The 288,358-nt window shown below is 39.2% G+C and overlaps 3 protein-coding genes and 5 long non-coding RNA genes across 19 annotated transcripts; 6 read left to right on the top strand and 2 right to left on the bottom strand.

Annotated features, from left to right (window-relative positions):
* Positions 1-48,420: 48,420 nt before the first annotated feature.
* rnpc3 (RNA-binding region (RNP1, RRM) containing 3) lies at positions 48,421-64,329 on the bottom strand. Of its 4 annotated transcripts, none has more exons than XM_081601661.1 (16): positions 64,306-64,329; positions 62,708-62,863; positions 62,583-62,630; positions 62,350-62,459; positions 62,133-62,216; positions 60,342-60,453; positions 59,632-59,700; positions 58,418-58,560; positions 58,154-58,279; positions 57,627-57,763; positions 54,469-54,654; positions 52,845-52,939; positions 52,448-52,506; positions 50,955-51,087; positions 48,841-48,918; positions 48,421-48,682 (listed from the first exon to the last, which is right to left on the bottom strand). In XM_081601661.1, exons 2-15 carry the CDS (start codon positions 62,858-62,860, stop codon positions 48,850-48,852), a joined length of 1,524 nt encoding a protein of 507 aa, XP_081457787.1. In that variant the 5' UTR covers positions 62,861-62,863; positions 64,306-64,329; the 3' UTR covers positions 48,421-48,682; positions 48,841-48,849. The 4 variants fall into 4 exon arrangements, with proteins under 4 accessions (XP_081457787.1, XP_081457788.1, XP_081457786.1 ...); XM_081601662.1 differs by having other exon boundaries at positions 48,421-48,481; XM_081601660.1 differs by having other exon boundaries at positions 48,421-48,918.
* A 10,040-nt stretch (positions 64,330-74,369) lies between these two features.
* LOC145549300 (uncharacterized) lies at positions 74,370-76,571 on the top strand. The gene is made up of 4 exons (XR_014085198.1): positions 74,370-74,481; positions 74,685-74,801; positions 75,006-75,239; positions 75,566-76,571. It is a non-coding gene; the product is annotated as an uncharacterized LOC145549300 (long non-coding RNA).
* Positions 76,572-82,743: 6,172 nt separating this feature from the next.
* col11a1a (collagen, type XI, alpha 1a) lies at positions 82,744-177,746 on the top strand. 7 transcript variants are annotated; one of them, XM_008438345.2, is made up of 67 exons: positions 82,744-83,288; positions 89,797-89,958; positions 90,184-90,397; positions 95,071-95,233; positions 104,095-104,220; positions 105,568-105,660; positions 108,054-108,152; positions 111,082-111,357; positions 112,748-112,813; positions 113,324-113,365; positions 113,454-113,516; positions 114,617-114,691; positions 114,787-114,870; positions 116,013-116,069; positions 117,050-117,103; positions 117,222-117,275; positions 119,892-119,945; positions 120,054-120,107; positions 121,522-121,575; positions 122,801-122,845; positions 122,948-123,001; positions 123,094-123,138; positions 124,007-124,060; positions 125,028-125,072; positions 125,191-125,244; positions 127,165-127,209; positions 128,792-128,845; positions 128,940-128,984; positions 130,754-130,807; positions 131,354-131,461; positions 131,538-131,591; positions 133,078-133,131; positions 135,002-135,046; positions 135,157-135,210; positions 135,343-135,387; positions 138,116-138,169; positions 138,565-138,618; positions 143,210-143,263; positions 143,347-143,454; positions 146,076-146,165; positions 148,475-148,528; positions 152,016-152,123; positions 152,212-152,319; positions 153,300-153,353; positions 153,879-153,932; positions 154,076-154,183; positions 157,851-157,904; positions 157,989-158,042; positions 158,872-158,925; positions 160,168-160,221; positions 161,816-161,923; positions 162,317-162,370; positions 162,481-162,534; positions 163,809-163,862; positions 167,816-167,869; positions 168,874-168,981; positions 169,797-169,850; positions 170,163-170,216; positions 170,971-171,078; positions 172,523-172,576; positions 172,656-172,691; positions 172,801-172,854; positions 172,938-173,184; positions 173,368-173,480; positions 173,830-173,898; positions 174,777-175,010; positions 176,196-177,746. In XM_008438345.2, the coding sequence occupies exons 1-67, from the start codon at positions 83,174-83,176 to the stop codon at positions 176,340-176,342; spliced, it is 5,424 nt and encodes a 1,807-aa protein (XP_008436567.1). In that variant the 5' UTR covers positions 82,744-83,173; the 3' UTR covers positions 176,343-177,746. The 7 variants fall into 7 exon arrangements, with proteins under 7 accessions (XP_008436567.1, XP_008436566.1, XP_081457558.1 ...); XM_008438344.2 differs by having other exon boundaries at positions 82,747-83,288; positions 89,794-89,958; XM_081601432.1 differs by lacking the exon at positions 111,082-111,357 and having other exon boundaries at positions 82,764-83,288; positions 89,794-89,958.
* Positions 177,747-181,307: 3,561 nt separating this feature from the next.
* LOC145549452 (uncharacterized) lies at positions 181,308-183,638 on the top strand. The gene is made up of 2 exons (XR_014085436.1): positions 181,308-182,049; positions 182,738-183,638. It is a non-coding gene; the product is annotated as an uncharacterized LOC145549452 (long non-coding RNA).
* Positions 183,112-185,309, bottom strand: LOC145549451 (uncharacterized). The gene is made up of 2 exons (XR_014085435.1): positions 184,890-185,309; positions 183,112-183,849 (listed from the first exon to the last, which is right to left on the bottom strand). It is a non-coding gene; the product is annotated as an uncharacterized LOC145549451 (long non-coding RNA).
* Positions 185,310-186,609: 1,300 nt separating this feature from the next.
* olfm3a (olfactomedin 3a) lies at positions 186,610-259,641 on the top strand. Of its 2 annotated transcripts, none has more exons than XM_081601645.1 (6): positions 186,610-186,887; positions 248,304-248,447; positions 250,685-250,840; positions 255,062-255,281; positions 257,261-257,367; positions 258,299-259,641. In XM_081601645.1, exons 3-6 carry the CDS (start codon positions 250,694-250,696, stop codon positions 258,974-258,976), a joined length of 1,152 nt encoding a protein of 383 aa, XP_081457771.1. In that variant the 5' UTR covers positions 186,610-186,887; positions 248,304-248,447; positions 250,685-250,693; the 3' UTR covers positions 258,977-259,641. The 2 variants fall into 2 exon arrangements, with proteins under 2 accessions (XP_081457771.1, XP_008436565.1); XM_008438343.3 differs by lacking the exon at positions 186,610-186,887 and adding an exon at positions 220,886-221,196.
* Positions 205,158-205,939, top strand: LOC103482285 (uncharacterized). Its single transcript, XR_014085462.1, has 2 exons — positions 205,158-205,246; positions 205,635-205,939. It is a non-coding gene; the product is annotated as an uncharacterized LOC103482285 (long non-coding RNA).
* Positions 259,642-261,596: 1,955 nt separating the features above from the next.
* Positions 261,597-279,782, top strand: LOC145549409 (uncharacterized). 2 transcript variants are annotated; one of them, XR_014085377.1, is made up of 3 exons: positions 261,597-262,004; positions 264,935-267,895; positions 269,762-279,782. It is a non-coding gene; the product is annotated as an uncharacterized LOC145549409 (long non-coding RNA). The 2 variants fall into 2 exon arrangements; XR_014085376.1 differs by lacking the exon at positions 269,762-279,782 and having other exon boundaries at positions 264,935-268,142.
* The last annotated feature ends 8,576 nt before the right edge of the window (positions 279,783-288,358 follow it).

Raw genomic sequence — 288,358 nt, 5'->3', positions numbered from 1 at the left:
TTTGGGGAACGCACCTTTTCCCTCCCAGAGGTGTGAAGTACTCCGCAGGTATGAAAGCACTCATGCACAGAACACACTGCTGTAGGGTTTACTCTACACATGATACACAAGATAACAACAAAAGCAATGGCAGCTAGCATGGTGTTGTGTCGTGCTACCTAAAGTTCAGTTTAACACAATTTCTGATAAAGAATATATGTTGCATAAGTAATTTGTTCACAGGACACAGAGACAGGTTTCCGTTTACTGCAAGGCTGACAATCACATGTGCGTTCAATGACATGTTGAAGTCACAGCGCCAAGTAGTGGCCTGGCATGATAACTTCAGCTGACTCAAGGTTTCTAGGCAGTGATTTTGTGTAAACATGGCTTATTACTGCTGTTATTTTGTGACCAGAAATATTTCCCAAAAAATATTTACATTTATTTGTTCAGCAGCCCTCTTTCGGCCAGATCTCCATCAGTGCGCAACACCAGTCCGGGTTTGCCAAGGACAAATAGCCAACAGATGTGCGGGACCTTGTCTACCTCAATCTCAAACACAGCCAATGACAAAAAGACACTTGCCAGGAAAATTGCTGGAGCCATGAAGAAACATTTTTATATAAGATAACATCACTGCTTGTTACTCTTTCTGCAGATGCTCTTTCAGTATCTTAAAACCAGTGTTGCTGTCGTCTCGTGCTTTAGCTTGACCCGTCTACCAAAACGGGACAACAGCAAAACTGCCGCGTTGCATTCCAACCTAATAGTGAATCGGGGATTTCTTCATAAATCATTTGAGTGATTGACTCAATTCCTAGTACTGTAACGGCTCATGCATCAGACAACTCGACGGTAAACAAGAAACGCACTTTAAATTAAGGGTGAACGATAGAACAGAAATAGATTGTGAAGGATCGAACGGGTCCAGGCTCTGCTAAGGCTGAGAGATGAGAGAGTGATGCCGTCTTCACGGGACGCTGCATGGATTTTCATCAGCCTCCTTTTTTAGCTTTATGAACTAACATACAAGTTATGGCAAGATCTGCAATTCATTTTAAAATGAAGATATCGATGTAGCTGTACTCATTGACAACGCGATTAAAACATCCAAGTCAAATGATGCATCTTGGATACTTTGTTGCAGAAGCAAAAGTAAAAAATACAGACTAGGGAATATTTCAACCAACAAAATGCACCAAGTCTAACATGATGCTGTGTTTTGAAATAATTCATAACACCATAAAAAAAAAAAAAAACCTGGAGGAAATTGTTGGCCCTACTAAATTCAGAATGGAGCAACACAACTCATCTTCTGCCTTCGGCAACCTAAAGGCAAATGCTAAATAAGTAAATTTTGGACATACCAGGTCTTCTGAAGGGCCTGTTTGCAAAAGCAGTCAAACAAATGTCATGAAACATTGATGCCTGTAGAACAAACCGTGTTTTCTCTTTCAATCGATGCGAATTGGACGACTCCTGCAACCCATACATTTGTGTTGTCAATTCTACCAAGTTGTTTTATGAGTACAATCAGTGGCGCTTCCGTTTAAGAAACTGTCCAGCAGATTTGTAGTGCTGCTTAATATGGTAATTATGTCATCTGGATTGACCAATCTTAATCTGAATACAGAAAGACAACCAAAAAAAAAAAAACACAGCAGATAATGCATCAACCAAGTAAAACGTCGCCAACAACAATCTGATTGATTCAACTATCGAAAGTATTGGGTCTTGGAACACAAGCGGTGATGAACTGATGTTATTTTCATACGTTTTCAAATCTATTTAATCAATGCACAACTAATCTTTACTATCCACTGCTTAGACTCTGTGGATGAAATCTCATTTCAGTTTAAGTCACAAATCCTTCAGACACCCACCTTTCTCGTGGGGCCAAAGGAGGGGAAATGCAACGGGGGCCCCGGCTGACAGCCCAGAATTAATTGACATGCCTCAGAGAGGTTGTTCTCTAATAACATATTGATCCAACGGGTCTGATATGCAAAGTATCTGCCAGCGAGTGTTGCTGGCGAGGTGAGAGGAATGCCCTCTGAATACCTTCTGCCGAGCCGTGTTGATTAAAGGCGGTATTAGAAGTCATGAACGCCGTGAAACGACACGTCAGGCATCCCGCATTTAGCCGTGCCAGAGCCCGTCCTCATTAGCAGGTGCTTGTTTTAACAAGCTCGGACAAATCCACGCGCGGCTTTTATTTATTAATCCAGAGAATTGCCTGACGGATTCGATACTCTTAACTCGTCAGATAAGATCCGGGCTTTATTGATGGAATTGATAGATACTGAATACGTGTGGCTGCCTCATTAATTTTTGTTCTTTAAATGTTCGGACGCGTCATAAACCAAAATATCAATAATAGTTTAACGTCTACTTATGGTAAAATGTGTATCATGGTCAGCCGTTTTAGACCTGCCACTGCTGGTGAAGACCTTAAAGCTGCAGTAGCTAACTTTTATTAAAACGAGTTTTTATTAATATTGTTTTTCACATATGCTAAAATAAATTTTTATTTAAACTTTATAAGTTAAAATACAAAGTTGCTTCTCCGCCATTAGCAGAGCTGCAGCAAACTGGCAATCTTGAACAACCCGTACACTAGCGTGACTAACAGCGCTAAGGCCCTCCTCCTGGTTCTGATTGGTTCAGAGTGATGATTTCTGCAGAGAAGCTCAATTTTTGTCCACAGATGATCTATGAGGACATGTCAACAATTATTTCAAATATATAAAAATATTTCTTATAAAAGTTACATACTGCAGCTTTTAATAACTGTTCAGAAAGATTAAAAATAAATATTCTGCGTCTGTTTTTCTCTATTTATTGTGATGTTGTTTGGACCAGGACGGCCGCTCTGCCTGACCCAAAGAAAGGAAAGCTGTAATACTGTAAGCGATCCATGAAAAGTCTTATTGACAGGTACATTCCTCTTTACTGCAATGCCCTCTGAAAAGGTCAGACAAAGCACTCCACTGCACTGCTTTAAATGTGACCATTCCTGTCGTTGTTTTGTGTTAAAGCTCACTTTGACAGAGGCTGAAGCTGACGGTCAAACTGTGGACGTCTCACCATTCTATTGCAAATGCATGCAATATAAACATGGTAAAGGCCTAAATTTGATTCAGAATTTAAAAAATATATATCATTTTTAATAATTTAAAGAATAAAACATTCAATTCAAAAGGTGCTTCTCTAGAATATTTCTGTCAGAGTTGCTTTCAGAAACGTTTGCTGTGACGTCTCCAGGGTCAGGGATTGTTTTGACTTGCAGTCAACGGGCATTTTGTCTGAGTTTTTCTTAAATATGTTTGCCTTCCGCTAACACTGTCATAACAGATGAGAAGAAGCTGCAGCAACATTCGTTTCTTAAGTCAAAGCTGCATACTTTTCCCGTCTTAAATATCCCGAATTCCCATTGTATGATGAAAGGCATGGATCATTACTGCTACTATTCAGATAATAGGAACATTAATTATAATCAAGCAAAAACTCCCTTACATTAGTTAGCATTAGGGCAAAATTTATTAATTAATTTTGAAATTTTAACACCACTAATCACATTTTTTTAATCTATGCAACAGTTTGAACAAACAACAACAATAATAATAATAATAATAATAATAATAATAATAATAATAATAATAATAATAGCACTTTGCATCATTCTAATGATTGAATAACTTAACAGAATAAAAACAATAAAAATACTTTTTTTAGCAATAATTTAGCACCAAAAGGGGTTTTCACATTAAAAATCTTGCTTATTTTGTTGATATGTAGTTCTTCATTAAAATGCAATTAATTATTTACAAACCCTGCAATTAACTTCATTAAAAATTATAAACAAGTCCCACCACTATTTATAATGCACTTCATTGCAAAGAAAAGCATACTGATATTTTTTTTAATTATTATTTTTATGTGGGGTTGTGAATCAGAGGCAAATCCTGACTGGTGAATTAAAGAGAGGAAAGAAAAAAAATATTGCCCAGCTAATTTTGTAAAACAAGTTGATCTTGTTCAGGGTGTCAGTAGTAAGGAAGTCTATCCCAACAGAAACCAGTAGGAGGGAGGGGAAACCTCGGGTAGGTCGGCAGTCTTTGCTTTTATTTACAGCAGGAAAATTTGTTGAAATGTTGACCTTTGAAGCCACTCAGATTTTAGCCTAAACAAAGATACAAGCAACTTTTAGACATCAGCAGACGTCTTCACAATGTTGTTTTTTTTCTCAGCTTTTACTTTCCATCCACATTTTCACCTTGTTCAGACGGAAACAAGCATAATTTTGTTTGCGAGGCCTCGGACTGCTGGCTGAAGTAAAAGCATCTGGGAAAAACCCCACAAATGCAAACTCTAACCAGAAAGGTATGTACAAATTTCTCTCTTTCCTCAGGAAAAGGCAAGATTGCCTCATTTTTCATAGTCGCTCAGCTTCACTAAATTTAGCCGCCGTTTTTGGGATGAGTGAAATCGTGAGTCATGGTAGAATAAATTCACTGTCTGGATATGAGATTTACAAAGGATGCTCCTTGCTCTCTCTGTGTAGAAAGAACAGGTGCTATAGCCTGCTGTCTCAAAAAAAAAAAAAAAAAAAAAAGAAAAAAATCTTTCAAAATGCTACATTAACTCATATTTGGTGGCCAAAAACCGAAATAAGTGTTCTGCTCTCTGAGGCAGCTGTTTTCTACGCTTGGAGAACTTGAAGCATGTTGCCTGCATATGTCTGAATAGAGGGGGGAAAAACGCTTACTGATGATTATTTTTTACTAAAGAATTGTAGCTATTTAGTAAATTTTTTTTATACCTGTGGCGAGTAAAAATGAATGACTCACACCAAGAATTTCAGGAAGGCAAATTTAATTTTGTGTGCCTAAGACATGTGAATATCTGTTTCTATTTTTTGTTGTGTGTTTGGTTATTATATGAATATTTCAGTTATGTAAGCGAGAACTTGGGTTGGGGGGTAGAGGAAATCCTTCTCAGAAAAATCAAATGCGCCAGAGTGAAAGGACACAGCAGTTCAGACGTGTTGCATAATACGTGCTGGACGTGAGTTACAAAAGCGACGTTGTCCTACTTCAGTCGCTGAATCGTGCTGTTCGGTGTGGTTTGACTCTGTTAACAATAAATCTGGCATAAAGGAAACGTCCATACCAGCAAATAAACAGGATGCATTGACGCTACCTTTAGTAAGACCTCACAATATTAAAATGTCATTGTTGTCAGCAAAGTGCAAGCCCGTCTAGCGAAGCATTATCTGGTTGCTGTTAGCTTGTGTCCTCATCTGGGGACTAAGATATTGTTTTGGGGCCTTGGATATGAGGGATTCATATTTGGAAATCAGAAAGAAAGTAGTTCTCTAGTTGTTTTGAATGTTGTTTTGACAGGTTTGACTGTTAAGGACAAATGAAGAAGCAACTCTGTCATTTACAGTGGCGAACATGAAGGCATACGGACCTCGGTTGCCCGTGATAAGATATAATCCGCTAATATTTCAGACCTCTCCAAGAACACTTAGAACTGTTTGACTTTATAGTTCAGACACCAAATGTAACTTAATTTGCATTAAAACGCAGTTAAACCATCTTGACACCATCGCAGAATCTAACAGAGTTCCTGAGCTCTACAGCCAATCAGCATCAAAGAAAATAAATTACACAAAGATCCACTAGATGAACTCGCTAACTCTTAGCTGCTAATGACATGAAGAATACATGAAAAAGGGGGTTTTGAGTTGAAGATGTCTTATTTTGTCAATGTATAGTTTTCGAAATGCGATTAATTACCGACCCAGAAATTAACAAATTTGAATTGAGCCCCACCAGATTTAAAGCCTCGGTATATATATTCAGGTCTGGAAAAATTTAAGAGCCAACTGAACTGAACCATATTGAAAACGTTGTGGTTGTTCCACCAAATATTGATTTCTGAGTTGAAACATTAGTATTATTGTTTCTAAATGGATATAAACTTGTTTTCTTTGCATTATTTGAGGTCTGAAAGCACTGCATCTTTTCTGTTATTTTGACCATTTTTCATTTTCTGTAAATAAATACAAAATTTCTGCTTGGAATTCCAGACATGTTGTCAATAGTTCATAGAATAAAAGAACAATGTTCATTTAACTCAAACATAATCCTATGAAAAGTAAAATCAGAGAAACTGTTCATTTTAAGTGGCCGGAGCTGTATATATGTAAAAAAGTATTGAGCTGAACCATTCATCTTTTTGTGAAGTTGGACGCAACGTGACCATCATGCTCTTCCTAATTACACTGAATTACCCATAATTCCAACTGTGTTTCTTGGTTTCTATGGCTATGTCGACAACAAAGAACAAGCAGCCAATCTGCTGTTTCTGGCTCGGATACAAAGCCCACTAATTAAAAGTCTGTCCAGTCTGTGGTCCTCCCTTTGCAGGCAGCTCTTGTTGGACCGGCGAGCTCGCAGGCTTTTCGCTTTGCATTTTGATGTCTTCATCATAGTAATAGCTGGTTAAGTCGCTCTGCATTATTGATGAACCCATACGGCAAAAACAAACCAAACAATATGCATAGAAAACAAATGCCCTCCAGTGCACAGTATTCACACGGGCCTTTGGAGTCCAATCATTTTCATTTGTGGTGTCTCGTAGTTATGCATGCAAGCATTTGCCTGTGGGTGTTTTATAGTTGGTGAATAAAAAAAAAACAAAACAAAAAAAGAAAGAAACGCCCAAAGCGGGGTACAGGGAGGCAATTATACACTGTGCCTGCAACTGTGTGTTTTATGGCCTATCCAAAATGGCACAATGTGTATGTAATGCCTTTATCTGTGAACCAGACATGGTTGAATACAGTTCATCGACTGCTTCTGGGATTTCCTTCACACAATAAGAGCCAAGTCCTCAGTTTCAGTTGCGATCTTGGAGGGATTCTGGGAGATAATTATAGCTGGTGTCTCCAAAAACAACATCCCTGTCTTCGCTGAAAACAGCGCGAGGTTGTTGGGAAAGCTGATCTGGTAAATAATTTACCCAGAAGAAGTTGGATATATAAAGAACTGGTGTGGAGTTGGAGACTTTCGGAAAGTGCCACCAGATATATAAAATGTATAAATGTGATTAAAAACGCTGGCTGGGTTTTTCAGAACAAAGTTTACGGTTGCATCGATGACACAGTACCAACCGCAGTGTTAGCATTTTAGGTACAACGGTGTGCAAAGGTGCCAAAAAGTTTCACTTTTGTCACTTTAGTCCACACAACATGTTTCCAAAAGTCTTGGGGATAATCAGGGTGTTTTGTTTTGTTTTGTTTTGTTTTGTTTGGGGAAAATGTGAAATGAGAGTTTTGCCTTTGTTTTCTCATCGGTTTTTGAGATCTTTCGCCATAATTTATGTTCTCATATCAAGTTCTAAAAGTAATAATGTCCAAGTGTGGCTAGGGAGATAGAATTAAACTGTCCAAAAAAATTTTCATAATAATTAACTCTTGGTTAATTGAGAGAAAACCTTATTTTAAGATTTTGGCTCTTTTTCATGAGTTCCATTGTGTATTCTTCTCAGGTTATCCTGATATTATGATGCGTTTTTGCTCTGACAAAAAAAAAAGGCAAAAAGCAGAAGTAATCTCTCTGGAGGAAAATACTTTTTCACAAACGTATAAGTATCGACTGACCATCCGCAGATGGGATCTCTGACTGGCATGTTTTTTTGTCTTTGATCCAGGCATGCCAACAGATTTAAAGCCTCGGTGTAGGTTCCTAGTCATGCGTCATGTTGTGCTCTGTCTGCCAAGTCAAATGTTATTAGCCATAAAAAAAGTGACAGCACCGCTCTCCGACGTGCACGAAGACCTCATATGTATGCGGAACAGTGGATTAGGGCTGATTGATAATTGTTTATGCCGCTGGCGATGGTAAACGTGCGTATTTCAGGAAAATTCACCAAAGCTACGACTACAAAGCGAGGGAGGAGTGCTAGCCGGTGTGCAGTGGTGGGTGGTGTGTTTAGAGACGCGTGTGACACAGACTGTTTGGTAAACACACTGTGCCGCCCCCTCCCATTCTTCGCTCTGCGGGAGGATCGAGCGCGGACTGAAGTGTGAAAACACTGACATATAGAAGCGAAACACAACAGCATGACACTAGAATTTTCCCCCATCAGGCAATTCCCTGTTTATAACCAAATATCTTTACAATTTCAAGAAAGAACTGAACTGTTTATTTGGGTTTTCTTTGATCGTCGTGGTTTTATTTTCTGAGTCCTCGTGACTTTTGGGGGTGAAAGTACATATTTTTTTTTCCTTTCCTTTAAGCACATTTACTGTGTTTTGATATTCCTCATGGAGACACTTTGTGCCAAAACACATTTATCTCTGCAACACATAACCTGCCTCCTTTTGAGCAGTATGATTTTAAGGCATTTTCAAATTATCTGTACTTCTGTATAATTGTGTGCATAGATTAATGTAGATGCTTCAGATATCTGGACGTTGTGCCTGAGGACGAGTTGTGGAGGGCCACGTTTCTCACATTTTGGCTGGTTTGTTTAGATATTTCCAAAGCAGAGTAAGAAGTTTCCTTAAAGAGGATATTATTTCTTTTTCAGGCACATTGCGCCATTTTATAGCACAAGCAAGTAACTGTCTTAATTTAAGTCGTAATAAAAATGTGGTAAATATTAATTATGACTTAAAAGAAATTTGACTTTGCAATTAGACATCTTGAAATTGGTCCTCTGTCTCTTTAAGAAGCTCCTGGTTTTGCCGACACTCCGCCTTCAGGACTTTGTCGCAACAAACTTTGTCTGTTAATTCCAAAAAAGTTAAACAAAAAAAAAAGAAGTTGATTTTACATGTTATGTAAAATTGACATTTGAAATTTATATCATGTTATAATTTGAGAAATCCTTGAATCTCTGGAGGCAGCCACTCAGGAGTGTGTAAACGCTTGTTGAAGTTGCAACCAACCAAGCTTCCGCCTCACAGCTCCTCCAGACTAGCAGCAGCAGCAAATGGCAAACACCTGGTGGAACTGTGCATCTGCTGAGATTATCGTGCAAACTACTTCTCAGTTTAAGGCTCCTAAGAAGGTTTTTAAAGATATGAGATTAAGATAGGATAATATTTTTGTTTTAAATGGCATAATAAGAAGTTGCTGTGACGATGGGCTAAAGGCGAAGTTTAGGAAAGAACATGAGCTTCTTAAAGAGAGAAAGGCTGATTTCAAGGTGTCAATTTTTTAAGTCATCTTTGATCTATACCGAATATTTTTATAACATCTGAAGGTAACAGTAACTTGATCGTGCTATAAAATTGAACTACAAGCCTGGGAAATACATTAATCCCCCCCTCCCCCCTCTTGGTTTGTTATTTTGTTTGTATTTCCTTTTAATTCATGTAAAGTACTTTGAATTGCCTTGTTGCTGAAAATATGAGATATAAATAAAATTACCTTACCCTACCTTACCCCCTAATCTCCCTTAAACTGGCTTTAGGTGTGATAATATTTGCCCTTTTCTCACTAAAACAAGGTAATGGCTTCGAATCCCAGTCTAGACTCTGCATGTTCTCCCCATGGGTTCTCTCTGGGTTCTCAGGCTTCCTCCCACAATCTAAAAATATGACTTTTAGGTGAATTGATCTCTCTATGGTCTGAATGTGTGTGTGGCTATTTGTCCTGTGTGCCTTTACATCGCCTTGTGATAAATTGCCCGGGGTATACTTTGCCTGTCACCCAATTACGACTGAAGACAGGCACCAGACCCCCTACGTCCTCTCAAGGATAAGAGGGTATAGCTAATGGATGGATAACTGGATGAAATGCTTATACAATATACAAAACTAAAAAAATATGCCACGTTATTTCATCTGCCTTCGCAAATTTGTCCGCAGACCGATCCGAGCTTGCAACATCAAAGCAATCATAAATTTCTCCTCCTTCAATAGCATGGTTTCAAAGCCAGCCTCAAAGGTCACGAGTTGACTCCAAACATCTTGGCCCCGGTGGGCCTTAGTCATGGCTAAGAACTGCAGCAGGCCTGCAGGAAACAGAACACTGAACCCGCTGATCAATGGCTTTTCAGCCAGCCTCCTCCCAGCACAGAAACCGCATGTGGCCGTCCCGCTGCCTGCCTCTGATCCATATCTCTCTCTCTCTGTGTTTCTGTATTTACAGCAAATGAAACATTCAGACAGAGAGACGGCCGACATCGATTGGCTTGTGGGTACACTATTTTGAGTGACATTTCATAAATGGAGCCGCCTTGTGAAATAATAATGAGCCGATGGCGATTAGCATTCAACTTTAATACGACAGGATTGATTAGATATTCAAATTTCACTTGGCCAAGGTTAAATATTGAAGTCAAGTCTATGAAAAGCAAACCAACACACAGGCTATTAGACTATTTGTCTTTTTGTGCTCTTTATTAGTTGATAGAAAGAGAGTAAAGTGTGAGGAACAAAGTATTCTCTGAGAATTGCTGTGTCTAATAGCAGACAATAAAAGCTAAATACATTACATGTACATAGGGGAATACCTATACATGGATACATTGGAAGGATAAAAAAAACAGTGCATATAAGTCATATTGTGTGTTTGTTCATGACATATGGTTTATACTATGTGGGGAAAAAAAGCAAGGACACACTTTAGATGGTGCATACTTAGTATTCCAGCCAAGCGCTCAGAGAAAAAGATTGCACCTGAACAAGCTGTTAGGTGATGTCTGTGTCACTTGGATGACCAGTATCTGTGGCCAAGCATTTCCTTGAGGTATGGAATTGGTTGTCTCAGGAAAATCTGATTAGTCACCGCTGACAATGCAGAGACAAGGAAATTACTTTCAAGTGCATATCATTAAAGAAAAATCAATATGACAAATGCAGGGAGGGCCCGGGCTATTTATTGTAGCTGAACTAAGGGCAAAGCAGCCTCCGTTTGAATTTACCCCTTGTTATTTTTATTTATTTAATTTTTTTCTCCGTTCGTTCTCCGGACAAAGACGAACCGGATGGTACAGGGGAGGGTTCAGATTGCGTGCTGCCATTTCCGCCGCTCCGCAAACGAGGGCAAAAAACAACAAAAATTATTCCAACCCGTGGCCTAATTATCTCATAATTAATTGGCTTGTGATAAAATGCACATGGTATCTCAAGGTGAGGCACCCTGACACTTTGTCTCCTTAATGCTCTCATTAGCTGTGGGGATTTCAATGCTGCGCTCGCACCTCAACGTTGCATCAAAGAGTAGCAAGATGCAAAGCAGAGCATTCACCTTTGATTTTTTTGTACTTAAAAACTTGAGGTGCCATACATGGAAAATAATAATAAAATGAATTTTGAAACTCGTCTACACTGCACAAGCAGAAATATCTTTTTAAAACATGCAAATGTTTTTCACAGTTTTATCCATCCATTGTCTTCATGGAGGTCCAGGTGGAAAATTTAGACATCCTTCTCCCCAGGTACTCTTCCTACATCGTTATGTTGGGTTTTAAGTAGATTCAGGAGATGTAGTTCCTCCCAGGAGTTCTGGGTGGGCCCCACGTGAGATGCAAGGACGTCTAAAGTGAGGTACCGAGAAGGCATCCCGATCAAGATGAATAAACTCCCCCTGCGGATTCTTTGAGACTAGAGGTCTCCAACCCTGGTTGTCAAGATCTACTGTCCTGGTGGTTTTAGATTAATCACAAACCCAAAACAGGTTAATCAAATGACTGAATTCAGCATACCATTAAGTTTAGCAAAGGCCTAGTAACAAGCCATTGATTTAATTCAGCTGTGTTGGAACTGGATGGTATGTAAAACCTACAGTAGAGACCACCGCTTTATACTCTACACCGTGCCCCATTACAAACCAGCAAAGCATTTGAAAAGCTGAAAACAAGATTTGAATCTTTCTTCTCAAGTTGCTCCATGATTAGGGCCTAACTTGTGAATAAGGCACCAAGATACTTGAACTTCTTTGCTCGGGGCGAAGGCTGATCACCAACCAGGAGGAAGCAATTCAACCTTGGCCTCAAACCCTAGAGGAGGTTACAGCCTAAAAACTCCAGCAGCACCACAAAAACCAAGGATGAGGCTGGCAAAACAAACCCTCTAAACTCTGTGTTTATTCCTTGAGGTTCAGTCTATGAACACCACAAATAGGACTGGTGGCTCTGTTGAAGTCCAAACCACACTGGGATGAAACTCAACTTTGTGCCAAGAATATGATAAGAGCTCTTGGTTTGGTTATACAAGGACACCCCGTGATTCTGCAGCCCTCACATAATCAAACTCCCATGACCCCCTCAATAATTCTGGTTGAATATCTGACACACCCGTCCTACCTGTGCCTTTCAACCTGCTAGGTGATTGCTCATTTGCTAAATCCATTACATAATGCTGTAATCATAGTACAACTGATTGACTGGCTTTAAAAAAAAAAAGACTTGAGGGGAGTTACTGAAGTTTAGGCTTCACATGAGCAGCAGGTGAGATGTTAGTATACACTTTCATCTATTGACCAAAAGCTAGAGTCTAGGTTGAGCTATTCTGTTATTTGAGAATAATAGAAAGAAGGTGGTGAGTGGGGTTTGCGTCATCTTTTTTTCTGCCTTGGCCATGTTCGTTCAGCTAAAGAGCATCAACTTTTATTCGGGATAATACAAACACTCTGTTGGCTCAAGTCAGCAAAATCTTTCCACAGTAATTCCAAATGCTTGATAAATGGGCGACTCCGGTTTGACGCAGTGTTTGCACAAAAGATTTGGCATTCAGCAGAAAGAGCTGCTGCTATTAACGTCATTTCAATCTTTTTCTTGAGTCTACTTCTTCAAATGGTTTCCTATAGGGGAGGAAAGCTTGCCCAGAGTTACTAATTCCCATTGAAAAAGTAAGAATACAGCTTAGTCTTTATATTTCTGGAAATAACATTAATATATGCCAACAGATTTAGAAAGTACTGCATTTAAGCTCTAAAACTAGAATATAAAATACAATTTGTATGAATTTCTGCACTAACGGACAAACCAAGACACAACAGAACATTGAGTAAAATATCCAATGATGCTGATCAAGTGAATACAGTTTTTTGCAACCCTTTCACCTTCCTATTATCTTCTGAAAATGGCTCCCGGTCAATACTCTTCTTTGCTAATTTGACAAAAAAAACTGAGGTGGGTATGGCTTGACAATATGGAGCACAAAATGAGCAAAACTGCAAAACCACTAAATGAGAAATGAGTGAAACTTCCCAGCAAAGCCGAAACAGGCCGAATGAACAGCCGGCCTGGCGAAAAAGAAAATGCCATTTCCTTTTGATTAGCTTTTAAAAAGCTAATTTGCGGCAGTGCAGCTGTAAAACAGTTTGGTTTCTCAACATTCTCTTAAGGGTAATTTGATCCTAATACTCTTAAAACTAATGAATTAAAATCATATTGATATAGTTGGATCAAGTCTTTGCCTTATTTCTAAAACGATTAAAGCAACCAAAGATAAGATTTTATAGAGGATCTTTTCTTTATAACCAATTAATAAATGCATCCTGAAATTCTTCTATTATAAGCTATCAGTTAAGTTGAAAGTGTTTTTTTTTTTTTTCTTGGACTATGTAAAAGCACATTGAGGTTATACCTGCCATAATAACCTATAAGCACTTTAAGTAGGCATGTTTGCAGCATCACCATTATGTTCTGGCAGATTAAATGACCTAAAGGCTTAAATATACTTGTTCCCCTTCCTTTCACTTAAGCTATTTTATAAATGTGTGCAGCACAGGAAGAGATAATAAATATAATATTCAGCGATAAAGATAATATCATAGGCAAAGCAATGAAACTGTCCAGAAATGACTGACTACTCGAGAATATGTTACTGAAGAAGAGAAAAAGTTCATCCTAAAGATTAATTGGTTTAAGAGTGAGGCGGCGTGTTTCTGAGCTAAAGGTATGACATTTAGAGCCAACAAAGGAGTGAACTTAATTATAAAAATTTATGAAAATGATTCAAGTAGAAAATTTCGTTCACCCGTTACATTATAAATTCCGTCTTGAAAGCAAATTGAATTAAGTGGCGCATTATTCTCCCTAATTGTGATGTCCGTACTGCTTCTGAAAAGAAGAAAAGCAACCGATATTGAATCCGAGAAGGGAGACCAAACACAAAGCACCTCAAACTGGACCAAATGGAGGGAGGGTGAAAAAAAAGAGTCAGTTTTTGCACTCCTAAGTCATTGTAGAGTGAGTTACAGTGCATAATTGAAGAAAGAGGCACAGAGCATAGAGCTGTCTCTCTAAACTCCGTCGTGTTTGTTTTTGTGTAGCCGGCTTCGGCCATTAGTACACATGGGAGATGAGGAGTTATTGAGCCATTATTGATTGCACTCTGAGAAAGTCCAGTGATTCATAGATATTGTTCTTCTCCAAGGTAAGCAACCAATGAGTCCGGGAAATGCTGAATTCTTAAAAGTTTTTTTTTTTTTGTTGTTTCTCCAAGTCTGGCAATTTCCCTTAAACTTCACAGTAATAATCTACTAGAAGTTTGTGGCTGCAACGTAATAAAATGTTTATATTTTCAAGAGACTGTACAACCGTGCATAAAGATTGAAAAACAGCACAACACATCATTGCATTCCTTAATTTGAAGGAATGCTGAAAGGTTAATAATGTTTACCTCGTTCATTGTAGGATACCAACATGTACAGGTATAAACGTTTACTTGCTACAAGCCTCTGTGCAGTACAACAAAATCTAACCATCTAACCATAGGGATTCTGGATGGACGCATCTTCTGATCACTACTGCGTTCGTTAAAATGGAATGACAACAACATTCATGCAGCGCATCTGATGTGCCGATACACAAAAACAGGTGAAGAGGGAATGAGTTATGTACAGTGTTTAAGAGACGGCGTAGAGAAATGAGACCGGTTACCATGACTACACAGATGGTACACAACTCTGCATTACATTGTCACAAGGTGACTCTGAACCCATCCAAGCAACCAAAGATGCTTAAAACAAATCAATGAGTGGAAGTGGCTCGACGTTCACCAGCTGAACAGAAACAAAACTGAAGTTATCGTCTTTGGACCTAAAGAGGAGCGATCTACAGTCATCACACAGCTTCAGTTGATACAGCTAGAAACTAGAGAGAAGGTCAGAAATATCGGTGTAGAAACTGAACCTTCAGACACACATAAAGACAATTATAAAGACGGTCTTCCATCGTCCGAAGAACATTCACAGCATTAGGTAACATGTTGAATCACTCCATGTTCAGGGTTGTTGTGGTACAGTGTTCGTCCATACAGAGCAGGCCATAAGTTTGTCCTGGAAGGAGACTTCAATGATTTCAACCGACTATAAAAATAGTTCATCTAGGAAAGATGAGGAGGAGGTGTTGCAATGGGCTGGTTGCTCTCAGTCTCTACAGGAATCTTAGGTTTTTTAAGGGTTCTCCTTAGCAAAGATAGTAATAGCCCGTGTAAAGTCACAGAGCAGGGTCAGCAAATGCATAGAGCATGTTGCAGAGAGGTTGCCATCTTTCTGAAGTACCCTTCAGATTAGCTCAAGAACAATGCATAAGGATCTTTGTCAATCGGGATTTTATGGGCAAGCAGCTGCATCTGGCTGGTGTGAAGCTTGCAGCTTTTGGACTTTAGGACAGTGCTGAGATGTTCTCTGAAATTTTGAATCATCTCTAGTTAGTCTTTCAATCAAAAAGACTTGGCATTTACCACAGCATGATACACAGGCCTGGACTAGAAGAAGATGACAAGAATAAGATTAGGGGAAAAGGGAATTATGGTGTGGGTTGCTTTCTCAGTGTGGCCTATTATGTCAGGTGAAATGAACCCCTAATGCTTTAGCAATGGGGGTTCTTGGTGTCTTGGTATGCTTGGCATGCTAAATGCTCAGCATACCAAGACATTTTTGTTTATTTTGGCTTAAAATGTGGAGTCTGGTGTGTGAGAGAAGGTGACTGGTCTCAATCCTGACCTCAACCCAAGAGAAACACTTTCACGATAATTTAGCACAGAGTCTGCAAGCCAGAGCTTCTTGTCCATCATCTGTGTCTGTACTTACAAATGTCCTTCTGAAAGAATGATGAAAAATCCCCAAACACACACTCCTAAACACTGGGGAAAGTCTCCTAAGGAACGCTGAAGTTATTTGATTTAAACTTTACTAACTAACAATGGGATGCCACATTGGTGAGTAAGGGCAGATGAGTGAATACCTTTTGCAATATAGAGAGCATTTTGTTAGCTCTTTCTGCTATTACCTATGTTTGTGTGATGACTTAGCATCACTATTGCATAAAAATGTCAAAAAGGAGATTTATTTAGGTTTATGAAAAAAAAGACATTCTAATTAAAACACCATTTCATTTACAGAAATTGCTCTTCACAAACCTGCTCAACTAAACACACCGATGTGTGTTGTGAAAAACCTGTCTGGGCGTATTTGTGACTCTCAGCGCGAGTACCGCTGTCGAGGAGACATCAGGCTTCTTATTACTTGGATAAGCAGGCTTTCTTATTAGGGATTCTGGATGGACGCATCTTCTCTGAGAATCCTAATTAGTGTGACTTTAACAAAAGACAGAGGATTGTGCCATCTGCCTCACATAACAAGGATTCTTCTCTAATTAAAAACGCCTCGGAGAGCAGTTAGGCAGTAATACCTGGGTAGGTTTGCGGGGTTAGGAGGATCTAATGAACTTGAAAATGAGAAATATTGCTGTAAGTTCCAGTTAAGTCCTGCCTTTGTGCTGGTATTTTATTTTTGTCTTGGGGGGGAAGCAAATCTGTGCATACTGAATAAAATTTTCTCCTTGTATTAAGTTAGGTTGTTGGACATCTGAGATGAATTTACAGTGATGGCAGAGTTCAAAAATACTCAGTGGCAATTATCGTTCAAGCATGATCAGTATTTTCACTCCAACTTTAAAATTTTTTTTAAAAAATCACTTTTTAATTATGCATAGATACAGAGAGCGGGTACAAAATACCAATATATTTGTTAACCTAATTCAATTAATATCTGGTATAATGTTGCGAATGAAAAGAATACATCTATACTCTTGTTATGTCTTGGATTAGCAACAAATGTTTGTATGTAGAATATACAAGTGTCCCCTTCAGCTTTAGTTTCGTCAAAAAGCACAAATAATACGTTTTTGCACAGGTTAGAGAACTAATGATGATATCATAGCACAAAACCTCACTGAAAAGGCAAACAAATTCACACATTAGAACTTCTAATATTGCTAATGGCCATTGTGTGATATTTTCAGAAGTCTGAAAAAAAATAAATAAATCAATTACTCAAGCATAGCACTGGGATACATTATTTAGCAGTTGCATCTTTCATTGGTGAAACCATCTCAACAAGCATTTGCAATTATCCCCGTAATGACATGCAAGTGAATAGGTCTTTTGTTGACCTCAAAATGATTCCCATGTGTCAAGAGCGATGCGTATTTCTGCGGCTCTTTAATTGATAGTTGAGTGCCAAAAACTGTTCCAGTTGAAAAGATAATTTGGTGGAAATGAATTTGTCACACAGGGTTTAATCCTCCGTGCATGTCAAGAGGAAAGCAAAAGAAGGGTCAGTTACTCTCGGGCCGCGCAGGCGTTTAGCTTCGTGCCAGCTCTACCTTTCTTTAATTGGATGAAAGGAGGGGGAAATGAATGTGTCGTACAAGAGTTGAAGTCTATCTGTTTAAAGGTTTGTATCAGTGAGAATTCAGTGGAATCTGCAGAAATTGTACGCTAGGCTGAATTAAATGGAGCCACAACAATAAGCTAGACGAGTATTATAATTGCCGTCATGTCTAAAGGCCTCTCTTCTTGATTTATCCTTTTAACCTGACTCATGTCTGTATGAAAGGCTGAGAGCAGCACACGCACGTATACGACCACGCACAAATATATCATTATCTACCATACACTGCAGACGCCCTCCAGACACAGGTTTCATTTGGGCACATTCATTACCTTTTAATTGCTTCTAAATTGCAATGTGACCCATCGCATCAATAACACTATCTTTGCAGCAGCAAAAAAAAAAAAAAAAAACGATCCTCAGCAGGGTTAGGTGAGTTGGCGTCTGCATGCGGAGGCAAATATGCAAGGAATGGCATATGTAATGCTTATGTAAGGACCCCGGTGTTTCCGTGGCGAGCCGTTTCATTTTTCAGAGAAGAATTGCAAAGTGGGTGCAGGAAGCATGCGGTGTCCCCAGCTGGAGAACTCGGCGTGTTCCGAAACGCTATTTGCAGATGTTATAACGATGAAGGTGAATCAAAATGTGTTTCAGTTTAATCCGTTCTGATTACATCCTGTAGTGTCCTGTGTAAGTCTGTCGGCGGTGCTGATCCTAAACATTCCCCTGACCTTCAACGCGCACCCAGGCGGCGTCCAGCTGCCCGAGATCCTCGCAGGAAAGTATTAAAACGGCCCATAATCTCTGTCAAAATACACGTATTATCTTTTTTGTGTGTGTGTGTGTGCCAGAATACTAGAAAATGTAATTTTGAATTAATACATTTGCAGTTTACATCAGAAACAATCTGAACAGAATAGTCCATGGGCCACAGGCCAAAATTTAACATTTCGGCTCAATTCAAGGTGGCAAAACTTGTATAGGTTTTCTTGTGCAGCCCTATTATGAGAGACTATGAATGAGGTCAAATAAGCTTTGAACTAATCGAGTTGAGAATAACAAATGATATTTGTTCAAATAACCAGTTCACAATGCAAAGTAGAAGTGAAGATAAAGTGATGTTTTATTAAATAATCTGCTGAATTAGAAATAAATAACTTTTGTGAGAATTTATTCTTAATGTTGCATTAACTGGCCGTCAAAGTGACTGACTGGACGTCTGACTGCCAAGATGGGGCCTTAAAACTTTTACTGGCATTACAAGATGGCAAGCGAACGAACGGCAGGCTTGATGAAGTCACACCAACAGATCTAACGGCAAACTTATTGTTTATAGTCAATGCTGTAGAAATAACTTCATATATGTAGCAAATGCTCTGTGGTCTAATAATAATAGATTGATGGGGGCTCGTCCGGTGATTGGGGAGCTTTTGTTTAATTTGTTTAAACACAGGTTTATTGCAAACAATGAACACAAAAAACTAATTAAAAACAAAACGCCGGGCTTGCAAAATTGAGAACATAAGAAAGGTTTCAAGTTTGTGCACACATACTAAAATAAACCTGAAAATCTATATTATTCCTGCGAAAAACATATTGCTAAAATGAACTATTTTTCTCTAGCATTGAGTCATTGATTTGACCTCTCATCGGTCATTGCGTTGAAATCTTGCATTTCTTTTCACACAGACTTGTACAGCATCCTATTCCAAACACTCAATCTGCACTCAGGTCATGTAACTGACTCCAGTGCTGCAGATTGGAGCTGTGAGTTGCATGTGTGCATCACTGTTACCTCAGAGTATTGCTAGCCACAAAATTAATTAAACTTTAATGTGGCCTTGTCTGAATATTGTGGTGGTCTGAGGGGTTGTTAAAAGCAAATCAAGACTGAAGAGTCTTCATGGATCTGAGAAAATGACTCTTCACTGTAAGATGCAATTAAATAGTAGACGAGTGTTACATTGCATTGAGAGTCTGCAGGGACATTTTCGGTGGAACTACGGTTTTTTCAGCTCTCATTTCAGAGAGTTCTGCAAGTAATTGCTATGGGTACATTTTCGTAGAATTACCTATCTGTAAAGATTAACTTATGATATAATATTACAAGTAGAGAAAACCTCGACCATCCGTTTCCTCTTTTAAAAAATAGGATTAGATAGTAGATATATTCCAACATAGCCATTCATTTCTATCTGGATTTGTTTTTGCATTAAAAGGTTGGCAATTTGAACTGGAACAACTGGGGCTACCATGTAATTGTTGTAAGCAGAAGGTATTTTTTTATAACAGTCAAACTTAGTTAAAAGTATAAACAGTTAGAAACATGCTTTACATGGCCTTTCACCCTAAATAACCTGGAGTTAACTCACAACATCAATGGACAAATGCAAAAAACAATTTCAATTAATATCAAAATGGTTCTATTGCTTTAATGCCAATCCAGATTTTGAAAATATACTGTCATATTTTCAAAACTGATACTTACATTGCAAGTAAACATCTACATTGGTTATGATATTTAGAATCTGAATCTATGTGTGAATAATTTCGGGACCGACTATACATATTATATGTATAGGCTCCAATGTAAAATTATTGAAAAATACAGATATAAAAGTAGTAGCGATAAATAAAGAGAAAAGGCATCGCACAAACAGATTTTCACAGATCACAGATTTTGATTTGTGAAGGAAAACCATTACCCAACTCTGTGTTACTTAATGTTGGCTCATTACAAGAAAAAACGGTAACACTTTATTTGAAGGGGGGTGAATAAGACTGTCATGACACTTTCATAAACATGAAATAACACCTGTCATGAACATAAATCAGCCTTCATGAATATTTATGACTGTTGTCATAAAGCGTAATTCGGTAAATCATGACACTTTTAATACAAAGTTGACATTATTCAAAATGTCTTTGTTATGACAACTTGACATTAACCAAGAAATCATTGCTGTTTAAACTTTACCTTTAATAACATAAAGTTACCCAATTCTTAAAGTGCAATCAGTAATACGTTTAGAACAAATTTATATCAGTAATGATGTGTTAATACTTTTTCACATCAATGAATATATGCAACGCATACAGTAAATGCAACTCCTCACGCCTCCCTTACAGGGACAGCGCCCCCTCCAGGCTGGGAAACGTTGCCTGATTCTTCCATCTAAACTTCTTTAACCTCTGCTAGATTTAATCACTTTGTAAAACTTAAGTTTGATATCCACCCACATCTTAAAGTAACTTAGCTCAGTTTAGCTTTGCAGCTCTGTCTGAGCTATATTTAGCCACCATACAATGGTTATTTTCATCTACTTACATGAGATCCCTACCTAATGACTAAGTAGGCAGCTGAATAATTATCACATCTACAATCCCCTCTCTGTCACACAAGTCCAGAAAAAAAAATCACCAGAATCAGGAATCTTCAATGATCTGGGATGACTGATAAAAGGGTCTATATATAGATGATGAATTAGAATCCCTGGCAAAAAAAATGTTTTTTTGAATATTTTATGAAATCTGGCTTCATATTTCTCATAGTGAGAAAAAAAGAATTCCAGCTCCTGCTTCTAGAAAACTTCTAATATACATATCAGCTCATTATTTCTGCCTTCCTTTAATGTGCCCATAGATCTCTAGGAAAGAAGTTTCAATAGAGTCTGAGACGCATTCATTCTAATCTTTTATTCCCGTAATATGTTCTCTACCCCTACGTCTCCCTGATGCACAGAGTTTTTGTTTTGCAGATTGAAATGATGGAAAATTTGTGGCTAAACATCAAAAGTAAACAGGTGTTCATAAATCTGCTGTCTCTTGGCCTGCTGCCTAATTTCCATAATATGATGCATTAACATTTTCACTGAATATTCAGCCCTTTTTTTTTTTTTTTTACCCGTGCATCCGTTTGGTCTCACTTGGTGGTCCCTCAAATTAAAACGCTAAAACATGCAGAATGGCTGCGCTGCCGCGAGACGCCTCGGCGTCTTGCACGTCGCCAGCATATGGCGTTGGGAATATCACTCATTCAAGTGCCCGACTGATTGGTGCACTGTTGCCATCTGGCTGTCAGTCACACTGTTGTTCCCTCAGACGACGACGCCGGACTAACTACATATGCAAATATCAATATTCATTTCCGACGTGCGCGTTCCTGCTGTGTTTTTCTTGTAGGATCTTAGATTTGTGCTGCGACCGCCGTGTCTCATCTGAACGGCAGAAAGAAAAACCTGAACACATCGTTTCAAACCTTCCTTTAGTTGCCTAAATTTTTTTTAGGAGATGGGAACATTTAAATTATTCTTTTGAGTACTTTTTTTTTTTTTTTTAAAGAAAATTAAACTATTTTTTTTTATCTAGCTAGTAGTGTTGCTTAAAAGAAGATATGTGCCAACTCATGGGAAAATATATATATATATTTGCATCCCCATGGTTACACAGTACTATATTATCAGCAGTATTAGGTGGAAGAAGCCGTCTGCTGCTTTTCATTGGCGTGTCATGGTAGTAGAAGGCACAGTTCACCTGGTGGGCAACAGCTGGAGGTGTGTTTTGATTAAACCACTGCACACATGGAGCGTGCATATGGGCCACAGATCAGCTTTCATACTGTATATTGATGCGGCGTGACGTAACCTGGCAAGCGCTCACTCTATGAGATGAAATGAAATGATCCGCACACCGTTCCGTATCACACCGTGTCTGTGTTAGACTGCTTACTGATCCGTTTTATTACATATGGCGAAAGAGCAACTGTGCTTTCTTCAAGTTCAAGATTTAATTTCACTCTAGATGCGTTTATTAGAGTCATGAGAAAACATCAAGTACTTCATTAGAAAAATTTTTTTGTAATTATAAAGCAGGTGGATTTGTGGCAAATTTGTGGCTAAACATCAAAAGTAAACAGGTGTTCATAAATCTGCTGTCTCTTGGCCTGCTGCCTAATTTCCATAATCTGATGCATTAACATTTTCACTGAATATTCAGCCCTAGTATATTTTTGGTCAAGTCAAATTACGGTTCAGCTTTTGTTTTTTATATTTACTTGTATTTGTTCGTTGAAGGAGCAGTATTATGTAAAATCGACTTTTCTTTTTTTTTTTTAAGCTGTACATCATGTTGTAATGTTATTTTTCTCGTCAAAAACGTACCTAGAGTGTTGCTTTGATTCTTTCATGCATGTCTGAGAAGTCCATTAATCTCCCGTGACAACGTCTCTGCAGACCCCACACATCCTGGACACAAAATGTTTTGGACTTTTACTTTCAGGTCAGTAGCTGCAGAGCACTATTCACAAAGAAACCATCCGCCACAGAGAGAGGTTCCTCCCAGAGGCTGCCAATCTGATGAACACAATGAAAACCTAACACCGTGACGAGTCGACATAAATAGAAGCATTTTGTGCTTTTATTTTCCTTAACAAATAAAAGGTTGCAAATTCATCTAACATTGATGAATGTTAGAATAATGTACCCATTATTCGGCCTAATGGGTACAGTGTCATATTTTACACAGTGAGCGTTTGAAAAAAAACAAGTCAAATTCCTTGTTTATGCACACAATGTTTGTTTGGCCAATAAAGCGATTCCTTTTCTGAATTAAAGTACAAGTGTTAGTTACTGGAATGCAGTATTTATTTTAAACATGTGCTCTGCTCTGGTGTCCAAATAATTTCTCTAGTTAGTCTCATCTCTTTAAAAGAAAGTTATTCCCCAAAGTTCTAGTTTTTTTCTTGTTTTGTTTTTAGCTTGGTCATTGCCTTTCTGCGCAACGCCACTCGAAAGAAATTCTCACTAACAGTTTGGGCTTTCCTCCTCTTGACTTGGATTCTCTGGTAGATTTTCTATCCCTGAATCGGCGAACACAAGGAGAAGTTGTGAACGATGACGTCGATTTTCTACGCCGTTTTAGAAATGTAGTCTGCCTGTAGTTTTATTGATTTTAGTGGAGGAAGTAAATGAAGCCATTCAGTCAAGCTTCCAAATATTAAACTAACATTAAAAACCATCTTGGTCTGATCGCCATTTGTCTCTTCACAGTGGAGGATGGTTGTTTAACAGCGCAGGTGATTTACGGTGAGCTTCACGGCGTCAAACAGGCACATTGCATAAGTCAGCAACTGGGTAAAATTTGCTAGAGGAAGCAATTATTTCTCAATTGCCAAGAGAGCCCAGCTGGTCTGGACGAAGCAAATAGCATCAAGCTAGATTTTTGTCAACATTCTTTATGGAAAATCTTGTCCATTCTTAATGTTTTTACTACATTTAGTCAAGCAGAAGTCAGAAACAGAAAAAAAAGTGTTATTTTGGGAGTGAATTAATCAAAAAGAGGAATCTTGCAGCAAATTATGTGTTTTATTTGATGTGCTGTATGAGTATAAATGTTATTATTACAGCGAGAATGTAATAAGTCTGCATGTCTTAAAAAAATAAATATGATCATTTTGTTTGTGGATCTAATAAAACCTTTGTGTTTGACTCCTGCTCTTTTTGGGGATACTTTTTCATACCACAGGGTATGAAAAAGTCAGGCTTCATACCCCATGGTACCAGCAGCAGTACTGGGTCTTTATGGAGAAGGTGGTCACAGAACATCCATACTAATACCCTTTGTGATAAGGAAATAAAGCCTTTACTTGTTGTATCTTTCAAAACAGTATCAAAAAGGATATTGTGTGCCTAAAAATTTGAATTTTTGTTTTTCTTGTGGGAAATAATGCTTCTAGTAGAAGTCATAAAACACCACTGACTCCAGCTGTTTGATGATGTCGCCTGCAAGCATCAACATTTTGACTTTTTCATGACTAAATACTTTAATGCAGACAAAAACTCTGCTTTATCTAGCACTTTATTTCTGAAGTTAATTGGGAAGCAAGTTTGTAAGATACCTCGGTGTGGTATTTTTCTTTTTTAGTACCCCTCCTCTTTGCCCCTTAGTTGTAGCTTTGGCTCCACTTCCTCAATCGCCTTTGGGTTCTACTTTACCTTATCAGTCGCCAGCAGATAGAAACCCGGAACATTTGGAAGGAAAAGTAGTGTCGTCTTGAATGGTTAACATGGGAATTGCCCGGAGACTTGTAAAGACAAATGTTTTCCATCACATTGATTAAATTCTTCTTAGCTGGTGTCCTTGGCAAAGCATGCTGGTGTGAGTGACAAACCACAGGCACATGGAAATTTAGTGATTTCATTAGCATTGGCCCAAATGGCTAACTAAACATGTTCTGTCAGTGATAACCAGAAAATGCTTCAACAAGTATGTTGTTTTTAAAATGTGCAAATATGTAATAGATGGAAATGAAACAAAAAGGGGCTTTCTTGTCCAAAAGTTATAAATGACATTGAATCTCCCTTTAGATCAGGGGTCACCAACTCCAGTCCTCGAGGGCTACCATCCAGCAACTTTTAGATGCGTCTTTGCTCAAACACACCTGGATCAAATAAACTGCTCGTTTCCAGCCTATTGCAGAGAGGAATGAATGCTGGTGAGGGAATTCAGACATTTTGGAGCAGAGGTGAATCTAAAAGTTGCAGGATGGTAGCCCTCGAGGACTGGAGTTGGTGACCCCTGCTTTAGATAGAGGTGATGCCACCTGATGCGCAAGCAGCAAAACAAGTTGCCTAAAGTATTTATATAACTTAAGACCCCACATATTTGGGCGTACTTCACTCCGGAGAAGTCCGTACTCGAAGTGAACCCAGTTCGCATGTTTTCGGATGTACACATTTTTTACAACCGTGTACTCGGTGCTCAGTAAACTGCTTGGTAGGAAATGGAGTTCGGACTGAACTGTTCTGTAAATGACACCAAGCTGTTATGGTTGAGAGTCGGCACAACTCGAGGCAAAGATGAGCAACACCCAGGTTGCCACTTATCGGTTATGTAGGGACTACTCCGGTGGAGAAGAAATGGGCCTAGGTGCCAAACTAGCTCATCACATTTGCTAGTGTCCATTCGGATTGTGGGGAATGAAGGAATTCGTCAGGAGAAATGTAGGCAATCGGTATTCCCGGCTCTGAAATCTCAACAGTTCGTGGAGAGAATATGCACAGTACGTCTGAGTATGTGGGAGCCTTTAGTCGCCAATGTATATTCTCTCTTGAGCCTTGAGTCTCCTTGGTAACCAACTGCGGTGCTTGTCAGTGAGTGAAGACAGTCTCCACTACAGCGATGGTTTACTGTAGAAACCAGCAACCCTCCACACACAGTCAGTCTACAAGAAGTTACAATCCTTCCAAGATTAAAAGCGACTCATTTACTTAGTACAAACTCTATACTTCAATATGACAGACTTGACAACCCTCAACTGGCCAATTTATTAGGTACAATAGTTTAATTGCTTCTGTACACAGGTATTAAATCTGCATGAATTCACACATCCATTTCCCAAGTGTACAGTGAACGGTTGGGGAAAATAAAATAACCGGTGATGGCTGGTTGTGGTGGATAAAAATAAGTTGCAGATGGAGAATTGAATTGTGTGGTGATCTTAGATTACAATGATAAATATTCAGCTGTGCCAAATATGTTGAAAATATATATATATATATGAAAGTAAAGCACGCTGTTTTGAAACAGTTCCATTTTGATTTACAATTATAATGAAAACCAGGCATTTATAGGCAAACATTAGTCCCTCTGAAAAGGCTAATGCTATAACTGCCTCCAGGACCCAAATGCAGATGGATGCTGTGTGCTGCCTGATGTTGTGTGTGTAGTTAGCGGTAGATGGGTCATTTAGCCATCCAATCATCTGTTTGATATGAGCTTTTTACATTTGTCACAGATAGTTATACCACATGTCACAGGCGCAGTCAGCAGCAGTTGTTTTAGCCGTTCAGTGAGATTGATTCATTTCAAAGGAGGATTGGACTCCACCATTTTAATCTTGATAGATGGGACGAGGTTTGGGGGGAGGGGAGATAAGAAAAGGGTCCCAGCCGATTAAAATAGATGATTATTTCTTTGTTTTTGTCTTTAAACCACATTTATTGCACATCAACAATCCAGGCACTTTAAAACGCACACATCGTGGGGGTTGGGGGGGGAAACTTACTTTAAATTAGCCACAAAAGGTTCGCTCTCTTTTAGCTGTCCTCTTCCCCTTTGTCATTAAGCTGCCAATCAAAGTTAGGGAGTGACTTGGGATCCAATCAATCAAGCTGATTGGGAGTGTCAGGAAGTAGCTGCTTTAAGCAGCCAGAGGTTGCGCCTGTTGCAAACTTCATTTAACTGACACAGCGCGTTCAGCCAGCATGATAATTAGGACTGGGTTCTTGTTCATTTTCCCACGTAAGCATCGCGCTCAGTGTAAGTGTAAGGCACATACAACAGTGTTGTGAAAGGCTCTGGACGTGATACTGTGGTGCATTTGGATATTAACCGTTTATTCTTGGCTGACTGCTGTCAAATTCTGGCAAACATGTTTAAATCAAACTTTAAACTTTTTCTATGTAGTGTTTGAAATAAAGTTTTAGACTTTATTTTTGCAAAAAACTGAAGTGGCAACTTTTATGAAATCCTTTGCAAAGCACACTGTGCTTAATGTGGTCAATTTGAAGAAGAAAATTATGTGTTGCTTCTATGACCAAATATATGACGGAAATTATTAACTGGATTCATCGCGATTAATCAATTTGTGAAATAATCGTCAACTAATTTAGTAAACGATTAATCATTACAGAGTACAGAGTACAGAGATTCCAAAATTAAATTATTTACCTTTATATTTATTCAGATGCATCCTTTGTTACAAATGATCAAGTGTGGACTGAGCAAATGCTGTTATTGCAAAGAATTAAATTATTTGTTTATTTAAAAAACCTTAAGTGGTTAAATGAAAAATCTCCACAATGTGCCAATTTTTTTTAAATCCGATTAATCGTCAGGATAATCTAAAGAACAAATTGATTACTAAAATAATCGTTAGTTGAATTCCTAATCAAATGGATTCAACACTCGGCTTATATGAGTTAAAAAAAAATCCTCGAGCACATTTATAATAAAAACCAAACTGACTGCAATATTTTAAAGAGTTGCCTCACCTCTGCTAGAGGTTTCTCTTATAAATGTTAAGGTCTTAACAAGTTCATAACGGCAAAGTAGGTGCTTGCAACAGTGATATCAAGGTTATGACCAGTGCTTATGGCCAGAGAGAGACGGCTTTGCATTGATTACCACAGCAGCTTCAGCTGAGAATATGACCCGAGCCCCTGAAGCAAGCGCTCCATCACTCCTCCATTCATCCCTCCATCCCTCCCTCTCTCCTCCAGTCTCAGCCCAAACGAAGCTGTCTGTCTCCCTGAGCTGTCAATAGAGCCTGATGGGCCTTTTAGACACTTATCAATATTTAACCAGCCTCCCCCATTGACTCAGCAATTACTGCCTAATTGATCTTAGATTGATTATCATTAGCACCATAATGGTGGAGTCGGTTAGAGGCAGGAGCTGATAAAAATCCTTCGTGTAAAATTACATAATCTTTTTATGCAACCGCTGTGGGAAATGAAGGGTTCGCCGAATGAGGAGCGACTCGAGGAGAAGTCGTTCATATTTCGTCGTATTTCTCGCAGCACTGGGACAGAGACGCAAGACGGAAACCGATCGTCTCGTTAACTGATCCACAATGAGAGTGAAATAAGAGTTATTACATTTCATTTGTTCCTTACAAGTCGCATGTTTTTAGTGTAAAGCAATCAGAGACGTGGAAGCCAATCATAATTTGAAGGAATTTCTTTTTGTCTGTCTGAATGAAATTACTTCCATCCAGATAAGATTCCAACACATTATGGAAAGGTATGGAGGTTTTTCTTTTTTTTTAGATATTTGGAGGTCTGGTTAAATGTGAAAAAATAAAAATTAAAGTATACAAGTATACACCAGCTCATCCACCAGTTCATCCACTCTTGTGGATGAACTGGTGTGAAGGCGGCGAACTTTCTTTTGCTCAAACGACAACTCAATAATCTTGAGGGAAACTGATGCTGTGGGTAATATCTGAGGTAAAACTTAAAACAGGAGTGGAAGTAGTGGACACTACTGCCACCTGCTGGCCAGTGCAATTATTTGTTGCATAGATTAGTGGTGCGCTGACATTAGCGCCTGGGGAGTATGTGGATTTCTTGGACAGGTCCCAGTGAAGCTTGTCGATGCCGATTGTAGTCATTTTACGTATTATTGTGCCTGAAAATAGGTTAAATTTACATGACTAAGTTTAAAAGAATGAACCAGAGAAAGCATTTTATCCTGTTGTGCCAAATCTCCCAATGACAGACCTCAACATTTTCTGCTCATACAGTTTTTTCAGAAGCAGGGCTACCATACAAATTCAAAGAACCAACATTAGCCTATTTCTCAGAAGACCCGAGTTTTACCATTATCATCTCCTTTTTTTGTGTGGAAGCTGTGAATCATCTTGGTCATTTTAGACCCAAAAGACGGTGTAGTCACTGCCAGGCACAGGGCTAAACTACAATCCAACTTCTGACTAATCAAAGCATTCGACAGTGAGGCTGACTGGTGTATGAGCGAACAGCAAACTAAGGCGAGGGGGAGGCTTTCTGGGAAGTGAAGCCCTCAAAGTCACTGAGCTCAGGCCAAAGCTTTAGATGCATCCCTGATTACCCCTGGAACCTTGGTGGACGTGATTTCTGTTCTCACGCTTCATTTCAAAATCCAACTTTCACTTCTGCAGTTTTCTCTCATCAACGTCAGAGCTACCATGTTGCAAGTTGTTGGTATTTTTAGGCCTGAATCAAGCTGAGGAAATACCAAAATTGGCTTTACAATTACAAGAGCCTTAGTTGTTAAAAGAACACGCAGGTGCGCGCGCGCGTGCACGCACACACACACACGCACACACACAATGTATTTTATTCCCCCACAGAGTCCTGAGAGGTTCAGAACAAAAGAAGTGCTATTCATTCATGACAGCTTAGTGGAAGGAAGCAGTGTGGCTGGGAGGACCAACGCGGGTCATTAGCCTGCTGAAATGCCTCCAGCTTAATTTATTTCTGAAGTGATTATGGCTGGGCTATAGGCTAATTATGAATTATGCTTATAATTCTACAGACTGTTTGTTCAGCTTTACCTTCCTCTGTCCAAACTTCAACTCCTTGACGACTGCTTTGTCATGTGTTTTGTCCGACGAACCTCGGCGGACAAGCTACATTTGGGGGTTTAAGAACGAAGACGGAACATTGTGTATGCAATGAAACCAAACAATTGTTGCTCCAGACCAAGTGAGAGGCCGTCAAACAAAGACAGCAAAAATATCCCGCCCTACAAGATAGAAAAAAAAACCTGATGTTTTACATGCTGCTAGTTTTATTTATTTTTTTTACTCCTACGGTCGCATAACCTTTTCTATGTTACTTATCTGCTCGTGCTGATTTGATTTTGTCCATTTGTCCTCCATGTCTTCCACCCACCTTCCTGCCGTCCTTCAGTTATCCATCCTTTAAAAGTCATCTTAGGTTAGCTGGAATGTCACATCGCTCAAGTGTGCCCTCTGGGGCAGCTGGTGTTATTTTAAGGGATCACGTACATTTATCCAAGCAACAAATAACAAAGCGCCCCAAGGCGGAAAAGGCGGAAGTTATTTGGTTTGGCTACGTATGCTTCAAAGAGGGACATCTTCTTCAGAAGGTGAAAGTTTACAGATGGTTCAGGTTTGGTCATTAGCTGGACTCGTTTGGCTCAGCAGACCTTGGACTCTTGACCATTCAGCCAAAAACTAAACGGACTCAGATTTTCAACGAAAAGCACATTGACTCTCTTTTTGCTTAGTTGGGAGAAAGCATTTAGCCCTGTTCAAGTTATATTAATTTAAGAAAAAATGTTATGTAAAAATATAAAAACATTTTAATGAAGTCAAGTGGTATTTTCCTACCACATACAGGAAAAAAAGAAATGCAAAAAGAAGCTATTTTAACCATTAGCTGCTGCCTGGGATGCTTGCAGCGGCTGCAGTGCTCATTAAGCAGTGATATAAAGCGCAATCTCATAATGACTAAAGATCTGTTGTCTGGTAAGCACTAACAAAGCGATTGATTCGTAAGCAGTGGAAGAGAGGAGGCCAAGAGGAGACGGGGAAAATTATAATGAGAGTGTGTGAGAGGGGGTGGGAGGAAGGGAGGGAAGGAGGGAAGGAGCGAGGCATTTAGTTGGCAGACAGTTTCCTGATTCAGCCAGGCTGGAGAGCAGGGGTAGCTGTCTTCTTCCATGTACCTCATCTATCACTGCCTATTTCTAGGAGACTCACCCGTTTCCCCACCACCACCACACACACAGACGGAGGAGTGTGAGAATTCAATCTTTCCTTGCCTCGCAGTCATCTGCAGAAATGCATTTGTTCACCCTTCGCGGCAGGCCCCCAAAACCTGCCAATAATCGTTCCGACGGGGCTGAGGGAGCGGGGCGGGGAGAATAACTGCAGGTAACCAAGCTTTCTACATGTGATCTCTTTCCAATCTGTAATGTCGCACAGGTAGATTAGGGACAAGTGGAAGCAGGCTTTGAGAAGCAGCGGCGCGCTTTGACGTGCGTTTGGCACCAGTGGCAAAACGCACGTCCTCTGAAGCTTGCAGAGGTTCAGAGTCATATTCATCACGAGAAAATGGCTTTTTGGTTTGCAATAAAATAAACGACTTAACACCACACATGTTACTTTTCTATTACCGCAGAAAAATGTGAATGTGATTTCTGTCAATAGATAAAACAGCATTTTATTGTAATTTCATTTTAAGTGGAACATTGATCAATATTTTTTATGTATATGCTTCACTTTGATGATGACATTTGACAAAAGGTAATGTGTATCGCTGTTTCGTAGTTTTGATGAAATGCAATGTACAAATAAAATGTTTACATCCTCCCATTTAATGTATCTTAAACCTAATCTATCTATATCTACTTCTCCAAAATGTAAATCAATAATGTATTACTGCAGAAATCACTGTTGTTTGCCGGCAGGGAAGCCGTAAAAGATTCAGAAGTCAGAGTTAATGGAACTTTTTTAAATTGAACTTCGTTCTTCAAAAGGGGTCCAATTTATTTGGAAATCCTGGACTTAATTCAAATGTAATATCACTTAGCTAACTGCTTAGCTTACTAGCATGAAGTAACTTTTAACATCCAAGCTAGTTGTCTAACGAGCTGACTAGCCATTTCAAAAAGTAAACTTGATAGTAAACAACATCCTTTTTCCTGTTAGTATGAAGCTACTTATGTTTTCACTTTTGACTATCTTGTTAGCATCACAGCTAATTGTCTAACTAGCTGACTAGCTATACAAAAAAGCTGACGTGACAGTAAATCACATATTTTTTCCTGTTGATATGAAGCTACTTTGGATTATTTTGCTTGTGTTTTTATATATGTTTTGTTATTCTAAAAATATTAGATAATCTTTGTTTTTAAATAGGTCTGTAGCTAGTGGTAGCATAGTAATAGTGTTAAGGAGAAGAAGAACAAGCTAGGAATTTGTTTACCTAACGTTACATAAGAAACTTACATTAAGACAAGAACCGAGATGATAAAAAGACAGCAATTCAAATATTGCTAAAAGCTTCCTTCATACAATTCCAGTAGTTTAAAGTCATTTTAATGAGACGCTGAGGCTGTGTGGAGCAAAGAGTAACGCAGCACTTCCCCTCCACCCTGCTGATGCACACTCTGGGTCAGCTAGTTAAAAGAAGACTGTCACATTTGGCTATTTCCAGTCAAAGAATGTTGTTAAGTGGACAATGAAGGAGCACCACCATCACTCTTATTAATGTAACTTTTTTCTAAAAGCGGCGTCAGATAAGCTAAGTGTCTGTTAAACAGCTGACTAGCTAGCAGGCTAGCTAAACAAACCTTGTTTTCTCCTTATAAAGACTAGGAAGGTTTAATATTCTGTACAACACGTTATTTTAACAGTCTTATAAATAATTCTTGAATTTCTGTTTTTAAAAAGGCAGTTTAATTACGTTATCCGTTTTCTGTTTGTGTAAGTACGGTGACACAGTGAAACTGGTATTTTTATAGAAGACCATCATATATTGAGAGTCTGATATCGGCATCTGCCCACTTGATACCTTGGCAGCCTATCAGTTTGCATGCCATTGTTTTCAATCCACATCTGTTTTGAATATTTTATACCGTACCATTTAATGCTTTTTCAGGATTTTATGTTATTTTTAAAAAATCTACACACAATGCCAATTTGTCTTAAACTCTGTCCAGGTGTTGCATATTAAAACCATGGCTAATTCGAAGAAATCAGCATTTTAGCATGCAATTTGGCCATCTCCTTTGAGAAGACAGGCTCATCATTACCCTGACAGGCCCAAACTCCTTCAACGCGTGGCGTCTCCAAAAATATAGACGACCTTTTCAGCGGGACGGTCTGCGTGGGGTCAGAACAAGGCGACGGTGATCACAGGCTGGATCTGAACCTTTCAAACAAAACTATCTCCCTCTGGTGAATGCCAAGGCAAGTTTGCATACTTGCATGCTCTTGCCTTTTCTGTCGCTCTCCACTCTTTTCTGGTCATTTGCATAATCCCTGTGACACTCCGATTAATAACTCCGGTGTGATTTGCATATCTGTGCCTGAAATTGAGGACAGTCGTGGATGTAGTAAACACAGTCAAGCAAGACACAAGAGACTGAAACGCAAGTATGATGACTGGACAAGGGGGTGAGAGGCTGCAAGCAAATGTGGAAGATTCTTACAGTAAACTGTAAATTCTTGCATACACACTTTCTAACCCACCTTCTCATTTCCCTTCTTTTTTTTTTTTTACAACCCTTGCACCTGTGAAATATATAGGAGAAGAGAAAAAGAGGTCCAGCAGCTCCCGGTAAAAGCAAGCTCTGATTAAACCATCCCTTGCACGGTGAAGGCAGGCAGAGGCGTTAAAAAGGCTTGTGTTTGTTTCAAGAGTGCCCCCTAGTGGCGAACATTAAAATGAGTCTCTCCATTTTTCCGTCTGATTCCCCCCCCATCAGATTATTGAACTCTGGAGATAATGTCAACAAATTAAACATCTATTAACACTTTTGCTATCCAGCAAAGACAAGAAAAAGGGCTGTGTTAATTCAACGTTTTAATAACTGCAGCCATCTACTTCCCCATGTGTTGCGTAGGCAAGTGCCTGGTGAAAAACAAACATTTATAAGTACATAAAAAATGCTGAATTTATAACATCTTTTTCTCAAACTAGTTGACCAATTGCTGGACAATGTCAAACTATCAGAATTTTTTCTTTCAGGTTTTGACTTACTGACTTTACTAAATCTGCAATCTATAAAATTGTAATTACTGTGCAGACCTTCTGCATTCCAGGTTTTCAGTCAGATGCATACACACACACTCTCTCGCAACAAAAAAAAAAAAAAAAAAAATCCGTGCCCGTCCCCGGGAGAACGGAGTCTGGAAATGACAAGCCTGCAATGAGGTAATGACATTCCCTCCCCTCCTCCACCGGCCCTCCCGCGTAATGTGGCCGAAGGCATCGCCGTCTCTCTGAAGACGCGGAGGAGTTATCTGGCCGGCTCCGGTGACAAGCCTCGCTCTAATCGGCAGGTACAGCTTTCACCGCGGCTCAGGACCCCCGACCGCAGAGTAGCGGCTGAATAATTGAACAGGTGCAACGCGTTGAGGCAAGTGTGGCTGTGGAAAGAGTGGGGAGGTATGACCAAAAAGAAAGAAAAAAAAAAACATCTGCAGTCAGTGTTCTTTTCTTGAGGTAAAACTCTACTGTATTCTTCTAGTCTGAGGGGAAATTTCACAGCAACTCGCTGGTCCATTTGGGTTCCAGGAACATGTTCGTTTCCACTTGATTACCCAGAAGGCATTGGCTGTCAGCATCTTCCTCTTTTTTCCTTCAGCCGAGAACCCTCTGTAAATCTGACCGCTTGTGTTTTAAGGCATTTCGTGGTTAAGTTTGTGCTTGCTTGCTGACCGGTTTCTCATCAGGTTGCTAGGACGACAAATTGGGAAGTCATGCCGCCATTTCACCCTCAGTCTCGGCTCGTGCTAACGGCGGCGTTCCGGTCATACCGATTTCCGATTTCACAGATAAGATTGCCGGTGGTAAGGAGTCACGGTGCTTATAGGTGTGTGTTGTGTGTGTGTGTGTGTGTGTGTGTGTGGCAGGTTGGCTGACCTTGGGAGACCGTCCCTGAGCACAGACAGAACAGAGGGAGGGACGGCGGACACAGCTGAAGCAGGTAAGCAGTCTCTCAAGCCACACATGGCGAGTGCCACAGCAGCAGTGAGCTGAAACCGACGAGGCCTCTCTGTGAAAGCAAAGCGGCGCCCTCTGACACACAGAGCGTCCACCCCAGGGTGCGCCAGCGGTCTGCGTGTGCCGGCAAATTAGTTAAGGGGCTTGAAGACGAAAGGCCCGGGAGACTGAGGGAAGAGCGGGCAAACAAAAGGTCGGGCGGGGGAAAAAAATGAATAAGGAGGTTTAAAACAGCTTAATGCACAAAAGTGGAGCAGGAGTGCCTTTAGTTTCACCCAAATACTCTCTAAGGTGGGATTTAATACCCACCTTAGAGAGTATTAAGGTGAGTTGTAACTTTTAGCTATTTAATCTTTAAAAAGGAAAACAGGACGTTCCTCCAAATCAGCTTAATTGAGTTTCGCTCTCTTCTACATATTTTGACTGTGACGTTTTTCACATTTTCTGTCAGCATCAACTTTCAGGTTTTGCTGAAAATAATCAGCTGGAGTTCTGCCTGTAGGTTTGAGGTCGACAACCTCGAAAACCTAAGATCTCATCTTCAATCTTGAGTCTTTTGACGTCTCCAACAGGCTCACCCATTATTTACCTCCACCCGTTTTCCCACCAACTCTAACTAGCTTTAATTTCCTTGCCAGGCATCACCACAGAATGATACTGCCACCACCATGTTTCAGTATGTGTTGGACGTTCTCACATTGACGTGCACTAGTTCTCTGCTGTAAAGTTTTACTTCTTTCAAGTTTGCACCATCTGCCTAAATAACTTGCAGGAAGCTTTGATTAGGCCTGTTTACACGTTGGAGGCACTATCAATAGCCACCATTAGCAGCTCTTCTGTTAGTGGAACAGCATATTCGTTAACGGATCAATTTATGTCGACTCTAGGAGGTAAAATACGGATCACCTCTATTTTGGCGTCATCTGAAGGCAGCTGGTTGCATTGGATTTTACTTGGAGGAATCAAAGTAAAAGAGGCCGAATTTAAATGCACACCACACGTTTCAGATTTTTTAAAAATTTTTATTATTATTATATTTTCCCCTCTGTTCAACTGAAACGTGGTCATAAAGTAACAAAATGTGAAAAATTAATGTGGTATGAGCAACTTTGTAAAGTACTGTAATCTATGGCTTTTTTGTTTCTCGTGTCACTCCAAACTCAATTTTCCTTTCTTTAAAACAGAGAGATGAAATCTCCCACAGGTGGATTCTACTTTCTTCTAAAGGTACTTCTTACTACTATTTATGGGCGTTAGAGTAAGTTAGAGTATGGGTTGATAAAAACACATACCTGACTTTCAGGATTTGATTTGTGTAAAAAAAAATAAAAAATTTGAGAACCATGCCTTCTTGCATTATTACTGCTATGCTGCCAGTTTCTCAATCAACTTCACAATTACCCGCTGCTATGTGTTGGTCTATCCTATATAATACAATAAAACACATTCAGGTTTGTAGCTGCAATGCGAGAAACAATCAAGACTGAAACTCACTATCACCACTTGACGTCTTCCTTAAATGTCGTGGATCAATGTTTGCGGTAGAAATCCAGACCAGAACTATCCTGAAGCAAAGCGGCGGCTTCATAGTTTGAATATATCCCCACTTGATGTCCCTTTGAACAAACACCAGCTCTTCATTACTGCCCGTTTCTTGCATTAACGTTGCTATGCTGGAGATTTTCTAAGCGGCCGTGCAATTGGCTCCGAACACCCCGAAAGAGCCGGAGCGGGGAACGCTTTCGAGGATCTTAATGATTACGTTCTCCCCCTGGGAGGCTGGGACGGGGAGGCGCTCCTTAGAACCATCTTACAGTTTGCCCAGGATGATAAATGCTCAGACTAAGCCCTTTCCTCCCACTTACCACATGCGGTCAGTGCTTAAAAATAACCATTGAAATGTTAAGGATGCTTTAGCTGCTGTAAGAGGAGATAACAGGTGGAAAAAAAAAACCGGGGATGTGGAAATGTTTAGCAGTTTTTTCTTGTCATATTTTCTCATTATATTGAAAAAAATATTACAGACAAAATAATAACATGCAAGTCTATATATTATCCTTCACTTACTTGATACTGTAAGCAATGTGAAAAGTTGTGTGGAGCTGGAATAAGTCAGTGTACCCTGCAAACTCTTCGTCGTCGTCGTCTTCCTCTTCTTTCCCTTCTAAAAGTTTGATGGTGCCAATCAATCAGATTGGCTATTATGGCAGAATGATGTGTGTTTTCTCCCCAGAATGCCCATCAAAGGAAGCATTGTGGCTGAGACCTCCTCTGGACCCACAAAGGTGTCAGGGTAAGCAGGGGTTGTCAGAGGCCTGTCACTGCCGGGTGGTTTGAAAGCATGAAAAATACCCTCTCAGGGGAGCGAGCGAGGACGAGCGCTGAGGAGACGCCGAGTGTGTCGCTGTGTGTGTGTGTGTGTGTGTGTGTGTGTGTGTGTGTGTGTGTGTGTGTGTGTGTGTGTGTGTGTGTGTGCGTGTGTGTGTGTGTGTGGACCTTTTAACTCACTTCTAGCCTGTTGCATCAACCCTTGTCAATCCTGACGATTTGGTCTTCCATCCTGGCAGTGAAGGCTTTTCACCTTCTGGGGCGACGGCTATATTATTCAGCCTGACAAGCGCGGCTAAGGAGAGCAGATCAAAATGTTTGCCTAATTGAATGCCGACAGTTTTTAGGTTCGATCTATCAAAAAGTCATTTTGGCACACCGGGGTTCTTGACTTAAGGTCGCTTATTTGTGACAGGAGCGCACATTTAGCACCTGTGACAGCGATATGTGCCTTAAAGACTTTATCTACCGAACTTTGCTCAAAATGCCTTGTTGCTGAGAGGTGCTATGCAAATAAAATTCAACTGATTTATTGATTGATTGATTGAAAGCTGTTCAGAGGGAAATTGGCGTTTTCTTTCGTTTTGAGCCTCAAAGTCCAGAAGAAACCTTGACCAAAAGCTGTTGTTGACTTTCAGTGTTATAACCGATACGACATAACATATTTGAATAGAGATGGACGATGTGGCTGAAAAACTTATCACAATATCGATAATTATCTATTAATAATTATGGATTCGTGCTTTGTTTTAAACATCTGAAATACTGTTTTAGCCAGTTTTCTCTCCATGGCGTTTTTTTTATTTTTTATTTTTGAGAAGTTGCCCAAGTTACTGAACAAGTTGTTCCTAGGTAACCAAAGACTGAGTGAGTCGCTAGGTTGCTAGGAGTTTTAGCACTCCACTAGCTTAGCTACCCATGAGATGTTGAGCAGCTGAAGCCTCTCCTCCGCCTACATCTCCCAGAATGCTGTGCAGTCCTGAACCGGAGTTCAGTGAATATTCTATATATTAAGCAGTAAATATTCTATCAGATGTATTATCTATTGATATTGATCACGTGTCAATCACAATATATATTACTGATTTATTGTCCAGCCCTATATTTGAAGGTACAAAATTTAATTTGTTTATTTATTTATTTGCCAGCGTTGTACCAGATGAATAAGGTAGTACAGGAATCTTTCCTTCTCTGCATTTCTAATCTAGAATAAAAACAAAAGGAGAACTGTCTAACATTCTCACTCTTTGATCCCATGTGATATTGTTTATTATCATTATTTTCAAAATATATTGAATAGCTGCCAACATTTATACATAAATCTGGAAAACATCTGAATTTGCTCTACATTAAAAGTCCAAGGTTTTAATATAAAGTGGTGAAGACAGCTGGAATCGTTACTTTTTTTCTGTAAGTTGAATCTTGTCATTTGAAGAAAGGAGTATTTTTAGCAGAGGTTGTCTGTAGAGTGGCTCGGTGATGTTTATAGACAGAAACTGTAAAAGATAATTCTGTTCATTTTCCCCCCACCGTTACTGTTACTTACTGCTGCTGTCAGACGCACGAACGAGGCCAAAAGCAAACTTCACAAGCAATCTGCAACACAGCATTGAGGTCCAAGGTAAAGAGCCCAGCTGTTACGAGTTTTTCTTTTTCTTTCCTTTAGCACTGGAATAACTGTGATTATTGGTGAAGTTTGTACATGATGTAAGAAGTCTCATAACCCATGTCAGAACAGTCTTACTTTGTAGTAGCAGTGTTAGTGGGATAAAAAATTACATTTCAGAGTACTACCTTAAATAATATGTCAGCAATCAAAACTAGAATAAAAAACCATTTTGATAATTCTGAGACATGATAGCTCCAGACGCATACAGCTCTGGAAAAAATTAAACCACTGCACTGAACCCCATTGGAACCTCATGGTTATTCCATCAATATTGATTTCTGATCTCTTCACGAGTTAAAACATTAGCATTGTTGTTTCTAAGTGAATATAAACTTGTTTTCTTTGCATTCTTTGCGATCTGAAAGCACTGCATCTTTTCGTTATTTTGACCATTTCTCATTTTCCGCAAATGAATACAAAATTTCTGCTTGAAATTTCAGAGACATGTTGTCAGTAGTTCATAGAATAAAATAACAATATTTGTTTTACTGAAATGTATACCTATAAAAAGTAAAAATGTAAGAAACTGATCATTTTAACTGGTCTCTTAATTTTTTCCAGAGCTGTATTAAAAGGTTTCTTGCTACACACACACACACACACGGTTGTGTGGCTATGTGGGGACTTTTCATTGACTTCCTTTCATTTCTACAGCCTTAGCCTAACCTTATTCTAACCCTATCCATTATATACCTAACCCTAACCAAAACTCAATTCACATCTTACTTCAAAATCTAACCCCTGACCCAAAAACAACGTTTCCCCTTGTGGGGACCAGGCTTCAGTCCCCACAAGGAGCAGTGGGTCCCCACAATGTAGTATGTGTCAGGAAAATGGTCCCCACAAGGCATTACAAGGCGCGCACACACACACACACACACACACACACACACACACACACACACACACACACACACACACACACACACACACACACACACACACACACACACACACACACACACACACAATACCTTCAAAAACAGAATCCTCCTCTGCAAGTCAAGAGTGTTATCTGCTCTGTGCTTTCAGGGTTTGATAAAAGACCACAGGAATGGACTACGATTTTCAGTCGCCACATGGGGGATCGGCTTGACTCTAGTTAGAATTCATTTAGTCAGATGGCCCCAGTGGATTATCCCCGGTTTTCAAAGGCATACATTTCTGACGGGTCATTTCTGTACACACAACACTCTGGCCTCACTGAGAACCACACACCGAGATCAAGGCCTGAAAGCCCCACCTCTGCACAGTGCTTGGTTTTCTTTTTCCACACATGAACAAACATGACAAACGGATTACTAATAATTACTAAAAGTATAATAACTGGTCTGAGTGTGCTGTTCAGTCACGAGCCTCAAAGAAATCTCCCTGTTTTCCTTGATCAGCCTAGAGTCAGACTAGCTTTAAAATAACTTTATGAACGGGACTATATTATGTAAAATCAACCTTTTTGACATAATGTCATATTGCTACTCCCTCATTAAAAACAAACTTGAAGTGTTGAATTGATTCTTTCATGCATGTTTGAGAAATATTTTAATCTCCAATGGCAACGATTCAGCTGTGTAAAATGCCTGGGTGGACCCAGCAGTGCAGTTTTCAAGTTTCGGAGCCTTCGCCTCACAAAGCATCCCTTCAGTATTACTGCCCCCATTCTGCTCCTTCAGACTAGCCAGAAGCAATTAGTAAACACCAGGTGGAACTGCCGGTCTGCTGAGCTCATTATAGGAGCTGCTTCTCAGTGCATCGCTGGTAAAAACATTGTGAAAGGGTTAATAGAGGAGTGATGTTGTGATGACTTACTGCAGGCGGAGATTCAGAAAGAGCAGGAGTTTTTAAAATGACAGAGGCCCAATTTTGATGTACTAAATTACAAAGTAAAATTTATTTAAAGTTATATTTTATATACACAGTACAGCGTTTTTATAACAACTGAAGTTAACAGTCACTTGATCTTGCTATAAAACAGACTATTGTGCTTTGAAAAACACAGAATACTTCCCCTTTAAGAATTACTTTTACCATCTAGTCCTCTGAAATACTCAGCTATGTACTGCTGACTACTTGGAAAAAAGCAATCTCAACTTTGTCCATCACTCTGAAGTCGAAACATGATCCGACTTTAAACATGGAGGACGTTGAAAAAAAAAAAGACAATTTTACTAGAGCTGTAAGCCATCTCCCATTTACAAGATTAAACACAGCAACCTGCAACTGTGGGGTTTTATGTATTTAGGTATGATATACAGTAGGTCTGCTCACACATCTCCTACTTTTCCATATTTTGTCTCACTACAACCACCAACTTCTCTGTTTTATTGGTATTTTACACGACGGATCAACAGAAAGTGAAAGTTGAGAGTAACGGAGTTAACAATTTTTATTTTAAACTTTTTTATATAATCCACTAACTGGTCTGATGGGTTCCTTCATCTTCATAATATTGTTTGCTTGTTAATGTTTGGTAAAAAAAAATAAAAATACATAAAAGACAAGATTTACTAATTGCATGAACTCTGAAGGCAACTGGTTGTACGGGGCTATAATTAGGAGTACAAGAATAAAGGGAAATAAATACAAACTCACAATGGACACTTTTAGATTTGTTTTCACCATTTAACATATTCCTTCTCTTTCACTACTTTTATGTAAAATTTCAATGAAATATGCCATAGTTTTTGTCTGTAAAGTGACAACATTTCAAAAAGTTTAAGCAGTACAAATACTTTTCCAAAGCACAGTGGGTCAATATTCGTCAATAGTTTGTTTTTTCTCTCTACGTGTGAAGAACATTTTTTCCTTTCTCTCTACAGGCTGAGGCAGCTGCACTAATGAAAGCCGCAGTCCGGCTGAAACAGGGGAGCTTTAGTGTTTCATAAAAGTGGACTCTGCAGAAAAGTGTGTTTACCTTTCAGCATTTTCTAAATAAATGGCAATTTCCTTCGGAGAGGCTGGATGGACCGGCGTGTGATTCAGCCAAACATGACACCACTTGACCCGTCCTAAACTTAAATGACGTCTCACAGCTGGCTGGCAGACAGACTTCACCAAAGAGTGTGCTTTATCTGTGTTGTCCCCCCGCCAAATAACAGAGGGCCAACAAACGACAGCAGAAAGCTTGCGGCGTCCATGTGCGACTCCGCCCGGTTTTAGTCGCATTTGGCTCCCGAAATAACAAAACAAACGGCTCGGTCTTTGGGTTTGCGTGAAAGCTCGAAGGGAGCGCGTCCACATGAGACCTTTCAGTGAGGTATTAATCGGTGACCTGACTCCCATTAATGAGCATTAGCGGAGAATTTCCAAACCCGCACAAAGCTAATTAGCGAGTGTTGTCTTCCTGTCTATCAAAACCGAGACAATAGAACCAAATTACAAAGAGCTGCCATGGGAGTGACGGAATATCTAGACGGGATTAATGTAAACAAGTGAGAAATTGTGGATGATGAGGTTCCCGCCCTCTGGGGTTCACTGTTCTCAAGGAGTGAAGGGGAAAAAAATAAACATTAAGCAGGGATAAACGACATTGTCCCTATGCGTAGTGCTACGTGTGGAGCGAGGCACCTGTTGAATGCCGGGACGAACAAACGCAGACTTCTTTTGCAAGGTCACTTCTTTTATGACCCTGCCTAGTAATTACTCTTGGTACAAGGATTAATTCCTATTTCAACACATAGGCTGGGATGACTCTTTTGTTATTAACTTTGCAACAGAAGGGGGAACCTTCCAGGATTAGTTCAACTCACTGATTACTTTGTAGTGTAGGAGCTGACTGCAGAATGTGCCGGTCGGTTTGCTCGCCACATTGATTTCCTTGCCAATATTGAGGTTGGGGAGGGTAAAGGGGGAAGCTCTCAAGACTTATCGCCCGGCTCTCTCGGCTGTTCTCTCTGTAAATCTTATTAGAGATGGAAGCTGAAGCTCCTGGCCTGCGCGACAGCAAGATGAGCACAAGGTTAAAGGAAGGCATGACTAGTAGATGCTGAAAAAGATGATGCACCTTACTTACTCCCGCTGTAAACTTATTTACATGCAAAAAAACTAAAAATAAGATGGCTATTAAAGGAACATAAGGCTCTTTACCAACTCAGCAGAGATCCAGGCTGATCGCCTTGATGAAACACTTTACTGATGCAGAAATTCATGCAAAAGGGGCCCAGACCAAGTATCGAGAGAATCTACTGTATTGTAAAAAGACACTTTCCCCCTAGACTCTGATTTTTAAAATTCCAATCTATGTATTGTCAGCTTGCTTTCGTATTGTTGGTCCCAAAAAGTTTGAACATTTATGACCTATTTACGGTTAAGTAACACAGTGAGAGTTTTGCTTACTCCGGGTTTTTCTACCCACAAATTCTCAACTACAACAAACCACTGACCGCACACAAACACACCGTTTCCTCAGCCCAGGTCCCTGTTGGGTGTTAGCTAATGATAGCAACTCGTGCTAGATGGATTGCCAGGCGGTGCCTCTCTTTGGAGGTGAAGGCCAGCTTACCCATATTAAAAAGGCACAACAGCATCGCCACGCGACTGTTTGGCATGCCGCTCGGCCTCTGCACGTTAGTCACACAGAACCGCCCGGGGAATACTTTCTAACACTACTGATCACCGGCTTGCTACTCCTGGCCCTGAGAAATCAACCGCCAGGATTTATAGATTTGCCTCAGATTGGCTGTCCCGCATTCGTACCCCCATAAATACTTTTACAGCTCCGGTAATGCTACTGTTGGGAATAAACAAGGTTACGGCGGACAAGATGAGGCGGAGATTTAGTTGGCAACTTGGACAGCGTGTGACAGAGAGATGAGAAACGAGTGGCGGCGGCGGAAAAGCGAAGGGAGGGACCTGCATTGGCGATGAGCATTTTGTACCTTTGCAGGTCTATTTTCAAATGTACCTACATAATGTTTCCAGTGGAAAAAGTCTGCATGCCTTCGATGACGTGACTTCCTCCGAGCTCAGGTGTGGCGGCAGGATTCGGTTTTCTGTCAGGCTGCAAACGAGTAAATCCAGCATATCGGGCGTTCGAGATCAACAAATGAAATCTACAATCAGGACGAGTAAACAAACATTTAGGTTTAAGCAGAGCTGGTGACCTTGGGCGTAGCTTTTAAAAGACATTACGGATTAATTATTCAGCCGCATTACTTTAGTTGGGCTTTAAATGCTACTCATTCGGACAACTTCATGAAACTTGCAAGATTTAAAAGCATAAAATATGCATGATCAAGCCATCGCTCCCTCCATAATGAATAAGCATACATTAGAATTGACAGTCACTCTCCACGAGACTTGTACAGCCGTCCACATGAGCAGACTTTAGAGTTGACTAAGCAGTGCATGTCATCCCCACTATTTGCACCTATGAAGTCAGCAGAGGAGGCACAGTTAAGTTGCTCCCAGCGGGGAGGGAAATTCAATGGCTCGCATCAATTGTTTATAAGGTTTCCAGTTCAGAAAGAGGTCATCAAGGGGTACAGATCGACTACGTCAGGGAGAGCTCATGCGTTTTCTAGGATCTGGTATGTTTTGACAGACATTTTGCTCTGTATTTCTTATTTAATCGAAGTGCTGCGGTTTCAAAAAATAGCAATAGATGAAACAAGAAGCCACTTCGAATGCCGTTAAAAGTCCCACCACCAGCAAATGTCGTGTCTTGCCCATCAATGTTGTTCAGGAGTCAAAAGTTTTGTTCAGATTCCTTAGAGAAGGACTTACCTCTTTGTTTAGAGCTGAACACTGACCTTGTGCTCTTTTTTCATAATGTTTGCAGTGGTAGAATCCAAAGGGTCTGGAGGTTTTACAACATTTGCTTAGCATTTTATGTGAGCGTAAACCGTGATGGACTGGCAACCCTAGCCCCATCTCGCCCGTTGTCTCATGGATGTAGACGCCGTCTTCACCGGTCACATAACCCTTTTAGGAATTAGTTAGGTAACACACTGATAAATGGACAGAAATGTAAAACAGGTGAAACTTTAAGGCACACAACTAAAATCCTTTAGTCAAAAAGAAAAAGTTGATGGTAGAAAATACAAAAACAAGAAAATTGACATATAATGGGAAGAAATTAAATGAAAAGGTGCATCATAATTTCTACAACCTTTCTTTTGTAGCTCACTACAGTTGTTTGGCCCATGATTACAACTAGAAAAAAATATGTAATTTTTTTTTTTTTTTATTAAAACGTCAAAACGTTCTGTACAAGGCAAATAAGAACGCCACATTCACTCAACACTAATGTAGTGATTCCCAAAAGGGAACTTAATTTCCTTTAGGGGAATTTTTGAATTTGGATTTAATACTTTCATCTCATACCCTCATAAGGAACTGTGCAGAGGGTTGGTTATCTTACTTTACTAGCATTCGCAGAAAATCTAGTTTTTTTGTTTGTTTGGAAATATGCCAAGTGAGATGTCCCAACAGCACCGCTCCGGTGGGATTTAAAAGCACAAATATGTCAACTTTATTAACTTTTATGCAATATTTTAACATTTGCTGGCATTTATTTATTTATTTAACCTAGGTAGTTTAAATTCATTTGCTTTCTTTGTGTTTTTCTAACTTTTGTTTTAATTCAGTGTTAACCTGCTGATCACCGATCGGAACCGATCAACAGGAAATTAGCCAATTTTGATCAATTGCCCATTAGTTAAACTATTCTTAATACTTCATAATGACATTTTAAAAACAAAACGACTCAATCAATTTATCCAATTGGAATGTCGCACGTTCTTCAGTTCTGGGGATGACTTGGGTTTGTTGGGCTTTATTTGATCATTTTCTTTGTTCAAGAGAATCTTACTTATATTAAAACCCTTTGAATGAGTTGTGGTCTACTGCGTTGTGACAGAAACTCCTGCTACAGTGATTGAGGGAGTGCTTTAAAAAATAAAAAAAAACAGCAGTGAAATTGCAAAACTTAGAAAGTCATTTCTTAACATCTTTATTTCCCAGAAGAACCCTCCCCATGGGTTGAGAAAGACATAAACGGTGTCTTCAGGGGTATCATGAGAAGACTTTTGGCCCGAGGCTTGTTGATGTCTCCAGTTTAGTAAACATGTCACTCAAAAGTAAGCAATATGAAAACTGAAGGCTGATATTTATAAAAGACCTGAACTAGTATGAAAAAGTGAGCATATGTATGCAGCAGTCCCAACAGCTAAAGTCCGCCTAGCTAACAGACTGCACACCTGGTTGAATCCCAAATATGAAACGCATCATCGTGATATTACTCCTGGGTGAGTCGCGGTATTAGGCTGAAATGAAGCCCGTGCAAAAGCCAAGGCAGAGCATACATCTTTATCTGCGTCCACTTACAAAAGGTTATCTTTCATATTGCTCAAACGCTACCTGATAAATGTCCTGGTAACTCTCAATATTTCCACGGCGGGTGGCACATTTGTCATCGTTGGGATGGCGGGCAAAGTAGGGCACAGATGGGAACTTCTCCCCTGACGGTGGCGTTGAAGTATGAGCTGCGGGTCGAAGCAGACGAGCACATGTGATTGATAAGGATGCCTGGGTTTTAACCAGAGGAGGGCTGAGCTCACAGCCGGGGCTGGGACCTAATGCACTGCACTGAATGAGACGTTAAAAATAAATAAAAAATAAAGTTGCATAAAACTGTTCCTTACTTTGTTCTTTTTTTTGTTTTCTTTTGTTTTACCTCTCATAGGCCTCGTTTTAAAATAGTTTTCCTATTTTGAATCAGACAACTCCTTTTATATCAACCAATGATTAGCTGCCTACTCTGTGATGTTAAATAGCAGTTTCTTTTAAAGGGGCAGTGTTATGTAAACTCAACTTTTGTCTTTTTTTTTTACTTTTACATCATGTTATTCCCTTATCAAAGACATACCTGAAGTGCAGCTTTGATTGTTTATGCATGTTCCACGGCAACCATTCAGCTGTGCAAAAAAAAAAAAAAAAATGCCTCTGTGGACTGAGCGCCGCCTTCAAGTGCAATTCGTCCTCGGAGCTTCCGCCTCACAAAGCAGCCCTCTTTACTCACCAGCAGCAATTAGCAAACACCTGGTGGAACGGCGCATCTGCCAAGCTCATTGTATGAGCTACTTCTCAGTGAAGTGCTGTTAAAAACGTTGTTAAAGGATTAATAGAGCAGGTATGTTGTGATGACTTCCTGAAGGGCCGAGTTTCAGAAAGAGCGGGAGTTTTTAAAGAGACAGAGGCCGAATTTCAAGGCTTAAATTACTATGCTATTAGGAAAAGTTAGCATAGTTACTTGGTTCATGCTACAAAATGGCACTACACGCCTGGAAAACGCATAATACCGCCTCTTTAATGAAAGGCCAGAAGAAAAGGAGAATGGAGTCAATTTTATTCAAATAGCACATTTCAGCAACAAGACAGTTTCTCATCTTTAAGCAGCTGTCAGTTGTAGATAGCCTGGCCAATTAATTAGCCTTTCTCAGCTTGTTTTATGTGTTTATTGCACTATAATGAACAAAAGAAACATAATGGATAAATTTGGCACAATAATCACCTAAACAAAATTTAGAAGATCAAAATAAATGTCTTTGTTACAACTAATGCAACACTCAATCAGTAAGGCCAATTTTCCCTTGAATGGCTGGGAAAATCCTAATATACATATTTTTCCAACTAAGTAGATGCATTACATTTTGGAAACTCCCTCAATTTTCAGTCTACATATCAACCAACAGCGTGTATTTTCCAAAGATCAATAAATAACAAAACTTAATCAAGATTATAGACGTATACAAAAAAATATTGTACCTTCTTTTACCTTCAGTTGGTCTACCTGTTTATATGTGGGTAGAAATGAGGAAAAAAAGACCTCAAAGACAAAAAGTTAATTGATAAAAGGAAAGAGATAAACATACAAATAAATGTAAAAAAAAAAAAAAATGAGTTCAAGGCAAGGTAATGTGTTTCAATGGGCCAGTCAAAGTCCAGACCTAAAACCAATTCAGGATCTGCATCAACTTGAAAGCTCATGTTCATAGATGCCCTCCGTTCACTAGCTGAGACACCTCCAGGTTTTAATGCAGCAAAACTCAGTTCTGAAAAAGTCTTTGCATAAGTTTGTGTTCATAATTGCAGACATAAAATTCTAATTGAATTACATTGGACTTTGAGGTCAACAAGTGTCGAAATATGACAAATTTCAAGCGGTATGAATGCATTTGCAAGAAACGGCACACCTGTGGTTTTTTTTATTTTTCCAAATCTGTGCTCTGTAATCAGAGAAATGGGGCCAAGGACTGTAAAGGTAAGCTTATCAAGTCCCAACAATTTCCAAACAGACTGCAGGCTGCTTGTTTTGCTTGCCGTCTATTCGGGAGTGCTTTTCATTTCTCTTCCCTTTTTTTTCCCTTCCACACACCGTTTTGACAGCCTACCATCTGCTGCTGAGCCCCGTTTAGATCTTATACCTTTTCCCCCACTCTATACTTACTCGCCTGACAAGACAAGTTTTGGGACTAATGATGCTTTTGGCTGAGATGTGTGTCTGAGGCGGTAATCAGAGGGGAACAAAATAAAGAAACATGACAGCAGACACTCTGAGGATATTTTTATTAATGTGAGAAAAGAAGAAGACAGCCTCTGATGACCAGCACCTATTCAGTCAAAACAAGGAAAATAATCAGTAGGAATAAACAAACAAAAAAGCTACAGAAAAAAAATAATGCTCAGCAAACTACAAGACAAGTTTCAAGCTTTATCTGTACGATAGTAACTATAATTAAACTCTGTAGAGGTTTTGCTCCTCCAAAGGATATGTCAACGTAAGGATAAAAATGGTTTTCCAGCCTTGGTATCTTAAATAGATAAAGTGTAAACACAACTGTAAGTATTTTCAATGACACATTTTGTGCTACACAAACAGATGGGTGCATATAATGGGGATATTTGAGCGATTGTTCTTCAGAGAAAAAGGACAAAAATAAGAGTTTAAAGGCTTGGGAGAGTTTCTCACCTGCTGGTTTCACCGCTGCTTCGGGCCCTTCTTGCCGTTTGTGCCGTCTGCTTTCGGTCTTGCGGATCTCGCAAATTGCTGGGAGTTTTATAGTTAAGGTGCTTTGGTGGATTTCAGAAGTAGATGACACTTTCTGCTTCGACAAATGTGCATTTAGAATAATGCAGCCTCACTGAAAACCCACCTCCGTTTCTAAGCGTACCCAGCTGTTGCTGTCCAGGGGCAGATCCGTTTCTCGTGCGGGACGCAGAACTCGTCAGGTTCTAGCCGAGGCTCTGCACTGTGGATGCAGCTCTGAGCGTTTTTCCCTAGCGACGCTCTCTGCCTTGTGTAAATTTCATTTGAGGAAAGGTCGCAGCCGTTTCCTCGGAAGGTCAGCAGACCACTGGCCAAAACTGACCTTATGAGAGCCTTGTTTTTCTAACTGCCTCGGTTGAGCTGCGACAGCTTCGAAAATAGCGCGGATTAATAATAGCGTCGCCACCTGGATGATAGGTTAAATAAAAAGCGTTGATGTGATTTATCAAAAGATTTTCACCGATGATAAAACCTCCTGCTTTAATCTTCCAAAACATCAGGAAGGTTGTTTTTTTTTTTTTTCCAAGCAGACGGAGTGGCTAGTTACAGAGCCAGTCTTTAACAAACTATGAATTTATACTGGTTCACTGCAAACACAAAGAAAGCAAACCGGCCCTGACTTTCTGATGCGTTTTAAAGGTAAAATTCAAAAACATCCAAAACATCCCCGTTTCTTTTTGCACTCTATTTCAATTAACTCTAGGAAATTTGACTTTTTTGCCTTTTCATTCAAAAAGAGTCAAATTGTCATTTAGCTGAAAAATGCATCGTGTTTTACCCAGAAGGGTCAGCAAAATGCAAACATCACAACAGAACAGAAAGGGCTATGCTAAAATGAAATTCATCATGAAACAGAAGTTAAGCTAAAACAGAATTTATTCTAAAATGTAACTTATGCTAATATAAACTTTATGTGCAATTTATGCAAATACAGAATTTCTGCAAACAAACAGAATTCATGCTAAAGCGGAATTCATGCAAATTCCGAATTTATGCTAAAATGGATTTTGTGCCAATATGGAATTTATGCTAAAACTTTAATTATGCAAATTCTCAATTTAAGCTAAAACGAAAGTTATGCTAGAATTCAGACTTTTTGAAGCTTTTCACATTTTGTCACACCACAACAACAAAGTATGTTATGGGAATGATTGTGACAGACCAACACAAAGTAGTACGTAATTATGAAAAGGAAGGAAAAACAAAAACATGGCAGTAATGTGTACTAATCCCCTCTTTTGTCATAGCCCTACATAAAATCAGCTCAGGCAATTTAGATAAAGAATGTATAACTATATTTGTAGATATAGTTATACATTCACAAAGATATTGTGGATCCTGTCATTTTCCGCATGTCCACCAGTTCCTTGCTTTACATATATCTATATGTGTGTAATATGTGCTGAGGTCCAATGTCAGCCATGCTATCGAGTTCTAACAGTGCCGTTTTCAGATCCAGCATGTTAAAGTCTGAGCTGGGCACATAACAATGCTGTCTCCAAGCTAACTCGCTGCGAAATGCACATTAAAACAGCGTCAAAATCAGGAGCCTTGCTCCCTGTGACAGGTTCAAAAGTTGATGCATAATTAGCTTCGAGAAAGAAGGAAGAGCAGGTGGTGGTTCAAAGCTGCCAGAAATTAGTCCTCATCCTCCTGAAAGCACTGAGGGGCACAGCCAACAAAACATCTGTGGAGGGGAGGGTTCACTTAATAAACCAAAAATACTTCACCTGTTCCCTGCATCGCTTTAATACACGTCCTGCCTGTGATTTTCTTTTTGCTTTAGTCACAGGTAAAATGTGTTCGGGCTTGCTTACTTTTTCAATCAGCAATGTTGGAAAAAGGTCCTGATTTGGACTGCAAACAAACATTTTCACACCAAACAACTTTTACTTCTCGGCGTGTCTGGGTGCCTTCACAACAAAAATTAATTAAACCCCAACAAAGTCTGCAGTTACGCTCCTCTTAAAAGCCTTGTTCTCGTTTCATCCTGCGAGAAGGAGCGCAGGGGTGAGGGGGAGGGAATAAAAGGATACGACGACGAGAGGTTTGTCGTGGAGAACGAAGCCGTTGGTTTCCCGCAGGGCTTTCTCGGCGCTGCGCTCGTTCGGGAGTCCTACGAAGGCCTGCCCTTTCATCCGCCCCTCCTTCATTAACACGACGTCGAACCTGGGGAACAAAGAACAAGCAGGAACGACATCATTATCCGCTGCGCGCTCGTGGCCCGCCCGGCTCAAACGTTAACGCCGCGCTCCGTTTGGTGCGACACGGGGAAATGTTATCTGCTCCTGTGAGCACATAAAACCGAATGGGTCGGCAAAGCCCAACGACCCGCGGGCTCTAAATCCCCGACAATTGATTTTTGCCGAAGACAAGCAACAGGAGGCTTTAAAAGTTTATTTAGCATTCAGGACAGGATCTGCAGCTGATGGGCATGTGTCCGTAAAGCCTTTTTTTTTTCTCCTCTGGAAGCAGTTCATAAAACACATCCCCTACTTTAGTAAATCCTGGACAGCACAGATGACAACAACCTTCGATAAAATAAGCACTCTGCAGCGACACTGCGGCCCGTCTGCTTCAGTAAGCATCATGTTTGGATCATTTCTGTCAGAAGAGATGACGACTGCAGACTGTGCTCTCCCAAATTAAAAATTAAAAGTTAGAGCTATGATGCAATATGCAGAGGGTCAAAAGTGTAAAAAAAAAAATTTTATAAAATAAAAAATGTTAAAAAAGGAAGCAAATAAGATCAAGTAAAAGAGAAAATTAAAACTGGGATATTGTTATCTTACTAAGATAATGGCTTAGGTCATTTTATGCCAAAAGATATTTTAGGCAAAAAATTACTTGGGCCATTATTTTAGGAATGTGATAATTTTCAAAAATCAACTGTATCTTTATTTCAATATTTAGTTTCTTATTCAAAAGTTAAGTAATTCATTCATTTAATCATGAATTTAGAGCTTTATTAAAGAACAAATCAGAGTAAACAATTCTGTTGCAAAGAGGGATTTGCAAGTTAACTAGCTGTGCAGTTTAGCCAATCAGAGTTCAGTTAGAGACAAATTTTAAATGATTTAATAAAAAACAGTAGCAAAGAAACAATGAAATACTTAATGATATAATTCTGTTTTCTTTTCTTGAAAGATTACAAAATGTGGTTACACCTGTCAGCTATTAATGATGAATTTATTGGCACGGTTGGTCCTCCATACTAAAAGAAATATACAGAAAAGATGAAGCCACAGGTTGGAAAAGGCCAGCCGGAGCCCCAGGCAGAGATTCTCCCTTTCCTGTTTCTCACAGGAGTCTGGCCCAAATCTGTTTGAGGGAGTGCTGATGCACCAGCATCTTAATGTCCCTCATGATCTCAGTATTAGTGCGGATACTTATTAAAAAATGCCAGGCACAGTCAGCACAAATTACGGGAAGCTCTCGGGAGGAGCGGAATAATTGCCGGGGCCAAAAATAGCCCTAAAAACAGGAGAAAACTGCGGCGCAATGTCAAATAAGATTTCTGTTTACGTACATGTTTCTCTCGGCTTCTGACGACGGGTTAATGTAGCGCCCATAGATGTACCTCAGGTCCTGGAAAACATGAAAGATAATTAATGAAATTCTAAAAAAAATTTAAAAATTCAATTTCTTTGAACATTTTTGTCATTTTGTCACATTAAAAACAACAATTAATAAAGAAGCAGGCCACACTTTTCAGATTTGTATTTGTAACAACATAAATCCTTTTACGTCCGCTTTAAGTTGTGTGTTACTCCACATGAAACACAGACTCAGATTTACAGTTTTAATGTGATAAAAGTGGAAAAGTTGAAGAAAGAGTCCTGTGCTCATACATGTGAGTGTTCAGGACAAAAAAACAAATCAGGAAGGATGGATGAAAGTGGGTCACGTGCAACAGCTGGACCTACCTTCTCCTCCACCTGCTTTGCAATGTTTTTCACGTACAGTCTGCAGGTCGGCTCGCCGGCTTCATAATTTTTAAAAACAGACATCCTTTTAATCTCTGTTTGAAAAAAAAGAGAGAGAGAGAGAGAGAGAGAGAGAGTGAGAGGAGAGAAATTGATGTGAGATGAATAAAACAGTAAAAAAAAAAAAAAAAAAAGAACAAGCACAGGTACAGAAAACCCTTTCTGTGCTCCAGTGTCTGAATCCATTGAAGGTTTGGTTGATTTCATTCGTCACCTTTTCTGGAAATATTTTCCAGAAACAATGTTTCAACACAAGTGACACTTTGCCGATTTGTTTGTTAAATGACGTTCACAATGAGCCTTAGATCTTCGGGGTGAAAAAAAAGTTCATGCTGATGTTAAACTTTCCCCAGCATCTCCTCCTTCACGGAGGGATTCATCTAGTCTCTGGTTTCAGGTTTGATTTTTCCCACAGTTTGCAAATTCTTACTTTTTTTCTTTCTTTTTTTTTGTTGTTGTTTAGCCGCGACGTCTCTCAGAATAACTCCCGGTTTATTCTAATATGCATTTCAAACGAACTACGGCATCCTGCGCTTGTTGCATCACCTCTCAACAGAAGTGTGCGAGGAGGAAATTAGAGCGTTACAGCTGTTCTGCAATACCTACATGAAAGGAGGAATGTTGTCATTGGGAGCACGTACGCGAGTCGAAACGCGTCCCTCCGAGGGGCGTTTTAATGTCTGTTGACTTTACAGAATTTTGCAGGTTGTTTGTTCTCCGTCTCTCGTCAGTGGTGTGATGAGTTCGGCTGAAAATTAAATTCACTGCGCTATGTTTCCATGTTTTTTTGCATTTCGCTAGAAGAATATTCATCCATCCATCCAACATCCATGGATGGTGTGTGCTTGCGAGGAATTTCCAGATGCTTGAAGATGTCGCGTTCGTTTGATCAAACAATTGTAAGTGTAGACACGGGGGGACTGTCCGACCACTCGGGCAGAACGCGGGTTCTGCATTGTACCGCCACGGGCTGAAAAGCCGCTCAGCAAGGTGGAAGCCGTTACTTCAAAAGAAAGATAAAAAGCCAAAAATGCAGTTTGCAAGGACCAGCCACAAACTGTGACTGTTTGGCCATAACGACCATCGCTACAATTGGAGGAAGAACTGGGATGCTTGTACCATCCCAACTATGAAGTACATGCGTGGCAGCGTCACGTTGTGGGCAGGCCCGTCTCCTTTATCTCTTTCTACCAAAAATTGGCTGACAAAAATCTTGCAATCAACTAAATCCTTTTATTGAAGGATAATTTTGTTATATCCTAGTAGCTTTGCTAACTTCTGTAACTTCTGATCTTGGAGAAACCGATAAATAAATCTCTGACATATTCTTTCTCTTATTATTGTGGCATTTAGCAAACAAAAATCATTTTGGTCATTCAAACCAACCAAAACCAAGAGCAGTTTGGTCTGATTTTTTACAATACTTTTTTACTTCAGAAAATTACAGAATAAAAGTAAAGGTGTCCTTTGTATTCACTGTATGTAAACTTCTGGTTTCAACTGCACACCAAATTTTGCTTCCATAATGTGAAAACGCTCCATGGATTATTCTGTAACTACTTACCGTCTCTGGACAGCCGGCCTTTCTCCAGCTCCTTCCTGGAGATGACGTCTGACACCAGATCCTCTTCGTCGTCGCTGCGCTCGTCCTGCTGCTGGCTGGTCTGGGCGCTGGGGTAGAGCTTCCCAAAACCTTCAGTCACCGTCTCTTCCTGAGCGGTGCTGCTGGGGGCGCTCTTGCTCTCATCTGCTAAGAGAGGAAAAACCCCCGTCAATCAGTCCCATATTTTCAGATGGTGACAGAGAGCGACTAACAGTCGACGTCACGCTGCGTCTGCACCCAGTGCACTGCGCATGTCGCCTGCAGAAAGAAAGCAAGACTATATTATTCTGACCACTTAAACTATTAGATTATACTCTTTAAAAACTATCACATATTAATTTTGCCTGGGCAGTAAAGCTGAGACAGAACAGAGCAAAATTCCCTGCAGTCAAAATGACTTCTTGTGAACAAAGTAGGTATAAATGATCGTACTTCTTCTATTCCTTGCAAGATAAATATGAATTCCGTTTATTTAGGAAAATTGGTAGTTTTAGGAAAACCCTTTTAAGGTTTCACACCTGTACCCTTTGTCACCATGGATACGCTTGTCTCAACTTTAGAGGGACTTGACGCATCTCAACGTGAACAAAATTGCTTCAATATTCCTAGTAATTGAAGTTTGAGACATTTTACTTTATTGATTTCATATTTAGTCATATTAGAATTATTTACAATGTCACACTTGTGTTTACTTTTTTTTTTTTTTTAATTTTATATCACTTATGGTTATATTTGTACTAATATTTCACACTTTAGATTGAGTAGCTTTTCAATAAATAAACAATTTCCCTTTGTGGATAAATAAATGATATTCAAATCCATTGTTCTCTATTTTTTCCCCATCATCTATCCACTCACCTGCATGTAACGTGTTTGGGTCATAAAGACGTATCCTCCTCACTAGCAACATATTTTATAACGGTATGACGAATAGCTGTAGTGCGCTGACAACGTGCTAGCTAATGTTAAAGCAGCAAGATAAAATGTGGGTAACTACGGTAACCATTGAAAGTTTGTGTTTGCAAACAAATAATCCCTCTACAGAACATTACTCGATTTGGCTTCAGTATAATGTAACTGTTTTAAAAAGTGAGAAATTAACAATAATTGGAAAACTGAAAGAAGTAGTTGGGGGTTTTTCGTCTTGAAAGAAGGTAGCGGGGATAAATCTTTTCAGCAGTGCGTGAATGCGCTGCAGATGGAAAAGAGCAGTGAGCCTGTCCAAATCCACAGAAACGGGGGTGAGAATGGTTTGTCATATCAATGAGTTGTATGTGTGCGAGTGTCGAGGCGCAGAATGCCGTGGAGCTTTTCTGATAAACACTAGATCACAGCTTCCCAACTTACAGTCCTCCTTATCGGTCGCTCACCTCCCCCTTTTCTTATTTAAACAGCTTGTTTATCAGCCCTCCCTCGCCCCGTCCACCAAAACAAGACTAATCCAAGAAGAAGAAGAAAAAAAAAAGCCACCTGTCAGAGTTTATCTTTTCCCTGCCTCTAGGAAATCCTTTGTACACGACTTTGAGATCTGTTTTACTTTTTCAGGAGTGAAGCCGAAGCCAAGGAGAGGGGAGATAAGGCAAGCAGGGAACCCCGGAGATGACAGGAGACACAGACTGTGTCCTCAAAGACGTTTGTTCACGCAGATAATAGCTTTAAAAAAAAAAAACTTTCTGCTGCAACTTTCTGCTTTGAAGCGCTGCCGTGTAACACTCGGCTCAGACTCCACTTCTAGTCGGGGCTTGAACTTGTGTCAACAGGACCGACAAATCATCTCTTGGCTCGTTGTGATAAAAACAAAAACAAAAAAAAAACACGGTAGAGAAGCTGGAGCCTTGCTCTGTCTCTCCTCCACTGATGAGAGGCCAGAGCCTTTTTGAGCTTTTGACTTGAGCAAGTGAAGCGTTTTGTGATGTAGGCAGGCTACATCACAAAACGCTGCGTTTCTCCAGGCCGTGAGCGTTGTTACTCACAAAACTGAGACGGTTAAAGCGAAGCGTTCAGTTTAAAAGGGGATGCTGCGCATTATTAAGTTCAAATTATCAGTGCTCATAATAAAATACAAAATACTGATCAAGCATTCATGGCTCATCTGTCTACAGCAGGAATGTCAGGTGGGAAAAAAGAAGTGAGTAATGAAGGGGGCATGTGAGGAAGGAGAGATAAATAAAAAAATTTAAAAAACCTACACTTTGTACAACTTTTTATTCGCCTTTCATTAAAAGCTCAATAAAATAACTTGGAAGTTGGTGGTTGTAATATGATAGTCAGGTTTTAAAGGGGCAATATCATGAATTTTCTTGACACATAGTGCCAGTTTATAGCATAATCAAGTAATTATATTACCTTCATTTGTATCACATACGACTTAAAAAGAATTTTGATTTTGTTATTTAAGGCCTTGAAATTGGGCCTCTGTCTCTTTCTGAAACCCCGCCTTCAGGAAGTCATCTCAACACTTTAATAACATTTCAGCAGCATTGCACTGAGAAGTAGTTTGTATAATGAGCTCAGCTTATGTGCAGCTCCACCAGGTGTTTGCTAATTGTCTGCTGGCTAGTCTGAAGGAGCCGAGGTGGAGGCAACTCAGAAGCTTGGAAACTGCAGCTCGGAGGAAGAACTTCTCAAAAGCGCTGCTACATCCACCATGGCGTTTTTCACAGTTGAATGGTTGCCAAGGGAGATTTAAGGATTTCTCAAACATACATGAAAGAATCAAAGCAACACTCCAGCTATGTTTTTGGTGAGGAAATAACATAACTTGATGTAAAGATTAAAAAAAAAAGTCAACTTTACATAACACTGCACCCTTTAAAAACTTTTTCAAGACACTGTACTTTTCTCCAACCACCTCCTCTTTATTCTCCGTTTGTCCTTTAGAACTGCACACTCATTTCTATAACTATAAATAATTCACCAGTCTCATTTCAGGGTAAATGCAAGGACTCCCAACCTGAAGCTGCTTTAATGAAGTGAATTCCTTGGTTGTAAAAGTAAACTCAATCTCTCTGGATATTGAATTTCACTCTGGGTCACCAAACTTTATTTTCCTGTTAATTCCAACCATAATCAGTGCTTTTTTTTAATACACCTGAAGCTCGGGGGTCAAAAAGTCCTACCTTCGACGTCGACATCGGCTCGGCCGCTTCCCTCCGCGGCGGCTGCCGCCTCTGGCACCGAAATATGGAACTCGATTTTCCTGGGGCCGGCGGGGTTCGGGTTCTCAAACACGTCGGAGGGCTGCAGCGCCGGAGCACTGAGGCCGACAGGAACAGAGGGAGACAGAGAGAAAACTGAATATACAGCAAACCTGGATGATGTATGGTTGGTTTAGGCATTTTTTTGTGTTTTTTCTAAAGCTGAGATGTTCCACAGTCGGATAAACACGTGGCCAGGAGATGTATTTATAGTCGGGAAAGCAGACTGCGCTCTGTTCATGAGGGAGGCGGTGTGCAGGTGTGTGAGAATGTGGAACAAGGACAAGTCGCTGAGCCACACGGGGCCGTCTCCAGGAGGAAGACGGATCGTCTGGAGAGGTTTTCTCTTTTCTTTTATTATTTGCCCTGTGCTTTAACTGAGCCATGAATACGGCATCCGGATAAATCATGTTTGAGGACTGTGACACGCTTGAGTGCTTGCCGCGTACCTCTGAGAGTCTGGTTTTGGAGCGTAGAGCAGGTCCTTGATCTTGGGCTTCTTCCTTTTTGAAGCTGTTTTTGGTCTCAGGGGCCTCTTGCATGCTTGGTTGACCAGACCCATCAAACGTGCGATCCTCAAATAAAACAAGGGGAGGAAGAGGGAGAAAAAAAATGACTAACATGTATAGGGAAAAAAAAAGACAATCAACATCTAAACACACAATGAAACAACAGCTATGAATATTAATTTGATGCCTGCATCCTCTCCTCACCTCTCCTTATCTTCTTCATCCCCGCTTTCATATTCCGACTCTTCCTCGCTGGACCTCTCCATCTCCTCCTCTGGTAAAGGTGGGTAGTCAGTGGGCAGAGGAGGAGGCATGGGGAAGGGTGGAGCAGGAGGCAAGAGCTCAAACTGCAACAACAACAACAACAACAAAAAATCACGCATCAAAGGTTGCGGTGAGACTCGATTGAAATCTTTAGTCGAGTTAATTGCAAGGGCTAATGAATTCCTCGAAAAGTGTATATCAACAAAATAAGCAATATTTTCAAGTCAGGAAACCCCTTTTGCTGCAAAATTACTGAATATATGAGCTCAATAATAAAGATTCGTAGTTTTTAATCTGTTTTTCAGGTTATTCAACCATCAGAATGGCACAAAATGCTTCTATAGCCATTTAGCGTTCAAGAATTTCAGGAACCCCTGATCATTTATACAACTTCTTAAAAAAATACTTCTGTTTACACTGAAATTAGCACTGTGCTGCTGCAACATATTTAGCATTGAGATGTTATTTTAGGCTTGAGTAGCTAAAAAAAAAAAGGCTAACTCATTTTAGCTAAACTTGCACACAATGACAGTATTTTCCAGCATCCCATCAGATCATTTTCTGAACAACAAATTAACTCCCTTTGGACTTTCTCCATCCATGTGTTGTCTGCAGATGTCGCTTGTGCGTCAGATTTATTGGCGTACCAGAAACAAGTGAATATATGGTTCCGTCTGGAACCTTTGTATGTAAAAAAATACAAATTTTATATACTGTGTTATGTGCCAACGCCTATGTAATTATTAATTAATCTAAATTAATGTGTTAAAGACCTGGCACTAATTACACAAGTCTAACAATGACCTAAAACAGAATTAATAAGTAGTTCTTATAGTCACTTTTACTGTAATTGCAACAGTACCACAAAATATTGTGATAGAACTTTAGGTCCATATTGCCTATCCCAAGTAAATGCATCACATTTGTGAGGGTCAAAGGCAAAATGTTGTAATGATATAAGATTCAGAGGAAGAAGAGGAAGAAGTGGAGATGTTCAATATATCTGCTTGTACAGATAAATGCTAATTATTTTATGGGAAGCGCACCTCCTGTTGTCTCAAACTGGTGAGATCAAAGTGTTTCAATGCTTTTGCGAGACCCAGTATAACCAGTTACACCATTTCTGTATTCAGGAACCACGTCCGGAATCTTACCATGGGCGGCCTTGCTGTGATGGGACCAAACGGGCACGGCAGATTCATCTTGTTCATCAGATGAAGCACCTGTTTCGATGTGAGATATGTACGCATTTAAACAGGGACAGCAGAATGTGCGTGTGTGTGCGTGCGTGTGAGGAATCCTAACACAAGCCGGTTGCATAAACACACTGCGGCTCCCCAAACAGGCAGCCTGGAACGCAGGCTCCGTATGTAAAACAGACCGGCCGACTTCTGCATACAAATACGAGGATCAAGGTGGGATTGAAGCAGAAGACAGATACCTGAGGTGCAGCAGAGCCGATCGGCTGGCGCACTAGCACCACCTAGACGCCGACACGAGATGCAGCTCGGCTCCCAGGGAAATGCTAAACCCATAACTCATGCTTCCCACTTACGGTTTATTATTAATACTTGCTCTCCGAATTGGGTTTGAAAAGCCAAACGCTTGCTGTTTGATCCTTAAGAGCTTGGCCAGTGCTCAGAAACCTTGTGCACACTTGTTCCTGATTCGTGTTTCTGTTTCACAATCAGAATCTGAAGACTGAATGCTTTTTGCTTCGGTAACATTTTATTTTATTTTTTTGAAAAACAGATTTCCGAAAGGAATATAATGCAACACAAAGACATGGAGATTCTCCACATCTGCATATCCATGCTCTTGGATGGAAAATAAAGAGAACTGAGGAGAGGCGGTGTTTACTCACTTGGACATAAAACTTTGGCACAGCGATGAGGGCATGCGTTATGTTTGTGAGGACGCCGTTGGAGGGCGGTGGGTATAAATATTTCAGCGTGGGATTTGAATGAAATCTCATCCTAAAGGGTTCGAAAAGAGGAGAGGGAACGTGAACACCAAGCATAACGAGTCATCCACCAATCAGATCAACTACTACTGGTTCTAGCTGGTGATTAGAAAGTCGAATCAGGAAAAAAAATCAGATTTTCTTTTCTGTTTTTGAGATAATATTGGAGTCAGCTGTGTTGAAGCAGAGCGACATCTAAACGTGGCAGGACACCGATCCTCGAAGACGGGAGTTAAAAGACCAGCGATTTACACAGATGAGTTGGAATTTGTTTAAGTTCTTGTGGGGGAGGGGAGGGGGGAGGAATAATAAAAATGAAAGGTGCCAGATCAGACCTCAGCATGGACCAGTAAAAGCCTGATCGGGAAATCGCTTCCATAAATCCAACTCTGCACTTTTATACAGACGTGCAATGCTGTCGGTTATATGTTTAGAGACAAAAAATAATGGTTGTTTTCAGCCTTCAAGCAATTATATCTTGTAAGTATTACACTTACGGGGAACATTTGCCTCCTTTTTTTTTTTGCAAAACACATTTTGAGATGTTCTGTAGATTTGCTTATATTCTGTATACAGTTCATGTTAACTTCACTGACCAAAATGGAATTATTCTTTGTCACTTTAACAACTCCTCAAGACGACTTCAGTTGAATTAAGGGTGCCATTTCACAAAGGTACTTGAAATTGTTATGGACACCTTAAGTATTAACTACTTCAAAACTTAAACTTTTTTAGTAATACCATGTTGTGGCAAAAATGAAGCTTTAAAAAAAAGCTACTTTTTGAAAAGGTGCTGCAAAATCAGTAAGTTAGGCCGCAACAATAAATAAAAATAATTTAAAAAACACCCTGGAGGGACTGAAAAGAGTATTATTTGCATTATTTATTTAGTACCAACTTCCACATTGACCGATTGGGAAAAGATGGGATTTCTACATTTTAATCTGGTCGATCGTGTTGAACCAGCAAATTAACCTGTGAATTTTAAACAGGTTGATTTATACAAACTTTTATTTTGCAAAAATGTGGAATTTCGTATCCCTAATTTGTGTGTGCTTTAGGAATTCCCTCCATCCCGCCATCATTTTTGAAACGACACAATGCAAAAGATACTATACATTTTAGGTAATGGGTAAAGACTGGTGATTCTATTTCCGTTTACTTTTCAGCAAGCAGCTTTAAGATACAATGGAAAGATATCTTCCTGCAACCATTAAGGTTACAAAAGATTTTTTTAAAAATTGGAAGTTGGCTTAAGATAAGAGTTGCAGCAACGAGAGTGTGCTGTTACCGTAGCGAGTGGTATCAAAGAGCACCTGGTCCCGTCAACTGGCAGGCCAGGCTGCCTGTCAGGAGCTCAGTGGCAGCCCGGCTATCTAATTGGACACAAGGTGTCTGACAGCTCCCAAATATGCCTCTCAGATACTCTTCCAGGTTCACTGTCAGCTCGCCTATGGGCAGTTTCTGCAGAGCGAACTGACGACACCTTGACAACTGTTAAGGATCACGTCATGCGAGCACACTGAAATGTCCGAGGTAGTTTTGAGGTGGAGGCTGCAGGCTTCACATATTTCAGGTACAGAGGCTCCCTAAAATGTCTAGTATGTAGTTTCTTTTATAGCTCATAAAATGTGGTCAAAACTCAAAAATAATTCAGTAACCCTTTAGTTTACGGCATGTAGTCCTTCTTACCCGAGGTTAGGAGAAACGCCAGTCTCTATGATTGGGATTTTTGGCTGTTTGAACTCCTGTGTCTTCTGCTTTTCTTTGACATGACTGTGTGGAAAAGAGAAGAGATGAAACCAGAAACTTGTGAGAGTCTTCACAAAGGAAATCAGTGCAACAATAAGAAGTGGGCAAAGATTTGTTGAATGGGAAGGAGAGGGCGATGTACTACAGAAAACCATACCCATCTGACACCGGGGGGTCCTTTAAAACTGTTAAATTATCTTGGCCTTGTGCAAACTCCACAATAAGGGTCTGGTCCAGAATCTGTAGCTGATGGAGCCTACTGAGGGCCTTACAAGAAAGAAGATGGGAAGGTGAGTACCATCATCCACCACAAACTCATAGAAAACATTAGTTACGTCTGTACACGCAAAGAAAACAATATTTAGTAGCTTTTGGACACAAGACACTCACTTTTACTGCCATATTCTCACTTTTAAATGTCGCAAAAGCCGCATGTTTCTGTTAAGAAGGAAAAAAATAATTCATGTAGGACATAAAAGTCAGATTTTAGGATGCAAAGGGGTCAAAAGACCTACCAAACGTCCACGGTTTGAAAAGACTCGAACCGACTCGGCACCAAAATACCTCAGGAGGTCTTCCTTCTCGTTCGTATTGAGCTCAGCCGGTAAGTGGCGGACAAGCAGCGTTCTGCTGCCTTTGCTTTTGGACGATTCTTCATTTTTCTCCATTTCCTTGCTGGGCGGGCAAAAGGAAAAAAACGTAACATTGGTCCACAAAGACCAATGAATAACTCGCACCTGCCTTAACTTTCAGTTAAGTTTATACTTCACATTTACTGTCAAATACAAGTAGAAGTGAAACATCATCTACCATTACAGAATGCCACCCGAATAGACAGAAAATGCAACCAAATGCTTTTATTTGTTTTAGGGAAAATACCCATACAAACCACCCTGCCAGCCTGTTGAGTCATAGTTGCCAGTTTACTGCCAAACAAAGACATTACTCAATCTGGGAAGGGTCATAAAACCATTTCTAAGATTTGGAGCGTAATGAGCCTCCTTTGGAGTGACCAATCAACCAAATAACTCTAAATAAGTAATCCAGGAACTCATAAAAGAACTCACAGCAGCATCAAAAGCACCAGGCCTCAGTTAAGGTTAGTACTCATGACTCAACATTGAGAAAGGCAGACTAGAGGGAAAAACTGGTGTGCCTACCAGATTTCCATGGAAGGTTAACATATTTGCTAAAAAAAAAACAAAACAAAAAAAACATGATTCTCAAGACTATTAGAAATGTATTTTATGGACTGAGATGAAATTTTTTTTTTTATGTTTTGGAAGACGTTTGTTCTGTTTCATCTGGAATAAAACTAACAGGATTTCAGCATGAGAACATGACACTCCAACATAAAGGTGGCAGTAGGAATGTCTGAAGCTATCCTTCCTTCTGCAGGACTTGAGAGAAACTTGTTGTACCTCACCCATAAATTCTCCTCTCTATCAGAAAATGATGTCATCTGTTGCAGTCATTGGTGGCACAAAAAACACAGATTGAGGCTCCAATTCACATTGCAACTGACTGATTTATACATGCGTTTCTCTTTAATAAAATAAATGGCTGGAGAATGACATCTCCTACTTACTCTGGGTATGTTACCCTAATATTAAAATGTATTTGACGAGCTGAAAAAGTAAACGTGGCAAAAAAGCAAAAACAGAAGAAATGGAGGTTAATGCTTAGTGCTCACTGAGTGACTGTATCACAAACAGAACAGACTCCTCTGAACTTCTCTGCTATGCCCTATGAACAGTTGTACGAAACATCTAGAAATTACCCTCTCTCTTAGAGAACTTTGTAATAAACTAAGCCGAATTAAATAACAAAGCGTGCTAAGCAGTTGAGTATATTCAGTAGCTTTGAAAACGAAGAGACGAACTGTCCATAAGCAATATAAGGTGAAAAAGTCATTTCTCTTCGCGAAATCTCAGGTTAAGCTAGCTTAATGCTACTGCTACTACCGACCAGGTTTAAAATCTATTTTTCTGAACCTATTCTATAAGGTTATTTAACAACAATGCGCCGTTAAAAAAACGACTGAATTCAGTTTGGTAAAGAGCTCTAATGACGCGAAGAATTGTAATTTCCATTGAACAGATTTCATACTTGCCTCCTAAAGCTGCAAACAGACTTCCGGGGAAATCTTCTTCTATTTCATCCCGTCAGTTGACGCACATTTCAGAGACCTACTGCCTCCCTGTGGCAGAATGAAGTCACTACTTTTTTCACGCCGAACTTGCGATCACATTTGTTTACCAAGTTTACAATTTTTCCCGGTCTTTCAACCAGTGAACTATAGCTTACAAAAACAATACACTGGTGAAAAACGGTAGCTATTGTTTTAATGTTATCCAGTTTTATGTTTTTGGTTTTAACTCTGAACAGCAAATTTCAGAAAATTGCACTTTCCATATTGAGAATGACTCTCAGAGAACTTTAAAGAATGTTTAAAAGGTTAGAAAACACTTTCATTGGGAAACAAAACTCCTTGAACATTCTTTAACAGTTATATTCAAACCTTTAGGACGGTTCCCAATAATTTACATTGTGAACATTGTAGATCAATTTTTAGGGAACATTTCCTGAATTTTTGGTAGGTGTTACAGCATAAAATTAGTAGACCTTCAGCAGCCCTTTCGGGAAAGTTCCCACAAAAGTTATTAATGATCTTCAGGGAACCCCTAGGACACATCCCATAAGTTTCATGAAATGTTTTGGTGTGAAAGTTGTAGATAACCTACATTGAACCATTAGAAAACCTTCTCATGGGTTTGTAACCCTCTGAGGGTTACATTGAGAAGGCTGCAGTTTATAGGAAATGCTGAGGAATCGTTCTTGGAAGTTCTCCAATAGTTCCATGGTAAAAGTTGTGGATAATGTTCAAGAAACTCTTAGGGAATATTTTCTGAAAGTTCCCCAATGAGTACATTTCAGAACGCTGACACGTCACATAAACTTTAGGGAACATTCTTTTTAAGATTCTGTGAAGGTTAAGCTATGGAGGTTGAAGATAAACTTTAGGGAGGCCATGGAGAATATTCCTTGATAGCTCCCACCAAGTTGCACTGTCAATTAACATTAGATTAATCTTTAGAGAATTATTTTCATAACTTTAGGAAAGGCTTCAGTTAGGTTAAAAGGAAGTCCACCGATCTGATCTCTGTCACCAAATTTTACAGGCATTATGCTTAAAATGTATCTTATACTGCTTCCACTGCCATGTTTATTCCTCTCATGCAGTGAAGCAGTTTCCTCAGTCGTTTTATTCACCACGTCATTGCTCACAATTTTCGACACAAACACCAGCATCACATCCTCACTTCTCCAGTTGAAAAACTGAACCGTCCTCTCTCTGCATCATTCTCCTCCATCTGGTGCCAACCAGGCCAAGTAATGACTCCGTGCATAAGATCATTTCAGCCAGCCTCCCACTTTCTACCCACTACCGTTCCTATAATAAAACAGCCAAATAAAAGGCACTTTGTGTGGTACTCTGATTAATTTGCTGTGTTGTGACCATCACAGGGTTTTCTTGTAAATGTGGGATAACTTCCTATGTCACCTGTCTGCTGTGCTGTTGCGCACAATGTGGAAAACAAAAGCAAGGAAGTCACATTCTTTGGCGTATATATAATTGGATTTATTTTAATTCTAAATGTAGACCTGTTTCAGGTCATGTTCGTATTTTGTTATTTAAAATGTCTTATTTCGACGCTGAACAAGCAGCTATCAATGCTCTTTTCCCCCAGCAGATGTCACCCTAACCATATTGAAATAATAGATGTTTTTTGCAGCAGAAATTCACTACATGACCTGAAGCATTCATTCAATCGGGATCCATTCACAATTTGTTGCTAGAAGTCTTAAGTGAGCTAAAGTAAACAATTTTATTAGTGCTGAATCATGCCCACTACAGTTTAATTACATTACAATTAGTTTATTCATTCATTGAGTACACAGATAAAGACGTCCCCAAAGTTAGAATAAACTGTCTGCTTCTTGGCACTTAGATATTAGATGATATTATTACCAAAATTTAAATGCAACGGTTACAGAAAAGCTCCGCTTTTCCTGTCCACTCAAAAATCGTGGTTGTCTTTTCACCTTCAGTCCCTCAACCCCCCTGGGGGAAAATCTCCCTTACACTTCTCGAGATGCCTCCAAATTCCAGCCCAGATGAAGCCCTTTCTTTGACGAGCAATGCGAGGGCATTCCTCCGCAGGGCGACACAAAGCCCTCTTTCACCGTGGCCTGGCTCTGAAATTTCACAGGTGATGGGAGGAACGGCGAACACTCGATCCTCCTCCTCCTCGCCTTCCCCCAGTCTCGCCAAGAGAGAGAGAGAGAGAGAGAGAGAGAGAGAGAGAGAGAGAGAGAGAGAGATGCTCACCAGCCGCGTTGCCAACTAAAAAGCAGTATTATATTGTAAAAAGACGAAATATTACACAGAAATAAACATGATGTTTAACATAGCGGAGGAAACACAAAGCCAGTTCCCTTTTGTCTTTTTGTAGATTAAAGGCGTTTCCAGCTGGAATGGCTAAAAAGATAAGAAAACTTTTAATGAAAGAGATGTTAAAAAAAAAAACAACATCCCAAAAAATGTGATTAAGGTTTGTTAATGCATTTGTACCTCTATATATAAGCAAGTTGTCCCGATAATAGCTTCCAAGTGAGGCGTCTTCTTCAGTCAACCGGACATTATAAAGCGCAAAGCTGCCACTAAAGGAGATGTTTTCCATCATCTTGAGACAGAGAGTCGGTCAGAATTTTTACATTAACCAATGACGGTAATTTGTAGGCTTTTAATTATTTATATTGACCATTTTTTTCCCCCAGTAGGAAATATTTCAGTTTTAAAAGCAAGAACTGGCTTTGAAATTTCTCTATTTGTCTTTGGGCACCTTGCCTGTTGGTGGTGGTCAGAGGGGATGCATGGTGCCGGTGCATGGCCCCCAGGGCAGCTGAGCCTACAATGTAGAAACCACATCATTCAGTGTGTGAATAACTGAATGTTGTGTGAAGTACCTTGGGGTCTTCTGGACTAGAGTTTTTCACAAGTACAGACCATTTACCATGCGATGAACAAATTTGTGTTGTCTTAGGTGCTGCTATGTAAATCTTACGCAGTTATGTACATTTATCTATATGACGAAAAAACAAGTGGTGTGATCATAAGTTGAGCAAAGTACAGAAAAAGTGCTTCGTAACCTGTGTTGTGGCTGTGTGCTTGGCATCATTTTGTTTCTGGTGTCAGATGTACCACTTTTAGTGTTTTCTCAGAGGGGCCATCTGAAAGGTATCCCAGGTGGTGCCAGCTTTACTTTCCTTGAATATCTCCCTATTGAACTTGCTTGCCTAATATTAGTCAGCCCTCTAACTCCTTTGGCACGAAGGAAAAGCAGTTTTCTTAAACAGCACCATTTTTAAACAGGCAGCCCTTAAAGAGATACAAGTTTTGTATAAGAGAAGCAGCAACATTTCCTGATCCTTCTAGAATGTGGATTGTCTCTTCAGGGTCTCGTTCTTCTCGATGGCTCAAGAACTCAGCTGTTTGGACCTTGTGCACAGAACTTCCATGTTGATGTCTTTGGGTTCATTACTCAGGTGGCAACAGATAGATCTGGGGTCTGGATTTTGCGTGAAGGACTCAACCTGGCTTTAATTAATTTTTATATTGTGATTTCATTACACCTGTCAACAAGATAGTGGTATTCAGGGACAAAATAAGCCTCTTAAGGGCTGTCATTGCTGCATCTGTTTTAAATCCAATACACTAAATAATCTCCACAGACTCTGTACTCCAATAAGACTCCCACAAGCGCCATCAGCTCTTGATTACCACTGGACTTCCCTGATTGAATGCCGATGGAAGGCTGATACACCTCAGACAGTAAACTCAGGTCATGTCCAGCTTTCCCGAGCTATAAATTGACTCTTTGATACAGGCAATGAATGGGGGCCCCTCTGTGCTGGAATGGCATGGATTTCCATTAGCCCACATGGAAACGTCTTGGAAAAACTCAGCATAGATTAAGCCACCATTGTGCTGACAGAATTATGGGTTGGAAAACTGGGTTGAATTTATGACTTTACAATTTTTTTAAAACCAATTTTTATTTGACTACACTCCCCACAAAAAAAGGGAGTTCCATAAGTAGCAGCATGTCATTTCAGATCACTATAAAAGCAGCCTTTATAGTGGTTCAACAGAAAATGCATTGCTCAACGGACTAGTCTGGCTAGTCCAGCTCCTTGGAAAGACTGGTTTTGTCAAACACTATGAGCAACAATTTTGAATTGTAAACGTGTCAAATTAATCGCTATACTGTCCCAGAGATCCAGTCTGTGTTTCCAAAAACGCTTAAGAAATCAATGATCTTTCAGTCAGCCACAGCAGACAAGACATGGTGCTTAAATCAGCTGATCCCAGGGTATCTTGTTGACTGGTGCAATGAATAAAGGAACTGAAAAGCTAAACCTATTCTCAAGTGGACAACAGATGCAACATGCTATGTTATTATGGAGTAAATGTTATTGCTGGATTCCAAAAAGAAACTACTTACAGCACATGGTTTTGTGTGTCTCCTGTCGTATGTGCACAGTCAGTTTGCATTAAACAAACAACTTCGCTGGACTGAAATGAAATGTATGTTTTGGGCTAATGTCTAAGCAGTGCTCAACGAGGAGAGATAAAGTCAGGATGCCCACTCTGTTTACGTGGGTTGTAATAACGGTACTATACAGGATCGCAGGCGCTGAGCTAACCACTAACCACTCCAGGTGATCGGAGTCTACAAAGAGACAAATAACACGACCAGTGTCCGTCTTTGTTTGATTAGCATTTTACAAGAAGCATTTGATAACATGTGATGCTGAGGAAATGGCAGAGTTTATCTTGTGATAGGTAGGTTCACAATCAACCCAGACATGCACTTACTAAAGTTGATTGAGAGTTCAAAAGGACAGCAGGATATATACATATACATATTCTTGTGCTAGATGTATGTATTAGGCTGAAACAAAGCCACATTTACATATAAAAAGAGAAAAAAAACATTTATTCTATTCTGTTTTATGCTTTCTTAAGATTTTGTCAAATGCAAGTGGTGATTTTATTGGACAAATTAAACCACTGTTATTTTTGTCTTGTTTTTCTTTCTAGTCAGATTGTAAAGTTTTAAGATGACGTGTAATAATTTCCCTGTAATCAAACCCAGGATCACACCCTCTGGATAGAGACCAATTCCTGAGAGTGAAGGAAGGTCAGGAATCTTGGACCTTTGTGAAATGGGAAATGTGAAATGTTCCCTCAAAACCTGAAGACTGAGAAATGTCATGCAGAAACAATCGTCATAAAATGTCACATAATTATATCTAATAGAGATCATTGGATACAAAAACTAAATAATAATAGAGACACAAGTGAATACCACATCATAAATATCACTAGGGAAAGGAAACTTTGGATTTTTGAGATTTAAAACTGCAGAACAAGAACACATTTGTGTTTTCCATCCAACACTTATCAATGCAAAGTAATTTTATATATCTGTATTTAACAGGATAGATTACAGCAAACAGCACATTGCTGAAATAACTTTTTGTCGCTATTATTAGTGATTAGCAACATAAAAAGTAACTAATTTGTTAATAGTCTAATAGTTCCTACATATACAATTGAATAAATATTACAAAGCTGAATTTCATTGTCTTATTTTTAAAGCAATAACTCATTAAGTTTTAAAAAGCTGGGTTTCTAACTTTTTGAAGCAACCAGATGCTGCAGTGCTAACACTAGCTTGAATGTGTAAACCAGAGGTTCCCAAACTGTGGGGCCCGCCCCCTAGGGGGGGCGTCGTGCCATTGCAGGGGGGGCGCGGGAAGCCGTCTAGATGAAAAAAAAAAAAAACATGAACGCTGTATGCACTGGGTTTTTACCTTAGAATGTCCAACTCTGTTATTCCTCTGTCAATTTGACACAGCAGGGGCTTCCACACTTCCCATAACTGTGTCCTTTGTCACTTTTATCAGCAGTTAAAACTGTTTAATCCGTTGTTAACATGTGGTAAACTGTTTTTCCCAACCGCCTTTAAACGCAACATGAGCGCTACGACGCTCGCGCTGGGTTTAGACCTGTGCGGCAGTGAAGGAGACCTGCTGCTGCTGTGCAGAGTTATGCAGGTGTGTTAGAATCATGGCAGCAAACCAGCAAAAACGCAAAGAACTTTTCACAGTTTTCCCCCCAAACTAACAGACTGAGTTGAGCAAAGCTGTTGGATGCAGGTAATGCTAGCTAAAGGATGACTAGCTAATATCAATACAGCACCTTAAGCTTTTTAATAAGTAGCCTGTAGGCTACTGGTGTTGTTGTCTATGTCCAGCTACAATTCATTTTGCCCCCCAAAAAAGTTGGAGACAGGGAGTCTCTTAAGAATCCTCAACACCCCCCCTCCACACACACAATCACGTCGTTCAACCAGCCAGCCATTTGTAATCATAGAGGGGCCCAGAAAATGTTTGGAAACCACTTGGGGGGCCCAGGAGAAAAAGTTAGGGAACCACTGGTGTAAACAGTGAGAACAGGTTTAGGTTCTGCTGTTGTTTTAATTCCTCAACAAGGCAACTGAGCATTTTTGCTAGTGTCTCCACCAGTGAAAAAAATATGTTTGTTGTTGTTGTATTTTTAAAGGAAACTCGATATAAATTGTTTGTTAAGCAGATTCACTACAATCCTGCAACAGTTAGCTAAAGTAGCCAGCTAGCTAATATGACAAGCTTCTATTTTAGATTGCCTGGATTTCTAAATAAATTGCAAAAATGGCACACAAAGTAGGTAGACACAATGGCATATTAGCGTTATTGGGTAACACTTTATTTGAAGGGGGGTGAATAAGATTGACATGACACTTTATTTATGACTGTTGTCATAAAGCGTCATTCGGTAAATTATGACACTTTTAATACAAAGTTGACATTATTCAAAATGTCTTTCTTATGACAACTTGGCATTAACGAAGAAATCATTACTGTTTAAACTTTACCTTTAATAACATAAAGTTACCTGATTTTTAAAGTGCAATCAGTAATACTTTTAGAACAAATTTATATCAGTAATGATTTCCTGGTTAATGTCAAGTTGTCATAACAAAGACATTTTGAATAATGTCAACTATTAAAAGTGTCATAATTTAAAGAATGACGCTTTGTGACAACAGTCATAAATATTCATGAAGGCTTATTCATGTTCATGACAGGTGTTATGTCATGTTTATGACAATGTCACGTCAATCTTATTCACCCCCCTTCAAATAAAGTGTTACCGTGTTATTGTAGTCACCCAGAAAAACTCAAACTTTGAGATTAATCTCAGAAATGTTCTAGACCTCCAAAAGTCAAAAATGTGCATTGAAAACTCAGAACGTTTCAAATTATTCTAAAATTTATTTATTTTTTTTTTTACAAAAAACTGAACATTTTCTGAGCTCCAAAAATAAAAAACCACAGAAATTTCAAGATTAATTTCACGTAAATCTTCCAGGGGGACAAGGTGACTGGAAGGATAATTTGCAAAACCTCAGTCCCATGGGGTTTAAAGGTCATCCTCGAAGTTATTCAGCCGTAAAAGACGAATATCACTTCCTATTGGCCACTTTCAGGATGGCAATGGACTTTTTGAGCCTTTCTTTGAGCAGGACAAAGCTTTGCTATGTGGCAAACGTTTTATGCTCTGTCAGACAAAACAAAGTACCAGTAACCACCGGTTCTTGAAGCTGCAAAAGCACCAAACTTCTAAACTTATAGTTTCACTGTTTTCAGAGGAACCAAACTGTATACAAGGACCCACCTGTTCTATTTACACTCAAAAGATCTCATATTCAAAATCCTCCAAATACTCCTGCATCCTGTATTCTGCTGTGGCATATTTTGTCTCCCCACATCATCCCGATCCGCCGGTGCAGCTAGACTGCCCTCTCTAAACTCTTAATTATGTCCTTAATGCAGGGGCACCACCCAGAGCTTGACTGGACCACATGGTGAAAGAAGGCACACAGCTGGATTACAGCCGGCAACCCCGACTTTTTCCTCCAGCCGAAATTATACTCCCTGGGAGAGATTTTCAGCCCTTTGAAGGTTATTTTTCCTTTTAAGAGGACCTAAAGACAGCTGCGTGCTTGTAACAGTTTCTATTCTTTCGCTCGATAATGCCACAACTGCTCTCTCTGTGATTACAACCTGCGTACGACAACAACACCGTACGTTTGATCTTGTGGGACGCTGACATGACCACAAAAGTTCTGAGAATTGCCTCAGAGGAAAGATGAATCTTTCCGGTTCATCTCGTTTCTGAAAGAAAACGGAGAAAACGCGACATGGCATTGTTTTTCAGAGACCCTATAATCTACCATCTGAGAGTTGGATGGCACTGCTGAGAAGAGAGCGCACATACGGAGACCATTCGCAACTTTAATAGATTCCAGGCAAAGTCTCGCAGCTTTCCAAAAGACAGATGCTCAGACTGAGAGCTGAGGTCATCGTTTTCTGCACACGTGATGGTTCCGTGTATTCTGCTTTGTGATCAACTATTAACCATCATAAGTAATTTATTTATTTTTTTTGTTCACTCTTTAATGCTGGCAAAAATAAACTAACGTCGCAGGCACAAAATATTTTTGCAACATGCGGATTTGGAGTTGGAGCCTCAAAAACTCGACTTTACGCCTCTGCTAAACCCATCATTCTTTGGTTGTTGCAAGAATGATGGATGTCATTCAACTCATACAACTCCAAGTCAGGGAAAGTTTGCAGCTTAGCGACAATGAATCTCCATGTTAACAGTGCTTTTCGGCAAAGCAATAAATAAATAAATAACACTAACTATTTTTCGCCCTTCCCAAATAAGTTGGAAAAAAGGAACAGGCTCTATTGCAAACACATGGCTGCAAAAGAACACTGTGAGAAGAACTGCGCGTTTGCTTTCACAAATAGAAGTAAAATGGATTCCTACAATACCTGGAACACCTAATTGCTCCCTATCGCCTATTTGTTACACAATAAGCAAAGCCAATGTTGATGATCTACAGAAGCTTTTCTATTCATTGTATGTCTTTTTTTTTTTGCAATGTAGTGTAAATATGATGTGTTCTGAAAATGTACAAATCTTCTGCATTAATGAATTCACAGCAGAACATCCCAGTTTCTTGCTCTCTGTGCGTTTTCTTTTTTTCTCCTGTGCCATTGCATGCTGGATAAGTTGCTGCCTCACCTGCTGCTCATAAAGATCAATGTCTTGTGATTCCATCCCAAGCAGCTGTTAAACTACATGACCTTCAGACAGACTGGTTTGCTTTTAAAAGTGCTATGCGAAAGCGGATGTGAAATGTCTGCATTGTCTGCTCAATTGAACTGAGCATCCTGGATTATTCTGGTGCTTTTAGTGTCCTAATTGGAACCCGAATTCTGCATCTATACATGAGACACAGCCTTTAACGGTTATAATACAACAACTTTAAATTAAAACCTGTTGAAGTGTTTGTAATCTCCATTTTCTAAATTGATATATTACTGAAAAATCCTAGAAAATGCTCAATGTAAGAGGAAAAAGTATGACAGAAATTGTTTTCTCATAGTCACCTTAGTTTTATTTTCAGGGGCTCCATATTTTCTTGACCACTGCAGTAAGTCCAACTAAATACACTGCTCAAAAAAATAAAGGGAACACTTAAAAAACACAATATAACTCCAAGTAAATCAAACTTCTGTGAAATCAAACTGTCCACTTAGGAAGCAACACTGATTGACCCGACAAGGGTCCCCGTTGTCAATCAGTGTTGCTTCCTAAGTGGACAGTTTGATTTCACAGAAGTTTGATTTACTTGGAGTTATATTGTGTTGTTTAGGTGTTCCCTTTATTTTTTTGAGCAGTATATTTTTGTCTGATTTTGCCAGTGGTCAGAGGGGCTGTGAATTGTCAGTCAAGACTAATACTTTATTTTTCTGCTAATTATTTTCCCTGCAAAAAACGAAGAAAGAAAACTTACCCAGCTCTGTCAAACAACATGAGCATTTGCGTTAAACACTGACGACACAATCAAGCATTAATTATGTACAGCTGTGCTTGTTCATGCAGTACCACAAGAAGGCAAATAAAAGAAACCAAAGCATTGAGAGTAAGTTTTAGTAACTTTCTTTGTACTTTATCTTCTTGCAACCACATAAGAATAAATCATTTTTCATTTGTGGTTGACCAGATTCAGAAGTGCCCTGTAAACAAGCTAACTTTCAGGTAGTCAATGTAGCTAACTTTCTATGTTTCTGCCGATGGAACTTTATCAAACAATTTTTGTTTGACACTGATTTTTTTTTTTTTAGATTATCTGCATTTTGACACATCCAAAAATGTTATAGCTGTTAAATTCCTTGGCGTTTGCGTTTTGGTTTTTATTTGTCTGTTTTGGCCATTTTCGTATTGTGTATTTTGTTCTCCAGGTCTCGCCGTACTCTGTTTGTGTCTACGTGGGACTGTGAGTCTGCTGAGCTTATCGTCTACTTCTCAGTCCAGCATTCTCACGAATGACCTGAATGAAACGCATTGTTTCCTTTAAGGTATGTTTGATATATATAGGCCATTTAAGCAACATAGTTACTTGATTGTGCTATAAAATGCCCTCAAAAATGCGTAATACTTTCCCTTTAATTTTGTATTAAGTAAAAATAAGAATACTGCTTAATCCATTGTGTCATTTGTTTTTAATAATTCAGGTGAAGTTATTTCAACTATACTTCTTTTAACCCTCTTTTGTTTTTAAGAGACCAAGTCCTTTGGACCCTACAAGCTTTTTACCTTGCCTGGCAGGGTCCCACTGATGCACTTTTACGAGTTTCTGTGTGTGGTTTCGGGGACTAATGGGACAACCCCACACACTTTTCCCGCTGCCCAATTGTTTGTGACATTTGCCGCGCTCCTTCTGAGTGTCACGCCAAGACTGTGGGAGAGTATTGGCAAATAAAGCTTTCAGAAACGTGCAAGTCACCCACCATGAGGTGAATCATTAATCCTTTGAAGCGGACCACACTTAAAGCTCAGATTTGTTTACTTTTTGTGAAAGTTTTAAGCTGAAAAGCACTGTGCGGGTGACACGCTCTTTTTGTTTTTGCTAACAAGTAGTGTAAAAGTACAAGAATCCATTAATGCACTTCTTTAACCCAAATATGATCCAATGGCGTCAGTGTTTTTCTCAGACTATGGAACCTGATATATATATACAAGGTTTGCCATATTTGCAAACTCAACCATTGCATTTAAAAACAGTTATTAGTGACAAAGGTATTCGATTTTCCTAAGCTGTGGATTTCCTCCGCTACTGCAGTTACCTGGGGATCGTCAGGAGTTCAACAATTTAGATGGACAGATGCGTCTTGGATGATGGTTTAAAACAGTCCTTTGTGAGATCAAAGCTTGGGATGTTTTATAACCTACTTCTGCTTTTAACCCTCATTTGGACCCCACTGTGCAGTCCAGCAGGGCCACACTGATCCCGCTTGTGCTTTTACAAGTTTTTTTTTTTTCCCCCTGTGTGTGATTTTGGGAACTGACGGTGTGATGGGACACACCCCTCCTCCTGCCTCCAGCTTTTTCTGTTCGGCTGTGACATTTTCAGGGCTCTTCCTGAGCGTCGCCAACCGGGTGTTGCTGGTGTTTGTCTTTATGATACTGTTTGAATCTCTAACATTCTCTAATAAACCTCTGAGGTCTTCACAGAACAAATCAAGCTGTTCTGAGATTAAATCACTGAAGTCTAGTAGGTAGGCAACTTCTGATTGCATTAGCTGTACTGGATTTTATTTAGGGGTGTCAAAATGAAAGGGGACTGTATTCATACAGTACGCCAACCTTTACAAACTTTTGAAACCGCAACTGTTTCCACTTCATGATTTAGATCCTTCTTTTTTTTTGGTCTATCTCAAAAGTCTTGAGAAATACCGGAGTTGTGGGTTGTAACTTGGCACCATAGTAGCTTTTGTATTCATTACACTTTGTTGATGTTCAACTAAGGTAGAAAAAAAAATAACATTTCGCTTTTGCTGTGTTTCTATAAACGCTGTTGAAATCACACCTGAGTACGTTTGTTCACACAACAAGTCATTAAAGAGCTGCGCCATCATTTTTGTACCACTTTCTGTCATTAAAGAGCTTCTTTGTCTTTTCCACCGGTTATTTACATAACTCATGTGATGCGGATAAGAGTTTTTTTTTTGAGGTTTTGTGAAATACAATAATTTCGATACAGCCGGAAAACCACCTCATCCTAGTGCAAAAACCTTTTATCGAAAAATGCGTTTCCATTAAGCAGATTTTCGTAAAATTAAGCACATTTTGTAAAAATTATTTTCGTAATTCCAGTTTGCTCAATTTTACGGTCAGTGGAAATAGTCCACAAAGACAGGTCAGTTTACTGACCCTGTGGGAGGAGACAATCGCATGAAAAGGAGTTCTATGAATGAGGCTGATGGCTACTCCCTGTGAAGCAGACCAGGAAATGTGAGAGAAAAATAGATTTTCGCTGCTGCCTACTGAGAAGCGTGAACCTCTGCTCCATATTAGTAACACATGTTCACCTAAGGCCCATGATAAGTCGCTTAAAACAACAGTTTGAAAGAATTAGGATTTCATATTCTGCGCTACACGTTTTACTTTCCCCCTTTAGGCTTTTATTTAGTTGGTCTGTTACTGGGGGGGAGGTGGGTTAAAAAAAATAGACCAAACTTCAAATGGACATCTATGTGAGAGAGCAAACCATTTCTGCGCGTATGCAGACAAAATGACCTCAAACGTAAGTTCACTGAGTTCTGCTGTACAAATTTTAATCTGTCATAATCAGTGGCTTCCCCCACATAAAAGGACCTGTTATACTCGCATGTACAGACATAAATCCACCCAGAGGCTAATAGCTGGTTGAGGGCCACCCACCTCACATCGTAACTCTCTAGCTTTCTGTCCAGTCATGTAATTGATTTCTTTCCTCATTGACCCAGCTAGTGTTAACCTAAATATTAAGTAACCAAAATAGCAGAATCAGGGTTCAGGAAGTTTGACTGGGAGGCGGGCAGTGAGGATTGTATGTACCAGTTTCTTAAGGCTTTCTAGATTATGTCTCTTTTCCATCAACTTTTTTTGGGCAGTTTAGTCAAGACGAGTTTATTTCTATTGGACATTTCAGCAACGAGGCAGTTCATAAAAAAATTATACAGCAACAAATAAACAAGCAATGAACATTACATCAAATACCCTCATCAAAATCATCTAGAAAATGTACATCAAATATGTTGATTAATGTTCGACTTGGTATTAATCAGCAGCAACTCTAAATAGGTAGGTGTTTAGTCTTTATTTAGAGGAAATCAGTGTTTCAGCAGTTTTCTGGACATTTGTTCTGGATTAATGGAGCATAAAAGGAAAGGTAATTTTATTTATATAGTACATTTTACAGCAACAAGGCAATTCAACGTGCTTTACATGAGTTAGAAGGAAATACAACAAACCAAAGAAAAGAGCAAACCCCATGTTTAAGAATAAGTAGTCTGTGATTTATAAACTGGTAGGGGTTTCTCTGGATTCTTGTTCTGATAATGTTCTACGGTAATGAGTAGTTTCTCTAGATAAGATAAACTGAGTTTCTCTAGATTCTATGTTTGTTGCAATTCCTGAATATATAAGCTAGATGCTCCTGTTGTAAGAATAAGTACTCCATAATTTATAAGAAACAGCTGAATGCTGATTCTTTATGTTTGGTTCTGGTTCTGGGAAAGCAGATTAGACTAGAACCAGAAGACCTGACAGGTCTGGAAGGTTGATCCAATGATAAGTCTTTCATGTATTCCAGTGCTGAGCCATTCAGTGATTTATAAGTTAACAAAAGTATCTTAAAATCTATTTTCTGAGCTATGTTTCATGTAAAAAAAAAAAAGGATGTAAATACTGCTCTAAATCACACAAAGCCAATATGATACTTTGCTGCAATTTTGGAAAGTTTGAAAAGGCCTTTTTAACAAAACACTATTTGTATGGTTGAACATTTTTAATGTGACTTTTTGAATAGAGAAATTAGCTCTTCAAAATCCAGCTGAAGGGCCAAAGGGCTTTCATGCAAATCCTGAAGCATAAGTCTAAATAACGGCGCTCTGCAGCTGATATGGTGTATAATTATAAAGCCGTCTCGCATCCGAACATCCCAGAAGCCTTGAAGTGAAACCTTAAACTTTTATCAAATTAAGCCATCATTTTTGGATGCCTCAAAGCAGCAGTGTGCCCAGACAGGAGAACATTCCTGCCTTCTCAGACGTTATGCTAAAGCAGAGTGTTGAGAGTCTGGTTGCAATATTGCTGCTTTCTGATACATTCTGCTGAATGAAGCCGCTTCCTATTATAAACACCTGTAGTCCACACCAAGCTACCTTCACTGAATGGTAAGTGATTTTTACTCTGTTGAAAGCTTTTTTTGTACGGAGAGTTTTTTTTAAGGAAATTATATATAGCCAGTTGTGAGTCTGTTGAAATCAGAGCTTTGGCTACGTATTTACATAGATTTACATGTACAATTTATCAAAGAGGCCCATGGGAACTCTGGAAGAGATGTTATCTTTAAATTTGGCCTCATAACTCACATACATATTTGTTTTTATATCAGATTACTGTACACATGTCATGTGACATGCCACCACACTGACTGAGAGACCACAATGTGATGTCTAGAACACAAACGTCGCTAAAGGTATGGTTACAAAAAAAACACAATATAAAGAGGCTTCCCCGCCTCGCAAGCTAAATGTCTAAACTTCCCTACTAAAAAAAAGTGTGAAGATTATTTACTCTTTCTAAATAAAGCAGCAGCCAAAAATAATGTTGGTGAGAAGTTTGGTTGTATTGGCGGCAGGGCTAGCCTGAGCGTACACAGGGAGCCTTTTATGCTCTCCTCTGCAGTGTGTAAACGGTAACAAACAGGAGCCGAGTGTGCCCCTGAAAAGTTAAAATGTTATTTCAGGCAGAACTGATTACAAATATGAAATCCTATTTTCCGATTTGAATCAAAGCAGTAATGAAAAGAACATCCTGAATGTTATTTTTTCTGTATACTATGAAATGAACATTACTAAATATTTTCCTATAGATACATATGTGTTGCCTGGTAACCGCATGCTAACCGCTAAACACGTGTGTGGATTGTAGTTTTACTTTTCAAAGAAGAAAATGCAATTGATGCAGATTTAAGTGCACAAAAGCATTTAGGAAGTTGTTTTAACAGTGGTGAAGCAAACAATGCAAGGCAAGATACTCTATTTTATGTTAAATAACATTTTAGCTGAATTCTGTTGTAATTAATTTCCAAATAGACCACTTTTCATCAGTACGCCTAAGTTCTCAGTGGTTTATTCAGATGTGTTTTTTTATATGGTATTTTTGTGTCTTTAATAAAGATGATGAGTGATTATTATTACATGTCAACTGCAGGTCTCCCAACATGTTGAAGAAACACACTATACCATTAAATTGTTAAACTTCATGAGGAAATATTTAAGATTAGCTCGTTTCTTTTCTAGATCATCCAAAAAGCCAAAACTTTGACCTGTTATGATCTTGACCTGCAGTCTTCAACCTTCCACCTTATTTTTTTCTTCATACAATTCCTAAAAAAAATGTCAAAAGTCTAATATTTTATTGGATTGTTTTATTTTTATTTTTTATTTTCTACCTTGGCCACACTTTGGAAGCCATTAGCATACTCTTGGCACCATTCTGGATATTTTGATTACCTCAAACGAAAATACGTTGAAGTACTGCTACTTTTACTTGAGTAAAGTTTTTACGTACTCGACTAAGCTCTGGTTGAGAATGCCGTAGAAGTATTTGTGAATGAAAGCTGAATGTGTTCCACCCATTGTCTCAGTCTTTTTCCCAACAGGATATCAGTCCAGCAAACTTCCAGTTGTGAGCCAAGCGTAGCATCCCTGAGGCTACCATCTGCTGCCGTCGGCCTGGCATCTTTCAGTCGCATCCATTTTTGCCGACTAATCTGTCAGACACTAAACAAAAATGTTTGATGCAAAATATCACTTATGAATTAGTGAATTAACACCACAGTACAAAGCATAAAATTTGCTATTAAGTCTTGTTTTTTTTTCTTGAAAGCTTTCATGTAATTATTTTTCAAATTATTAAAGCATAAAATGAATTTCTAGCTATTATTATTTGCTCTTGATGACAGGAAGCAAACTTCGCAAATGTGTCTCCTGTTTTATGAGCTACAGACAGATGGGAAGTGGCATGAATCCCTTTCTGCTCAGGCATAAATCAGGACCAGAGAAGCAGCTCTGCTGTCTGCCACGGGGCATCCAGAACCAGCATCTGATCCGGTTGGGCTGGGAAGGATGAGCTGGCTGAAGAACAGAGGCTGGTCAGCATCCATGGTGTTTTAAAAGGCTTTTAAGGAACCCTGAAAGACAAATTAATGCTATAGTGGTAAAAATAATAGATCATAACTCATAACTCCAAAAGTACAATCTCAAATGTTGACATGGTGAATCAGTATTATTTCTTTGTCTTTTGTCCAGCCATTTATCTGATGATTCAAGATAAAATTTCTCTATTTAAGGTGCAGTATGTAAACTATTCTAAAAGGTTATCTGTTTTTACATATTTGTTGAAACTGTCACTGTCGTGACAAAATGAGATGGATAATCTGTGAAAAAATCAATCTCCTCTGCCTTCTCCACTGCTATTCAAGACCCCCTCTTCTGTCCCCCAAGCTGCAGCTAGCGCATCCTGTTGTGCTAGCTGCACCACAGACTGTGCAGCAGCTACCCTTCATGCTAAGGATAGTTAGCACATTTAGCAGCGAGTACATGAGTTTGATTGACAACGCTAAGCCCCTCCTTCTGGGTCTCATTGGTTGTTTTTGGTTGGGTGCATTTTGTCAGACAGCAGTAGTAGCTCATGGAGGAGGTGGAGGAAATGGATCTTTTTACAGATTATCTGTCACATAACAAACTATCACGACATGGTGATAGTTTTAACAAACATGTCAAAAACACATTCTTTATAAAAGTTACATACTGCACCTTTTATTGAGTTGTTTGTCCAACATTTATTGATGTTTTTATACCTAAAAAGACAGGCATATTTATTGGCACCTCTGGCAAAGATGAGTGAAATGCTTTAGTGTGTGTATGTGTATATATATATATATATCCATCCATTTTCTTGCACCCTTGTCCCTCAGTGGGGTCGGGAGGGTTGCTGGTGCCTATCTCCAGCTAACGTTCCGGGCGAGAGGCAGGGTCACCCTGGACAGGTCGCCAGTCTGTCGCAGGGCAACACAGAGACACACAGGACAAACAACCATGCACACACACACTCACACCTAGGGGCAATTTAGGGAGACCAATTAACCTGACAGTCATGTTTTTTGGACTGTGGGAGGAAACCAGAGTACCCGGAGAAAACCCACACATGCACAGGGAGAACATGCAAACTCCATGCAGAAAGACCGGGGCCAGGAATCGAACCCAGAACCTTCTTGCTGCAAGGCAACAGTTCTACCAACTGTGCAGCCCTATATATATATATATATATATATATATATATATATATATATATATATATATATATATATATATATATATATATATGTGTGTGTGCTGTAAATTTGATATATTTTCAGTTTTGACAGTCCTACAGATGTAAAATGTTCTATTACAGAAAATGCATGATGCCATGCAGTTGTAGCAGGTTTACGTGGCAATTATTAAATGAAACGGGCCCACAGCATTACAGATCCTCTACCATGCTTAACAATGGTCATGATCCTCTACCATGCTTAACAATGGTCATGAAGTACTTTTGTGCTTGTTCAGTTTATGTTTCACTCCAATTTCACCTGGAGTGTTTTTTTTGTTTGTTTTTGTTGTTTTTTTTAAAAAATAAATAAATAAATAAATCTTCTTAGCCAACTTGAGCAAACTATATTTCTGCCGACGTGACACAAAAATGCTTTTTGTTTTTCTGGCAAATGACTGGTTGAGATGTTCTGTCATTCTCAATAAATTTAGGAGCTCAAATTCCAAAGTGAAACAGATCATATTAACAACACAAATACTAATATTTTAAGACATTTCTTTCTGTTAATTATGAAGATTTTCTGCTCCCAGCTGACAAAAACATGATTACGATTAGAATATTACAACAGACCAATAAAAAAAAGAACATTTCATACAGAACTGGGGGCTTAATGAAAAGTTTGCTTTAAATTTGATTAATCCTGAACGGAATTGTTAAAAAATAATAAACGATTCTAATAGTGATAATTAGGTGGAAGTTATTTTGAGTCACACGGATGTGATTGTTTTTTATGAACCAGTCCATAAACAATAATGTAGGGCAGAAACTGATGAATGCATCTGTGTGTACCACATATGTTTAATGAGACCCTCCCAGCACGTTGTATGTTTTAATGAACTTTGCCACTTTCGAACGCACACGCACTCGGATAAGACTTCTGGGGACGCATTACGCAGCTAATGGGTGGACCCTGAGGAGAACATCCAGCCCCGTGATTTGTTCATCGGGGGCTGGTCGACTTGTCAGTCCCCCTGTAGTCGTTGCACTGGTTTGCGGAGCTTGCCCAACCCTCCCTGTCCTGGGGGACGCACGAAGTGGAGCGGCTGCACTTGGTGTGCGTTTTTTGTTAAAGCCCTGATACCTTCACTGTGAAGGCTGGGCGCCGGGAAAGAGGATCTGGCCCCTCTTTGTGGTGGAGAGAAGAGGCTCAACCCCCCCCTCCTCCCCTCAACTTCCCCCCCTACACACACACATATGGCTCCTCTGTAGGACAGTTTCCATTTTTCATTCGGGATCGTGGAAGGGACGCCAAAAAAGACAAAAAGTCACCTGAAGTCGCGCTCACTTTGTGGGGACCCCGAACATGGAGATGCAACGGTGGTCCACAAGGTGGAAAACGAAACGTTGGCTCATGGATTCCACTAGAACTGCATTCATCACTTTAACACTGCTTCTGCAGGCTGCTTGTGTCAGAGCAGGTAAGGAACAGCGAGAGGCGAAGTGTGATGAAGTGTGAGCGGGCTGAGACGGAGCGCCGGCTGGATGAGGAAGGGGTTGATGGGGGTTGGCGGGAGACGGACTTTACCTGAGCGCAACAGCAACAGGTTTGCATCCCCGTAGAGCGAGTTTGATTGCGGACACCTGCGGAAAGTTTACACTGCAGCAGTGTTGCTGTGCAGACAGCAGAGCGCTCTTCTGCCGGAGACGACAAGTGCGTTAAAGTGTTCTGTCTCTGTGTCCAAAAAAAAAACACTTCATATTTACGCATGAATGGAAGCGTCTACCCAGAGGATGAAACACTTCGCTCTGTTAAATTGATCCTAAGCTGCTGGTATGCGCTTAGAAAGACCCGGGAGCAGAGCAGGGTTCTCCTTTTCTTTTTCTTTTTTTTTATATTCACTTCATCTCAAAGATACCTCTGTGTTAAGAGTGGCTGTCCTCTGGGTGGATATTTGTTGGACCCTTCATTTTGGTGACATTTTCCATGTTTTATGAAGGTCTGCTTGGATGCAGTATTTGATAGGGTCATGATATTTCGGGTGCCATACGCATTAAAACTTTGCTTCTTAAGATATTTGGTCTCTTGGGTGGACTTTGGTTGCCTTTTGGGGTCACATCCCTTGTAGAGTGCTCAAGACAGTAAGGAGAGCGGTGTGGTCATCCTGATGTTGGGAACGGAAGAGGAGCTTAATGAAAATGCGGGTGAACTTCAATCAGTTGGTAATATTTAACAGCATCCATGGTTTCCTGATAATGTCGGTATAGAGTGGCAAGAATGTCACCCCATCCATGGAGTTGCGGGGATGTGAAATTGCAAGTCTAGACTCACTTTAATTGACAGTAGCTCCATGTAATGCTTCAGTGGGTGTAATGCCATGACCCGAAGAGGAGATGGACCCGACAGGATGGGTGATTAATTGAAGGCTATGATGCAACCTGCAATTTTTGCTGGCCCACACGGCAGGCAGTCTGTTGGCACATGGCGCTGGGATAACTCTAAACTTCTGGGTTGAGGTTTATTCTTTTTTCTTTGTCAGAGGGGTTACACAAGGTCAGGCAGACAAACCCTATCTCCATGCTGCCCTGGTCCACACCAAAGGCCCAGTCACTGGTGTCTGGCCTACCCTACCTCCCCCCCACCCCACACCTCGTCTCTCTCCAACTGCTAACTTTGCATTCAGATGCTTGGTAGGCTGCAGGACAAGGCTGGGTTGTGCGATTGGTGGGACCGCTTCCCCTCTAAGTACTGAGCGCTTATTTGATGATGGTCCTTGTTGCACTTCCCTATGATTTCGGAGCCTTCAAAGGGCAGGGCCTGCATGAAGAGCTAGTCCGCAGTCATAATAGGCACTGTAGTCACATGGCTCCAGATTATTCACGCCTCACACATTGGACGATGGACAACTGAGGTTTAATTTGGCTGAACGTATGATGCAACCATTGGTTAATTCATTGTACTTTTAAAGGACCTCAAAGGAAATTGTGACAATAACTCGACAATTTGGAGTCAGTTTCTCTTAACATCGAGTTAAATTAGGTGTAACGTCTAAATTAGCTTGATGCTGATGCATCCTGCTGGATGATTGCTGGAACTGCACGCCGGATTTGCAAAGTCTCACCTTTCCTTTCAACTCCTCTCCAGGTCCTGCCTCTTCATACATACATTTTCAAGTATGCCGCTGCAGGGCCCATCTGTGTTCCTCTGTCTGAGTCAGTCAGTCCCTTCAGAGCTGTTTATAGCAGCCAGAGCAGTTTCTGCAGGGCGCTCCAGCAGTGTACAGACACGTTTTCTCAGCCCCCGGGGCACAAGCTCAGATGTGCATTCCAACAAAAAGAAGAGAGAAAAAGTTAGCATTTTAAGAGGACTTTGCTTAATATGTTCAACTGGGAAGTTCAGAGCTTTGTCCACTGAAGCGTCGATGGATTTATGCCGTTTGACCATAAATCGGAGACAATCTGTTTGTCCTCCAGAGAAAGTACAAAAGGATGTCTTGAGTCAGAATTTGTAACAAAAATCATCACCGTCTTCTTTATAGCCATGACAACTAAGATTTTTGCTTTATCATATACGCAAATTATAATTTTTCTTAATTAATTTTTTTTCGATTGGGAGGCATCCATTAGCATGTGAGGAACACCTAAGTAGGGGAGAGTGGAGAGAAGGAATGCTTTGAAAAACTGGGTAGGTCTCAGTGAAATTTCCTTGGTATGACACTCAGCATAAAGCCGTCTTGTTTTAGCCGGCAGCGTGATGGAAGCCGAAGGAAGCCAGAGGAGAGGAGGGAGAGCTGGGGGAAGAGGGTGGGGTGTGGGTGGTGGGGGTTAGGAGGTAATATATGAAGGGAGAGACATTTTGGCGGAAGACGGTGTTAGAGTCTCAGGGAGCTGCAGGTGAAAAGGTTTCACCTGTGGGTGTCTTTTTTGTTTTTGTTACTGATTTACCTGGTTGTAAAGGTGTAAAAACATTAATGCTTCCTGTTTGTTTTGGTTTTGTTGAACTCTGATTTTTTTGGCTTCATCCCAGAGAAATGCCCTTCTGTTGTCTCAAAGAAGATAGGGGTTTTTACCGTGAACACGGCGCAGGTGTCATCCAATCTCAAGTTGAAGTAAAGCTGCTCCTCCCATTGTTCCACTCCTCCCAAGTCTGCATACGCTTGAACAGAAGAGACGGTCTAATATTTTAATCCTTCCTACTGTGTAGTCTAGAGTTTTCCTTCAGCTATGCGGCATGTTTGCTTGTCCCTAAGGGCAAACACACCGACTCATCAGGTGCAGCCTTTCAAAGCCTGCACACACTCATTGGGGCCGCCTTAATGGATTATCCCGTGTTTGTGTTTTCTCAACACCTCTGTGTGAGGGTCGCAGGCTGGACAAGCTGCAGCATCTGGACTGTTTGCATCTGTGCACAAACTCAGAGTGAGGTCCCCATTTTTCTAAGAAACACACTGGTTCTAGGCTGGTCACGATAACAAACCTTCCTGGACGATAAATTGTCCCAGAAGTTATCGCGATAAACAATAATATTGTTGTTTTAAGACCTTTTTCAGGGAATATAATGGTAATGGCATAAAAATGCAAGAACACTCTCTCGAAGATCAATAAACCTTAAATTCTAAAGAATATTTAATACTGGAAGTGGACGACATTTTAAGTATCCAAAGTAAATAAGCAAAACAACAAATAATTGAATTATGAACCATCTGTAGAAAAAATGGTTCTTCAAAAAAAGGGCTAGTTGAGACCAAAGCACCAGACTGAAGACTTTTGTCAAACAGTTTTTGGTAGAAAGAGAGAAATGATTGATTATGCAAATGGAAATTGAGCTCGTTTTAATTAATTAATTGATTTATTGCTGCAGACCAAACTGGTTCGTCCTGAAGTTGTAATTGTTGATGGTAATATTTCAGCATTCAATCAAACTGGAGGTAATGTTGCTTTGATTTAATTGCGTGTTATGATTATTTGCTGTAATCTGCTTATGTGGAGGTCAACTCAATGTGGGCATATGCAGATGATTCTCACTTTTACCAGCTGAGAGGAGAATGCTTAAGAGACTACAGTCATGTCTCCCTTTGACAAAATGCAGCCTAATGCTGATTGGCTTGCAGGGTTTTGCATGGCGCATGCTGTGTTGGCTGAAGCAGGTCTGTTCTTGTTGCATGCACTATTGGCAGGCATTTATGAGATGAACGCAGACATTGAAACATACAATGCTGTAATGTGTTTGGCCTTTTATGTCTTCTATTTTTTTTTGGTCACAATTGAATATTTGAGATCATCAAACAAATTTTTGTGCGCAAAGAGATGAAGAGCAAGTTTAAAAAGTAGTTTTATTTCGATAAATAGGGCCAACTTGGTCTGGATACTCTGTCAAAAACTAGTTACCCTCTGAGGTTAGCAATGATTGGCGTCATCTTATACAAGAACAACTTTATTAAAATAAATTTGTTCTTTTGTTTTTTTTAGAATTCAGTTAAATTGGAGGGATTTCAAGCCTGGATTTGCTGTTTAAAATTACGCTGGATCAGCCCAGTGAGGTTGAAGTCTAGACTTTGACTAGGACTCTGCAAAAATTTGCATCTTGTTGTCACCCAGAGGTGTAGCTGGCCATGTGTTCATCTACATGAACCGAATGCGCTTGACCTGAAGTTCACAAACTGATGACTGGATGTTCTCTTTCAGGATTTTTTTTCCCGAGAGCAGAATTATTGGTTCCCTCAATTATCAGTAAATCATCCATGTTCGGAAGTAGCCAAAGAAACCCAGATCATCACACTACTACCAATTTTGAATGTCAGCATAATGATTTTTTTTAAAAATTCTTTTTAATGTGTGTTTTATACCTGATGTAACAGAATGCACACATTCCAAAGACTTCTACTTTGTTTTCCTTCAGCACACAGAAAATTTATTCAAAAGCTTTTTTTTTGTCTTTTAGTAAATGAAACAGACCTTTTGTTGTTGGCGGCAGTTTTGGCCTTGGATCTCTCCAATAGATTCCCCGTTTCTTAATATTGAATAATAAATATAGATTTTCTCTGAAGCAGACGAGGCCTGCGGAGCTTTAGGTCTTGCTATGAGTTCTTTTGTGACCTCCTGAATGAGTTTTTGATGGGTTTGTCACTACTGGAAAGGTTCACTACTGTTCAATGTTTTGTACTGGTGTGGTGAAGGCATAGGATTGGTTCAACAAACTCCTCAGCTGTGATTAAAAAAAAAATTGAGGTAATTAGTTATTTCATGAACTAACAGAGAGGGATATTACTATTTTTTTTATATATGGCCAGGTAGGTTTGAATGCTTTTTAAAAAATATATATAATTAATGAAATCACAATAGGAAAACTGCATTGTAAAACTTCTATGTATTCAGTTTAATATTTTCTGATAATACAATTTGTTTGACATCCTGAAATGTTTAAGTGAGAAAACAACAAAAGTATGCAGACAGGTTTTTGTTAGCTTTTAACGATGGAGGCCATGTTGGTTAAGCTGCTAGAGGAGAAGGGTTGCTAATGCTAATGTGGAAAGGAAACACCGTCTTTTTCTTTGCTGTTGCTATATATTATAGCAATATATAGCAATATATATTGCTATAATATTATTATTATTGCAATAATAATATTATAGCAATATTATTATTGCTATAATAAAGCAATAATATTGCTTTATTATTTGTAAACGGTAAGCCTTTTTGTTTTGCTTCGGAGTGGATTGCCTACCAAAGCTAGTTAGCATTAGCACGTATCCACTATTTTGAACTTAACCAGCTACGTTTTTTGTGAATTAAAGTGATTGAGACCATCAACTGACACACATTAAAATTATTATCAGCCTCATTCTACCTTCTTATGACGTTTTACTTCAAGTCTGACCAGGTTGTTGTATACTTCCAAATTGTGTAAGTGAAACCTGCACTAAGTGTTGTTTTAGTTTGTTTGGCTCAGCCATTTCCCAGACAGTAATGGGCCTCGTCACACCGAGTCAGTACTTTAGCTTGCCTTCAAGCTAGCGTGTTATACTGAGAGGTTATTCTGACAGGAAGAATAATGATGATGCTCCCCAGGGGATTTTGTGGGAACTCACACAGGCTTCTTTATGTGAAGTGCACCGGATTGAAGAGCCTTATCAAAGTAAACCTATCCAGGTGTGATACAACTCCAACTCTGTTGCTACTTTGTTCATTATGGTGCTTGGTATGCTCTGTTATTTCCTGTCTGGGGAGCCTGTAAAACCTGGTCCCTGCAGCACTTCCTAGCATAGCTATTTAGATATGCATGAGTGATTAGCCTCAACACTTTATCAGGATGCTATTCAAATTTTCACTCGGCAAGATAATGTTATTATTAATAGTCTTCATGCCTTTTGACATTTTGGTTGATTTTATCCAGCCTTTTTGTTGTATGAACTGTGTCAGGTACCAACCACAAGGTCATATTCTGTCATATTAGTCATCTTGATCTGACCAATGATTAGAACAACTGTCAATAGAAATTTAACTGAATCAAAACTATTGTTGAAACTATCTGTTGATCGCCATAATTCATCGAAAATACCAATTTACCAAGAAACGTAAACTGCAATGGTTATCTACATGTGTGGTTTGTTTACAGGTACAAAGTGGAAGTAGAGCATGACAAATAAAATACGGCATAGCTACAGAATTGAGTTATGAATCGGCACAGAGACAAACTGGTCCATGACTGACTCAGAGAAAAATATATTTCCTCCACTATTAGAAAAAAAACACTTCATATTTCGACCTAAAAAATGCTCACTCATGCTAACCAAAGTGTTTTCAACACCTTTCCTCCACTGTTGTTTGAACCTGCTGTAGGTTTGGTATGTTGCAAATGTTGTATGTTGTCTCCTGTGGCAAAAAATAAAAACTTGAAATTAAAATTCTTCATTTTATTTATACAGTCTAAGGGAATCAGAAAGTCATGAGTGCAATGAACTGATGTTCCATTTTCTCTTTGAACAGCAGAGCCAGTGGACGTCTTAAAAGCGTTAGGATTTCAAAATTACCCCGAAGGAGTGACAAAAGTAACGGGATTTTGTGCAAAGCGAAGAGCATCAAAGTCAGACTCAGCCTACAGAATCGCCAGACAGATCCAGATCAGCGCCCCCACCTCACAGTTATTCCCTGGTAAGATGAACCCCTTTGTTTTTAGTTCACTTTGCATATGTTGGTGTGCAGTCTGATGAAAGCATAGTTACTCACTGTTAACTGTTTAGCAGAAATCTGACCACAAGATACCAAACTTACATATAAATCATCATAAAACTTGAACTACCTTAGTTGGTTGCAGTTACCCAACATGCGGCTGTAAAAACTTCACCTGCCTGTTCCATCCTTCCGTTTTTCATCCAGGTGGCGTTTTTCCTGAGGATTTCTCCATCCTGACCACCCTGCGCCCCAAGCCTGGCCTCCAGTCCTTCTTGCTGTCCATTTACAATGAGCAAGGAGTTCAGCAGCTGGGTGTAGAGGTGGGACGCTCACCTGCTTTCCTGTACGAGGATCAAACCGGCAAGCCAGCCCCGGAGGACTATCCCCTGTTCACCTCTCTCAACCTTTCTAATGGAAAGTAAGTAAAAAGAAAAAAAATTTATTCGATTCACGCTGCTCGCGCTCAGAAAGATAAGTCTGGACTTATGGATGACGGTCATATAGAGAAATTTGCATAACATGAACTCGAGCCAATTGAGGGGTCTGAGATTTTGCACGGGAAACAATGCAAGAAATAACATTTACGTTTCCATGCTGTTTTTCCAGCTGCCTCAGAATGACCACGGCTCCAGATGTTTTACAGATGTTCTCGCAGTTATTTCTTCCTTTGATGCATTACTCATTTGATCATAAATTTGTTTTCATGTTACATCTCACAAAGACAAGACACGACACGATCATTGCGGTCTTTTTGGTTAAAATAAGACTTAACTTTTTAATGTATTTTTAAGAAGAATTGTGAAAGTGTGTTTCAATTAATCTCTCATCAGACCAGTTCAAACATTGCAGTGCTTATGCTCCACGGTGGTTCTAATGCTCATAAATACATCAACAATGCCCTTTTTCTTTTTGCATAAAATTTAGTTAACAATTAAGCACCATCAGTTTGACCAGTATAGCTATTTTAGATTTTAAAGTTAATCCAATGAATTAAAGCCGAAAAGCTATGTTAGCATTGTTAGCGAGCAACAGTTAGCATTTTTCACTGCCTTGTTTTGCTCTGAAAATGGCCCCACATAATATTTTGAAATATTATTTCAAAAATAAGGAGGGGTTTCTCAAACAGAAATAAATTGGCTAAAACACAAACTGGCATATTTGTAGTTCTTGTAGTTCTCTACATGAAGACAATTCACATTCTGACAAAAGCTGAAAAGTGCTTACAATGACAAAAATTCTGAGTCGGTATTTATTCACATTAAATTTAACATTTAAGTGTTTGTACTTTGTTTTTTAGCAAGTAGCCAATCCAGTCGCAGGTTGTCATAACTGGAATATCCGTCTCGTCAGGGTACTGTGGGCACAAAACAAGTCAGAGACAAGAAGACGTTGGATCACTGGGCCTCAGCAGGGCTGTTATGGGCAAACTGACCTCATCCATGAACTCCCTGCCTCTGTTATTTTAGAGAGGGGGACGCAAGGAGGGGATAGAAGAAGCTCTAAATTTCCTTTCTGCCCCCTTGGATTACCTTACCCAAACCAGAAACAGTTCTTCTAACCCTTGGGAGAAAACCTGATTATTCACTCCCAGCTGAGTTGTCACTCAGATCTTTTAGCTGAAAAAAGCCCACATACAGGTGCAGGATGAAATGACTTAGCACACTGGACCCTTTGGGAGTCGTAAAACTACAAATATAACAAATATAACTATTAGCTAACTATTAATATAACTATTCACTTTTTTTTTTTTAAATATGTGTTCATGTCTATTGCTATTATAACCTAAAGTGTTAAAATGTTATTTAAATACCTTGGAAATTTTGTTCTTTCCAGTTAGTTTTTTTAGTAAATTATACATTGTTTATGATTTTCTGCCTATGAAATCATGTTCCTAGCAGAGGATTTTTACCAATTCTTGTTTTGGAGGCAGTCCAAGACTAAATTCTCAGTGACTCAGAGTGTGTACTGTGTGCAGTTCCTCTGGAGTCTTATGTGCTGAGAAATAAGAGACACAGCAAATATTCTGACAGAGAAAAATGCATTACTCTTCTAAAATGTCTATGTAAAGTCAATTTTCACATTAATAGAGATAAAATTTATCAAATCAGTTTGATCATCTCAAAATTCTTTATAAACAATTTGTAAAATACTGATTTGCATTTATTGTTTCACATAAGACATTACTATACTTATCGCTTCTATATTTTTGGACACCGTCAAGTCATACCTTGGTATTTTTAAACTGAGGTTCTGAGAAGCAGAGAAGCAGTTCATAACTTATTTAAAGGAGTTAACTCTCTATTCATTTTTCTCGAATTCAGAATAATTGGTATCAGATGCTAATGCTAACAGCTAATCTGAGAGAGGCCTTGACCAAAATCTACAGTCCTACAAACCCTACATTCAAAAATGTGATTATGACTAACACTATTTAATGAATCTTTACACTGTTGACACATTTGCATTGGGTGTTTAGTTACACAGAAGTTGAGGATTATTTACAAAGGAAATTGTAGGTTAGAAGCAGTGCAGCCCCACTCATGTTATTGTGTAAAACAGACAACAGAACAATATGATATAAATGGAAACCGGTTATTTTAGCAACATTTTATTGATTTTCATACATTTTTTATGTGGCATTATCAGAAAACGTTTCACACATGAAGACCATCGGTGGTGCACTGCCTCCGAACCTCTCCTTAGAGTGTGCAATGCTAAAGGTTCATGCTAGTTAGCATAAACCACTGTGATGCGTTGGTCTCTGTTATGCGAACAGTTAGCTTCAATCTTCACTTCCAACTTATCTGGATTTGTACTAAAATTAAAAGTTACCAACTGCAGATTTTAAGATTTTAACCTTTTAATGGAACACCCCTTTAAGAAATCCTGAACTATTCCTTTAAGTCAGCATTTGTTTGCCTGCTGTATAGGTGACAAGTAATCCTTTGTGCAGCAGTGTTGAGCTTACAGGGTATTGCACGTTTATTTCTCCCTAAGCTCCACTGCCTGCCCTGGAATGTGTCTGTATGGTTTAGCTGTGTTGAACTTGCCGAACGAATGAATGACTATCAGATCAGAAATGCTACTTTTTCTCATCCTAAACCGTGGCATTGCAAAGGTCTCATCCTTGACCTTGGAAGAGTGTTTTGACTGCACCTCCTGTTCTGTCAGGAAAAAGGCCTTCCTGGATCTTGACACACACTTTCCACAATGTTCACCACGTCTGTCATGCCGAGTAACCCAGAAGGAGGATTAAGTTTGGAGTTTAATGAGTGTAATCCTGTGCTAAACGGGGCAAAAGTGTGGGGCCAAGAATGTGGTCCGCTATTGCCTGGAATGCAATAGCTCCTGACCGTAGTGACAAATGGTGGAAAGGCAGCAGAGGTGTCGGACTCACGTGTGACCCAAGGCAACCATTTGGGCTCATCAATGATTTCTACTCTGGCGCTTGGGGATTCTTGAGCCACAAGGTTTTTTTGTATGTAAAATTCAGTTATTCATTCATTACGTTTCAATACCAGCCCCTGCTGGGAAGCTGGAACCGAGCCCACCAGTCAGAGATCTAGAGGAGGCGTACAGTCTGGACAGACTGCCAGTCTATCACACAGCCAACATGCATGGCTTTGGACTAGGGGAGGAAGTGCTAGAGTGCCTGAAAAGTTCATACAGAATGACTCCTGCCAAGATTTAAAGCTGCTCTATGTAACTTTTAAAAGAAGAAATGTTTTATTTTCTACATATTTGTTAAAACTGTTGTGACAGTATGATATGAGACAGATAATCTATGAAAGAAACCAAGCCCTTCCACCTCCTCCATGTGCTGCTACTGCTGTATGGAGAAGTGCACCGCTCCCAGTCAAAAACAACCAATCAGAGTCAATGGCAATGCTAACGCAGAGAAACCACTCGCAATTGCAGGAAAATCGTTTATCCTCTGTCATCGGTGGATATGCTAACTAGCCTTAGCATCCAGGACAGGCCCTACTGATGGGGATGAGCTCACACGACCATGATTGACAGCGCTAAGACCTGCCTCCTGGCTCTGATTGGTTGTTTCTAGGTGTCTAGATAGCTCTGGGAGCACTGGGAGAAGACAGACAAGCTTAAATTTTCACAAATTATGTCTCATTCCATACCGTCAACACATGGAGACAATTTCAACAAATATGTAAAGTAAAAAATTATAAAAGTTACATACTGCCGCTTTAATTTAGACCAAGGGCTAGCTGCTGCATCACTGTTCAGCTTGGATAGGAAGAAGTAAAAGTGGAAGAGGGAACCAGCAAGGAGTAACTGAGAATGAGTGGTATACTGAACAAGGAACAGATGGCTGATTAGAAAGAGAGAGAGAGAAAGTGTTACAGGGGGCCCTAAAGGACAACTAGACACTAAAGAATAACTACACCTAAGAATCATAATTAAACTAGAGCAGGGGTGCCCAAAGTCGGTCCTCGAGGGCCACCATCCTACATGTTTTAGTTCTCTCCCTGGTGGGAGTAACAACCTCCTCAGCAAGTCAATGTTCTTCTTAGACCTTCTAATGAGCCATCATTTGATGCAGGTGTGCTAAACCGGGGAGAAACCTAAAGCAGGATGCCGGCCCTCGAGGACCGACTTTGGGGACCCCTGAACTAGAGTAACAAAGAATAACTAGACAGAAGACATAAACATAATAAGCTAGAATTACTTAGAAAGGACTGAACCAGAGTAGAACAGAAACACGGCTGATTTGATCACAGAAAAGGAACCAAGGAACACAAAAATGAACAAAACCTCAAACCAATTCAAACAACCCAAGATTGTGACACCCCAGTAGTCTTACAGCCTGACTCTCTGTCTTGACTTGACTTCCGTTCAATTTTTTGTTCACAAAAATTGGTCAGACGTTTTCTTTTTTCGGGTTTTGCTCTTGCATCCTTTGTCAACCACACTTTGTAAACACACTGCGGTGACCTAGAGGATTTCAGGTTTGTTTAGAAGAGTTAGAAGTGCTCTCTAAATGCATTATTATTCTTACTACTACAGTGTTTTATGGAGCTGGACTTTACCTTTTCTGTTTGAGTAACGTCTGCTTCTCCTGACTCTGACCAGGTGGCGCCGTGTGGCCATCAGTGTTGAGAAGAAGACGGTCACCATCATTGTGGATTGTAGGAGGAAGATCACCAAGCCTCTGCTCAGGAGTGACCAAGGCTCCATCAGCGCCAGCGGCATTACGGTATTTGGCACCAGGATCCTGGATGAGGATGTTTTCCAGGTAAAACTTTCATAGGTGGACTGTCTCAAAGCGGTTCTAGTGAGTTCCTTCGACTTTTAGCAAATCTGCTGAGATCATTTATTCTCTGCATTTGTTTAGTTTAATCTATTCCTGCCGGTGTGGGTGAGATATTGTACCAATTGATCTTGGAAGCCTTCCTGGCTACACAACAATGAGTTTGTTTTGAGAAACTAGCACTAAAGAACCCCCAACCTTTTTAATTTGTTCTTGCAGCAGCACCTGGTATAAAAATACAAAACAGTAACAAGTTGGCAAATAAGACTTATGTTTATTTATATTCTGTCAAAGCTTTTGAGAAAATCATAAAAAGGGGTGATCTTATTGCTTTTTTTTATCAAGTTGCTAAAGTGAGCACTGTTTAAGTTTTCTCAGTCAGCAGAAAACAATGTTTGTTTTACTGCTTTTTAAAGATTCTCTAAGATGTTTGAATCTAAAATTTATACACACACACACACACACACACACATATATATATATATATATATATATATATATATATATATATATATATATATAAACAGACCTGTGAAGACCCATCTCTTTTTGGGGATTGAGTCCTGCTTGAAAAGTGCAGTAATTACAGGAAGTACATTCACTGTAAAACAGCTTGTGATTAGAACAACTTTTCTGTTTTTTATGAAGAAAAAGAATTGTCTTAAAGGAACACAGCTAAAATCTGTATCTTGTGTTAATCGCAATATTTTGCTTTTTAATTGTTTCTAATAATGTTGTCATTGTTGCACAAATATCATCCAAGATATTTTCGCACATTGACAAAACGCTGGCTCTCATTTAAAGTAATAAGAAAGTGTTTCTACTAAAAACAAAAGAGCAGGACATACAGAGTTGACGTTTTATGAGGATCTTGAAGACGGAAAGTTATTCCATAATCAAACACAAATGGCTCTTTCTCTTCAATTTAAAGATCACATGACCTCACATCACTGAATCAATGGATTTTGATGTAGGTTACATTTCACACTTTTGTCTAACTTGTTGCAGATGCAAAAGTATCTGTGAGGATTGTTCATGTCTTGATGCAGCAGGATTATTTTGGTCACTCACCTGTCATGAGATACTGATAGACTATTGCTGTTCTCTCAGCTACTGCTTCTGACTTTTCTTTGCTGGACACAAATGTAAAGCTATGATTTGTTGATTTTTACGAGTCAGGTTGTTTTTTAAATAAGGATTATGTAAATTTTGAGGGATTTTTAGTGACATAACTCTTTACAGAGTAAAGTTTTTTGACGTGTTAATTTTTTTTAAAGATTTAATCCAAATGCAACCTGACCTTACGAAGTTGTTCTTACAGTCCTGCTAAAGTTAGTAAATTTTACAAATATTGGAGGTTTTGGATTGTAGTTCACCGTATTTTATCACATTGCTTGTGTTTAATAGTTAGTTAGTTTGGAATCAGCCCATGATCATCTCTGATTGGTGACCATCAGGTCTTGTTTTGAAAAATCAGACCATTTTTCTGTTCATTAAATGCATCACAACTTAAAAAAACTCCAACCATTTTCAGTCAATAAAGGCATCAACTGAAAGCGTGCGCAAGAAAACAATTAAAAATGAAGTAAAGGATTGTGACCTATAGACGCAGTTGGTAACACCGTTGCCTCGCAGCAAGAAGGTTGTAGGTTCGAATCCCAGCCTGGGTTGGTTCTAATCTGGCTTCTTCACACAGCTGACATCACTGTTAGGCTAATTAGTCTCTATAAATTGTTTTTTGGTCTGTGTGTGTGTGTGTGTGTGTACATGATTGTTTTCCCCGTGTGTGTCTGTGTTGCCCTGTGATGGACTGGCAACCTCTCACCCATTGACCGCCTGAGGTAGGCACCAGGCCCCTCCGTGACCCCGTGACCTATATAGATGATGAATGGATGGATTGTGACATATTCTCTGATACTTAACCTGTAGCACTTTCTTTTTTAATTTTTTATGTATTATTGTCTCCATCCATAAGTGTGTTAGGTCAGTAGAATGGTAAAAACTTTGAAGCTGGAAGTGTAACTATTGCGTTCTTTTATTTTCTGCTTCTGCTCTTCTCGGTGTTCCACAAAACCCCTCGGCATGCTGGGATGTATTTGGGCATATTTTACTGCATTTTAAAGAGAACCTACGCTCAGACATGACGTCAAATTATTCAATAATTTAATAACGTAGAAAAAACCACAACTCTTCAATGGGATAACTGACTGACTAGATATTACAAACTGTACTTTTTTAGGAGATGACATTTCTCCTTTTGTTTTTAGTCATTTCTCAATTCTCAATTTAATAATTTTGACTAAATATGTGCAATATTTAAAAGCACATCAACATCATCTTTATTTATAAGTAAGGTTTTTGGTGTGTTTGGAATCCACGGTTCATTTTTCATAAACATCCATTCATGCCCTACCTGCCTCAGGTTGGAAGTGACCACCAAAGGGACTTTGCTGGGATGAATGGAGGTCTTTCATTCCGGCAATCAAGCCTCCTTTATTTCCTCAAATATTCCCGTCGCTGCTCTCTCTCTCTCTCTCTCTCTCTCTTTCTCTCACACTCTCTCCCTTTCTCCCCATGCATACCTCCTCCTCCCTCCGTACCCTTCCCACCTTGAGGCCTTCCCCCATGTGCCTAACGCATGAGACCGTCTATTCATGCCCAGCGGACACTGCCTGTCTGAGTCGGGCTCACATGTAGAGACATACCTGGGCCTATTCGCTGCCTTTCAGTCGTCTGAGCTGAAGGAGTACATTGTGCTGAAGCCTCAGCCACCAGCGTTGCCTGGAGACACATGAGACGTTCATGGTTTGTGTTCGGTGTTGTCTGCTTGTGATCAGGGAATTCTGATTGAAATATTCGTGGTGAAGGATGTTTCCTGACAGTTTTACCCCCCATGTGTGCATGTTTATTGATTTTAGACAGCAGATTGCCTACTTTTACACTTCAGTTTAGATCTGTTTCCACTTGTCTTGTGGATTTAGTTTTGGCCGATAACGATCTCATATTGAAAAAGAGTGCTGAATTGACCTAAATTTTATTTTTTTATAAATGCAGACATAAATGTACCGAACTCTAAATTTGTTTGATAACTCTCCACCAGTACAGCACACTGAAATAAACCAGTAGCTTCACAAGCTTGGTCAAAAGCAATGTGAAAACAACACAACCTTAATTTGTAGAAAGTTGGAATTAGGAGTATAAAAGGCAACGTGATGTCGTTTATAGCACAAAGTATAGAATTTGGATGAATAGATCCGCCCTTATGAATCGGGCACATTGTCACCGATAGCCAATCCAGAACTTTGTTCAACACTGGGACCGATACAGATATTAATTCCAGATCAGTGCTTCTGTAATTAATATCGGACATCGATATCAGCCCACCACTGCATCCCTAAATACAAATTTAGTTCTATAAGTATGCAGTTAGGTCAAAGCATATTCATCTGTTATATTAGCCCAATCAAAGACCGGATTTAAAGTGCCGTTCATGTGACCCGTCTGTCCAGTCCAACTGTTCTTGAGCTATTTTTTTGCAAAGCGGCATAGACAAACATTTTAGTCTCTAGCCATAAATCGAAGGAAATGCAGCTGCAGTTTTTTCCGATTTTTATTTCACATTTTGAAAAACAGTGCATTTTTTCCCCTTCCACTTCGCAATGATGTGCTACTTCATGTTGGTCTGTCCCATAAAAATCCTACTGAAACACATTGATTTCTATGGCGATTTTGTCAAAATGTCAAAACAAGTTCAAGGGCTGTAATTACACGAAAAAACGGCAAGGCAGGCACTGTTTTGTCTTCTCTTGGTTTGTTAGTTTTCATAGCCTTCCTCGTTGATGTGGAGACCACATGGACTCGTCTGATTATAAGTGGCTGTGGCTTTTTGGAGCCATGCTGATTAGTGTGTGGCTTTGATTTAACCAGTTGATCTCCACTCTACGGCTGCAGCATGCAGGAGGGTTTTAGTGGAGATGTTCTGCTGGTCTGTGGAACGCTCCTTTTGTGTAGTGTGATGGAGACCAGGGGTTCCATCCCATATTGATTATTGACATTATGTTATTTATTTACAGTCCAAATGTGTTTTGTATTAGTTCTTTATTTCAGTTACATTGTGACATTTAGTAAACATTCTTTTTGGGTAGGGAGACTGGGTACCTTTTTGGGTACGGATACTTTCCTGTTCAGACAAACAGCTGCTCTCTTTCTCTCTTCCCCAATCAGAAACAAACCAATCAGTTTGTTTCTGATTGGTTTAATTTGAGTTAATTGTTTGAGTACTTGCCTTTCTGGGTGTGTCTCAGCCAGATGGAGCAGAAAGGGAGACAAATGCTCCTGGAGCATACCATCTTCCATTAAGAGGGGTAATACTTTGAGGATTTACAGTATATTTAGTTGCAGTTACTTTTTGATTGACCTTAGATTAGTTTAGTTTTAATCATTTGCATCCATTTGTTGGATCATTTATTGTTTGTTAGGTTTGTGTAAGTAGTGTTTGTTTCTTGTTTGTCTTTTTTTGATCACCCCTTTACCTGGTGTAAAGTGTTGGAACTTCCCTCAGGTATAAATGTAAGCTGCTTTGTTTCACTGTGAGAAGGGTGTCGGTGTAATGATGACCAGGAGCTCCCAAATAAATCCACCTCAAAGACATTTTGTTGCCTCACTTCCTTCTTTAATGCAGAGCCTCCGCCGGTCAAAGTGACATGTAGCAATCCAGCATTTTTACACTTGCACAACTGTAACCTTTGACCTTTTCTTTCCATATTTGAGTACCGAAAGCTGCGATTCCATTACAAATGTGCGTAAATCTTTGTGTTCTGCTAATGTAAAAAAAAAACACCACCACAATTTTGTAAATGCTGTGTTTTCAGTAAATAAGATATTTAATTAAAATCGCAGCAGATGTAAACAGTTACTTGAGGCAGTCATAATTCAGCCGTGGCACTATCACTCACCATCAGTAGATGGCGCCTTTTTCAGCCAAGCCCCTTTTTCTAGAGAGCGACTATGTATGCGACGTCTTGGGGAAATCGTAGTCGGCGACTTTATAGAAGACGTTATAATGACACAACTTTTTATGAACTGTGTGCTGCTGTGAGAAAAACGTCCTCCTACCACTTCCTGTGGTCTTCTTTGTCCTTTTTCATAATTTCAATTTGTACAACTTCATGGCTAGTTGGAATGCAGCTGGAGTAACCTGCTGAGTAGAGTAAATCAAAGTGGGTGTGCACTCTGAGTAGATTTGGTAAATAATGAAATTACTTTTTCGTGGCGTTCTGGTTGCCCTCGGTTGCAGTTAACTGAGCATAAATCTTTCTAAAACAGAGCGGCTCAGCTTCAGGAGTCAGAAACTGCAAATATTATTGATTCGATTTCTTCTAACTTTATCTGTTATGTGTTGATTTTTTTTTTTAAGTTTACCTCTGCTGCTTCTTCTAATTCTCCATTAATGATGCTTTGAAATCTATGGGCTTTAACTGCCAATAATGTGACTCAAGACAGCACATTCATAAAGTGAGGCAGATTTGTCCAACAGTTTTAAGAGTCTACTTTAAAGTTGCTTCTTGTTTTCACCCCGTCTTTTTGCTGACCCCTGTCAGTAGAGCCGTTAAGGCTCGCTCGCCTGCACAGCGTTGTTTGCTGGTGAGGAGTATTTTTGAAGTTCTAGCGTCGCTCCAAGATACCTGGGGCTTCTTTTTTCAGCAGCTCACAATAAAACGATAGACTGACAGTCTCAGTGTAATGAACCCCAGGTGTCTTCCTTCGCAAAACATCTTTTACCATTTCGGCTGCTTGGTTTTAATCTCTTTTCTGGTCTCTGTGTACCTCTTGGTTTCCTTTCATGAATTTACTGGGTCTTTTTTTCCCCCCTCTTAAGTCTTTGTGGCTTTGTGAGATGATTCCGATTAGCTATGCATCCCACTTTGTTGTGACGATCTTAGCAGGTGTAGCAGTGAGTGTTTTATTCCCTTATTAACCCGTCAGTCTTATTTTGTGGAAGAGAAACTATTAGTTTTGTTTTTACACATCATGAACACGTACGGCACAGTTTATAAGCCTTTGTTTTGTCTTCTTCAGGATCATTTTTCATTTCTGTTGTCCAATGTTGTCCACTGAAACCGGGAAGCTTCAGAAATGTAATTATGGACTTTGTCCACTTTGTCCATCGGCACAGACATGTAGCTCTCGGATGTGTCCTAGTTAAAGCAGACACATTTAAGGGTTCAAGCACTCATGTTGAACGTATAAGGTCAAGCTCACTCAAAGTGACTCTTGATCTTTTCTTTTTTTTTTTTTTTGGCTTGAGGCTTGTTAACAGCATTTTCTCGTCAAAGAATCTTAGTCAACTGGGCCATGACAGCTTTCATTTATATCTGGCTGTATGATTGGGGTTGTTGTCCTGCTCAAAGATATCTCAAGCCTTTTTCTTGACACCACAAGCAAAAATGTATGGTTTTGCTCCATCCATCTTTCCATTAATGCTGTGCCTCCGATTAATGCTCTCCTTGCATGACTTTTATATTTAGATGGCTGTCAAGGTCAGATCACAGTTGGCCTCTTTCCCACTAGGCAATGGATAGACTAGTGCTCAGTAAGATACAGTATGTCTGTATTGGGACTCTTTATGCTAATTAGGTGTTTAGAGTAAACTTTTTAGATAATTTTTGATGAAAGAAATACGAAATGTATTTATTATTTTTCTTGCACTTCATGGTTGTCCATTAATTTGTGCAGGGTGATTATGTAAAATCCAAGAGAAGACCAGTGATGTTTGAGGTTGTAACAGGACAAGAGGTTTTGAATGCTTATGTACAGTAAGTGACTGTATATCATTACAGAATTATTAATTACACAAATTTATTTAAGTTTTGTAATATGTCTTGATTCGGACCTTGACGCTGGCATATCACTCTTTCAAAACTCATGTTAGAACAAACTGTACATAGGTTGATGATTCTGGGTGGAGTCTCTGGGCTGCCAAAGTAAAGATGTTTATGGATATATTCACAGAGAAAGTGTTAGGGGATGCTGCCTATTTTCTCTTGGAACATGCATAAGTAACATGGTTGTTACGCTGAAGTGCATATTAGACATCCATAAAATATATTTCTCCTGTACAAAGAGAGGATACATACACACGCATACATATACGCACACGTACACACACGTCGTTTCGGCATGCTGCAGCCTGCTTCGTTTCTCATGCGTTTCATCCAGACACTCTTCTCCGCTCTCAAACAGGTAACGTCCTCCCGCTAATGCGAGTCAGGATTTTATCCTTCCACAATAGCAGCTGTGTATCTGTTCTCACCTGCCAGCGGCCCCAGCCATACACGAGCTCCTAACTCCACCTCATCAGCTGTCTGCGAGAAAACGACGACTCAAATACCAGCCTGCAGGAATTCGGTTCGACCAATTACAGACTCCAAAAGACGGTTGACATGCGTTCACTACTGTGCTTACTGTCTGACAGAGGAGCTGTGTACTTTGGCTGAAGTAACGAAGCCACACTTTTTCCCGAGTGGTGTCGAGCATAATGGTGCAACGTTTTAGTATTAAAGGATATGTTCTTTATCGATGCTACTTTGAAAGGATTGTAAACAGTGTTGTGCAGTTGTGAAATATAAAATATGATTACGTAAGTCATATAATATTGCCATTATCAATTTCTTGGCAAATATTTACACATTTGCACAAAGTGCAGATGCAAAAATGCTAAAATGCAGGCTGCTAATTAAACACAGTAATAGGTACTGTTATATTAACGTGTTTAATATTCAGTTTCCAGTTTTGTAAATGTTTTACTTGACATTTTCATTTATGAAGTTATTTCTTTAGAAATGGAGAAATTATGAATTGAAAATAATTGAAATATTGTAAGTTTGACTCTAGCCTTCCCCACCACTGAGTGAAGGTCTTTATTATTTTAGAACAAATTCAGAGTTTGTGAATTTAGGTTTTTAAGATCATGTTAGCATCTTCTGCTAGCAGATAGCAACTTCTGCTAGAACTTAGTATCTTCTGCTAGCAGTTAGCACTGCTACTGTTTCAAAAACAGCAGCCTCAGTGTTTAAATTTTTTTTTCAAACAGTTCATTCATCTTCATATTAGGAGCTGATGCAACTTCACACTGTGTGAGAGTAGTTAGTCATTATTTTAAGGTAAATACAAAGTGTGTAGCATCTTCTGCTAGCATTTAGCACTGATAGCATTTTTTTTAAAAATCGCAGCATAAGTGTGTTTTATACAGGGAATTTAGCTGCTTAAGTGAGATATCTTCAAAATGCTCCCATTATTTCCAAATCCATCATTTTCCAGGGCATAGTTGAATAGCTCCAAATAATAAAACAATAACTTTTCTAATAAATAAATTAAGCTTTTCTGTTGCTGTAGTCTCACTTTAAATGTTGGCGCCTAAATGAACATTCAGTTCTTTTTTTCATTTACTAACAACTTCCACCCTGTTAGTGCAAACTGTTAGCAATTCGCTAACCTCTTAGCACCTCAAGACAGGAATAGAATCAGATTTTTGAGTTTCTGATCACTTTAAATATCCTTTTTAAAACAGAACTTTGTCTGCAGGTGCCTAGGAGTACTAACACCTTTAAACACTCTATGAACTTAGTGACTAAATACGTTGTGTTTTTGATTTTCATTTGTGCCACTTTTGTAATGCACCCTGTCTGCATTTCACAGGTCAAGTTTGAATCCTGTCACACTAACAACCACGCAAACATCCAAATGTCAAAATGTTGATTATCTGTTTAATCCGATAAAGAAGATGATGCATGCAAGAAATGGGGAATACCTTATATAGCTGAGTCATGTGTTTCTGTCTTCTGCAGGGGGACATCCAGCAGCTCCTGATTGTTGCTGATCCCAAAGCAGCGTATGACTATTGTGACCATTACATCCCAGACTGTGACATACCGCACAGGGATTCGCTTCAGGCCCAGGAGCCGGACGAAGAGGTCAGCCAACAAGCAGAGCTCCTTATTAAACCAACTTTTGCAGTAAATTGTACAGCTGCACTTAGCAAGTTTTATTTTTAGTAATCAAGTATTACATCAATTATTCTGATGATTAATCAATTAATTGCATTAAGAAATTTGGCACATTTTGTAGATTTTTCTTTTAACTATTTGAGCTTATTTAATGTTATACTAGAAAAGCATATAAATAATTAATTCAATTCATTTTTTTTCCTCTAATGCACGTTTGTTGATTTGCCACAAAGGATAAAAAAAATAACACTAATCCATCTGTTTTCCGATTAAATGATTAATAATTGGATATCAAAAGCTTTATATGACATTTTTAAAGCTTAAATTAAGCCACTTAAGGAATTCTAGGTAGAACATATTTGCTGACAGGTTTTTCTTTTCTTAAATGCAAAATGTATGTTTTTTTGTCAAGTTTTGACTTGATTACTGCTCTGAATGTGTTTTCCTTTGAGCGCATCACTATTATTTTAATCAAAACACTCCAGTTAACTATCAATCAATTACCAAGTTAAACATGAAAATCAAACTTGTATATCTGTGGTTTCTGTGTTTGGAAACCATTCCAAACAGTCAAATTTGTCATTATTTTGAACAAATAAAAGTTGTAGAAACCATCCGTCCGGTAGCTGTCTGGAAACACAGCTACAGATGGGGGAGAATCATCCAAGGCTTTTAAAATCGTAGATCGACACCCGTTACCGGTTCCATGCTAGGTCACGACTCGCAGGAAGAGAAATACCTCAGAGCTACACGTCACTGAGACGGCGCGCCGTTTGCTACCAGGCTCACCTTTTGTTTTGCAGCTGCTTCCAGTGAGAAAAGTTCCATGACGAGATCGCTCGAATGCAGCTGGTAATTTTGGTTCTCAGGGTTTTTTTTATGAGCCTTTTAAACACTCCATCTGCTCGTGTTTGTAGGTTCAGACAAACACGGCAGGTTTCAGCTGTTGTTTAGTTATCCAATTCATGTTTTGGTTATCTATCTGTAAATCTGAACTGTAAAACGAGTACAGATGTATTGTGACATTGTGCTGTTTTGTTAATTAGCATAATTATTAAGGCAGTCTTTATTTGCTTTTTGTGTTAACGTCTCCATTTTATTGTAATGCATAAAATGTAATTTGGAACTTTTTTCCCTAAACACAAAACTTAATGGCTTCAAGTGTTTGAACTTGTAACCTGCTGAAGATGATGTGCACCGCATTATCTTCTCGCTGAAATAACGTTCTGCATTTTTAATGCTCTTGCTAGAAACTAAAACCCGCCCACTCTTCTTTTTTTTCCATCTCTTCTCTGCCGTTCTCGACCGCTCCAGTACATTACTGACGATATAGATTACAGACAGTTCTATGAATACTCTGAAGGACCAACAGATTTCGTCCCCACTGACGAATACTCTGAAAAACAGGTAAATAGAACAAAAAAGTGAAAAGAAAAGCTGTTTTTGTTTGTTGTCTTTCTCTGTGCCTCTGTTCGTCTCAGAGTTGTGACTACATGTGCGCTCAGTGTTTCAAAAATCACACTGTATTTTACACCAAAAAAGAGTCAGAGTAAGCGCTACACTATATTGTCTCACTGTCAAAAGTCACATTCATGGCTGGATATGAATGTGTGTTTGTTTGTCTCCTGAGTGTAGAAGTGGAGGAGTGAATCTGAGTGTACATGCAGACACACACCGTTTGTCCTGTCTGATTTGTCTTTGCTGATTCTACCTGCTTCAAGTGTGCTTTTGCATTTCAGCACGTCTTTAAAGATAATGTAAGCGTAACAGTATATCAGCTGGATTGTATATACTTTAGGAAAATGCAGCTAATTTGACTTCCATGTCAAACTTAATACCTACATTATTTCCAAAGATGTGCTGAAAGTGCTTGTTGCATGTTTCACAGTTTGTTTGCTACTCAAACAGTTTTGAAGACGCAGTTGATCTAAGAAGTGTTCACCCCCTCTCCTCCCAATATGCATTTTTTCTGAAGTAAAACAATGAAATCATGGTGGAAAAATAGAGAGACAGGTTTTCAAATCTTATGGATGTCTAATCTTAAGCTATATATATACTTAAAGTAGCTGCATAAGTTTGCAAACCATCAGTCTGAAACTTGTTTGCCTTTTGATTCAGTTTTCCACCATGATGGTGTGCATCTTGGATTTGGCTCTTGTTGGTTTGGATGAATACTTGGCGTCATTGTCTTGATGGAAAGTTAAATCATTCTTCATTTCTATTCTAGTAGAGACCTTGTGCTTTTGGGTAAAAAGTGACTGGTGTTTGGATCTGATCACAATTTTATCCATCTTTAAAGAAAATGATATTGTTTATGTTTGGTTTCAGCGTATAACATGTTCTGCCACAACATTATTGGAGATTTTAGTCAGGTTTTTATGTTTTCTGTATACGACTTTTCTTAAACAGGAAATATTCAAGCAGGGAGAAAAAAAATGTACAGAGAATGTTGGAAATTATTTTCATAATTATTTTATTTTCATAAGTGTTTGTGCCAGCGTTTCTGTTTTGCCCAATTAATGACCAATCATTTTTTAACCCTTCTCCTGACTGATACCTTTGTATAAATCCTAGTAATCCTTGTTTGCATGCTTAGGCTGAGCTACAACTTAGCTTTCTTAGCTTCCTGTGTCTAATATATAGCTTAGTGTTTTTAGCTAAGTGTTCTTGTAAGAATTTGAGAAAATTCTTACAAGAACACTTAAAATGTATTTCAGGTTCATCTGATTTACTATTACCAACAGCAGGAGTATTCAAAACAACTTACTCTTGAAATGTGGAAAAAAATACATAGTCATTGCCTTTCTTTGCATTTAACACTGCAGCATACACAGATGCAACTGCAAACATCACAGCAGTGACCCAGCAATGACGCGGCTTTAACATGCTTCAGTTTAATAAATATGAACAAAAGCAAAACAAGATGGCAGCTTAGCGTTCCCAATCCTGATGCAGCAAATCATTGTGAATTCCATGTACACATTATTCAGAACAAGAGCGGATAACAAGCAAGACATACTTCATCTTTATATCCTAACATTGAGGCATGGATTGTTTTTCAATTTGTCAACACTTTACAGCTTTAAGTTAACCGTTTTCTCTCTGTCAGTTTAATTTTGCATAATATATGTTCTAATAAAGCTGGAAAATTTTTTAAAGTTTTTTACCATGATCTATTATGTTCCGCCTAGCATTTAAAGAGGGGTGTGTGCACTTTTAGATCTACTGTGCGTACTTTATATAAATCCTTTGTGTCACTTAATCGTCCCTCCCTTTGATTTTTGAACAGGTTCGGCCGATGCGCAAATTTTTTCACGGACTCATAATGAGTCTGTGCACAAGTTGCTGTTATGTGTTTGTTTGTCTTGATTTGTTTTTGTCGCCGTCAGCTCTTACAGAGAAACAAACGTAGTGTCTCCACGAAAAGGAAGACGGCCAAAAAGTCCCCCAGTAAAACTAAGCATAAGCCCTTTAAGCTGACCTCCAATAAATCCCCGGCTAAAACGTTTTTCCACAACAAGAAGACGACGTGGGGCTACCAGGCCACAGCGCCGGCACGACCCAGAGGCAGTTCTAGGGTAAACGTTTGCCTCCCGGGAAAAAGAACCTAATCCGATCAAGATTTGCCCTGAACGACGAAGGGAGAATCTATGATGGCGGATGTAGAGTTCCCCTAACCTCTCCTCTGTAGATGTAGCCTAGAGTGTAGTGAACTCGAGAGGACCCTCCCTCGATCGACCTCTGGTACGAGCCTTGTTGTAACCCAGATTCTTCTTTCCTTTTCTTCCAACATGACTCAGCTAAACAATGTAGAGGGAGATTACTATACAGACAATGACTACGGGACTCTAGATGGTACTCAGACTCAGTCGCCTGTTGCCACAATCGGACCAAGCGAGGTAATTTTGCTTTCTTCCTTCTCGATCTGCATTTCCAAGTAAAAGCCACTGGTGTTCTGGGATGTTTGACCCATTTGACGGAGCACCTGGTATGACATGATAAAGACACAACCATTCTGTTGAATTAAAGTGTCTGGAGGCCTGGTATGTAGCTGAACTTGTGATGGACGTGGGATATGTTAAGCAGTACTTAATAGCAACAATTTATATTCTCCACTAGATACTAGAGAAGATAACACATGCACTATGTGAAAATGTGTTAAAAGCCTTAAAATAATTTTATTGCAGTAGAATAATCTCAAACCTGAAACAATTGGAGAAATTTGATGTTAGTCTCAGTTACATCTTCAGCTGCACCAAACCTTTTGGGGAACCTTGTTATCCCCTCGCCTGTACAAGAACCACTAAAGGGCATGACACAAAAAAACCTCTGAAGAAGACACTGATCGCAACTTCCTTCTTCAAGAAATGTAAACAAAAGTGGATTGACACCAAATTTTAGTGATTGTATTATTTTTGTTTTGTCTTTGGCAAAAGACCACTTAGCCATTTCTCCAGCCAGCTCTTGATTCTCATGTGCATTTTGGTTGTAATTACCCAGAATGCCCTGCTGTGTTATCCACTTCCTGCTTTTGGAGTGATGTCTGGTCCTCTTGCATTCAGATGTGGATTCAAATCGCACCAGAGTTCACTTCAATCGAACCAAGAGCTCGTTTTGTTCCCTTTTTTGGTCCCCATCAGAGATGCAGTTGCAATTTCCCACCTCCCCAAGTGAACCGAACTTTCCAGGCAAACGAACTAAAGCGGACTAAACTGGGATGGCACGAACACATCCTTTATCAGTGAGGAAAAAATAAGTACTGGTGGCATGTACCTCTGTTGTTAATACTTCCATTGGTACAGAAATTAGTCCATTTCAAGTTAACGTCATTCTACTGCAATAAAAGACAAATGTAAGGTTTTTCTACCACATCTTTACAGGTGTCAACAACCAAATACATCCTCATTAGTTTTCTTTCCAGGTTACGTTTTTCTATGGCAAGCAGTTTTCTCGAGACGCAACGCTTCATGTTTTAATCTGATCTGAGAAATTCTATGTGAATAGGTGAGACGTTGTAGCCAAGTCATCAAAAATGAAATAATTTGCTACTCTCTTTGTACTGTCCGTTGTTCCCTTTAGTTGAAGGGTTTAAGTGAACCTTCAACTAAAGGAAACCTCAGAATGTGGAAATAGGTAATGTTTTGTGGCCTCATAAATAGCTCAAGAATGAAAGAAGCCAACATATTCCCCCTCATTGTCCATCACATAGTTTGATCAATAGTTCTGCTAATTATTTCAAATAGAACTATGATCAACAGACTGATAATCCTCTCACAGCCTGCTATGATCGCGCTTTTGCTGCCTCATTGTTTGGCAAATTAGATGTGATTATGCCGGGTATTTAAAATGAATTATTGGGCAGGAGGGATTACTGCCAACAAGTGTGTAATCGCATCTACTTTGCTGCGCTGCAAGGTTAAAGCCACAGTGATCACCATTTGGAATGTGAGAGATGGAGAGAGAAAGTTCTGCCAAGTCACTGTGGTTACAGTAAGTCTATGCCAGACACAGAGATCATGAGGCAACTTTAAAGGCTGCTAAAACACACTCATCACAATGATTCACTGGGTGTCAAATCCTGACGTCTTGATGGATCGATTTGATGCGTTTGCAAATTTTTGAGAGAGCGATCCGAGGCATCAGGCAGCCTTTCTCTCTGGAGTCGGCACAAAAATGGCTGCATGACAAGAAAGAAAGCGGCTGTTCCTATGTCAATCAAGCCACCAATTGGAGCGGTTGACAAAAGCGATGATAGCACTTTATTTATTATTTCATGTGGCACTTACAAAGCCAACCAATCTTTACTAACCAACAAGTAATATTATCCAAAAATTGAGTGTTATCATTGTCATGATTTCATTTTTTTTGTTCTCTAATGTCAATATAGTTTGCTTTTGTCACATTTACAGTGCCTTGCAAAGGTTTTCATACCCAGTGGACATATTCTAGGATGCTACAATAACAAACTTTAAGGCATTTTAATGGCATTTTGTGTGATTAAGCCAACACAGAGCTCTGCGTAATTGTAAAACAGAAGGAGAAAGATTCTCCCAATTTTTGTACCCAAAAATAGAATGGCATTTCAGACCCCTTTACTCTAATGCAGATAAATAAAATCCAGTGGAAATTGGATTTTATTTCCACTGGATTAAAGTGGAAATAAATCCACTTATTAAAGTGGATTTAAAGTGGATTTAACCCGTTTTTAGACACCTGTCTAAACGAAACGAGGTCCCAGCAACCCTCATTTCCAGCAACCCCAACCAAACAGCCACTGCTACAGCCAATGAACTGGTTTAAATCAAAGAATGTTTTATGTTAGAATGGCCAAAGTTCAGATCTAGATCCAAATAAGAATCATAAACGTTGATATTTTGAAATGTTTTGGATGCAGTCTTTCAAATACAGTTCATTTATATAGTGCTGTTTCACAATAAATGTCATCTGAAGACATTCTGATGACATTTATTCAGTTACTGAACTTGAACAATCTTCCAAAGAAGAGTCGGGAGTCGTTCTTGGCTTTAGTTGTGTGAAGCCGAGACATAAAGAAAGACTAAGAGAATTAAAGAGGGGATGAATATTTAAAAACTTTAATTTAAAACTCTATCCTTTTTAACTTCTCTTTTTGCTCAGCAAATTGTCATGCACTACCTATCACAAAAAAAATCTCAAAAACAATGACTTTTATGGTTCATGGGATATGGATTCCTTTTGCATTGGACTGTGAAAGTAATTATGGCCTCAGTTTAATAACTAACAACCTTATCTCTTTATTAGTTGCTGATTGTTAACTTTCTCCTTCTTCGCTTGTGTAACAATGGGAAGGCTGTAAAGGAGGATTTTATCGGGGCTCACGTCACTGAAGCCCCTACTCTGGAGCCCGGCACCGTTTTGGAAACGGGGGACAACTCGGAGACCGGTGCGGAAGCGTATGACTTTAAGGAGTATGACCTGAACGAGTATGACTTGGGCAAGTTAGACAACAAGTATGACTATGGGACATACGATGAGTACGGCCCCCTCCCGTCTAAAGCCCCGACAGCCTATGATGAGGAAGTGGGGCCCGGGGTCGCAGCCGAAACCGACTTTTCTGAAAGTACAGTAAGTATCGCACCCCGACCACGCCGACGGAGGGGTGTGTGCATGAACGGCATGGCAAGAGGACTCCCTCTGTCTCCCAGTGCATGGACTTCTTTTGGCTTGGTTTGGGCAATATGTCATTGACGTGTTGAGTGTGGAGTAGTTCAATGTTGCTGTTTCTGTTGTTCGATTTGAATCTATTACAGAAAACGTGCATGCATCTGTCTATTAAAAAGAATCAAAACAACATATGTATTAGCTAATTATACTCTTCCGTCTCGCTTTATCTTATAGAAACATTCAGTCACACTTCATCTGTCCACACACAACCTACAATCAGTGGATGTCGGCCCAACCTACACCACTCCCATAAATACCTAGGAAAGCCCACTGCCCCTCCCCACCCACTCATCTCTCAGCACTTGGACCCAATCCCTCCCTCTTCTCCTCTGCTATTTTAACAAGCAGCCTGTAACATGTAGCTCCCTTTGTTCACTGCAGACAACCGTTAAATCATTGGCAGTGCCTGCACAGCACACGCACGCGCTTTATTGGATACACGATGTTACGGTTTATTGCCTTCGCTTTCTGCCAAAATTTTTGGGCTAGGCTTTCACCAAGCAATATGTACAATATATAATTTACCTTGATAATAAACACGTAGGCCAGCGTCCCTTCACTCTGCGTTGAGTCAGGGTTAGATAATCTTTGTGTTTCATGAATCTCAAATGTGTTTCAGAATTTGAAATTAAGATGACCAAATGCCATCCAGACGTTTTTTAAGAACTACTCTTTTGTGTAGAAGCTACAAACCAGATGCTAACTTTAACATCTTTAGAATGCTAATCATTAGCCAGTCATTGCAGTCTCACAGTGCCCCCACATTATTATTTTGCAACATTTTCTTATTTTTTACTACAAAACTAAAATGCTGCCACAAAAAACACTTTAAAAGCGATGGCGGTGTCTTTTTTGTTTTACCAGCAAACTTCATCAACACAGCTAGCTAGCTCAGGAACTACTACCCTTTATACTTCAGAATAAAAGTCACAAACATAGATAAAGCAGGGTGTCAAGCTCAAGGCATTACCCTAATAAACCTCTAATGTTTAAGTATTTGTGTCCTTGTGTGTCTGTAAATATCTATTTAGAACATTTTAGCTTGCGTTTATTTGACTTTTGGGTTTACCAGCATCAAGCAATGACAACTTTTACCTAATTTCAAGCCTTCAAGTCTGATGTGTGTTCTTTCTTTTCAAGACTAACATTTAATTTCATCTCCCTGTAGAGTCTTTGTGTTGTACATGATTCCTCTACTGATTATTGAATAGAACTTTCTACTTAGAAATGCTTCTTGGATATTTTTACCTGCTATGTAAACAATGCCTTCTTTTTTGTGCTGCGTCTACAGGTTGCTGGTTCTCAAGCTGCCTTCGGACAGAAGGGCGAGAAGGGCGAGCCGGCTGTGATCGAACCTGTAAGGCCCAACATGTCCAAAACACGCTAATGCTATGATCTAAATAACTTTGTCTTCAGATTTTACTGTGAAATTAGATATAGATACACATACCTCAACAAAAAATATGAATTAAACATCTTCGAAATTTAAGTTTTCAGGTTCTGTTTGAAAAAAAAAATAAAAAAAATAACACAATTTTTTTGATGAGAGTGACAGAAATATAAACTGATAGCTAGCATGGGGTTGGCCCCTTAAAATACATAAACCCGGTGTCTTTTTTTATAAGCTTGGGACAAATGTAGGAGGTTTATTTCAGCAACTGGTGAGGGAGGGGCAGCAATGCATAACTCTATACTTTTGCTCTATCTTTATGGTCTTTGAAGCAAAATTAACAGAATTTCAGCTGTTTTAATACAGGAACATTTGGGATACCTAGATTTTTCCTTACAGTTTTCATTGATAATCTGAATTATTCTTGTAACAATGGACGATCTACAAAGCAAAATGTGTGTTTTTCACATCTCTTAGGGCATGCTGATTGAGGGACCACCAGGACCGCCTGGCCCATCTGTAAGTGTGGCGTAAAAACAAAAGTCAGTGTAAATATATGTGGGATTTGACGAGAAGGTAGTAATACTCACTTATATTTGTGTTTTAGGGTCTTCCGGGACCATCAGGCCTTCAGGGCCCCCCGGGCCCTGCTGGAGATCCCGGTGACAGAGTGAGCAAACCTGTCCAAATTGTTTCTATTTTCAGTGCAGCATCATGTGTATTATCCCATTGTTGATTAAAAGTGTTGGTTTTTAAGTTTTAACTGCACTTAGTGACTCCAAAACAAAAATTGAGACGAAAAGGTTTGTATTCAAGGTATTTATACCTGAAGGGAGTTCATAAGCCCACTTTGCAACTCTAAAAAAGTTTAAACCAAAATCATTAAGCAACTTAAAGATTAATGAGATAAAGTCAATAAAACCTCTTTTTAGAAATAACTTAATATTTTTAGTTTTTCATAGCTGCATTTTACTTGAATATTGTAGTTTTTTAGTTCTGAAACAAGACGTTAATTTGAGACTGAATCGTATGAGCTGAAATCTTTTTTGGTATTTTCACCAAACAAGAAAACCTCCAAATTTCCTAGGAAAAATTGATTCTGATGATGCGACTAAACGCATCTGGCTGTTAAATACTGTCTCTTTTTAGGCTTTTGCTCCAATCCACCGTCATACTTCTCACTTCCACACAAAGACAACACATCCTTGCTGCTCTGCAAGGATGTTGGTTTTGGACCAAAAATTGTTTGGCCTGAAGAGGGACAGGCAAGGCTCAGGCCTGGTGGAGGAGGGGGGGTCTTATAATATGTAGATTTAAAATATGAGGCACACATCCAGTATTACAGCTGTGAGTTGCCTTCCATACGTTGGGATGGTTCTCAAACACCTGTGGAGAGTTTTGGTTTTTGTTTTTGTTTTTTTCTGAGCGATGTTGAAGGCATAAGGTGATTTTATTTCTTTGTCTGCAGCACAATTGTTGTAAATAAAAGGTATAATAATACCAGCTAATTCTAGCTAATACACAACACAAGAATGGAAAGAAGGACATAAAAATTTGGGGGTTTTTTTCCACATTTTTTAAACTCACTAAACATTTGAAGAAGTATTGACTCATATACGTCTAGAGAAGGGTCAGATTTATATTTGTTTTTGTGATCTAGAACTGTTGATTTAATAGTTTTTAGTTCCAAATCCAAGAGTTTGTACAGTTGGACCAGAGATGAACTGATCGATTTTTATTAATTTGATTTCGTCTCCTCTTTGACGTCAGGGTCCTCCCGGCCGCTCCGGTCTCCCCGGCGCCGACGGCTTACCGGGACCTCCAGGCACCATGCTGATGCTCCCAGTAAGTCCACCACAAAAGAAGCCCACATCGTCCATCTTTTGGTCCCATCGCTCATACAGCGTACCGAGCCGTTTGCGTTTGTGTGTGCCGAACAGTTTCGCTTTGGTGGGGACGGCGAGAAGGGTCCGGTGGTGTCGGCCCAAGAAGCCCAAGCACAGGCCATCCTCTCCCAGGCCAGGGTGAGTGAAAACCTGCAGACTGTCAGCTGCATCCACTTCTCTTTACACAGAGGGCGGAGGGGGAGGGGGTAGAGGTGTTTGGATGGGGGTTTTGTTGGGGAAACAGAAGGGGGTAGCCCTGTGTTTTGTTGACTTTGTGAGGCTAAAAGAAGACTTGCTGAGAAAGGGCTGAAGAGCAGCAAAATAAAGAGCCACTTTGAACAGATGCTCATGCAGGAGAGACCACTAAAAATACTACTTGCTATGTTTGGGTGGGGTAAAGTAACAGCTGGAGAAAATGGGGGAAAAGCGCGACAGAGTTGAATAAGATGTAAATTCAGTGAATTATCCAATTAGTTAACACAAGATTTTTGAAATATTTAAATTGCAAAACTAATTTCAATAATTTTTGACTTGTGTAGTAAACCAAACAGACATCATATTTATGAAATTAACTCAGTCGTAACTCAGTTTTTGTTCAAAATGCACCTGTGAGTCACCATGGAGCTAAGACATTAAAAGGTGTCCTGCACGTTTGCCTCATTAAAAAACATTAAACGCTAAGATTTTTGGATAGATTGTTTTCTCCTTTCATTGTCTAGAAAAGCAAGTCTGCTCTTCTAGTAAAAGACGCTCAACGCAAAAAACAGGTTGTTTGGTCTAGCATTTGTGCATTTTAGTAGCTCAGTAAAAATAAGCCTCATAAATATTTCTTAAAAAGCGTCCATCTGCATCGGGTGCACCTGTGCCAGGGGTCAAATTTGTAACATTCTTGAGCGGTGGTCAGGGGGGTGGGCTCCAAAATGGCCCCCAGGCTACGCTACACATTTCTTGATGAGCAAAATTCCCGAATAAAATGTCTCAACAGTGCAAAACAGCCAAAAGTAGTTAGAAATGTTCATGTCTAGATGTTGAAGGAAACATGCTTGGTTCTTCTTCTAAAAACCTGCTCACCTGCAGAAAAAGTGAAAACAACAAATCTTTAAATGTAAATCAATATTTTAAAAAATCATCAACTAATCCTGTTTTCTGTTACATCTGAGAACTGAAGTGCTGCTTTCATTTTGATATTTTCTCTTTCACATACATTTTAATATATTTTTTTCTGTCTAACACAGTTTCAAAATGAAAATGTTGGTGTTGTCTCTGTTTGTGGCCTGCAGCTGGCGATGCGGGGACCTCCTGGGCCGATGGGTTTGACTGGAAGATCTGGGCCAGTGGTGAGGCTCTCATTTTTTAAATTTAGCTTTTCACAAATTGACCCGTGCCACTCGTCGTATCAGCAAATTATTTTTGAATCTTACAGGCGTACAAAACAAAAAAATCAACACCTTTTTAGGTGTTTGAAATGATTGTTTTTAGTGTAGCCTAAAGTTTGTGTCTGATGTGTGTATTATCAGTTTGTTTCTCCTGACTTAACCAGCTCAGTGGACACACTACCTGTCTGTTAAGTAGTTGCCCCCTTCCACACCCAGACCCTTCATTTTTCTGAGGGCCTGTTGATGCACGATCTGGAGTTTATTACCGTGGAAACCAGACAGAGATTACACCTCGTTCAATCTGCTCGTCTCTTCTGAGTAGAAAACTCTGATAAGATCAGATGGTAATAAGTTGATCCAACGGAATAAGAAGAGATGAGATCAGCGATTGGTGGATTCTAGCTGACTGAAATAATAATTTAATAGAAAACAAAGTAAGTTATAATATTCGAGCTGCTTCTCCATAGTCAGCTCTCAGATCTACGCTGATATGAAGGCTGATGTCAGATCTAGGAGCTGATCTTTCTTGTTTTTTTGTTAGTTTTTTCATTGTAAATAAATGTGCAACTTAATCATGTAAATAAATAACATTGTTTTTTTTCTATGTGATGTATTTTGCGTTTTCTAAGGTTTCGATTGTTCGCACCAATTTTTCAAAATCTGATTTACACGAAACATTTATTTTGAATTGAACATCAGAATTTGTAAAAAAAAAATTTAAAAACCTGAACAAAATTTGTCACAACAGAGTAAAAGAAGCTGGAAATTTCACATTTCCATGCAGCTCTTGCTGCCTTGAGTTGAATTCATTCTCTTCATACAAAGCTAAATAATGCCATCTGCTGTCTGCTCTGGATTATGTCATTTATTTTGCTCCGAGCTACAGCTGAAGCTAAAGATTCATGAAATGTGTGTTGGTGTGTTTTTTTTTTTGTCTTTAGGGTCCACCTGGCTCAGGTGGGCTGAAGGGTGAAAGCGGAGACCCCGGTCCTCAGGTGAGTGAGGAATAATAATTCAGCCGATGAACTGAAGTGTCTTTCAGTTCCCACTAAAGGCTGCATTCAAACTCCTGCGTGTTGCCATGCTCTAAATGGGTCTCCTTTGCCTACGCAGGGCCCACGTGGCATTCAAGGACCCCATGGGCAACCTGGCAAAGTTGGTAAAAGGGTGAGTGAACTCGGTCACCTTTAACTCCCCACGTGGAAAACTGCTGTTGTGTATGCAGCCGTGTTTTTATTTTTCGCTAGGCTCGAACGTTGAGAGGATTGTTTTCACTCCAATAAACAATTTCTTGATAAGTGCCTACAGGCCCCCATGCGGCTGCCAATAATGGGATCCTCGGCCTCGCAGCTAATCTGTCTGAAAATGCCAAAAGTGGGAAAACTGGCTGTGGATGTGGGGCCTGCAGTCTGTGGCCACGGTGCAGCAGCAGGGCCAAACATCCTGACGTATTAGGACAGTAACGGATAGAAACCGTCCAAAAATGTATGAAATGAACCAAATTCAGTCGTCTGCTCTGAAAGGTTTGAGTTAATTAATTCTGAATTTTTTTATGTGAATCTAGAAAGTGTCTCTGCGTGTTGAGTTTAATACCTCAGCATTCACACACAGCCTGCCTGAGGTATAAGCAAGCTTTGCAGCAACTTGGTAATTTGATTTTACATAGGACCAGCTTACAAATGCACCAGTTCCATGTATACTGCCGTGCTAAGAAAAGCCTTCATAATTAGGATGTGGTTTTAACAGTTATATTTTGATACATTAGAATGTCAAATTACTAGTTTTGGCATTCTTATGTAAAAACTGTAACTGATTAAGTATAGATCTACGGCTACATTCACACAACAGGTCTTGATGCTCAATTCTGATTTTTTATTTTTTGATTTGTTTTTGCTAAAATTCAATTATTATTATTGTTTTGCATGTTCATTTATACCACTAATTAAATGTGACAGAAAAGAAACTTCTGTGTGAACGATTTATTACTCCAAAGCAACCGGCATGTACAGAAAAAGATTGCTGCGATCTGACTGTTTACAGAAGTATTAATGGAACCCACTGTCTATGGATACATTTTAAAGTTATTCAGAGCCAATAGTATTGTCATAATATTTTAGCAACTCGCAGGAAGTTAATAAAAACAGATCACAACTAAAAGCAATAACCTTTTTGTCGAGGATCCACTGTCTGGATCCCCAGTCAGGACTAAAAACGGTGGGATTGTGATGTGATGCGCTTCAGTGACACAGACATCTTTCATCATTTTTTTCAGAAATCAAATTTCCAGCCATTGTTTACCTCCAGATTTACAGCATCTGGCTTCTTCTGGTGAAGGAATGTGACGCACGTTTCACGTCAGTGATGTAGAAGTCGGATAAAATGTGACATGATCGTTCAAACTGCAGACGCTTTGAAAACAATCAGATATTTATTTGAATTAGTTCCACATATGGATTTTATTTTGAAGTGAAAAGATTGGAATCGGACTGTTCAGGCTGCCTAGATAAAGTCAGATATAGGTCATGTTTTGGATCTGCTATTTCCTCTGTTGTAAATGGGTTGTGAAATATTTTATCAGTAATTTCCAGTTACCCTCCCATCACCTTTTCATATAGACCTTGTTATTACTTCTACAAAATGAATTTCTGTACCATTACTACACTCTTGATAGTTAATAAAAGTTATACTGTTTATAACTTTAAAACAGGTGCTGAACTTATGTATTTGTAAAAATGCACCAATCGAAATTTTGTGGCTTTTTTGTAAGGACTTTGACCTGCTGATACCAATAATAGCCATTTGTGAGTTGTCATAATATACTGAGACATGCATATGTAAGTATTTTTTGAATGTGAGAAATCTCTGTAAATCTGAGTTTTATGGCAGTTTGTGTGGATTTCCTTTAGACTCTGAGCTTTTTAAAGGTCTGCCAGCATTTCTGAATCCAGCAACTTCCACGAGGTTAAAAGCTCTTTAAAGTCAAGCAGAGCATCTTTGCCGTACTTTGTTCAGCCTTCCTGTTATTTGCGGAAATGTTTTCACAACCTGAACAAAATACAGACATTTCAAGAAAGTACAATTTCATTTTAAATTGATTCTTACAAACTGGCTTTGAGTCTTCTTCACAATTCACAGTTTTTACAGTGTACACTGTAATTACTCTTGACAAATTTAGTCACCTAATTCACAGTAGTGAAATTTTACAGTTCTACCTGTGCAAAAGAAGTTGTTAAAAACCAAGTCCTTGCTCTTCACTTCGTTTGGCACAGAGGATCTGAACCCTCCTCTGCTGAGAAACGACTCGTTCCTGGAGACGTGGACTGAAGTTTAAAATTTTTTACCTTCCTGGAAATTTCTTGAACCTGTAAATGACTGCGGATGCTAATGCTAGTTCAATATTTGGAAGCGTGGCCAACACGAACTCAACGCCATCATTCACTTCCTGTAAATGTTGCCATTGCTAAATTTACAGGCAGACTACAGTTCGAAAGCAGCGCAGAAAATCAACGTTCGCTGATTCCACAGATAAAATTGCACTCAATGGGAGAAATCCCAAACAGAGCACTGAAGGGAGATGATAATCAAACAGAATTGCATTGGAAAGCAATTTCTAGGTTACTTTACAGCCTATCAAAGCTACTGATAAGAAAGAGCTACACATAACAGACACCATCACTTCTAGATGGATCTAAAACACGGTGGTATTTTTGACACATTCATTGGCGTATGCTTAAATAACGTGTAAATATTTGAGTGTGAAACGTGTCTCTCTTCCATATTCAGGGTCGGGCTGGTGCTGACGGTGCTCGTGGAATGCCAGGAGAGCCAGGCTCTAAGGTAAAAACCTCTGAATGTGTTAAAGAGGGGGACAAAAATAGGGCAAATGCGGCCGTGTGTCATTCATGAGGATGTGGTTTCATTGTGTGTCACTGATTTTACTCGCAGGGTGACCGAGGCTTTGATGGACTTCCCGGGCTGCCTGGAGAAAAGGGCCACAGGGTGAGCACAGAGAGGCTGAGGTTGCTTTTTAAGTTTCTTTAAACTTAATTTTGCCATTTTCGATGATGTCGCTGTTTTAGAATAGAGTGAAAAAGTTGAGAATCTGATGTGCTGGGAAAAAAAAACCCAGATTATTTTGGTATGTAACACTTCTTTTAGCTAATCCTGAGCTTCATGACATAAATACTGTTTTCATGTGCGATAAGTCACGAAAACCGGCATTAAAGGAAAATCTCCTTACTGCTGATTTGTTTTCTTAGATTACTATAATTTACCAACGAGCTGCGGGAGGCTTTTTAACATTTTACATTTCCAGCATCTTCTCATGATCGTGTTGAGTGAGCTTCTTAAATTTGAATGTGACGAGTGAACAGCTGCTGTGCCAGGAGGGGGGAGGCATTGAGTGAGAAGCTGATCTCTATTCCACTCATTGACCCGCATTAATCAGAACGCGTGAAAAGATGAAATCAAAGTGGAGCAAAGAAGCCAAGTCAATAGTTTCAGAGGGTATCAGTCGATCTGCTTATCCCAAATCGACTGTGATTTAATTTATTTCTTACTATAGTTTAATGAATCAGTTTCAAGACCTGCAGATATCATAGTAAAAATAGATATATTATAATAGTTTATTAAAAAGTACAAAGGGAAATTCATTTTCGAATGGAGACACAAACGGTGTTAGGTGTTAGCAAACATTAGCTGGACAAAAGTGCATGAATGGAAAACCTTCAACAAAATAATGAATGATTGAACAAATATGTAACTCTGATCAACAGTTCAATCAGTTTTCATCTGATAAGCACTTTTTATACAGTCACGTTTAACAGAATGTCTTTTATAGAAGTTAAAAATGTCAAATTTAAAATCACAATAAAAATTAGTATTACTGCCACGCTAAGAAGTTGGAGAAGTAAAATTATGAGAATAAAATCATGACATTTTGAGAAAAACATTCATATTATCACGAGAACAAAGTTGTATGAGAATAAAGTCAAAATAATACGAGAATAAAGTCACGATATCATGATTTTATTTTCATATTACAACTTTGTTCTCATAATATTTGGACTTTATTCTAGTCTTTTATTATTATTATTATTATTATTATTATTATTATTATTATTATTATTATTATTATTATTATCTTAAATTGTGACAAATTAACGCATTTAATCTTTTTTTTGTTTTCAGTTTGGTTTGTTAATAAGTTGTCTTATCGCTGCATCGCGCCACAACCGGCCGTTTTGAGCGCCTTGGTGATCTTGATGCTGCCCAAAATGACAATGAGACAAACCAGAATGCCGCAGGGCTCTCCTGCACGAGAAGAACTTTGAGTTTCAGCGAATGTAGAAAGCTGAGCCAACGTCATGCTAAGCGGTTTATGAAAACTGAACCTGTCTGCCGTGGTTCGCAGGGTGAGCCGGGGCCGATGGGACCAGCAGGAGCCCCAGGAGAGGACGGACAGAGGGTGAGTACTCCGCCTGTGTTGGAACCCTTAACATTTCCCCCCCACCTCTAACGGAGGTGACAGCTTTGTTTAAATCAGCTGTGCTGCACCCTCAGGCAACACACACACACAGGGAGGACACTATAAACCGAGGAGGAGGAGAGTTTGTGTTTAACCTTTCCACCCCTCCAACTAAATACCCTAAACTGCCACACCGCATCCACCACAAAGCTGTCACAGGCTCAGATTAGATCTCCACCTGATTTAAAGGGCGTGTAACTCCGCGTTATGTAATAATGTAATAATGTAATAAAATCAGGCTTCAGAATGTAATAAAACTTACTAAACCCGCAATATGTACCAATTGACTTGAATTGTTTTGCCTTGAACGATATATTAGTACCGCAGGTTCTGGTTACGAGTCTTAAAAGGCAACGAAACGACCAAAAGTTTGGAATTTATCGACCAAAGTTTTAATTAAAGTGCGTAAAAAATTATGGGTGTACAGAAAATGGATGGATGGATGGATGGATTAGGACGAACACAAACAGTTTGTTATGGTTTATCATATTATAACGCCATCATTTCTAAAAAAAATAAAATAAAATAAAAGCTTCCTCCAACATTTTGTAATTTAATTAAAGCATCAATGTGGCACAAAGTACTACAAGATGCACTAAAGGGTTTGATGACGTTTTTTGCTCCGATTATTACATAATGCAGTTTTACGATGTTTTGCTACATTCAGAAGGTCGATTTTATCAAGTTGTTTTACGCGCTTTACAATACTTTCTTCCACTTTATGTAATAATGTTTTTTCATTTTGCATCAATTATTACATAATGCGCTGTTAACAATGTCTCACAACATTTCGAAGGTTGATTTTATTACATCGCTGCACGTTTTCTGTAATACCTTCCACCGCTATACGGATTTTTACAAAATGAGGACATGTTGTAGCTCCTATATGCAGGTAAACTGAAACTTTTACCAATAAATGCCAAACTTTTGGACCTTTAGTCACATTTTTGAGACTCAAAAATACTCAGAACCTTCAGTATTAACCAGCATGTCATTTAAGATGAAGCGATTCCAGATGCGTTTTAGTACAAAATGCAGCTTTAATTAAGTTTCTTTTACATCGCAGGTTGCTAACAGGTTAAATATCGTGGTTGTACTTTCATTTTAGCGTTACTTATCCAACCTGCAGCATTTTTTAAAAATATTCATCCTTTTCTTTCCAAAGGGTGAAGACGGAGAGATTGGGCCCAGAGGGTTGGCTGGAGAGAGCGTAAGAGTGGCATCATTCTTACAAAACGTTGGCATGTACTGGATCTAATAATTTTATTCCAACCCTTTGTGTTATTTTTCTTTTTCTTCGGTTGTTTTGTAGGGGCCCAGAGGTCTGCTGGGACCTCGCGGTTCTCCAGGACCCCCCGGAGTGCCGGTGCGTAGCGTGACTGTCATTGTCTTCCCTCCTCCGATAACCCACTTCCTGTAATTGATATGACAAATCGTTTTCTTATCTCCTCTCCTCAGGGCGTTGCTGGAGTGGACGGGCCACCGGGTCCCAAAGGCAACATGGTACACACGCACACACAACCTCCTCTCAGTAAACACACTCAAATGTTCCCTTATCAGCTCCCGGGGCTGCGAACGTCGAAGGGTGCTGGACTTTTGGTTCAGATTGGGCCGTATGTGACCGGGTTTTAAAAATGCCTGCAGGATGCACAGCTGTGGGGTGAAAGGTCAGTCCAGCACCTCGAAGCAGCTCCGAGGCAGAGCAGATAAAGTTCAACAGCGGATCAGAACCCGGCTTGTAGTTTTGCTCCTCATATTAAACGAACCCTAGAAGCTTTAGAGGATAAAAATGAACAAAAAGACGCAAATGTGACCTGACTGTGATCAGCACGGTGGCGCACGGGAGACAGATTCTGATATTATTTTTACTGTAAAGCAACTTTATGAAGCCGTTGAGGGGTGAAAACTGCTTCATAAATCTGATATCTTTTCATTAATTTAAAAAAATAGGCAAGAAACAGAAATAAATGAATAAATTGTGGCAATTACTGCATTTAATAAGAACTTCCCCACCTTATTTGTTTTTATATTTTAACAGAAGTTAATATTTGCTCATCTTTTTCAGAAGTATTAACATAACTATTATTCCTTATTTCCTTATTACGTTTCCTTGTTTATGTAATTTTTTTATTTATTTCATATTGTGTATTTATTTGATGATCTTACCGTCACATTTCATTTTGCATTTCTTTCTTTCTATATTCAGAATTAATTAAATATTTTTTTCTTTGTTTATTTCTTCCATTTCTTGTTTCTTTTTTTTAATTCTTCCTTTCTTTTTACAAAGCAGAGCTGGACTCCTCCTGGTGCTAATGCAAACACATGTCAGGTCAATATTCGAACCTGATCAGTTTCAATCTGTTTCTTTAAGGGACCACAAGGGGAACCGGGCCCACCGGGTCAGCAGGGAATCCCTGGAACACAGGTGAACGAATCAAACGCACACCAGAAAACATGCCGTGCAGCTGCACATACAAGATGGCGGCCACAAACACATCAGCGTTTAAATCAATTTGATTTATTCTAAACACAACAATCTAGTTTACATTATATAGCGCTTTAGCATTTGCAGTTTTTAAATAAATATGTTTAGTTTACCATGTTTATGTTACAATAATTTATCCTTTCTCATATATGGAAGCTAAGTGTTTATTCTGGCACTGCAAAAAAAAAAAACCCACAAAATCTTACCAAATATGTTGGGTCCACTTGGTGCAAATATTGTAGTGCACTTGAAATTAGTCAAAACTAATGTGAAAGTTGTTTTCTGCAAGATAAAGGAGCATGTTTTAAGTTAGTAATTTCATGATATTAATAAAAAATTACTAGGTATACTGGCAGATTATTTCATTTTTCCCATGATATAAGTGAAATAATGTACCAGTAGAACGAGTATTTATTTATCTTTTTTAATCTTAAGGAATTATTTCCTAAAAAGAAGCTCCTATATCTTTCTGAAAGGTTACTTGTTAGTTTTGCCTTATTTCAAGTGTATTAAGATATTTACACTATAAAACTACTAGACCAAAAGTTCCGGGTAGGTTTTCTCTGTGTCTGGTTTGCTGGCTCCTGCTCAGCTGCTCCACCTGCTGGTGCCCCAATGTATAAACGCCAGCAGGCATCAGCTGCACACATGGGAGCACATCCACAAATATTTAAATGTGTTCTCTTCCACAAACCGAATGCAAATCTGTCCACACACACACACACACACACACACACACACACACACACACACACACACACACACACACAGCCTGACAGTTCAGTAGCAGCTCCTCTATTTACAGCGCCAACAAACTCCTCGGTTTATTCAGCTTGTGTTTGTGGGTTTGAGTGTGTTTGTTGATGCTACACAGATATGTATTTATTAAATGTATCTTGTTTTGCAGGGTCTCCCCGGTCCTCAAGGTCCGATCGGACCACCTGGAGAAAAAGTATGTTTTCTTTTCTTATTCAAATCGTTTTAGCTGTAAGTTTTCTTGCGTTGTTGCAGTTTACTGCACCAGTTTTCTTCTTTTTTTTTAAAATCCTGTTCGTCTCTACCTCCTACAGGGACCTCAGGGCAGGTCGGGACTTCCTGGATTGCCTGGAGCTGACGGGCCTCCTGTGAGTGCTCACCTAATACATATATTGTTACTGCACACATACACATCCCTTCTTTAAGATGGCATCTGCCTCCACTGTACAGGTTCATCTCAGTAAATTAGAATGTCAACAATAGATTAATTTCGTTAAAAATTTGAAACTCTTCTTATTTTGTTGAGTATTGCTTACATATCCTGGCTAAGATATTATGTAAGACAAATCGAATTTCATTAAAATAAAAATGTTTTTGTCACCGAATGGACTTGACAAACATGGGAAGGACTGGTTCACTGGTGGAAAATTGAGTGGAAGAAAAAGGTTTGTCAAGATGCATCTGTGGCTGCTGTTTTGGGAAACATTCTTGTTCCCAAACAAGTTAAAATGTTTGAATGCTATGTAAAATAATAGTAATAAAATCAACAAATTAGAGGAAACTATTTTAAAAAAATTTAAAACCCATTTTTAATACAGAAAAAAAGAACAAATGTGGAAAATTTAGAGATAAAGCTTTTTTCCCTGCTTTTTAAAAATGGATGCTGCAGATCAGAAAATTAAGCAGGATTTTAGCTTTGTCACTTTTTTTTAGCTTTATAATTTAATATTTCTTTGGGCCAGTGTGCCTGTTGATATTTTTAACCATATGTAAGAAGAAGCAATTAATGGCTCCGTCATCATATTATGAAAAAAGGATTTCTAGGATCCACGTTCTTTGTTCTATTGTCAATTAATCGATTCAGTCTGAAAATCCTGCATCTCTTGTAGTTCGACCTTTTACAGTTTGCAGCACAAAGTTTATGCAGACTGGATTAAACTGGAACAAAGTCTCAATGCTGTTAAATGAACGGATTAGCACAAATTAGCTGAAAAAGCTGAAATAAAGTAGAACATTTTCTAAATCTGCTAAAGTAGTTTAAATCTGCACAGAGGTAAACATTCAAACAGCTGTTGGGATTGCACATTTGTTTTGTCTGCAGCAATGCTACTGGAAGAATTAGCTGGTAAGTGGAAGTAGTTGACCTTTAAAGAACGTTATATGTTAGACATAATTTTAAAGCTTTTTTCATTCATTTCTATAGAGAAAAAGTCAAGTAAAAGTTTTAAATGACAGAAATCACAGCTGACACTTGCTACAAAGCAAGCGAGTGACACTGGATGTCACATTTATTCAGTTTGGACTGTAAAGAAAACATCATCCTTGCTATTCAATGAAGATATACACAGACAGAATATACGTCTTCTTCTTTGGTTTACGACAAACGGCAGACCTTTTGGCCCGTGCCTCTGAAACCTCTCAAGGTGTTTTTTACTGCAGCAGTAAAGCGCCTATGGGCTTTGTTATCCAGACCTGTTGTTGCACCGAGTCGTCGGCCGAAGAGGCAAACACCCTCAGCTGCCCTCGGGGCCAAAGAGCTACCTGACTTACAGCTCTCCGTCTCCACGTCACACCGCGAATAACAAGTTGCCTGTGATTTCTCACAGCTGAAGCTTTTCCTGGTGTATCTGGAAGCTTCATCCCACCAGCTAGTTACCCACTAAAAATGAATCACTTATTACTATTAAAAGTAGCTATTTAAGCGTCACAGAGCCGCAGTTGCGCTTGGGAAAAATGACCCCTCACACACGTTCAAACGTCCTGTTCATAAAACCGAAGCTTGAAAAGGACCAAAAAAAAAAAAAATCTGATGTTTTATTCATGCATTCTGCAGTGTTTGGCCTTGATCTGGCCCGTGGAACCACGTTTTACTTTGCTGGCCATCTGCAGCAGATATTCAGTGCAGCTCAAAGACTTCCTGCTGGTGGCAATACCAGCTCATGTGTGTCTCAGATAGTTCTGAGGAGCTGCTGCATAAGAAGTTTGGTCACAGGTCATTGTGTTCAGCGTTTCACTGAATAACATTATTGAAGTGAGTCTTTTCTGACTAGTTTGACACTTTTTTACAGGGTCATCCTGGTAAGGAGGGTCCACCTGGAGAGAAAGGTTCTCAGGTAATGTTTACAAATTAAATAGTGTACATAAATCAATATAATGGCACAAACCCCCTTCCTTTGTCTAATAGGAGATCGGTTTCCAATCTGTTAGCAAATCACAAACATCAGCGTCACACAGTAGAGTCTCAATCTATTGACTTTCTAACATCAAAGATATTGATCTGACCACCTGTGGATTGAAAGACAACCCACAGGCCATCTGCAGTGTTGTTCTTTTAATAATACAATCATCTGCCTGATAGGGTATTGAACCCTGACTTGGTAAGGCATGAACTCCACTGAACCCTTCCAGTGCTAACCCAGAAACGTTAGCTAAGATTTCTTTCAATCCTATAATCTGTGAAGTCGGGCCTCCGTGAGTTGGACTTGCTTTCTTTGACGTCCCAGAGACGCTCTAGTAGATTGAAATCTGATGTATTTGGAGGCCAAGTCATTTCCTCACCTCATCGTCGTTCTCCTCAAACTATTCTTGAAACATTTTTGCTTCCTGACTGGATGGATTAGTCTGTTGGACAAAGCCAAGAGTCATGAGGAAGCATAGTTAAGGGTCAAGGCAACGTCCACATGGATTGCTAAGGGTTACTAGCACAACATTGCCCAAAGCTACTGTTTCCCTTCAGCGCCATGTGTTTTTGTGTGATGTAAAAGACAACTTCATTCACTATACCAGGCAAACTTTTATTGATTAGTGGTACAATCCTGATTCTCATGAGCCTATTATACAACATCTTCAGAGGTGGACCGGGGTCAACACAGGCACCCCGACTCTGCAGTCTGGAAGGAAGCAGACCGCATTGTGTATCCTCTTCTGTTGAATCCGACTACATGGACATGCCTTCGCTTCCCACATTCGTCAACGAACCATGGCTGCTGTTGCCGGTTTGCCACTGTTCCTACCTCGTACCCCTTCTTGCCAGATACTAACTACTGGAAACCGGGAACACCCAAAAATGTTCAAAGTCGGTCAAACTTGCTCAAACCCGTAAAAATTTCCCATTTGTCCTGCTTCCAACACATCAACTATGAGAATAAAATGTTCACTTCCTGTCTGTTACATGTCATACGACAACCAGGGCCCCAATGGAGAAATTATCAATATTAACTTCTTCCTCTGTCAGTCGACATAATGACATAATGTTGAGCCTGATTGAAGCACAACTTCAGTTATTTAATAGTAGATGCTGTAAAAAAAACGTTTTCACTTTCTAGTAAGTAAGATAAGTACTTACTATTTACTTACTATTGATTTTCTAGTTTGGCTTTGAAAGTTTCATGAATTTTTTTTCTTGATTTCACAATCATTGATAGATTAGAGTATGTAATATTGAAGTCTATTGAGTCTCTTGTGTAGCTTTGATGTAAATATGGGTGAAAAAAATAGTTTCTAAAAGCTGTTTTCTAATTTATCTTTTGGACATTTTACATTAAAATGTAGAGCATGCTATACTTACATGTTATTAGGTAAGAAAATAAGTAGCTTTGAGCACTATTGTGAAACTAAGTTGTTATTTTAAAACGCAATATTAGAATTATGGTTTTAGATCATTTGAGCTATCACTAAAATATGATGTTGCTGTAGGGTCCACTGGGTCCTCAGGGTCCTCTCGGTTATCCTGGCCCCCGGGGTGTGAAGGTAGGATTGTTTTAGTGAATGATTTTTATTAGAAATTCGTCATTTTGGTTTTGTGATGGGTTTTAATTCTCCCCGTTTGGCTCCTGACCAACAGGGGGCCGACGGAGTTCGTGGGCTGAAGGGATCAAAAGGAGAGAAGGTAAACTTGTGAAAGAGCCTGTTTGGTCTCCTGAGTCAGAGTGCAGACTTTCATATACTGGGTTCCAACGCAAAACTAAAACAAACATGGAATTAGATTTCAGAATCTGCCAGATAAGTAAAGAAATAAAATCCCACAAGTATAAAAATATTTTAACTTCCTTCCTTTCTCCATTCCTTTCACTCTACCTTCCTTCCTTATTTACTTCTTTTAGTACTTTTTCACTGTTCTTTTTGTTTGTCCCTTCCTTATTTCTGTACCTCCTTCCTTCCTTTGTTCCTTGCTGCTTTTTTGTCTTCCTTCCTTTCCTCTTTCCTTCGTTTAATACCTTCTCAATGTTCCTTTTTCTTCCTTTGTTTGTTCCTCCCTTCTTTCTGTACCTTTTTTCTTTCTTCCTCCTTCCCTTCTTTGCCTCCATCTTTTCTCTTTGTTCCATCCTTCATTCTGTCTGTCTGAGTTTTTTCCTTCCTCTCTTCTCTTCTTAGTCACCACTTTTCTTTCATATTTTTCTTTTTCCTTATGTCCTTCCTTCTGTTTTACCTCATGTCTTTCTTTTCCTTCTGCTTGTCTTTCCCTCATTCATTAATTTCTTCAGTCTCTCCTTCTTTCCTGTCTATAGTTTTCGTATATACACTGACTGAAAACTGAAAAAGTGCATCTGAAAACGTCTGGATTTTCTTTTTCTTTTTACATACAGGAATTGTATTTATATATATGTATTGATGTTAAGAATTTAAAATAGTCTCTGCTGTGTAATTGAGCTCCCTGGCAAAATGAATATACTAAGCAGGTTTCTAGCAGTCTCGATGCGACGGACAGCGAGGGGTGACAGTGAAAACAGCAGAGGAGATGTAAAGAGTTTGAGAGCAGGCTGTGAATGCATTCATGTCACAGACGTTCTGTCTGAAGCTGCCGCCGTCTACCTGTCGACTTTGTTTTGACTCTCCTGAGCTGAAGTGGGTGCTCGGCGCAGGCTGAACACGACGCGGCGGTCAGTCGATAGGCGTCTTCAGAGGGAGGCCGAGCCTCACTTTGAAGAGACCCTCAGTCACTCACGGCTGGATGTGAAGCCGTCCTGCTGAAAAGCTTCTGCTGACAGAGAAACTCGGCCGTCAGTGCCACTCCGGTCACCACACGCCAAAATCTGTGTCGGAGTTTAAGCCAGCTTCATTATTCAGGATCAGTACAGTTAAGCAGCAGTATATATATATATAAAACAAAAATCTATTATCTGACTTGAGGGACTTGTCCCCACTGCCGTGGCAGGCATTTGTCTGATTTTTGTTCTGAATTATTAATGATGAGGGGGGAAAAGAAAACAGACCTTGAGGAGAAAAATTTATGAATAAACGATGCGCATTACTTGAAGTATATATCCAGTCAGGATGCAGGGTAGTATCAAAAACATGTTCGGCTCTGCATTATGCATCAGGTACTGCTGGAACACAAGAGGTCGAAGGAGAAAGAAAGAAAAGGTGTCAAAGAGACGAGTTTTCCCTTTAATATTCACACATTACCTATATCATGATAGACAGACAGACAGACCTTGATGTTAACTGTATTTGGTATTAAGTATATGAGAAATAAATTGATTTTTTGGATGTGCTATTCCACTATCTGGCCACCAGATGGCAGCTCTAGTCCTCCGTTGCCCATTAGGAATTGGGAAATGTAGCGAAGTGTTAGCTAGCTCAGACCTTTTTGGTGTTTATAAACAAATTTTTTTTATCAGTATTTTAAAGAAATGACCAAATATTTGTTTCTCTTAGGGCGAGGACGGTTTCCCAGGTTTTAAAGGAGACATGGGAATCAAAGGTGACCGGGTGAGGAGCTTGAATAAAACATCTTTTTTTTCCCACCACACAGCAAAAACAGAATCCTACAAAGTGTATTTGGTCCACTTTCTAGTGCAAATGTCTTGGTACACTCGAGATAAGACTAAACTAACTTGCTTGTAACTTTTCAGCAAGATGAAGGAGCTTTTTTTAAGTCAATGATTCCTTAATATTGATGAGAAAGTACCAGTTCCACTGAAAGATTATTTCACTTGTAATATGGGGAAAATATCTTGTTATAAGTCAAATAAAATGGTGGTGGAGCTAGTATTTTATTTAAAAAACTTTTTTTTTTTTACCAATATTAAGGATTTTTCTTTTACTTACAACCATTTATATATTGCTGAAAAATTACTTCTAAGTTAGTTTTGTATAATTTAAGGTGTACAAAGATTTGCACTAAAAATAGAGGATAAATATTTGGTAAGATTCTGTGTTTTTGCTGTGAACTTCATAGGTCAAATATTCACTCTCCTCTGTACATTGAAACACTAATTTGAACATTTTATGTATATCATTTTTCATGGATGGCAGGGTGAAATTGGCATGCCTGGGTCCCGTGGAGAGGACGGTCCTGAGGGACCTAAAGGCAGAGCTGGCCCCAACGGAGAGTCGGGGCCTCTCGGTCTAGCAGGAGAGAAAGTAAAGAAAACTCTTAATTTTCTGGCTTTAGCCAAGTTGGACTTTTTCTCTTGCTCACCTTGCCGATGTGTCCCAGGGTAAACTTGGTGTCCCAGGATTGCCAGGTTATCCCGGACGACAGGGACCAAAGGTAAACATGAGCTACTTTCAACGCGAGAAGCATCGTGCCTGATAAAACATCACAGCCTAGCAGCCATTGTGCAGACTATCTTTAATCTTGTTCATATAGAGTTAGATTTTTACACCTAGGAATGCATTTCAAGGTGAGACATTTCAGCAGTTTATGTGAAATACGAGCCATAAGTAGGAGAGAATTACCTGATTCAATGAACGACCCTGTCTGAGAGAAAAAATATATATTTTCTATAAAAATGACTGATTAATAGACAGGGGGTTACAAACAAGCACTTGCTAAATGGCGAGTTCTTAACATTTAGTGTAAAGGAAAGTTGTGAATGGTTTGACTTTAATAATATAACCTTCAAAAATAAGTTAGTAAATGACTCTTATAAATAGGCTTTTCTGCACAAGGTATGAATAAAACATAGCTTTGTGTTTTATAGGTTTTTCTTGCTCAGTGTTTAGACAAGAAATACAACATTCACAAATTTGTGGCAAATTTTTTATATCTTGTTTTTGAGCTTTTATTCACCGACACCAATTTTAGCTTCTTCTGAAATCTCTTTGAAAACTATAACATACAATAAGAACAGCACACAAAATATCATACTGTTTTTAGCCCTCCAGTACAATAATTGCTTAATAGGAGCGTAGGTGAGGTCATGTAGTCTTAAACTGTTTTCAGCATCTCAGCTATCATTAGCAGTTAGCTCATTTAGCGCGGTTAGCATTGGTCCCCTGTAGTGAATTCCCTGTAGAATGTAAATAGTTACCTTCCATCTCAGATCTCCAAAAAGGTTAGCAACATTTTCTAATCCAGGCAAATGAAGTAGAAAACTGAGGAAGATTTTTTTTTTTTTTTTTAAAAAGCCTTTGCTAAGGTCCAGTCAGTCTTCCTGTTATCAGCCTAAGTTTGGCTCTCTCTCAGGCTGAAGAAAACTGCAGCACAAGTCTTATTCCTTGTGCTGCAGTAATGTTGCAGTAATGTCGCGTTTTCTTGTAAATAGCTTCCTACATCTCTGCGCTTCCTCTGACTTCATTTCTAAAGACGTCGCTGATACTGGAAAGAGCTACCTTTGAGTCTTGTTCAGTCCTCATTGAGGAGTGTTGTTGTCAGCTGGACTGTAGCACTATGGTGTGTTCACTGAAAAATAAATCGTCTGAATCCACATAGTGTTGTCCTGTTTTAGGAGGATGTTCTCCTTAAGATTAAACATTGAGACTAAGACATATCCTCCTCTATAGCCTTTAATACAGTGCATTAACTTGAACAAATTAGAGGGGGGAAAAAAAAGCATTTTTCTCACGAACGTTGGAAGTTTTACATTTGCCGCTTTAAGAGTCTGACACAGAGAAGCTCAGCACCAACAGTGGAACACTGAGAAAGATATCTATCATCTCAGCAGATGAATACAACATAATCCCTTATTGTCATGTATGCGCTGACCCATGAAGCCTCATCTGCCTTCGTGATATCTCCCTCTGATTTTTGACAGGGCTCGAGTGGATTCCCTGGCTTCCCTGGAGCAAACGGCGAGAAAGGAGCACGGGTAAGGGAAAACACACACCCGTAACACCGGAGACATAAAAAACTCACTTACCATTCGTAGCATAAAATTTGTTCCACCATGAAGGCATTTTTGTCAAATGAAGCTACGGCAAACGCCACGTTGGGCGAGAGAACGACTGATTTGGAAACGGTTATGGAGCCTCGAGGCTGAGCTTGTTCTCACGACTTTGGGTTTTATTTCAGATCAAATTCAGGAGACGGGTTTTAATTTGATCTTTTAAGAGAGCACCGAACTCTGTGATGTCACTTTTGAGTTGTAACCCAAGGTTTAAGGGTTAGTAGAGCTTATTTCCTGTTTTCAATTACTACAAGCTGTGAAGAACAAGAAATGGTGCAAAGTGATCTATTAAGGAGTTTCTATAGACTTTTACCAAGTAGATGCATTATAGCAACATTATAGGACTGCGGTCTGCTTTCTGCGCGTTATCGTTACATTAGAAACACGAACACTAATGGTGTGACCGCACAGCTTGAGTTTGGTTACATCATTGGTGATTGTGTTAGCTTCATCTCTGAGGTAACAGCATTCAGCAACAGTTGCACCAAAAAGACCCGACTAAGAATATAGCAGGTAAAAGAAAAAATCTTTATGGTGGGAGGTTCAGCCACAGTGAAGATGGCTTTAATGATGTCTAGAATCAAGACAGTTTCTTATTGAGCTGTGTTGCCACCAGTGCAGAGCTTGCTCGGATGCTTGGACAACACTCTTATAAGAAGAACCGCTGCTAATAATAACCATTTCATTAAAAAAATAAAAAAACATCAAATACCAGCTGCAAATCTACCAGAAATATCAACATGGACCTCAGAAGTTTGGTGCAAGAATTATTTCCTTGTTGAAATTCTTCTTTTTTAATTGGCTGGAAGCATCTAGAAAAGAGTTTCTAGAGAGCCAACTGCAAACCATTTGGCAAAAAAAAAAAACTATAAGAAATGAGAGGATAATGGACAGAATTTAACTCAAAAGTTCACATCCTGTACAAAGAAATTAACGCTCCAAATGCAGACTCCAACTTAAATTTTGATGAGTTTGGTTCTAATAGCCTGCAAAGCTGATAAAAGGTTTTATGTGTTCTTCATAAAAACAGCAGAAATACATTAAATAATCTTAGGCTAAGCTACAAAATATTTGTTTTAGTTGAAACCTTGGGGACTGACTCCATATAAACAAATCACCCTGCAGCCCAGCCATAGATAATTGCTTTTGCATATTTTGTAAAACAACAAAGGAAGCATTATTAGCTTATTTTTATTCTAAAGTGAGGTGTATGACATGTGTTGCTAATAGTTAAAATAGATGAGGCAGGATTTCTTCTCCTACTCCTCTCCAGATCTGAACAGCACAACGAATTCATTATTTTTCAAAACTTTGACGGCACCGCGTGTCGTTTTGGCATTGATGTAAAATTGACTTGGCGTGGAGAAACAAGAAAACAAGCAAAATAGAATGATTTTATTTTTTATCTTTTGCTGTCTTTGCTCTTGTCTGTAAACTCTGCAGTCCTCTCAGCAGCTCCACCCACACACCGCTTCCCTGCAACGTGAGCCACCGTATTGTTGGCAATTTTAAACAGCATACTGATTAAACAAACAAAAGGAACAAATCCCACTTCAACTCCCTTTGGCGTAAAAGTTATTTGAAGCCGATGCAATGCCCTGAAAATGACTGTTTTCTGTTTAATATCTGTGTTAAGAAATAAAACCAGACTTTTGCTTTAGACAGTGGCACAAATCCTCAAGGTTTTCTCCGCAGCACTGTAATGATATTGATCCTTGTCTAGGAAATATCAGGAAAAAGCGTGGAACAAAGACAAACCTTATAAAACTGTTTCCTTTTGGCTGTCCAACAGGGCATTGCTGGAAAATCTGGTCCAAGAGGACAAAGAGGTCCAACGGTATGTCCTCGTCCCTCGATGACTTATTTATCGACTCACTATATACCATCAAACAATCTGAAAACGCCAAAGACATCATATTAACCAACAGTTTCTCTTCCTCTCTTTAGGGGCCACGTGGGGCTCGAGGAGCCAGAGGTCCAACGGGCAAACCCGGTCCCAAGGTGAACCCGCCGCAACAAAACATGGCTGTTTCACAGAGTCCAAAATTTCTGTGAAGTATTTTATCCTTCAGTTGAAGCCCATCTGAAATAAGTTCATATTGACCAGCAGTGATGCTGTGCTGTGTGTTTCAGGGCACAGCAGGAAACGACGGCCCCCCTGGCCCGCCTGGCGAGAGAGTAAGTCCTCTACACGTGTGTTTCATGTCCGTATAATTCATGATGCAAAAAAAAAAAAAATGTAGTCTCAGTGTGCATTAATACACACTTACTACAAAATCAACCAATCAACCAATGAAAACTAGTTTAGCTTCTCCGTACAGAGACATCTGGGGCTGATGCGCCATCTGCTTTGTTCTTTCCTCTGTTTGTTCTCATCATTTGGTCTGATTTTCGTGCTAACCCGTTGACTTAGCCCTACAATATGGTGGCGGCACTCAGAATGGGACATTTGCAGGCCGCTGAGCTGGAGCTCCCGGCTGCCATCTTAACGTCTCCGCGAAGCCGCCGGTCAGAGTGTGTGGGGCTGGCTGGGGCACCAAGTGTGTCGATGTCCCAGGTTTCTTTCCAGAACTCTGTTAAACCTTTTGTACCCCGTTTTTAAGCCCCCTTTTAATTAGACTGAAAGAAAGCAAACTGAGTTTTCGAAACTAAAAAAAAAATCATCTTGATATAAACCCATGTTTGGTTTGTTTTCTGGTTCTGGATTTTTCAGTTCCAGTCATTACTGATCAAGTGCAAACTTAATTGATTTTCCTGAAAATTTTTCATTTTAAAACGTTTAATAAAAGTGAATCTAAATATGTTGCACACTACAGTACATCCTGTGTAGCACATTTACTTTTTTCCCTTTGGTATATCTCACAGATTTAATATCCATGAGAAATATTATTAAAATAATAAAGAATTTAATTAAATCAATTAAATTGATCCCTGAGGTCATGTTCTACGCTTTCTACATCCATTTTTTTTGTTTGTTTCCTGACATTTTCTTTAATCCTAATCTCAACAGTTGTATTCCCAGTGCTGTAATAAAGTGTATTTCTCCAAGAAATGAAAACGCTCCCAGTCTAAACATTTCAGCCCTGGGTGACCCAACTCAGCAGGAAAGTTAAAGTTGCTGCACAATAAAAGTCTCCCAGCAGTGGTGCGCCATATTTAATAACTTTCAGAGGACGTTTTTTTTTTCTTCTTGAATTTCCAGCGTTGTTCTGGCGCTCTTTGATTTCGCTCCTAAACAGAGGAAGTGTGACATTCCGACGTGAATCTGGAGACAAAAGCCACAAAGGAGCAGCTTTAACCGATAAATCAGCTGCAGCACATGCTTCGTTTGTGTCCGCATTTGCATTTTTAGTGCGGAGACAGAGAGGAGAAGGAGTCGTTCTTAAAAACTTTGCAAGCTGGAATGAATTCAAACTCACGCAGGCCAGAGACCAAAATGCTGAAGATCTTTTTTACTCTGTAAAAGCGCCTTTGCTTAGAAGAGTCAACTTGGTAGCTATTGTTGTTGTTAGACTCTCCTAATATATCGCCTCAGGCCTTGTGATAAATCTTTGTGTAGTAAAATGTAATCTTTTATTTACTCCTGTTTAAAGTTAGCTTGTAAACCAACAAATCTTCAACATTCAAAGCTTAGTTTCTAAAAAAAAAAAAAACTTCTGTTAATTTAAAAGAAAAATGTTTTTCCCCGAAGCTCTTTAAAACTTCCCAAAGAGCGCAGCTTGATATGCCACTTCTCGTGATTCCGATTTGCAGATGCTGATAGGCAGCCATCGACCTTTTCAGCCCTGCGATCCTCTGTGGGTGGAGGGCAAGTCTGAGATTCAGTGATGTGACATTTCACTTGGCTAAACCGGAAGGTCTTAAACGCCTCAGTCCTGACCGTTTATACCCTCTTGACTTGAAACGGAGAGGTTTATTTAAACATCTTTTGTATGCACAACCACAGAACAAGTGAATAAAAACAGAGCCGACGGCAAAGACGATATTTAGCTCGTTTTTTGCGATTTTTGGATCGCAAAAATCGACGTCTGTTTTGTTTGACTCAAGCGTTCTGTAAAATCCCTGTTCTTTTTTGAAATGTTAATTTTTTTATTTTTTTTTACACATAGAGAAACAAAAATATATTGCAAGAATTGCAGTAATTAAAAAAAATCTTTTAGTATTATGCTTACTACAGTTATGTTTTTGATATTTAAAGAGATGCAGAAAACGGTTTGCTTGATCTTTTCCGCATTTTGTCACATTGCAACTTTAAACTTTCCGTGTTTTGCTTTGGTGTTTTTGATGACAGATCATAGACAACGTGGAAAAACTAATAATAGCATCAGGGTAGAGAGGACAATTCACAGTTATGCACTATTCTGTCATGTAAAATATAGTCAAAGTTTGACAAGATGTGAAGAAATGTAAGGGACACGCTGCGTTTGCGAAACACTGAAGGTAACATGGAGTCTTTTTGTTATTAGCAAGAAAACTTATGTGGTCTAGTTCGGCGTCATCAAATCTATTTTTATTTCGGGGCTTGATGAGAGGAAATGAGATGACTTTATTTTTGTAAGCTTTATTACAGTTTGGTTTTATATATATGTTTAAGTGTACAAAGGCAGAAAACAACATATTACCACATGAAAGGTAACTTGTAGTTACTTCTCATACGTTGTATGAAAGAAAGCAAAAGAAAAAAATTATTTTATCACTCAGAAAAACACCAAACGAGATTCCACTACAGCGTAGATCAGTGAGAAATGATTTTTGTCGATTAATTGTGCAGATTTTATTTGCTTTACAGAAGGTTTGGTTGGATTAATTATGATCCACTCAGCAGTTTTCCCAGTTTTTGCACCAACCCATATTAAATACCGTGTAGTTGCTGCAGTTTAATAGGATTTCTTCTTGCTGGTTGCAGGGACCTCAAGGACCTCAGGGGCCAGTGGGCTTCCCTGGACCAAAGGGCCCCCCTGTGAGTAACTCTTCTCTGGTTTCACTTGAGAACCTCCGACAGGAACTCTGGATTAGCGTCTCTTCCAGTCTTAACCGTCCGTCACTATTGAAACTCAAAACGCACATTAGGCTTGATTCAGACGGAGAACTATTTGGACTCGAGTAGTTTTCATGAAGGTTCTCTCACATTTCAGTTCAGACAGCAAACAAGTGGTAATTTATTTGTTTGTTTTTACAATTATAGAACTTGGGAAAGTCTAGACATTTGTCTTTTCTGAATAATAAATATGAACTGCAAATGGACAGTTATAAGCATCTGAGCAGAGAGGCTTTTGTACTACCAGTATTGATTTGTAAATAATATAATGGTCAATAATGTTGTAGTTATTAGTGTTTTTATTTTTTCTCCAACAGGGACCACCTGGAAAGGATGGGCTTCCCGGACACCCTGGACAGCGTGGAGAGACGGTGAGGACATTAGCACAACAGAATGGGAATCCAAAATATGAATAATCTCATTATTTGTAAATGCGTTTATTGCGAAGATTTACTCTCTTTTTCACACATCTCAACCGCACAATATATCTGATTCAGTATATGATAGAGCTTATAGTTGAAATATTCGTTTACTATTATTATTGTCAAAGGAGGCTCTCTATAAATGTGGACTCTCCACATTTATTGGCACCAGGGTAAAACAAATTATAAAAATGTGACTTTTATTGCAACAGCGTAATTTTCTCTCAACATTTAAATGTATGTTGCTTTTGATTTTAGTTTGAGAAAAAGAATATTGAGAAAAGATAGATTTTAATAAAATTGTCATTAGTGATTTATATAAAGTAAGTGCAGGTAAAATTTAAATGTAAGTGTTGTATCCTTCTCCTGACTGCTACCTTTGTACCTTACCATTATTTTTGATGCTGTAGCAACTGTGTTTTTAGCTAAATGAGTAAACGTCAGGAATATCACAAAAAAAAAACAAAAAAAAACAACAACTGAACTTTACTTCAGGTTCATCAGATTCTCTATAAATGATGGCAGATGTGAACAGAAGAAAACTGAATTCTAGAATCGAACCAAAGGTGATTCAACAAAGCTTGGTTAAAAGGTGGACACACTTATGAGATACGGCACTTTTAAACAAAGTTTTCAATTTTTCTGCCCAAAATATTTTTTGTTTTTGAGCGAAACAGAATCTGAACATCATGGCCTTGTTAGTTTACGTTCAAAAAGGGGCATTTCAACAGTTTTGTGAAACATTATGTACTTTACGCTTGTAGGTTTTAGTAGATTTTAGAAGCTGTTTCTCTCAACCGCTCTTCAAAATGTGAAAGATGAGAGAACATGACGTTCAACAAATGCAGATGTTGGTGACAAAAAAACGTCTACTTTTCTAGATTTAACCCAGTTATGGAAACGATAAACTTTTTTTTTTTTGTTTCCACATCCAAATAAGAGGAAAAAATATCCCCAGAACTCACCGTTAGACGAGTTTCTATTCTGCAAAAACACAAAATCCTACCAAGTATTTTTGGTCTCATTTTAAGAGCAAATATATTATTACTACACCTGGAGTAAGACAAAAATAACTTACAAATAACTTTTCGACAAGATGTAGTAGCTCCTTTTAAGTAAATATACCCTTAATATCAATGATAAAGTACTAGTTTGACTGGCAGATTATTTCACTCATAACATGGGAAATAATCTGCCAATGGATCTAGTTATTTTTTTTATTAACATTGATGAAATATTGCCTTAAAACACACTCTGGAGTTTTGCTGAAAAGTTGCACGTTAGCTAGTTTTGTCTTTTCAGATATATCAAGATATTTGCGCTGGTAACTAGATTGGAAATACTGGATAAGATTTTTAGTTTTTTAGTGTAATTATTTTGTGTGAAATTGTGTGAATACATCAGAAGAGTTTTAAAGACTTTTTTTACACATCAACAGGGCTCGCTTATATGTTGATGCTGTGTATTGCTTAGCAGAACTCCCATCCTTAAAATAGAAGTAAACTGAAAACTGCTGCACTGTTTAACATGGATTTACTGCAGCTTCCTCCAGCCCCTAATAACTAATATCTTTACTAAATCTCAAGTAAAGCTGCACTGACACATCAGGAATGTCCCAAGGACTACTGTATAAGAATTACCCCACTGGAAAGGAAGAAAAAAAAAACCTGATTCGATCCCATCTTGCAATTGCTGCATTCCCCCTGCTATCATCTTCGATCCCTGCACTTAGTATGCGTCAGTGAACCTTTGCTCGACGAGTCTCTGAGGACGATAAATTTCACTGCGGGCCTGACGGATCGTCAACTCCGTTATTAGAGCTTCCGCTTCCACCTGTCCCCTTCCCTGTAGATAACGGGGCGCGCAACAAGCAAGCTCTTCCCTGCGCCCGCCGCGCCTCGAGGCGTAACGATTGACTTCTAAGCGGAGTTAAGGGCTGCAGATTTACGTCTTGGCAAACAGGCGACACGAGCATCCAATATGAAAATGGATCATGGCAATAAAGAGGTCCGATCCGAGCAAAACAATCCGAATTTCAGGAAGTGCAAATCAAGCGTTGACGCCCGCATCTCCTCTGCGACGCCGTTGGCCTGGAGGTGCTTCATTGAATAATACATCACCCTGAATGACAAAGTCTTGTGATCAATAAGCCCGGGGACACACCGCGCGTCAGCCGGGATTGGCTTCCTGAACGCCCGGATCTAAATCTTTCTCTGGTTTTAGGATGATAAGTTTCAAATCAACTTATCCTCTGAAAATTGCTTATGGATTTGAGAACCGAGGGATTGGGCGATCACATCAAGCTGGAAAAGTCAGGTGAAAGTCAAAATGAAGAAGTCGGTGTGAGCTTGAAGCTGTTAGTACAGTTGAACGACTTCACTTTAGCCTCGCCATTCTCAGAGACTCAGCAAAGCGGATCTTTAAAGTGTCTACTGGTGGAATCCTGTTTGCTAAGGCCATGTGCGTGAGAACTGCAGTGCTTATCGTAGAAAGAAAACACAATTTTCCAATTTTGGTGTTTCCATTAAAGAAGAAGGGCAATTAGAATCACACATGAATACATTTGTTCACACAATAAGTCAGTAAAAATGATGCCAAGCCATCATCCTCTAACTACTTCCTATCGTCGTTGTGGTCATGGTCATGGTCTTCTTCGTGATTTGCGTCAAAGCCATCATCCGGTTCTTGGTTCTTGGACTCGTGTGATGCGGAAAAAAGCGTTCCCATTGCACTTTTGCAAAATAAACCAAAACCCCACCTCATCCTGCCCCCAAAACTGTTTCTTTTTCTATTTTTTGTAAATTGCCAAATTCATTTTCAACTTGAGCAATTATTATATGGTCATTGGAAACGCAACTAGTGTTGACGACAGACCGCCTGTTGAGTAGAGAAACTTCTGTCACGTTACGAACACAAACCTATGTAAATGTGATTTTTCTTTTTTCTTTCTTAATGTTTTTTTGGGGTATTTTGTGTGACAGGGCAACACAAACTAGTGCAGAATTGTCAATCAGAAGCAAAAATGACACATCACGTTTAACTTTTTTTTTTTATATATAAAAATCTGAAAAGCTAAGCACAGGTTTGTGTTCAGCTCCTGTGACGCCGTCAAATTAAATCATGTGCCTCAGGAAGTCACCTAATTAGAAAGTGGAGGGTTTCTTCTTTGTAGAGCACCTGAGATGCGACTCGAGGGACGTAGAGGAGATCAGACCTTTGCTTTGATTCTGAGATCAATTAGGGACGCCAGAGCACACGGCGCTGTCGTGGGGCCGCCGCTCCTGAAAACTGTTGGATTTGAAAGGTTTCCTGTAGATGCGCAACATAATTATCACCTGAGCAGAGTTTTTATTGTTGTAGCGTTTTCCTTACGGCTTAAAATCTCCAGACGTTTCAACAGAGACGTCAGAATACTATGAAAAGAAAGTAAAGCAAGCAAAAGGAGTTCATTTTTGGAAAAATGTACCTAGCAGGAGGTTGTTTTACAAAGTACGTTTTCAAGGGTCTTCGAAATTAGCGAAAGACCTGAGTTAACTGTGTGGTCATGCCATTAAAATGCGAACCCGAATGAGCAAAATTGCCCATTTCTGCCCAATTACTGGGAATGTTGTGGAGTTTAGACCCGAATGCTAATGCATTTTGCTCCTGAAAGGCACTCTTGTCTTTTTCAGTGTCTAGTCAAGTGTAATTTTCTTCTTTTATCACATTTTTTACGATTTTACTGTCAGTCTGAACTGCTGCATGTATGATGCATCACGTTTATTCAGTAAATCACCACGTTGTTTTGCTAATTTCTCAGCCACATTTTTTAATATCTAGCTTTCAACAGCCCAGAGAGAACAAAAACCCCTCTGACTCCTGAAAAATCTTGAATGTTGAACTAATTTCAGAGTTTTTTTCCAAATCGATTGAGATCCTTATTGAGGGGAAAAAAAGAAAACGAGGATCTCCAATATAACCTAACATTGAAACATAAACATGTTCTGTCATCAGTTTTGCTTTTTGTTTTGAATGCAAAACATCAAATCCTACACAAGAAAAAAACCCACGGTTTTTATCTACATTCAGCTGATGTTAATTTTAACATATTTAAAAGTAGTTTGGAGTCAGTTCAGGAAACTCAGTCTTGGTGTATTTTGTCATTTAATCATGATTCTTTTCATATAATGGAAATACTGTACTTTCAAAACTGTAATGCATCTTTATGTCAGATTAACGGAGGTGATCCTGGTCTAACTCAATTTATTTTAGTTGATCTAATTCATACGTATTGGTTTTTAGGTCTACATAGTTTATCTACTTATTTCCAACATGCATGATGTTAACAGTTCATCTCTTGTTAGATATTAAATGTTTTATCGCTTAAAATCGAGTTAGCTGAGTTACAAACTTTTCTGTTTTTACGTTTTGAAATAAAAACTGCTTACGCTATTTGCAGATTTTAATCACTATTGAGTTGTTGTTTTCAAAAATTAAGAAGCCAATATTAAATATATAACAAATATACAGCGTATTAAACCAACATCCATTTTGATTTCAGGGTTTCCAAGGAAAAACTGGCCCACCAGGACCAGGAGGTGTTGTCGGGCCTCAGGTAAGAAAGATTTTCAAACCATAGATTTATTTCTTAGCAGAAAATTTGACCAATGTCATGATCTAAACATGTGATCATCTAAGGGACCCACTGGAGAGACCGGTCCTGTTGGTGAGCGAGGACATCCTGGACCCCCAGGCCCACCTGGAGAGCAGGGTCTTCCTGGTGCTGCTGGCAAGGAGGGAGCCAAGGTATGGTTGTAGCATAAAATACTTAAACTATAGCTATGCAAACAATAAATATGAAAACTATGTGAGGAAGATGCCTGAACATTTGGAGATTCATAATAGATGATGCCAGACGGTGTTTCATAGGAGATCAGACAAATAAAATGAAAATTGTTCAGTGTATGACTGAGTTTAGATGTTATGAACATTTCCAAAGATTTATGACCTCTTAGACTCACGAACACTCAACAGACAACTGGATGCTTTGGAGTGTCGTCTCTAGAAAGAGATTCGGACAAAATCAAATGCAAGATTCTCACTTTTCCTTTCCGCTCAAGTAGCTCAGATCTTTTCATTCCCTCTTTGTAGTTCCCAGTCTGGCGATTTAGAAGAGCCCATTAGCAGCGGAGAACACTTTTTTTTTTTTTTCTTTTTTTTTGTAAAGTAGAGCCAGAGACCTGAGACCAGCCCTTCATTGTCAGGAGCCTCCAATGTGGCCCCGCCCGCCCGCCTCCCTCTGAGCTTCTTTTTTTTTTATTTTCTCCCCGTCTCCTCCGAGCAGACAGTTTAATCGAGTCTGTCGGCTCAATCCAAACCCCGAGCCACTCGCCGCTCCGCTTCCCTCCCACCTCGCTCAAACCTGTGCATCAGTATGCCAGTGTCACTGTGGCGAGGCCTTGGCAGCAGAGACCAAATCGTCTAAAACCTCTCAGGCCCGCTCGTCTGGGCTTCACAGTGTGCAGATAAAAGTCAAAACACACACACACACGCACACACTTGCAGTTTGGTGAAGTTTTTTCCACCACTTCATTCAAATATCATTGCTTTAGAAAAGCAGTAGTTTTTTGGCGCTTTTTTCCCCCCTTTGGAACAAAATATCAAAGAGCTGTTGAAATAAAAACTGTTAATGAGTATGTATTAATAGTAGAGAAAGAAATGGTTTCCTTTTTTTTATATATATTTATACTTTATTGCGTTAATGAGTTTTCATTTCAGTCCGAATCTTTTCCTCTATATGTTCATTGACCGAATGTTCACACCGTGGCTGTTTGTGTGAAAACACTGATAGATTTGGTAATGCCTCTTCATTGACTGTGCTGCAGCTGCGCTGATGAATAGAAAATAATACTTGCTTCAGGTAAATGCCACTAATGGGCCATTAGGGTTCGCCTGGTGCTTTCGAAACACGTACGCCTCTATTCCTGCAGGAAAGTACAAAGCCATTAGTTGATGCGCAGTCAGTGTTTAGACATGGAGGACATAATATAGAATCTTTGTGGACTTGATGATTTTTGTGAGAATTGAGTTCAAACGCACCAGATGGAAAATAAATAAAGATAATATCGACAGTAATTCACTACTGGAAACAAAAAACGTGAAGTTACATTAAACCTACATTGGGTAAATTTGGATATGCGTTCCGATGAGACTCGTTTTTAGATTAAAATGAGCTTTTCAAAATAACCATATGAAATTATGCAAAATACGAAATGTAAGCCTTCTGATTGGATCCATTGAATATTTTATAATGGTAATAGATGTAACTCATTTCACGTTTTTTGTTGTTTTTCTGATTTCCTTGCGAGTGAATGCGGTATAAACTGACAGCTTTTATTCTCTCCTAAAGGTATAACTTTAGTTTGTGTTGTTTTTCTGAACTAATTGTCATTCAGCTAAAAATGTCGTTCTGACATTATTCCTTAAAGTGAAATGTTCGTCTTGAAGTTTGGTTAAAAATTTAAATATAAGAATAATTATGACCTGATGTAAAAGAAATCGATGCAAATTGCTCCCATTGTTGAAACGGTCTTCATGTATTTAGTGTAATTTGCTTTGTGAATCTAGTTCAGTAAAAAAGGAAATAGCAAATGCAACACAGATTTATTTATTTTTTGATGATTAGTGACCAATTTCTGCGCTTGTTGTTTTGGACACTTTACCTGTTTTATTCTGGGGACTCAGTTGAAAAAAACAACAAAAAACAAACGGTGATGTCACATGAGTCACCAGCCACTTTAAGGTCGGCTCCATGCCAAAGTCCGCTCTGGCAACAAAGAAGAAATAAACTTTTGAAGCAAATTCAGTAAAAACATAAAAAATCTTAATTTGTACTTTACAAATTCCCTGTTGTGAATCCTCACCAGTCGAAATATGTCGACGTCTGAAGCTGATATGATCAAAGACGATCTCAACTGTTCAAATAAAATAAGTAAATAGTCCTCTGCACAATGGTGAGCACTTAATGCAAATATGAAATGAAAAACTCCTTCTGTCTAAAACTGGCAGCTAATTTTTTTGTTTCGCCCTCCAGTCCGTGCCGCCCTGGACAGAAACCCACGTCATCAAAAGCAGCAACTGTTTACAACCACACAAGTGGCTGAAATCTAGGAATTTTCTTCAGATAGTGATTCCTTGAAGCTTTTGTCAGACATTGTCTTAATAATAGCTCACAGTTGTCGTTCGTGTGCAAAAAACATTTAAACTTTGATATTAATATATAATTCCATCTCTCTTGTTAAGACATTATAAAACGTAATTTAAGTCCGGAATGTTCATCCAGTCATTTTTGACATATTTCAGCTGATTTTCTGACACTTTGCAAACAATAATAATAATTTAAAAAAAAAAAAATTCTGTGCATGCAGGGTGATCCTGGACCACAAGGTTCCCCTGGTAAAGACGGTCCGCCGGGCCTTCGTGGCTTCCCCGGAGAGAGAGGTCTACCCGGTGCCACGGTAAGAACCGGATACTTCACCCGCAGCTATCCGTCACAGTTTTTCTCCACATGCACCTGCTGGTAGAAAGTGATAGACCACAGCTACATAACAAATGAACCCGCACCTATCTGGAGCTGTTCACTTCATTAGAGGCAGCAGCCCTGGAATGCACTCGCAGCAGTCAATCTGGTGGGAGGAAATCCGAAGTGACATCTAACAAATGAACAGGCGCTGCTCCTGCACTGCTACACTGCCGCAGAATCCACGGCTTAGACCGCTGCAGTGGATAACGGGCCTCTTTTTGTTGTTGTTTTTTTTTTAGAGCATTTAGGATTTGTTAGGGACTTATTTAGAAAAGTCTTTTCCCCAGTTTAACTCAAGGACACCTATTGTTTCGTCATTCGTCAGTGCCAGCACTTTGGAAGGCGCGGCATTTTGTTGCCACATGCATTATTTAGTAAATAAATAATTAAGTCAAAAATGTTGGCAATTAGACTGGAGTGGCGCGGGACGGATACACTGTCGGGGAAACAAAGCGTTTCCTCAAGGTCAGCCGAACTCGGCAGGACACGCCTGATTGTTTCCTGCCATCGTAATTTAGCCCAGCACGCAGCCACCGACTGCAGAAACTCATTACCCATACTGCCTTGTGCTGCTCTGGAGCTCACTGGGGTGTTGCACACATATACAAACACTCGTGCATGCATGCAAACACATGTTGGACCATGATAGATATATATAGTAAAGCACACGCCATGCAATGTTTTGTTATTTTTTTGCCACACAACCACAGAGGCAGGAATATGGATTTGAATTGTTTACTCTCGCTTACAGTACAGCTCTTCAACATTTGGATGACTTCTGAATTTTTTTCTTCATCCACAGAGCAGAAATGGGAAGAGTACCCAAAAATAGTACTCAAGTGAGAGCAGCGGTACTTCAACATATTTTTACTCAAGGAAAAGTAAAAAGTGGAAATTACTCATGCAACAGTAAGAAAGGTATTTGGTAGAAAGGCCAATCGAGTACTGAGTAACTGATCACAATGTCAATCGTTTAATATTTAAAATTGACATCATCAGATGGACCAAAATGTAAAGTTAAGTGGAGGCTTTAGTCATTTAAGGACCAAAATGAAAAAAATGTAGCAAAATCAGGGAAAATTATTTTCCAAATCAATTTCTTACAATATAAAACTTATGAAACTCTAAGTTGACAGGTGAATTTTAGGTTAAAACATATTTGTTTGTTATTCTGTGGGTAGATAATCCAGTAATTTTACCCAAATAAGAGTAGCAACACTTCATAGTAAAATTACTCATGTAAAAGAAAAAAGTACAGTGTAGAAAAATACTCCCTAAAAGTATTTTTTTTATTCCCCAAAAGTTACTCAAGTAAAAGTAATTGAGTAAATGTAACTAGTTACTGCCCAGAGGACATGTACAGTATAAAACATGCCATGTGTATTTACCTTCAGAGGAAAGTACAGTTGTTTAAATTTTAAAATTCTAATGTTCTTGGACTTGCTGAAAGTCTTTCATATCCAACTTCACACCTATAAAGTTATCATTTTGTTTCTGTTTGAGTAAAATCAACACAATCTGATAAGAAAATTACAACTATAGTCAAATGAGACTAATTTTATAAATAAACCAATAAAAATGTAATAAATCATCTCTATTCCCCATTTTCATTACCACCCTGGGCAACCGCCCCTCTAGCCCCTATCTCGTTTTTTAAAACATTTCCCATGACTCAGTTTCATAATACTAATAGATTTTGAAGAAAGCAATGAGAAAGAGCTCCAGTAATTGCCTCATTTTAGGAGGAAGAAGTCCCCTCTCCCTTTTTTTAAGTTTTATAAACGCGTAAAAAAAAAAGAAAAAGCCAAACATTTGTTAAAGTTGAAGTAGTTTTTCTGATTCTCAGTCGGACTCACTTATGTGTTAATGCACTAAACCCATTTCAAACATGCTCTTTATATGAAGCTGTTCAAGCCAACTCCATGAAGTGGGTTTTATGATGATGATGATTTCCAACCTCCTTACTACTTTTTTCAGACTTTCTATTCAAGCCCGTGTTTCTGCCAGAATGAAAATGTCAATCGTAATTCATGGCTTGAAACGTGGAGGGTGAGAAGCTCTGAATTTTCTTCGCCGCTCACTCATTTCTTGTCGTTTTGGGATTAAGTGACAAACCAGCAAACAGAGGCAGACAGTTGGAGCATTTAATGAAACCTGTACTGAGATCCAGCGTGGAGATTGTAGCGTTATTACTGCCAGATGTGGAGATTGTAACGGTCAGTTTTGTTTCTCTCTTTGTTTCAGGGCCCAGCTGGTCTGAAGGGCGGAGAGGGACCCCAAGGTCCACCCGGTCCTCTTGTAAGTACTCTGGATTTTACTCATTTCCTGACAACACTGTCATTAATATCTGTACACCATGTTAAAAGCTTTAAGGCTTACAAGTACAGGTTGCTTAAAAGTGGTTTGTATCATTTAGATAAAAAAAATATCAGTGTGTGTTTCAATCTATTTCTGGCTCCTGACTCAAAAATAAGAGTGATATATTTTTTCACTTGTCAGGGTTTTTTTATTGTCGTCTGTCATCGTCGTACCGCGTTCTTCTAAAGTGGAACTGAAGTATAAACTTCACTCACACATGCACTAATGAATGAGTGTGCCGGCATTACAATGCATTTACGTGTCAGAACAATCATCTGTTGTGTTCAGATATTTTACAAATAACTTTTAAAAATATTTAATGCATGTGAATTCAGGCTCCTTTACTCTGATACTGATAAATCCGTTGCAACAAATTACCTTCACAAATCGCCTGATTAGTAAACCCAGTGTACAATTAAATCTCAGCGGTAAAACAAATGGTATATATAGCATCTTACTGCCCAATCAAAGCACTCACAATTAAATTAAATACTTTATTTATGCAAGGGTTTAATTAAATGCAGTTGTAACTCAAGATTACACACTCAGTCATGGCATTGCTTATCTTCTCCATGTGGCTGGCGCAGAGCAATCCAGTTCATAACCTCTAAGCAGCCCTGCAGGCCTTCCTCTGCTTCCTCTGACCACCTTCTTGGAGTTTCTTCATTACAGATGTGTTGGGAACATGACATTTATATTCTGAGAAGAAAAAAAACTAAATGAACAGATTAGGTCTCTCTTTGGAGATGTATGAATCTTTGACGTTTGTATAAAACAAATCCAATTTTGGAAGTGTGACAGACAGAAAGGCGTAATTAAAATCATTACATATTGCCACAAGTACATAGGAGTGTTGTGTCTGCAGCATGGCAACCACTGAGCTATGCTGTATCACATTCATGGTCTGTGATACCTGAGGCTGGGATGTCAGAGGGCGCTATGATAACTAACTAAGCTAAATGCTAAGAGTTAGATATCTGGGTCACAGAGACAACAGACGGACATATTACAGACGACACCTTCACTTCTTTTCTTTTGCCGCTCCTCTTTGAGTCTGTCAGGAAGCCCAGCAGAAAGACATTGGAGTCGAGGACAAAGTGGCTACTTTAGCTCGTTCTTCGTTAGGGCCGGGAGGTTCGCCAACGTGTTTGACAAAGACCTCATGATTGTTGGAGGAGATGGTTTTAAATTCCTCCTTCTCTCTCTCCTCTTTGCTCCTGCTTTCCATCCATGACGCCTCCTTCTCTGCTAATCTGGGATTTGTTTGCGCAGTTGAGGTATTATTTGAGCTTTTGCAATGTTAATCATTTGCTCCCGGTTGTATACTGCTTCGTTGCTATGGCTCCGTGTCATAATAAATGTCCAAAAGTAAAAAGAATACTGCCAGCAATAATAAATGTCCAAAAAAAGAAAAGCAGGGCCTCTGTAATAAAGTAACAGTTTATTTCAGAGTTATAGCTCAGTAAATATTGCGACTAAGTTGCAAAAAGGTGAAAAAGTACAAGGGCTATAAATACTCATGCAAGGTACTGGATGTATTTGTCAAAAAAAACAAACAACTTTAGCTAAATACAGCATTTTAGCTAAATGCAGCATTAGAAATGTTAAAATTCAGTCAGTGATTTTATGATAAACATTAGGGGATATTAAATGTACTAAATTAATTCTGTTGTTCGGGGTCAACCAAATAGATGTCATGCATTCAGACTCACAAATCCACATCTTCTGTGCCGTTCCCTGCAAAAACAGCAGGGTACTCTATCAAGACTATTTGTTCTCTTGCCTCCTGGCACACAAAGAGAGAAGCAAACAAACAAATGCTCTCTCAATAAAACCACACAGCCATGAAGCATCCATATGCTGAGTCAAAATATTGAGTAAGCCTGGGAGTTCCTCCTACACATCCCAGATCAATCCCAGAGGTTTCAGCCGGGGAATGTATCCACGCTCCTTTCTTTTTCTCCTTTTCAGAGAACTGTACTTATTTAAGTAGTTTTTTGATAACTTCAAGCTTTTCTCTCAATTCACATGCAGCAGCACTTAAAAAGACAAAGCAAACTGAGATAATGGCACAGCGTAGCTCGTAGCGCTGAGCTGCGACTGCACAAAAGTTCTCCCTTGAAGTGAAATTGCTCAAATGATTGAAAAACTAATATACATGTTGTATTCAAACGGCCTGATTTTGACTCTGGAAATGTCTTTGTTTTTTTTTCAAATTATTAACAGAGGTTCCTATGATGAAAACATCCTGTTCCACGACGTATGTTCAAATTAATGCAAAGTTCTCCGTGAATATAATGAAACATGATGGAAGGATATCAGGATAGAAAATTAGTAGAACCGACCTGGACCTGATCCGAAATTCAGGCCGGGTCGAGCCAAAATCACAAGGTTGACGGTCAGCTTTCCCTGTTAGGCTTTTAATAAATCTACAATACATACAGCAGAGAGAAAACTAAACAGGAATGCATGACATAAAGTTGTGCCGATCTATTCATTCTAGTCTAAATAGAGGAGTAGATAGCTTACACTGTGAAAGAAAGACAGAAAATTTGGAGCAGGAGTTACCTCAACTGGAACAAGCGCAGCGCACCGCATGCAAACTCCAGAAGATTTGCACTTGACTCACAGTACGGTTGCAACAAGTGACAAAATGGAGCTAGAAGATGTTAGACTGAAGCTAAAAATGTGAAAAGTTATTCTAATAAGTCAACACAGCGCAACGTCAAAGGTATGGAAGTATTTTAAATCGTCTGGTTTACTTACTTGGAGTTACTCGGACGGACGGACGGACGGACGGACACATTTGTTTCCTTTTTCTCAAATCAAATCTTTTAAGCTGACCGTATAATTTTTTTCTGTTCATATGTTTCAAAGAAAACTGTGTAACAACACATCAAAAAGCTAATAATGAATAGATGCAAAGTCAGACGTATTACAATGAGAAAAACGTTAATGCTGCATGTGGTAGTTTGCTGCTATCGGAATAGGAACAAAAGGAGCGTGGAGTCAGGCAGATGGAGTATTTACCTATGTGTTTTATGGACAAAGGTAAACACCGACTTCCTGTAGCTCCAGTAAATACAACAACAGTCTGTTTTTGTTAAAAAAAACAACAACAAGAAAAGGTATTTTCAGCAGCAGGCACGAGCGAACAGGAGCACTGAGGCGTCAGCCCCTGGACAGCAGATAATGCCAACTGCATTATAAAAGAGCAGCGCCGCTTCATTAGAACTTAAAAGGCACCTGTTATTGTGTGTTGCCTCTGCTGTTTCTCACTTTCCTTTAAAGGGTTTGTTTATGTGTGCATTGATCCATTAGTGGTAGAACTCAGCGGGGTCTGCCAGGATCTTAATGGCAGAAGCTGTTGTTCAGTAAAATCAGGGATTTATTTACAGAATGATTTTCTTTTTTTCTATGCTTGAAGGGTTCTCCTGGTGAGAGAGGTAATGCTGGTCCAGCCGGCCCAATTGGTTTATCTGGTAGACCTGGTCCTCAGGGTCCTCCAGGTCCTGCTGGAGAGAAAGGTGCTCCTGTGAGTATGTTGTTCCCAAAAATAGTTTTACCCACTGATGTGTGGCTTGTAATTATAACCTTAAAAGTAAACATCTTTGTGCTTCTAGGGTGAGAAAGGGCCGCAGGGCCCGGCCGGCCGTGACGGTGTCCAGGGTCCTGTCGGTCTTCCTGGCCCCGCTGGACCTCAAGGCCCACCTGGAGAGGACGGTGACAAGGTCCGCCTGCCACCATGATCTCATCAGCTCCATATTTTAACACTTGGGTCTAATGAGACAAAGTAAACGGAAAACTCAGCTGATATCTGATTTTGAAGTTGGTGTCCGATTTTTTTTAAACTTGAGAGCGCACTCACCACACGTGAACTGACATTCAATCAACAAGACACACCGGTCATAGACACAGACTTGACAGGTGTGCACCAAGATTCAAATGTTTGACGGAAAATTTTTTGAGACCAAACATGAGTTCAGAGTAAACAAACATGGCCGACCAGGAAGAAGCAACTGCTGTAGTTTCTGGACTATATTTACCAGAGAAAAACAATATAAAGACATCTCTAACGTCCACCAGACTTTCTGGTCCACCATCAGCAGTTGTTTTGTGTTTTTTAGGTTCCCCTCTGTTTCCCTCTCCATCTGATTGGCTACATGTCACATTCAACATGCTACATCCTCGTTTATCCAATCCAACATATTGAATATTCACAATTTCAGATCGTAGTGGCCCGACGTCTTTTCCGAGCGAAGCAGATCACTCTTAGCACACCGCACAAGGCAGGAATATCTATTAAGGTTATCATAAGAGCTGTCCCAATAATCGGGGCATCTTTAAGATTGTCAGAAGGGGAAAATCTGGACAAAAATCGATAAAAAAAAAAAAAAAAACTTGCCTCGTGAAGTAGACAAATCTCGGCTGAAGGAAATGCAGAGCTGAAACCCCGATTTAATCTCCCGGTGTTCTCCGGAGCTGCCAATCAGCCGTCACTTGAGAGGCTTCCTGCGTTCTAACCTGGACAGGAAATGGACATCTCCATATCTGTTCATCCGCACGGAACTTCCAGGATTATCGTCACACATATTGGCTTTTTGTCTGAGCTGCGGGGTTGTCAGTGATTTTGTTGACATTCACAAAAGAAGAAAATTGGATCTGAAACTATGTGTGTGTGCGTGTGTGTGTGTGTGTTTGTCTTTTCTAGGGAGAGGCTGGGGAGCCGGGCCAGAAAGGAAGCAAAGGTGACAAGGGAGAGCAGGTGGGTTATGAAAAACGCATGAATCTACATCTCGTATTCACATGAAGCTGGCCGGGTGTTCTGATTAGATTACGTTTCACACAACAGGAATAAATCACATCCACTATAAGAATTAGCGGTGTTTAACTCAGTTTTACGACGCAGTGCAAGTGAATCGCATGGATCTTTGCGAATTTGTTGTTTGGTAAAAAGCATCAAACTGAACAAGGCAGCATTTCTCTCATTGTAAAAAAAACCCCAAAAACTACCGAATTGATAATAGAAATCACAAATAAGATGTAAATTAGGTTCAATAATGTAAAGCACATCATCTTATTAGCAGCTCAGCATTTTTTTAATGAAATCTGCGCTGCTTTTGATGATGCGGGAACTTTTAGCTGATGTCAGCAGTTTTAAAAAGTTCTGGATCGTTTTCCTGCAGTGGTTCTGAAACAGAACCCGGCCTCCTTCATCTGCATCTGGAGTACTGCATGTTATTATGTCTGTGTTTTACTCCCAACACGTTATTTACTCCGTTTTTCCCAGGGCCCCCCAGGACCGGCTGGCGTTCAAGGTCCCGTTGGAGCCCCAGGTCCTGCTGTGAGTCCATGTCAAATTCAGTGCATTTTAACACCATCCAACACATAGAGAACGGCTGACGCCAATCAAATCATTTATGATGAAAAGCACAGATTAAACATCATCACATGGTTTGCAGCTGTAAGGTGTGTGTCGTTTGCCAGGGAGCTGATGGAGAGCCAGGTCCCAGAGGTCAGCAGGGCATGTTCGGGCAGAAGGGAGACGAGGGTCCGAGAGGCTTCCCTGGACCCCCGGGTCCTATCGGTCTACAGGTTGGTACCACTCTCTTCTGTCAGAAGATAATAAATCAGCATTATTGCTTAAGCATCGTAGTTTAAATGATTCTCTGTTCAGCTTGTTTTGGATGGTCAGATTACAGTTAAGAGAGGTTTTCTATCGACAGAAACCACAACGGACGAGTCTAAGTTAACCATGTCATCCCTTGTTCAGTTGTTTGTAGTTTCTCTCCGAATTGCAACTAGTGATTGTTTGTGTTTGATTGTTCTGTTGTTTGTTTTGACGATTAATCAGTTATCCAGAAAAAATAGGCATTTTCTGCAGATTTTTTATTGAACCACTTAATCCCATTTTTTGTGCTATAAATAATGCATTAAAAGATGCAAATAAACAATTCTAAGTAACCAAGAAGGGAAATATTTTATTGCCTGAAATGCAAAAACAGCATTCCTTCAGAGTAGAAAAGGATGCAACTGCAGCAAAAATAAAAAAATAAATAAAAAAACATGTATGTGTTTTTCTGCTTGACCTTCCATCAATACAGAGTAGGCTTTAATCTTTTGACAATTTTTAGATGAATCGATTAATAACTGGATAGCAAAAGTCATACCAGAGCTGGAATATTCGCGGGCTTTTGCTGTAACCTCCCTATATTCTGAGGTAAGAAAAATAATAGTTCACTGCAGTAACTCTCGGTGCAGATTAAAAAACAAAATCACTTCCTTCCTGTTTTATCTTCTCCTCTCACATGTCAGCCTCAAACTACTATTTTCTGTATATAAAACAAAACCCAGTTTCATACATCAGTCCAGAGTATATAATGGCTGCCCTACAGGGGACAATAATTAATAATAAATGGCCACAACACAAAGCATGCAACATTATAGAATGATGGAGTAAAAAGGAAAATTGCATCTGGAGCTATAGCTAATGGTTAACGGTTGCCGTGGCGCTACACTAGAGCGTCTCACTGAAAGGTCTTCAGCCGGTGAACGATATTAGAGCAACAAAGATTCAAAAAGGTTCGACTCTTTAGTTTAAAACGTGCAGGAGTGCAGTCAACAGCAATGCAAACCAAAAAATGCACAACCTAACATCTGAGAAACAAACGGAAAATTTCCACTCTATTCATAAATAAGTGGTATTTCTCTGTGAAGCTGCATGTAAAAAAAAAAAGAGAAAAAAACACCAGGAAGCACTTTAACGTGCCTTAATGATGTTTTGTTGGCTCGTGATAGAGATCTAATGACGTGCAACCTTTCCCACGGTTGTATTCAATTTATTTGTAATTATCCATTTATTAGGAATCAGCTTCCGAAGCCCCGTACTTTGGAAGTTTGCTGTGGGGATCGGGGTCGTCGTCTTGGATGAAATTACACACGCCGCTGCCCGTTGCTCCTCTTCGCTATTCTTTCTCAGCAGGATCGCCTTCAATGGACTTTTAATTGGGAGTAATTCACTTCCCATCACAATCCCATTAATTGCGCGGACTGACCTACTCCAGCAGTCTGTTCCTCATCAAGCTCATTTACTGGGCTGCATAATTAGCACCACCGCTACCGATTTTAGCATTAGAGAAGACCTTTACACAAATGATGCTCCTCAGTGAGGGGCAGGAGCTGATGTGTGGCAATCAAGCCGGCAAAAAAAATAAAATAAAAATCTAAACAGGCATGAACATGAACAGAGACAAGTAGATGAAGAGCCGTGTTGATGCACAAAGGCAATTTTTTGTTTTGTTTTGTTTTTCATCATTTGCTCGAGATCCTGCAGTAGAATGATTTCTTTTGATGTCCTTTCTTTTCTTTTTTTTTTTTTTTACAACCCTACACCTTTTATTGACGACAATGTGCCCTCAGATCAAGAGCAAACATACACACGAACAACACGCATACACACACACACACACACACACAAAAAAGCAAACCACAGCAATTTAATCACACCAATTACCGGGAGAAAATGTCAGGGATCAAACACACGTAAGGTCGCCAACATGCTGCTCATTTGCTGTGCGTGAGTGAGCCAGATTAATTCCTGCACCTTAGAGTCAAGATATATATATATATATACATATATATGGATGTATGTATGTGTGTATGTATGGATGGATGGATGGATGTGTAAAGATTACTGACAGCAAAAATTAGAACAATCCACAGTTTGAGTTGAAACGGTAAGAGAGCCATTTACAGGATGCCTGATGCACCTCATTTTTTAAAAACATGGTTTAATTGATTAAACTTAGTCTCAACCCCGCACTGTTGATTACTTTTTTTTTTTTTAAATAATTCAATAAACACGTAATTGGGTGAGGCAGTGCCAGCTAAAACATGAATTTTGATTCATTGACACTGAATAATTTATGCTGTTCTGAGTCAGAATCACAGCAACGTATTCCCGTGGTCAAATTAAATCTCAGCAGCAAGCAAGCAGCTTTTGTGAATGCGGTTAATGATGCAAACACATTGCGTGTGTTCTTCACACGACAGCTCATCAATGTTGCAGTACAGATGTTATCAAAGATGTACTCTTCAGAATTTATTGTGGAATTCCAACGTTTCTTTCCGAGCTGTCGTATATAAAGGTGAAAAATCGACACATTTTTAGTTTAGGTTATTACACTGCAAAAACACAACATCTTACCAAGTATTATCGTCTAGTTTCTTGTGCAAATATCTTGGTACACCTGAAATCAGACAAGCCTAACTCAGACGTAACCTTTTCAGCAAGATATAGGGTCTTGTTTTAAGGCAATAATTCTTGAATATTGATTAATAAGTACTAGTTCTCCACTAGCAGATTATTTGACTTATAACAAAACATTTTCCCATGTTGTCAGAGAAACAAATCTGCCAGTGGAACTAGTACGTTTTAATCAATATTCAAGCTATATCTACATCTTGTTTTAAGTCACTTGTATGTTAGTTTGATCTTATTTCAAATGTACTGAAATCAAACTTGACCAAAATACTTGGTAAGACTGTTTGTTTTTACAGTGTAGGAGCAGAGGTGATGTCACACCATGTGTGTGAAAGAGGAGTTATTTCACAACAAGGACAAAATGGTTACATTTTAAACTATTAGCATTTTACAGCAGCTATTAGCACAGTTAGCGTAGCTGGTGTGGTTACGGTGGCTACAGCTTCAGCCTCCTGTGAATTTAAAATACTGACTTAAAATGCCCAATTCCAGTTGCATGACAAAAACAAGTTGAAAGCTTAGAATAATAAAGGAAAGCAACTTTGCTGTACTCTGTTTAGCCTTCCTGTTATGTGCTAAAAGTCTTGCTCTCTCTCATTTCAATTTTTTCTTATTTATGAAGCGCCAGTGCATAACATGTAACACTCCAGGCACTTTACAGACATTATCAAAAAATGCGGCCAAGTTCAGTTTATTATTCAAATTGGTTTAAAAAAAATTTTAATAAACTTGTTGTACAAAATACAATTCTCTTCTAAGTAGCTTTTTGCGTTGTTTTACTTAATTTGACTTGAATATTTAACATATTTCTGATCCACCAATCAGAACACGTTCAAAACAACCAATCGAGCTGGAACTCATCCAGTTCAAATAACTGGAGGATTCATTGTTACGTTTCTAATTATTATTGTTGTCGTTTCCGTTTCCTTTTTATTTTTTTTTTGGCATGGTAACAAATATGCAATCATGTTTAATTTAGTTTTTTTTTTCTGTCTCCAGGGGCTTCCCGGACCTCCAGGTGAAAAAGGAGAAAACGGCGACGTTGGGCCCATGGTAAGAGAAACTCCCAACTTTTTACGAGTAAAACTTGAATCCATTACCGCAACATCACATTTCCTCTTCTTTTTTTCTGTGCAGGGTCCTCCTGGTCCCCCTGGTCCCAGAGGCCCTCAGGGTCCCAGTGGAGCCGATGTACGTATTGCTTATGAACATAGATCACATTTTCAGACTCTCCTTCCCGAACGATCTGCTGTATACAACTTTTGCAACACCTCAGGGTTTTCTTTAGGTCTTAAAAATCCTTAACACTCAATCATCTAAGTTATAGGGCTTGGAAAAAAAAAAGTTGAAAAGTGTCCATTTGTACGCCTATTGCCTGAACTTTTTAAAGAATTGCGGCGGTGCTGTTCATCTGTTTCATCTGTTGTTGCCCTAGGAACTCTGGAGTTACTGTGCTGTGAAAAAAAACAAAAAACGACAAGGGTCATAATGCAGAGCAGCAAAACGACAGAAATTTATCATAAAATCCATCAGCGTTTACCTCAAGCCTGCAAAAAAACAAAAAGAAAAATCCACTCCTTGCTGTTTGTTTGGGGAAAAGAAGTCAATAAGTTCTTGTTTTCTGATCCACTGAGGGCTCCTTCGTAAAAGGCAGCGTGTATTTTTAATAAGGTTCTAATTAAAAAAACTGGGATTTTATTAGTTAGCTAAAATCGAGAAGTGTTGCCACGATTCTATTCTGTGTGAACGATGCAATGAACTGCCATGCCAGAGGCAAAAAGCAGAAATGTGGGTAGACAACATTATGCTCAACTTAAATTAATAAGCAAGTTAGTCAAGCAAATTATTAGAGCAGCTTTCATAATTTAACATTTTCTTAAGTTTAAATCCTAACAGCCTTAAAAATATATAGCTTAAATGAATTTATAGCAACTTGCAGGAAGTCTAATCAGTAGTAGCTCATGTGTCGAATCATGACTCCAAAATGAAGTGTGACTGATCTTTTTCTGTCTCTTTTTAGGGTCCTCAAGGTCCTCCAGGTGGTGTGGGCCCCATAGGATCTGTGGGTGAGAAGGTAAGGCCCCATCTGGGCCCCATCTGGGCCCTGCAGGGAGTTTTATCTGAACAATGTCGTCATGTGACACGGAGATAAAATTCTGCGCTCGCTTTAATGCAGGGGTGTCCAAACTTTTCATAGCACGTTCCATAAATGTCAAGTTGAAACTCCTCTGGATTATTCTATATAATTATAATTTCAAAGACGACGAAGAGAGAGCGGAGTCAAAAAGCGAAGCTTTTGATTTACCTGTCGATCTGCGTTCCCACCCTCATCTATGGTCATGAGCTTTGAGTCATGACCGAAATAAGGAGGTCATAGATACAAGCAGCTGAAATGGGGAAGTCCATGTCCAGACTTCCCAAAGTAGGACAGTCTGGACTTCCCTACTTAGGCTGCCACAACCCAACCCCAGATAAATAAATGAATAATGAGTAAGTTATTAAGTAAGTATTTCAAATACTTTTTTTTACCTGCTAAATAAGTGATAAACTCAACTCCCAATATTTTAATGCAATAGGTAAAACAATCAGATTTCTGTAGAAAATTACTGTGGAGCCTAAACAAAAACAGGTTTGCCATGTTTAAAAAAAAAAAATCAACCAACCATATCCTACATTTTTCATGTTGATCATTCTGTTTTTGTCTTTTCAGCAACAACAGGATTTTGTTCAGTTTCGTTTTATTCTTTCTAAGTTTATTAAACAGTCATACCCAAGTCTGAACAAAAACCTGGATGAATACGTTGTGTTGTTCCATTTTAAGATTTTTTTTTTTTGCATCTTTTTCTGTTTTTGAATTTCCTGCCATCAGTGAAAACTTCAAATTTGGACTACGATTGAAAACAATATCATCTCTTTCTGACTTGGTGCTCAATTAAAGCACTTTGAACTGCCTTGTTACTGAAAATGTGCTATATAAATACAATCACCTTCACCTTTAATCAAAGGCTGTACTTTGGACGCCCCTGCTTTAATGTCACCGGATGGTGTTGATTCACATTCTGTGACTTTGCCGAAATAAATAATCTCGAAGGAACAGTAGTTTAAAAATAACTTTATAGGTATGACTACTTAGCTAATTGCTTTACGTTGTTATAAATATGGAAATACTGAATCGTATCAAATGCTGTAACACTTAATACGACTGTAATCCTTGTCAAAATTACCTTCACCCCAAAGTTTTGTCTGAATTTGAGGACTCTCCATGCACCAGCTTGAATGTTTACCTGTTGAGACGCTGACATTTATCTAACCACAGGGCGAACAAGGGGAGGCTGGAAACCCGGGACCACCTGGAGAGCCTGGAACTGGGGTAAGCATACACCGTCTTTTGCTGTGCCCCTCTGCCGACACGAATACGTCCACCAGGGTCATCCTACATTTTCACGCAGACGTTTCGGTTTGTGTCGCAGGCTCTCGGTTCAGACCACTCCTGTGCCGTACACGCGGTTGTTTTCGGGTCGGTCGGGTATCCCAGATTGAATATTCTGCATAGCTTGAGGGCGGACATGAAACAGCACACAATCTAATGAGAGGGAGGGCTGCTGTGCGTCCGTCACAATAGAAGTAATTGCTACTCGCATTCAGACGGTTGGATCATCTCAGCGTGGCTCCGGCGCTCTGCACAGCGTGTGGACATGTCCTACCAAAACGAGCCTCCTTCCAGACTTTTAAGGCGTAATTATCAGGAAGCGTTGTCTGATGGATCCGATTTAAAGAACAATGTTTAGGGAAAAAAAATCAAATCCAAACGCCAATTTCTGAGTTCCTACTCCTGTTAGGCTGAATCTTTTGTTCATTGCAAATTATTGGAAGATGTTTATTTATTTTGTCTGGCTTTTGTTGTTGCTAGATGGAAATTTCAGAGAAGTTAAAGAGGTACAACAGCAGATTGAAAAGGTAGAAAAGGAGGAACAGGTGGAGGGTAGTACCTTCAGATGGTAAACTTACTGTTCTCTCCTTTTAGACTCTGTATTTACTTACGATTTACATGATAAGAATGAAAAGTGTGGAAAGTAGAGGAGATATCAGCGGGGGAAGGAGGCGGAGTAAAGCTGGAGCAGCTTTAGGCCTTCTGTTGGCCTTTCAGTCGACAAATGTGAAATGTGTGAAGGGTCATGAAGGAGGACCAGTCACTGTACAGCAGGTCTTAGTAGCTGTAACTAAGTGTTAGTTTCTGTTGGACAAGATCTAAATTTACCTTTAAGCTCTACATGCAAAAACATTACTTTGGGGGAAAGACAAACTCTGTGTACACCAGAGTAATAATTGTTTTCATTACAGTTTAGTTTTATTTTGTTGTAATTTTTTGTTTACCTACTTCAGCTGGTTTTCATTAGCTTTAGAGTGTTTTCTAGGTTGTATTGGTTATCATGGTGAGTTTAACAGAAGTAACTGACTGACAAAAAGCTGCTGCAGGAATCAGAGTCAGTAAGCACAATCTCTCTCCGATGTTCAACCAAATCACTGGTCATTTTAAAAAAATAAAAATAAAAATAACGTGCTAATCTCTGTTGGTAACCCAAAGATTTTAGGATTATAACCGGAAAGCAGAAGATGAGGTTTTATGCTTTCACAAATATAATGTTCCATAATGTTAATTTTTCTTAAACGGCTCATATCACCTTGGAGGTTAAGTTCCTTATTTCTTATCCTTAGCTCCGTCGTTTCTGAGTCCATAAAATCATCCGAATCTGTCAACTCATTCCATATCTGCAGTGTTGACCGTCTAGGGTCGCTGCCCTTTGTGAAACAGTCCAACATCTTCTTTAGATCCAATATCTGTCAGCAGTCTCTGCCTGCACAGGTTCTTTATTCCCTCCACTGAGTTTAATGTAGACTGAAAAAAAGAAAAAAAACCCTCTGCTTCTTTTGATGTTGACATAAGAAATACCCCGTCACTGTAGGGACCCAAAGGTGAGAGAGGAGAGAAAGGAGAGGCCGGACCCCCCGGAGCTGCTGGGCCCGCCGGTGCCAAAGGACCCCCTGGAGACGATGGTCCAAAGGGCAACCCTGTAAGTCTGACAGGTTTGCTATTAAAGCCAGTGAAAGTGTGGCTCCACATGCTCAGTCACAATCTGCTGTTTTAGAAAAAAATTCACACACCTTAAAGGTGGGTCATTTTACCCAGTCTCATATTCAAGAGCTAAAAAGCCTTTTTATTGAGGGAGATTAGATTTTATGCCTGCATGGCAATGGGAGGCAGTGGGGTCTCTTGGATTTGCAACATCATCATTAAGTTCATTACATTACCTTCACAGGTTGTAACCAAGTATGCCAGGACGAAATCACGACCCAAATTACCTCCCACATTCCAAATGCTGTTTCCAAGGAAATTATTTCTCAGCAGCTGTTCCTCTGGTGTTCTCTTTAACTATTTTTGTACTTTCTTTCCCCCTCTATTACAGGGACCTGTTGGGTTCCCTGGAGACCCAGGACCCCCCGGAGAGCCAGGTGTCGCTGTAAGTATGAAAACACACCGCTTGCTTTGTATGAAAAGATTAGAGTAATGAAAATGTATTTGTATATTGATTTTTTTAGCCTTTTTTTTTAACCTGCGCATGAATTACAGGGTACTGATGGAGAAGCAGGAGAGAAAGGAGAGGATGGTGAGCCCGGTCAACCTGTAAGTTATCAATACTGTTCATTAGTTAGAATGAATGAATTATTGAATATTATCTGTTACTTAGAACCATAATAAGGACGTACAGGAATCAAATTATCTCTAAAATTTTCACTGTGTATATTTACTGAAATTAAATACATCACATGATATCACAAGGCTACTCTTGGTAAAGATTAAAATAACTGTTGTGTGTAATTATAAAAGAAGGGCAAACAGCAATGAGCTCATATTGTGTAGAAATAACAAAGGTCATTACTAACAATCCTTTGTCCTGTGATGTAGTTGACATGATTTTTATTGTATTTCACTATCAAAATTGAAGAACAATAGTTCAAAAATAACATGTAACGTTTAAAATTTATCGAATCAAAATGCCCTTTCTCTGTTTCTTTCTTGAAGGCATTGGTTTGTCCTCCATTTTGAAAAGAACAAAACATATTTATTAATTTGGGTTAAATAATAATAATAAACTTAAAATCAATTGTAAAAGTTTTCTTTTTAATCTGCAACTACAAAAATATAACGTTTTCTCGCCAACAACTTTCTCACATCCAGGAAAGTCAGCTTGCTGGACGTTAGCATTAGCATGGTCGCTAAGCAAGCTAAAGCCAGATACATACCTATATTTTTGCTCCAACACAGAAAACTTCTCAATCACAAGTCTTATAATAGTTATTATTTGTACATAGTTGATATTTTAAGTCATAAACTAATCTAAAAAAATATATGAACCAGTTGGCTTTCCGGTTCTGTGGCAGATGCTACACACACAGTTAAGCTAACAGTTGACTGAACCAAAATGTTTAGGTAGGGTCTGTTACCTTAACAGTGCTGTTTAGATGAACATTTCATGGTTAAACTATATATAGTCTTATTGGTGATATTTCACATCCTCCAAAATCCCTTTTTAAAGTGTATTTGTAACTTTGGAGTCATCTTGTCATACTAAAATAATGCAAAAAAGATGATTTAGGCAAATAAATAAATATATTTTTGGCAAAAGCTTAAACTATCATTTTAGGAAGCTGTTAATAGGAGAAAAAAAACAAAACAAGTGATGTCAATTTCTGACCAGCATAAATCTTGAATAGCTGCTATCATTGCCTGCACTTTACTGGAAAAATAACAGCATGAAGAAGTGCAGCCATTTATCAAAGTACGAGGTACTGTTATTGACTGTGTCAGGGTTACTGAGCTGTTACTGTCCAGTGAGCTGTGCGATTTAATGATCCATGAACCCCTCTCATCAGTCTTTGTTGCACGCTTGTTTTCAGGGACCCCCGGGTCCTTCTGGAGAGGCCGGTCCACCTGGTCCACCTGGCAAGAGAGTAAGTCCTTGGCTCTTCTAGCTCATTTCCTTCCAGTAAGTTGTGTGTATTGTGCTTGGCGCCACATTCAAGTCTCGACTAGACACCGATCTAGTTGCATAATTATTAATACTTAAAAAGTTGATTCTCCTGATCAGTAAATTTTTTTGGTTGAACAATACAAAACGTATCTTTTAATTAAAAAGATGATTTCGTCACGCCTCGGTGGGCGGTTTTACGCCAGCCCCCGTAACCAGCAGTTGAATATTGCTTCGTCTGGCAGCAACTTCAACTCAACAACCCAATTTGGCTCTAAAGCTGGAGAGATTCATTCCCATTAAAGGCAGAGTGGCAAAAACAAAGTGGGTGATTTACGGGGTCAAGGTGTTGCGCTATCAGTGAGGTAAAGCCTTTTTAAAGCCCACGAAGAAATGAATGTCAGGATGTGAAAATCATGAATCATTTTTTTCTTCCACTTTGTGAGAAATTGAAAGGCTTACTACAAGGGTGGGGGGAGGGAAAAGATCACAAAAAGAGGGCGAAAATGGAGTTTATGTCGTTTCAGCGAAAGAAAAAAAAAAGATGTGCAGCAAGTCTGACACGTTATTGATCCGGCGGCCGCCTGCCGGACAGCATCTGCAAAACAGAAGCATGACACGCGTCTTGCAAAGTGGTTACGAGGTGATTAGGAAAGAGACGCAGATTCAACAGCTAATAAAAACAAACAATAAAAGCTCTGACTGTCGAACGTGTTCATCGCGAGACAATCATCTTGTCATGCAGTGTCTCATTTAGCGTGACGTGGGCGCTGTCTCTTTTAACGCTTTTAATCATCTTTGAAGGGCAGATCTTAAAACGTCAACAGATGCGACTCACCCCAATTAACACGCACCCTAACAAGCACAGTGCTACCAATCAGGAGAGATTCCTGACAGAAACACCACCAGATGTCCGCCTTTAAGCCATTATGGCGCCATTTTTCAACTTTTTGCTTTTTAATTGTGTCAGTAGCGGCGATGGTATTGATTTCCACATGCATGAAAAACGAAAAAAAGTCTGCCAAGAGTTGCCGAGAATTCTTCAGGCATTAATGGCGATCAAAGTAAAATATTCAGCGCAAATATGAGTTAATTAGCTCAAAATTTTATTCCCATTTATCTTTGAAAACAAATTAGGAGAAATATTATTTTAGAGACCTAATGGACCAGCACCCTACACAGGAAATTAAAAACTCTAAGAGCCCAGTCGTCTGCAATAATGTTGAATGACTGTTTGTGATGCAAAAATGTATTTTAAAAAGTCATCATAATACTCTACATGCTCATTAGTGAACGGAAGTATCTAGAAATCCCACTTTCTTACAGAAGCAGTAAACGTTTTTCTCAAGAGCCCCTTTTTAAAATTCATTATTTGCTTTTGAAAAAAAGAAACAGACATTTATTTAGGTTTTATACTTTTAAGACCTCAGTTATCTTCCTCTTGGTTTTAATCTTGTACCAACCAGGAAGACACTAGTATATTAAAATCTATTGGGTTTTTTAATTTTCACTCCGTTATGTCAGTATATCTCACAAGTCATTTGAGTTTGTAAATTAACCAAACTATCCAAACATTATGAAGAAAGTTAACAGGATTGCTACAGTAACAACTTTTTCTCATGTATCTTTGCAGCTTGTTTTCCACATTTGTAAAAAAATAAAAAATAAAATAAAATAAAGAAGAAGAAGAAATTACTCACCAAAGTTGAAGATAATAATGAGAATTTATTTATTTTTGGTCCAATGAGAAAATGTGCATGTGCTGCATTTTCAAACCAAGGCTGATTGCTTCCCCACTGCGTCGACAGAAATCTGTATTCCATTTATTATCATGGTATAAACATACGCAGCACCTGAACGGCTTGGCGGGGATTACAGTGAGGAAGGAGCTATTTTGTAATCACTCACAGGTCTTAGGTGACCGATAATCTGTCCTTTGAATGTGTAATTTCTAAGATTTCTATTTTTTTACCTTTTGAATTTCCTGCTGTCTCTTCACTTTGCCCTTAGCAACTATGCGTTTCGAAACGATTCTTGAGCACGTTTAATTTCTCAAGCTCGCGGGCGCATTTCTATTTCTAGTTTCACTGACAGTTCTGCACTTTTTATCTGAAGAAATGTTATCCAGTGAAAACCTTGGTAATCAGCGTTTGAAGCACAAACCCAATAGAAAGAACAAAAAAAAAAAGGGGGGGCGCTCAGTGGAGCCTTGACACGAAGTGCACACCTTAACGCGCCGCCGCCGTCTTGACGCGCAGCGGCAGAAACGGTCCTTTGTGCTGATGAAGAGCCTGCCTCTTCACCACCAGTGAGAGGTACAAATCAGGAGAAGATGAAAGCTCCGAGACCTGAAGAGAGCTCGCATTATGGGCTCTCAGTCAACAACACTCAGCCTGCCCGTCGGCCAGATCAGAGCCGAATCATGGCGGAGGGCGGTTTTGAAGATGGAGACTAGAGGCGGAGTTGAAAGGGATCCTCGAGGCCAGGAGAGAATCTGACCGGGGGAGAAGACGCGGCCGCGCCGGCATTGGCGTGATTGAAGAAGGCCGTGCGTTCCCGTTTGAATCTCTCAGCGTGATTGTGTGTTTCTGTGGGGCGGACAAAGGACACTCACTCCGATGGATCTTGACATAGCTGAAGCGGCGCATGTTTGATGTCACCGGGTTACTTGAAGACTGTTGCTACTTTGCATTTATCAACTGGGACACATAGTCAGTAAGAAATCTAATAACAAAGAAGGTAAAAATACCAAAACACTTGGAAGCTCAGGAGACGGTCCAGTGAAATCTCTTGTAATAAACGTCCTGGGTTTTTTGTTGTTTTTTTTTTACCCCCAAGACAACAAGCCGTGAATATTTTGTGGTATTTTATTTAAGTTTTTTTTATGGTTTGTTTGCTTTTTGTTATGCAGGCAAGTTTAGATTTAGCGTTTTTATTTCATTTTATTAATGTTTTGAAGTGGTCTAACCAGTCTCAATGGGAATCTGAAAGAGAACCTGTGAAGTGTTAGAGGTATGAGGTTTTCCAGCCTCCAAAGACTTGAAGCTCCTCAAGGTAAATTAGTCAAAATTCCAGCGGAAACGTCCAAAAAGCCGGTCCGCAATTACAAGGATGGTTCTATTTCCTGCTACGCCAATAAAAAAATATTCCATTAGTTGTTAAAACTAGGACAACAGAGCACATACCAAAGTTTGAAAGTCCTTACAGTGGCTCAGCTTAAAATGCTCCTGTTAGTTTATAAATCACTGAATTGACTCTGAGTTCACCTGCTGTGGAACCAAACGTCCTGACCAACTCCACTAAATCCAAGCTGAAAATTTAGTTACCTTTGATTAATAATTGCTGAAAAATTGGTTTATTGTGATCCGGATTACAACTTTTCAATACTTTTCTTCATTATTGCACTGCAATATAATGTTATTTTGTTTTTTATCTGATATTTTATATTTTGTACTTTAAACTGCCTTGTTCCTGAAATGTGCTACATTAAAAACTTGTCTTGGTTTTTTTCTCCTCTGCTTTTCAGTTGCCAAAAGCAGCAACATGGAGTATTGAGCCTTAATAAAAAAAAAGAAAAAGACATTAAGCTTTATTTTGCTTTTAAAAACATTTGAGTTAAATTCTGAAATTGAGATCAAATGCATTTCTAGTGTTTGGTCCTTAGATTAATTATGTGTCAAATCTGTTCATTTTTGTAATACGTCTAAAGTATATAACAGACCAGTTGGTTGATTTTTCTCTTCAGTCAATTCTGATTTAGTTTTGCTGAACCGTGACTGTAACCTGCAGCTGCAGACTGGCTGACAGTAACATACCTACTGTACTCTACTGTACTGCACTGTCACAGATCTGGGAAGACCGTCTGCTTACATGCATGTTGGGGTTTTACAGTGTCGTGTTGAAAAACTAAAACATTCTCCCGTGGCTCCTCCTCAGGGACCTCCTGGAGCTTTAGGAGCCGAGGGCCGGCAAGGAGAGAAGGGCGCCAAGGTAAGAAAATCACTTCGTGCTTCAGGCGAGTGTCACCTCAGCTGAATTAAATGTTTGTGTAGTTTAACTTCCATGACAGATTACATGGAAATAAACATGTTGGAGTAAAATGTTCTTTGCTCTGGCCGAAGAAAAACAACGCTGCTGTCTTCCTTTGTTTTTGCTCCAAGGATCTTTGGCGTTAAGCTGTAATTTGCGCCACCATCAGTATGGAAATTCACACGCGTCGTTTTCAGACTCGGTTCCCGTCAGCCGGCGAAAGCGGCACCATCCGTCCTTTCGCGGCTGCCTTCGCAGCTACTCGAGTCTGACAATGAAAAACAGTTTTTGCGATCCTTCGGTACTTTTGTTCATTAATTTTAACAGCTGCTACAAAAAGCTGGAAACGATATGAGACGGAGAGCAGTGCAGCCGAATGCAACCGCAGCAGCAAGTCCTGTGAAAACTGTTTAGAGCTTTGTCATAGTCTCTGCTCACTTCTCAGCCCAGACTTGATTTCCTGTAACTTTCCTCCATGTTGCAGGACGTATTCAGCTATTCTTGTTCCCGCTCTGAGCCTTATTTAAAGCGTCACACGCACATATTATTTCAGACCCTCGCTTACTTGTTGACACTTGCCGGGTATGCAGACTGCACATTTATTTTAAACTCTGCGCAGGCTGTGGCTGAACTTTGCTAAGATAAAAAAAAGAAAGGGGGGGAAAAACACTCTGAAGCCCTGAGAGGCTGCAGAGAAGTGTTGACAACAAAGTACCAAAGTTGTTTATGGTTTTGCAGTTTTTTATTTGAGACCATCACGCATGCTGTGTTGATGTCTACAGTGCTCCTTTATGTGCTGTTATTTTGCTCTACATTCATATTTAAATACATGCCAGCAGCTTGTTTGGATTATTTGGGCAGTGAAAACATTGTAGTACTTTCATATGTTATATCAGGCATGAAAATATTATTTATGTACATGTCTAGCGTCGTGTTTTGATCGTTTTTTCTATATCCACATGCAGGGTGAAGCGGGCGCTGAGGGCCCAGCTGGTAAAACAGGACCCGTCGGACCCCAAGGACCTCCTGGGAAGCCCGGTCCAGAGGGTCTGCGTGGAATCCCTGGCCCTGTGGTACGTCACTGTTTACAGGCTTACAAAGCCTTGATTTATTTTTACAATTTGTTACATTTTAAATGAAAACTCCAGTGTTATACTGGAGTTTTATCTTGCAGACAAAAATGCAGCATACAGTAATTGTGAAATTGAAGGGTAAGACTTTATTTGAAGGGATGTGCATAAGACTGACAGGACACCATCATGAACATGAATGTTTATGACACTTTTAACGCAAAGTTGTACTAAAATCTGCATTAAAAGTCCATTAAAAGTGTCAACTTTGCATTAGAAGTGTCATTATTTACCAAATGACAGCATTATGTCGCACCCTTCAAATAAAGTGTTTCATGATAAAAAACATTTTCACAAGTAAAAATGTAAAAACTGTGTTGGGCATTTGGACTCAGCCCCATTTACCCCAGCACCCCTAAATGAATCAATTAGAATCAATACAAATGTGTCGTTTCTCTTTGTCTTCGGTTAGTTCGTCACATAAAACCCCAACAAAATCCAGTGAAGTTTGTGGTCAGAACATGACAAAATGTGAAAATGTTCAGTGAATACTTTCACAGGCCGACTGACACACACACCACACACACACACACACACCACACACACACACAAAAGTACCGCGAAGGCATGATGATAGACTTCATGGAATAATCAATACTCCCATTTGGCTTATACTTTAGTTTTACTTGTTTATTTCAGTGCACTTTTCCTCCCTGTTTGGGCTATTAATCATCGAGTCGCACACAGGAAATCAATGGCGGAGCGGTGAAAATACAGCAGCCCCATAATGCTCTCTTCAATTGAATGGTTTTTCACAGGGTGAACAAGGGCTGCCCGGTGCTCCAGGACAGGACGGTCCACCAGGTCCGATGGTAAGTATTCTGAGTCCGTCCCGTCGTCTCTCGCCTGTCTGGATTTATTCCTGCCACCAGTTTTCTCTCTCTCTCTCTCTCGTCTGTGAGCTTTTTGAGCCCACAAAGTCCCACTGTAATAAAAACGCACGTTGACCTCACATTTTATGGATTTGTCTTGTCCGAAAAGCCTTTTTTTATTCAATGTCTTTTGTCGCGCTTTTTCCTCCACACATTTTCCGCGGGAGTGTTTTTCCTAATTGCTCCGATTGATTTTTTTGATTTTTTTTTCTCTTTTTCTCATCATAACGTTTCAATGTGTTCGTCATGCAGGGTCCGCCAGGTCTGCCAGGCTTGAAAGGCGACCCCGGCTCCAAAGGTGAAAAGGTGAGTCCGTTTTTTTTTTTTTTCCCTCCATTTTCTTGTTTCCATATGGAAGCTTGTCTCGTCCTAAACTTAAGACATCATTTACAAAAACCTCTCTGTAGCAGCCTGGTTCAGAAACACCATTGTGGACTTTATGCGTCATCTCAGAATAATTGCCATGTTTTCTTCAAAAAGTCTTTAGGAAAGACTTTTATTTCTTTTTTCTTTTTGTCTCTTTCCCTGCAAAAGAAAATGTTTTCATGGGATTGAAAAAGCAGCTGAATATGATGCATCACTCCAATCTGTCCAATCTTTCTATTTTCCTTGCTCTTACCGTCACATTTGTTGGTGAAGAATAACTGCTAAGGATATTCAGACAGGGCACATTACTCTATCTAAATTGCCTCCACGCCCTGACATGATGGCTTGAAAGAAACTATTTGGAAGCGCACAACAGAATCTGAGTGTGTGTGTGAGTGTGTGTGTGTGGGGGGAGGGGTGTGCGTGTGTGTGTGGTCTTCATCTCTAATGCAGTTGAATCACAGGACCCGGCTGGAGCTTGCTTATTTCAAAAGTCCTTGGATCTGTGGTGTGAAACGACCTTTGCGTTTACACTGACTTTCTTTCATATATGTTGCCGAAGCGACATCTCTGTTAACACACTTAGTGTTTCTCTCTCTCTCTCGTGAAAAGCAACTCAGACTGCAGGTATTTTTATTTTGTTTCTCGTTTGATTTGACCGCCTCGCGTGTGTGTGTGCGTTTTCGCTCTGCAGGGTCACCCAGGTTTGATCGGCTTGATTGGACCCCCTGGAGAGCAAGGAGAGAAGGGGGATCGAGGTCTTCCCGGACCGCAGGGCACTCCCGGTGGCAAAGGTGACTCTGTAAGTGCAGCTTGGCCTTCAACTCGTAATACCTGCATCCCCTTCGCCCTTCCGGCTGTGGCCAAAGGTCGAGACACGGTTGCTGTTGTTTGAACTCTGCTGCATATCTAAGTCCTACAGCAGCCACTCAGACTTTCTATCTACTTCTTCTCAGCTACAGTTGATAATATCATCGCTGTTTTTAGACCGCCTTCAGAATATGTAGAACTATTACAGAAGCACCAGTCGAAATTTTGTGGCCGATTTCCGAGCTTTGGTTTTTGTAAAGCTTGGACATCCCGGTACAAATTCTAGTTAATGCCGATTATTTCTCTTTGGGAGCTGTAGTAACAGAAGATTTAAGAACAGTGTTACTTTTTCTAGCCGTCCTGCTTTGAGCAATCATTAATCATTCATATTTCAAAAAATACATTTATATTTCTATCTTAAGTAAGTGATGTATAATCCTAGTGCTAGCAAACAGCATGGTTAGCGTGGCTGGAATGATTAAAATCAAAAGAGGCTATTAGTCGTGTTGAGCCTCTTTTTTACCTGCCGAAGAAAGTCTTGCTCTCTCTCACCTTCTCGCAGTACTGCAGACACGTCTGGACATTTTGGAGAAAACACATTTTTGTCTGAACTGCTTCTGGAAACAGCTAACTTTGAGCCTTCAGTCAGTAACAACATCCACAACAAAGAGTTGTCAGCACAGTAGCGCAGCCTGATGAAAACAGGATGAGTTTCTCACCATTCGGTCACCGATTTGAACCGTTCAAGCTACAATTCTTGCGATTTTCTCTGTCTGTCGCAAACTGTATCTAGTTGTAGTTCAGTAGTTTAATATTACCTGGTTTTTTTTTTTCCTTAATCTTCTCACAGTCTTCCTGAAATCTCTACAGGTAACATCCATGTACGAGCCTGGGATTATTCTCAGGTTATTAAATGTTTTCAGAAGCGATCTCACACACCGGATCGCTTTAAGCTACAAGTTTGTTCTTACAAAGCCGCCGCCGTATTAAAAGTTCTGTTTTCAGTGATAAATGTTGAAAAGCAGGTGGAACGTCTGGTACAACATCAGCCTTGATCCAGTTTTACAGAAACCTTTCTGAGACTTGAACTAAGTACAGCCTTTCTTCGCTTTGCTAAGACTTAGGTTTATGAAGCCGAGATGTTTTATTTTACCAAAGGGCTTAAGAGTTTTATTCCCATTTAATTTTAGAATCGGGTTGAAGGTCCTGTTTTATTATTCCTCTCTTGATAAGGTAATGACCTCACAGATTCAAATGGAAATGGCATAATATTAGAATTTCATTTGCTTTCTTTTCATGAATACTAAGATTCATGTTAGTATTCACTCTTCATTTATGCCATTTTTTTTTTGTTTTGTTTTGTTTCCAGCTCTCATTACAAAAGCCTCAGACTGAAATTTATCTTGTATCTATTGACAAATCTTTTTGTGTTTCAGGGTATCAGTGGAGCTGCTGGTCCCCTTGGTCCCCCTGGCCCCCCTGGTCTACCTGTATGTATTATATTTCATAGGCTGTATATTTATTTCCTGTATAGAATACCAAACTCCTGTTCTGTCCCTTGTGATCCAGGGTCCTCAAGGTCCGAAAGGAACCAAGGGTTCAAGTGTAAGTACAAACTAAGCTGCTACATGTAGCCTATATGTACTACCAGTTAGCTTTCAAACCAGCCAGAATAATCCATCTTCCGTACGTCTTTTTGCGTTTTCTCCCTCAGGGTCCTGCTGGTCCTAAAGGAGACACTGGTTCAATAGGTCCTCCAGGTCCTCCTGTAAGTGACTTTAGTTCTTCTTCTATTTCGATCGACTCTACACAAGGCCGAGTCGTAAACCTAGCCACGCTGTGTGATACCAGGGCCCACCGGGTGAGGTCATCCAGCCCCTTCCCATTCAGTCGCCCAAGAAGTCCAAGCGCTCCAGTGACATGCAGTCGGACGCCGCCGGCGCCTTCGCGGATTACGGTGAAGGCATGGAGGACATCTTTGGCTCTCTCAACAACCTCAAACAGGACATCGAACGCATGAAATACCCCATGGGCACGCAAAACAACCCGGCCAGAACATGCAAAGACCTCCAGCTGTGCCACCCCGAGTTCCCAGACGGTAAAAACCACACACTAACAAAACTATAAACAAAATGGAACAATATTTAAAAAAATATTAATCACCAGAAAGAAAATTGTTGAGCTCATTACAATTCATCACGCAATTAATTGATTGTACCTTTTTACTAAATATGTTATGTGAAGAAATGACTTCAAATTGATTTTCCTCCATTCTCTTCAGGTGAGTACTGGATTGATCCCAACCAAGGCTGCTCTGGGGATTCATTCAAAGTCTACTGTAACTTCACTGCTGGGGGTGAAACCTGCATCTATCCGGACAAAAAGTCCAATGGGGTAAGCAACTTTGGCCTCATGGCATTAGGAAACTCCTGATTTCAATCCTTTGTCAACGATTAGACCTTCATGCTGCACCGTAGTTACCAGAGAAGGTTTTGTTTCGGCTTGGAGAAACGTTTGGGAGCATCTGAATGTTTGCAAAATACCACAAAAGTCCTCTGGCATTAAGTTGTTTTTTTTATAGAGAAAAGCAAAGAAAACTTTCTCTATTTTCCTGAATAATAAACTGTGATTTTACCCCAGAGGTTTCGCTTTTATACTGTTTTCATGTTTTGTTCTTGACTGAGTGCAGGTTATATTACCCATGATGACTCCACACGCCGATGTTCTGCTCTGTTGTCTGCAGGTCAGAATATCCTCGTGGCCTAAGGAGGTTCCAGGTTCATGGTTCAGTGAATTCAAGCGCGGTAAAATAGTGAGTGTTTCTGTTTTTCACCCGTCTCCCACCACACTCCGGTCCGCGCCTCGTCTCTTGGGTTCTGTCTGCGTTCTCCCAGTTCCTGCAGTCGGAACTTTAGTTTGAGTTTATTAGAAGCTTCTGTCAGGTTTTCATACAGTAATGACTTTATACAGAATACCTGTAGTAACCCCTAACAACTAGTTACACTGTGTAACTAGATACACTGGTTCACCAGAAGCATTTTGAGACAAACATACCGTTTTAAATTTATTCAGTCTTGAATGAAAATGTGTGTTTTTTTTTAAACAAATCAGCAAAACACGTACGGCATCCAAATAGTTTTTTTTTCTGTGTCCAAAAGAGTAATTTTAGTGATCTTTAGCTTTTTATGTAAATAGTTAGTTAATGGAAATTTTTATCAGAGATGATAAATCAAACGGCCAAAATCTCCTGAAAAGGAGGAAATACTGAGTTTTAAAAAAAACTACCTATACATACTTTAGTGTCTATGCAATAGCTTAACAATGGCAAAGATCTGATTTTATTTATCTGTTGCAAATAGAAAAGCAAAACCTAACCCTATTGCTACAGAACTTATATAACATTGAATATTACAATTGCAATGTTATTTATAAAACAGATACTGTGATTATTTCTTATTTTTATGCATAAGCTTTACCAAAAATATACAATAAACACCTGCCTAGTTTAGTGAAAATGTTTAATTGATTATTGTACAGAATATTGCTTGTTTTGGCTTTTTTATTCAATAAATGTAGTTATTACATTATATTTATTTACATTTGATTATTACATTTATTGAATTTATGTTGAACAAAAAAATATATATATATAGTTTTCATGCTCTTCCCTTTCCTTTCCCTCCCTGACAGTTTTCCTACGTGGACGCTGACGGAAACTCGATCAACATGGTACAGATGACCTTCCTCAGACTACTGACCGCCTCAGCCAGGCAAAACTTCACCTACAGCTGCCACCAGTCTGTGGCGTGGCACGACGCGGCCAGCGACAGCCACGACAAGGCGCTGCGCTTCCTGGGCTCCAACGACGAGGAGATGTCTTTCAACAACAACCCGTTCCTCCAGGCCATCTCAGATGGATGTTCGGTAAGCGGAGTCCGTAGATAAGACTTTGGATGTTGGTTGTTGAGATGCACTGACAGGTTTTCCAGCTTTCCTGATTTCCAACAGGGCATCCTTAAGAAGTTTTTCATTTGTGGATCTAAAATTAAGGCCTTAAAATGTCTTGAATTCATTCAAGAAAATGTAAGTTGGGCCTGAAGGTGTTAACCACAGGTCTTAAATATTGTTTAATCTCGTAAATTGCATGTAGGTATTTTCACGCATTTACAAGTTTTACTAATATAAAATAGAGCAACTTTGTTTTACTTCAACCGACCACTTATCTGGTAGACAGTCTTGCTCTCTCTTACTGTCTCGCAGCCTGAAGGAACAGCAAACATGACTTAACTTTGTCAGTAGGATCTTTTATTGCTAATTCACGTAGCTGCTGTTGCCAGCTTCAGTGTGTATTCTCTATATGTTGGTCTTTGTCCCAACAATGAGATTTTCAAAAAACACGTCCTAGAAAATAGCTTCTTACATCTCTTGACTTGAGTTTCGAACCAGATGCTGACATTGGAAAAGAGCTAACTGTTGAGTCACTTTTACTCAATAGCAACATCCACACCAAAGAGTGTGGCTCACTGAATTGTGGCATTCACTGAACAGAAAAGGTCTGAAAATAGAGGTTTAAAACCAATCAGGCCAAATCAAACCACACTTTACTATCTAAAGTGTCGTTATAAGCAGCTAATTAGCTTAAAACACACATTAGCTTTTGGACTTTTATCATTTGTTAATTTTCTCCTAGTACATTTACGCTCATTTTTAAATTTGACCCTTTCTCTTGTGAGCTTTAAAAAAATATCTAAAAACGTAATAAAATCATGTTTTTTACCATATGGTGAACATTTTCCTTTTAAATACCCATTAAGTAACCCTTCAGTGTTTCATCCTTTAAACTCCAGCCTGACAGAGCTATTATTCTCTAACTGAATGAGACGATGTTGAAAAGCTGCGACTGTAGCTAATGTCGGCTGATAACTGTGAAAAGTCGTCTTTTGTCTTGCGTCTTATCCTGCTGCTGAGGTGTTTTGAGGCGAACAGATTGCCGTCTTAATTTGGATTTTCATTTTAAAAGGCGCGTTTATTCCCAGAATGCTTCCCACCGATCAGCTGGCATTGAACTTTGCCTCGTGTCCCTTTTTTTTTTTTCTTCTTATCCTGCAGACAAGAAACGGCTACGGAAAGACTGTGATGGAGCTCAACACTCCCAAAATCGACCAGGTTCCGATCGTCGATGTCATGTTGACTGATTTCGGGGACCCGAACCAGAAGTTCGGGTTTGAAGTTGGACCTGTCTGCTTTCTTGGATAAACAAAGATAGAAGACATTTTTAAAAAATAAGGACTTGATGAGGACAGGAAATAAAGTCAAGCCAGGACATCCTGGGTGCCACCAAATTTTAACCCCCCCACCCCCACCACCAAAGCCCAACCCTTTTCTATGCCACATGCAAGTTTTGAATGAGCGATGGTGTAGCAGACATGGCCTTCCATGTCTGCACGCGTAATCCCGGAAGCGCTCGTTGCCCTTGTGGGGCTCGAACCACACGACTATAGCACGCTACGGACAGGAAGGCGAGGGACGCAGGAGCGGCGTGGCAGACGAGGAGGAGTCGGAGGCGACCGACGGACAGGGCCTGGCGACGCCAGGCGATGAAACGGATCTCTTAGCCCGAAATCCACCCCCCCCCCACCCCCCAGGTGCTGTACGAAAACAACAAATGGTGCTTGATCAAAAACACGACACACACACAAACAAAAAGTATATAGTGGTGCTAAGAAAGAAGGTGTATTTTGATAATTATATATATAAATATATTAAAAAGGAAAAAAAAAAAAAGACGAAAAAATTTAATTATTATTTTGTACAATACTGTTATTTCTAAATCCACTTTCAAAACTTGCATGTGTATCAGAACCTGATTTGGGCTCAGACGTATACAGAGTAAGTTGAAACCGTGCGTACGTACATCCTGGGTTTTATTTTTTGGGGTTCTTGTTGTCATTTCCTCTCGACATTCTGTGTACTCGTCATGAAGCAAATAAAAAACAAACTATGAGCATTTCAACAATCCTTCTATTTTCAAATTAGACTGTATGCCCCATTGTATATACTGACTGTCCAAAACTTGAGTTTGTTTTTTCTTTTGGTTGTTTTACTCTTGTGACTGCAGGTAAAAAACAACTGCATTTATCACAACAGCACAAATTACGGCGACATCTCCCACTAATGTGCTCCTAGAAGGCAATTACGACCTCCATTTTCCTCTTTATTTAAATATATTTGTTATTATTTTATTTTTTCCAGTTTCACTTTTTTTTTGACTGGCTTTTGCTTGAGTTGTATACCTCAGACTTTCTTGATAACCTTTAAAAAGCAAGGATTCTCTGCCCTGTATATACCCTGACTAAGCGAATAAATTTATATTTTGGGTGGGGATATTTTTAAAGGTAAGAAAAACCTAAACTTGTTCGACATCCACTGTTCAGATCCTTCTGTGAATGCAATGAGAAGCCCTTGCAGTAACCCATTTTTGTTACTAAAAATGAGAAAATGTTTTATTGTGCTGTTTTTTTTGTTGTTGTTTTTTTAGTTCATTTAAATATTAAAAAAATGGATTCTAAACAATAGCGAAGCCAAATGTCTCAGTTGTGTGTAAAAGATTTTGGATTGTAGAAAATGTCTATAGACTGGATAAAAAAAACCTGAAACACACATTTTGATTTAAATGTGTTTGTGTCTGATGGTTATTTACTTGCAGGAACCATTAACTTAGTACAAAAAAAACTTTCTCATATACCTCCATAAAAAATAACATTTTCTCATTCATATTTTTGTCAGAAAAGCTCCAAAACTCATTATATAGAAAAGTTACAGAGGTGTCTAGTAAATGTGTTGAACCATGGTGAAACAATTTAATTTGCTTCTTTTGTGCGTGTGTGCGTGAAAAGAAACCTTGAAACCAAAACTATAACTTGTGCTTGTGCGTGGGTTGGCAAAAAAGTAGAGAGTCTTCAGGGAATTAGAGAACAACGAAAAGGAAAAAGCAGATATTTCTTGTATAGATGGCTCACCTGAGTGAGTTTGAAGGGAGAAAACCATACAAACAGCGTAGAAATCTGCCTGTGATTAAATTCTTGTTTCCGTTCAGTCAGTACGTAGGAAGGCGAATCCTCTTACGCGTTTTTTCATCCTGTGACATTATAACCAAAAAACAGTATATAACATGTTTTCATGCTGTTCCGTCATCAAAAACATACCTGGAGTGTTGCTTTGATTCGTTCACGCATGTTTGAGGAATATTTGAATCTCCCGTAGCAACCATTCGGAGATACCTAAACACCCGCTCCTACAAAGCCCCGCCTTTTCCCCCAAAGCTCCGCCTTGGAGCTTCAGTCCCTCCCCAACACAGCTCCTCCAGACTAGCGGCAGCAGCAATTGGCAAACACCTGGTGGAAGAAACCGAGCGTCGTCTCAGTCCAACTCTCCTGAGAGCAGTTAAAAACCTCATAATGGTGGAGCATTGTTTAACGGTGGGTGTCTGAAAGAGTAGGAGGTTCTTAGAGACAAAGGCTAAGTTCAAGGCATTAGATATGATGAGAAGTAAAATTTGTTTTCAGTTTTTTTAAATATATGCAACACTTTTGTAACAGAAGGTTCGAGCTACATTTCAGAGTTTTTGATTATTTAAAAACCTGCTGACCTGTCCGGTGTGTTCTTTCTATTTAATGTCGGTTGTTGACTGATGTCTTCTAACAAACCCCTTTATAAGCTGTGGGGCTTCTGAAAGCAACAGGGTGCACTGGATTTTATTTGGTGGTATCAAACCAAATGGGGGGGTGGGGGGGAGGAGTATGCAAAAACATATACAACTAACATTTTGGGGTTTTATTTCTAAAACAAATCTGAACATTATATCATTTTTCCCCCTTCTACTTCACAGTCATGCACTGCTCTGTTTTGGTCCATCACATTAAATCCATTGAAGCTTGTAGCTAAGTAGTGCCAATATGTAAAAAAAAAAAAAAAAAATTTCTTTGATTTTACTGAAACCCTGCAATGTTGCTCCATCAAATTTTGACATGGGAGAGAAAAAGAAACAACTAATTAGTATTAGGTCATCCTGCGTCTCCATAAAACAAAATGTTAGCCGTGGTCTGCTGCGCCTCGAAAAGACCGACCAGTCCTTTCATTTTCTTGCTGGACGTTTGAGAAGACATCTACATAATAGCAACTGACACATGCTCGCGTGAACTTGCGTGTGTGTGTGTGTGTGTGCGTGTGTGTGTGTGCGTGTGTTTGAGTAGCCAAAAAAATTAATAGATGCTGCTGCCTTCTTCTTTTATCTGCCGGGCTTTGCAGCAAAGAGCCCAATGAGGACGGGCCGCGTGGAACAGCGCCCACAAAAGAAAACAATCAAGAAAAGGCTCAGCCGTAACTTCACAAGAGAATCAATCAATCTGCAATCTACACCAGCTTTCAACCTGCTTCAGGGGCCTTTTTTTTTTTTTTTTTTTTTTACAAACACCTTGTTTGTCTCAGGAGATTACTGCCATCTTTCATCTTTGTTTTAATGCATTCAGCACAATCTTTTCATTAAAACGAAGCAATCAAACTTCCCAGAGTTGCTCTGAAAGGTGGCTGCAATGATGTCCCGGATTATCATATAAATGCAACTTTTGTGACATTTGCTGGTGTAAACGGTTGTGTAAATGCGAGGACTCACAACCAGGATGTTATTCTGTATTAAAAAGAGATCACAAAAAAAAGATATATACAGCACGCTTCATTGGATGACCCATAGATAATTATTTGGACCTATCTTTTTTGTTTTTATGGAAGATTCCATAACAATAGCCTCAAGGGGCACATTTTAACTTTTATGAGCCAATAATAAAGTGCTATGCAGCAAATACTCCACTAAATGTGGAGATCTCCTTTCTATCTGCGGCGAAGCCAATATTGTGTGTTTTATGAAACATTTTCTTATAAAAATACAAATTTCTTGCTGGTTGCTATGCAAATCACCAAAGCTATTCGTTCTTTTTTTTTTTTTTTTAGGTTCTCAAATCACGATAAACGTAAACTGCTTTTGTTTAAATATTATCTGTAGTACAGCTACTGCTAAAAATTATTCAATTGTCTTTTACTCTTCCACTCATTGTTTGATTTTAAAACACTCAACATTTCAGTGATAATAAATAGTGAATGGAATCTGATGGTGCCTTTGAAGGGAGCTAAATATTAGCATTAGCAAATATTAGCAATAGCAAATACTAGCATAGGTGACTATTTTGTCTTTTTGAGGCATATAGAGCTACTCATTAGTCCATTCAAGTAATTCAGCTGCTATAAAAATGCTGTGTGAAACGTGACTTTAAAAATTATTTATCATTTAAGTTTGATGCCTTGAATTTGGACTCTGTCCCTTTAAGAAGCTCCTGCTCTTCCTGTCACTCATTTGCTGCTGCCGCTAGTCGCCATGGAAGACTGAAGGATTTCTCAAACATGCATGAAAGAATCAGAGCAACACTCCAGGTATGCTTTTGATTAGGGAATGACGTTATAACAAAGATTTATTTTTTTTTTAAAGCTGATTTTACAATCTCCTTTAATGATTTTTTTTTTATCTCAAAGAAATTACATGTATGATCATAAAATAATCTGTGACTTGTGTAGTTTTACTGAAAGGTGTTTTAGTATGGAGAGCCATTTCAGCCAAAATTAAATAAATAAATAAATGGGTGAAATAAATAAAAAATGAGATAAAGAAATAAAACAATGAAGAAAATGAGTGAAATAAATAAATAATTTGTTAAATAAATAATTTAGCTTTTTCATTAACCCATTTTTTCATTTATTTATTTTTCATATTATCAATTTCTCAATTTCCCTTTTTTCATTAATCTATTTTTCATTTACCCACTTTTCATTAATCTATTTTTCATTTAACCATTTTTTAATTTAGCTTTTCATTAACCCCATTTTTCATTTCTTTATTTTTCATATTATCAATTTCCCAATTTCTCTTTTTCATGAATCTATTTTTATTTATCCCTTTATCCATTTACCCATTTTTCATTAATTTATTTTCAATTAACCTCTTTTCAATTTCCCTTTTTACTAACCCAATTTTTTCATTTATTTATTTTTCAGATTATCAATTTCTCTATTTCTCTTTTTCATTAATCTATTTTTCATTAATCTATTTTTCATTTGTCCATTTTTCATTTATCCCTTTATCTATTTACCCATTTTCATTAATCTATTTTTAATTTAAACATTTTTTGATTTCCTTTTTCCTTTAACCCGATTTTCTATTTCCCAGTTTCATTAATCAATTTATCATATATCCCTTTTTATTTACCCAATTTTCTTTTATCTATTTTTCATTCAACATTTGTTTGAAAAATCTTTACTTTTCCCATTTTCCAATTCCCCTTATTTATTTAGTATTTCCTTATTTTCTTATTTATCACATTCTATTTCCCCGCAAAACTTAGGAAAAAAATAAATGCAAATGAGGAGAGGCACGTCATCAGGCTACAACTTCCCCAATTGGTTGGTTAGCGTCACACCCATACTTTGCTTCAAGAAAGATGGCGACCTACTAACGGGTTATCAATAAGCTGAAGCTCATTAACTTCATTAGAAAATAGTGTTATTACTCCTGACTTTAGTTCTCGTGTGGCCGCTCAGACAGAACGTGTTTCAGTTGGCGGCTCTCATGGACTCAGAGCTTCACCGTCGGGAGTTTTTATAGTTTGAACGAAGCGGCCGCTGAAGTTGGCTTACGATTGAAGGTTCGGGACACCTTCGTAGCTACCAGCTGTGATCCAACTATAAGGAGCAACTTTACTGTACATCGTAAGTGAACTGCAATATCCAGAGGCAGCTACGGAGCATCGGGCTGAAAGAATGAGAGTGGAGAGCCTTGGAGATCTGCATCGGAGGCCATCTTTCAGACATGCACCGCTGCTGTCCGTCCAGGATCCTCCGGTTGCCCAGACGTTACACGGTAAGCTACTAACGCTGATGTTTGTTTTCCAACTACAGTCATATTTAATCAATAGGGCTCAATTACGATCGCGGGAGGTTTTGAGTTGATCTCGGCAGTAGGTGACAAACTGAACGTCTCCAGGATGTTGAGACCAGCACGTCCTCTGATCCAATACATCTTATTAAGGATAAAATCAACAAAACGTGTTCAAATTAATGGCCCAACAGGTTGATTAAAGACAGTAAAAAGGTAGGAGTGGTTTCGAGTCGATCGCCTTGTTTTACCTTTGTAAACAGACAACCTGAATACAGTGACCTTTAGTGAGGGTACAGAATGGAGAATGGATAAAAGCTGAACTCCTGCTACAATCTTTGCCTCTCTTGGTTACATCCCTGAGGTGTGCCAAGTGTGGCCCACATGCATATGCACTGTTGAAAATGAGAAGCTGACATTCACAAATGACATTGAAATAAATTCTAGTCCAACTTCTGGTTTGTTGCGATTCCTCTGGATCCTGTTGGAGGAAAAATATCCCAACTTCACAAGATGTGGCTTTAACCCAACTCCTGTCAGTCTGAAGCTTCTCATATTTAGGTCATCAAACCAAAGTTCAGATCTACCATAACTGGTTCCATCGCCACCAGGTCAAAAGTACAGCTTTTTGGCGCAGCACATTTATTAATGTTTCCATCATGTATGTTTTCAGATGCAGTTCATCCTGCAGGCCTCTGGTCTCAGTGTTTCCCTTCAGACTCCCAGTGGGCTCACAGCTTCAGGATGACCAGAGACCTTCACCTTTCTGGAGCAGGAACACTCGGCCAAATGCACTGGTGACACATTTATTTAAGAAATGTGTCTGTTCTTATACCATTGATATGCATGAACCGTCTGTATTTTACCGTTTTGAATAAACAAACTGTTTGATTATTATGAAATCTGTGTTCCTTCTAATATGTGAAGTTCTAATTTAATCAAATCTCATGTTTTCACGTCCCAGAGACAATAAAATGATCGTTTGTTTGTGGCTTAAAGTAAACGAAACAATCTTAATAGAACAAAGCTACAAAAATAGAATACAGATTGAAAGTTTTGGACCCGTTTTATTTTTTGGTTTCAGTACACTGAAGATTCTTCAACATGAAGCTAAACAGTGAGTGGAGTACCTTGTATGTACGACAACGTAGAAATGAACAAACATGACATATTGGGTTCTTAATAGCAACCCTAGCAGTTATTTTACACAGCTTGGTTTATTGAATAATGATTGTGTTCATTTACGGACGCCTTCAATTGGAAATCTGCAGTCTGAAGTGTCAGTGAAATAGTTTAACCAGTCAGTCCTCAGGTCGTCTGCCCTGCATGTTTCAGGCCTCAGTAAATGTCTGATGGATGAGCTAATGCTATCGTTTGTATCAGGGGCTCTGGAACAAACACTTTAAAATGTTAATGTCCTGTATAACAGAGTGATATAGACAAATGTTTTCATCTCACTGTGTCATTTCCACTCTATAGCTGAAGTTCATCACATTTCTGGATGTTCTGTGTTTCAGTTAAATTGAAGTTAGCAGGTTTTTAATCAGGCCACAACACCCTGTGTGTGTTGGGTTTAAGAAAAGAGGCTGCTCTGTTTGAGCACCAGCATTCATTTTTCCTCTGATGTTTGGGTGAACTCTTCTCTGTGGAGGTCGGCCGTCTCTCTGGTTCTTCCTGAAGGAGACCCATCAGGAGTTCTGGTGCTGCTCACAGTGCAGATGGTTCTCCTCACTGTCAGCCCTGGTCCCTCTCAGCCAGGATCTCCAGTCATTCTGTTCCTTCACCCTTGAATAAACATAACAGAATATGTTCTGGGTGTTATGATTCATTTGTTAATTGAAACAATGTTTAGTATCAAAATAAGATTAATTTATTTCCTTAACAGTTCCTTCTCCTGTTCCCTCAGAAGGGCAGAGTTTAGGAGTGACTAATTACATTTACTCAAATATAGTTGAGTAACTTTTTGAAACTCAATGAACTTTTAGGAATACTCTTACTATGCTGAACTTTTTACTTTACTCAAGTCATTTTATTATGAGGCATCACTATTATTTAAACTAATTTTTCATTTTGTCTTTAAAATACCAAAATTTCCACTGAACTTAATATTTTGGGCCTTCTAATTGTGTAATTTTTTTAAGATATGAAATAATAACTTGATCAGTTACTCAGTACTGATCAACTTTTTACCAAATGCTTCTTTACTCTTGTTTAATTTCTTATTCAGCTATAATTTACTTTGAGTAAAAACATGTTGAAGTGCTACTGTTATTCCTGCAGGATAAATTGTGGGTCCTCTGTCCACCTCTAAGGAACAGTAACCACATGTTGAGGCACACGTTGACCAAAAACAGGGAAACTAAGGTGGGCAACTTATACATACAAAGAAATACTTAAATTAATAGTCATATTTACTTTATATGCATGTGGGCCACACTTGGCACACCTCAGGGATGTAACCAAGAGAGGCAAAGATTGTAGCAGGAGTTCAGCTTTTATCCATTCTCCATTCTGTACCCTCACTAAATGTCACTGTATTCCGGTTGTCTGTTTACAAAGGTAAAACAAGGCGATCGACTCTAAACCTCTCCTACCTTTTTACTGTCTTTAATCAACCTGTTGGGCCATTAATTTGAACACGTTTTGTTGATTTTATCCTTAATAAGATGTATTGGATCAGAGGACGTGCTGGTCTCAACATCCTGGAGACGTTCAGTTTGTCACCTACTGCCGAGATCAACTCAAAACCTCCCGCGATCGTAATTGAGCCCTATTGATTAAATATGACTGTAGTTGGAAAACAAACATCAGCGTTAGTAGCTTACCGTGCAACGTCTGGGCAACCGGAGGATCCTGGACGGACAGCAGCGGTGCATGTCTGAAAGATGGCCTCCGATGCAGATCTCCAAGGCTCTCCACTCTCATTCTTTCAGCTCGATGCTCCATAGAGCTGCCTCTGGATATTGCAGTTCACTTACGATGTACAGTAAAGTTGCTCCTTATAGTTGGATCACAGCTGGTAGCTACGAAGGTGTCCCGAACCTTCAATCGTAAGCCAACTTCAGCGGCCGCTTCGTTCAAACTATAAAAACTCCCGACGGTGAAGCTCTGAGTCCATGAGAGCCGCCAACTGAAACACGTTCTGTCTGAGCGGCCACACGAGAACTAAAGTCAGGAGTAATAACACTATTTTCTAATGAAGTTAATGAGCTTCAGCTTATTGATAACCCGTTAGTAGGTCGCCATCTTTCTTGAAGCAAAGTATGGGTGTGACGCTAACCAACCAATTGGGGAAGTTGTAGCCTGATGACGTGCCTCTCATTTGCATTTATTTTTTTCCTAAGTTTTGCGGGGAAATAGAATGTGATAAATAAGAAAATAAGGAAATACTAAATAAATAAGGGGAATTGGAAAATGGGAAAAGTAAAGATTTTTCAAACAAATGTTGAATGAAAATAGATAAAAGAAAATTGGGTAAATAAAAAGGGATATATGATAAATTGATTAATGAAACTGGGAAATAGAAAATCGGGTTAAAGGAAAAGGAAATCAAAAATGTTTAAATTAAAAATAGATTAATGAAAAATGGGTAAATAGATAAAGGGATAAATAAAAAATGGACAAATGAAAATAGATTAATGAAAAATAGATTAATGAAAAGAGAAATAGAGAAATTGATAATCTGAAAAATAAATAAATGAAAAATTGGGTTAGTAAAAAGGAAATTGAAAAGAGGTTAATTGAAAAATAAATTAATGAAAAATGGGTAAATGGATAAAGGATAAATAAAAAATAGATTAATGAAAAAGAGAAATTGGGAAATTGATAATATGAAAAATAAAGAAATGAAAATGGGGTTAATGAAAAAGCTAAATTAAAAAATGGTTAAATGAAAAATAGATTAATGAAAAGTGGGTAAATGAAAAATAGATTAATGAAAAAGGGAAATTGAGAAATTGATAATATGAAAATAAATAAATGAAAAATGGGTTAATGAAAAAGCTAAATTATTTATTTAACAAATTATTTATTTATTTCACTCATTTTCTTCATTTTTTGATTTATTTTACTCATTTTTATTTATTTCACCCATTTATTTATTTATTTAATTTTGGCTGAAATGGCTCTCCATATTTTAGATCAAGATTTCATATTTTTAGAGATGATACAGAGGTAATAGAGAAATCACTTTACTGACAACTCCACACTGGCTACTGGGCCTGTCTTTTTTTTTTTTCCTATGAAATAATTAGCATTTCAGTGTCATCTTTTCACAACACAATTTTATCTATTCATAATTTGTTATACCCAGAAGCTGAAAGGAGTCTAAATGTCAGGAGTGAATACACACGGCTTTGCAGGGCTATATGCTCGAGGTCGAAAGCTCACTGAGTCACACCATGTTTGGTGTTAATTATGCTCTGCATACTTATTCTGTTTTAAGGTCTAACAGGATTAATCTCCTTCGTGATGGTTCGCTAATGAACGCAGTTTAGGCAAAGGGCTCTTATTACATGCATTTAGCAAACTGTTAGAGCAGCACATTCGTACTGGAGGAAGTTATCACTGTAACGGGGTGTTTTAACACTTGATAGTCTGCTAGACTCGGTTCGATCGAGCAACAAAATGGCAACATTTGTTACATTTTCAGCTGCTGCGGCTCCTTCTCGCACTGCAGTGTAAAACGAACTAAACCTCTGTTCACCCCGTCGCCTGTGGCGGCGCTACACCAAGAATGACTGAAGTAGACGACATGGAAACCACCGAAGAAGACACCGAGTACGACTTCCATCTCCTCAAAATAGAAACAAAAATGGAATAGGGTAAGATTTTAGCGGTTGTTTCTTTGTTGTGTTTGGTAAAAGATCACGAGGAATTCCTTCCGCTAGCACTAGACCCGCACGTTTGTTTTAGTTGTATAATTTACCCAGAATGACCCGATTTATAGTTCGCTTCCGGTTTTTGGAGCGGTTTTGGACGGACGGATGTTTTTCAATGAAAACACTACAGCAAACTGATTAAATGAGCTTATTTCTTCTCTGTCACGGATTTACTTGGGCTTTTGAAGCTTTTTTGGTTTTGCAAAATGCTTGTTCTCCACTAGACCAATGCTTTTCAAAGTGTGGGTCGCTAGGAGGCGCTGTGGAGGCCTTGGAGAGAAAAAATATTCAACGGTAAAAATGAAAAGAAAATGGAATCCCATGAATTCTTTAATCATATTTTTGTTTTCTGTTTTTTCAATAATTTATTAAAAAATACAATAAGTTACCATTTTTTCCTAACTGTAGGAATAGAAAAAAATTAGATGATGTGATTAATAATCAAAAGAGGAGATTGTGTTGAAAATTATCTAGTAATACAGTCTTAATATATTATTTGATGATAAAATCTTCCACCACTGAACTCATGGCCATCTAAAATCAGATAGCATTTATACCAAATGAATGACTATTGACTAAAATAAAATAAATATATATATATTCTAAAAGTTGGTATTTCTGTACATATTTTGTAGCATTGTGTGTGGGTTTGCAAAGTGGGGTCTCGGGTTAGAGGTCAATGCTCTTTAGGATGGAAACATTTGAGAAACCCCGCCCTCGACTGCAGCTGGGAACACCGTTTACTTAAAACCGCTCTCGTGGCTAAAGAAAACCTCTTCGATCAGCCGCTATTCAAATAAGTGAGGAAATAAATGATTCTCAATAAATACTCTCGAGTCTCGCCTCGCCGTATTTCAACCTCCCCTCGCTGTAATCCCCATATCTTCCTCCTCTTTACCGAAGAAGCTGTTCTGCCCAGCTGGGAGCCCCTCCACTCACTGCCAGATGTATTCCTTATTTTTCTATTCCTGTGTGATTCGCCTAGCCAAAGCAGCGTATTAGGCATGCGGGCAGAGCGCTAAGTCAGCAGAAGCAGGAATTGAGAGGTAATCATTTTGAACACGATCCTGACTTTTAAGTTCTCCCGCGGTCCTCCGAGAGGAACCCAGCTAATCTAAACAATACTCCTCCATATGCCAGGTAAGCACTAAAAGAAGGATCTCGCTTTCTGATTCCGCGGGCAGCTTTGGAGTTTTTAAGTAATCTGCTCCGAGCCGCTCTTTTTGTTCCAGTTAATTAGCAGACAGTGGCCTGATGTTGGCCCAACCCTCCAGAGAAGATGAAGGGACTGATGAGCTGCTGCAGGGAGGCATGGAGCTGAAACTGCTGCCAGGAGCATCTGTGCATCTCGCTCGTCTTCCGTGGGACTTGAGCTTTCAGATGCAGTCAGGTGTTGCGGTTCATTCTCTTGTGCTGGCATTGCAGAAGCAAGGAAAAGTTGTGCGTTTAAAGGGGCGGGGGGGTAAAAACATCCTGAAGCATTTCTTTCTTCATCTGTAGGTGTTGAAAAGGTATAAAAAAAACAAGTCAGTTGTACTTTTGTTTTTTTCAGGGATTATCATGAGTATGTTTTGTTTTTTTTGGCAAACTAGTTTTAGGTTAATGCATCAGGCTTTGCGATTATTGTCACTGTTACTCCCCTTGTGGCTTGTTCTGTTCTAGTTTTGCTCCTGGTTCTAATCTGGTTGTAATTTAGTTTTCCTTTGATCACAAAAACCTTCTATCCCTCATCATTTTCACAAAGCTTTTGCCTTCTCCATGGTTTGGCATGAAGTCCTCAGCTTTTGACTCGAAAACGAATTAATTTCCTCCAGTTTTTTCCAGCTCACCTAGCCAACCTCTTCTCTTCTCTGTCTCTTCATAAATCCAGTGACCACCGACTGGACTGTTGCTCATCTCTGAACCATCCAGCAGCTGGATCCTTCTAAATGTTTCCCTCACTATCCCTGGTACTTTGCCTTGTAGATTTATCTGGTAAAGCGAATCTGGAGACCAAAACAATCTAAACATATTCTTATTAAATTAGTATAAAAAAAAAAAAAAAACACTCATTAGCTGGCATGTCGTCTCTGCCGTTGTTGATTTAAGAACCTTATTTTGAACTTTACTTTGATGACTGTGTCTGCCAGACTCATTTAGGAACACTGTCTTGTTCTTTCTACCATGCTGTGATCTGATACAGCAGAAATCTCTTCCTCGCTGGTTTTGACAGCCTGATGCCAAACTTCAACTTTCTGACTAGCCTTCTAGAAGATTTGCTTACCCGCACAATCACCCTGTCTTCCTATAGAGGAGCCTCTATGCTGCTGTAAAACACTGTATCCTTTTCCACTATGACTGAACCTGCACACCTGCCAGGCATTACACAAATGAAGATGAAGGCTCTAATGGCTCATGTGTAATCCACATATTTGATAACCTTTAAACCTATTTTATCTCTTCCGCTCCAGTTCACTCTATCATGGCAATGCAGGAGAATATACCTCGCTGTGTAAATGCATTTCTGGAAAAGATTATCTGTTGTTTTTCTCAAGCGCACAGGAACCTGTGAACATTGTGTGGACCTAACACCTCAGATCTAAGTTTGTTGTGGAGAGCGGATTGTTTATTTGTGAGTGTCGCACACAAAGACTGACAGTCACGCAGGGGCTGAAAAGCTGTTTGAGTGAACAAAGAACCTGAGGGGCTGATTTTGAAAGGGAAAATAAACGGGAATCATTCACTGGGTGTATTAGTGGAGGTGGGGTTGTTGTGGGAGTCATGAAGAATGTCAGCTTCTGATATAAAACGGGCTACAAAAATATGGAAACCCGTGAACGCAGACAGAGTTACTCTCATTTGCAGCAGGACAGGGAAGACGAAGAAAACCACCTTTAATTTTCGGTTATTTTACTATGGTTTCTTGTTTCCGCTTTTGTTACCAACACTTTTATCAGTCAGAGGTCACTATGATCTCAACACACTGTACATATCCAAAATCTGTGACCTAAAAAATATGCTACATTAAAAAACAAACAGAAAATATGGGACTGTTGATCTGAACATACTGAACTTATTGCATGGCCACATTTCCGTGACTCTCGGTGACGACTGAACGTGCACTTTCATACTTCCATTAGTACATATGTGGAATATTTCTGCATCAATCTATCACCCATTCTGTTCTAATTTGAAAATAAATTGGTTTTCTAACGTTGCTGTTGTCCATCTTTCCATTTTCCAATCTCGATTCATCCTCACAGCACCTTGCTGCTGTTGATCTAACTCCCACCTCTAGGTGTTTAACCAAAGGCTGGGTAAACCCTGCCCAGGTCACAGTTCAATCTTCTAACATCAAAAGACGTCATGAAATGGTCAGATGACGTTGTTAATGTCGTTGCACTTTGAAGTAATTTGCATAGATCAATGTTTCTCAACTCTGGTCCGCAAGGTAAATGGTTAAAATCCTGCTGTTTTAAGAATTCAAACGGCTTCATACTACGTTCATTCAGCCATAAATTAATCCACTGGGGCAGATTAACAAAAGTGAGACTAATACAATCTGAATTACGGCAGGCGAAGAGACTTGCCCAAGGACACAATGGCAAGATGACTGAGATGGACAGAGAAGGGGCTGGAACCAGGAAACCACTGGTTACAGGATGAACCTCTATGTTTGTCCTGCAGGTTTTAAATGATTTCCTCCTTCAACTCACCTGATTTAGATGATTGTCACTAATGTCACTAATCGAAATCTGGTGTGATGAAGCAAGAAACGTCTAAAACATTATGGGCAGCGTGTCTCGATACTGATTATACAGTACAAGGTCAGATACACAGAACCATCATCAAGCATCATCTTGTCACTGTTCTTACCTGTTTTAAAGGCGTCACTTTCATGAAAAATGCCTGGATCTAGATTGGATGCGTGTGTTTTTTTAAATCACCAACCAATAATGTAAGGATTGAGAAGCTGTGATATCAGTTTTCTAGCCTTACCAATTTAAAAAGTACATAACACAGTTACTTTCCTTGAACTTGACAGGTACCACCAGAACCTTCCAGTTTACCTCTAACTCTTATGTATCATTTCATTTCTAGCAAATACATTGCAAGTTCAGAAAAGTAACCTTTGTTTAAAGTAACATTGGAAAGGTTTTAAAACATTTATGTCCTGAGGCACAAAGAACAACAACCATAATCATGCTGGACCTGCTGCTGTGTGTGTGTGTGTGGCTCCTTTGGGACAAGCATTTCAGGCTTTATTCAACAAAAATCTGTGAATGTTGCAAATTCCCTCTGACATTTACACTTACACAGTTTAAATCCTCTGCAATGATCACTAGTTTAGAGCTAGAGTGCTGGGATTTAATCCGGACCGGAGCTGTCTGTCCTCTTCATTTGCTTTTGGAAGTGATACAACATAGGAGTCCATGTCGGCAGAATCCCTTTAGAAATTTGCTACAGTTGGACATTTCTGTGTAACTGAGTTTGTAGCTCTACTTAAGTTACAAAGCATAGTCAGTGTGTCAGCATTAATGGGTGTATTTCATTGGTTTTGTTGCCGAAAATGCTTTAAATCCTGCTACAAGAGCCTCTCCTCTCAGTCGCTGAGCAAGTCGACACTTGGTGCAGTTATCACCGCTATGTGTCTGAGGGTCTCATGGGCCTGTTTGAGACTTAGATCTATAACCTACATAGTTATATAAAACTTGGGAAAAATACGTTTTGGAAAAAAAAAAAAGTTCTGGATCTCTTGATAGAAATATTTCTTTAGTTCTTCCAGAAGGTAATCTCTTCCCAACAATGTTCACAGGTTGAACAAATTTGTTCAACCTGTGAACAAATTTACCCATTTAAAGAACAACATTACTAGGTTTGTTCAAATTCAACATAAAATCTCAAAACTCCTTCATGACAAGCAGGTGAAAGGTCATGGTTTGTGTCAGAGTTTAGGCATGAGGTCTCTCCAGGCCGCTTCCTCTTCCTGCCACCAGGGGGCCTGTTTATCATTAAACTTGTGTTGGTTGCTTCCAAGTTTAACTCTAGGGACATTTGGATCAGCGTCTCTCAGTTCTGGTCTTTAAGGACTGCTGCCCTTCATGTTTTAGGTGTGTCCCTTCCGCCACACACCTGACTTGAGTAGGTGGATGATTAGCAGACTTCTGCAGCACTTGAAGGCATGCAGAGGAGGTCATGGAAGAAAGACACGTTAAGAAAACACATTTAAAATAAGCTAGTTTTAAAATTTAACATGTCTTGATTGAAATAGCCTAATTATAGTTTTTAAAATTAATAACTTCTTCTGGCCTATTGACCTTTATTTTACCTGTAGTTACAGCAGATCGTTTGCTAAGATCTTTGATCTGCTCTTTCTCTGTCTGAGTGGCAAACAATCAGGGGAAGTTCCAGCTTTTCACACAGATCTGTGAAAAGCCGTAAAACAGCAGGAGTTCAGGAGAGTCTCTGACAAATGGCCTTAGATCTTGGAAGAAGATTGCGTCCAAGATCTGGCTTTGGAGAGGGTCAGAGACAGCTCCTGGTTGGATGGGCAAAGATACTCCTTATTTGAATAAATTAAAGACAAGAATACGTCTTTATTATAATACTTTGTACACAGGAGTAACAAATTAGATTTGCTCAATTCTCCAAAGACGTCTTCGCTTTTTGTTTGTCGTTTCCATCTTTTGTCCTTTTCCCTCTCTCAGGTAAATTCATGTGTTGTTTTGTGCTCTGAGGTTTCTGACGTTATGTGATGTGCTTTTCTGGTGATTGTATGCATCTGTCTTGAATAAATGCTGATTATTGTGACGCTGTAATCTCTGTGTGATCTCAGTCTTTGCGCACAGCATTTTCTGAATCCGGGCATAAGAGAGGATATAACGAGTCAAAAGGGTTAATAAGTTTTAGAATTTTTCCTCTCTGAATAACGTCTAAGACATGAAGAGCAGCGGTTTGTGAGAAACATCAATTTAGAGCCTTTGTTATATTCATTTGTTCTTTTATTTGTTTGTGCAAGGTAGGGATCTCTTCACTGAACTTTTCTTTAACAATTCTTTTAACTTGGACTTATTTTCAACATTCAGTGAAGCATTCACATTTAACAGTCCAGGTATCTAACTCAAGCGCACCTGATGCAGTGAAGAAACCCTTGAAATCTAGCATTCATTTCTGAGGTAAGGTTGAATCATTTTGACCTCGGTAGTCATTGAATGTATGATTCAGCGTTGAGTTTGCATAAAATCTTTGAAACCTTAATTTTATCTATCAGTTTAAACTGTTGTGTAATTTGTTAATCGCAAACACTTGGAAGATTTAAAAACTTAGCCCAGTTTATATTTGGCTTTGAAGAATATTTGGAAAGACTGAGGTTAACAATAGCTAGGGTAATACCTTTTAGCAATCATCTCATTGATGATCAGCTGCATCATCTATAGCTCAAATGAACATCTGAAGACCTGCAAAAGTGATGGTTTCTTAGCTCAAAACTGCCACAAGGGAGCCATGTTTGACTTTTTTTAAATCCACTATCATGGCCACCGTCATTCACTTAATTTCCTTGGAGGAAAAAAACCCTGGCCTGTTTTTTTTTTATTTTTTATTTTATTAGTGATTCAGTGGACGGAAATGATTCTCCAGCGAACGCTTTATTTGCTCCTCTCCTTCCTCCTTTAAGGCCGTCGCGTGAACTTCAAGGTCACAATTAAAAAAGGAGATAAAGGAGCGGAGAGGGTGATCAGAGAGACGCACCGAGCGATTGTGAATAAGCCCTGAGGCGCACGCCACGGCTACCCCTTGTTAGAAAAACCTCGGAGACGTTCAGCGGCGGGAAACCCACTGGGACTCGTGACAAAGCTCACCCCGTCCGGTGCTTCAAAGGCCCCGACTCATTTAAATAAGTCCGGATGCGCCGTGGCCCTGCACTCTCTCATCTGACTCTCGCTTGCCGATCGTGGTCGTGAATCTCGAGCAGGACGACACACTCACACACCTCGGCTATCAATAAATTTTAGTGCACCTCAAGGGAGGCGGTGGGAGGGTTGTGTGTGGGGCGGGGGAGCCGATGCGCTCTTAAATATCAGGCGAGGAGACGGGCCTGAAGACTGTGTTTATCTGCCAAGGACAAGAGAGGCAAATCTCTCAGCGAGGCGAGGACATCGTGGAAAACATCTTGGCAGCACCTGTTAAAACATTTAACAGCCTGACTTTTCAAAGGCCACTGCTTTACTTGAAAGGTTGAGAATAGATCTTTTGAGGGGAGAAAAAAGGAGGAGGACGGGAAAGGCAATACAATGAGGGGACAGGTCTCTGTGTTCATATTTAATTAATGAAGCTGGAGGAAGGATAAAGTGAGGCATCCTAATGAAGCCCGTTCCATTACAGCAAATTTGGTAATAACGATTTAAGTGGGTATGTCGGTTCGGTTGAAGCTGTGTGAGTGCGACAAAGGGTGGGGAAAATATTTTAAGTAATCTGTTATCGATTCCACCCATCTATTTGTAAGTTGATGAATTATTAAGTATGTGAAAGTGTTGCTGGTTTGTTGATCAGTCGATTGCTGCAACACGGTGTGATTGCTCCCCGGATGGCTCGGCTGTTAATCCAACACCGTGTCCAATGGTTTAGCGAATAGATGAGGGTAAAAAAGGTGATTGTACTTCGGCAAACTGTCGTTGTTTTGTTGTTTTTTTCATTTACATTTCAAGAGGAAATGGTCAGAAACAGGAGAAGTAAACTTGCATAAAAGTAACCAAGCAGGTTGCAGTACAGTTTCAAGATGTTATGGGGAATTTCCGGAAGAAAATCTATGGTAAATTCTAAGAATATTCTAGATTATTCAGTAAGGTCTGTAAAGTACATAGTACGTTCCAGGAAATAAAAACCTTCTAAGTTCTGAGAAAGTATCCAGAACATTCTGGGAAAACACATACATTGATTCAAAATAAATTATATTGTATCTTAGCGAAGACCCATCATCCTTTTGACATTTCTTTCAGTACTGTTCTGAAATACTAGTTTGTAACTCTTGTTCCTTATTAATGGGAGAAGTGTTGTTGTCCTGAGCGGGAGACCAAACACAAATCTGAGCTAGCAATCAGTCTAATGTCTAGATTTACTTTTCTTGCCGAAATAACAAAGCTTAAATCTGTATGTTTATGCAAAAGGCTAGCGACGACGGAGATCTACACACTTTGTTTTGCATTTCCACTTAACTAGTCGATAGCTTTGGAGCCAAATCCCTTATTTGTGCAGAAGATTGATCATGTCACACGTCAGTGCTTTGATCCTTTGAGCTGCAAAAGCCCTCTGAGGCAGACGCTGGACATCATTCAATGCAGCCTGCTTGCACAGGGTTGGAACTTGGCAGTGCCATCACTAAACAATACTTCTTTCACTGCCCAGAGGTCATGAGGAAGAGCAAGATCTGATCGAATCCAATTCACCCTCTCACCCACATCAAAACTCGTAGCATATAACATTATCTGTACAGATAAAAAAAATAAAATAAAATCTTTCTCGACATTTTTCTTAACTGCCTCATCATCTGGGCTTATACTGATGGAAAAATGTTCATAAAGTAAAGCAGAGTCTGCTTTTTACCAGGAGTAAATTCCAGCCAATTTAGCCATTTTTGTTTCAGAAATACAGGCTGATATCCACTGGAGGAAGAAAAACTAAAACAAGCTGTTACCTTAAAGCTTCAACAGCGGAGAGATGAATTAACTATTATTGAGCGGCTGACCCAGAAGTGGCCGGGCTGACACTTTAATAACACACTTCTGGGGTAATTTTATATCTGTGCGGCTCGGTCAAAGACCGAGTCGAGGTACGCGTCTCGGCAGAATGTTTCAGAGGATGAACTTGGCCTCACCCTATTCAGACGCAGACCTACCGAGGAGAAACGTGTGCAGTCTTTGTGCAGCCAGGTAATGAAGAAATGGAAAAATAAGAACTAGAAAATAATCCTTTTCTCCAGAATCAAATTGTATTATATGCGACACCATGACAGGCTGGAAAGAGCACGCTTTCTTCCAGCTCTAGACACATCCTAATTACTTAAGCTCCCTTACCTACTTTCACCAGAAACAACATAATGCTGTTATCTAACAAGTAGGGTTGCCACCTTTCAGAAATCACAATAAGGGACGCCCACCAAAATTGTACTCCAATCACAGTAGCATCCCTTCAACACGTTTATACTTGAGTAGATTTACTTAAGCTTTAATGAAGTAGGTGTAAAATGTATTTGGTAAAAATCAACTCAAGTACAGAGTAATTGATCATAACACCTGATTTAATATTCAAAATGTGTCCTCAGACAGCCCAAAATATAAAAGTTAAGTGAACATTCTGGTATTAAAAATAGTATTACCAAAATATTTAAGCAAATGAGTTAGGTTTGGAGGCTGGTTCTAATCTAGACCAAATGTACCATGAGAAGCCAGTGTGTAGTCAGTGTTTTTTTTCTTTGTGGGGAGCACTAAAGAAAGAATGAAACAAACAAAAAAACAGAGCAATATATTTCGTCATTTAATATTCTGAGCCAAAGAGCCACTTGTGTCTCCAGATTCAGTTAGCCGATACAAATAGAAAATGTGATCCTGTCTCAATACAGCAGCTAAAAGTGCAGAATTGAATTTTTTAATTACTGGCAATTGTTAAAGTAAAATTGTGAAGGTTAAAAATATCTACCACTCAATATCAAAAACAGACATTTATTTAGTATAATTTCTTCAGTTCTCCTGTTGGCTCCTGTCTAGAACCGCCGGCTGCAGGTCTGTGTCTGGTGTATTCTTGGTTGGCATGCTTTTTCTTAATTGATAGGAAGTCAAGTTACCCAAACTGGTAACCACGTTAATAAAATAATCGTTAAATAATACATTAAATGACCGTTGAACAATTATTCATAAAATGTATCAACATTTCTAAATAAAACATTCAGGGAGTCCTAACAAACAGTTTTAAAGTAGGAAATATTTAGGTTTGTACTGTTAATCTACAGCATGATTTGTTCTTTAAATTGCCATTCATATTTACTTTGGCTGATACTATTATATATTAAATAAATTATCATCCAAACTCAACACCTAAGCAAATAATCAAACCATAATAGTCGTTTAAAAGCGCAATAAGATACCGAATCAATAATAAAAAATTCTGTACCTTATCAGCCTCAGGAGATGATTGAGGGATAAAGAGACACGAACGGGTCTGCACTGTTCCTCTCCTGTTCCATTCTGTCTGATATCAATCACATCATACAGCAGCACACGGCACCACGATGGACAAATTTTTTAAATAATTGCCTGAAATCAGACATTTTTCAGCCTGGAATGTGCATCTCTCTGCTCACATCTGTATTTCTGCCAGAGTTCTTACTTCTAAGGACGGTGGAGTATCGAGTCGAGGACATTTTAAAAGACGAGAGTGGATAGCAACCCACCACAGCTGCGTAGTGTCCATCTTTAGGCAACCGTGACAACAGCGTCGGACCGTAGCGTTCCAAGGGGGGTTATCTCCTGCCACGACAATTTAACTGACCTTAATATTTCGAAAGGTGTGTCTATTGGACATTTATAGAAATACATCCAAATTGCATCCCGTATCGGTTCAATACGGGACGCAGCATTTATCAGCCAATTACAGGACAATTCTGTATTTTACGGGACCGGGTGGCAACCCTACCCTCTATATTTCTGAGGGTTTTTTCTTTTAGCTTCATAATGTTTTATAACAAATATTAAAACTTCTCAGTGTTTGACATTGTCTCGCAAAATATTTTTTACATCAGACTAAGGGGGCGTTTACACGACAACGATCCAACAAAAACGGCACTTTTGTTCCGTTTTTGTTGGATCGTTTACACGATAACGTTCTGATTACGATCTGTGTTTACACAGTAACGGTACACATCGAAAACGTGTAATGCTCTCGCTGCGCCTAGTTGGAGCTAGGTTCTTTGAAACTTTGAAAGTGCGCATGTGTTTAAAAAACAGTTGTACTTGAAGGCATGTGGATTTGCGTGAGAGAACACGCATTGTGTGCGTCTGATTAGGGCGCATGCAGTTGGAAAAAGTGGGATAACTTTGCCGAAAAACCTTGTTTGAGCTTTCACGGTGTCTGTAGCGGCCCGGACTGGAAGCTGTTTATTGTTTTTACCTTGGAATGGCCAACAGTCTGTTATTCCTATATCAATTTGATAAAATAGGAGTTCCCGCACGTCCCATATCCGTGTCCTCTGTTACCTTTTTCAGCAGTTAAAACAGTTTTATCCGTCGCTAACAAGTCGTAACCTGTTTTTCCGAGCCGCCTTCAAACGCAACATGAACGCTGAGACGCTCGCGCTGGGTGTAAACACCTGTGAGGCAGCGAAGGAGACCTGCTGCTGCTGCTGCGCAGGTGTGTGTTAGAATCATGGCAGCAAACCAGCAAAACGTAAATAACTTGGCACAGTTTTGCCCCCGAACTAACCGACTGAGTTGAGTAAAGCTGTTGGATGCAGGTGATGTTAGCTAAAAGATGACTAGCTAATATCAACACAGCACGTTAAGCTTGTTAACAAGTAGCCTGTAGGCTGCTGGTGTTGTTGTCTATGTTCAGCTACGTAGATTCATTTTGCCCCCCAAAATAAGTCGATGCCCCCCTGTTAAACTCGTCTGGAGCCGGGCTGGTCCTGGTCCGTAGTTCTCTACATAAGAGCGCTGAACAAGCAGCCGTGTATTTTGCCACCTGGGCGGTGCGGAGCGGTGAAGAGACGCTGAGGGAACCGAATCTGATGGGGAAACAGTAACACCAGCATTGTGAGTAGTTTCTTCTTCTTCTGTGGATTGTAGGAAGCAGCTATGTTTTGCGTCATACTATGCATGAGCTGGTCTGGAACCCGTTTTCAATCTGTGCCGTTGTTAGAGAAAACATTCGGTGGTTTCGTGTAAACGCACACTACAAACGCAACAAAACTCTTCCGTTTTCCCCCGAAATCGTTGTCGTGTAAACGGGGCCTAAAATCGAATGTTCGGTTCCAATGGTATCAATGACATCAGCAGTGATGTCATCACTATGATATCACAAGGGATTCTCTCTAGAATGTAGCTCACAGACATCGTTTTCTCAGACCTGTTGCACAGTTCTATTGCGACAGATCACTCTTCAGAGCACGTTTGAAATCAAAACAAGCGAGATATCGATTGCAGATATTACACGCCTTTCAGTCAAGAAAGAATTTACCAGAATATCGACATGAAGCAACAACAGACTGGTTGTGAACATGAAGCTTTTCCAGCTGAGCTTTCATGGATCGAAATGATGGACCTCAACATCCAAGTCGATTATGACGCTGTTGTTTTCCCTTTGGACAGCCCCATTGAGCCAGAAGATGAATTAGCAGAGATCCAGGGGGAATCAAGTCCTTCCGGCGACTTGGAGAGTCCAAGATCATTGGAAGTTGAGCAGGAACTCCCTCAAGCAGAGGGAGCTCTGCTGACTTCAAGATCATCCCCTTAGTGGAAGACGTGGAAGGGACAAGCCAACACGTCAGAGATCTCACAAAGCAGGTAGACAATCTTAAAACAGAATTGCAGAGCAAGATTTCTGAACTCCACAAGGAAAGAGACAGAAGGATTGCATATCAGGCTGAAGTTAAATCACAGCAGGAGGAGATTCAGAAACTGCAAAAAATGTTGGAAAAAGAGCATCACCTGCAAGTCAAACGTGAACAGGTTTCTTGCTCTTCCAAAGTTACAACCGACAAGAGCATTCTTCAACAGCTGGACTACTTCAAGAGGGAGGCTGCAAAATATGCCTCCTGCAATAAAGGTCTGATAGAAGTAATGGTTGAAGAATACCGAGTGAGACTCAAATATGAGGAGCAGCTCAAAAGTCACTCTGAGCAAGCTTCCAAATTCAAAGATCAGGAGGAAACGGTGAAATCTCTGCAGGGTCAGGTTGCGGACCTGAAGGTGGAGTTGAAACTGGCTCTAGAAAATAACCATCCTAGAGTCTCCACCCAACCAGAGGTCCCCCTGAAACAGAAGGCGCTCTACAAACAGGACAGACAGACCTTGAATCAACCAGGGAGGTCTGAGGAAAGATGGACCTCCAGTCAACCAAGGTCCGAGGAAAGATGGACCTCCAATCAACCACGGAGGTCTGAGGAAAGATGGACCTCCAATACACCATGTAGGTCTGAGGAAAGACAGACATCAATGCGACCAACCTCCACAGGTAGCATGGAGGGCCTTCATGTCGGCACTGGCATGAAGGCCAATCTATGCCCGGCTCGGCCTTTACACCGACCCACACCCAGTTGGCACTAACCTAGATCAATATCCAAACCCAGGTTTTGTAAACAATGGGCATTATTAAAACCAATCAGAACCAAAACCAACTTGGGCAATGACAAAAGCCTCTCCTCGGCCTGCCACCTTATTGTGGTGGCAGGCCACGATAAGGTGGCCTGCCACCTTATCGTGGTGGCAGGCCACCTAGGATCGGGGGGCGATCCTAGGAGTTATGCTGTCTGGGGCTTTATGCCCCTGGTAGGGTCACCCAAGGCAGACAAGTCCTAGGTGAGGAACCAGACAAAGCGCAGCCCGAAGACCCCTTATGATGCACAACAACCTTGGATCTAGCGTTCCCTCACCCGGACGTGGGTCACCAGGGCCCCACTCTGGAGCCAGGCCTGGAGGTGGGGCACGATGGCGAGCGCCTGGTGGCCGGGCTTTTACCCATGGAGCCTGGCCGGGCTCAGCCCGAAGAGGAGACGTGGGTCCCCCTTCCAATGGGCTCATCACCTGTCGGAGGGGCCAAAGGGGTTGGGTGCAGTGTGTAACGGGCGGGAGCCGAGGGAGGGGACCCTGGCGGTCTGATCCTCGGCTGCAGAAGCTGGCTCTTGGGACGTGGAACGTCACCTCTCTGGTGGGGAAAGAACCGGAGCTAGTGTGCGAGGCTGAGAGGTTCCGGCTAGAAATAGTCGGCCTCACCTCGACGCATGGCTCTGGTTCTGGAACCAGTCTCCTTGAGAGGGGCTGGACATCCACTCTGGAGTTGCCCACGGTGAGAGGCGCCGGGCAGGAGTGGGCATACTTGTTGCCCCCCATCTCGGCGCCGGTACGTTGGGGTTTACCCCGGTGAATGAGAGGGTAGCCTCCCTCCGCCTACGGGTGGGGGCACGGGTTCTGACTGTTGTCTGTGCTTACGGGCCGAACAACAGTTAAGATTACCCACCCTTTTTGGAGTCCTTAGAGGGGGTACTGGAGAGTGCCCCTCCTGGGGACTCCCTTGTTCTACTGGGGAACTTCAACGCTCACGTGGGCAAAGACAGTGAGACCTGGAGGGGCATGGTTGGGAGGAACGACCCCCCGATCTGAACTCGAGTGGTGTTCTGTTGATGGACTTCTGTGCTCATCACGGATTATCCATCACGAACACCATGTTCAAGCATAAGGGTGTCCATATGTACACTTGGCACCAGGACCCCCTAGGCCGCAGTTCGATGATCGATTTTGTCATCGTTTCATCGGATCTGCGGCCGTATGTCTTGGACACTCGGGTGAAGAGAGGTGCAGAGCTGTCCACTGACCACTACCTGGTGGTGAGTTGGCTCCGGTGGTGGGGGAGGAAGCCGGTCAGACCTGGCAGGCCCAAACGTGTAGTGAGGGTCTGCTGGGAACGTCTGGCGGAGTCCCCTGTGAGACGGAGCTTTAACTCCCATCTCCGGCAGAACTTCGAACACGTTCCGGGGGAGGTTAGGGACATCGAGTCTGAGTGGACCATGTTCCGTGCCTCCATTGCCGAGGCGGCTTATCACAGCTGCGGCCGCAAGGTTGTTGGTGCCTGTCGCGGCGGCAACCCTCAAATCCGTTGGTGGACACCTTTGGTGAGGGATGCTGTCAAGCTGAAGAAGGAGTCTTATCGGGCCTTTTTGGCCTGTGGGATTCCAGAAGCAGCTGATGGGTACCGGGGGGCGAAGCGGCATGTGGCTCGGGTGGTTGCTGAGGCAAAAACTTGGGAGTGGGAGGAGTTTGGAGAGGCCATGGAGAAAGACTTCCGTACGGCTTCGAGGCGATTCTGGTCCACCATCCATTGTCTCAGGAGGGGGAAGCAGTGCAGCACCAACACTGTGTCTGGTGAGAGTTGGACTCTGCCATGGCTGCCCTTTGTCACTGATTCTGTTCATTACCTTCATGGACAGAATTTCTAGGCACAGCCGAGGTGTTGAGGGGATCCGTTTTGGTGGCCTTAGGATCGCATCTCTGCTTTTTGCGGATGATGTGGTCCTGTTGGCTTCATCACATCGTGATCTGCAGCTCTCACTGGAGCAGTTCGCGGCTGAGTGTGAAGCAGCCGGGATGAGGCTCAGTGCCTCCAAATCCGAGGCCTTGGTCTTGAGCTGGAAAAGGGTAGAGTGCCTTCTCCGGGTCAGGGGGTCGTCCTGCCTCAAATGGAGGAGTTTAAGTATCTGGGGATCTTGTTTACGAATGAGGGAAGAAGGGAGCGGGAGATCGACAGGCGGATTGGGGCAGCGTCTGCCATGAAGCGGGCACTGTCCGTCGTGGTGAAAAGAGAGCTGAGTCAAAAAGCGAAGCTCTCGATTTACCAGTCGATCTACGTTCCCACCCTCATCTATGGTCATGAGCTTTGGGTCATGACCGAAAGAACGAGATCACGGATACAAGCGGCCAAAATGGGTTTCCTCCGCAGGGTGGCTGTACTCTCCCTTAGAGATAGGGTGAGAAGCTCTGTCATCCGGGAGGGACTCAGAGTAGAGCCGCTGCTCCTCCACATCGAGAGGAGCCAGTTGAGGTGGCTCGGGCATCTGATCAGGTTGCCTCCTGGACGCCTCCCTGGTGAGGTGTTCCAGGCACGTCCCACCGGGAGGAGGCCTCGGGGAAGACCCAGGACACGCTGGAGGAATTATGTCTCTCGGCTGGCCTGGGAACCCCTTGGGGTTCCCCCGGAGAAGCTGGAAGAAGTGGCTGGGGAGAGGGAAGTCTGGGCCTCCCTTCTGAAGCTGCTCCCCCCGCGACCCGACCCCGGATAAGCGGAATGGATGGATGGATGGATGGACAGAACCAAAAGGGTTTCTATTCAACGCATTAGAAACCAATCAGAACCAATCAAATCAATTGGTTTCTAATTCGTTGAATGTGTCTATGCAATTGGCAGAAAAACAACCTAACATAATAATTATTTATAGAATGATTTAGAAAACAATGCAATTCAGGTTTGTCAAAATTATTTCAACCCATATTCGAACTTTGCATTCATTTCCCTTCAGTTTAGTAGCTGTGATTTTGCCTAACCCAGACATTTTCCCTAACCTTAACCAAGACTAGTCTATTCCTAACCCTAGCATTAACTAAACCTTAATTCACATCTTACCTCTAAACATTACCCCTGACCGAAAGCAATTAATCCATCATATTGGGACTAATGGTAACAATGACACCAGCAGTGATTACATCATTCTTTGATGCATCAAAGGAATCTCTCTAAAATGTAGCACACAGGCTTTTTTTTAGACCTGTTCCTGTTTCAGACTTGTAAGTTATGAAACTTCTCCAGGAGCTGTTAAAATTATTTGAAGGCACAGAATCAGCCCAGTACAGGTTCACATTCTCAGGTAAGAGAGACTCACCTGGTATAAAGTTAATTTTTCATTACTGGAATTACATTTATTAATTTAATCAAAGTGTATGTTATGAATATATGTGTGCATATGTTTCATCATAAGTCCAGAGCATTTGTTGCTTTTTCCACCACTAGATGATATGCATATAACAAAAACAACTTTATTCAGAGATGCAATGAGTTTATAGCAGCTGTGCAAATGATCTAATCATCTGTTGATTTCCAGCAGTCACAGAGGGTCCCAAAATAAAATTTTGCTTAGTCCATATGGAGGCTTGGGCCCGCAGCCCTGATGCCATCATCTCCAGAAAACATATTAAAGATTGTAGCATGTGTTAGGACTGATGTCAGTGTAACAGATGGTGATTTTCTTGTAAAAAGTACAGAACGGGTAGGAGTGATGAGGCAGAAATGGGTCTGCAGTGTTCCTCTCCTGATCCATTCTGTCTGATATCAATCACATCATACAGCAGCACACAGCACCGCGATGGACACATCTTTTAAATAATTGCCTGTTTAGCCTGGAATCAGACATTGTTTAGCCTGGAATGTGCGTCTTTCCACTCACGTCTGTATTTCTGTTAGAGTTCTTACTTCCAAGGACGGTGGAGTATCGGGTCGAGGACATTTTAAGACACGGGTTGATAGCAACTCACCATGGCTGGGTAGTGTCGGTCTCTAGGTAACCGTGACAACAGCGTCGGACCGTAGCGTTCCAGGGAGTTAACTTTATCTCCTGCCACAACAGTTAAGCTGACCTTAATATTTCCTGTGTTTTATTTTGGTCATTATTGTTACACTTAGTGTTGATATGTGTGATAGGTGTGTCTATCGGACATTTATAGAAATGCGCAACAAATCGTGTCCCGTATCGGCTCAATATGGGATGCAACATTTTACATTTATAAGCCAAATATGGGACGATTCTGTATTTTACGGGACGGGTGGCAACCCTACTAACAAGATAAACAAGCAGCTTACACTTTAAGTGACACATACACTTCCAGGCAATCTAATTCAGTTTATTCATATATCATCAGTTTGCAACAAATGTCATCTCAAAGCACCACACAAACAACTGAATTGAATATTCATGTATATAATGCAGTAATACAGAAAATTCAGTCAGTTACATAAATAGCTACCCGTTCAGTTCTGGTTCAATATTACAGTTAAGTTTATTATTCTACCTGGTGAAAAGTGTTTTGTTTTTCTCTTTACATGTTTGTTTTTTTTAACCAACATTTCCGCTGACAACATAATAGCGCAAATTAATTATGAAAATAAACTTGCTTAATACAAACAAGACAATTTTGAAACAACTCACATTTTTCGATAAAAAGTTTTCACCGTAGAATGAGGTGGGCGGTCTTACACGGTGTCGAAACTAGTGTATTTCCCAAAAGCTGCAATGGAAACACTTTTTCCGCATCAAACGATCGTTTGAGTCGAGTCACGTGATCAACACATGGATGCCACTAATGGCGGCGGACACGAAGGAGACGACAGGAAGTGGTAAGAGGATGACGGCACGTCATATTTTTGATAACTGACAAACGCGAACGACCGTAATCACGCGTGATTTAAAATGCGAAACGTAAACACCGCAATTGCAAAATTGTGTTTTTGTTGCGCACGTTTGCTATGGAAGCGCAGGTAGCGGAGAGGAGGACGTTTAATCAAATATGACTGAGGTTGTATTTTTCAGAATGTGTAGTTTGATAAACATTTAAAGCCCTATCTTTTTGTTTGTAATCTAGACACATTTTAAATTGAAGAAATGAACAAAATCACTTGAAAATTTCAGAAATGGCACGATAAGCCAGGGCTTTATAATATAATAGGTAGCTTTGAATGCTGTTTACTTTTAACAGTGAGGGCTCTAATCTCCAATCAAGAGTCGGCAAATACCAGTATAATCCCTTAAAATTGGTTTAAGCTTCTTTTGAACCGTTTAAACCTAAACAGTGCTCAGCTTCATATTGTAATTAGCCTGGATTTAGCCAAGCTGTCCCAATCAGGCAGATGTTTACACTTATTCTTCGGAGCGTTCTTTCTCTCTTTCTTTCTGTCCACTTATAGCAATCTCCTTCAAATGGATGCCAACTTGTTGGGCGCTTCGTCTTACTCAGAATGAGGTTCTAATCAAAGCCCTCGTCTTTGCATGCTTGCCAGAAACGGAGCGCTCCAAACACTCAAATGGTGAGATTTCTCTCACTGTGAGCTGGAGGAAATGTGAGATTCCTGAGACGATGGTTTAAATCTTCCCTGTTTTTTTTTTTTTTTTCTTTTAAAGAAATCAGAATGCAGCGCAGCTGGTGTAAACTGGCATTTCCAAAATGTCTTCTCAGTGATCCGAGAAAATAAAAATACAACATCGAGCGAAATATCCTACCCACGCCGTTTCATCTAACATGGAGGGGTAAACTTTCTGTCTCTTTAAGACAAGTGGAAGCCTGTTGAGGGGAAAAGAAGGTGAGAGGAAAGACGAGCCTCTAAATGCTTGTGAGGAGTTGGAAGCTTTTGTGAATCACGCAGACTCAAAGCTTGGTCACTCATTGGGAAAATTGGTGTAAAACACTCTCATCATTACATGAAGTCGAGGTGTTATCTCCAGCAATTGTAGACAGCGGCTCATCATGAATACACATGGCAGAAAAGCTCTGGGGTCTTGTAAAACATGTAAAAAGAAATGTTTTTTTTAATTCCTCAAAGCAAAGTACTCTGACTATTGTTTGACTTTTGAATCCTTAAATAATGGGCTTACAGCTCCGAGTAATGACACAGAGCAAGGCTCATTAAATGGAATTAATTAAACTCGGTATTACAGAGAATCGCTAATATTTTATGTTGCGTGAAAAAACTCTGCAAGTTCCACAAACCTTCTTTTTTTATTCCTGTCACTTTCATATTCCCAATTGGCGATATAGTAGCAACACATGTGTAACCTGTAAATCTTTAAACTTTGTGCTTCAGCCTTCTGAGGTAACAAATCTTAACTGTGGCCCACACAAGTGAATACATTTACTTAAACTATTGTGTTAGTTTTGCAAGATTCTAAATTTATAACTATTTCACTGCAAAACCCAGTTTATGCCAGTACTTGCTATTTTAAAGAACAATAATGTTAAAATAATACTGAAAATTGACAATTAAACATAGCCTGATGTTTATTTAGACACATAAATATGTTAGCAATTTTCCAGCTGAAAACAGAAAAGGGACATAAGCAGGGTTTATTTTTGTAGTCAGACATTACATTTCTTACATTTTGGACCACTTAAGATTAGCAAAAAAATGTTCCCACTTGTTTACTGTTAGAATAATTGGAAACATTTTCTTCTAAAACAGAAGTTTGAAGAAAATTCACTTAGTTTTTTGAAGAATGGCCTTTTAGCTGTATGACTTGGCTCAAATGTTTGATTGTACTTACCCAGAATGCCCTGCTCTGGAATCCACTTCCTGCTTTGGGAGATGTTGCCTTTAAATCTACCCACAGCCACAGATATACCTGTTGATTAAAATTTTATAAACCAACCAAAAGTATAAAGACATGAATTTATCGTCGGGGCGTCGCTCAGTTTTTTTAAAGTTACAGTAATTGTGGCATACATAAATAAAATATCTAAATTTGAAGAAAGTCAAGCAAGACATCGCTCATCGTTCTTCTGTTATGCAAACAGAAATATTCTTGATCACCCTTACTAACCTGAAACAAGATTTAATGTGAGGGGAAAAAAAAGCATTATATCTCTAAATATCTTACCTCAACTGCTAGTTGGATTGATTTGAGCTGCCCGTTTATGTTTCATGTGAATCTGGTGTCATCTACAGAAGTCCATTACTGTTATTTAAAGTTGGTGAGCCAAAACATATTTCCTCTTCAAGCGTGTTCCGAGTTAATTGAGCTAATCCTTCGTCTGGTTAGCGTAGCCCTGTAAATGCAGGGGGTTTACACTTCTCATCCGGTCTTTACCTTTCTTAATATCACACAGAACTAATAAGCAAAGACACATTTTATTGTGCAGGCTAATAAAGAAATCCATATTTGGCTCAATCTAAAGAGGACTCATACTCAAGAGGCTATTCAGCTCTCGAGAAGCAATTATTTAGGCTGAAGCTAATTGGTGCACTGTACAATCTAATTAGCTCTGCATGCTGGGATCCTTGTGTTGCTGTTGTTAAAAGTTCCCATGCTTCTTTTCAGAAAGTCTTACCATAACAAAGAGGGAAGGGAAAGTAATAAATAATAGATTTATGTTTTGAGCTTAATATCCTCGATGAGAGATCTTGTAAAATAGCCAATGATTTAAATGTAGCATTGCAGCAATATTATGTAGACGGTCAGTGCTACTATAGTTGAGTATGGTGAGTTCAGTTTATTCATATTTAAACCAGGTCGCTCTAGAAAATAGTACTTCCTGTCTCAGTGACATTTACCCGGACAAATAAAGGTGAATTTAAAAGAAATATTTTTAAAAATGCAACGAACTAATGAGGAAAATTGAAGTTAATGATGTTACGAGTCATTCAAGTTTCTACTTCATGAAAATAATTAATATCAGCAACTGCGACCGCCTCTATAAATGCAGTTGTTATGTCATTATGATGTCATTGAGGGTGTGTTAGCACAATGCTAAGTGAGGAAGAACATTCTCAACGACCTTAATGATGAGGCTCATTAACCTGCCAGTGAGAAAGATGGTTCACAAATCTGATTTCTAAAAGTAAAACATTTGTGACGGTAGTGTTTGAAAACAGACCAAAAATTATTTCTTTTATATATAGGAGGCTAGGAAAAGTCCTCTGAATGAACCATCAGACTTCTGGAAAAATGTATTTTGGATAAACAAGACTTTATTATTATTTTTATTATTATTTTGTGTCCACCTTCTCCTTCTGAACTTCTCATGTTGGTGTCAGTGGCTAGCGTTTAGAAGACCATTTTGCTTCCTGTTTATTTCCCTCTGTGTCCATTAGTTACCTTGTCTAGGTGTCCTGCTCAGGTTCTGTCGCAGCTTTTTGATACGCCAAAACTCATAATTACTTCAAAAATTTACGTCTTTTGTTATATTTTTCACCCATGGAGGTCGCCATTTTTTCACCGCTGGATTGATGACGCATAATGGTCCGTTCTGTACCGGAGTCTACAGAGTAAACACAGGAAAGCTAACTTTACCCCAGTAGCTGTTTATCATATTGGGTTTGACTGGTGTCATTTTAGATAATGTCACACTGTGTCACTATCGGCTGTGATAAAAAAAAAAAAAAAAAAAAAACGAATTGAGAAAAAATCTGGATAATTTCCCACATGAAAGAAAGAAGAGCGCAATGCGAGAGCCGGAGCGGAACACAACGAAGCACCTAATCTGGACCCTGGACATTTCTCCACCACACTTTGAGCCGTTTATACCAGCAGAACCAACAAGGCTCTAACAGCCAACTTTAAGGTAGCAAGATGATCGCTACCTTAACGAGCTAAAAATAAATGCAATGCTGCCGCTGAGACAGGCAGAGCTGGACGCTCTTTGAGATGCTAGCAGGAGCTATACCGCCTGCGGTACTGACATCACCGATCAACCAGGTCCATGGAGGTCCGGTGTCGGTGGTAATTAAGTTCAGTGTGGCTGTTACCACCGCACCGAACTCTTACGCAGCACAGCTGATGCCGAACCAGACACAGCGCTACAGACACTGGGAGAAACGTCAAAGACAAGCAGCTATTACTACTGGAAATGCTAATGGAGCTAGATCACTGGAACTGTAAAACCATTATGACACTGAACGAAGTTCATACCCTGTTACCTAACTGGACACAGAGCTACAGAAGTACTTACCGGATCACTGAGTCCGACCAGATGTAAATGTTATTCATCCTTTCATTATGAAGCTGAAGGCAGCAGCAAAACACCAGCTCCTGCAGCCAACTCTGCCCTCTTCCTCTGTTTGCTCCTCGTCATCTTCATCACCTCTTCTGATTTCTATGTTCCAATCGTTTTCAATGCGCTCCGGTTCAAATTAAAAAGGCTAAATAACGGTACTCATCACTGTTTTGGCTGGAGGAGCCAGGCAGTTGGACCATTACACGTCATTTACCCAGAATGCATTGCAGTGTGAAAAACATGGCGACATTCCTGTGAAAATATTTTATTAAAATGTATAAAAACTAAAAAACCTACTGTATTATTACTGTATTGTTTTTACATCTGAGATAAATATTTCCCAAATAAGGTCTATTTTTATAACTAGTCGTAGTTCCCTTTAATGACGACGGCAGCATCTCCAAAATGGTAGTGAAATTTGGACAGATGAGACTAAAGAGGACATGTTTGAACTTAATCCACAGACGATGTTTGGTGAAATTCTCTTTCTTTCCCTCTTTCCAGTGATAAGACAATGTTCTGCTGTGTTGCCCAAAGCGTATGTAGCAATTCGCCGATACACAACTCCCTGGCTGAGGTTTTCTTAGATACTAAATAATAATGTGCCACATAACACAGCAGCAAACAATAAAAGATCTATATCACGTGTAGCTAATACAATCGCCATAACGGCACACACACACACACACACGCACACACACACACACGCAAACAAGACAAGTGTGTTTAAGAAGCTACGATATTAAAAGCGAGCGCAATCTTGTTACGTTTCCAGACAGTTCTCGATCTCAGCGATAGAGACTGTTTTCAAATCTGTCATAGTATTTTATGGAGCATGCTATTCCAGATAAAGATGTCGGCTATTTTGCAGCTGTTATTAAAAGAGCTCGTGATGACCTGAGCTACAATTTCTGAATGTTAATAAAAAGAAAATCAAAGATCGCTGAAGCATTGAAAACTCATAAAGCTGTCCTGTATCTGATCATGATGCCAAGGAATTATTCATAATTTTAAGAGCTTGACTGGAAACAAATAGCTCATTTTAAACTGTACAGCAACATGATAGAGGGTTAGCAAAGGACACTGGATTCACATCTGAAGCATCTTCCTGACCGCTTGAGATTTGTCTGAGATCTGTACATCAACCGAAACACGACGCCAAACACAGCAGCATCTCTGCAATGGAGAGAGAAAGAAGAAAGAAACCAAAAAGTTGCAGTGGCCCAGTCAAAGTCTAATCTACTTACTTTGTTGGCATTAATGTATGTAGCGAAAAAGGACAAGAATTAACATTTTCTGTTTGACTCCTTCTCTTTGACATCTTAATTTAACGCCTTGAAATTGGACCTCTGTCACTTTAAGAAACTTCTGCTCTTTCTGAAACTCCACCTTCATAAAGTCATCACAACATGGCTCCTCTATTAACCCTTGAACAAAGTTTTACCAGCGTTACACTGAGAAGTAAGTCCTATAACGAGTTCAGCAGATGCTCAGTTCCACCAGGTGTTTGCTAATTGCTGCTGGCTAGTCTGAAGGAGTGGAGGTGGGAAAGTTGTGGGGGAGGGGTGATCTGTGAGGCGGAAGCTTGGAAACTGCAGCTCTGAGGAGGAGCTTTGTCCTCAAAGGCGGTGCTGGGTCGCACCGAGCGTTTTGCTAATCGGAACGGTTGCCATGGGAGATTTAAAGAATTTCTCAAACATGCTGAAAAGAATCATGTTTTTGATAACACTGTAACACGATAAGCTCAAAAAGGTCGATTTTAGATGATACAGCCGCTTTGATAAATCTTTTTACCATGAAAGTGAAAGTCAATTTTTTTTTTTCAACTTTTCCAACATCATTTGCAGTTCAGAAAATTGCAGAAACAGATCCAACACTTGGAGCTCTCTGCAGGCTAATTATCTCAAAGTGCGAATGTATGTCCACACTTCGAAATAAGCCCTCGTATCCTTCCAATTCAGCGAATGTGTTTTCTTAAAACTTCTCTTAAATGCTATCCAGTTTTCACCAGCCTTTGACTAGTTGCCATAGACAACGGTGTGGAGACTTCTAACACGTAGCTGCTACTGAAGTTAGCACAAGCACAGAGCCACCGCTGCGCTTTTTCGCACAGTTCCTACAGAACCGAACAGAAAGCAGGGCGCCTCCAGTTAAACACTAAGCTCCGATGGACCCCCTCATTTTTGCCCGCAATTTTATGTTATTAGGAGCACAAAGTAGACGAGCCGCACAACAAGAGGAACAGAAGCGGAGTAGTCGGTTCAAGCTTTTCAAAACCCACCAGCTCCACGACACGACAAAAGGCCCCGCACACTCAAAGTACTGTTTCTTTCTTGCCACTTTTTCTTTTCTTTTTTTTTTACTTCTTCTTTTCCCCGTTTGCAGCAAATACCACTTGATGTTGCCGAGCAACGGATGCTGGAAAAGAGCAAGTCGGAAAATAAAAGCGGAACAGCACAAAGGAAGGAAAGACAGTGGAAGGACAAGGCGGCGAGTGCAGAAATGCAGTTCTGACGACGTGGAGAAAAGCAGAGAGTGACAAAAAAAAGACAAAAACTTAAGAAAAGATACCAAAAACAGAACAGATTTATTATCTTATGACTAAATAATGTCCCGTACTCTGACTTTCCTATAGTAGAGAACGAAGGAGAGATGTTAGGATTCAATGTGGTGAACTAGATAAAACTTTTCAGATTAAAATTTTTTTAAAAAGCAGCTGCATATTATCTTCCTTCCACTCATCTATGCACTGCTTTCTCTTTAACTTGTCACAAAAGTCTTAAAAGACGTAAGGTTTCACAGTCGCAGCGTGAGAGGTCATGACCAGAAGTTCAACAGGTTGAGGATCGTTCTCGCGCACCTGCTCCGCCTCTGCATTTTTGCAAGAAATCGTTTCTCACTGGACGGAAAATTGTTGCCTTGGGATTGAAGATGTGCTCGGGGTTGCAGTTTATTTTTTTCTACATGTGTGTATGTCTTGAGTTATTGCTGTGCTTCATGTCACAGAGAGGCACTCTGAGGGTTCTCGAGTGCAAACCTCATTCTAAGCCTTCCTCAAAGTCCGAGCGCCCTGCGGGTGTTTTTCTGGTCGCCCCTCCGTCTCGCTGCTGCAGACACTTTTCTGGTACGCAAGCTTTTAGTTTCTCATCAAGGGGCTTCCTGAAGGATCATCCATATTTTTATTTTTGCTCTGATAACTTTCCCCCTGACCAACCAGACATCAGGGTTTTTAACACATATGTCCGTTTCAATGTGTACCGCCGCCGCTACGCTCTTGTTTGTCATAGTTTATATTTCCTGGTGTTTACCTGTTTCTATTCATATCCTTTCAGACTCCCATCGCATCCACTGCACACTTGATTTTTATTTTTTTTAAATATGCTGCTGGAATAGTTTTTCTTTTGCTCCTTCTGGAAATATTTCCTGGAGAATCGCTGTCTCTCAATTTTAGTTGGAGTCGAGGTAAATATTTTTTTTTTCCTCCCAGTTCAGAAAAGTTTGCAGTGTTAGGCTGCATTTCGGCTCATCTTTTTTTTGCAGGTTTTGTATCTTTGTGAATTTTTGTTGTTCCCTCACCTCTTCTACCTTTGCTTACAGAATCCATTTTTATTTTTTGCTTATTTTTGCATTTGCATCCTTTTTCAGATTTAAACCAGAATAGCAGGATCCGACCAACAGCATGAACCCATAGTCTCTTCAGCTCAATTATCAACTATCAAAAATGTAAATCCCCGGAATTTGTTTGCATTTTGTAATGTTTTAATGACAAACTTTATTGTATTTTATGCAGGTGGATCTTCACAAAATACATAAATGTATGCTTTATTCTAAATGAAGGATTTCTTTTTCAGCCATTGACAACAGTAAAATCTGGCTGGCAGTGACACAGATTAATGATTTGTTTTTTTTTTTAATTAATGTAAGATTTTCTCAGACAAATAAAATAATCTAAAAGAAATGCTTTTTTTATTTTACAACACAAATTATTTCTCATTTATTTACTTCGTTTCTTCTTTCATTTCAATTTGTAATAAGCACATCTAAACTAAACTCAATATTTAGCTTGGAATTTAAATATTTAGTCAGCTAAATATTTAGTGTGCAAACAAAATGTTTAGGTCTGAGCTAAATGTTTTGCTTTCAAGCAGAGTACAAACTAAATATTTAGCTCCAAATTAAATATAGCTTCTTAACTGAATATCTATTTTCCAAACTAAATACTTAATTCCAAAGCAGTTATTTTTTAAGTTAAATGTTTAGCTCAGATTTAAATATTTAGCTTGCTAACTAAATGTTTCGATTGGAAGCTGAATATTTAGCCCCAGGCTAAACATCTAGCTAATATGCAAATAAGCTTGCTGATAAGCGGAAGTGGAATGTCAAAATAAAAGCTGGGTTTAGTATAAAATCCACTGAACAGCTCAAGTAACGTTTATTTATTGACTTTTTTATTTTCATGACTAGTTCTTTTTCTTCCTACAATGTTTTTTCTCTATGACCGTCTAAATAAAGCAATATATTGCTGTTCATTTATTTTACTGCGTAACTTTACACTGAGTTGTGGATCTCTGCAGCTCCTCCAGAGTCACCCTGGCTTTTGACTGCTTGTTTGATTCACCCTCTGCTGGAAAATAAAAACATGACACGCTGACATTCTGTTTTTACAGCTTTCCTCATTGATGTGCCCATTTTATAACTAATTATGCATGATGAAACGCAAACCTTCAACAAAAAGGGATTCATCTTTCCAAACGCCAACTAAAACACCCTCAAACATTTGTTTTGAAGATGAAACGCGCAGAGAGAAGACGGGATCCTTCGGATAAAAGTGAACTGAACCGTCGGTTTAACGGGATCGCATGAATGCAGAGGCATCTACTGTACGCGGAGCTTCACACATGGCAAAAAAAAAGATCAGCCTGAGCCTGGAGATCAAAAACACAATTTTCTGGAAGAATATAGAAACGGGCCCGTCGGTCTCTCAGCAGTAGTGGTCTGTTTAATTTTAATTACCCCAAACTTCACCATCTAAACCGGCTCTATCAAAGTCTATTATACCGCCGCAAATAGGCATTGCATCACTCTTGGATTGCTTTTCTCTTTCAGTAATCTACTTTGCAGATAGGATTTTATTCTTTTAATCATTTACCCCACAAGGACTAGAGTTTATTCTTGCCTAATTAAGATACTGACATGGATCTTTTTCTTGCCAGGACAAGAAAAAGATTTTTTCTTTTTTTTTTTTTTTTGCACAAAACTGAAAAAGCTTTTGGCCAAACAGAACCCTAATCTGATGTACTCTGAAAAAGCTTTGTTCCCTGGCAGAAAATATCCGATACAGAGGGAATGTCGCGTCACGATGTGAACAAAACATAAAGAAACGAGGCGCGTGACATCACATCTGAGCCTCGTGTATGAAAAAGAAAGTCGGCAGAAGCGCAATGTAATCTAGTCCGGGTTGCTCCGGAGCGATGTTTTACACTTCCACTCTAAGTGTGAGTTGTGTAGATTTATACCTGGAGATATGGAAAACTAATTCCACACACATTATGGAGGAGGGGAAGGAAAAAAAGGGGAAAAAAAGTGAAATGTGTGGAGCAATCCAGGCTGCCGATCTGATCTGAGATATCTGCGAGTAAATCGGACTAACCAGCAGGTTTTAGGCAGAAAAACAGTATGAAAGCAAATGTTAAGCAGAACATTGTGTTCTGAATGTTCACATTCAGAACACAAAATTACACAGAAGCTGCAATAAGCGTTTTTATTTCAACCGAAACGTTTGCATTTTGAGCCGAGTAATGTTTGCTGAGAAGGCTTTGGGGAGGAAAAAAACTAAAGACGGTTCAGAAACTATTAAAAAATACTCACGTTTCCTCATGTTCAGTGATATCTGGAAGACATTACACATTACTGTTTAAGGAGATTATTCAGAAAATCAAAACTTTGGTTTTAGAAGGTTTGTTGACGTTTCAGCTTACACCTCGCATGTCTGCAGCTCAATCAGCCTGGGATGTGGGAGCACAGATTATGGACGAGGTTTAATAGCTTAGCATCAGCCGTATTCATTCATCCTCTATTAATATATGTTGTATTTCATTTCAAATGTTCCACCATGCTCCTTTAACCAAAGGAAGACATATTATACCGGGCGCAATCAGTCAGCAGCCGCCACTAGTCACATGTTCTGGTCTTGTAGCGTGATTACTGGGTTGCTATCTTTAAGGCTTTTTCTCATGTCTGTGAAAAAGATTTGGATCGTGACCCATTTGTAGCATTTTTTTTTTGTTTTTTGTTTGTTTTGGTGTTCTATCAAACAGACGTGCTTCTTTTCAGTATAATGTAATTGCTTCTGCATGTCTGCACGGTGACACTCTGGAACTGGAAGAATGTTCGACCTCCATCTTTTGTCATGTGGGTGGGAGATGTAATGATGTGTTTGCAAAAGGAAAAACTGCGACACAGTTCAGTGAAGAAATCTGATAGAACCTGGTCAGGTCTTTCTAGAGCATGAGAGTAGATGTGTGAGTGCGTACAGGACGTGTTCTGGATTTTGTTTCTACAGGATGGAACTTTCTGAAGTTTCTTTTCACATTTTTTTCCCAACATTTGGTTTTGTTTTCGTTGCTCTTTGTCAGGTGACGCACCACAGGACGATATGTATCATTAATACAGCTTTGTTTTTGTCTTTGTTGCTTGTCTCTGTATTAATGTAAAAAATATTCTGAAAGATCATTTATTTTAACTCAGAAGTTCTGGCCTGTACTTAATGATGCAAGGTAGACAAATATGAGCATGGAGATTCCTCGTCCCCCAAGAATTTTAAAACAATCAAATCAAAGGAAAACATTTTAGGAATCTCATGAAGCATCACGTCACATCCCGTTAAACAAACGTGCCTACAAATACATAAAAAGAGCATTCTGTAAAAAAAAAAAATGCTTTGTTCACAACCAAACAAAGGAGGAGACCAAAAGGTAGATTGTAGATTAAAGCTGCAGTTTGTAACTTTTAAAAACATGTTTTTTGACAAATTTGTTTTAACTGTCACTATGTTGTCACAGTATAACACATAATCTGTGAAAAAACAAAAATCAAGCTCCTCTTCCTTCTCCCTGTTGTCCTATTACTATCATCTTCAGAAAAGCAGTGCCCCCAATCAGAAACGACCAATCAGAGCCAGGAGGAGGGTCTTAGAGCTGTCAGTCATGCTTGTGTACGTGCTGTTCAATGTGTTATGGCGGATAAGCCAGTTACCGTTCCAGGAAAACTGTTTATTGGCTGTCATCTGTGGCCATGCTAGCTAGCTTGACTCTGGTGTGAGGAAGTAGCGTAGCCAGCGGAGAGAAAGGGGTAGGGTGTAAAGCACATGAGGGTATTTGACAGTGCTAAGACCCTCCTCCTGGTGTTCTATCAGATAGCCATACACTGTCAGCATAGCATACATGCAGTGAGTATGCATGCCCGCACATGTGCATTAAGAAGTCCGACCATCAGTGGAGTTGTCAGTTCAGCATATGAAACAAGTTATGACGAAAATAAGTCATTAAATTGTTTATAATATGATAACTAGATAGATATACATGCGTTGTCATGGTTTCAAAGTGTACTTAAAGCAGAGTCTAGCTGAAGTCAACTACAACACATGCCCGTGTAAAACTCATTAACCTACTTAACCGCCAAGTCAGGATGCCATACTGCTGTTAATAACAAAGTGTATGATGATCTACGTCATGATTCTATGTTGATGATTAAATAAAATCATATGGTAATGACAGAGTATACATGTCTGAGCTAAGCGTATGACTATCTAACAATGTATGCTGATCTGACAGAACACCGGCTCTGATTGGTTGCTTCAGATTACCGGGTGTATTTCTACAGATGGTTATAGGACCACAAAAATGTCACAGATTATTTGTCCCATGTTATAATATCAACACATAGTAACACCTTCAACAAATATGTACAAAACATGTTTTTCATAAATGTTGCACAGTTCAGCTTTAATAGATTCAGATCAACAGTACAAGGTAACATGTACAACTCTTGCATCGGACTAAAGATGACCAGATTGGAAGGTCCTCAGCTTTCCTACGGCGTTGCGTTTTATGGAAGTCTACACCAGCATCTTTTCCCCCCTTTGCTGCTGCTCCACTGATGACTGGTTTCATGAATAGGACATACCTGTAATATTCACAAAAACGTCATGAATGTAACCACAGAGCAGCAGGGAAACCAAGCGTGAGTCTTCCAAATAAAAAGCCCTCTCAGCCCCCCGATGCAGATTGAGCGTTGTGAGGAAGCAGGTGTTCTTTGCTGCCTTCCCCTCCCACAGAGTAGGGAGAAATGGAAGGTGGCGTTTTCTTTCTATCTCCAATTGGTTTTTATTGTCGCCAAGCCTGTTTCACATCTGTCTCACATCCTTGTGGTTTTACGATTGAGTTCACTTTAACAGGCCGTGAGACTTTCAATCTCTGCGGCAATTTGCCCAGCGATGCGCGGTGGTTTAAACACATGTTGTAATTTGTGTTGGCCGCCTCTAGACAGAAAACCAAACATTTTAAAGCTAAAGCATGAGCCTCCTTGTTACTTGTGTGTATACAAATATGCTAAAAACCATGAACACATGCATCAAAAGTAAAAATAAATAAATTTTAAAAAATCATATTTGAAATGGTGTTGTAAATGAATGTATATAGTTTTACCATATAGGGACATTTGTAGCTATGTAAGGTACACCAAGAACCACAAAACAAGAATTTTTGGGTAACACTTTATTTGAAGGGGGTGAATAAGACTGTCATGACACTTTCATAAGCATGACATAACACCTGTCATGAACATGAATAAGTCTTCATGAATATTTATGACTGTTGTCATAAAGCGTCATTCGGTAAATTATGACACTTTTAATACAAAGTTGACATTATTCAAAATGTCTTACTTATGACAACTTGACATTAACCAAGAAATCATTACTGTTTAAATTTTACCTTTAATAACATAAAGTTAACAAATTTTTAAAGTGCAATCAGTAATACTTTTATAACAAACTTATATCAGTTTTCACAAAATGTAAACAAAAATGAAGTAGCATTAGATTTGATTGTTTATAGAATTTCTTTTTAACCAATAACCCATTTCTCACGCTAAAGCTAGAGTCACAAAATGCTAGAGTCAGCATTTACCCAGAATGCTCTGGGCTTCCTGCTTTTGGAGTGGCTTTGTGTTCACACATGCATTTGAAATGCACCAGAGTTCATGTAAACTGAAAAGAGACCCAACTTTTTAGGACCAGAGTTCAATTGTGCATTCACACCTCCCCAAACGAAACAGACTTTCAAGACAAACTGACCAGAGTTCGATTAAAGAGAGTCAAACATGGCGGGTGTGAATGCACCCCTAGACAATATAGGGTCTATCTTTGGAATCAGAATGTTATCCCTGTGAGTGAGGGAATTTTCTTTGGCTACTCCACCTTCCTTCACAGTTGTATGTTCGGTTGATTGGGTTTTTTCCCCTTAGGAATGTGTGTGTGTATGCGTGCGTGTGCATGGGTGTGTGAGCATATTTGATTGGCCTGTGTGTCGATTACATTGAGGGAGTTAAACTGTTGACTGTATGCAGGTGGGATGATTCAATAATAAGGATTTGGAGAGCAGAAAACGGGGAAAGGAACATTGACTCAAGCAAGAGAACGGACTTTGAAAACAAAAACACAACATGACATCAAAGCAATAAAATACTGAACCAGAGTCAAACGCAAATGTGTAAATTAATTGCATCAAAAGAAAAAAAATCTATTTCTTGCATGTTTGAATGTATCTATACACAATTCATATATTGTGTATAGATACACAATATATTTTGATGATGAGTACATAGTAAATGATCTCGATATTGAAAAATTGAAAGAGCAGGCAAATATTTTATGCTGATAAAAATCAGGAGAGAGAATGCTGGCATATTCAGTGGATGTGTATCATCAATATACCAGGAGGCTGAAACACGCAAAGTGTCCTGCTGTGTCTGTATATCTATATGTCTGTATCATTTGGTAGAGACGTATCGTGTGATTCGTCTCTACCCCTGCTCTGCCTCAGACAAAGCCTTTTAAAAAGGAGAGATTCTCAGTAAAGATGATGTTAGAACTATTTGTTCTGAGACCTGCTGGTCAGAACTCACTGCTTCCAGGTTCTGCAGCTGCTCCACAAAGTGTAGAATCACATTTTTCACCCTTAACTTGTGATATACCTCACAGGTTATTGGCTAATATTTAACAGTATCAATGGCCCCAATTTAATATTCACCCTTTTACCTAACTTTTTAAGAGAACGCAAACTTCTGTGTGATGTTAGTTGACATTGAAATATACAAATGCATATGGAAACTTGAATGTACGTATACCTAGAGATCAGTTACCAAACAGACAATGATTGGGATGATTCTGCCTTTTATCATGCTAGAGAGCAGCCGATGGAAAACATTTCTGCTGGTTTCTCAGCTGGACCCAATAGATTGATTTAGCTCATTTAGATGTTTGAAAACAGATTTCCTAAATATTCCAAACAGACACTGCCTGTATTTTAAAGCTGTGGAACATTTCTGGAAATATATAATATATTATATTAGGTAGTTATGGAGGTGGGTAGGCAGGCTGGCAAGTAAGTAGATGGAAAGATAGATATTGGTAGTGAGCTAGCTAGTTAGGCAAGCAGGTAGGAAGGAAAGAAGGTAGGATGGTGGATAAGTAGACAGGTAGGTAAATAGTTATTATCCTGCAAGTAGATTGTTCCACCTGAACTAAATTGCAGTTCCTCCAAAGTCCTCTTGACTGTTTTACTGATTCTTTCTCCACCTGAGAGGTGGGTTGAGGTAGAAGACCAAGTCTTACTATGCTTGCAGTTGTCCCATACTGTTCTGTTTTCTTATGACAAAATGGTTCAGCCTGTCTGCTGTATATACTTTTATCTTCACGAGGTTCTCAAGAGCAGCACAGTACAGCTGAGATTAAATTATACTTTCGTTATTTATATTTACTAATCAGGGGTCTTCTGAAAACAAGGTTGCTCAGAATTTTATTTAGTCACATTAAAAGAAGCTGAATACAAATCCATGCCACATTTGTCTATTTTTATGGTTTTATAGTTTCCCTTCCATTTTACAGTTATGTGATTATTTGTGTTACTCACAAATAAAATTCTAATAAATTACACAGAGCTGTGTGCTTGTTGTGCAGCAATATATAATTTTTGCTTATCTATCTATCTATCTATCTATCTATCTATCTATCTATCTATCTATCTATCTATCTATCTATCTATCTATCTATCTATCTATCTATCTATCTATCTATCTATCTATCTATCTATCTATCTATCTGGTGATGTCACTTGGTGCGCCTCCCCTGCAGTCCACACAAGGACTGAAATATTTAAATATTTCTCCTCCACTTCAAACTTTTCCTCTTTTCCCCCCTCCTCGGCGCTGCCTCCAGTCAGAGCACCGGGAAACGGTGGGTGTGATGCCGCTGAACGCGTGGCTTCCGTACCGCTGTCAGCGCGCGCTCTCTGCGGTTCCTCGGTCATAAAAAAAAACAAAAACACGAAGACGCCGTGAGGCGGCAGCTCCGCGCAAAAGAAGGAAAGGACTGAGGACCCCCGGAGGAAAGTGGCCGCCCGAAACCTGGCAGCATGAGGTTCCTTCTGAGCGTCCTGTACCCGCTCCTTTCCCTCACCGTGTTCGGACTCTATCCGTCCATGGTGAGTTTGCTTCTTCCTACATTTTGCCTCGTCTGCTGTCCCACACTTGTTCCTTCTGAATGACAATGAAATACTGCTCTTACTGCCATTTATTTTGGAGTTTGATATTCGGAGCGATGCGCCGTTGCTCGTTTCTTTATACCGACAATACAAACTCAACTGAAAACTCCTAAGATAAGATAATATTACTGATTTAGCTTGATTTAATCTGACTAGTAGATTTAAAGTTGGGATATTGGCTTTATGGCACGGTTCATGGTTTGTTCTGGAAAAGACAGACTGGATATATTAATGTGAGAATTAAATATGTTAAAATGAAACAGGAATAAGCAACAAGCACAACATTAGCAACAGTGACTGCCTTCATCAATGGTGATTCTCCATCTTCCAACATAACCTGTGCACTATTAAAAATTGTCTGTAAAAATAACAAAAAAATTGTGAAAAGGCTAAATTTATCATAACTGATGGTGATCAAGCTACACTTTCATTTTTTTCTCCAAAATGTTTAAAGAGACATAAAATATTACAGTTAGGTAAAAAGAGTGGGAAAAAAATCCTGAAACTAAGCAAAATTACATATAATCAAGGTTACACTTCTGTATCAAATTTCTGTAGATTTAAAGAAACAAAATGATGTGATGGTTTTCTACTTTGCATCATTTCATTTCAATCTGTCAGATTTGAAGCTTAATTAGCATTAGACAAAAATAAGGTATTAACTATCACACTGAAATCAAATGAAGTATATTTTACTGTGACATACAGGGTGTTTGTAGTTTGTAGTAAATTTCTGGCAACAGCATTTTGCAGGATTTTACCATTAATTCCATATATATATATATATATTTTTTTACAATGCATTTAGACCTTATGTGGCTTGTGTGTATGCTGTGCACTGTCATGTGTTTGTGTCACAGCCTCAGTACCCTGCACAAAAAAGAAAAAACACATTCATCTTTATGTCTGCCTGTTCCTGTCAAGATGCTGGCTTATTGCTTGAACCTAACCTTGAGCGGTTTTGTTGGCAATGGAGATGCATGCTCAGATTATGGTAAGACTAAAGTGCAATAACAAAAAGTCGCATATGATAAATGGGAGGGACACTGTGCTGCTTGGGGATCAGGGTCTCTGTGTGTTAGTGATAGTGGGGGAGCAGCTGTCCACTCCTGCTGGTGGTGAATCCGCGACATCGTTGCTCTGCTTCCCTGCCTTTGCAGAAAAACAGAGGCGTCTTCAAGGAATTAAAACCAGTTTTCTAAACCTTTTTCTTTTTTTAACGGTTCTGTGAAGACGTAGTTGCTCATTCGCTCTCTAAAATCAGATTCTTTGGTTAAGAGATTGGTGACTAATCAATTAGAGCACTAATCACTAGTCAATGCCAGTTTTGTTAGTCAGATCATGCCTTATGTCATTGGCCAGGAGGAAATACGGTTCAGGACTGTTTTTATTTTTTATTTTTTTGTTATTAAAATGATTTGACATACCTTTTCTAGATATGCAGCAAGATTGACTGATTCATATTTTTCGATTCTAATGATTAAGAACAGAGAAAGTGCAGAAAAAGAACTAAAATATGTATTAATTGTACAATATATACTACAAGATATATATCCTGTTTTTTAAAAAATTATCAAGATACAAAATTGGTTGTAGCATTTTCTGACTGGAAATGGTAGGATTTCTCAGTTTTGACTGCTTAAACAAATACAAGGAAGAATGTTTTACATGTTTAGTGTTTGACCCATTGTTCCCAAATCAGACACAGTCTAGAGAAAATCGGCTAATCAGGTCCGCTGGCCAACAGATTGGTGCGTTTCTACCCGTTCCTGCTCGGTGCTTGTCGAATGCGTTTGGTCTTGATATTTTAGAAGAATTTCTAAAGTTCTCAGTTCATAAGAAAGTAGTGAAATTACTTTCGGTGAACTATCCCTGTGCAATTATCTCTGTGCATATTGTTGGCTCTATGAAGCCAGTTTTTATCTTTCATCGGCTTCTGATAATAATTGCCAAGCTGCCATTAAGGCAAAAAAAAAAAAAAGGAGACATTATTTTATCTGGAGCTGCATGCAAATTGCTTCAGCCTTTCAGCCTCGGTGTTTTCGATTTGTCTGGGAAGACGAGCCTTTCATGGTATTATACAGAGCTGGAAATGATTAAGCTGTCAGTCTCGGGCTGTCAGACCTTGTACAGGAGGCTTTGTTCAGGGGTGGCAGTCATTACTTCTCGGCATTTAACTGTATGTGTTTACGGATGCCCCAGAACGACCCCTGAAGCCGTTCACACAAGCTTTAGCTTTGCAGTTTTGGGAGAGCATTTTAACTAACCGCTTTCTGAAATAAAGGGAGTATATGTTGAGCTAATGGTATGGATTTTTCTTTGTTGTGGTGATTCGGTTTGGCATCTATTGCTGCTGCAGTGTTCATGAAAGATCCCTTAAGAGCTTTTGGGATGTAATGGAATATTTGCATGGAGATATTTTCCCCCTATCATCTTGGCCTGCTGGATAGTTGCACATTGGTTGCTAATTGAACCCAGGTACTATTCTCATCATAACTACAGTTAGGGTTTTACCCCTGTGACTGTAAGACATGTGGTTAAAGGAGACAGATCATCTTAAAGGGAGCAGTGTTATGTATGAATAAGTTTTGTAAACTTTATGTCATGCCATAATGTTAATCACTCATGAAAGTCCAGAGTTTTACCCCCAAAACTCTGCCATGGAGTTGTAGTCCCACAGAGCATCCCGCCCCTGCAACGTCCTTGCTCAGCTCCTTCAGACTAGCAGCAGCAGCAGAAAATGCCAAACAACCTGGCGGAACTGCAAGTTCACACAAACTACTTCTCAGTCCAATGCGCCAAAGAATGGTTGTTTATGCCACCAAGAGATGTTTTTGTTCTTTTATTTCATAATGAGGGTCCATCTGAAAACATAGTATGATTTTATGGGGTAGGAGTTCATAAGCTTCTTACTAGGGGTGCACCGATTTATTGGCCAGCTGATTTATTGGTGCCGATTTTCTTAATTTTGAGAGATCGTGAACAGCCGATTTTTACACGTGAAGCCGATCTTATCCACCAATCTTATATAGCTTGCCAAATGTGCAAGAATCAACCACTGTCCTCTTTTGCTCTCTGGTGAGAAAGGTTTGACTGACAGACCAGCTCTCCAAGTTGTATCTGCACACTTATAATTAACAATAGTGACCCCACTGTTGCCAACTCGACAACTTTCTTGCTATATTGAGTAACATTTCAGACAAAAAAAAATTGGTATCGGCCAAAATCTGAATCGGCAGGTTAAGCTTTTTGAAAGATTAGTAATCGGCGATCGGCCAGAAAACTGCAGTCGGTGCACCCCTACTTCTTACTTCTTCCTACTCCTTTTTGTGCATGTTAAGATTATTGTAGTACAAAAATATATGTCTTTTGCACTTCTTGTTCATGTTTGTTACTTTTAAATTGTTTGGATGGCGTGCTGAAGGTTGAGTGTCGGACAGAGCAGGAATTTCTTAAAGACACATAGGCCCAATTGCAAGGCGTTAATTTTCTTTTATGTCATGTTTTATACAAAGAGCATTTTGATTACAACTGAAGGTGACATAGTTACTTGATTGTGCTACAAAATGGCACTATGTTCCTGTAAAATACATAATACCCCTTTAATAGAGTATAATGTCAAGGTAATGACAAAACCCTAACATGCTACATAATTTGGCTACTGATTTTATTACAGTTAAGAACGGTATACCTTAGGCCTGCACAATATATCACATATTGTGATATTAGTGCAGCGCTTGATTTGAAAACACTTCATACAATCCTAGAAAATTTAGCTTCAATAAAGCAAATAGAAGTGATTCATGAAATTGAAATTCATTATCAAACATCTTTAGTGATCATTTTGAATATTGTTGCATTTTTATGAAAATGTGGGCCCATATCGACAGCCAACAATATTACTGCTATGTTAAAATCGGCCAACTTTTATGGGCCTTATGTCATATATTATGTTAAAAAAAGAAGACTGACATCAGTCAAAGTTCCTATACAGACCAAACGGCCACCATCACTCAAATCTAAAACAAATGGGAAAGAAATGTCATCGCTTGGCAGCTAGGAAGAGAGAAGCTGTTCAGATGAGAGCTCAGACTGCATGCAGTGTCCCTCGTTGGCAAATCACATAACTATGTTGATGCCAGGAAGCCAATCAGATGGAAAGATTCAAACTGGAAACATAAACAGATTTGTATGGATTAAAGTTCAGAAGACAATTATGATAATCACCCACGTTTGCTTCAGCTCCACCATCCACAGCAGGATCTGTCAGGGCTTGGGGATCGTCGTAGTAAAATGTGTAAGGTCAAACATCTTCCGATTCAAATGAAACACACGATTTAGGTAGACTGCCTGGTGAAAAAATTTCTCAAAAAGTAGGTTTCCGCTGCCATCTGATCAGCTCTATCCTGTTGTGATGTCGTTAGACAATGCAAACGTTTGTGAAGCATTTAGTGAGATTTTGCAGTGAGCATTCATATGCAGTTGTGTTTTTATTTCTGTGTAAATTTGTCAGGGGAAAATACACCACATAATAGCGACTCTAAAGACTACTTACACCCAGATGACTTAGAGTTTTGTATACAGAAGGACTGAAGCTAAAATGCATCTAATTTTTTTCATCATGAAGCTTAATTTGCTTTAGAAGGTTGGGTTAGAAAAAGTCCTTGCCTTGGTCTATTTTCCAAACACTAACACCAGACCTCCTGTGAAACATTTTATGCCCATAACACACTTACAGAGAAAGTTAATTCTCCAGTAAAATGTTTAATATGAATTTTAAAATATGAAACATTCTTCTGTTTGAGTTGGCTATGCTCCCTTTGAGAGATTTTTAACAGACTAAAAAGCTCTTTCTCTTGATCTTTAACTTCTAAAAGGAATATGATGATGCAATGCACAATTTTAAATCAATAGGTCAAGGCTAACGTGACCTTGATGCAGCAAAGCAAATCAAAACAATCCCCCTACATCATGGAAAATGTGTTGGATGTTTCCTGATTAGTTTTGTTATACACTTTCACATTTCTGCATATCTGCCTCAGGTCTCAGTAGTGCAGGAAGATGCATAATTCCATCCAAAGATTTTTATTAGCGTTTCAGTATTGGGGGCTGCACAGTGGCGCAGTTGGTAGAGCTGTTGCCTTGCAGCAAGAAGGCTCTGGGTTCGATTCCCAGCCCCAGTCCCCCTCCATGGAGCCTGCATGCCCTCCCTGTGCATGCGTGGGCCCTCTCCGGGCACCCTGGCCTCCTCCCACAATCCAAAAACATGACTGTCAGGTTAATTGGCCTCTCCAAATTGACCCTAGGTGTGAGTGTGTGTGCATGGTTGTTTGTCCTGTGTGTCTGTGTTGCCCTGCGACAGACTAGCAACCTGTCCAGGGTGAACCCTGCCTCTCGCCCAGAATGTTAGCTGGAGATAGGCACCAGCAACCCTCCCGACCCCACCAAGGGACAAGGGTGTAAGAAAATGGATGGATGGTTTTGGTATTGTACATTTGGGAGACACAGAAAAGCTTTGATGTAAATTCTGTTTTACCTCTGGCTGTATGTATGTTTAAGGTTGGTGTCAAGATTCCTCTCCATTTACCTCTACTCATCTTCCCGTCAACTCTGAACAGCTTCCCTGTTCCTCCTGAAGAAAAAATATAAATCCTTTTATTAGGGTTCTGCCTTTTATTAGGGTGTGTTCTGCAGTATTAGTTGCTGTGTTTTATATTTATATTTGCTAAATAAAGTCAGCTGTGGACTCATCTGAGCAGAGCAGCTTCCATTAACATGCTGATTTTGACAAACTGCAAACAGCATCTTATATTGCTGAATTCATCCACTAGTGGTCACTGCGGTTTATTTCAGTGTTTCAAGGTACTTAACAGTGAACTTAACAGTACTTAACAGTTTTTTTGTCGCCATCTTTTGAGGCAAGCAAGCTAAACTAAACTTAAAACTACTTCTTACTTACGTTTTTGAGTATTGCCCAACATGGTGAGTTGATGTTGGATGTTGTAAAGTTTTGAGAGATTGTTTTTCGTTCTACATGTGGGTTTTGGCAAGTTAGCTTTAAGCTAATGGAAATGCCAGTGTTTCATGGGTTATTTTGTACATTAGCAGCTAATTAGCTCTCATTTATTGCACAGTGGTGTTTAAGGCTGATGTGTTCAAGGAGTAAATGCACTTTACAGTTTGTTGTTCAAATCAAACATAATTGGTGACGTCATGCTCATATCAGACTTTAAAGATTTAAATCTTTGTTTAAGTTTGTGTTGATTTGGATGTACAAGATTAAGATTGAAGTCCATGTAACGACACTGCTGCATGTTTATTTGTACTTTACAGTCATGTTTTATAAAATAGAATATGACTCAATGAGGTACATTTGTCATAATAAAGTACAGTTTGAATATAATAACCTCTAAGAAGGTATTAACCTTTCATTAAAGTCACATTTCTACATCATTTTTTTTGTATTTGTCTGATGTAAATGCTTATTTAGCAGGAGTAAATGAAATATTTATTTAACCAGAAGTAAAGGCTAGAGAATAATATAACATTTTCAATAACATTCCAATTGACTGAATATGACTGTGTTTTCACTGGTATGAGATGTTGATTCTTTTGAAATTGATGGAATTTCTATCCAGTCTTTCGCATTTTTCTTCCAAAGAAAGCAAAGCACTAGTAAAAGAATAACAAAGGTCAAAACTTAAGTTTTAAAGACAGAAGTTTTATTGTGTAATAAGGCTGTAACCATTTTTCATGCATTCTGAACCTGCAATGTTTATAGACCAACATATATTTGACGTACTTTGCCCATTTGACTAATCTTACTTTATTATTCAAATGACTTTCATGCTGCAGTTGAGCTGAGCTCTCTTATACCAGGTAATGTTTCATTACAGTAGAAACAAATCCATCCTTTTTAGCATATTTGGCATTTGATATGGCATTTGACAGACAGATATGGCATTTGACAGACCAACACAACGAAACGCATTAATGTGAAGCGAAAGGCAAAGGCTTCACGCAAGTAAAGCCTAGTGGCCCGCCAGGCTTATCTTTAGCCGCATTGATTACTGCAACAGTGTCTTCACAGGTCTGACTAATAAATCAATCAAACAGCTGCAGCTAATCCAGACCGCTGCTGCTCGTATTCTCACTAAAACCAGGAAGATAGAGCACATAACACCAGTTTTAAAGTCCCTACACTGGTCTGCTCTGCATCCCCAGAACCAGAACCAAATGAGGAGAAGCAGCATTCAGTTTCCTTGCACCACAAATTTGGAATAATATAACTGTAAAACCGCTGAAACACTGGGTGCCTTTAAATCTCAACTTAAAACCCACCTGTTTAGAGTTGCTTATGGTTAAATTAGGGTTAGAGTGCGGGTTTTGATGTCTTCGACGTTTTTAATGTGTTTATCTTTACTTTTTATCTATTTATAAATTTCTTTTTTATTCCTCTTTCTCTGTGTTTAGTTTTTAATGATGTACAGCCCTCCCGGAAAGGCGTGGGTACTGTCCCCCACTCGTAGCCCTATTTGGGTTAGAGTCCCTTGAGTAGACCGTGGGTTAGAGTCCCAGTTAAACGACGTTTAACTAAAGTCCTATGGGGTTTAGAGTCCTAGTTGACGACGTTTCTAAAAACCTAGAGGTTGCAGTCCTTGTCAAACAGCGTTTTGACTAAAGTATCAGATCGGGTTTGAGTCCCAGATAGGGAGGCAGAAGTTAAAACCATAGGAAACATTTCAGATTTTTAAAACATTTTTTAAAAAGCATAAAACCAGGTTTTCTTTTTCTTTCACTTCACAGTATGTTCTGCTTTGCTTTTGTCTGCCACATCTAATTCCAGTAAGATACATACACACACACACATTTTGTTGCAATGAAAACTGTGTGTGTGTGCGTGCGTGTGTGTGTGTGAATATTTCTACAAGGCACTTTATATCACCGCTGAGCATGAGCACTGCTTGGATGATTTGAGTCTTTCCACATCGTTTCACTCACAGATTGGGCTTTGGCACCTGTAGGACGGGGTTATTTGTGTAGGCACTTGCCCTCTTGTTAGCCATTGTATGTAGGTGGCAGGCACGCAACACGCTAAACACAGAAAAAGCTCACATCTGAACACAAAAGGCAGCGGCTTTAAACCTCCGCTTCCACTCAAAGGTTTTAGGTCACATAATGAGACTCTGATCGCATAAACAAAAAAATAACAAAACATGAAATGAAGTGTGGAAATGACAGGAAAGATCACACAGAGAAAATGTGACACCCTGTCATTAATACAGCATCCTTTTGCTTGTTACTCATTTCAAACATACAGGGTGCTTTTGAAGTAATTTTCGGAGGGGGCATAGCCTTCCTCGAGCTGCCACCATTTCTTGCATATTTGATGTTCTTTTCATTCTCGCATTAGCATTTATCTTGATAACGTGCCCGGGGTAATTTATCTGGGTTTGCAACAAATTAAAAGATGCCGAAAGGTTTCATTCCTCACGCGACTATTTTTCACCCAGGAGGTAAACTGAAGATGTCACTTTTTAACCATTCGTCAACACAGTTAGGCCGCAAAACCGACAGGAAAATGATTACCTGAAAGTACTCATCCGAAAACTGATCCATCAACATCGGCAGTATGAATATCTGTAATTACAAAATGCGGCTTTGAGATAAATGACGAATATGATGCTTTAAACATTATTTATTTATTTAATTATTTTTCTTAACTCCTTTGTGCTCCGCTGAGTGAATGTGGCTCCGATAATAACACATCTAGCCATAATTACAGGAGTTGTGACGTGATGTTGAAACTACCAGGGGCACAGTTAGAGCTCTCTCCCTGCTCCGTGATGACTGTAATTACAGCCTAAGAAGTCTCTGTATCAGATAGATATCACTTCAAGGGAGCTAAAAGGCTGGAATGTGAGGGAAAGCCATTTGTGACCTCCATGTATTTATTTTGTACTCCAGCCGCAGGAGACTTTTTAATTCATTACTGTAATGAGGACAAAATGTAAAATAACCTACTTAGCAGCTGGAAATGCAGGAGTTTATACAGAAGCACAAGAAGATGAGTTTATTTCAACTTTATTGTATAAAATGTAAAGGTTTTTGACAGTCTCCACTAAAAGCAGAAAATATTTTGGTGGTGATTATTTATTTAAATACTTTGTCTTGGTTGTAATTTTTATACTTTAAATATCCACAATTATCCAGATCTCTTGCTCTTTCTCTTTCCCTCTCTTTGATAGAGAGAAGAATTGTTATATATCTCCAGAATTTGAGACGTTGTTAGAAATACTAGCAGTGGGACTTGAGGAATATTTTTATTAGTTATTTATTGTTTAGTCTAAAACCATATATCGATGAAAAGAAGACTTACAATTTATAGGATATTGAACGGACATAAGAGCTCAGCAACAAAAATATTCTTAGATTTTAATTTTTTTTATTATTTAGGTTTTTCAACCATTAGATTGCTGCAAAGTGCTATTATTATGCCCAATCAGTTTTCAAACATTTTATTAATCCCTGATTATTCCCTTTAAAAAATTATCTTTAGAAATGGGAACTATGGACGCTCACATTTTCTTTTCCAATTAAGATCATATTTTAGGCTTGAATAGCTTCAGTAGTAAGCTAACTCATTTTAGCAACAACAGTCTTGTCCAGCTTCCCATCAGATTGTTTCATGAAGCAAAAATTAACCCCCGGTGGACCAAGAGCCTGCATTGTTTTGTTTATAGATGTTGTTTGTGTGTCAGATTAATGGGTGGTACTGGAAACACGCTGCAAAGTTTCCGGCTCGGGACTTTTGTATGGAAAAAAACAACAAATACAATTAATTGCATCAAAGTTTTCAATGTATTGAAATCTACAAAATCAATTAACACAATAACAATGACACATTAAAATCCCAGCCTTAAATGTACCTTTCATTCTGAGACTTAAAAACTGCCATACAAAAGGTAACAGCTATAAATTTCAAATTCGGTTTGTATTTCTGGGAATCTAATAACTATTTCATTAAAGCCGTAACTTTAATAAATTTATTGTTTTTTAAGTTATTGTTTTGCAAACTCTGTAATCACTGCAGACGAAATCGATGCCGAAGATTAATTTTCACCATTTCGTCGACCGTAGAGCAAAGCGTGGTCTCTGCTGTCCTCACCGAACACATGAGCTAGTTAGCGAGCTTTGCTGGGCATTTAAAGGAATGTTTGTGCTTGCAGATTTTTTTTTCTTTTATTCGAAGCAACAAGTCTGGGCACTTTGATGAACGTCTTACCAAGAACTATTCACTTCTCTCAAACCGCTCTGAAGCAAAGGAAAGTAGTTGAAGCAAATAAATTGCTCTATAACTTCAAAGAGCCTGCTGGAATGTGCTGATCATATTAATGGGGTGGTATTTACTAGCTAAAAGCTGTATTTAAAGGAACAGACTTCGTCTTGCTTCCAGATTGAGATGAAGGTGTAGTTAAAAGGCTCTGAGGCAGCTTTAGCTTTCCATCCCACTGACACCACTGCAGAATGTAATTAGAAAGAGAGAATTTCAAAGGGTTCTTTGAGAGCAAAAACAAAAAAAAACAGGTGAGCAACCTTTGAGACAACATTTTATAAAATCTGGTCATTCCTGAATCTGTACAACTACATTGACGTAGCATGTTCATATTCCAACATATGTTAAATTGAGATAACCTGAGTTACACCATGAGATGGAGTCGTAATTACAGAAATGATCTGGTGTTATGTAGAGATGCAAACAGAAATCAGCTGTTGTGTTCTTCATTGAACACGTGAATGGAGAAACTTTACATAAGCAACCACACATATCACACACAGGTGTTTAGATTAGCATGTTTTCATGATGTATTAACTTGTAGCGTGTACTTTTCAGTGATGTTATTGTATATACAGCTGTTTGTTGCTATGGTTTCAGTTTTTTCTTTCTTTCAGCGTAGCAGCAGACTTTTAAGATGCTGACTTGTATTCTTTCTGTCCTTTTTTCTCTCCTCTACTCTTATCTTCTCCATTACCTTTAAACTGTTTCTCCACCCTGTCTTCCTGTCTTTCCCCTATCTTTTTTCTGTCTCAGTTTCCATTACTATTTGAAATAAACCCAAAACATTTTCTAATCTAGTTTATATATTAAGTGGAGCATCATAGCAAAAAAACCCGTAATGAACCGTATATTTACTTCTTGTGAAAGTAGATATGTTGCGTCTCACCTTGACAATCAGACATCAGTTCTGAGTGGCATGTTGCTGGACAGGAGACTGTTAAAAAATCAGATGACTAGAGCTGTCTGACACTTTGAAACTCAAAAATCTGATCTCTTTTCTAGTCAATGCACTATATGTAACTCTACCATATTGTGCACCACCAGCACTCTTCTATGTAGGGACTGTTACTGTGTTAAGAAAACTCACAGTTGGCTGTTTTTAGTTTAAATGAAGTCAGAAGAAGGATAAATATGTAGGAATCTATTTTAAAATGAAAATGTGTTTATGCCACAAGATATTGTGACATGTCTGCAGTTTTTGCTGCATTAAAATACATAGAGAGAAAACAGGATTTTCAGCAGATAACAGGAAGTCTGAAAGTATTACAGCAAATTTGTTTCTTTTTTATGCCTGGACATTCAACATAATCTAGGTTGTTATGTTGGCTCCTTTCTAGACATTTTTAGAGTTACTCCAAGCATCTACATTGTTGATAATGAACACTGGAGTTGCTATTTGCTATGCAGCTAACGCTAGCTACGTTTAATGTACTAAATGCTAATATAAGATGCTATACTCAGTTTAAAAACTATTCATTTGGTTTTTTAAAGAAGTTATTAAAACCCTCCACTACAGCTTCTGCTCTCTTACACATGGCATATATCTTCTCATGCTAGGAGGGCTAGGAAAAATATTTTTGAATATTAGCTGTAGTTGCTAAAGAGAAATCTGAATTATTAAAAATTTTTATCAGCAAGTCAAGACTTTACACAAAGCAGAGATTGGAAATTTGGCACAAAATCCCGATGGCTGCTTAAAGTACTGCCTACGCATCCGTGCTTAAAATTTAATTACAATAAGGCTTGTAAAGCTATTTATTCCTTTCAGCTGATGTACTTCAGCAAAACACTGTGAAGCAGACATTTAACCCGTGGCAAGAAGTTGAGGTACACAGAAGCTCTTTGTTGTTTATCTTTGTTTACGCCTTAATAAGTTTGTGTTGACAGCTGCTTAGTATTCTGCTCGAGTGTCACAGTGTGCCACTCAGCACGGCCTGGAGCTGCCCACCGACTTTACCTCACCGATAATGTTTGATGACTGTTTCATTATCGTCCGTCGCGGTGCTCGTGACTGACACGTCGTCTTGTTCAGGCCCCAGGAATTCACTGAAGCGCACCCTAGAGAAGACACGCGAGAGTGTGAACAAGATAATACGGCAGCTCATTCGGAGTCTGTCTGGGCCGGAATGTGCCGAGGTGCAGCAGAATTATCTATTCAATCTCCTCTTTGCCGAGGTCAGAAAAGGCAAGAAGGTGGCACGCCTCTAGGAAATTAATCTCCCCGCATGCCTTTCACAAGAGTCATATCTGACAGGGAAGATGGCTTTTTCTTTTTGCCGTGTTGTCCCACCCTCCCCACCTCTCTCAACAGTGTTCGCTATTTCTTTGTCAGTGTCTTCTTGTGGCTTTTTTTTTTTCCCCAGCTTTGGGATTATTGCTGTTGCTCCTCTGCTCATGGGCGTAACCATTTGTCACTGCTGTCCTAGATGTCTGCATCGTTGTGGTTGCAGAGCTGGCTGCACATGCAAGTTCATCTTCCCCCTGCCATTAGAGCTAAAATGTTAACTCGTTTAAGTGGTATGATCATCAGTTACAGTACCGACGTGCACATACTACTTCACTGGCCTCTGGTTCCCTGGTGGCTTTTTGCTTAGACAGCTTGATAGATGACTGAAGCGATAGCATCTGTTTAGGGCCTCTGTCTTATGCCAGGCAGCGTGGCAGCATTGTTGTGATCAAGACAACAATGCTGCCACCCTGATTTTGTCTTTGAGTGTAATTAAAAGTGTATAGCACAGTTTCAAACACTGACTAGCTAATTCAAACCCAGATTCAGAGAAAGGTAAAAGTACAAAAATCCAACTAATTTGCTCGGCCTGTCAGAGCACTGCTATGTTTTTCTGGGATACAGGGAGACATCTGTGTAAGGAAATTGACTTGACGGACGATTGAGATGCTGATGAAGGGAAATTGATGTCCAAATTTCAGCTGGAACTGGGCTGAGCCTACCTTCATCAGATTATTACATAATTTCATTTCATCCACATACAGCAGGAATCCACAAATCCATGGATTAAGGGCTTCCACAATATGCAGTTAAGTTCTCCTGAGTCCTGCTAACGAATTCATTATTTGACTAAGGTGTGTTGAAGCAGAGGCACGTTGAAATGTTGGAGGACACGGGCCTTTGAGAATTTGAAGACTTCTTGCATAGAAAGTCATTATGCCTTTTGGTAAATGATACCTTCTTACACATCTTTCACCAACTTGTATAATTGTCCACCACCGCTATGAAATTTATGCAACTAAATACTACTTAATGTTATGCTACTAGATGCAGATGCTCTGTCTGCACTGGTGAAGAATCACTCAGCTCTTCATGCAGAATGCTTGGAGTGTCTCCAATCAATGGCAGCTGGACCCGTTGTGCGATTAGTTCTGCTATAATTACTCAACCTCTAGAGATAAAGTTCTTATGCAATCTGATAAAACATCTAATAATAATATCTTTTATTTAACCAGATAAAAACCTCGTTGAGATCTGCAATCACTTTTCCAAGAAGGATCTGGCAAGATAACAGCACCATTTACAGATATCAACATTCACATTTAAGCAGAGAAATACATAAAATATTAAAAACAGCTGATAAAAAACTATCAAAAGCATTAGCAGTAAAAACTCTCTTCTTCCTGATCTTTCAGCAATGCGAGCCACTTTCTCTGTAAATTTAGACTTTTGCTGAAAGCCAGTGATGGAATTTAATTGAGTATTTTCAAGGTTTAGATTAAAAAGGTAGCGGAAAAAGAACAATGGCATATATTTGTATTCAAAAACTTGGTAACACTTTATTTGAAGGGATGTGCATAAGACTGACATGATACTGTGTTATGACAGATGACATAACATCTGTCATGAACATAAAGTCTTTATGAATGTTTATGACAATTGTTAAGTGTCATTCGGTAAATAATGACACTTTTAATGCCAAGTTGCTCTAAAAGTTGCATTAAAAGTCCATTAAAAGTGCCAACTTTGCATGATTTTGTAAATTATTATTTAATGCAAAGTTGGCATTTTTAATGGACTTTCAATGCAACTTTTAGAGCAACTTTGCATTAAAAGGGTCATTATTTACCGAATGACACTTCATGACAACTGCCATAAACATTCATAAAGACTTCTTTATGTTCATGACAGGTGTTATGTCATGTATGACAGTGTCATGTCAGTCTTATGCACACCCCTTCAAATAAGGTGTTACCAAAAGCTTTATCTACATCCATTCATCCAGAACTTTCAGTCTGAAAATTTATTGTATACAAACGTTTTTATAGAGCATTGAACTCTCTTTCATCGTCAAGAATCACTACAGTACGATAAAAAGGAGTGGTGACGACACGGCGAACGTTTTGCATTCTGGTGTACCCTGATGCGTACACCAGACAATTGTTATGAAGCGTCATTCGGTAAATAATGACACTTTTAATGCCAAGTTGCTCTAAAAGTTGCATTAAAAGTCCATTAAAAGTGCCAACTTTGCATGATTTTGTAAATTATTATTTAATGCAAAGTTGGCATTTTTAATGGACTTTCAATGCAACTTTTAGAGCAACTTTGCATTAAAAGGGTCATTATTTACTGAATGACACTTCATTACAACTGCCAAAACATTCATAAAGACTTCTTTATGTTCATGACAGGTGTTATGTCATGTATGACAGTGTCATGTCAGTCTTATGCACATCCCTTCAAATAAGGTGTTACCAAAAGCTTTATCTACATCCATTCATCCAGAACTTTCAGTCTGAAAATTTATTGTATACAAACTTTTTTATAGAGCATTGAACTCTCTTTCATCGTCAAGAATCACTACAGTACGATAAAAAGGAGTGGTGACGACACGGTGAACGTTTTGCATTCTGGTGTACCCTGATGCGGTTCAACCCTGTGACCTCTGCCCCAATACACACACACTATGTAAAACTGTGGTGCGTCAAGATCCGCTATGCACACAAAGACGTAACAGGATTTGATGTTCCACAAAATGCCTCATTTCGTCAAGTTGAGCTCCATATACCTCACATTTTTAATACCCCAACATACATGGCAAGATGTCAAACATTGTGACAGCAGCAATAAGGCTTGTAATGTTGTGGCTGCTGCTGCTGGCTGCTGTTGTGTGAATTATTTGCCAAGCTACCTTCATTCTTCTTTAATGACCTGGCTCAGCGGCAAGGAAGGTGTGACACTTCATCTTTTACACCACCATAACAAAACAGTGACAACTGCTTATCAAAATTAGACGATTTGCTGCCTGTGGGTCACACTGTTACTGCAGAGGGAGTCCTTTACCTGTCACTATTTATCAAAGCTGTATTTATAAGAGACAGATTTTTGCCAAGGCCACTGGCATTCTTCGTTTTTTCTTCTTCTTCTTCATCTTCTTCTCCTATCCCATCCTTGGAATCTCATCTCGGGTAATCCTCTGAGAATTTTCTCAAATTGCCAGAATGATCCCGTGGCAGAGCCGCAGATCGAATTGGTCGTGTGAAAATACCTAAAGAAATTATATTAAAGGGCCGAGGCTGTCTATGCCAGAGCGGAGATTTGTTTAGAGAAGCGGTATGTACAGTCACACTGAGAATTGTGATTGCGGCTATAAAAAACATAAACAGGATCATTTCTTTGCCAGTTTCACAGATGAAAAACGGGGGGGGAAAACAATATTTAAAAAAAATATAACTTCTAGTTCTGCTGTTACGAACAACAAACACTGAATCACTGCAGAATGGAGTTTAGCCAACATATTTAATAGTAGGCTATTAAATATGTAGGCCTACTACATATTTAATAGTATGTAGTAGGCCTACATATATATTAGAAATATAGTTCTAATATATATAGAAATATATTATTTCTATATTATTTAATAGAAATAATATAGTAGGAAAATACATTTTCCACAGCTTTTACATACAAACTTTAATGTATTTTGTGGGATTATTCCTGACAACCCATGTCAGTAATATATGGAATCGTAATACAATTGTTGAGTATTGCAATGACAATTTTGACTATGATAAATCTGATTTTTCTTTCTAATTAAATAAAAATATACATTAAGTATATTTTCAGTGTGAGCATTAAAAGTCCAGCCAACAGGCTAAAATTTTTGATTGTAACACTTGAAATTTGATATTCTGTCAAATATTGCATTCATGTAGTCCTTTCGCATGCAAACAGGTATTGTTTGTAATTGCTTCCATCGAACTGTTGTGAATTTCCAACGTATTTTAAAATATCACACAAAAGAAAATGTGTATTGGGTGCGTTTCCATCTACTAATTTGGAGCGAATCAGCCAGGCTATGCAAATTTTACCAGATGTGGGCGTTATGCAGGGCTGTAGCAAAATTCTCAGAAAAATTTAGATTTTCAGGAATGTACTTTTATAAAGAAATTCATCCTAACTATCCCAGCAGCAGCAAAAAAAGAAACAGCTGATCAGACATGTGAGTTAATGTTCCATCTCCCCTTTAGTGTATTAACTCTTCTTCAGAACAGCCAGAAACCATACTAAAGGAGAAACTTTTTATTTTTTTGCGAAATTGAGGATGTTATTTTGTATTTTGGTGTTTCATCAACTTTTTCTAATGTCATTCTTCAAAATGTGCGTAAAATGACAATGGAATCTGTTCTACAGAGCAACAAAAAGTGAAGTAACTGTGAAGTGGAAAAAAAGGATACGTTCTAAAAATAAATCACAAATAAAAGTGTGGTGTTCATTTGTATTCACATCTAATGCAATGCTTAGAAAGGCTCCACAATATCTAGAAAACATGATGTGACTACGACCAATTAAGTAACTTCTAAAGCCTATTGGTTGCACCTTTTTTTTTTTTACTAAAGGGCTCTAAATCCATAAACAATTTTCTTCCACCGTCATTCCCTGCCTTTTTTTATTTTATATAAAATTTTAACAATATACACATGTTATGACAAGGTTTCTGTTTGTAAGGTGACAAAAATATGAAAATGTTCTAGATGCATTTTCAAGCCACTGTATTTTAAATTTCAAAGTTGACCTGTTCATTTCCAACACAGATAAGAGAATTAGTTTGGACGTAATGGTTGTGGCCAAATATTCTACACATATTTGACTCAGTAATCAGTAAATCCCTGTTTATCCCACACATTCAGTTTCAATCCCTCGTCAGCCTCCTCCATCTTCAGTTCTGTCAGACTAAAAGGTTCATACAAACACATTAAACGGCAAATCAGGAGGACATACAGACAGACGCTGCGGTGACAAACAGAAAAGAGATTAAGCGACGTGTATAATTGGCAGAATACTTATGTTGCATGAGGATCACAAATCATGTCTTCCACAGGGAGGCATTCATTATCATCACTTTTCACGCCTCCGATGCGCGCTGCTGATTTGCATGTTTTTATTTAATTATCCATGATAAGGGAAGTTGAGCCTGATTTTGAAGTTGTATCAATGAAAATAACACAAGTAAACATGGCGACTGCCACATCTGACAGCATAACACTTAAAAAAAAAGCTTGCATAGGTTTAGTTTCGTAAGTAAACGACAAGGATTTATCCAATCAAGCAGTTCTGCTTGAATTTATGTTCTGATCTTGTGTTTATGATTCCCGAGTTCTGCAATTTGATCCTTTTTGCTTTCATAACACATTTGTTGAATCAGAATATGTAATCCACCAAAAACTAGAATTTTAAAAGGGATTTCCTTTGCCCCAAACACCCTAGGGTCATTAAGCATTAAGTGCTTATCCTTACTGCTGCTTACCTTTCATGTCCTCCTTGAAAATGCATTTTGCTTACCTCTAGCTCACGTTTTCCTCACCCATTGTCCAGTTTTCTGGATTTCCCTTGTGAGAAGTTTTGACCTGTTGCCGTTTGTCAGGTTTGACTTGTTCTTTTTCTTTTCCACCTAACCAGACAATAGACACAGTGGGTAAGGTCACTACTTTTTCTTTTTAATATTTTTGCTCGGATAGAGAAAAATATACGTAGTGATGCGAGGAGGAAGGGAAGGAGAAGAAGGGGCGGTCATTCTCTGCTCCACCTTTGCAACTGAGGTGAGGTGTAGACACACCTCACCTCAGTTGCAACCACTGTGGGAATCAACACCACAGTTTTGGACCTATTTTCTCCAGTTGGTGTGCTTGGACAGTATTGGTCACAACACCTCAGGCACTACTGCTGCCATCATAGTGCAAACATTTCAGTTTAGTTTCAGTTCTTGTTCTTGTCAATACGCCTCCTCCAGTGTGCAAGGACTCGGCAGGCACCTTACTAGTTTTTAGTTTTACCAATCTACGAAACTCTTTTTGGTGCTCCTTATCTACATTCAGGTGGCATACCTTTGCAGCTTCTGTTTTGGTTGTTGATGGTCTAAAGTTCTGATCCAATTACTCTTTTGAGGGACCCTGTCAAGGTCTGCCTGTTCCTGTATCCAAGAGGGTCTGGAAGGTGTTGCTTTCACCAGTCGCTCCTCAAAAGAAGAACCCTCATCACCTCCAGCTTTGTTGACCTAATAACTTGTAATGCCTCCAGGTTTCATCATCAGCCCACCTGTTTCACTTTCAGCTTCCAACATGAACCAACAACTGCCAAGTAAGGATACCTTTCACCTGTCTACTGTCACTGTCAAGCTCTTTTCTTCATTGAAATGACTTCTGGGCTGCCTGCCAGAACTTTCTCTTCTCTCAGTCGCACTTTATAAGCCTAGTGCCAAATGGAAAGAATGCTTCAAAGTGAGAGTATGCATCACCTGTGAGGTGTTAATCCTTTACTTGTATGAGGATAGGTACCTGTCTGGGTGCTAGGCCATGCGAGGACAAATGTTTCTCATTTCAGTCATTGTGCAGGTACCTGCAGAGTGAAGGATTTTCTGTCCCTGGCCATCAAACTTTCAGAATTATTGGTTTAAACTGTTTTTCATTCACAAAGTTTTTTTTCCCCCCACTGTGAGGTAATTATGTCAGTTTTTCATAATAATGGACTATGGTTGATTCGAGAGTAATCCAAAAACAAGACAAGTCATTTTTTAGGTTTTCAGCTTTACTAATTAGTCTGGCATTGTTTCATTTCTGCTGGTGGCTAATGCGCTGATTATTGTATTTTGGCATGATTTTCTTTTGGAACAGCTTTGCTATTGTTTATATAGTTTAATAACATGCAGAGTGGACCAGTCCCCATGGGTCCATGTCCAGCAAGTCCCAGAGGTTTGTGGCTTGAACACTGAATTTAGTCACTAGTTAGCACCTGCTAACACTTTAATGCACACATGGGTTGTTTTGACGTCAGTCATGGTGGAGTGGGCTGCTTTCTGGAGTGCGTGATGTCACGTTCAAAGAGTCAAAACTGAAGGGGAAAAAGAGGTTGTTCTTGAGTTTCACTGTTGTGTTGACAGAACTGTTGTATAAAGGCATTACGGGCTGACTAAGCTGACTTTGGACCTCATTTGCTCCTCCAATCGGTTTGGTTTTAGGTGGCATAGTAACAGATTTAATCTGCAGCTCTCTCCATCTCCTACATGCAGTAACGGTGAAAGTCTCAATCATCTGCGAAATGTAGATTTTTAATCCCGTCTCGATAATGTTGTTGTCGTTAAGGATTTAGAGTAACCGGCGTTTACTCCCCCCACACATTTCTGTTATTTCCATATAACAACATGTTGGAAATAGGATCATAATTCTATGTACAGCTTATTTTCTTTTCTATGCTCTAGAGGAGTTTTAATGATATGTTTCCTCATTGTGTTGCTGTCTTTTTTCTTTTCTTTTTTTTTAGCTTTCTCTCAGCTCTGTTTGTGTTTGTAAACACAAAGCCGTAGCCAATTGAAGTGTTAGTAGCCACAGCCAATCATTTTATTCCCTCTTTTTAGCCAGTTGAGAGACGGCCGTAGTTTTCCGTAATGGGAATGTCCTTCTGCATGTCAGTGAAGCAGAAGGGATTTAAGAGGAAATTAACAGAGTTCAACATTATTGAGGGAAGGAATAGAAAGCAGTCATGTGTGTAGCAATAAAAGAAACGAGGCATTGAACATTTGTAATTATAGTCAGATCATTTTTATGAGACACTCATAAAATGCATGGATGTTATATTAACAGAAAAACAATGGCTATTAGGTTTGTAGAAGTTTTTCAGTGGATATACACACGTACATGAGAGTGCATGCATGCATAGTGTGTGCTGCTTATGTGTATAATATGACGTTTTGATGAATCCATATGTACATGTATGTTTAATATGTAGACGTAATCCTTTATTTCACTTAAATATTTTATTGTATCAGAAAAAAGAGCCTCTGATAGGTTAGGCTAAACAGAAATTAGAACAATTATTATGTTTCTAATATAGAAATAGGGATGGAATTAGATTATATTGTGCTTTTTCCTAGTCCCTCAAAAAATGTAAATATATTATTTCCATATAAATGTTTTGTTCACTGCTGTATGGTTAAAACAACTTGTTACATGCTTGACTGGTAAAAGTCAGATGCATAAATAAAAATGAAAAAAAAATTATGGTAAAAGGAATTAATTAAAATATGTGCTTTCTTTTTTTTTGACTGGGGTTTGTGTTGCTTTGGTATTTATTCATCTCCCTGAAATCTATCCATCCACTCATTTTCTATAACCGCTTTATTCTGCTCAGAGTCAGATGGGAGCAATCTTCAGTCTGCAGCCAAATGGGCAAAGCCGCTGAGGAAATGTAGAAAAATAAGAAAAAGATTTGAGAAAAAAGATTGTTTTCTGAATTTTTAAAGGAACTGCACGTCTGGCCTTTCAGTTTTCAACAACTGAACAATTAATATAAAAAAGACATTTGTAGCTAAGTAAAGCCAGAATATGACATATATTTACATAGAAATAAATATCCATGGTGAAAAGTGTGTCTTATATTTTTGCTATATTTTTTAAGTATTTCTGTCACATTTATTATCCTCCAGTTCTTAATAGTATGTGTATACTGGGATCAAGAGTGCTAAAATCACAGTATTGTACTGCATGGGGATACAATATGTTGTTTTTGATTTAATGTCTTTGTTTATTTCTAAGTATTTGCTGTGTGGATCAAAATGCAGATTAAGCCGCGTTGAAGTTTCAAGCATCAGGAATGCTGAGGTGTTGAATTTTTATGAATGCAGACAGTGGGAGCACGAAATTGGGTCACGGCAGTGATATTTCAGTCAAAGCTACTTCAATGTAGCACAACTGTGGCACACACATGCAACATATGAGATATGCAGAATTCATGCAAGCATTTTTTTTCCTCCTTGTTTATGCTACAAAAACACAAAATTCTACCTGGTATTTTTGTCTGTCTTATTACACTAGAAATAAGACAAAACTAGCTTGCAAGTACATTTTTAGCAAGATAAAGGAGCTTGTTTTGAGTCAATAATTTCTTAAGATTAATGAAACATTTCTAGTTCCACTGATAGATTATTTCAGTCAAGACATGGGAAATTTATCTTGTGATATGTGAAGTAACCTGCTAATGGAAAAAGTACTTTTAGATCAATATTAAGGAATTATTGACTTAAAACAAGCTCCTACATGTAGCTGAAGAATTACTTCTAAGTTAGTCATGTTTTATTTCAAGTTCACTAAGATATTTGCATACTTGTTAAGATGTAGTGTTTTTGCAGTGTAAACAATTGTCTTTTTTTTTTTTGCTGTACTGTATTTGTGTATTATTGGGCTCTAAATATTTCACCATATTCTCATTTCTAGGCGTATTTTCTAACTCCAAGCTGGATGATCTTGAATGCCCAATGGATTTAAGCATAGCAGGTATATCTGTAAAATAAGCAAAAGTGTGGCTTAAGGAGGTCAACACCAAATATCAAGGTGTACATAATTATTAGACAGCTTATTTTCTTTAAGCAAAATGAACCCCAAAAAAATCAGGAAATATGTAAGATTTATTTTATTTTTTCCCCCCCACTTTTGACACTAGATGTATTGATCACTGTCAGAATGTGGTGCCACAGCAAAAGATATTCTCTGCTGTACACCCGCCTGCAAAACAAGCTCTGTCAGTCAGGCTATGGCTAACAAAGAGTGGGATGGAAGAAGAAGAAGAAGAAGAAGAAGAAGAAGAGGAGGGGAGGCTGGCAAAGAACAGCAGGCAAAAACAGAGGGAATTTGAATCCATCTTGGCAACTGTTTATATTTGGGTCTGGGCGCCGTGTTTGACCACTCAAGCAGGTCGACTCATGCGTGTGTGCGTGCGTGTGACGGTTTTACAGAAAGCACGACTTTGCTGGGCAGACTACTGGGTGTTAGGTTGGGTTGGATTTTTGAGCTGCTCGATGCTGTTTTGTAAGGATGATTAATGACCAAGTCTTTGGCTTGGAGCTCTGTGAAGCTGTTGTAGCCCTGAAAGCCTGATCCTCTTCCATTTAACATGCTGAGAGATCGAAAATGCTGACAAATTAGGTGTTGCCTCCTCCTCCCATGCGTACTGTAAGTTGGCCGACGACGTGCCACATCGTGCAAAACGAGGAAGGAAAAATGTGTCGTGAGCCTGGCTCAGTCAGAAATGGACAGCTTGTGGTTTGTTTTTTTGTGATAGTAGCGTCTCTCTTTTTTTTCCGTTTTGCTTCGTGAATATTTAAAGTGGCTTAGGTAAAAAGTCAAGGAGAGGTTTTCCTGGCCTACTTTTTCTTCTCAGAACTTGCTGGATCCCATCCAGTTCATTCTGCAGCTCACTAATGCTTGCTGACTGTGTGCTTCTCTGCAACTCTTTGTCAGCATTGTCCTACTTTCTTTGTTTATTTCAGCAGCTGTTTACCTACACGATTGTTCATTCAATAATTTACCCACATAATAAACCCATTATCTCTTTCTACTGCGTCTCTTTCTATTAGGAAATTACTATAACTACCTCTGTCTCACAAACATAACTTATTTTTTTTAGGAAAAAAAGTCATCTTTTCAAAGAACAGTTAAACTTAGAGACAAAACGAGAAATCTCCTTAGAAAGCATATTTTATTAGCTTATTTAATTTAGTTTTTTAATTGTATTGTTGCCGTGTTTGTCTCTTCTGAATGAGATATTGGATTTCAATGAGACAACTTGTATACACACACACACACACACACATATATATATATATATATATATATATATATATATATATATATATATATATATATATATATATATATATATATATATATATATACACAAGTCAAATAATAATATGAAAAAGATCTCACTTAAATGTTTCATGGTAATCAAAAAATATATTTTAAGATTAGCCGAATTCAACTTGAATAAATACAAAAAAATCTAAACCAACATGTCAAAACGTAATTGTATCCTTGTTAAATCCTGGATTAACTTTCATTAACCAATTTTGAGTTCAAATGTACCTAGCAGATCCAGGCTTGATTCCTGTCAGAGCTGTTGAATGAAGTAAACGCTTGGACAGAGTGTCTGAGAACAGGAAGTAGAGTAAAAAAAACAACAAAAAAAACACGATGATTAAAGGCCTGGCTTGCCTCAGTCGAGGTCAGTGTTTAATAAAAACAGCATCCATACCAGAGATTCAAGGTAAAACACATTGGTGTTTTTCTTGCCTTGACACAGCTGACCAAATAGGACACAAATCTCCATCTTGAAAGCGTCCTGGCGACCCCCAAGACATCCCAACATTGTCAAACAGGGTGGTAGTGCTGTAATCTGAGGGTGCTGTGATTCTTTAGGATATTGAGGACTTGTAACGGAAACCATCAATGTTTCTCTCTAGAAAATCCTGAAGGAGAACGACCAGTCACCGCTTTATCCTAAACTCAAATGAATTTGATGTTATGCAGCCTGATAAAGATTCAATCAAACCGCTGTAGGTTCAAAGCGAAAGACTCGGAACTGGCCTTGTCAAAGTTTGGACCTGAATTCAATGATTGTCCTAAAACGCCTGCCATTATTTTTGGTATTAGAAAAGCTTATTTATTTACCGAGTCGATGCTTGTTGTAGACGTCTGAGAAAACACTGCTTCTCTCTTTAGAGAGCGGACAGATTAAGATTTATAAGCGTTTAGAAACTTCCTCATCCTGTCGTAAAACCAGCCCAGAAGCTTGTGTTGTGACAGAAAAACTGTTGTGAAATTAGTAAACTGACATGAAGCAGGAGCGAGTCCAAAAGAAATTTTCCCTGAGGAGAGGTGATAAAGTACAGGACTGCTAAAAAAAAGAAAGAAAAAGATTAGATGAGTAGATGTTCAGAACTTTTAAAAAGTAATGCTTACATCAACGTCTCAACTTACTCTAAACCGTAATAACTTGTTTCATTGAAATCATGCATGTAGAGCCTGTTTGGCGTCACCGCTAAGTGTTTCAGTGAGATCAGGATTTGGGTTTTTGATTTGTCTTGTCCATTATTTCCATCCTTGGTGGATTTACTGGTATTTGTTTGGGTTCTTGTTATGTTTCTAGGCCCAGCTCTGCTTCAGGTTTTAATTTGGTTCAGATAATGCCATTTTTTTTTTCTTTCTGAAAAACAGTGATGGTGAACCAGCTAAGTGCTGCACCATGACCCTTCCACCTCCATGCTTCCTGTATTCTGTACTTAGCTACAGTTAAACACTTCCTCTGATACTGATTTCCTAACAATTAAATTTCAGAATCATCTGTCTAAATAACAACATTCCATACATCCTGGTCTTCGTCAATGTTCTCTTTAGTAAATTTTTGTCTGGCATTCATGTTTTTTTTTCTCTTGGTATGTCTCACATAAAAGTTAAACTTATAGAGTCTTTCTGATTCTGTAAGCGCAGAATCAGAATCAACAAGAGCAGCAAAAGTCTGCCATAGGTCCCGTAGTAACAGTCTAACCATTCGCCAGCTTAGCAACTCAAATTAAGCATGAGGTCCTGATCAAGCATGAGATGTCTTCTTATAAAAAATCTAATTCTACTTGATCAGACTTGTAGGAACTTGCAGACTTGAACATTTGTGCACTTTTTTAACTTTAGCTTAATTTTAAATGGGCAGTATTATGTACTTGATACATAATACTGCCACTACTATATAGTGTCACTTTATATCACAATCAAAGTCACTATGTTCCCTTTAGTTGTTATAAAAATCTAATACATATCAAATATGACTTAAAACAAATTTCACTTTGGAATTTAACACCTTGAAATTGGGCCTCTGTCTCTTTAAGAAGCTCCTGCTCTTTCTGAAACTCCGCCTTCATGAAGTCATCACAGCATCACACCTCTAACACTGACAATGTTTTTACCAGCGTTGCACTGAGAAGTAGCTCGCAGTTCTGCCAGGTGTTTGCTAATTGCTGCTGACTAGTCTGAAGGAGCAGAGTGGGGGAGGGGTCGATACCCAGGCATTTTGCCCAGCTGAGTGGTTACTGTGGGAGATTAAAGGGTTTCTCAAACATGCATGAAAGAATCAAAGCAACACTACAGGTATGGTTTTGATGAGCAAATAATATTACAACCTAATTTAAAGCACAGAAAAGACGATTTTACATAATGCTGAACCTTTAAGCTTGCTCTGTTTGCTACATTATAGCTTCAGAGACCAAAAAAATTTTTGCCACAGCGTTAAATGTGGGTTATTAGATGAATGTCTAAAAATGACATTTCTAAACAGCTACTCTGACAAACCATAGTTGGCCCGACACAATTAAAACTCAACAGTAACAGCGTGGCGTGTCTTTAAAGGGAATACAATCATATTTGCATGATTGGCTTGATCCCGCTGCTTAGTTCCTCTGCTGGAAAGAGGCTATAGAATCTTCTTCGTCAGTCCAGGAGACTGGAAGAATTTACTGCTTGAATTTAAATTGTGCTGGAACAATGTAATTAAACTCCTGCTGTTTAATTCCAGCATTAGCGGCCACATCTCCTCCCCGCAGCAGGACGCTCAGTCAGAAAACTTTAATGTCTCAGCGTAGGTCCGAACTTGGGTAACTTCTCCTTTAAAAATTATACTGCAGCAATGACACAGTTTGGATGATAAGGTCAATGACCGTTATGTAGCTTTTAAAGACAGACAGAGGCACTTATTTCTATACATGACATTTTAAAAAAAGAATGCTGATCTGAGAACTAGAGTGCCTTCCCAGGACTGTAGCGAGAGTTAATTATTGTGAAAAGCAGTGACTTTGTCTGTGTTGAGCTTGAAATTGGGCCTCTGACTCTTAAAAAAAACCTAACTCCAACTGAAAATTGAAAATAGCAAACAGATAGCTTTTTTTCAGTTTTCATTTGGTCTTTTTGAAGTATGATCTGTGATTATCTAATTAAATAAATTTTATAGACAGAATCAAATCAACCCATCTAAAATGTCATAATTAGTTTGTAGAGTCCTTTCATTCAGTATTACTCGACCGAATGCGTTTTGACGAGGCTCGATTCTTGGATTAAAAATACCTTTTGAAAAATTACAACCTTGAAGCAGGTATTTCACAAACCTTTCATTAAACCCAAATTTTCGTATTAGAATTATGTTTTAATTGGTTTGATGGAGTATTCTTATGTTAAATGTAATTATTTTATCCATTGCTGGAAGCAGATAATCTTAATTAACAGAAATAATAACTGTGTTTTTGTTTTTCACTGAAAGAGACAAACCATTCAATAAAAAATTATTGAATTTGAGTGACAGAATTAATTTTTATTTTTATTTTATTTAAACGTAACGCATTGTGTAATTTCAGCCTCTGAGTGTTGCTGTGTCTGTTTGTACCTGCAGACTATCGGCCCTAAGGAGGGCTGGCAGGTGTACAGCTCAGCCCAGGACGCTGACGGCCGCTGCATCTGCACCGTGGTCGCGCCAGAACAGAGCCTGTGCTCCAGAGATGCCAAAAGCAGACAGCTTCGACAGCTGCTGGAGAAGGTAAGCACGGTTACAAAAGGGATGTTTACCTCCCCCAGCGCGCCACGCACAGGCACACATACAGAAGCCTGAAATGCCTGCAAATGCCTGTTGGCGTTCTCATTTGTTGCAGTATCTCATAAATTGCGCACATTTAGAAAAACTTTTTTCATGAAGATGTCTACTTGGGGATTTTGAGTTATTTATAGATTCTGAAAGCATAGAATCTAGTCTTTCCAATGATGTCAAACACATGGAAATTAAAAAGAAAGAAGTTGATCTTTACTACCAAGTGTTATGTGCATTAAAAGCATTTAGGGCTATTTGTGATTTAGAAGCACAATTAAAGAAAACACTCGAGTTGCTTTAGCAGAAACAAAAAAAATCCTTTTTAGCACCATTAAATATAGAAATAATCCACCAAATTCTGTCAGTTGTAATTAATTTAATAATTATTAATTAAATAAAAATAATAGTAGCTGTAGATGTGTAAGCAGAGCATCACAAGCAAACAAATTCATAAAAACCAAAGAACAGTTCTCACTGATTTATCGGCCAGTCGATTTATTGGTGCCCATTTCCTTAATTTTGATAGATTGGTGATTGACCAATTTTTACATGTGAAGCCGGTCTTATCCACTGATGTTATCAACCTCGGCAAAGGTCTAAAAATTAACCACTGTGCTTTTCTTTTCTCCCGTGAGAGGTTTTACTGACCAACTCCCGACCAGGTCATGTCTGCACATTTACAGTTAAAAATAGTCACCCCGTTGTTGCCAAATCAGCAACCTTCTTAATACATTGAGCAACATTTCAGGCAAAAAAAAAGATATTTTCCAAAATCAGAATCGTTAAGTTAGGCTTTTTAAAAGATCGGTAATTGGCGATTGGCCAGAAAACTGCAATCGGTGCGCCCTTATTAAAGGGTTTGAATGCGTAGAATGTGGAGAAACCCATCTTTGGCATGTATTCCTAGCAGTAGGTAGCTTGCTCACCTAGCCTAGGACATCTAATCCCACTGGCTTTCTGACTTGAAACTAGAAGGTGCTCAGCCCTGGCAAGATGTCATTCAAGCTCCAAGACAAAGCCAAACACAACATAATTCATCTGATCTAAGTCTTATTGACCATATCTAATGTGCAGAAAAACAAGTTTAGCTCACAAGAGTCCAAATTCATAACGTACCACTAAATTCTTGGCACATTCAGCAGCCACTAAAGCCAGAAATGCATACATAGAATTGGACAGGCATTCAGTGAAATTCGTTTTCAGTGCTTACAAGCAGAATGTCAACCAGTTGTCACATATTTATTTTTGAGCAAAGACGTATAGACCATTCAATGTACTTTACTTACCCTCAAACGCAATCTCTCTTACATCTACGGTGACACAGCTTGTTTTGACCTGACGCTAATAAACGTGGTAATCTGGTAGTACTGACTAAAACAGCTTGTGGAGACTGTGTATCATTTCTCAGGTTGCTGTCTTTGATCTTTTCCCCTGTACCTGAAATGTGATTCATAGAGTAAACACAGCCCTCTCTATTGTTTGGTGTGTAGTGACAAACGTCCAAAAGCTAGACCCGCCATGACCCCATGTTCATTAATCACCACCTCCCACACACAACAAGCCAACGCGTGAAAAACCTGCACACCTACACATAAAGAAATAGAAAAAGGTAATGGGAAACTGGCTAGCTCCAATACTTTCATAACATTTTAGAACCCTATAATAATCCCTAGCATATGAAAAATGCTACAAATAAGTAAATATATTCTCATGAATGCCTCAATTAAAATTTTTTTTGTGAAATACAATATGCGTGTGTTGTGTAAGCACACTATATCCATACGGCTTTATGTTGACTGCATACTGACTCTGACGGTCATTTTGACATCACAATATAATGCCAGCTATGTTGTGGAGAATAACACTGATTGACTGTAAATATTAAAATTGATCTTGCAGGGGAAAAAAATTATACATACACACACACACACACATATATATATGTGTGTATATATATATATATATATATATCAATTTTAAAGTCTTAATTACGGTAAAATACTGGCAGCTGTGGTTACCAGAATTTCACCATATAAATATGAATTTTACCATAAATTTGAGATTTTTTTTACAGTGTAGTGACAGTAGTTTGCTGCCATTTGTACAATGTATTGATTACATGCTATTAGCTCAGTCTGCGAACAGAGACTGTCTCGGGTCGTTGCTGACCTTGACCTTTTTCGTTTAAGGTGCAGAACATGTCTCAGTCCATTGAAGTGCTGAACCTGCGCACTCAGAGGGATTTCCAATATGTCATAAAGATGGAGAACCAGATGAAAGGCCTAAGGACCAAGTTCAGACAGGTTGAAGATGACAGGAAATCCATCATGGCCAAGAATTTCCAGGTACTCCAAAGCACTCTGTTATCACAGTGCTTTGTTTAAACCCCTGGGTTTACTTCACTTAGTTGCCTGGGTTGATTGTATTTCATTCAGATCTTGTTTTAGACCCTTTTTTTCCCACTACGAGTAGAAGAGATGGGTTTTGTTAGCTCTAGCAGCCTTTATTTGACCGTTGTCAGACAGGAAAGTGTGATGTGAGAGAAAGGAAGACATGTGGCAAAGGTCATCAGGCTGGGACGCGATCCTGTTGTGGCCACGTGAAGGACTAAGGCCTCTCCCGACTTGAGTTGTGCTTCAGCCCTGTTCCACCGACGCACCCCAGAAGAGACACTCTACACACTTTTTACACTGAATTTAAATCACTTTGGAGTCCTGGGCCTCAGGATTTCCTGCTTAGAATTTTTTGGGTCCAATTTTGACCCAAAATCAGTTAAGATGAGCCACTGCCAATACAAAGCCATATAAACCATATTAAAGGGGCAGCATCATCTGCTTTATAGGCAGATAGGGCAATTTTATAGCATAATCAAGTGACTATGTTAACATCAGTTATAAAATTACTGCATATATCAAATATGACTTAAAAGAAATTACTTTGTTCTATTGCTTTAAAAAGCTCCTGAAACTCCGCCTTCAAGAAGTTATCAAACATGGCTCCTCTATTAACCCTTTAACCCCTTTTACCAGCGTTGCACTGAGAAGTAGCTCCTATAACGGGTTCTGCTGATGCCCAATTCCACCAGGTGTTTGCTAATTGCTGCTGGCTAGTCTGAAGGAGCTGAGTATGGGAATCGTGGGGGAATTCTGCTGTGTGAGGCGGAAGTAACTCCAGGGAGGAACTTTGTCCTCGAAGGTGGGGCTAGGTCCGCCTGGGTGTTTTTGCCATGAGAGATTAAAATATTTCTGTAACATGTATGAAGGAATCAAAGCAACACTCCAGGTATATTTTCGATGAGGGAATAATGTTACAACATGATGTAAAGCTCAAAGAAGTCAATTTTACATAATACTGCCCTTTTAAAATGAAGTTGAAATGAATGGCATGTACATTCTTAAAACAACAGTGGTTTTAAAGTGCCGTAAAATCACAAATTTCAAGAGTATCATTTGATATAGATTGCTATTATTATTATTTTATCCCTCATAACTCAATGATTTCTGGACACTGTCTGTTTTTCTTCACAGTAAGAGATGTTTGGTCTCTTGCTCACACAGATTTTTTTAAGGAAAGCCAATTTTTTAACAGTGCTAAATCTGAAACTCATGCAGCAGCTTTATCCTGGCTCACTCAGCACATGCAACTGTTGTCTACAGAAAACTGCCATCTCACTCCTGCTGACAATATTTTCATGTGAAGCAGTTTACCATAGCGCTTTGCTAATTCTAAAGTGCTTGCTCTGTGTTTTGATATGACTCATTGATAAGTGCCCCCATAAAATAGAGTGGTACAAGCCTGTGTGATTGTTCCATTTCATTAATTCTATTGTTTGGCTTTCATGTTTGTAACATTTCATCATCAGTTTCTCAGATGTGCTCTGCACAGCTTGTGGGAAGAGGTGGGTGGAGTAGCCAAAAACGCATTTGTACTCAAGCAGAGGTAAAATGACTCATCTAAAAAGTTATTTGATTAAAAAGGCAACTTAATATCTTGTAACATCTGATTTAATTTGTGAAAATAAGGTTATCAAAAAACAAATATATAAACTTACTTAAAAAAGAACATTATGATAAAACAACAAATTCAAGCTAAGATAAACTCATTTTTAAATATTTTTCCTCCCAACATGAAACTCTGAATCCATTCTTACAGCAGGTAATAAAAATATGGTAGACCGGGACCAAAGTTCTTCCAGTGGCGTTATCTTCTTTTTACTTCGTATTCATTTGACCTCCAAATGGAACAGCAGACTCAGCAGAGCGAAAATGACAGGACAATGAAGCATGTGAACAAACAAGAAGTCTCACTTAAACACAAACTGTGTGTGTGTTTCTGTAGGCAGAAAGTGTACTAAAGTAAAAGTTACTTCATAATAACATTGTTCATGTAGAAGTAAAAAGTGTGGTGCTATAAAGCTACTTCTAGAAGTTTTCTCTAAATTTTACAGAAGAAAATATAGCTGAGTAAATGTAACAAGTTACTACCCTTCCCTTGAGCTAACAGGCTAACGGCTTTACCATGGTGGTAAAACCCATGGAAAAAGTTAAGACATCAGTATATATAAGTTACGATACTTATACAGTATGATCTAATGATGTAACTCTGGTGTGTAGATTACCCTGGACAGCAGATGCTGGAGTACGATATAGTTAAAAGTTGCTTTTATGTCAAGTTATTTGGGGGGGGGAACTTTTTTTTTTTCCCAGAAAGCAAACATTCTACTCTTCTGTTGAAGGAGATGCTTTGATGTTAAACCCTGATGTAAAAACCAGAAGAAATTGTTGAAGTTTTTGTTGTTGATGGTTTTCTTTCCCTATAATTTTGTGAAAACGACTTATGACTGTGGGACACAATCAACGAAAGATAATGTTAGGTGTCAGATTTTTGTCACAAAATGTTGGATTTCAGAACCATTCTTGACCTTCGTGGTGATTAGGTTTTCCTTTCTTAGTCACTGGAAGTATCAGAAGAAAAGTAATAAATAGTTTTGGAGTTTGTTCCTAGGTAATGTCTGGGAAATATCTCTTGTTCAACATCAGGTGTTTGCAACATTTACAATCCAGAAAGACATTTTTCTTACTACTCCCAAATAGATTTTGCCTTGAGCTGCAGAATCTACACTAGTGTTGGGAGGGAAAATTATTCTTCGCTTTAGATATCGGAACAGGTTTACAATGTTACTGCTCAAAGTTGTTAAGAGGCGCTGTGGAGAGCCTAAAGAATCAAACGCAACTCTGAAACCGCAGGTTGAGGACCTCGGGTTTTTGTTTTGTTCTGTTTGCTGCTTTGCTTTGTCTGTGCTGGATTTGTCATGCCGTTGTTTTACTAGTGCTGATCTCACTGCCCATTTCTGCCTCGATCTCCCGGTCATTGTTCTCCCAGTTCTGCTGCAGCACTTTTCTACCATTGTTCTGTTCTGTGACTTTTTCTTCTTTTTTTTATTTCCTGCAGTCCTTTGAGTTTTAGTGGTTCTCTTCAATAAGTTTTAAAAATACATCTTTTGCAAATGATCTATGACCTCAGTGTTGGTTCTCCAACTTAGTCCTCTGGTATTTACCTGTATGGAGATGCAGTTCAAGGTGCTTTACATGATGAATACATGCAAAAACACCAGAAACTTTATACAATCAACAATTGTTAAAACCAGTAACAGACATTGCATTTGTCAAGTGCCATCGTTAAAATTATCAGCCCACATCAAATATGTTGGTCAACGTTTAATTTATTATGAATGTAAAGGCAGCTCTTGAACTGATGGGTTTTCAGTCTAGATTTAAAGAATCTCAGTGTTTCAGCAGTTTTGCAGTTTCCTGGAAGTTTGTTCCAGATTTGTGGTGCATAGAAGCTGAATGCTGCTTCTCCATGTTTGGTTCTGGTTCAGAACCAGAACCAGAAGACCTGAGTGGTCTGGAAGGTTGCTATGACAACAGTAGATTTTTAATGTATTGTGGTGCTCAGTCATTTATAGACTTTAAAGTATTTTAAAGTCTTTAAAGTATTTTAAAGTCTATTCTCTGAGCTACAGGCAGCCAGAGGAAGGGCTGTAGAATGGGGGTGATGTGCTCTAAGTTCCTGGTTTTAGTCAGAATGCCAGCAGCAGCATTTTTGATCAACTGCAGCTGCCTGAATGTTTTTGGTTGTTGTTTTTAGGCAGGCCCGTGAAGACGCTGTTGCAGAAATCAATGCGACTAAAGATAAACACACGGATGAGTTTTTCTAGATCTTGCTGCGACTTCAGTCCTTCAGACCTGGAAACGTTTTTCAGGTGATAGAAGGCTGACTTCGAAACTGTAAAACTTTGTAACTTTGCATTTGTAGAAGATGTTGGCCGTAAACCTTCGAGTCACTGTAGCAGCAGACGCTTTTTGTTTTTCCCCTCCTCCCAGAAAATAGCCACGCTGTTCTGGCTTCACACATCCATCACGTCTTGAAGTAGGTTTTGATCCCATCAAACAGCACCATGTCTCCCTCCTGACTGCCTCTCCCGCCTCTCTCATCATCACGCCGTCTCCCATCATTTTGCCGCCGCTGCCACCATCCCTCTCCCCTCACCTCCACCACCTCAGGAGCTTAAGGACAAGATGGACGAGCTGAAGCCGTTGATCCCCGTGCTGGAGCAGTACAAGATGGACGCCGCTCTCATCTCCCAGTTCAAGGAGGAGATCAGGAACCTGTCAGTGGTGCTGACGGGCATCCAGGAAGAGATCGGGGCCTACGACTACGATGAACTGTACCAGCGGGTCCTGCGGCTGGACACCAGGCTGCGCAGCTGCATGGGCAAACTAAGTGAGTGCTGTTTATGTCCGCCTCTCCCCACTGGATTAAGTCAGAATTTTAATCATGTCTCAAGGAATCTGATATATTGTGAAACCTGCATGAGCTCAGCGTTATTCTGAAGTCTTATTAAAAAAAAAAGAAAAAGAAACAGCCCCGGCGTTGCACAGGAAAATGAATAACACCAGCAGAAGAAATATTACACGCAGCCAGAAGTTGTCAGAACCATACCTTCTCCTTACTCGTTTTTTATGCTGCCGGGTAGCATATAGAAAAATAACCATAGGGGACACATGAGTAAAAAGTATTGTCTACAGATTCATAAAGCTTCTTGTATGCAGCTGGTAAAACAAGAGTTGAACACCACAAGGGTTTTTCTCAGTTTAAATATTTTAACTTGGTGCAATTGACATAAAATTCAAACAATTGTCTGCAATGACTTAATACATGAAAAATAAATTAGTGGAGTTAGTCCACAAATGAAGTTGTGGGAATAACACAGGGAACTGAACATTTGCAGAATAGGCTACGTTGTTTTTTTGTTTTGTTTTGTTTTGGTCACGTGCATTGCTCAGGTCAGGTGTGATTTTTGACCCATTCACAGTCCATGCTATGATGTTCCCACCTAGAAACGTCACCTTGGCATGTGATTTTCAGGATGAAAATTTTCCTTACATATTTCCCTGTACTTCATTGACTATTGCAAGTCTTCTGTAGTAAAGTTTGAACAAGTTTCAGTATGATTTCTCTTCAGCAGTGGAGTCTTGTGCATTGATTGCACTGAAGTGCCATTCTACTGCGACAGAGATGCGAATCTGTCAGCAATTCCGAAACAATTTTTGATTCAGAAACAAATTTTTCTAGTCAAACGGTCTGGAGATTCTGTTTAAATGGTGTGACTGAGAGGAAAAGACATTGTAAACATACAGAACATTTATTTAAAACAGTTCTGTATGTTGGTGCACTGAATCAAATTGCATCCGTTTATATTTGGACAAAAATATGTTTCTGCATCAAACTCTGCAACTTAAGTTACCAGGATTACGTTAGCTTAGCCGCCTGGCTTTTTCTCAAATAAAAAAATATATCAAAGACTTATTCAAAATAACATTTGAATCATAGTGACTATACTCACAAATAACAGCATCAAAAATGTACAGCTAAAACGCATTTTAAAATACACATTTTGGGGGCATTTTGAATCAATTCAGAATTCCACGCACTCAGAATTGCGAATCTAATTTTTGCTGCGCCTGCATTCAGTTGATAGGTTTTTTTGCATATGTTGCCAGGTTATGTCCAGTCTGTCGCTGCACTGAAGCATTGTCTTCCTTTCAAAGAAATCCCAAGTGGTTAATGGTTAGCTCCCTCACTTTCACTCCAATGCGACAAAACAAGGCCAATCCGGTTCGCGCTCGTGTCGGCTTGTTTTAGATTGATGTCTTTTAACATCAAAATCTTCCACGATCTCTTGAAGGAGGCAATTAGGAGTAACATGTCCTCCCTTATCGCCTTCTAATGAGCAGAAAACGAAGCAGCTTGTGGTGTTAATCTTCTTCGACTGCAACCCCGCTTTTCCAGAGAAGTTTGTGATGCTATGAATTAGTCAGAAGTTCGGGGTCTGAATCACTAACTAACCCTGAGCTTTTTAAGGCTCTTGTTTTCTTCTGTTTAGGAGGAGGCAAGAGGGAAAAACCGCAGTTTTATTTAAGAGACGGTTGTTTTTGTACACGGTTTTGAACTAAGGACCAGCGCGGCTGCAATTTAAAAAAAACGGTGGAAATCCCGTGAACGCAGAGTAACTTTTAGATTCAAACAACAGTCGGACAATTAAGCTTTGGGTTAAATAAAGTATGCGGCTGTCGGTGCTATCTTAGTATGCACGGGGGGCACGCTCCCTGGCGACGCAGGCATGAAATTGGCTTGAGGAATCTAGTTAGAGACTGAAACCACCCCCAGAACATCTTATTGCTGCTTTTCTGTATCAACAGCATGTGGGAAATTAATGAAAATCACTGGACCCGTTACGATAAAGACATCTGGAACCCGGTTTGGGGCTTGGATGACGGATCCGCTTGCAGCAACCCGAAACAACAGGGTGAGTCATGATAAGATTGGGTTTGTTGTTTATTTGTTTGTTTCCCCCCCCTAAAGATCAGAGAGGAGAACGCTTGTGGAGTAGATTTAGATTTTTAACAGTAAGAGAAAGAGTGAAGCAGTGATTCTGGTTGAATCATTTTCTAGTTTTGGCTGTAATTTTCTGATATAATCATATAGAGAATTACCAATGATAATAGGTGATAGTGTCACAAATATATAGACCTAGAATTTTTCACATTTTGTCACACAACCACCTTACGTTAAAAAATTATGTGTTAGTCCAACACACACACACAAAAAGAATATTGATGGAAATTTTTTAATAATAGTCCTGGTACTTTTTCTAAGTAATGGACATTTACCAGTAACCAGTTGCTTGGTTGTCATGATGCTGTTTGTTCAGTAACCCTCCAGGAAACAAATAATTTTTGGAAACATTAAGACATTTATACATGCTGGCAATTTTGTTAGGTATTTGGTTTTTTTTACCCTTGAAATCGTGTCAGAGGCCTTCACAGAAAAAATGCATTTAAAGTGACATTCTGAAGCATTTGGATGCACTGGATTTTATTTAGAGGAATACGAGTAAATTGGGCCGAATACAAACGCGTGCTGCAGTTTATGCCCTGGATATTGGGATATGCAAAGAAACTTAAATACATTTTTCTTGTGAGAGAAGTAGTCTTCCATCACATGGATGACACTGGATTTATTTTGATGTATTACAGTAAAGTGAGCTGAAAACCGCAAACTATTTTCCTTCCAATTTATTATTATCCACTTCTTAAAGTTGGTCGATCACATAAAACCTTGTAAAATAAAAACTTTGTGGTGTTACCGTGAAAGAATTTGAAAGACTGGAATTTTGTAGCCAGTCCCCGCAGAATCAGGTGCAACTCTAACTCATTCCTCCATCCTCTCTGACATAGGTCTGGTATATGGACAGTTACACCAACAGCAAGATTGTGCGCGAGTACAAGACGATAGACGACTTTGTGTCTGGAGTGGTCTCTCAAACCTACAGCCTCCCGTTTAAATGGGAGGGAACCAACCACATCGTCTACAACGGCTCGCTTTACTACAACAAGTACCAGAGCAACATAATCGTCAAGTACAACTTCGAGACGGGCACCGTTCTCGCCCAAAGAGCCCTGGAGTTTGCCGGCTTCCACAACATGTACCCGTACACCTGGGGGGGGTACTCCGACATCGACGTCATGGCTGACGAACTGGGAATGTGGGTCGTGTACGCCACCAATCAGAACGCCGGCAACGTTGTGATCTCACAGATAGACCCCGACACCCTGCAGGTGCTGAAGACGTGGAATACGGAGTACTCCAAGAGGAACGCTGGCGAATCGTTCATGATCTGCGGGACGCTGTATATCACCAACTCCCACCTGTCGGGAGCGAAGGTTTACTACGCGTACTCCACCAAGACGTCCAGCTACGAGTACATAGACATCCCGTTCCACAACCAGTACTTTCACATCTCCATGCTTGACTATAACGCCAGAGAGCGGGCGCTGTACGCCTGGAACAACGGACACCAAGTGATCTTTAATGTCACCCTGTTTCATGTCATAAAAACTGAAGACGACTCCTAAATGTGAAGCAACGAAGAAGAGTCACTGTTTGTGACACCAGGACCAGCCAATGAACTGTTTCCTTTCACCAGAGTTGAACTTTGCTATCTCTACTTGAACCTTTTGGATTTTCTGGCTCTGTATTCTTGAGCATGGACACCAGTGACTTTACAATAAAAATATAAAAAGCTTTTTTTTTAAATAACTTTTCATTGCTGCTGATTAGTCTGGTATGCCTTATTTGCAGAGTGTTGAGTTTTCCAGCCAAAAACTCGAATCTTTTGCATGAATGTCATAAACTTGTCCACTGTACTTTGCTAAAAACCTAGTTGATTTTGTTGCAAATCATTTTTTTTTTCTTTTTTGCTTTCCAGTGTTTGCTTTGTTGGTATATTTAAAGTCTATTTAAAGTTGTATTTAATATTTGTAAGCAACCTGCCGGCTGTTCGCCACAATGTAAATGAGAAAACGCGGTTGAGCTTTTGTCAGGGATTGACCCTGTAAACTATTAATGACACGATGTCTCTGTGAAAGAAGAACGTTTGTATTTTTTATAAACTAAACCACTGAAGATTGTCTGTGCATTTTCATTAAAAGTGAATATTGTACATTTCATGAAAATATTTTTAAATGCTGAAAAAAAACTGATCTGATGAAGAGATAATAAAATCAAAAAAGGGAAACTAGATGATAAAGTTTGCAGTTTTTTTTAAGTATCACAGCAAAATTGAAGAAGAAACAATATTTCTTAAATTATGGGAGTCAAATATTTTTGAATTTCCTTAAAACCATGAGGTAAGTTTGGCATAAAAAAAGATATACTACACACCATAGCCATAGTGAAATATGGTGGAGTCGGCATCAAGGTCCGGAGTTATATGTCATTATATAAAACAAAACTTTTGGTTTGGGTGAATAAAATCAGAAACCATTTACTTTTTACTTAACTTCGTCAGGTTGGTTACTGCTAGAAAGCTAAAAAAGAAAAGTTATTACATTTTTTTGGCTTCTCACTAAATCCAACTATACGTTAAAACCAAGAAGGTTTTGCCAGTTTTTCCTACTTTTTCAAAAATTGGCTTAACCAAAAAAACAACAACATAGCTTTCTAATGGTCATAAAACCTGAAGAGATTTATGAATAAGAAATGTAGATCAGTATTTATTACCGCGTCATGATATGGTTCGACTCCAAGAAAAAAAAAAATTTAAACCTCAAGAAAACGTTCAACACAATATTAAATATTCAACAAAATTAAGCGAAAATGGAAACATTTGGTTTTTTAAAAAAAGGTGATATAAAACCTTATTTTTTTATCACAAAAAATGGTGATACATTTTGGTGTGTAAAAACATTTTTCAATGTTTTTACACATTTTACAAATGTGTAAAAACCTAGAAATTGTACTTGTTTTTGTATTAAGTCTGTTTGTCTGTAACAAACTAAAAACAAAACAATCATCAAACTCTTGTAACCTCCTAGAAAACATTTGGCTTCAAAATCTAGTTTCCACAGCTTCCAAATGTTTGTTTTCTTGACCCTGTTCCATCATTTTTGAAGAATCTTCCCCGTATCCCGTAAAAAATGGGGACATTTTTTCTTCTTCTTTTTTTGTCAAGCCAGTATGCAAATGTCCTCTGTCTGTTCGTGTTTACCTTCTACACAGCATGCCGACTTTCATGGAAATGTGGTTTTATTTTAGTTTATTCCAATCATGAAACCTGTTGCCTGTGCTCTTGCTAGATTGCATACAGAGGCAGCCTGGACATACAGTATTCATAATACACAGAGGATCAGGCCCAGCTATGAATACTGAGCACAACCTCTTTCACAGAGTCTCCTCCATGATGAATTTGCATGGCACAGATTACTTTTTTTTTTTTTTTTCCTGGAACATCAATGACTCAAAAGCACAACCGGACAACTTTCCCAAGAGAAAGAGCAACTAAATATGCAGCTGCATGCAACCAGCCCCTGATCAAAATGCCCTATTTTGTTTGCATAATATGCAATAGAGTTTAAGTTGGATTATTTTCCCTAATACATTAATTTATATACATGCTGAAATATACATGTACACTTCCACCGATATTTAGTTAAAATATTTAAGTTTTAGAAGAATCGATATTTTTTTAACAACAAAAATTGTGCGGTTTTTTTTTTTCTCCTCAGGAACATTTAGGTGATTATTAGAGCTCATCTCCGCACTGCAGTCCATGTGCACACTTTTAATCGTATATAATTTGGAAACAATTTGCAATAAGTTCAAAAGCTGTGAACTGAAGTCTTGTTTTCAGAGGTCAGCGGAGTTGAAGAAATAAGTCGATGCGTCATCAAAAGGTCAAAATCGATCTGACATTAGTAGTGCTGATGAGTGCAGGGCAATCAGCGCCGCAACGTCATTAGCTTTCCGAAAGCAGATCACGCTAAGCAGGTACACACACCTCCATCGCTTCTTAATCCTTGGTCCTTATCTTTCGGGCCTGGACGGCTTCGCAAACCAAAATCAACGTGCAATTCAGACCGCCACTAAAACGCGGATGCTTCTAGAAGCCAAAGCATCCAGAGAAAACGCACAGCGGCGCCATGCTAGCTCCACACCGAAAGCCTCTGGCTGGGATATAAATCACGAACCTTTTCTTTTTTTTTTTTTAAACAATGCGCCGCTTCGCCCTTCCTGCAGACGCCGTTTATGGTAAACAATGAACGGGAGTTGTGCCCAATAACTCAGGCGATGGCGGGGCTCGGAGTAATTTCTGAAGATGTCTCAGCCCCTTCTTTTTATCATAATAAGGGTAAAGATGAATGGATATGATGGCTGCGGTGATGACAGCATTTTTCAGAGAGCGGAGGAGGGATTTTCATGCACTCAGCATGAGGCTCTCTCTGAGGGCTCCAGACTTATCGTTTGGCATTTCCATCAGCCTGTGGTGGTGATAAGATGATGGAAGGATTTAAGGGAAAACTGTCATTTCTTCCGTCTCACTGCTGGCTTTCCGTCTTCGGCGACGTGTCTTTGGGCAGGATGTTTACTTCCCAGTGCTTGATGGTGAGTGTTGAATGTATGTCAGTGCTAATAAACACATTCTGTTTTTATTTGTGTATATACATGCTCACTTAGACATTTTGTCAGTTCTTAATAGGTAGAAGGTAAAAATGTGTACCACAAAAGTCCCATTAAGCTGCAGCTGAAACATACAAAAAAAAAACGTGATTTTCCATTAAAAAGTCTCCTCTATTTAATTTTTTTAATCAGATAAAGTCAGTCTGACAAACATTTGTTCTCTTTCCTTTTGCCTTTTTTTTTTGTCATCAGTTCACCGTCTAGGGATCAATGCTACAAGTGCCACTCGGTAAAAGCCCATGCATCACCATTGTTTTCCAACTCTTCTACTTTAGAAAAAAAAACAGGGGGGGGAAAAAATCCCATCAGTGCGACCTAATTGAATCAAAGTGGCCCTGCGGAGAACCCCATTAGCATTGATTTTCCCACTCCTCCTCTACGAACACAGCATGTGGCGGTTTGGATGTCTGCCTGCTGAAAGCAGCTGATCCGAGTCTGTGTGTTTGACAACACTAATGTTTATCTGATCCCAGTAGCAGCTCCCGGATGTTTTCCCCGTTTTCTCGTTTCATCCTGCTTCCTGCTTCTTTCACACCTACCAAATTATAAAGCTCCCTTAATACTTAAACTATTCATTGCGATTAATTATTATTTTTCATGAATAAAGGAAGTGAACGTCAAAACATTGCTAAGATTAATTCAGTTGTATTATTATCTGAAAATTCCCCTTTGAGCCAGTTCAATTATGAAATTTGATCAAGCCAAAATGCCTCTTAAATCACTTCCTACTGGCAACTATTTAATGTGGACTATAACTTCAATATGCAACACTGCCGTAAATTATTAATTGCTAAACCAGGGTAAGCAGCACCATTCAAATCTAAAAAGTCAAGTTAACGTCTGTTAATACAGCGTTGTATCCTAGAAATGCTACGTTTAGACTGAGTGTCCTGAAAAGCTAAAATTAGCTAGTTGCCGCCATTTGGCTAGCTGTTAGCCTCACTACTTTTACACAAGTACTGTGGAAGTCAGCAGAAAAAGCCGAAAAAGTGATTTGAGTCTTGTTTAATTCTCAATGTCTTCCAACAAAAACCAAAAATCGAATCAATAACAACCGTTGGTGTCTTCACACCTCACCTTCTCCCCTTCACAATAAAAGCATACATTCTGGTGTGTAATTAATTGACCTGACCCAGAACTTTGTCATCACCATCTGACAAAAATAAATAAAAAAAATCATTTTTAATGACCCTAATAGTGATATTTTTACTCATTTTGCAGACAAATGCTTCTCAAGAAACAAAATAAATATTATTTAAAACAAAAAACAACAAAAGTCCATCTGACAGAGTTGACACTGCGTGACGGAGTTGACACAGAAGTGAAGGTGGTGACAAACTAGTGAATAAAATGAAAAACTTGGTACATGTGAAGTAACGCAATTTATGTAAAATACATTAAAATGAATTAATTGCACATTTAAGTGAGATTTGACAACAATTTCACTGAAAGAGTAAGAAAAACTCTGATGGATTGACATCTGACGGAGTTGACAAAAAGCCAAACTACCTCAATTTATATGATGTTATTCTGAAGGAGGCCATGTTGTAGCTCATCAGGTCCATGAAATCTTTACAGTAAACTAAAATTAAGCTTTTATTTCACAAAATTTCATCAAAGTTTTGTAAATTGTCAGTTATGGTGTTGACACATCATGGTTGTGACAAAAAACTTAGGAATAAAACAAGAAAAAAACTAAAGAATAACATGAGCTAACTAGCCCTCTTAGCAAAGGAAGAGAAAGGAAGAGGTCTTGGGGTCCTCAGAAGTTCTGGTGCCCCCCAATAATGCCTGATTTTTTTGCATTTTTTCATTTCTGACAGCATTGACAAAAACTAGGAACAAATTTCAATGGAGTTGGAAAATATATAAAAAAGATTTTTAATTCAATTTATTGATACCTTTATAATTATTTATATGACTCCTTGTACTTAATTGTCATAATATATAATTTTAGTATTTCTTTAATTGTTTTAAACTATTATAATGTATTGAGTTCTGCTCCTGGACAAGGGCTTTTACAGGCACCATCCACCGACTACAATGTTTAAAATAAAAAAATATTCAGCAAACTGGAAAATATTCATTGTTGTGCTCACATGACCCAGGTTAGTTTAGTCAGCTATTTAAAATATATATATATATTTTGTGTATATTTTATTCAAATTTTGTGCTTTATCCAAAGGACCTGTTTTGTCCCTATTCTCAAGAATCACTTTCTACAGAGCAAAACTTGTTAAAGTTGTTACCAGACTGAACTTTTTTCCTCCTTTTACTTGCAGTATTTTGGTATTCCATGACATAAATAATCTAAATTGTTCAATTTTAGCTACAGTTTTAGAGTTTATTTGAAATCTGTTTGCTATGTTTGTCATACTAAGCTAAAGCTACTTTGCATATTTTAATAATAAGACTATCATTCTGTAATTTTGTTTATTTAAAAATGCAGATCTAATACAATAAAATGACCAAATTATATTAAAAAAATAACTGTCAGGTTAAAATTCTGAAAAAGTTTTTTCCTTTTTTTTTTGCATCTTGACTGAGAAACACGAGATGTGCTGCATCAGGAAAACTAGACAACCAAACTGCTCTCACTGTTTGTGTGTTTGACAGCCAGGTCAGCAGAAATAACAGTGAAAAGAAAACAAGACATCCAGTCATTTTTCAGGTCAACTAAGTACAATCTCTCCACCATAATCAAAGCCAATTTCAGAAAGTATTCATGACGAAGACGCAAGTTTGGAAAAAAATGTTTTGTAAAGATAGAACCGTGAAAGGTTCAGAGTTGTGAGTTTAGCAGCAAGTAGCTGTGCCTGTTCATAAATACTCGCTGTTCATATTTCTTGATGCAGGTGGAGGGATCCGAGTCTGGGAACGGACCTGAGAATTTAAACGACAGCAGGTAGGACAGGTGAACTTTGGAGATAAAACCGTTAAGACACTTCTGTACTCCTGAGCAATTCTTTCAGAAGTTCAAATTTGGAAGAATTTGTTGACATCACACATATTAGTCTAGACACAGTAGTGAGAGTATCATGATGTGGGAATGTTTTCGATGATGTTGGTCTGTGGAAAATGTGAATGGGCTGGTTTAAATCGAAGCACTTTTCAAATTCAAATTTAATTCAAAATTTGAAAATACTTTATCGATCTTAAAGGGAAACTCAATATTTCAGCTACTTTTGCTCCGTTTCAACTGAAAAGTAGTTCAGACTAAATGTTAATTGACGTTACACTTTTCACTTCCTTCCACTGCACAGGTTTGCTCTGTTTGTGTTGATCTGCTGCTTTGTTGTCTGTTTTACATTTTAATTTTGAAGCCGCTCCATCTCCACCATAATGTCTGCTTCACTTAACTGAATGTAACCAATTTTCTTTACTCAGTAATGTATTTATCTACAGTGATTTCAGTTGTCACATTATATTTTTGCCAAGAAATTACGCATTTAGATTTTTTAAAATGGTCTCATCTACATGTAGCTCTATTTATGCAGCTTCTGTCAACATACTTTTTTTTTTTTTTAAATCAAGTGCTTCTTTTTCTATAAATCCCAGATTAGTGTGTCTTTCCACAATTCCTACTCTTTCAGTCTCTGGGTTACATAAACGATTCCTGAAATAAAAAAAACTCATCCCATTTTGTACAACAACAGAGCTCAGAGTTCATCATAGCTGAGGGGATAAATTGACGTTTTACTGTCGTTCCACTGAATTGACTCCGATGTGGAGCCGCTTTGTCTCAGCTAAATTAATGACCATTGCTGTGAAAAGTCATTTTGCCCACCTGCAGTATTGATTATGCTGTACCTGTCAATAATCTAATTGGGCTCATAATTAATTTCAAATTAATGCCATGCTGAATTAGGCCCATGAAACTAAGTGTCTCCACAGGATTTTCTTTTTTTCTTCTTCTTTTGCCATCTGCCCAAATTTGACTGCTCATCCATAAAATACAAACGTATTTATTTCAACGTTCTCTTCTGCTGTGCTTTAGCTCCACTGGTCTTCTGTTTAACTCTTTTTTTTCTTACGAACTTCTAACATAACTTCATACGGCTTTTTTTAAACAGGTGCTTTTATAACAAGTATAAATATCTTTTTAATAATCAGCCAGAAAATCCCAATCCATGCATTCCTAGTTTTAGGCAGTTTTTCAAAAATATCAATCATTTTTAGCATTGTTATAGTCATTTAGGAAGACTTTTGATGTAATATTCAATAGGGTAAAAAGATGTCTACAGATTTAGAGAGATTCTTCTTTTCATAGACCCAAGATATACAATAAGGTGTTGGAGGTACTTTCAAATTCCAGACTTTAACTCCATTAAAAATCTGTGACAAGACTTAATTGAATGACGCTCTCTTCCAATCTTATTCAACTTGAGCTATTTTGCCAAAAAGTAAAGGACAGAAACGTCAATTTAAGTTTGAAAGCTAGTTCAGACATTCTATTTGCTCAAGAGGTATGTGCCAATTTCTTTAAATAACTGAGCATCCGGCCAGTTTTCGGCTGAAGTCGAAAAAGACAAAAGAAGGAAACATCTGCCTGAACAGGTTTACCAAAACCAAAAAGAAAACATAAAAGCCACTTTTATTCCAGCTGGCTTATAAGGATAAAACATTTTCTTTGATATCCTCTAATTGTTTCGGGAAATCACAGCCATTATCTCCACTCAGGCTCTGCAATGCAATATGCATTTTATGAGAAACATCCACAGCCGTTTCGACAAAAGTGGGAGTTTTGTTGCCATGGGGCGGCTGAAATCAAATGCTAATTTTTATCTCGTCAATTGCCTTCACTCTTTCCCTCTTCACAGCGTCCCTCGCTCCGTCTCTCACCCACGATTCGGTGAGTTTCATTTCCTTCAAGGGGGCTGGAAAATTACCACACCGTGGGAGTGATGACCTCACAACATTGTCGGTCGCCACGGTAGATAATTATCGTGTCACCCCAAGTGCAAGTTGTGCGGCTTCACATTACATGGTGTGACATGCCTCGATATGAAACCGGAATATTAACTGTCACCAAAAGCGGGACGAGAAGTTAAACCGGGAAGCAGGTAAAGCTGCCATTTAACAACATTTACAGAACCGAGACGCGGACGAAATCGACGCCTAGAAGGGTTTCCCACACAGTGCTGCCTGGGTTATGTTTGTTAGCATAGATACAGTTTCTTTTTACATAATCTTTGGAAGTGGTTTTAAGATATTGTACCGTTTTTAAATGATGATTATTTTTTTTTGTTGTTGTTATTTATTAAAAAGAAAACAAGCTGTCCAAACCAGCGATGTAAAAGTAAAACTGCCACTGTTTTACATTTTTATGTTTTTCATAAAAATTGGAGGACCGGGTTTGCAAATTAGCTTATGGCTAGAAAACCTTTGTGCAAAACAACAGTTCAACATGTAACACTGTTCACTGTGCTGGCTTGATTCAATGAACTTAAAGTGAATTTAATTAAAATAATAATTTAACTGTGGTAAACCCCATGTTTTTAGTCATCTTTCATTAGCCACTCAAGACCTGATTACTGCACAATCAGTAAAACATTCAAATAGAAGTTGTCTGACAACTTGAATCAGGCAGAAAGGTTTCAAAGACTATCTATTGATATCTATCAAATTTTAAAGGATTGCCATTTCTGATGTTTAGGATTCCAGGGAAACCATTATCCACAAGAAAACTAAGGGAAAGCGGGAAACCTTCCAAGGAGTGGCTGACCTGCCAAAATCAAAGAGTGATTAGTCAACTCATCCAGGAGGTCTGAAAATAACGCAAAGCTACATCTAAACCACTGCCGACCTCAGCTAAGGTCAGTGTTAATCAAAAGCAAAAAATGGTATCCATGGAAACTCTCAGGGCCAAAACCAAGATTGCAAAAGACCTTCTCACATTAGCCAAACAAAATATCTTGATATTACCTAAAACCTTAGGGGAAAACAGTATGTGGACCTCTTGAGACAAATGTGGATCTTTGCAAATTATCATGTATCATATTTCATTAGCTACACCGATACATTCTCATGTATGGATCTGTTTGCTATATGTGAAATACTAGTGTTACGGCCCGCCTGTGGACCACAACACAAAAAGTCCAGACCAAGTTATATAAAACAAAAAGGTTTTATTCAGGTTCTGGCTGGACATAAAGGTACTGGGGAATCATAGCCAAAGAAACAAAAGGGTGGAAGCATTCACGAACCAGCCAGCAGTTGGCCGTCGGATTCATGGCCGCTCCCCTCACCCTGCCTCACCAGATCATTCGCCCTACAACCAAAAACCGGAAAACCTCGGCTTAGCCAACGATCCCCAGACCCAGCAACACAAAGAAAGCTAACAAACAGAAAGACACATGGAAGAAACGGGAGCGAGGCTCGGAGACACGCCAGCAACCAGGGCTCTCCCAAACTCCCTCCTCCTGGTGGGTGGGCTTGATCCCTTTAAGCACTCGCCAGCCAATCAACTGCAAGAAAAGAACAGCAGTTAACCAGGATTCATTCACAATAGTGACAAGTGCCCGTCACAACTAATAAGACAAAAACCCCAAAACACTTGCAGCTGAAATTGTGGATGGAGGAGCCATGTTTCTTGTTTTGTACCGTTTCTCACCACCAGGGGCTGCATTTCATTTTGTGCACTAATTACGGCAGCGGCAGGTATGGGGTTAATCAAGGTGAAGTGTGATTCTGTTCAGGTGTTGCTGATGAGAAAAGGCAAAAAGTTTTCTACTGGTTTAGTCTTGCGTTCTGGAGGGTTTTATTTTCTCTAGATGGAAATGGCAACTTAGATTTTAGTTGTAAAGGACATAAATGACTTTTGGAAGTGGAAAGAAGATTGTCATAGTGGACTTTGAGGGCAAAACAAGGATTTTAATTGCTACAGTGGCAATTGACGGTTGTACAAATCTCTCACTCAGATGGCGCTGATTACAAATGCACTCCACACTTCTTATATTTTTTTCATCCTTGCCAAAACAAATAGATCTCCATTTTCTTTCCACCTTACAGACATGCTCTATTTTGTGTTGGTCACATAAAACCTTAAGATACATCAATGTTCCTGGTGTTAACATTATTAGTTAATTATATATACTTTTCATTTGAGCAGAACCCCATTACCAGCAGCTAAAATGTAAAAATGTGAGTCATTTAAAATGTATTTAATTATCATTTTAGATGTATTTAGAGAGTTTAGAATCTTGCTCATTTCTCATTCTATTTTAAAGTATTTAGGTCAGGCATTTATTCCACTTTTGCTGCTGAAATTGTGACAAGACGTGTGTGTACATGTGACCTTAGCTGTGACACAGGCTTTAATCACGTCTTCTTAATTTGCTTTCTGAAAGGATTTCTGAAAGCCCCGCCTCGTGATTTAATGTGCCGAGTCCTTTGGGAGCCAAAGATTACTCGCCAAAGGGCATCGCTCAAAAATTATCCACACGTCACAAAGTGCCATCACCAGGTTCAGCTAGACAATTCAGAATTCCCTTCAGCTGCGGTGATGCTTGTTCTGAAGCCACAACAGTTTTTGCTGAAAGTCGTTAATCTTCAATCCACATTTGTCTCTGGATGCCAAAGTGTCATTTAAAATGCTCATTTAATATATATGTGTATATATAAAAAAAACTGTTTTAAATTTTTTTTTTTTTTCCACTTTTTTGTCTTCTGCTAAGAAACAGCCTCCTTTGAAAACATTTAAAGGATGAATGAAAGGAACGGCATCTATTTGAAGGCATTGTGTTCCAGCTCCGTTTTCGCCGCAACACGGCAGAAGAAACGAAGCAACAAGGTGGAACGCGTTCCCCACCTTTCATCGTTTGCTTCTCCCGACTACAAGGGAGGAAGAAGAAAAAAAAAAAAGGTAAACCAAAACAAAAGTAATTGCAGCCTCCTATCGGCGCCAAGGTTCCGTTTTCATTTGATGTTGCGGCATACAGGCACTGCTTATTTCCATATGAAATGCAGAGGAGCCATGCACACATTTGGACTGTTCCTGGTATCTCGGCGTAGCGTACCGTGGGGTTTGAGCGCGTTCGTGCGAAGAGTGATGCCTCGTGATTGAGGTTTTGTTAAGAAAGCCATTGGTGTTGGAACTGCCTCTAAAAATAACCAAAACGGCTCCTCCGCAAAGGAAGGCAGCTGGGGTACTGCTGTACGCTGATTTTGAAATGTTCTCAAAAAAATAAAAATAAAGCTGTGCAGTAACTTGGGAAATGTATTTATACTGCTTAAACTTTTTCACTCTGTCACGTTACAAGCACAAACTACTTCTGATTTAATGCTATCGACACGGAAGACAAACGATTCCGTTTTCTTTCTACGTTTTATCCAAACGATCTTTACAAATCGTGGCGGACATTTTTGGCTAATCCCTTTTGAGTCCAGGTTACGGTACACAGATGATCAAACGGATTGAAATCTGGACTTTGACTGGGCCATTCTCACATTCAAATATGCATTGACCTAAATTGTTTAATTGTACCGCTTGCTGCGGGTTTAATGTTCTCACGTGAAAAGATGACCCTACAGAGGAAAAGCATCCCCACAGCATGACTCCTCCACCGACGTATCTTCTACATGGCTTGAGGCAAACTGCAAATTCAACTTTTAATGTTTTGTTGTTGGTTTTTTTCCAACAAAGCATGATCCTGTTTTCGATCCCTTATAGTCTCTAAATTGCCTCTAAAAGAGCAGAACACCTTTTCTTAAACTGGGGTTGAAACAGATGACTTATCAAGTCAGTTGTCTTGTGCCAGATTTTAATTTAGTAGTATCAGAGTAAATACAGACATATGTATAAATATTTACATATACGCAAAAGGTCATCTTAGTCTGTTGCTTAAATCACATCAATAAAATAAACTGAAGTTTTGGTGGTTTTCCAAGGGGTAGGAATGTTCAAGGGGTATTCATTGTTCATCACTAGCATTGCTATGAATTCCACAGACTCTCTTGTATCTTATTTTCCACTAAAATGTATCAAAGAAAGTGTCCTAATTTGTATGCTTTGTACGCAGACACACAGATAACTATTTCTGTAGATACAATTTTGTTGAAGAAACCTTGAACTTTGACCTTGAAAGGCTACAGATCCACGAAGGCAAACAAGCTCCGTCCTCTTTTACCGCCGACGTTCCAGTCTAACTACCTTCCCAAAGTCACGATTGTCTTTAATCAGCTGTCCAAGTGAATACTGCTGCTCATTATGTGGGATATAAATAAGTTATTGGTCCTTTGGAGCAGTTTGCACCAACAGAGGAACCAAAGATCAGCAGCCTGGCCTTGTCAGCTGGGGAACGTGTCTGTTTTAACCCGACAGGAAGGTGAAGCCTCCTCCCAGGAAACGAGCGGTTCTGGTGAGTTGAGGCCCAGCAGGTAATATGTGTGCAGTAAAACAAAGAGCAAGCAAATGTCAATGTTCTGAGAGAAAGAAGTAGAAAGAAGATCATTTTGATACAACTTCTAATTTAGTTGAAGGCAGTGTGTTTGGACACGTCGGATTTGAATTGATGGCAACTCCTGGTGTAATGTTACTATGTTTGTTTTAAACACTTTTACATTTATTTAACCAGGATGAACAAACGTGTGATCTACAGTTGTGTGAAAAAGTTAGAACGCTCCAGCAAATATTCCATATTTTACAAAAATGTTTACATACTGATGCCTTAACACATTTTTTTCTCTGAAAAAGAAGGCAGATTACTTCCACTTAAACACTAAACATCAACATTGTTTTATACATTAAAAAAAGAGCAATCTGTTTTCTTTCTGAGGGAAAAGTTAGCACCTTACCCCCAAGTCACATTACCTCAGGGTAAGAAAGACCTGGATTTTAATAAGTCCAGGACTTTCAATGTCTTCATTGTCAGCCAGTACTTGGTTGATTCTCTGGTATGTTCTAGTCCAACGTTTGGTGCAGACGAACAAAATTTGTGGAGCGCTTTAGAGTCCTCTGACTTGATGAAGCTCTACATCAGCCATTTATCATTTTACCATTCATCAATCTTTTCTTCTTATTCCACTTTTTCAGAAACTGAAGATTTATTAGAAAAATGTGTCCAAATTGTCGCATATTGTCATTCTTTTCCTGTTTCTCCCCCACATGATATGTTGTACACTGACAACGGCTGACAGGTCTGGGCTGCTAAGCACTGCGTCGCTGAAACAACAGCAGATGATCCAGGAAAGGATCTTGCTGATTTCACTGACATATTTGTCTCAAAGCTCATTAGTGGTACCTTCACTCCGATAGAAGTCACCGCTGTGGTTGATCTGACCCCACATCTGCATAAAGCTAAAGTGTGATAACAGTTTTTCTGTCTATCTCGGGCAAGGTGTAGTGTTGATATACGTCTTTGTTAAGGGGTGTTGTTGAATCATGGTTTATACTGCTGAAAACAGAAGTCGCTTTAAAACAAAAGTTTTTAGTGGATTCTCCTTTTATCCACCAAAAACTGGATCCTGTCACATTAAGATTTTCCAAATTAACTTGCTGTCCTTTACATTTTTACAGAACTCTGGTCCTTGTACGTTCTCTTCGAAGCATTGCCCCTCCTTACAACCGTCTCTATGTCTCTATGTGGTGACACAGTATGATATGAGACAGGTAATCTGTGAAAAAAATCAAGTTCTTCTGCCTTCTAGTCAAACTAGAAACAACCAATCAGAGCCAAGAGGAGGAGCTTAGCGCTGCCAATCATCTGAAAGTAAAAGGATCATGGCACAACTACAAAACTGCTAAGACACATCTCCACCCAAACAAACTGGTATTTCAATTCTTCAGTCCTACAAATCAGAAAAAATGTTAAATGCTAGCATTAACAAACATTTAGAAACAATGACTTTGGTCAGATCTCATCTGACCAAAGTGTGGCATTTTGGCCTGCTTTTATAATGTCCTTGGTAGCAGAAAGCTACTGTACCTCACTGTCAACACAGCGGCTCCACAGTGAAGTGTCATGAGAGATCCAGTCAAAGTCCAGACTTGAATCAACCTGGGAGCCAGTGGCATGATGACTGTTGAAAATCTGTCACAGATGCGCTCTATCAAATCTGATCATGAACTATTTCTTATGAGATTTTTGGTGAAAACTCATCATGTTTAAACATGACAAATTCTATTAAAAAAAAACTTAAAGTACAAACACTTTTGGGTGAAAGCAAGAGAGGTTGGAAGAGAGTCATTCACTTATCAATGACGGCAATCAGTTTCTGTTTCTTTCTCCGAAAATAACCCTATTCCCTCATGACTCAAAGTCTCTGGGCAACTTGAGATATTTCACCCTAGTTGCATCACTTTCCAGATCTCCTCTCTCTTCTCTGATGTTTCTTGCTGGAATACAGATTTACAGATATAATCTAACTGTCCAAAGCGATAAAGTGAGGCAATAACTCATCTGTTCTCACATGGCGCGGCTTCCCCCGGTCTGCGCAAACGCCTTTCCCGTCACTTCGATGCTTTATTAGCTGATGCGACCTCACCTGTTGTGAGGCCGGGCTGCTTCTGGTGATGAATGGCCTTCATATCAGGTTAGTGGCACAGCAGAGATATAATGCGGCTGACGGGATGCGTCTAGTCGGGAGCCAAAAGGAGGAAAATTAATTAACAAAAAACAAGCGAGTACACAAATCACCGCGAGCGAGCGCGCGCCGTTTTCACTCCGTCTCACCGCTGCAGAGATTTATTTTCCATATGTTGGCTTTCCGTACCCGGATATAAAACATGTCTTATTAAAGAAACAGCAGCAGAGCTAACAAGTTTTATTGGACTCGATGACTACCGGCATAATGTGCAGCTCTTCCCTCTAAAAATACGGAATAAAACATGAGTACGGACAACAGAGTGAATCTTTTAATAAGACAAAGCAGGCTTAAAAGTGTTGAAGCAGGAGAGCTGAGAGGTTTGCTGAATCATTAAGGTCTCTGCTTGGAGGAAGACGACGGTTAATGAGATGTAGCTAGGGATTCAACACTGCCTTGTTGTTTTTTTTTGTTTGTTTGTTTTGGGGTATTTTTTGTACAATTTAATCCCATAAAAAATGAGCGGCTGTCATTACAAACATTGATTTATTCCTACAGGTGCACGTCAGCTACAGAGCTGGTATGCTGCCAGAGATTAACCAAAGCGCATCAATATTCTTCATATAGAGACATCCGCAATGGATTTTCTTCTCACTTTGCTGTCTCAGCTGCGGCTCGGGTTTTTGTTGTGTTCATTTCTTTCGGCTTTGTGGAGGGATAAGACTTCAGTCAATGTCACTGTCACTTACTGGAGCTTGGCTGTCAAAGAGATGAAACTTCATCTGCAGACTGAGAGCCAAACGGGGCGGCAGGACTGCTAAACAGAAGAGGTCATCTTTTTTTCTCGTCGATTGAGGTTACACAACTAGTTATTAATTGTAAGTTGACGTGACGGTTTGTTTCAGTAATGTTATAATTGGTGTTATATATCCATGTGTTGTTTGTTGCTGTGGTTTTTACCAGTTTAGATTTTTTTCTCTGCAGGTTTAGAAACAGACTTCTAAGGTGTTGACTTGTGTTCTCTCTATGCTTCCTTTGCCCCCTTCATCCATGTGCTTCTTGATCTTTTCTCTGTTTGGTTTCTTCTTGGAACTCACACAACATTTCTGAGTGTCACACTGCTGGACAGAACATATTTTTGAAGAAAGTTCACATGGTAAATTTTTTTTTTTACCCATTTCACAGTTGCTATTTATCTTCAACAACAAAAAGAGTTTTATTGGGGATAATATGATAGACCAAGTGTAAGGTAAATGACACATGGTTTTCATATTTTTTATTATTAAAAATCTAAAATATATGCAAATATCTCATGAACTTGTGCTTGGGTAAATACCACCTTTCACTGTATTTGTAGCTGCAGGACTTTTGTACACCCAGAGCCGCCGTTGTCCACTCTTCTTTGCAAAACAGCTCAAACTGAGAACGATTTTCACTTTAGCTTAGATTTAAACTTCAACTAGGCCACGGAAGCATAATCAGACCATTTCAATCGTAGTTCTGTCTTTTTGTTTGGGGTCCTTGTCCTGCTGGGAGGTGAATCTTCATCTCAGTCTCAACTCTTTGGTAACGTCCAACTATCTTTCTTTTCTACATTTATCTTTTCATGTCTTCATTGCATCACCAGTCATCACTGCTCCAGAGTTATCATAGATAATCTGGTTTGGTTCTCTGATGTTGTTTTATAACTAATGTAAGCTAGCTGTGAACCTCTCCACAATTTTATCACTGACCTGCTGAGGGACTTGTTCTTCATGATGCTGTTTGTTCACAAATGTTTGATTTTACCATTGTGCACAACTTTGTTGCTCAATCATATGAACCACCTGCAAAATACACCAAAGTTTGTAACTGAAACGTTTCAGAATGTGAAAATCTTTAACCAGTATGAGCACTTTTGCAAGATCTAATGTAAGATATTGATACTCAGGTCTGCAAATCAGACCATATGTTTCTCAGTAAGCTGCACAGTCAGTGTACTTCATAAAGTTAGCGATCAGAACATCCTGCCATAACGTACTTTCCTGCAGGATCTCAGCTTCAACTTCATTCTCTCCTCCCTAATGGACACATCTGGATATTCTATCCAAGCACGTAAATTAGACATTGACTCCTCGGGAGGGTTAAAGTCAGCACGTCTTCATTTTGATAGACAAGATCGTCCTTGCGGACAAGGAAACTCCGCGGTATGATTGACGGCCAAATTGTAAATGCAAATGAAGCAAAAACCCAGCGGGGCTGCTGTGGACTCCGCTAAAGTTGTTGGACTCCCTTCAAGAAAATTTTTAGAAAGGAGAGCAATTGGGATTCAGATTACTACCAGCGTGGGCTGGAAATGCAACATGTTTCCTTAGAGAGGAACTCAAATCAGTGGTTTTGCTCTGTAATTATTACCATTATGCTCATTTTAAATTTTTTGCTCATTAGAAACTTAGCTGCCTGACCTTTGCTGTCATTTTCAAGTTCTCCAGAGTCTCCTTTTCCTTTTTTTTCTTTTCTTTCTACTCTGCTCCTCTTCTCCAGTTTCTCCTTTTCTCAGGTGGAATTGTGGGCCGCCGTCATACACTGCATCCCATGTTCATCAGCTCCCAGCTGCTATTAAAAGCTACAATGCTCCTCCAGTGCCAGATTGCCGTTGCTCCCATGGCGTGGACTGGCCAATTTCTAAGTGTACTGCAGTGTTTTTTATTTTTGGTCCATCGCTTCATTTTACATGGCTTTATTCTGTTATTTTTTAGACAGGCATAGGTGGATCTTGTAAAATGTAAAGAGATGGACCTCATGGACATGTGGTGATTTATTTCAGTCATAATTTCCTAATAACTATAATGGCTAGGTCTTACATTTAAAAAATAAAATCTCAAAATGCTCAAAAATCTCAATTTTGTAAAAGATTAAAATGTTACACAAGACCAAATAAAGTAAATTGTGTTTAATAAGAAAATGTGAAATGGTCATGTTGCATTGTATTGTGCACAGACATACTCTAGGAGGTGCTAGAGAGTCTGTCGTTTTTTTCACTGTACAAAAAAAGTGCCCTTCTGAAATCTTTTTTATTATTATTGCAGTGTATTTTGTGTGGCCAAAGACAGCATGTGGTAATTGATTTGAAATACATGATGTTGCACACCTGGCAGTCACTGACACCCTCCACAAAGAAGAGATTGTCTGTTTACAAAGTGTTGTATTCAAGAGTTTAATCGGAAAGTAGAGAAGAAGTAAAATGTTTGCTAGAAAAAGGCGCCGACTTACAGAAAAAAGCAGCGATTGCAGCCCTGACTCCCGCTGTGGTCCACACCTCATGAATCCCATCTTCCCCAAATTCTTATATGTGCCTTGTATCAGAATTTGTTAAAGATCGCAGTAATCTCTGATTTTTTTTCTTCCTCACTTTTTCCTTCAACTAACTCTTCTACTTGGATCCAGCTCTCTGTAAAAACAGCCAGCTTCTTTAAAAATAGACTGAGCTAGGCAACTTAAAATTTTTGAATCCTTGCCATGATTCTGTAGACCAAAACATAACAGAAAAACAATGATAGTGATCAACATTAATACATCTATATAGTAAATCTATAAGGAGAAATAAACAAAAAACTGCTTGAAATATGAACACAGTCTCCAAAAAAAACATCCAAAACTACTTTGACATAAATATGAAACTCATATAAGTAAAGTTGTTTATTATATCCATGTCCAATTTTAGGGTTAGTAGTGTTTTTAATTTTTCCCCTTCCCTTAAGGAAAAAAAAAAACACAGATCCACATGAGGAACATGCGAGCTAATGCCAGAAAGCCTGGAGGCGACTACCAAACTGGTGACATCCTTGCTGTGGGTAAGGAAAGGTAACCACAGCAGATCTGGGTTGCTCAAAGACACAACAGAGGTCCAACACAGTAGACCACCAGGAGAAGTAAACAAAAAGCTGCTTGAAATATGAATAGTCTCCGAAAAACGTCAAAAAGAATGATGAAACTTGTAGCAATTGAGAGAGGAACTAAAGGAAAACACCTGAAAGAGGGTGAGAAAACTTGTCAACAAAGAGTCAGAGTTTTGCAAAACACAAATATGGAGAAATGGCATAAAGGCTCTAAAAATGGGGGAAAAAAATGTGTAAAATAATCATTTCAAAATAAGACAAGAAGTAAGAAACAGAATTGCAAAACTAACAGAAACCGGTGGAGATACAAAATGTGTCTTGAAACTAGAGCGTAATGGTAAAGTGTAAGAAGGGTAAAAAACCCTTTAACTTTTCTCACTAGAAAAAAAAAATTGAAGAATGGCATGAAGCAGTCGGGTCGTTTTAGTCCAATGACCCAGAGTGAAATTAGGTCTATCAATTTCCTGCTGGTCTCACCCAATTAGCAAATTGAATTAACCTGTGCGTAATTCAGTCTCAAAATAAATAGACCAAGGAACACAGCGATGAAGATTTGGAGAAGTCTAAAGCACGATGTGGTTTAAAACTCTCATCATCCAGAAAAAAACCAACAAACTGCAATTCAAAACACTGAAACATGGTGTTGATAGCTGGGTTTCCTCTGATCTCATTTAAATAGTGAACTGCATTATTTTTTAGCTACAGTAGAATTGGAATGCATATAATTGATTTCAACACGAACAATGTTGATATTAGCGTGATACTTTAGTTTGATTCCCATTTGAAATTTTATTTAATTTTTGTACTGCAGTTTTTCAACTCTGCTTGATTTGCTGTTAAATGATCATTTTTGCACTTTGTTTTGTTTTTCTATTGTTTCTGTTTGTCATGTTCAAGTAGACATCTATAAACTTTATCTAAATTCTGCCCCAGATTTTAACAAAATAATTCTAAGAGGAAAAAACATAAAAATGCCAAAAAGTAAAAAAAATTGAAATATTCTTAACTAATAAGTATTGGTATCGGTATTGGCGATACATCTCCTGCATTCACTTGGTATCAGATTCATGTCAAAATGCCCCATATACTTTTTCAAAATATTGACATTTCTTGCTAAATGTAGTTTTTTTAATTGATCTTGTTTAATATTCTAATTTTCTAAGTGATTGAATTTTGGGTTTTCATTGTCTACAATCCATAATCATCAATATTACAAGTAATAAAGGATTAAAATATTTCACTCTGTGTGTAATGCATCTACATAATATTCATATTCTTAAATTGGTGACAAAAAATACATAACTTTCAGAATAAGACTCCCACTTTTTGAGGTGGACCTGCATACCAAAAGACTCGCAGCCGCAGTTTAAATGAAATTTCGATGGTTTTTGTGAAACATCGACTCGGTGAGGCAGGATGAATACCAATCCTGCTGTGTGCAGTTCTTTATTCTGTGACAAAGTTTGAAAACCATGCATGGAAAACGGTCACAGACTGAGGCTGACAATACATAAAACAAATCAGGCCTAAACAGCACAGCTGCCAAGCAACAGCTTGAAGTGTATTTGAAATAGCGGAGATATGAGGGAGCTCCGCTGCAGCTTGATGGAGACGATAAAGACGAGCAGCGGCCTGAACGCTGGGCCAATAAGAGTCTTCAGCTGCCTGGGTATGAATTATGAATTTAGAGAGAACATCCACTGTGGGGACAGAACAGCTGTAATAATTCACAACTGAACACAGACGACAGCAAACAACGAGCTACTTTGAGAAACAACGCCATGTAAACACGTTTAGTCATTTAGCTCGCGCGCGACATCCACGAAGCGCCGCAGTGATGGAGAAATCCCATTAATTAACACTGGCTATTTCATGTGAAGTATTTAATTAGCTGGAAAACATTAGACGGTATTCATTAGAGGACTGAAAATGAGATTCCGCTAAAAAAAAAAATAAAAAAAAAAAAAAAATTCCCAAAATCGTTGATTTTACTTTCCCCCCCTTCAGATTTAATTCAATTTGGACATTAAATCGGAAAGCATAACGAGCAGAGGAGCGGTAGAAGTTCAGCAACCTTACCGCTGGTCTTTATCACTATCATAATAACAGAGGGGAGAGTAATTCCTCCGATAATGAAATCTGACTCCGCAGACTCACCGCCCCACTTGACATGCTGCCTGCGTCCCGCTCAGCATGTCACTTTTTGGGGGTAAATTAATCATTCCAGCTGTTATTTACATTCTCTGTGTCCACTGTTGTATCAGCCAAATTATTGTCATAAATCTCACTCATTCTGGAGCCTCTTCAGTTGGAACAAGGGGGGTGGGGAGAGGGGGAGGGGGGAGGCCCACGCGCGTGCTCACGGTCCGCCTCGTCAAAAACTTTCGGCCTCAAGATGCTTTCTCTTCTAGTTTGCACTGACTAACGCTGACAGCAATATAAGGCTTTACAAGACTTTAATGAGCCTCTTCTTTCCAAGAAAAATCCCTGATGATTAAACACACGCAACCAAACAAGCTCACTGAAACACTATAAATGCAAATTTGGGTTGCTGCAATGCAAATAGAACCCCATTTGCATGGAGAAAGCCGTACCCTTACTCATTTCTGTCTTAATTAAAAGGGATGCGCGATGCAGGGAGACAGGGGCGGGGAGATGGAGCTTTAAAACATTTAAGAATGGCCTTTTCTTTTTTTTTTTTCTTTTTGTGTCTTAGTTTTATTTTAACACGGTGCACAGTCCTTTAGAGATATATCTTTAAAATCTCAAACGCTTCTAATTCTAGATTTAGTCACCTGAAACATTTTTTACGTTTCTATAAAAAAAATAATTTTAAAGTGGGAAGTAGTATTGCGTGTTTTCCAGCCACACAGTGCCACTTTGGAGCACAATCAAGTAAAAATGTTGTTAAAAAAGTTGCTAAAAATTGCTATATATAACAAATATGACTTTTACTTTGTAATTTAAGGCCTTGAAATTGGACCTGTTGCTTTAAAAACTCCTGCTCATTCTGAATCTCCACCTTCAGGAAGTCATCACATCGCTCCCCTATTAACCCTTTATCAATGTTTTTACTGAGAAGTAGCTCGTGTAATGAGCTCAGCTGATGCACAGTTCCATAAGGTATTTGCTAATTGCTGTTGGCTAGTCTGAAGGAGCCGAGTGGAGAAGTTGGGGGAGTAGAAACTCAAAAGCTTGAAAACTGCAGCACCGTCTTCGTCTTTAAAGCTTCGTCTCTAAGGCGGGGCTAGGTCCCCCCAGGCGTTTTCCACAGCTGAATGGTTGCCACAGGAGATTAAAGGATTTCTCAAACATGCATGGAAGGATCAAGGCAACACTCCAGGTATCTTTTCCATGAAGGAATAACATCATAAAAATCTATTTTACACAATACGGCCCCTCTAATGTATTTTATTGGGTTATTAGGCAAGAGGAGGGTCACTGTTGGAGGAAAATCATATGAAGTTCTATTTGACCTTATTAGATGAGATTAAAATTGAGCTCATTGGAAAATGTTATGTGAAATGTAACTCTGTAACCGTCCTGGAAAACATTGTTCCCGCTGATAGACATGGTGCTGACACATCTAAGCTGTCGCCCACAATCAACTGATTCAGCAAAGTAGTTGATGAGATGGATCAGTGCAGTCTACGTCTGGACTGATCCAAAAAAAAAAAACAAGAAACCTATAAGAGGAACAAAATGCATATTAACCTGTTGCTGTTGCACTTTTCTGGTTTTTTATTTATTTTATTCTTAGCATCTCGTCGTTTCCCGCCTGTGTGATCCTTCATCCGCTATGGCCTGTGACACCGACAAATGTATCCGCGCAACGATCCGATTGAAACCCGGAGCCGCATCTCTCAGGGCTGGCGCTCAAAAGTCAGAGAGAGGGATCACCGGAAATGATCGGGACTGATCCTTTCAGGGGGGAAACGAACGCGCGGGGCTGTTTCATCAAACAGTCCTTCCATTTTGATCAGCGCGAAAGCAGTGCGCCGTCTAAAAACGGCTCGCTGCAGGAAAAGGGCAAATAGCATGATTTAAGAATCCACTCAGAGCGGAGCGGCTTGAAAGCGGCGCTTGTCCAACCTTCTGTAAAGGGAAACAAGAAAACCAAAACTTCAGACTTTAGAGGCGATTAAAAAGTATAAACTTCATTCTGGCGCTTCCTCCTTACATCCCTGCCACAATCGACCTAAAAGATGTGAATGCAAATCATTTACGTAGCAGTAGAAATGAGCTCCGAAAACCTATCAGTGTCGGATTAGGAACAAGCGGCCTCGTGGCTTCCTCTGCTAATTCTGTACGGGGCTTATACTGAATTTTTTAATACTTTGACTTCCAGCCAACATTATTTTTTCAATCACTTGACAAACTTGTTGGCAATGCAGCTCTCTGCCAGCTCTGCAAGTTGTCAGGAGTGTGCAGGAAAGTGCTTTATCTCCTTCGGTCCCCGGCCCTCCGCTGAGAACACTTGTCCACCCACACGACTTTGGTTCAAACAAGTCGGACGAAGCGCATTGTTTGACTTTCTCTTGCACATCTGGAGCTGCTACAGCACCTTGTAGAAGTCCTGGTGGCACATTCAATGTTTTCATCCACTAAGACTAGTGGATTTCCCTTGCGGGTAAATGTGGCGAATCATCACAAAGTGGCCTCTGCATTTCCTGTTTACAAAAACAAAAAAAAAAACATCTGGGAAGTGTGGAATGACTTGTGTTCTGCACCCCTGAGTCAAGTCCAAAGTGAGCCGTCTGATTTCAATCGACGGCTTTTTGCTGAAGTGCAAAAATGTGAGTCAGGTGTGTTAAAGCATGGGGAACATCTAAAACACTGACCTAAGCATTCCCTTGTAGCTCCAACTGCATGTTTAAAGGCGTCTTGAATTTTGCATGTGGGTCAAAAAGCTCGGTATTGATCTCTGGACTTCCACAAGTTTGCTCTGATTCTGCTCTTCCCGTGGCAAACTGCAAAGACCTCTGGTTCCTGTCTTTTTAAAACGTGTCAGAGTAATTAATATTAATGTATATCACATTTTTCCACATTTTTATATATGTAAAAAAACATACATATATAAAGGATATATGTATCCTTTATAAATGTACCTAGGCTAGGGGCGGTCCTCCTGTATATAATAATAATCACATTATCATGTATCATCGCAGACACAATCAAAATTTCTTTATATATTTTTCTTTGAAAAATGTGGTAGATCCTAGAATAATGCATATAAACGCATAGAACATACATGCAGTTAAAAGGCCACAATACAAACATGACAAATAAAACAATATACAAATAAATACAATTAAAATAAACTGCATCCTTCACCAAACATTTATAAAACTGTGTGTACTACAGTTGCATTTTGGTCAAGATTCAAATTTCACCTCACAATTATCAAGGAATGTCTGAAAGAATTTTTCAATAATCCTTAGTAAGTCTTACCCTTCACTAAAAATCAAGTAACAACCTACAAGTTTAACTGCACAACTCTTTATCAGTGTGGCAGCTCATGCCGCCCAAGAGGAGAAGCCGCCCTGGGCAGCCGCCCACATTGTATCAGAAACCGCTAATGCTTCCACTTTACATAATGTGAATTACTATTGTATTAGTCATAATACTAATACTCAAAAATGTAAACAAACAGTTGCAGTTGTAACATTTAACTGTAGAAATGTGAAGAAAAAGAAAACAAACATTAGTAGCAGTGAATACTTTTGTAAGACAATGTACAACACTATCAGAAACACAGTTTATTTGCATCATAGTAAATTCTGTTTATGCCTCATCAAGGTTCCAGCCAGAGCTCGGTGATGTTTGTTGTTTGTCATATTCCCATATCTACTTAGAGAAAATGAACAGAAGAGGAAAGAAAGGAGAAAGGCAATTTCTTTGGATATCTGAGAGCAACAAATCCAAAAATTGTGTCAGTGGCAACCAAACCACTGACAGCCGGCGTAAGAAGTGAAAAGAATTTTTTTATGCTGTAATGCTACAAACTTTAAAAAAAAAGCAGTTTAATCATTTTTACACTGAAATAAGAAGATAACCTATTTACATATAATGTCCTGTTTGGTGTTTGACTTCAAATGTTTCTTCTGGGAATTGTAGAAATTGTTTTGTCAGTAAAGATTTGCTGAAAAACCTTCATTCATCGACTCAAAGCTGAAGTCAAAACAAACTAATTTTAATGAAGGAGTCTGAAAACTGGAATTTAGAAAAGAAAAAAAAAAGATGTAGAAACATTGTGTTTGGGGCTTTGATTCAATTTCTGGTTTCTGACTTTCCACCAAAGCCTCTTACTTGATTGCCTCGGGTTTCTGCTGTTGTCAAAGCAGCAATCCATCAGATAAACATCGCTTATATCACTCATTCTGTAATCACCCTCTATTTACTGTAGGCTGTTCGCTCGCTCATTGACGGCGGGGCTGAGCCTCCGGTTACGACCCTCCACTGATAAATCTGGTTTACGGGACAGATGGATGGATATTTACAGTTACAGTTCTTTTTGCCACATCCATTTGTTATGTTGTGTCTTTTATGGATGCGGTTTTGCCTGCTTTTTAAAGCCAGCTGACTGTTTTTTTTTTTCTGTGATTGGATTTGATTAGATTTTTTTTTTGTTCCCTTAAACTTGCAATCTAGTTCTGGGCCATTCACCAATTTGAAATATGACGAAGCATTTTCCCTGCATGACTCAGCATGACTGATTATCCTATTTTAACACATACAAATCAGATTCCAACTCATTTTACTCATTACAACTGAACTGCCAATGACAGAAAACTATTTTATTGGATCAAGTAAGGGAGAGCTGCTAGTTTTGAGTAAAAAAAACAAACTGAACTCTGAATATTGTAACCGATGTCGAATGTTAAAATTCATCTAGTTTTGCAAATAAAACAATTACTTTGTAATTTATCCTTCTAATTCAACTTCCTGTCTCACACAGCATGTGTGACACTAAACTGTAACATTTATCTTTTAAAAAAATAAATGCTCATGTCAAATTTAATGACCAAAGCGAAATGTATTTCTTTTCTCTTTTTTTTTTGCACTTTAACAACTCCTCATGATATCATTTAATTTGTATTAAAAACGGACTTTAGAATATTACTTGCACTTTAAATATTAACTACTGTATGTTAAAATCCTGTTTGCTTTTTTTTGGGGGGGGGGATGGTGATGTGCAGCAATTTCAACCTTTTTTGTAAGACATCATCATGGCAAAAATATACGGCTTGAAAACATTTGGCTGGAAGATTTTGAAAAAGGCAGAGAAAAAGGCAAAAGCAAAATCAGTCATTTTAGTCCGTAAACAATAAAAAGAAACTGAGCGAATGTGCACGTTAACAAATAAAAGCCGCAACCCTGTTAATCTGGGGCACTGGCATCAAGCATCAGTTCACCATTTCCACTGAGCTTTTCTGTTTCCATTCTTCCGTCAGAGCTCTTTGCTGCCGTGGCCCAATCATGTTCATTTTTTTGTACGCCTTGTAGTCCCCAACCTGCTCCTCCCACACACTAGAGGAAAGAAATTGGAAGAAAAAAAAATCCCTAATTCTGCAGACCTAAACTGGCTGACACTAGGTTCACAAAAAAAAAAAAAAACCTTTCAAACCCACAAAAACATGACTTCCACTGACCTCTGGTGTAATAGCTTTGGCCTTGGTTCATGTTGCGACAACGTCGATGCAAGGCAGCAGCTGAGGAAACGTCCTTTCCCAAACAAGCTGAAAACAGAAGCAAAAAACCAGACTTTTAGTGCAAAAGAAAACACAAAAGAGTTCACTGAAAAGAATTTGCAAATTAAAATCACACACTGCTGAAATGATTAAACACAAACCCAAAAATCACTTTTTCCTCATTTGTATACTTCCTATATAAAGTTTTCCAAACTTTACCGTTTGTTTATGTTGCTCGTATTTATCACAACTCAACTTCTAGTAAAAAAAACTAACAAAATAAAAACGAAATATAAGATGCGGGGAGCGAGAGGGGGGTGAAAATCGCTGCACCTGCTTTGCATCTGTCCTAAAAACACCCTCCCTGAAACCCAAATCTGCATATTCATGTGATAATAAACTATATCCACCTCTGTGGTGTATAATTCATTGCGGTAACAGAGTTGGGTAAGAAACTGCCGTGGCTTTCAGAGAACTAATTTGCATGCACGCGCATTACAGCAGCGAGCGACGGTTTACCAAAGAGCTCAGACACGTCTAGAGAAAACAGAGAGCGATGCAAGAACGGCAGAAAAACGTCTCAACAAGGAAACAGAAACGCCAGGACGATTTTGGACATGTAGCATGTTAGACCTATATTCAGCTCTAGCATAGGGCTCCACCTGTAGCTTTTGTTTTAGACATATTTGAAAAGTAAAAAGAAAAAAAAAGTGTTAATGAACTTAAGAAAAAAAAACATAAGATCTAAAATGAGTTTTGGCTACAGTACTCACTAGCACTGTAGTCGGTACAGCTTGAAAGAAATTTGGCTGGAACATTTTGAAAAAGTCAGTAAACAATAAAACGAAACTGCATCGATATTGACGCAACCCTAATTCAGCTTAAGAATTGGGATATTGACAAATGCCTGTTCTTAAACGGTACAGTGAGTAACAGGGACAAAATACTAGTTTACTAGGTATTAGTCCTGCAAATGTAAAAAAATTACCAATTTAGCACAACTCCTCTCCAGTGAACGTTTGGTCTTTCGTCAAACACGTGAGAGTTTATGTGAAATATCACTCAAGTTGTACATTTACATTTTATTGAGTGAATTGCCCCGCGGGGGGAATCAATCATGAACAGGTGTAAATGTTCACCGTTTGTAATTCAGCATCCCCAGGGCAGCCGCGCAGATGAGAGAAAACATCAGCTGAATTCTAAACATACATCATATTTTTAGAAGCTGCAGTAGAAATGGCAGCAGTCATGACCATTAGTAATCAGAGCAGTAGTCACCGTTTGCTGTAAAAAAAAAAAAAAAAAGAAACCTTCCTGATGTTAAATGCCAAGGCTGCAGCATTTTAACAAAAGGCTGCAGGCTTCCCAATGAGACACCAACGTCCTTCTGTGGAAAGTTAGAAAATGTGGGACAGAGACTTATCAAAATCCACGAGCTCCGGCCAAGAGAATCAGCAAGTAGAGGCAACTTTTATTTTAACCAAGACTTTACATTTGCTCTCCATAAATCCCATGATATCAAGCAAAAGACATTGGATGTACAGCTGGTACTAGATGTACAACTACAAAAAAATAAATAATAATGAGATAATACATGTTTAGGATTTTCCTTTGTTAGCATTTTTATTAAGTTCTGAAATTTACACCACACTTCCTTCATTTTTGGTGTCATTGTCTTCAAACTCAGTGACAATTGGGTTGAATGTTTTCTTCCACTGTTTCCACAGTCCCTGCTTTACTGCTTTAGTATATGTTTTTAGGCTTTCAAGCCTTCATCTTAATGAGCTTTATGACCAAATACTGATTTAGTTTATTAACAGAACATGTCACTAAAAAAGAAAACTAAAAATAAAACTTTATCTGCCAATTTTATTGTATTTTCTTCCATTTTGTATTTTGACGTTATCATCTAGTCTTCCCCGAATTTTTAACACACAGTAATCTTACGTTATGAAAATTCTTTCTCCCATATGCTTACATTTAGCAATTTGAAATAATGCTTTGTTCTAACTTTTGTATGTTAGTTTGCATCTCATGTGCATGATACCATTTTACCAGATGAAATGGTAAATTATATCAACACTGTATGCAAGAGTCATATTCTTGTTCCTTCATAAGACAAAACATGGCCGGTGTTATCTTTGCTGCAAGAAGTATTCAACGCCCTGGTAGAGAAACAACACTCTTCCCGAGGCTGTCTGAAGAAAATCTGCCTCACTTTTACATGCGAGTCACTGCTGCTGAAGCCCCCTGTTGTTATCGCCGTACCTAAACCTAAACCCCTGTCGCATTTCTCCTCCTCCCCCCGACTCCCCGCAAAACAATCCATTTACAATTATGCTGGGTCAGTGGAAATCAAGAGGTGGGGACGGCTGGAGAATCTGACAGCATTAGGCAGCTGGCGTACAGCAAAGCTGCCCTCTGCATTCAAAAAGACATGCTTGAACAGCCATCATCATCACATAAAAATCCCTGTTTGCTGCATGTTGCCCGAATGCTCCATCAGAGTATCCAGATTATTGGTTCAGGCCGGACAGGACACGATAAGACGGCGTGGACGATGAGGAATCCCAGTCAGAATGGAACCCATTTGTGGTTTCCAATACATCCCAGGTTTTTATTTTGTGATAGAGTGTTGTAATTTACTTTCTCGCCGTGGCCACGTTTTTAGTTAACCTTCCTCGTTGTATACCTCTCCGGATCCTGATTTTCTATATTCTCCTGCATCACTTCTGGGCGTCCACGACTGAAAGTCATCACAAGCTCTCGCCTGTGCCGCCACGAAGAAAAGGAGTACAGGAAGATTTGGTCGTAGCAATTTGTTCAAATTACGAAACAGCTGTCGAAGAACATCGTTTTTTTTTCAGATAGTCTGGAAATAACAAAAGATATTGAACACCGAGTATAAAAAGTATGTGAAAAAGTCAAGTGGCTAAAAATTGAGGAATCTTAACGGGGCAGTATTGTGTTTTTCAAGCATAGTGTCACTTTGTAGCATAATCAAGTAAGTTACAAAAATGTATTTATCAAATATAACTTAGAAGAATTTTGACTTCATAATTTATGGCTTTGAAATTAGGTCTCTGTCTCTTTAAGAAACTCCTGTTCTTCCTGAAACTCCGCCTTCAGGAAGTCGTCACAACAACGCTCCTCTATTAACCCTGTAATATTCTTACCAGCGCTTCAT

This window comes from Poecilia reticulata, chromosome 20 (assembly GCF_904066995.2).
Source record: "Poecilia reticulata chromosome 20, P_reticulata-male-v2, whole genome shotgun sequence".
Classification (NCBI taxonomy): Eukaryota; Metazoa; Chordata; class Actinopteri; order Cyprinodontiformes; family Poeciliidae; genus Poecilia; species Poecilia reticulata.
The sequence above is the reverse complement of the archived record's forward strand: the minus strand, read 5'-3'. Positions and strand labels throughout refer to the sequence as shown.

What these genes read in the sequence shown, in the direction of transcription:
- olfm3a (XM_008438343.3), top strand. Translation starts at nt 221,128, where the DNA reads ATGAGGTTCCTTCTGAGCGTCCTGTACCCGCTCCTTTCCCTCACCGTG. An exon ending in TCATGGCCAAGAATTTCCAG is followed by an intron (nt 250,841 to 255,061) that starts GTACTCCAAAGC and finishes CCACCACCTCAG; the next exon opens with GAGCTTAAGGACAAGATGGA. An exon ending in CAGCAACCCGAAACAACAGG is followed by an intron (nt 257,368 to 258,298) that starts GTGAGTCATGAT and finishes TCTCTGACATAG; the next exon opens with GTCTGGTATATGGACAGTTA.
- rnpc3 (XM_081601660.1), bottom strand. Translation starts at nt 62,860, where the DNA reads ATGGAGAAAAATGAAGAATCGTCCAAAAGCAAAGGCAGCAGAACGCTG. An exon ending in AGCCGATGTCGACGTCGAAG is followed by an intron (nt 54,655 to 57,626) that starts GTAGGACTTTTT and finishes TTCCTCTCTTAG; the next exon opens with CAGATGAGAGCAAGAGCGCC. An exon ending in ACGACAAACCTCTCGTCGTC is followed by an intron (nt 48,919 to 50,954) that starts GTATCCTTTTAT and finishes TAAAACTCCCAG; the next exon opens with CAATTTGCGAGATCCGCAAG.
- col11a1a (XM_008438344.2), top strand. Translation starts at nt 83,174, where the DNA reads ATGGAGATGCAACGGTGGTCCACAAGGTGGAAAACGAAACGTTGGCTC. An exon ending in CTGGCAAAGTTGGTAAAAGG is followed by an intron (nt 117,276 to 119,891) that starts GTGAGTGAACTC and finishes TTCCATATTCAG; the next exon opens with GGTCGGGCTGGTGCTGACGG. An exon ending in CAGGAGAGCCAGGCTCTAAG is followed by an intron (nt 119,946 to 120,053) that starts GTAAAAACCTCT and finishes TTTTACTCGCAG; the next exon opens with GGTGACCGAGGCTTTGATGG.